The sequence below is a fragment of the Xenopus tropicalis genome, chromosome 8, assembly GCF_000004195.4.
Source record: "Xenopus tropicalis strain Nigerian chromosome 8, UCB_Xtro_10.0, whole genome shotgun sequence".
Taxonomy (NCBI): domain Eukaryota; kingdom Metazoa; phylum Chordata; class Amphibia; order Anura; family Pipidae; genus Xenopus; species Xenopus tropicalis.
In genome coordinates this window covers 52,744,345-53,032,702 of record NC_030684.2, presented here as the reverse complement: position 1 = coordinate 53,032,702, position 288,358 = coordinate 52,744,345, and the positions used below count along the sequence as shown (strand labels likewise).

The 288,358-nt window shown below is 37.9% G+C and overlaps 1 protein-coding gene and 1 long non-coding RNA gene across 5 annotated transcripts; both read right to left on the bottom strand.

Moving 5' to 3' along the window:
• Positions 1 to 136,782: 136,782 nt before the first annotated feature.
• On the bottom strand, positions 136,783 to 248,144 carry pcdh19 (protocadherin 19). Of its 4 annotated transcripts, none has more exons than XM_002938375.5 (5): positions 245,013 to 248,144; positions 241,175 to 241,502; positions 184,180 to 184,238; positions 174,806 to 174,978; positions 136,783 to 138,042 (listed from the first exon to the last, which is right to left on the bottom strand). In XM_002938375.5, exons 1-5 carry the CDS (start codon positions 247,169 to 247,171, stop codon positions 137,456 to 137,458), a joined length of 3,306 nt encoding a protein of 1,101 aa, XP_002938421.1. In that variant the 5' UTR covers positions 247,172 to 248,144; the 3' UTR covers positions 136,783 to 137,455. The 4 variants fall into 4 exon arrangements, with proteins under 4 accessions (XP_002938421.1, XP_004916945.1, XP_004916946.1 ...); XM_004916888.4 differs by having other exon boundaries at positions 174,806 to 174,975; XM_004916889.4 differs by having other exon boundaries at positions 241,388 to 241,502.
• A 22,701-nt stretch (positions 248,145 to 270,845) lies between these two features.
• On the bottom strand, positions 270,846 to 278,784 carry LOC105948276. Its single transcript, XR_004219825.1, has 3 exons — positions 278,746 to 278,784; positions 278,327 to 278,447; positions 270,846 to 272,798 (listed from the first exon to the last, which is right to left on the bottom strand). It is a non-coding gene; the product is annotated as an uncharacterized LOC105948276 (long non-coding RNA).
• Positions 278,785 to 288,358: the final 9,574 nt, after the last annotated feature.

Sequence of the window (288,358 nt, the reverse complement as noted above, 5' to 3'; positions counted from 1 at the left end):
AAAAGTAAAATGAAAAAAAAAAATTAAAACGTTTTTGTGAGTTTGTGTATACATGTGTACATGTAAAAGTTGTGTGACAGTGTGTATATGAGTGTATATAAGTGCAAAGTGGAAAAAAACAAAAACAGCAAAAAAAAAAAAAACCTGTGCTAAATTGTGTTGTATGTGTGTATAAATGTATATAAATGTATGTAAGTGTGTGTAAAAGTGTGTATAAATAAAAATAAAGTCACACTTACCTGTCCTGAAGGTCAGATCGGTTCCCTGCTCCTCCATGCTGCAGTCGTCGGGAGGAAGTAGGTGGGAGGCGCCGCTGGGGGGAAAGCAGGAAGCAGTACAAGCAGCAGATGCGATGCATCAATCGCATTGCAGGACCATCCCCCCCAACCCCCTCGGCTCGTTGCTGAAGGGGTTTGGGGCACGTCTGTCTCTCTGCACTGGTGGCTTTTGCCGCCGATGCAGAGAGAATCACTTAGGGAAAGAAAACGTAGGTACTACGGTGTTGGCAGGAAACCAACAACGTAGTAGCTATGTGCATGGCAGGGAAAGGGTTAAAGAAAATATAAAAAAAATTTTTAAAGATCATTTTTTTTTCTCTGTAATAATAAAACAATACTTTGTACTTGATGGTAACTAAGATGCACAAATCCATGCCATGATGGTGGTAAATAATCCTATTTATTGCATGTTTAAATGTTTTTTAGTAGACTTAAGTTATAGAGATCACAATTACGGAAAGATCCCTTCTCCGAAAAACCCCAGGTTCCAGGCATAGATCCTATACCTGTAATGGCTTTTAGTTATAGTAAAAAATGTGAACTCAATGATAACTAGACCTTCATGGCACAGAAAGAAGGAGAAAAAAAAAATAGCTTACCTGATTTATTTTAAACAAGCATATAATAACCTTAAGCAACACAAATTTATATAAAAACATATTGGAATAATTATCTACTTTTATATAAAATAAGCACACACAGGTTCCCATGAGTTCAATTTATGCCAGGCTTCTTATATAAGACTGTGAATTGGAATGCCTGTGCATCTTTGCCTATCATCCATTTGACTAATGTTGCCATTTTCAAATACTCTTTTGGAAAAGTTGAGATTTTAGACTTTACTTAACAACTTTACATTTACATAAAAGCACAATGTACCTTCCAAATTACATGTGTAAGTTGCTACTTCAGAGATTGCATCAAAACAGATGAAAATCCATCAATTTTCCAGCTACAACTTGCCAAGATCATGTAGAAGTCAATGGCAGATGTCCCTTCCCTAGAGAATCATTCTTTTGTTTTGAAACTTTTCGGATTTTTAATCAGCATGTTTGCAACTTTTGTTAAGTTCAGACTTTGCTACTACCATAATGAAATTCATAAAATAGGAATTTTTAGATCACACTGGAACACAGACACACACAGATAGACACCATTCACAGAGCTTCAATAGGTGGTCACAGTCACAACATTATTAAAAAAAATATCTGTTCAGTGTTTTCATAGAACTGTTCTATTGTGAATTATCCCCTAAAAGTCGCAGAAAAAAAGTTGTGATTTTTTTTTTTTTTACTGTGCAACATAACAGCTAAAAATCTGAGTCCGACTATTTGCCAGCTAATACCTGCCAAGATAATACAGAAGTCAACAGTAGATATTCTCTCCCTCCCCTGGAGAATCCTTCTTTTGCTTTGAAAAAGATTTCGGATTTTTTATGCTGTTTTTCTTGTCAGTTTGAAGAGAAATGGCACGCACTCCTTGGTCCACTAAAACTTGCCTTTATTGTAGAGATCTTAAAACAAAAAGGTCCTGACGCGTTTCGTATACAAAAGATACGTAGTCATAGGCACACTGTCAAATAATTCAGTATTTTCATGACTTTTGTGCAACTTTTCCAGATAGACTTCTTTAGTTTAGACTTTTTAGTTAATGTCAGACATTTGAGAAAATGATGCCACTATTGTAACTAGCAATACTGGATAATGTTATATTGCACAATTGAGGTTCACATCAGACTTCAGTAGAAGTTGTTTGATGCAAATCAACATTATTGATTTATGGTGTTTAATCTGATTATCAGTGTGTCAGTCTATGCTAAAAGTAGGAGAGCTTTATTGCTTGCCTTTGTTTCTCTTGCCTTGATGGGATTCACTGCCCTATGTATATTTAGCAGTCTTTAGAATAAGAATAAAGTTGCAGCCATTTTTACTGCTTCATGGTGAAATGTTTTATCAAACATAAATATGCTAGTTAAACCTGGATAGCATTTGTTCTTCGTGTCGAGCTTTTCATCCACTTCAATCTGTTCCCTGCTTGAGATAAATTACACTGCTGGCTTCACTGTATTATTTTCTATGTAAATAAATTGGACAAACTTTCTGTTTTCAAAAACTAAAACAAAATAAGAATTGTCATTTTTTTTCTCTATTGTACTGGCAATAAATATTGCAAAATATGAAATGCAATCACAGCCATACACTAAGATGAAAAAGCAAAATGGGACCTGGCGTCTGATTGCCTGAACTAGTGATGACATAGTCAGGTAATATTAACAATTAACATCAATTGTTACATGCTCTATTCCTTGCTGACACTGACAAATAATATTTTCATGATAACATTGTTATAATAAGATGAGATTAAATCATTTTCTACTATAGACATGCCAACACTATCATAGGATGCCAATCAACCTACCAACATCTTTTTAGATTATAAAATGAAACTCTATAATTAAGCCTAAATCCAAAGACCGGTATGGGATCCCTTATCCAGAAACCCATTATCCAGAAAGTTCTGAATTATGGAAAGGATTTCCCTTTTCTCTGTAATAATAAAACAGTACCTTGTACTTAATCCCAACTAAGATATAATTTATCCTTATTGGATGCAAAACAATCCTATTGGGTTTATTTAATATTTAAATGATTTTTAGCAGACTTAAGTTATGGAGATCCAAATTACAGAAAGATCCCTTATCCGGAAAACACCAGATCCCGAGCATTCTGGATAACAGGTCCCATACCTATACAATGAAGCATCAATTTAAACTACTGTGTTGGCATGCATCCCAAATGTGAACTTCTATGAAGCTTATACCAGTATGTTTGATACTAATAGAAAGTATAACTTTCCCCTGTGTCTCATGGGCTAATTAGTTGCTACCAGTGAAATGTATTTCTTAGAATATCAACATAGAATTCAAATGCCTGAGCATATTAAAAGACTACTAATGGACAAAAGTACATCCTCTTCTTGGCACTGGCATCATATACAAAGGAAAACTATACACTTTACAACTTTATGGAGAAATGATGGTGCTTAGTATGTAATTATCTGCAGATAAGGGCTAGTTCTGATTTTTCTAAAGCAATACAACAAGAGAATAAAAAGTAATATAATGCCATTGCTTGCAGCGGTTGTGCATTATAGAGTTGGCAGCCATAGCCGGGTCATTGGAGAAATGCATGTAGAAATAGGAATTGTGCCAAAGTACAATTCTTAAGGTACAAAGGTTGATATGTAATAAACAGCATTTTCAAAGTAAAAAGAGGGCAATGCCAGCAACATTGTAGCAAATATCCATAATGCTCATGTATGTTTAAAAATGCTAAAAAAAAACCCCACAGGTAATGTATTACCCAAAAGTAACTCATACAAAAATGACCAAGGAATAATAAATTAGCCACTCATATGGTCACATTGTCTAATAAGTCTTTTTACATATTTTTGGTTAAATTTGTATGTGATATAATGCAAGAGAATATCTCAGAAAGAAGAAAAGGTTGGAGGTCATTTGTGAGGAGCATTCGAACTGGAGTTTGTTCAGTTGCTGCAGCAATAATTGACAAACAGACCTAAGGGGAAGCAGTGAAACGGGAAAGGAAAGGGAATGGATCTAAAGGTACATGATTTTCTACTAACCAGATGGGATGTCACCATGCATTGATTTACAGCACTTGGCATAACCCATATACCCTACCTCTGCTAAGGGGCAGATTTACTAAAACTCTTAACTGTTCTCGTTTCTTTTTAAAAATTCAAATAAACCCATTTTCATGAATGTCGGAACTATGTCTTACTAAAAAGTCTGAACTGAAAAAGTATGTGCGGGAAAAAGTTGCACAAAAAATACAGCATAAAAAATCTGAAAACCTCTAAAGTTTCCAGTTCAGCCTTGAAGCTATTTGTTTGAGGTCAGGGCTCTGACCCAGAGAGGGGTCAAGTTCTTTTTTCTCTGCAAACTTAGTATTTAAGGACCTTACTTTTGTACTTTATATAGTGGCATTACACAGCACTTGCATCACACATTAACACATCTGTGCTATAAGAATGAACAATAATTTTCTCAATCTGACTAGAACTGCACTAAGTGCATTAAAGAACCAGATGAGTATATAAAAAGTGAAAGTAAGATATATCTGCTTTGTAGGCTTACATGCTTTTTCGGTGCCAGACTATATACGTTTGCCTATTTGTTAATTTTTACTGTGTCTGGTACACTGCAAAAAATGTTTAAAAAGATGTGGATGCAAAGGAAAAGGCTTAATTCCCTCTTGTTAGGTCTGGTATTAAAAGAAGGCAATAGCAGCCATGCAAAAAGGACAGTATTAAACCGGGGAATACAAGCTCCACTGAAGTGCAGAAATGTCAATTTGTAATTCTGTGAATTTCATTGCTGCAGAGAGCTGGGGGGACAATATTTCGTCTTCTAAACTTTTGTGGAATATATCATAAGTAAAGTAATCTTTTATCTCCCAGAATATTCAAGTAAGAACATATACTTGGAAGCATTTCTTATTTTCTTAATATTTCTTAATGTTTCAATGCAAACGTGAAGCTGGAAATATACAGTTCCAGAACTGAAAAAGTGCCTTAAGCCCTGTATTTCTTTCTATTACTTATATCAATGGATAGTCACGGATCTACATGGCAGCAATCAAGCAGTTGAGGATTGAAAAACTGATTTATAATGATTTTAAGAAGACCCTAAAGGACATTGCAAAGTGTTTGGCAAGTCACATATGAAGGAGTAATGCATTTGTCAGAGGGAAAAGTAGTAACATTCTCTGTATGCTGGCAAATGCACAGAATTTGTCAGGTAAATTGGCAGAGCTGGTGTTTATAGCACGTGCTTAACAATTATTTTATAACTGGTATTGCTGAGACCTGGTGGTACGAAACATGTGACTGAGCTGTGAATTTAGACGGACAGAGGCATACCTCCTAACATTTAAAAAATGCAAAGAGGGACAAAATGAAAACAAATATTGTTTGACCATGCCCATTTTTGTGACCACACTCCCTAAATATCACTCCCATTTTACAAAATTTGGCAGGTAATGTAAAGTTTAAACACATTTCTGGAGGTTTTGGGGTAATTGTTTTATGGGTAATTACAGTTTTGCTAATGTAGGTGAAATTGCCCTTTAAAGGAGAAGGAAAGGTGAAAACTAAGTAAGCTTTATCAGAAAGGTCTATGTAAATACAGCCATAAGCACTCACAGAAACGCTCTATCAAAAGAAACAAAGGATTTCTTGTCTACATTTTTGTAAACATGTTGTTCAGGTGTCTGACTTCCTCTCTCAGAAAAATCCTTCATTCCCTGAGCCAGAGTCTGTGCAGTTCTCTCCTTGCTCCCCCTCCTGCTCCCCACTCCCTCAAGAATGCTAAGAACTCCCTCCCCCTCCCTTAGGAATGTGTGATCTGAGCTATAACAGCTAGACTGCAAACAGGAAGCTATTTAAAATGGCTGCTGTTGTCTTAAGCAAATAGAGAAAGCTTCTAGGGCTCTTTACTTAGGTATGGCAATGTTTTCTGCAGAATAAATATATTGTTCTAAGTGGCACTAATGTGGCAAATCTTTTGGCAGTAAAATGCCAGAATGACTTTCCTTCTCCTTTAAGATGCAAGTCTCAGTTCCCCCAAGGGACCTGTTTATCTTATTGGTTACAATTGTAAGTGCAGGTGTTGACTGTTGAATATTCTGGTCTCTTTACCAAAAGCCTACTTATCTACTTAGGTTTGAGAAACTTTGTATCTTTTTTGGCATTCATTGTAGGAGATAAAATGGAAATGAAGGACTTTTCAATACGAATCTAGGACTGTGGGCAGAGCTGTTAAAATCGTGACTGTCCTGCAAAAAAATAGATCCAAAACTATGTTTAAAATATGTAATTAGTAAATGGAGCAAGGGGGGTCAGTTGGTTGATGAGAACAGGAAAAAAATATTGTTATTTTTTTGTCTGGCTACACAACTGAGAAACCACCTAATCAAGGCTTCCTTTTAAACAGACCCAATTGTAGTGGGAGTAAATTCAACACAGACTCGAACATGTGTAAGTAAACATAGGTGTGGGGCCGGATGGTATTGATCCCAGGCTACAAACGAGCTGCCAAACCTCTTTGCATTATTTTTCAGGATTTATTGAGGGCTGGCATGGTGCACAGAGACTGGTAAATTGCGAATGCAGTGCCGCAATTCAAAAAGGGATCCTGTTATACTATAGGCCGGTTAGTCATAGGAAAGCTTTTGGAAAGGGTAATAAAGGATAAGATACTTAAATACATTGAAAATCACAATACTATGAGTTTGTGCCAGCATGGCTTTATGCGATCTTGCCAGACTGATTTAATTGCCTTTTATGAGGAGGTGAGCAGGAATCTTGCATTTAGGCTGGCAGTGGACGTGATCTATGTAGACTTTGCTAAGTTAAAAGGTTAATGTTTAAATTAAGGAACACTGGTCTGGAACATAATATCTGTAATTGGATAGAGAACTGGCTGAAGGATAGATTACAAAGAGTGGTGGTAAATGGAACATTTTCTATTTGGACCAGTGTTGTGAGTGGAGTACCAGAGGGGTCTGTTCTTTGTTATTTTAATTTTTAACTTGTTTATTAATGACCTGGAGGTCGGCATTGAAAGTATTGTTTCTATGTTTTGGGTGGGTATTAAATATCCACTTTTACATGATCAAAATCCATCAAAATATTAGCATGTTGCACACTTTTTGTGAACAGCACAATTGTACATGGGGACAGGAGTCATTTATTTTCTGCCCACAGGGCCCTGTTGTGACCTGCGTCCCCTGCTGCCCCCGACTAGGGAACCTAACAGGTAGGGGTAAGAAGAGGCCTCCAAAGTGCCATCCCACTCCTGCCTTTCATGAATATAGACATGCTGAAAACAGCTACTAGTCCCAAGCATGGAGCAACAGTCAGTCAATTTAAAAATACAAAAGTCTTTATTATTATAGTAAAAGCATCAAAGAAACATAATGGGCTCAACCCTACAACATACCCTTCTCGGCTTGACGCGTTCCTCAGAATGCTGAAAACAGCTGCAGTTCTCTGTGGTCTGAAACATAGCGCAGATACCTGCAAAAAAATGGCTGACCTTCTTTACTTATGTATAATTGTATTTACACATTGGAAAGCAACTTGGCTGTTATGCACCAGAGAATTTTAACAGATGGTAAAAGTGATGTACCTGAAGATTTTCAGATGTGAATTAATGTACATAATTAATAATCCAGTTGTTTGACAATAATTTTATATTCACTTAATATAACTAATATGTGATATTGTGAATTGAATTTAGACCAGGTAATGTTAAATTTGCAGTTTAGCTACACTATCTGTCAATAACCGATAGTTATAAACCCACTACACCAAACTTTAAAGTTTGTAAGCGTTGTAGTAAGAGTTGTATGTATGGGTAAAACACAGGTAAAATGATGCAGTCGCCATTTATGTCTTAAGGTGGCCATACATGCACAGATAACATTGTATTAAAAAAGCTTTGCATGATTATCTGTGCTTGTATGGTACCCCATCAATCATAATCAATGTATTCTAGGTATTGGATGGTTCAGGGACCATGCAATTATGAACAATGTTTTTGCGGATTAAATCTGTCTATCTACCTAGCTATCTCTCTAGCTATCTATTTAGCATTTAGCTAGCTATTATATGCTTTTTTCCATTTTATCATGAAGCTAGAATGACGTATCAAGAAAAGTTCTAAAAAAAAGAGACAAAAAAACCCCCAGTTTTGATATAACCAGAGAGACCAGACTGTCATCATGGTGAGATACACAATAAAACATAACGCAACATGACTAGAGCAATCTCGTACTGCATGATGCATCACAGGAGAGGATGTAATAAGCCTTCATTGCTAAAAAAAAAGTGCAGGTACAGAGTGTCTCCTGAAAAAGAAAGCTTTTAGGAAAATCGGGGACAGATAAAAATGCATCAATCAAAGTTCAAGCAGAGTACATATTATTTACACTTCTTGGCTGCCCGTGGATGACATTTCGTGTTGGTCACCAGTATTTAGAGTGGAAATTCGCTCATACACAAACTACAGGGTCAGTTCCAGTTCTGCCAGTGATTACTTTGTATTATTATTCAAATACACACACATGTTTCTAGTTTACATTTCTAGTGCTAGCTAGAGAACATACAGTATATTGATGAGTAATGTTACATTTGTTTCCATTAAGAAATATTAGGGCTCATTTACAATTCATAGACCCACAGTGCAGTAGGCCAATACCTGGGGTCTTATCTATACTGCACTACCACCATTCCTAATCTGCAAATTGTACTTATACAGTGTGAATCTGGTGTCTGCCCCTGATTACAGCAAGCAGAATTACACTGCAGGTGAAAACACATTATTATGTTAGGTATGGGATCCCTTATCCGGAAACCCATTATCCAGCGAGTTCCAAATTACGGGAAGGTAACCTTGGGGGCTCATTCATTAAAGTACGACAGGTCCGATTACAAAAAAATGCATATTTTCTGCAATATTTTCGTTAATTTGAGCAACCTTTTCATACTTTGTGACAATTTGTTTATCGCAACTTTCCTTTGGCCAGGTTGGAGCTGCAGAGTGCCATTGAGTCCTATGGGAGGCTTCCAAAATCATGCACAGAAGGATCAAAGTCAGAAAGCTTTTCGCTCTCATTTACGATTGTTCGGATATGAAAATTTAGTGACTATCGCATTCGCAAATAATCGTTTTAATACGAAAATTTCTGAATTTTTGGATCGTTAGCACGAACGGAATTTATGGGACTTTTGCAATCATTAGAAATTATAGGATTTCGTGATTCGGATTCGTACTTTAATGAATGTGCCCCTTGGTATTGTAACAGGTTTTAAATTAAATTTGAAACCTACACCCACCAATCAGCACTTAGCAATTTACCACCACTAATTTACCACCACTTTATATAAAGCTGAAGGTCTACCTGGGTGAGCAGATCTCACACCCTGCCGGAAACAGACATGGTATTGCACTTATAGTGGAATCAGAGGAGCTTCTCTTGATAAAGGCTAATATATTAAGGGACCGATTCACTAAGGTACGAATCCGAATCACGAAATCCGATTATTTCTGATGATCGCAAATGTCATGAAAACTCTTTTCATGTGAATATGAAAATTTCATACTTACAATCCGAAAGCTCCAAAATTTTCGTATTGAAACAATCGTTTGCAAATGACGATCCAATAGTCACAAAATGTTCGTATCTGAACGATCATAAACGGCGCGCAAAACCTTTCTGACTTTGAACCTTCAGTGCATGATTTTGGAAGCCTCCCATAGGACTCAATGGCACTCTGCAGCTCCAACCTGGCCCAAGGAAAGTCTCCCATAGGGCTCAATGGCACTCTGCAGCTCCAACCTGGCCCAAGGAAAGTCTCCCATAGGGCTCAATGGCACTCTGCAGCTCCAACCCGGCCCAAGGAAAGTCTCCCATAGGGCTCAATGGCACTCTGCAGCTCCAACCCGGCCCAAGGAAAGTCACGATAACGAAGCTTGAATGAATCCGAAACGGTCGTACTCGTTGCGACAAATATGGTTTTGTTGCGGAAATTGTTGCAAAGTATGAAAAAGTTGCGCAAATTAACGGAAATATTGAAAATATGCACAAAAAAGCAAAAAAACAATTTTTTGTATTAGGACTCAATCGTACATTGATGAATGTGCCCCTAAGTTGGACTGTTTTTATAGTATAGCATTTGTTTTGTGATAGGTAAACTGTGTTTATAACTTGTATTTATGGCCCTTTTTTAGCCCATACATTAATGATCTGGTGTAGTGATGAACAAATTTTTGCACCAGGGATGGATTTGCAACAAAATTCCGCATTTTACCATCTGCAAATTTTTTTGTGAAAGGGGCACGAAAATTTCGGAGCAAAAAATATGCGGCTGTGTAAAAAAAAAAGTCATGGTCACATAAAACGTCAAAAACAGACAGATTTGCTCATCACTAATGTGCAATTTTACCTGCTGGACTTGATAAGGATGGAAACACAAAAAGTATTTTTTTGTGTAGCATTTAAGATGACAAAGACTGCCAGCATAATTTTCAGGTAAATAAGTTTTGGCATCAAAGGTGACTAACTACATTTGTATATAATTAATATAGAAATATACCCAGATTGTTTATTTAATGTTACATTTTAAGATCTTCTTTTTACTGGCTAGTTAAAAGGGTATACTTCCTTAAAGTTTCCCTAACTATGTTCATATGTGCACCAGTATATATAACAGAGAAATAGTGACATGCATCCAGAGGAGATGATATTGTGGATCACTTAGTGCCATTCATACTGACAGTATAAGCTTCAGTTGGCCCTATCATCTTGTGAAAAAATCTAGGTCAAGGTTCCAGTTCATCCTGAAATGTCAAAATGTCAAGAGCTCAGCAAACATCATCCATGATCAAACTGTAAAGCCTTAGAAAATGTCATTTGATTCTTAAATTGAAAGCTGAGTGTCTATACATCCCCCCCATATACAGTATGTGTGTAACCTGATATAGCAAACTGAAATTTCTATGTTGCGTGTGGGACTCACCTAAAAGAAAATATGCTAATAACCTCAAACGTTATGACTTTTGCATTAACAATAAAAAAATTAAAACAATAAACTGATATGAGCCTTGTAAAGATGGGTTGTAGGCAGTTGGGTGGGGTGAGATGACAAATCATGACAAATGAAATAACAGAAAACAATTTAGGAGACATAGTAACATAGTAACATAGTAACATAGTAAGTTGGGTTGAAAAAAGACATACGTCCATCAAGTTCAACCATAATGCCTATACCTAACCTGCCTAACTACAAGTTGATCCAGAGGAAGGCAAAAAACCCCATCTGAAACCTCTCTAATTTGCCTCAGAGGGGAAAAAATTCCTTCCTGACTCCAAGATGGCAATCGGACCAGTCCCTGGATCAACTTGTACTAAGAGCTATCTCCCATAACCCTGTATTCCCTCACTTGCTAAGAATCCATCCAGCCCCTTCTTAAAGCTATATAATGTATCAGCCAGTACGACTGATTCGGGGAGGGAATTCCACAACTTCACAGCTCTCACTGTAAAAAATCCTTTCCGAATATTTAAATGGAACCTCCCTTCTTCTAAACGGAGTGGGTGCCCTTGTGTCCGTTGGAAGGACCTACTGGTAAATAAAACATTAGAGAGGTTATTATATGATCCCCTTATATATTTATACATAGTTATCATGTCACCTCTTAAGCGCCTCTTCTCCAGTGTAAACAGACCCAACTTGGCCAGTCTTTCTTCATAACTGAGACTTTCCATACCCTTTACCAGCTTAGTTGCCCTTCTCTGGACCCTCTCTAACTCAATAATGTCCCGTTTGAGCACTGGAGACCAAAACTGAACAGCATATTCTAGATGGGGCCTTACCAGTGCTCTGTAAAGGGGAAGAATAACCCCCTCCTCCCGTGAATCTATACCCCTTTTAATACAGCTCAAAACCTTGTTTGCCCTTGCAGCTGCTGCCTGGCATTGCTTGCTACAGCCAAGTTTATTATCTACAAGGACTCCAAGGTCCTTCTCCATTATGGATTTGCCTAGTGCAGTCCCATTAAGGGTATACGGGGCTTGCATATTTTTACATCCCAGGTGCATGACCTTACATTTATCCACATTAAATCTCATCTGCCACTTAGCTGCCCAGATTGCCAGTTGGTCAAGATCCTGCTGCAGGGATGTCACATCCTGGATAGAATTGACTGGTCTGCAGAGTTTTGTGTCATCTGCAAACACGGATACACTACTCATAATACCCTCCCCTAAGTCATTTATGAACAAATTAAACAAAAGTGGACCCAGTACAGAACCCTGAGGGACCCCACTGAGAACCTTACTCCAAGTAGAGAATGTGCCATTAACAACCACCCTCTGTACCCGATCCTGTAGCCAGTTTTCTATCCATGTGCAAACGACTTCACTAAGACCAATAGACCTTAGCTTAGAAAGCAGTCGTTTGTGGGGAACGGTATCAAATGCTTTGGCAAAATCCAAATAGATCATATCTACTACATCCCCACTGTCCAGCTTCTTACTTACCTCATCATAAAAAGCAATTAAATTGGTCTGACATGACCTGTCCTTCATAAAGCCATGCTGATTACTGCTCATAATGCCATTCTCCACTACATAATTTTGAATGTGATCCCTTAACAAGCCTTCAAATAACTTGCCCACCACAGATGTCAAACTTACAGGCCTATAATTGCCAGGCTGAGATCTTACTCCCTTTTTAAATATGGGAGTGACATTCGACTTCTTCCAATCCCTAGGTACCATACCTGATGAGAGTGAGTCTGAGAATATCAGAAACAAGGGCCACTGCAATTCTGCCCCTAGCTCTCTCAGTACCCGAGGGTGTATTCCATCTGGCCCCGGTGCCTTGTTTACATTTATTGTGTGTAACCCTTTAAGCACCATATCCTGTGCCAACCACTGTATAGTTGGAGCTGAGGCAACAGTGAAGCTATCGGGTGGGACTTGGCCCACTGGCTCCTCTACTGTATACACAGAAGAAAAGAACTGGTTAAGCACATCTGCCTTTTCTGTATCCGCTGTAACCATATTGTTATTATAACTCAATGGGGCCACACCCTCAACCTGCATCTTTTTACTATTAATATACTTAAAAAACTTTTTGGGGTTAGTCTTGGCCTCGGCCGCGATGCGCTCCTCATTTTCTATCTTTGCCTTCCGGATTGCTGTTTTACAACACTTGTTATAGTGTTTATATTCATTAAACGCAGCTAGTGTCCCCTCTGACTTATATTTCTTAAAAGCTTTCCTTTTTTTCCCTATTAACTTCTTTACCTCAGAGTTAAGCCACATAGGGTGATTCTTAACACTTCTACTTTTTCTTATTAATGGAATGAATTGAGAACAGTAATGATTTAATATCATTTTAAATGACAACCATTTCTGCTCTGTATTTTTATCAGAAAACATAATGCCCCAATCTATGCCCTGAAGCGCTGCCCTTAAGGAGCTAAAATTTGCCTTCCTAAAATTCATTGTCTTTGTTGCCCCCGTGTAAATTTGTTTCCTGCACCAAACATCAAATGAAATAACATTATGGTCACTATTACCCAGGGGTTCAACCACTTGCACATTTGCTATACGTTCTGGGTCATTAGAGATCACTAGATCTAGTATAGCATTGTTCCTGGTTGGCTCCTCAACAACCTGTGACATAAAGTTGTCGTGCAGCAAGTTTATAAACTTGTTCCCATTTACTGTCCTGGCAGTACTATTGCCCCAGTCAATATCAGGGTAATTAAAATCCCCCATTATTATCACTTGCCCCAAACTAGCAGCCTTTTCTATTTGCAACAGGAGCTGGGCCTCCTCCTCTTCGCTTACATTAGGGGGTCTTTAGCATACCCCTACAATTAGTTTGGTAGATTCTTTACTATCTGTGAGAAGCTCAACCCATAAGGATTCAGCTCCCTCTGTTACCCCCATAACTTCCTCCTTAATATTTGCTTTTAATTCCTTCTTAATGAACAGACACACTCCTCCTCCTTTTCTATTGCCCCTGTCCCTCCGAAACAATGTATACCCCCCAATATTAACTGCCCAGTCATGAGACTCATTCAACCAAGTTTCAGCAACACCAATCACATCATATTTCCGCTCCAACGCCAGTACCTCCAGCTCTCCCATTTTACCAGTGAGACTCCTTGCATTGGTAAACATACATTTAATACTGGTTCCGGCGTGAGAATGACGTGTAAACAACTTATGGGCCTCCCTGCCATTATCAGTATCCCGAAGCAAGTCTCCTCCCCCAATTTCCCTTACTATGCCCACTACCTCATCTATCCTGTCTACCACAGAATTTCCCGCTGCACCCTCCCCCCCCACTCCTAGTTTAAAATCTCCTCCAACCCGCTAGCCATCTTTTCCCCCAAAGCAGCTGCCCCATCATCATTGAGGTGCAGCCCATCCCTGGCAAAGAGCCTGTAGCCGATTGAGAAAACAGCCCAGTTCTGGAGAAACCCAAAGCCCTCCTCCCTGCACCAATCTCTCAGCCACGCATTAATCTCCCTGAGCTCCCGCTGCCTTCTTAATGTTGCTCGTGGCACAGGTAATATCTCTGAGAAAATTACCTTGGAAGTCCTCGCCCTCAACTTTGCACCTAGCTTTTTAAAATCGTTCTTGAGGACTTCCCCCCCTCCTCTAACTTTGTCATTGGTACCTATGTGTACCAAGACCGCCGGGTCTTCCCCAGCCCCTCCCAACAATTTGTCCACTCGTTCCACCACATGCCGAACCCTAGCACCAGGCAAGCAACACACAGTTCGGCATGTAGGGTCTTTGCGACAAATTACCCTATCCACCTTTCTAATAATTGAATCCCCTACAACTATAACCTGCCTTCCCTTCCTAGCACTACTCCCCCCACCTGTATTAGAGGTGCCGGCTCCCAGGGTGCTCTGAGAGTCAGCCTGCTCCATACACGCCAGCTCAGAGCTGCCTTCCCCAGCATCTTCACCTAACGCGGCAAATCTGTTGGTTTGTACAAGCTTTGAACCAGCCCCCCTACCCTTGTGTCCCCTACTTCCCCTCTTAACTGTTACAAATTTGTCTCCCTCATTAACCTCCTCTGTCCCTTCTCCACCCCCCACTACACCGGCCCCTGCCAGTGGTTGCTCAGTGAGCCTCCTGTTCTCCCCCATGTTTGCAGCTGCCCTCAGTGCTGCCAGTTCCCCCCTTAGATTCTGCACCTCAGATTCCAAGAGGAAAACCCACCTGCATCTCTCACAAGTAAATGCTGCATGGAACTGCTGCTCCAGGACCACATACATGCGACAAGATGCACAAACATGGTTAGACACAAACTAGCATTTTCTAATAACATTTCAGAATATTCAAGTAACCTGCAAAATATCATTATTATCAAATAATGTTTTAAGCCTTTTAGTGTCAGCTATTGGCTTGATTTTCTCATTTCTCAATCTTTCATATTTGAAAACTCCTCTGGGACAGGGCATGATGTGAATGATAATTAATCTCTGATAAGTGGAAATGTGCCAGTGCTATATGCTATATTAATAACAGGAAATACATTAAATAAATAATTATAACTAAATAAAGAATAATACTGTTTGCCCATTGGTTCCTGGGCAGCGGCTCTGTCGGCAAGCACTGTAATATCACATAAAGCAATTAAAGCTAATCTCTTGACATAGTCTTCAATAGCCTTATAACTTCACCAATCTAATATTATCTAATCATTATTTATATTAATAACAGGAAATAAATCAAATAAATAAATATGACAAAATTAGGATAAAACTGATTGCCCATTGGTTCCTGGGCAGCGGCTCTGTCGGCAAGCACTGTAATATCACATAAAGCAATTAAAGCTGATCTCTTGACATGGCCTTCAATAGTCTTATAACTTTACCAATCTAATATTATCTAATCATGCCTTAATAAACTATATTACAGTCTGTCATCATATGGCAGTAAGATGTTCTCCTGACAACTTCTATAATTTCAGCGAAATCCATCATATGCCAGATTCATGACTCATACAAACACAAACAGATATAAAGGCAAAACAAGGGGAAATTCTCAATATGCCTAACTGCATTATTTTTACATATAGGGTTTTAAACATTAGCCCCAAACAATGTTTCCTATTTTGGTGCAGCAACCTGTTTAAAGAAATGATTTTAAATGCATTGCAAAGGGAAAGAATTCATCCAGCAGAAATGGTAATGGGAACACGTTCATTTGGCACATGATAAATTCCAGCTATGGAAAAGTAATTTGCCCATTGCAAAAACAGAGGACTATGCAGTTTTCAGGTTGGTTCATTACATTTTTGCCACCGAGAACCATTTCATTCTCTGCAACAAATTTGGCAAGCAATTTGAAATTAAACTGACTCGCGGTGAAAATTAGAGCATTTTTAACAGTGGTGCAAGGTCACTCACTTCTTGAGATATTGGAGAAGCTAATATGGGTCAAAGGGGAATGAAATAGCTTGAAGAAAGAGATGTAAGCCCATTTCAAATTTTTGAAGAGGATATTTTGAAAAGGGCAGAAGAGGTGAGTAGTTTATTGTCCTACTATCATATGAGGGAAATGGGCTCTGTTGAAATGTCATTATTAAAGTGACAAGATGGGTCAGCTATGAGAACTTCCCTTCAGGCTTATGTGAAATTATAGAGAGGATTAACCACATTTTATTGAATTATAGAAGTTCTTCCAACTGTATGCCATCACAACTTCATGTTTTTGTATTAACACCTTCCTTTTATGGTCTAACAAACTTCAGATGTCCTTCCTTATCAGCTTTCAATATGACACTATTGTAGCCAACATTATTTCCAGAACAGAGCAGTTTCAGCAATGCAATTCAATGTCCATCATAAGATTCAATATCTTTTCTAAGATTTCTTTAATTTGCCCTAAGTGTGTATAATGAGACAGGTGCAGAGAATTATTTTAAAAAGGGTAACGACTGAAAATGGTTTGGTACTCTGAGATGTGTGATGATTATCCACTTGTAAAAGGAAGCTATTGGTCATAAATTTGTTTTTTCACTTGTGTTGTAGTAAGTTACTTTTAAAGAATAAAAAAAAAAAATATTGGGCAACTTAGATCTTTTTATCCTGGCTAATTAGGAACTGTTCAAATAATTCATTTTTTTTCCACTCAGGTCTGCCCATTCCTAGCCGAATTAATCAAATTAATAATGAAAAGTATATTTTTAATTAAAATTATTAAAAAAAGCAAAAAAAAAAAATTATATATATATATATATATATATATAGCTCCAACCAAAGCTCGCCATTGCACATGGTGATTAGGCTTGTAAGCAGCTGCTTAGCTATAGAAACCTTGTTCAAAAAGCTTACTTCAGCAATCTTGTGTGAAAAGAGATATAGTCCCAAAAAAAGTAAGGGGCCCTTACCAAAAAAAAACAAAACAGTTTTTTCAAAAAATATCATGTTTCCTTTAGTAGCGGTTTAATTTTTTTTTAAAAATGTATGGTCAGTACATTTTTAACTCTATATCATAGTCTCTAATCTTCATTTTTATTTTCTTAATAATGATTGCATTGTTGTTGCTATGGTTCTGTAGCTTGACGACGTACCAGTTGTCATGTGGCATATAGGGTGTTACGTACTGAGCTCCCCCTTTGGTGACTCTGTAAAGCTCTCCAATTGGGTTTATAGACACTTCACAATCTTGTGTGACCTACCTCTTGATTAAGCTGTGTTGCTCATAGAAGTTTTCATTTTACAGTGAAATAAATGGTTGACTAGGGGCAGGTCCAACAGGGTAGAAATCTGATGAACCTATTTGTTGGAAAGGTGGAATTTTATGACTGCTACATTTAAAGTCACTTAACTATTCACTATTACCCATTCTACTGCAAATGTTGCAGGAGATGGCATGGAAGTATGCTTGATTTTTGCACCGTAAACAGCCAAACCCATTAATTAGAAGGGGTGACCAAATACTTTTGGCAATGTAGTGTATGTAGGTTAAACATACCCAGCCAGATCTAGGCCCATGGTTTGGTTCCATATATGGATCAAACTAATGACTTGTTCTGGAGAGGCAGATGTTGCAGCTAATGCTGGCCTGTGTATAACTAGCTTAACTGTATACTGCAATGCTTTGGAAATTAAGGACATTGCAACATCTCAAATATCGTATTGTTATAATGGCCAGATCCAGTGGCTTTAGTCACATTAGAATTAAGGTGACTAAGAGACAAACATTGTATTAAGCTAAGCGTTGAAAGAGGAGCCTTTATTATACATGTTAAGGATGGGTTGAGAACCATCTTTTGAGCAGTGACCATTCAGTGATGGTCAGACAAAGCTTCAAGTTTACAGAGCTATTACTCTTGTGAATATGACTTCGACATGCATTCTACATTAAGATAAGTATTTGATGTTATATTTTGTTTGATTGAATAATTACACATCATCTTAAATGTGCAAGTGACTGCTGAATATTTTATAATTTGCATGTGTTAAAGTCAGTCCAGTTATGAGTGGCCAAGCCACACTTACAGGGGCTTATTAATTTGCTGGATGTCGATTTATTGGACACAAATGTTTAAGGCCATGGGACCTAATAGAAGTGATTTTATGTGTAACATTATTCACCATTTACCCACTGGCTAATATGTTAAAGATAGAAAAAATACACGCCACTTCCTTAACAGTTATGGCAGCTAGCCAGCTTCTTGCTTTGGAAATTAAAAGCTCATTTGTTTGAAAATGTAAGACTTGGCACAAAAAGAACATGAAAACATGACTCCTCATCTTCTCTTATGCCTGTTATGATCTGTGCATCAACTTTATGAGGACTAAAATGATTTGATTTGAGATGATTGTCAAAGTTAACTGGGATGAATTGCACCATTTTGTAGTCTTTAGATGAACTAATGTTGATGAGTAACAATAAATTAGTGTATATTAATAATCTATTAGTCATGAATTTAACCAGCAATTTTTGGTTATGAATGGAATCTTTATAAGCTCATTTAGGCCATTGGCACATGTAGCATCTGAAAATAACTGTGGAAGAATGGGGATAGCCGCAACACTTAACATGTGGCAATCCGGGTTAATCATAGGAATATGTGGAAAGTGCCATTGTCCTACTACTGTGAGGCCTCCTATTGTTTTTTAATATTTACATACTAAGTTATTAGGATGCTGTTTAGAGTACTTTATATGCTGTGAAAGGGTTACATTTATGATATGTGCTGCTTATGGATTCTCTTTATGATCTCTTCTCTTTCTGGGTCCAATTTAAAAAACAGATTATGGTATCTCCATCTCATTGCTTGAGTCTGCAGTTTGTCTCCCAGTGTATGTATGTATAACTTTATTTATAAAGTGCTACAAGGGTACGCAGTGCTGTACAGTCTTACAGAATACAAAATTACACACAGGGAGGACGAGTGATATAATAAATACAATAAATACATATATATAAGTGCCATGTGGTATGAGACACAGTAAGAAGGAGGTCCCTGCCCCGTAGAGCTTACAATCTGAGTGGTTGGGTAACATACAGGCACAAATTGGCCCTCTTTGTAAAAGAACATGGTATAAATAAAATTTTACTTATTTGATCATACTTCCTCATCATTATTTGGATTATTCTTCAACTTCACTAAATCCATTTGAAGCTTTTTAGCACTGATGGAAATCATGAAAGGTAGAAACAAATTACCAAATAAGAAGGAATAATAACTGCATGCACAAGGATATAACTGTACTAACACAATATTTCCAATACAGAAAGAAAAAAGAGAAAATGATACAAATATCTGAAGCCCCTGTAAGAAGCTTTTTTCTACGTATGTATAAGTGCGGACATATGCATGCTGAAAGCATAAAGGGCAGCAATGCACAAAAAGCAGAATTGTGTTTTTTCTCCCAGTATTAAAAGTAAAAATCTTCCTTGTGCTTGTTGTAACTGGCAAGATCTGTACAGTTTTCAAAATAACATTTTCCTTAATGTTCAAGAAAAATAGGTTAGTTCACTGTGGTCTGGTCCTTCAGATGCTCTTGTTGATCGGTTGCATTTCCCTTGTTACTCCAGTTGTTTGCGTTTTTCTGCTTGTTCATGTTTCTCCATATTTTCTACTTTATAAAAAAATGCATTTTTCCATATTTTAACTGCATACTTTGCCTTTGTTTTGATGCAGCGAAATGTTACTTCAGCCTTACAATGCTAATAAGGTGAGGTAACCTGTGTACTTTATGCAACCTGTGGAACCCATGGAAACAAAGTCGTAAGGGATTTTAAAGAAACAGGTAAAGTATAAAGGCATCCAATCAATCTTTCACTTTATGTGGTGTGACATCCAGATTCTCTGACTATATACATAATTAATTTGGATTTAAAGAGAAAAGCAACTGTCCTTAAAGTTCAACCCTTCCATACATTTTCCAGCATCACTAACATCACTCACTAACAACAGAGAAAAAAAAAAAGACAATTGCTGAATGGGATAGGAATCTTACATAGAGGATTATGCTTTGACCACACACATGGACAAACCCAAATTCATCTCTTTCTGCCATAATAATGGGTCTGGTTTTAACTATTGCAAATCAAATTCTTCATATAAGGACAAGATAAAACCCTCTTCCCCAAAACCTAAGCATTTATTTGGCATGGTTATTTATATATACATGCAGTTACCATGACAAAAAAGTGCATCTTCATCAATGAATTACCAATAGCTGGTTATGTGCTCTCTATATTGCCTCTTGTATTAAGTCTTCAAGTCATACATCACTCTCTATTTGTACTCTTACACTGTATGTGTTACTTGTATGGATTGCAGAGGCGGGCAAAGACAGCCCGGTGCCCTAGGTGCATGAACACACGTAAATGCAGGGATGCCATAGAGGGGGGAGTGCGGCAGGCAAGGCATGCCCTATAATATAGGGAGCCAGAAATATACTCTGCCCAACCTAGACTTAATTGCGGAAGAGAATGTCCCAGTTAGAATTATAGCTACCATTCCTACCTGCCATCATTCACCTTGTTGTTATCTAACATACAGGTATAAGACCTGTTATCCAGATTGCTTGCGACCTGGGACTTTCTGGATAAAGGGTATTTCTGTAATTTGGATTGCCATACCTTAAGTCTACTAAAAGAATCATTTAAACATTAAATAAACCCAAAAAGATTGTTTTGCCTCCAATAAATTATAACTATATCTTAGTTAGGATCAAGTACAATGGAAGTACAGGGAAAAGGGAAATCATTTTTAAAAACGTGAATTATTTGGTTAAAATGGAGTCTATGGGAGATGGACTTTCCATAATTCAGAACTTTCTGGATAACGAGTTTCCAGAAAATGGATCCAATTTATGTATAGGGATACCGTGCAATTTTGGCTTGCCAATAAATATTACACTGTAATCAAACTGTACAATGGAGCATATTGTTTTGTTTCAGCATTCAGAGCTAGAAAAATTACCTTTAGTTCGTTCAGTAATAATTGTGTAAAAACCAAGATCAGAGAAGTGTAAAAGATTGTCATTTGAAGGATATTCTTTTGTCAGCTGGCCACTGGCCCTGGTGGAAAAAAGTTTTATTGTGTATTTCTGCTTCAATTGTTGCTTTTTGGTTGGAGGATTACTGCTCCTGTCATATTTTATCTCTTGATAATATACTGAATAATGTTGTATGTTGTAGTCCAGCAGCATTCGCCTGGAGCATCACTGCTATGGAAGATATATGCGCCCCTTGTGACTTATACAGGGTTCCGAATAGTACCAGGAGTATCATTTTGTAACTAACACACAGCAAGAGAACTTAAATTGCAGGGTTTATTAGTAGGACAAAAATCCTTAGCTCTACTGCCCGTGGCTTCTTTATTATAATGCAGTGTTATCCTTTTTTTTTTTCAAAGAACATTTGCAAGACCTATGATTAACAAATTTATTGTCTCATGTAAATTAGTAATTTCTCTCAAGCTCGGAGTAAACAGAAGTGCAGGTTGCATGGAGGATATAGAGCACCTCTGTGGAAGTTAAATATTCCTCTCAAAGGTCAGTCATTACATTAAAAGACAATAAAACATTGAAAGTGTGTAGTTTACCATTTGTATTCATTATGCTCTGCTATTAATGGGACTCAATCACCATATGGGATATTGCTGGAGCACTGTCATTAGGTAGCATCAGATTTAAATATAAAAGCCTTAACAAAAAGGTTTGTTGCCTGTAACTATAAAACATAGAAAGGTTAAATATACAATTTAAAATCAAAAGTATGAACCCAAATACAGGAGTGCTGATTTTAAGAAAAAAGTTTATCCACTGTATGTTAATGATTTCAGAAATACTATTATTTGCATTTGAAAGCTGCTTTGTTTACTAAGATTTTCTATGGAAAGCTACAGAGGCTATGTTAAATTTGCCCTTAAATGAAAAACTCATGTAAGTTAAAATATATATGTAAATGTTTTCATACAGCACATTGCTAAAGCTTGAAATGTATGAAATTAAATGTACTGCCATGTCTCACCTAAGGTATCATTATTTGCTCCCATTGCTCATTCTGTGAGTCAGCCCTTATTATCTGCAAGAAAAAATGTCTACCAAAGGAGCGGTTGGCAGACATGCAAGTCTGGCAGCAAGGAGAACTGAGTAACATGCTTTAGAAATATAAGAATGATCCTGAACCAGGGCTCAAATAAAAATTTTATGTCTCAAAAAATACATCAACAACATATACCAAGTTAGATATTTTATACATAGGTCTGTTACACACATTTTGTTTCATTTGGAGTTGTTTGTCACTGAACTTTTGAAACATGAATGTTTTATAACTCTGCAGCCTGGTCTAGCCACAGGGTATAAGAATAGAATTAGAGACTGTGTGGGGGCCCTAGATTTTAGAGGGCTGAGGGAGATATCATTGTTTTGCAGTTTCAATTTATGTCAAACAGTACAGTCAAAACCATTACATTTTTGGGAGGCCACATCTTACAGTAGGGATCATTACATTCTTGATTTGCTACACATTGGTCTTGCCATACAAAATAATTGCCTCAGTAGATGCTAAAGGTGGCCATACATGGACAGATTCAGCAGCTCACGTAATATAATTATTACAAAGGTATGGGACCCGTTATCTGGAAACCTGCTATCCAGAAATATCTGAATTACAGAAAGTCTGTCTCCCATAGACTCCATTTTAATCAAATAATTCAGATTTTTAAAATTGATTACCTTTTTCTCTGCATTAATAAAACAGAGCATTGTATTTGATCCCAACTAAGATATAATTAATCCTTATTGGGTGCAAAATAATTCAGTTGGGTTTAATTAATGTTTTATTGATTTTTTAGTAGACTTAAATATATGGAGATCCAAATTACGGAAAGACCCCTTATCTGGAATATCCTTGGTCCCAAGCATTCTGAATAATGCCTGTATTATACTGTTTTATATAGCTGCACCAAGATCAGTGGGGAAAAGGGCACGACTGTGTAAACCAAGCAAGAAGACTCCTAAAGAAACATATCAAATATGCCACTATTAAATTAGCATCTCTGTTTTAACTCCAGTTAAATACCAGTAAATAAATAAAACAGGGTCTTTCACTTTCAATATGGGTAAACATTTAACAGAACAATCACCGCCTCTACCATATAAATTATTAGGATGATCGTACAGCAACACATAAAAATTAGATTACACATCAAGAAAACACATATTTTTGCTTTTAAATTATTACACTTAAGACACTTTTTAAAGATATGACTAATAAATCTTTTTGTGAACAGTCCGTTACTGTTGGGATCTTCTGGACTCCAGCTCGAGTTCTACTTGTAGGCCACAATCCATATTTAGGACATGACTCCAACAGACCATGCCAAAATATATGTACATGATCAACATCTAGATTTAACAAACGTATATCAAAATTATTTTACATTAGGAATACACTGAATCCACTTTTTTTGTATTCGGCGAACCCCGAATCCTTAATAAAAGATTCAGCCGAATACCAAACTGAATCAGAATCATAATTTGCATATGTAAATTAGGATACAGAAGGGTTAAACATAAAACATTTTGAAACTTCTGTGTTTATGTGGCAAAAAAATCACTAGTTTATAGGTTTTGGATTTGGAGCCCAAACTGAATTCTGGATTTGTCCCTATTTTCTATTCTCCAGCAGGGTTTTTCCTCTGCAGAGCATAACACCACATTAAGGCTTGTTGTTTTTAGTTTATTAGAATCAGGTAGAGTATGTCTATTGTACTATATCACTAATTATAAATTAGGAATTTCTTTAATAAAGATGTAAATCAAAATAAGTTCACTTAAGCACCATGGTGCCCAATTACCTCTAAAAAGGTTTCTGGGGAATTTTCTGTTTATTCTTTTCTTCTAGAAATAAATAGCTCTTTTACAATGCAACAGAGCTTTTCAAACAAGTCAGACAGTAACTGCAATCTTCAGTCAGATAAATAAGCTGCCAATTATTTAGAAAGACACAGTTGAGTTTCTGAAATCAACTACAATATAAAGTTCTGGGCAATTTCGCATCCATGTCTGTTATCACTCATACAGAGCATGTTTTAAAACATTACTATTCCTTTAAATGTCAAATTGACAAAAATACAATCCACATTCCCTTTTCAAAGTAGAAGGCAGAGCTTCAAAGAGTTATTTCTTGACAAGCTTTTTCTGCTATACAGATGATTTAAAATAAGTCATATAAGCGCTATATTCCAGGAAGGATTGACTGCAATTACAAACCCTTTTGTTTAAAACTTGGTAAAATAAAGGAGCAAAAGGCTGAAGTTCATCCTTTCAATTATAAATAAAATTAATTAAATTAGATTTGCCATTACCTCTCTTTGGCTGTAGACCCATTTCTTTTACCATATGATATTCATACAGGTGACAAGAACCCAATTAAGCCCAACCTGCCAAGTCATAAAACATAAAGCTTGTCTAGGAAACTAAATTGCGTGAGCTGTGGGATCGATTGTCATTGAGCTGATCTTAGGATGCAGTCCTTGTTGCCTACCTCTGATTTTCACATTTCCAGCTGTTATACAAAGCAATTCTTCTCTTTTATGGAGGCTGTTATTTGGTCCACTTATGTACCTGTCATCAGGAATATATTTATCCTCCCAATGCATAGCATGAATTTTGCCTACAAAATTCTCTCATAAATATTGCATAAGCCCCGATGAGAAGCCGCATACACTCACTTCTCTTCTTCAGAATTCAGTCCACTGGAATTGGTGGCAAAGTAATCATTTCTAAATCATATTATATGAAAGCAAAAGATAGTAAGATGTGCGCAGTGAGCTAAATATCTCCTCATTAATGTCCAAAACTGTGGGAGTCTCTAAGATAATCTTAGGTTTGGTCCATATTCTACATAAAAGCTAAGCGTGTACAGTAGTTCTCATCATATCTTGTCACCTTTTCAGATAATTAAGTTACAAATTATTTAGTAGGAGTGCATCAGACAGAAAAGCAAATCAACGCACACTTTTAAATCCAATTATCATCCAAAACATAAGCCAACACATCAAAGTAAAATTGTTAAAGCTAAAGCTTTTTGCAGTTTATCACTTGCTGGATTGAATTCATGGTACAATAATTAGAGGAACATTTTTTAAGTAAGTCATGAGTGGCAAATACTGTAGCTTATAAAAGACTGTTGTCTTGAGATTCTTCATTTACTCAAAAACAAGTAACAGTTAACCTCCACATGGTCAGCTTTCTCCACCATTAATGATGATAAATGTCCCATTCTCTCTTATTTCCTCTAGTATCCTAATGGTCATTTCACCCCTTATTTTCCTATTCAAAATAATTTCTGTTTATTTTACTGATTGAAAATGTATTTAGCAAAGTCTGGCTGTAGTCCTTATCCCAAATTATCCATTGTTTATTGTCTGGAGTTGGTAAATTTACTTCTGTTTTTTTGAGGTTTTACTCCTATTCTCATTGAGATGGAACACTAATGTAGTGAGCTCTGCTTGATGGATTTGGAATTTGTAACTTGACATGGCAGTTATTTCCTACAGAATGTCATCATGGTAGTATAGAACTTGCTAGTAAAATGCTAAGAAGTTCCATTAACACTGAAAAGTGTGAATATTTTTACATATATATATATATATATATGGTCAGTTTACTCTGAGGAGGCTTTATTATATTAGACATTTTTTTTTATTCTAAAATTAGATTCTAGTCTACAGTGTTTAGAGATTTAAATTGTTGTGTATAATTTATTTTGTGTTCAACAATGGTACCTTGTGCACAGTATTACATTTTTACAATTTGTGGAAAACAATTGGTTTCTGCACTATAAGATTGTGGTTTGTGTTGCTGAATAAAATGGGACAGGAAACATAATTGTAACCTTATTACGCTATGTAAAATGAAATTAGCTGAAAAAACAGTGTAAAGGTGTGTAAAACTAATGGGGAAGTTTACCGCCTGAACACCAGACTTTACGCTGCTATTGTATGTAAATTCCGTTGGAAGAAAAAATGCATAATGAAATTACCCCGAATTTCAAATGATTTTTTTTTTTTTTGCAATGAAGACTGCCGATGTGTGGCAAATTTTCTTGCTGTTTTTTTTTTTTTTGCCTCAAAACATTGGTAAGTTGACCCATTCTACCAGGATATATAAAAATTGCTTATTAGTTAGGGTCTTACTGGGCCCTATCTATTCCTGGGCCCTCTTGCATTCACAACATGAGCTTCCTCTGTAAATATACAGCTGAATGTTCACCATACTGTAATGCAGTAGGCAGCAGGCAGTGCAGTAGTGTTTGCACTAAATTATTAAAGGCATTTACTGATAATCATATACCTTAAAGGACAATGAAAGGTTAATATAAATTAGAATAAGTAAGTCTAAAGGCATTCTTTTTAAGTACTTACTGCATATCTAAATTCCCAGATCCCTGCTTGCTTCTCTGAGATATGGTGCGGGCAGCCTACAGCAGTGTGAAGACTACAGTGACATCACTGAAATCTCTCTTCCCTTCCTGTAGGTGCCAGCGGCAGCCTTCCTATTCTCTGAGCATGTGTGTAACTTGATCCTGTCTCCTGTTCTGAGCTACACATGCCCACCAGCCAATCAGAAGTGGATCTGGCAGAGGGGAGGGGGGGAGGGAATGAAACACATGTGCAGTATGAAGCAAGGAGGGAAAGGAAGGGAGAATACCTTTTTAGAGATGGCTGCCTGTTCTAGAAAATGTGAAGTAAGTGTGACTGAGTAAATATTTGATTAGGTGAGCCAAAAGTGTGGCATTTTTACTAAACAATTGGAGGACTATTGGGCAGTGTGCTTTTTACATTTTGACTTATATTCTCCTTTAATAATAATTTTCAATTAAAATACTTCATACAAAGTTCCAGCCAACATGCAAGTTTCTGTTCTAATGAAAAATACATAATCCATCGGCAGGATAATCCCTGTTGAAAGCTCCTGTAAGGAGCTGAAACATTGGATAAATATATAACCATGTAAAAATACTCCTTGTTAACCATTTCTTTTCTGATTATATGCTGAGAAGTCCTGAGAGTGCTGGCTTTCACTGCATTCATATTTGTATCTTCTGCTGTAGCACCCAGGCTGTAACTCCTTTTTTTGTGGTGTGCTATCCCTGCAGGAACTGTACATACAAACATATATAATTAGGTTCTTTGAAGCTGTGCCACTAAATCCTTGTAGCTTGTTTACCATAAAAGAAATTACACTTTAATATAAATGAAGTCTTTGCATATATCTCTGCATATCCAAACGGTACTGTAGTGTTAGAGAAGAAACACTGAAGTCTAGTAGAAAAGTCTAGTGTTAGAATAGAAACTCATTTTACTTCCTATTTCCTAGGCAAGGATTAATGGGGGAAATTCACTTTTAGGTAGATGTTTAGTATTTAATAGATTTTCCTATTCTTTGCAGTTTTAAATTGGTCTTCATTCTTTATTTTTTAAAGTTTTGAAACAATTTACCTTTCTCTTGTACAAATTAAAATACTACTTTTTTTTGGTCACTGAACTTGGCAAATGAAAAAAGAACTTATCTTTTTCTTTTAAATTCAGGTTGCTTTAACAAAGAAATAGAAGTTGTTTTACTAGAAATTGCAATAAATTCAGCTTTGCTTTCGATAAAAGGAACACCACTAATTGACGTCTTTCATTTACTTGCTGAGTTTGTCAGTTTTTAAACAGCTCAGCATATGACCTTATGAATACAAATGAGTTTGTTCACTTGCCAAATCCAGCGCATTATAAAGCCATACATATGTTTTTGGACGTATGCAAAGTTTATTTTCAAGTTGTAAAAAAACACCATCATCACTTCAAACGCAAGACTGATAAATAGCTTTTAAAATGTAAAAAAATGATGTTCTGTAGTATTAATGCAAAGACTGATTGCACCTAATTTATTGCTAACAAAAAAAAAATGTAATTGCACCAACTCTTTCAATTCAAATCAACCTTGTTATGCTGAAAAAAACAGACACCATCATCCATCAAGCTCATTCTTCTTAACATTATCCTAAGGGCCTATTTGTGTATATGGTTTGATATATTGCACTTAAACCAGACATAAATGTGTTTATTTTTGTGTTTCCTTCATAGTCTGTGCATTCTGCATACATAATCAATACACATGGTCTGTATACGTAGTTACATAGTAACTGTACCTTGTGCCTGTATACTATACAGTATATATATATATATATATTGCAGTAGATCTCTCTATAGAGAAAATAAAAGTATGTGTGTGTATATATATATATATATATATATATCAATCCAAATGGTGTCCGCACTCCAAGGCTCAATATTCTGCGGGGTGCTTAGCCAAAATTATGTCTGTATAGAAAATAATCATCTGTGGCCAGCACACCCTTCAATGTTTCATCAAAAAATGTTTTATTGTAGATATATTGTTAAAACCAACGTTTCGGTCCTTATTAGGACCTTTCCCTTCAATGTTTCATCAAAAAATGTTTTATTGTAGATATATTGTTAAAACCAACGTTTCGGTCCTTATTAGGACCTTTCTCAAGGATCCTTGAGAAAGGTCCTAATAAGGACCGAAACGTTGGTTTTAACAATATATCTACAATAAAACATTTTTTGATGAAACATTGAAGGGTGTGCTGGCCACAGATGATTATTTTCTATACAGACATAATTTTGGCTAGCACCCCGCAGAATATTGAGCCTTGGAGTGCGGACACCATTTGGATTGATATATATATGTATATATATATATATATATATATATACACACACATACTTTTATTTTCTCTATAGAGAGATCTACTGCAATTGGCACCAAGGTTCTCCCTAAGGCCACCAGTCAGATGAAATGTAACCCCCATCTTTACAAGGAATGTACACTGCAAAATTTTGTAAAAGAAAAATTGCGGTTGCAATGAAAATTGGCTTGCGCAAAAGCGGGTGGGTAAAAAAAAAACGTCTTTTGCTAATTTTTTGCCGTTTCACTAAATTTTCCTAAGTTTCACGAATTTTGAAGGAAAGCGAACAGATTCACTCATCACTAATGGTCAAATAAAAATATTAGTTACAAATAGGGACACCCATCTCGGCATGTCACAATGTGAAGATAGCGCTCCAAACCTTGATTCACTCCAGAAATGCCTAGATCTCACACAGTAAACATCCCAGGATGGGGAATATTCCTTAAAACCCTACTCTCCTTAGAGGAAAATGACAACATTTAGGAATTAAAGTTTATTTCTACACTTGGAATAAAGCCACATGGCTATTGGTGGCTTGTTTACTTTAAAAAAGCACTGCATGCAAAGTACTAAATATTGGCACAGTGTTTTTACCAAGTATTCCAGCATAATTGTGAAGTGAGTTGTGCTGGTGGAAATCTGGCTCTGTATCCTATACCCTGGCTGAGGGGAACACTTCTTCCTTATTTATAAAATGTCCATGCCTGCAATGCACAAAAAACATTTACCATACCACAAACATATACCACAGCACAACTGATGCATCCTGGGATCACCTCTACCTTACAATTTAGATGTATATGGACTATTTCACTCAGCTGTGCAGTTCACCAGTATTAGTGCTGCACTATAACCCCCCCTGCCCCCTACTATTTACCTTTGAACCTTGGCCTACATAAGCTGAATTTGATCACTCTCAAAAGCTATATTACTATGTTGATAAATGGAACATATTCTTATAGTAACTGGAGATCTGAAATGTGTTAAGTTATTTGCAGTAACATAAAATACTTGCAGTAAACACAGAGAAATACCCAGCTAGGAGTTGCTAGTTGTAGCAGATATAAGGGTTGCACTCACTCTCTTAGACACTTTTAAACAACTAATTATGCTACACTTTTGTCTGGAAACCCGAGTGTGTGTGGTTCCTATTTCTTCTGCAATTATGGAAGACTATAGTCTTGCTATGGTCCATTAATAGTGATATATTCCCTCTATTTAAAGGAAGACACCAAGGTCTTCCTTAATAGTCAAGATGATATAGCATAATGAAACTGTGAATATATGTTATTGTTATTTTAAATATCCAAAGATAAAGTTTATGAAGCTTTCCACTACCATTATCATTACCATGAGACCATAAGGTCTACCAGTGCCTTTATATAGGCAAAGCTGTGGCAGAACAACTTGTAGTATTTCCCCGGTGATTTGCTCAGTTTAGCAGTGCATAGTAGGCCCTAATACCATAAATATTTGGTGAAGGCTTTCAAACATTACTAACAGTATTCTCTTACTTCAATATACAAAGTTGTGGAGTCATTTTCATAACACTGAGGAGTCAGTACTCTCTAATGGCTACAGGCAGAGTGTATGCAACAAATAATGTATAGAAAGAGAAACACTATATTGGTTTGTCTTAATTGTAACATGTATATTTATTGCTATTCAGTATTTATTATTAAATCATTAGAGTGTTTTGTCTAGTCAGTGTGTGAGATTTTTATTTGTTACAATAAAATAGCCAATTACTGCATGTGATCTACAGACTATGCACTGTTAACCTTATGCCCTACTTGTCTAAAGAGCACTGAAATCAGACAGGAAAAATGTCATTTCTTCTGAGGTCAGCATTACTGTTTGTGAATTCTATTTCTTTATCAACTTAATTGTCCTTTCGACTGACTGCCTTGACCAATTACTTGCAGGGTTAACTTTCCAGAGAAATATTCTTTTTCATTTTTCTATATCTATATTTTCACTTAGAGAAGAGAAATCAAACCAGCTTGATTCAAGGGTGTAAAGTTTTAAATCAATTATAGAAGCCTTGCTGCACCTTAAGCTGACCACTGGCTAGTTTTGATATGACAGTTGGCCTGTCAAATAACCTTCTTGCCAGAAGCAGATTTGTTCCATCCCAGTTTGTTGTTACCATCCAATGTTTTTTGAATTTGTCTGGGATGATTGATTTCTATCACTTTGTATGAGACTTTCAAGAACAAGATAGGATTAAATTGCATTGTAGAAGGAATGAATGAAGCATGTTCAACAACAGACTGCTACAACAGACCAAAATTATGTGTTTTCAAATTGCACCCAATTGCATTCTCATATGTACACAGAAATCTAGCGTGACACTGTGAGCCGCATTATGGCCAATTCAAGCCAATGGACTATACGAATATTTGTTATATAGCTGTATAGGTGTAATTGAGGACATTCGCATTGTTTGAGAAAAGGCTAGCCAATACAGTAATGTGTGTAATAACACAGTTTACAGAACAAAGCATGAAATATGCTGTTTTCTTGTAGCAGCTCTTTATAAGTAAATGATAAATGCTTATGTTTCAATAGTTACAGAATTACTCACGTAAAAGCCTGCACTCTGGATTATTGTAGTCATTTCTCTAAAAACACGTTCAAACAGTTGGGATCAAATATTATATAAGTCCCAGTAAAGAGTTTTAATGTTGATTAGCTTTTTTGGGGGGGGGGCAGTATGCTGGCCTTTGTGACTATATAGATAAAGCAGTGGGGGTTGTAGACTCAGGCCTTGGCCATGCTGCAGGAAACTCCTGATTTTGAGAAGTCTATTGGTGTCTGTGGCCAAAAACACATTTGGTAAATTATATTTGTTATGGGGTTGCTCAGAGAAATATTTTAATTTTACTCAACTTGTTTCATCAAAAGCCAAGAGATCCGGGAATGGTCATTTTACATTACTCTAAGCAGGCATTTAATGCCATAAGGTCTGTATATTGGGGACTATGCAAACCATTCTGTAAAGAAAGCCATTAATTTGTAATAAGCTGTGTATGTATCCCTTTTCCTAACTTGCTCTGATGACTAACTCTTGTAAGTGCTTAGTTGCTACTTCATACTCCTTTGCAGTGGATGTCTGTCCCACCCCTTCTTTCTCCTACCTGCCGGTTTCCACTCTGTAAAATATGTGACACCCCACCCAAAAGGGGGCCTACATGCCTCCACCCACCTATCCCTGATGGGCTCAGCACTGTACCATGCAGGAGATGTAGATATCTGCTAACAGACCTGTGGCCATTCAGCAAAGTGCAAGGAAAGATGCAGTTGTGAATAACTGTTATGCTTTGCACCAAGTTTTTGCACTTTGTACCCTGCCCTTAGTAAATGAGCCCTATGAAATATCTGGTGCGTTATTATCATCAGGGTTCTGTTAGTGAATAATGTGTGTATGTGCAATATGTGTGCACAGAACTGATCCATAAAAGCACCACGTTGACAGCCTGCTGGGGATTTATTCTTATAATTGCACCTACAGTAACTGTGCCAAGAAAGCCAAGCACTTACTTTTGTGGCAACTGTTGTACCATACAGCACCATTGTCAAATCTGAACCATAGGCAGTTGTCTGGGTCTATCCTTGTTATGAAGGAAGCACAGACCAGGACAGGTGATGGCAGACAGCTTTAGTTTTAGAGGTATGGGACCTGTTATCCAGAATGCTTGGGACCTGGGGTTTTCCAGATAAGGGGTCTTTTCGGAATTTGGATCTCCATACTTAAAGTCTGCTAAAAATCATTTAAACATAAATAAACCCAATAGGATTCTTTTGCCTCCAATAAGGATTAATTATATTTTAGTTTGGATCAGTACAAGCTACTGTTTGACTATTTCAGGATAAGGAAATCATTTTTACAAATGTAGCCCTCTTTCACTGCTGCATGAGATCTAGAACGCATTCACTAGCGTGTGGCACTAAAGGAGCCCTGTGCCTCCACTATCTGGAAGAGCAGGTACACTGATAATGGTGTGCCTCCACCCAGGGTCAGGACAAGTTGAACTGCGGTACCCCTCCCTGGGAAACTTCTCTGATCCACAACACACACACACACAGGAAAGGTTGATGGATTTATTGGCGGATGCTATACCTTTAAATTTGCAGGGATAGATACAGTCTGTCAGCCAGGGGCAACTTTACTCTCATAACATAGCTGGTACTTTCTGAACTACTGAGGGGAATCCCCCACTTATGTGGCAAGTGCTTCAGAGTCTTGAAAAGAACTCCCTTTGGCTTTCCATGCCCTGAGAAGCGCACACATTGTTCTTCAGAGCCCTGTACAGGACCCCCTTTCCTTCCACACCCTAAAAGAGCGCACTTTCTGTCACTGGGGGGGTTCCCAATTACTTTATTATACAGAGCACTTTGTAAGCTACCAGCACCTTGCTTGTCTCTCTCTTCGTCCTTGTTCCCAGCAGCACCTCCTTCTCTCACTTCCTTCCTGTCAGCTCACACAGAGGGTGGGGGCTCTTCCTCCTTGCACAGTAACAACACAGAGGAGAGACAAGTATACACAGCTCCCCTACACAAATGTGAATTATTTCATTAAAATGGGCTCTATGGAAGATGGCCTTCCCATAATTTAAAGCTTTCTGGATAGCGGGTTTCTGGATAATGGATCCCAAAACTGTATAGTGCACACCTAGCACAGAAAGGAAAGCAAATGAATGTTCAGCACCTGGCGTCCCTATTAAGATCTGGTGTACTTGCTGTGGATGTCAGAGGATCTAAGACATTTACTTGCATCAATCATAGCATAAAAAACACAGACTGATAAGGATGTAGGAAATTACAGGAATTTCCTGTCACATCAATGCAGCTAAAGTGCAGTTCTTCCTCCTGCTGGTTAACATAGGATGGATTGTAATTCAGGTAATTTGTACAGCAAGCTTTGGGCCCTAGGCAACTGCCCTGATTATAGATTATAATCTTCCACTGATATAAAAACACAATTCTTTCCTGTTTTACTTCATATATATTGAAATATTTTATACTTTTTTTTTATCATGGAAACTTTCATTCATTATTTGGGTGGAGTTCCCCTTTAAATTGTTTTGTTACTACTCTCTGCTGCCACCAAGTGGCCAATATCTCCTCTATCAATACCTGCTCAATAGTCTTGCCTGTCCCTTTATAAAGAGGCTGCTCTAAAAGCTCAAAGGTAAAAACACAGTGAGAACTATAAAAGCTCTGCTAGCAATTGCAATACATGTTTGCTTCAGGTGCAAATGCGTATCCACAGGCATCCTACACACAGCTGATCTGTCTTACTAGGGTTTCAGAAGCTATTAATGCATATTTCTATTCTGGCTCAGACATAAATGTCTCAAACAGTGACTGGGCCTCACACAAACAAAACTGAAACGCAGGGCTTATTTTACCAACATATATAATCCCCAGAGTTTTATATAGGTACTGCTAATTGTTATAGGATAGACTAATTGGTAAGATATAATTGGATATGTTCTTTGCTGGGGCCTGTTATGTTGTAGGTCTTTTGTCCGACTGAAACCTGCTTAAATTCTTGATCCAGGGTAAGGAGGTAATACTCTGCATGAAGCAGTCTTTGATTTGCCTCAAATGGGAATCAATTCCTTCTCCAGGACAGCTCCTTATTTGTTATGCCATTATGGCTATATAAACCTATCTGGTACTAATCCTTGCTAAAGTACTTCCCTGCCTTACACTGCCCTGTGCACATTTACTAACCTCTGACTATAACACAGCTTAAAGCAAAGAGGCCATGTACCCACCATGCTGGGGCAAGTCCAAATAGCCAGAGACACTTTTGACACTAAAAGTCTATTAACACTTCTCTGCAGTGGTGTAACTACCTATACAGCAGACCCTGAGGTTCCAGAGGGTGGGCAGGCGACAGGGGGCTAGAACTGCTTGGTCTGCTGTATTGTAGCCCTCCCTCCCTGGCCTCTCTCCTACCTGTTTTTTAAAAGAGCAGGGTTGGCCGGGAGGTTTGGCATGGTGGGAGCCTGGAGGGGGGCAGGGAGGGGGGGACAGTTCATGCCAGGCTCCCTCAAAAGATTTCTTTGCAGGGTGGCCCGGCACGGTCGAGTTATGCCATTGTTTCTCTGGTCCCCCACACCTGCCATGTCTTGCCCTCTATCCGGTTATCAAACCAAAGGTCTTTTTGTCCAAAAAGGTTGAGCAGAAGCCTGTGGCTACTTACACAATTCTGGATACACTGTACCCCAGGACTGGTGCAATTTCCAGCAAAGAGGATACTTAGCCTGGGATCTAAGGTTAGAGATTATATTCACTGAGGGAATGTAACAAATTGGCACCCCTCTCATGCATAGCACCTTACTTGACCTTTAATGATGTTCTGAATAATGCTTAGTAACGTCACCTTATGACACAATGAAATTTGTATTTTAAAAAAAATGTAATCACTGTACTTTATACAGTAACCTTAAAATTAGCACTTAGGCTGAGGCTTCTATATTGCTATGCAGCTTCCCAGTAACTTCTGATGCCCTTATATTTTACAGTATAAGGACATCAGAAGTTACTGGTAAGCTTATCGTTATGGATCCTTAGGTATGTTTATTCTTATATTAAGCAAGGAATTTTTAGTGTATAACTACATTCTTTTCTACTGTATAGCACCGCTGCAGTCATGAACGATGTATTAAAAAAGTATAACCTATCATTCCAATGCAAATACAACCTAAACTCACACGCATATTTCATATAAAATGGTATTTCCGTATTTAATGTGAATCTGCTGTGTATATAGCTGCCTCCCATTTTATGGAGCAATGCACCCCATCTAGTGGCTAGATGCTGTAAAGCAGGTGTATTACTTTAGAACAGACAAGTAGATGATAAACAAGGCAATGTATCAGGATCTTGTTCTGTCAGATTGAAAAAGCATATCAATTCGGTCAATTTAAAAGCATATGCCTTATTTCTGGAGTACAATAATACAAGCAGGGATATAAGGTTTTACCTACTAGGGTTATTTCATTTACACTGAGACCTTAGAAACACAGAAACAATTAAACCGGCTGAAAGGTTTCTGCCCAATCAGGGTGCAAAATAGATATGCTTATTGAAACAGCTTTTTTTTACAACAATATTATTATTTCACTTAAAGGGCAAATAACATTACAAAGTAAAAATAGTTGATATACATTAACTGAGTTTGATTTACAGAGAATGAGATTTACAGAGAATGTGCTAATTCTAGGTGCAAGTCACAAAGACAAAATTAATTTATAAATGTATTGAGAGGATCAGCACTCCAGTTTCTTTATTTAATGGCATTAATTGCATATCATGCTGTATCCGATGTGTCGGTCCTTCTTGGGACCTTTATTCTCACTATAGGATCTGTTATATGGAAATATTGTTTTCTGGATAAGGGATCTTTCTGTATTTGGCTCACCATACCTTAAGTCTACTAAAAATCATTTGCACAAATAGGATTGTTTTGCCACCAAGATGGATTTATGTAGTTTAGTTACCAGCTATCCAGAAACCCATAATCCAGAAAGCTCTGAATTATGAGAAGATGAGAAGGTCTTGTCCCATAGAAACTATTTCAATCAAATTATTCCCAGTTTTAAAATTATTTCTCTGTGCTAATAAAACTATACCTTGTATTTGATCCCAATTACAATATATTTAATCCTTATTGAGTTTAATTAATATTCAAATGATTTGTTGGCAGACTTACAGTATGGAGATCTAAATTACAGAAAGACCCCAGGTCCCCAAAATTCTGCATAAATAGTCCCATACCTGTACAAGGCTTTAGATTATGTATATTATGGGTAGCCTTCCCATAATTCTGAGCTTTCTAGATACAGGGTTTCTGGATTAGGGATATATATATATATATAAACTGTATATACACAGTACCTTTACATGAGTATTCTCCACAGCTTGCACCATATCTCTTTATTGTGTTCATACCCTTATTGCGTATGCACTTGGTGTTGGAGAATGTATTTGAATGGAACGCAAACCCCTGAGCCCCTGACTATAACTAATGTATGCAGGTTAATTTCTGCTGTACCAATGTGAGCCCTAGAACCACACAAAACCCTTCTTTGCTGGTATAAGGCTTGCGGCAAACAGTGTGTTTACCACAGCACGTCATATGATTTGGCACAGCAAAATGTCCCAAAATGCCAGAACTGTGACGTGTCAGTCTATTGCCAGTGAAAAATATGCAAAAGAGCATTTTCAGAAGCAATTAGATGCCAAACTTGGCGCATTCAGACAAGTGTCATTTAACTTTGTATGAAGTGGCATTGGATGCATTTTGCAGCATACTGAATTCACCACTTATGCAGTAGCCTGTACTAATAACAGCCAGTCAAAGGTTTGCTTTCATTTCATCTGCAGTAGACTGATCAAAGATAATTGGTAATTGCTAGCTATGAGTTAGTGAACTAGGGAAAACACTGTATATTTCAGTTACATGTATATGAAAATCCTTCATTATTCATTAATACTATATATATATATATATATATACAGTATATATATATATATATATAGTATATAAGTATATAAGTATATTATTACTATTATACAATACTCAAGTATTTTATAAAGGGTCCCCAGGCTCAACACATATACTTTCACACTGACACTTGGGCACCAGTAAAGAGGAACTGTAGTTTTACTGCATAAATAGCAATAGAGAAAGGACTTGTTTGTACACCAAATGTTCATGGTGCAATATCACATCATACACTGAGTTCTTAATGACACTACTTGACAAGGGGACTCCTCAATTGACCCTTCGCCTTGAGGCACCCCACTGAACCCCCTTGTTACATATCTTAATGAAACACCAGGAGACAGAGATGGAGAAAATGGCCACAGCATTTATTCACATTTTATCAAATAAATAGGACCTTGCCAGCCTAACCCAAGGAAATATTCTAAAGCCATAATTCCATAAGAGGTCGCTACTATGCTCTGCCGTTCCTCGCTGAAGACTTGAATGAGTATTAGACTGCCTCTACCTACAGAGAGGATGGCCCCAAACTCTGCTACCAGCAGGAGCTGCATTACCAACCATGAGAGAAGTTCAGCAGCCCTGCTGCCGGTCCTGGATATGCAGTGTCTCGATGATAGGAAATCCAAGCAGGCTGTCACCTAGCACAAGCAGTAGTAGCGTCTGTATCTATCAATCCACCGTGCAGTCACAGGAGAGAACCTCCTTTCTCCCTCTGCTAAAATGACCTGTGCAGTACTCTGGCAAGGTCCTACCGCTGCTGTGACAAATAAAACTTAAAATATATTATCATATATCCACTATTTCGATCCAGAGGAAGGCAAAAAACCCAACCTGAAGCTAGTGCCAATTATGCCTCAAGAGGGAAAAAATTCCTTCCTGACCCCCTGGGCGATCGGAAACATTCCCTGGATCAAGAAATCGTTAACATGAATTAAACACAAAGCTGACTCTCAAGTTTATACCATATAAAGATACAGAAAGCACAATATAAAAATGCATTCAGGTAAAATTCCACATTCAGTTATTAATAGATAATATGAAAACCAAAAGAAGAGAAACTCCTGACATTTCTCAAAATATGCAAAAAGAGGGAGGGTGGGTGGGATGTTTCTACCTGCTCAGAAGATAAGGAAGTGAGTGCTTTTCTGACATCACATCCCTCTCTTTCTCCGCCCCTCCCCAGGCCAGCCTTCTCCTGCCTTAACTCTTTCCTTCTCACCTAATCACAGTTGCACCTGGTTCTGCCAATCTCTAAACATAAACCAGTGTAATCTGGCTGCTGGTTATTCGGATCCCTTGTCATGCAGCCCCTGCGCTTATATCTCCAGGGCTTTCCTTTACAGTAACAATACAGATATCTGCCCCCAATGTACCAGGACTTCTCATTGCGCTCCAAGACATTACACTAAGGGGCATATTTATTATGCTGTGTAAAAAATGGTGAGAAAATTTGCCACACATCGCCAAGCAAAAGCAGTGTAATTTGTTACGAGTTTATTCTTGGAGAGCGCTGAAATAAATAATGAAAGCGCGGAGGGACTGTGGAGCCAGCTGTGGCTCAGTTCCCTCCGTGCTAGTAAGGGGTTAAACTCACCCAGCCAGTGCAGTCAGGAAAGCGCAACCTCCCCTGCTCGCTCCTCCTCCCTTCCCCTCTGTGCCTGCATATCCCGCGCTGCTGCCACTCTGCTTCCGGCTTCCACCGAGCGGCATCCCCCTCCCTGTTCAAAAAAAAAAATAATAATAAAGTTATCATATCAATATAAATATTCGAGTTGTTACAGCAAATGGCGGGGGGTAGTCCTTGGCCATTTAAGCTCTGATGTGGTCTTATGGCTTCTACATGCCCACTGCGTTCGCAGTGGCTGGCATTCGTTAATCAAAACAGTTTAAGATGTTTGAAAAAGTTGAATATACATGGCAAGAACTAATTCTGGAGGTTGTATTCTATAATAAAGCTGTGGCCGAACTCCACCCACACAACGGTGTCATTGCATCTTTTGTCAGCTAGGTGCAACGGGGCAAGTGTGAGAATGGGAGGGAACAAGTCTCCACAGTCTCTGCCGGAACTTACGTAAAATAACGCCGTAAAATCTGTCATTTGGATGGCATTCTTCTTCGTTATTTTACACAGCTTTTTACGCTGTTTTTACAGTGAATTTGTTTTACACAGCATAATAAATATGCCCTATACACTTGAGGCCCTACAGCTTGGTGAGTGTCACCTGGGGACCTACCCCTACTTCCATTGGATCACAAAGCTGCACTTAGTAGATCACAACTATAATAGTCAAGCTATAACAAGACTATAACAAAACTACCCCTGATTTCATATGGCTTAATATGGAATTATTTTTTTTTTCATATGGAATTATTTTATTTTTACTTACCCAGTTTACAGTTTTATTTGTTTGTTTTGCTAGACCACTTCACATGTTACTTGTTACAGAATAAATGGAAAAAATGTAAATCACTTTACAGCTATATCAGATACAGATATCAGAACCGGTTACTTTATAGCTGTATTGGGTTCAGGCAGGTCATTAGTTAAAACTAGCAGTTGTCCAGGCCCCAGAGTACAAGGCCCTCACAGTAGTGCTTTTCAAAAGCTCTCTCTATGCTTGAACCTGACCATGGGACTGCCTACACTGGCAGGAGACACCCAGGGAACTAACCCTTTCAGTCCCAACATCTGCTCTGGCTTTTAGTCTGAGGGAATTTTGCAAGCTTGGTAGCCCCTGTAAGGATTTGCAGAGAGGTGCAGCAGACATGCTTTAACAAGTATGGTATGTGAGTCCTGTGGTAGTGTTCTGGAATGGTTGCAGAAGGCAGTCTAATAAGAGTAAGGTTGCAGTAGTCTGGGGGGATTAATGAGTGGCCTAATATTATTGCAGTTTTCTGACTAAGAAATAATTATTACGGTATTTTTGAGAAGCAGTTGGTAAGATAATGTATGTAGATATATATATATATATATATCAAAATAAAACAGCCAGCACCAAGGGTCTTTGTGTTTCAAAAAATCTCTCGTGTATTAAAATTGCATGTACAACCAAACAATTTTAATACACGAGAGATTTTTTGAAACACAAAGACCCTTGGTGCTGGCTGTTTTATTTTGATATTTATATGATATCCCGTGCACAGGGGCAACTGCAGAGCAGCAGATTTTGGAGTGTGGTGCTGTCGTGTGGACTGTTTTATATATATATATATATATATATATATATATATATATATATATATTTATATAGCATAGAACAGTACATTATTAAAACAGACAATACAATAATAAAATATATATAAATGCAAAGCACATTAAGTAAATTAAGTGCTAGGAGCTGAGACAAAAGGGAAGAGATCCTTGCCCCATAGGCCATACAATCTAAGTAGGGGTCCTTGCCCCATAGGCCATATGGTCTAAGTGGGGGTAACTTTATTGACAAAAAGAGAAAGATAATAAGTGCTGGAGGGGACTGAATGAGAGAAATGAGAGTGCAGAGACAAATGTGATTTCAATGCACCAAACCTGTGTTTTGAAATCAATGATAGCATTGTCTACAGTGACCTTCAGTGGGGGGTACGGTATGAATGGATTGTTGGATGAAAATATGATGAGTTCTGTTTAGTTCATTGGGTTTTCAGAAGCAAGATAGCATCCAGGAGGATATAGCAGCTCAGATGCTTGTATTATAACAGAAGAGGAAAGATTGGGCAAAAGGGAAAGATTTGGCAGGTATTAGCATAAACGCTAGAAGACCAGATGAGTTTCTCAGTAAGAGAGCAGTGTATAGTAGTGACTGTATAGTAGGGGTCTAAGGCAGAGGCTATGGGGTCTTTAACAGACAGTTCAAGTGTTTTTTACAAAAAATAGAAATGTGCTTAGCGTGTTATAGGCCTTACTAATGTATTTATTTGTGATACTGTTAAACCTGTGCCACACTTAAAGCTATAGCTGTTCTGCTACAATTTTGTTCCTAGCAACCACTGCTAGCAACAAGCTGCTCTGCTGTAGACCTTTTATTTTTGTTTATAAAAATTTTCATTCATCCAGGTTTCAATAAGTAAGCTTGAAAATGGTTTTCCTACTTACAAGTGGCTTCTTCAGTTTGGTTGAGTAGTAGGGAATTGTTGTGGGCGTCAAAAGGACTGGCGCACATCGCAAGACTTCTTGTGGGCGTCAAAAGAATGGTCGCACATCACAAGAATTGTCGCGGGTGACAATTTTTTTTTTCACTACTTATCACTACCATATTGTATATACAGGTTGTGGTTATTTATTTAGCACCAACATATTAAGCTTTAAAGAAACTGTTCATCAGTTACATCACTAAAAACTAATCTGACTGTTGCACACAAGAACTGTACTTAGGCATCACTATAGCATATACTTTATGATTTCAAAAGAAGAAAATAATCACCTCTGATGGGTGTTTGGCTATGGAAAGATTCTAAATTCATGTTATGTCTGATTTAGCTTATGATTCAAAATGAAGTAGTAATAACATAATTAATTTATATTGTTTAGGATCATGTAATTATGTTCCTTTCATTCCTTTCACACTATTGAAATGACTATACATGCATTTCAACAAAAAGCCGCTTTAAAAGTCAAAATGACCTAACCCATTTTAACTTTACAATAGTAATAACGCTTTTGTTGAAATAAATGAGACTGCCTAATTGCATATTCCCCAGCACAATGGTGAAATCATATGCAGCATGTAATTTAAACAGCAGCAGACGAAATACATTAAACATTTACGGAAGTGTATATATACACGGGTGGGACGACTACACATTTTCAGTTATATAAGGGTTTCAGATTACTTTGATCTTCAAGAAGGACTTTTCACCAAATTCATATATAAGCAGAATTTTTTTTAAAAAAAGTATTGCTAATGATATCATGCCTTTTAACAGAATTCAATATACTTAATAGATGAATACGAAACATATCAATTGAAATTTGCATAATAAACTATAAAATGGGCTGAATGCTTGAAACATTCGTATATTTAAAATGCTTGAAACATTAAGTATAGAACGGGTTGTGTCAGAGTAGGCCATTGTGGTATAAAAGAGCGTAGTTATAAAAGCTTGAAGTGTAAAATTCCAACCTTTATTCCAATTTCTATGTCCTTATGATTGATATGTATATTTATAGAGAAGTGTAAAAGTCACATTTTTGAGTAGTTTTCCTCTGATCAACAGAAGTCTATTAAAAAGGCTTTCTATGGTTATAAAGCCCCAAAGTGCCCTGTGATTTGAAAATACTTAGCGACCTTAAGAAACCAGTGCCTTTAATCTGTAATTCAAAGCAGGGGTAATTTTACCATAGAGCTGTGAGTGTATAGTAGCAGGACTAATTTAAATGGCTATACACATAAAGATAATAGTTGTGTAGAGGCCTTTGATAAAGCTCTATTGAGTAATGGGTAAAACACATGTCAGGCACATTTTAGTTTTGTTTAGGCAGGACAACCTAACGCTGGGTTAATGGGATAATTGTGGGTTGGTGGTGTAGGTGGAATTTGGAGAAATTACTAATTAGCTGTCACTGAGTGGTTTATAGGCAGACCCAATCTGTGTGTGAGCTGGGATGCTACAGATAATATATTAGCTTCTATTGAATGGCCACAGACAGGTTTACCAATGTAAGAATGCCATTCACACCCTTTTATATACCACTCAATAGCTAATGCTGGGGGAATGGGATGTACAAGGGTTGGTGGGACATGCTGAAGTGGGTAGAAACCTGTATTGGGTGCCAATGAGTGGCTATAGGCAGATTTATGGCATTGTACACTACTCAATGGCCATAGATAGGCCTATCCCACTCCATCCCAAAATAATTTTAAAGAGTGGCAGCTTTATGAAATTGGGTGATGGGTGTTACTGCTATATCATGCTACAGGATACTACACCTGACCAGGAGATGCATCCAGTTGCAGACTCCCAGAAACAGCAGAAGGACTATTTATGTAGACACACAAAAAAACAAAGAAACGTTGTCAAAAGGGGTTTCCTACTAATGGAACAGTTTCTCATCTAGATGAAGAAAACTTGTGTTATTAATTAAAGCATCACCCACATGCAGATTGCAGATCTTCTCTGCATTTATGTTTCGGGTCTTTGTAACAAAAAATAGTAATAATTATTATTATTGTATGAATTCATTGTTAAGAATGCAGATTGCAGCTGTCATTATTTTTTTTATATAATTAAGAAATGGGACAATTTTCAGTCATCAAGAAGTATCAGGGTTAGTTGGCATCCTTACATAATGAAAAATCTGCAAACATAAGGGTATTTGGGAAATAACCACTAACTGAGGGCAAATCCTCTGTATACTGAACAGCTCTTACTTTAGGAGGTGTGTCATTAAAGCCACCAACCTATGGACAACTGCCAGAGACATCTAATATAAGGATTCCAGTAGCTTCTAACTAGGAGTGAGTGGGTAGTAAATAAGCATAAATTATTGAATTGACTTTCACTTTTACAAGACAATTGGAGCTGCACTCAATACATAAATCGATAAATAAAAGGTGCTTCTGGAACTATTGCTATTTCCCATAACATTATCCAGTGGCCTTTAATTATTGACACAAGTCAATTGCTTATAAAAACTAACCTTCTGCAAAGGACCTACCTAATAACACACACATTCAGTGTGTACAGTAATGGTTCTGTTTACCTTCACATAAGCAACTCTGTAGGGTTGCACAGGAGTTAGAGCAGCAAAGAAATGTATGGCATATAATATCTAGAATAATATCTAGATAGATCCAACACACAGTCAATGTGCAGTAGTGAGTTTTGTGCTACAGCAGTGGCTTAATCACACCTGTTTCTTAGCTTGCAGAGGCAAAGTAATAGAAACAGCAGATCAGAAATGCCCCTGGAGGTTTAGGATTATGAAGAGCCTGATGGGGTCCTTACTGATGTGCGGAAGTGTAATGATAAAAATAATTGACAATTTAAAGAGTCTGGTGTGTCCTGTAATGTTTATATACAGGTACATATGTGTGCATCAGATCTTCTTTCCTATGGTTTAAGAAGAAAAATATATTTGCCTTGGAAACCATATACTTCTAGTAATGCCATAACTTGAAACTTATATAGAGCCTCAGCATGTATGCCTTGCAGAACTGGGGTGGTCTTTAGTTTAATTCTAACCTGGGCACAATCTGCAATAGTTTGTATGTTGTCTCCATGACTGTGTGTGTTTCCTCTGGGTACTCAATATTCCTACACTCGAAAAACACGGAGGCAGGTTAATTGTCTCGATAAAATTGCCCTTAGTGTATGTGAATGTAATAGGGACCTTAGATTGTAAACTCCACTGAAGCAGAAACTGATGTAAATGATGTGAAGTGCTGCAGAATATGTGCTATAAAAATAGCAAGTAACATAAATCCTCCTTTATTCATTTTGCCACTTGCACCTGATAAAGTTGCAGTTTGAATGCATAAAGATCATATGGGATACTCAAAGTAGGGCGGAGCTTTGTACTTAATGCCTGGGATCTGCACCTTGTACTGGATTTGTAATCTGGTATATACTGTATATATAAAAAATACCTTTCAGTGCTACAGACGCAAGCACTTCATATGTCAGCCATTATTTTTCCGCCAATTGTTTCTGTACAAGTGGTAAATCAATCCTATACTCTCAATCTGACTATAACAACCTGCTGCACTGCTTATATTGTGCAGATAACATTCCATGCAGCCTCTGACACAAAAATGCTGTTTATCCCTTATTAATACCCTAAGTGGCATAGATAAACTTACAGATAATTGTGTTTTTTATGTCATAGGCTGATTTTGTGACAGCGCCTTTGTTGCTTACTTTCGCAAGAGCACTATGGTTTAGTGTCTATTTTGTTTATGGAGACTTGGGGCTGCTAGGTGTTTTCAATTCTGTGCACAAGTAAAACTTATACACAGAGTGCCTGGATACAGCTTTCATGCAGGAGGATGATGTAAGGCTGATGTAAAATCTATTACAGTGACTGTTCTACAGCTATTCTTAATATAGATGAGTTGTGTAACAAGATTTGTATCCCAGGGGAACAAGATGTCGCTTCAGTTTAGTTTTATATTTCCTGTTGATATTTTCCATGGACATTTTCATCTGCTGGCATATAGCGCTCCAACGATCATATAATATCTGGTTTATTATAGGGAACACCATAGAATTTGCTGAGAAATACCAGTTGGACTGGTCTACCCTGTCCTTTCATACTTAAATGCTTCACTGCTTCTTCTCTGGTTTCTCAGGTCTAGCCTTTTGTCTATTCCAAGCATTTCTCAGTTTCTCTGACTTTTTATGAGTTCCTGGCAGCAGACTTTCAGACTTTAAAAAAAAAAAAAAAAACCTATGATAAAGGTATGGTGTAGTTTGCCTAAAATAAGGCTTTCACATTTGGTGTATTATGAGGAAAAGAAGTAAAGAACTGAAGTTGTGGGCCTTTCTCATAGCAGTTCAGTGATTAACATGGTGGCACAGAGGCGATGGGGCACTTTTAAGAATTGTGCCCCCAGAGGCTGCAGTCACAGCAAATATGAAATGTTACAACAAAAACATTGTATTTCAGTTAAAAAAAAATAATTTTATTGTGACCATTTAAGGATTTTACCAACAATGCAATTACCAGTGGGTTTCCATAAGTAAATCCAGTGTATAAGCACACTACGCTTACAAGTAATAGCTTGGTAACCCAAGCAAGCATTTTTCCATTCTTAATAATTTGGGTTCTGAAGGTATGAGTGCATGAGTGATATTTACTTTATCACAGGAAACAGTAATAGAAAAATTCTAGATAAGAAGCCTACCTTTCTAGACAATACACCTTTCTAAACAAAACCCCACAGTAGAAGTGAAGTGGGAGTAACATTTAATAAACTGTGGAACATATGTCTTTCCCAATGTTTTAGAAATGTTATCATACATATTAATTAAATATTTCAACTGAAGAAGTAGACTGGAATAAAATGCATCGATTGGCCAAAACATTGCCCCAATGGATGAGCTGGTATGAAAAATGACTTTTGACAGGTGGCTCTACCTAACAATAACGTTGGGCAATGTATATGTATTTTATGCAACAAGAATAACAAATATTAATAAAGATTAATATATTGTCTATTTCATGTTCAAAGACCAATAATATTGACCAAGGAATCCCTGTGATCTAATAAGGTGAGAATATTCCATTTGACTACAATTCAATTTTTCCTTTTTCTCTCTACAGTATCTACTACATTTGCTACTTTTTGCAGTGTGTTTGTATGATTTTGTTAAGCTTTATTCAATTTAAATAGATTTCCCCTTGCTAAAAAAATATGATTCCATGAGGGCTGCTCTGGCTGGTAGTCGATAAGCACACAAAACATGTGGGACCGCTAACCTTACAGTGATTTCCATTGCAGGCATATACATATTTACAGATGCATTATATTGGAACTATTGATTATATTCCGTACGCATCCAGACAGCATTCATTCCATATGCAACAGTGGAGGTGCAGTTGGCTAGACAGTTTTGCATTTGCCTTAGAATTTACAATAAATTAGATGAACCACAGCACTATGCTCCAGTAATATTTTATTCATTGCTTGCAATACATGGGTAAAGTGCAGTGTTTCAGGCCTACGCGGACTATTTTTTTCAAGCCCACAAGTGATATAGTAAAGTGATTAATCTAATTTATTACACTGCAGATTACTTTCCAAGTTCCCATTTTGAGCGAGTTACAGTAATTCTGTTTGCAGAAAGCGGAATGCACTATATCGTATCTTGTACTCTGCAGAAGCTACTGGGAATAACATCAACTGTTGTACTTTACTCACTGGAATTGAGGAGCATATGTAAATGCAGTTTGCAAATCTGTTCCCGGAATTAAAGGTAAATGAACACATTTCAGATGAAAAAGGTTGTAACAAGTTTGCTTGATTTTAGTTTAAAATGTGTGGTTCTTGCATTAGTCCTCAAGTCAGGTTTTTAAAATTCCTTAGGGAGGCAGAAATTGCTGGGTTGTTGCAGAAACGTTTATTGGAATTTTAAGTGCCTCAGTATAAAGGTATAAACTTATAATGTGATCCCTACCTTGAGCTCATCTCGATTGACACTGCTAGTGTTACTATAACCTGGTCCCTGAAAGGTATTTTGCAATTGTATGAAAATGTTCAGTCTGTAACCTTGTATATAAAGTCCCCTTTACCTTCAGCATGTCTCACTGAAAATGTGACTTATTTTTTAGCACTTGTCCAAAGTCCATAGATAGGGAAGCCAACTAGCTTTAATTCCATTATAAGTAGCAGTCTATGCAGTACATTACCCTCTGCAGTAGAATTAGGATCTGTGTCCTAAACATAACACTGGCACAAAGACAGGGGTCCCCTAAACTGGAGTCCCTAAACATAAGTCACTCTTATGTTTATATAAAATATAAAAACACTGAGACTCTTAATACTTTTTGTCAGCTGAAATGGAAACTATAGTGCTTTATAAATATTAATGTACCTGTACCGTAGAGCTGCTGTATTAGTATGAGGCGATAGATACAGTAGCAAAGCTGATGAGTTGTTATGGCTCTGCACATACCATTCAGCTGCTCTGATGTGTTGCTAACCGCTGCCTAAGTTTTTATAGCTCACTCAGGGGGTGACCAATATCAATACAGGGAGCAAACGAGAATGCTTCTAACTATCCTGTTGTAGGGTAGCTCCATTTGTGGCCCCATACTGCACTAAGGCACTGATACTGACGTGTAGCTAAGCTGGACAAGTGAAGACAACACATATTTGCAAATAAATATGAAACTTATAATCACAATGAAAATTTAACATGTAAATATGGATTCACATTTAATTTGTTAATCAGATGAAATCAGCTTTTCTCATATGAGCCAATGGCTTGGCATAAAGTACTATTTTAGGCTTATTCTGTCTGATTAACAACAGCTATCTTTGGGGGCTTGCAACACTAATTGCCTTTGTGTGGGGGGTTACACAGTGTGACTAGGATATAAGGATATAAAGAAGCTCCAATAAGTCACAAACATTTTTCTCTTTTCATGGAAGGGATTGTGAGAAAGTATCTAATTCTGATACAGATCATTGATGAATGACATAGGGTGTGATAGTTATAACAATGATGTTAACTGTAATTGACTGCTTTGATAGCAGTGGGTTAAATGAATCTGCTGAGTTACTACAGGTGAAGAAGGCAGACAAGTACAGTCAATCCTGGTTGGTTGGTTGATTTATTTATAACATGGCAGATAGGTGTGGCTTGCTCCATACAGGAAATAGAGAGCAGAAACAGGAATAATGATAAAGACAAATTGCAAGAAAGTAGAAATGCCCTTAACAAAAATGTCCACACAAGCAGAGGTTACTACATACATATATACAATATATACATTTCCCTAAAACAGTGCTTCTTAAAACTGATTATTTTCCCAGCAAGTATACAAAGTCATGTACAGATGGCTGGAAGCTCTGACTAGTGCTATGTCAGTCATTTAGTTGTTAGGTAACATACTAGGATTACCATACAAACTGTTGCTTACCAATATTACACTGTAATCAAATTTTAGATTGTTGGAGATACAGAGCTAGAAAAATCTCTATGGTTGATGGATTACACCTCTTACCATGCTTTATCCCATGATAATAGGTTTATTTATTTCTAGAGTTGCCACCTTTTCGGGCTGCCTATACCGGCTGGGAAGGGGGCAGTCTTTTATATAAATTATGGGGCTGGGTCAAGAGGGAGGGGTTATGACATAAAAGGATTTAGTAAGTCCATCGGAGCTAGTGGGGGATAATGGGGCAGGCAGGTAGTGGATCAGAGGCGAGCCGGGCGATAGAAGGACTAGCTAAACTGGTAATTACATTGCCGGTAAATTTGCAATATCGGCCCTGGCCTTGGCTGGTATTTTACTGGCTGGGCCAGGTAAGCACTGGCCAGGTGGCAACCCTATTTATTTCCTGTATTTACATATCACTGATACATTTACTCAGCTACTACAAAGATTAATTAACATCAGCCTCTGTCTTAGTAGAGCTTACAGTCTGTGATCCCTACCACATTTATACACACAGTAGGGCCAATGGTGAATTTAGGAGCCCAGCACTGCAAGGAAGCATTGCTACCCACTGAGCCACGTTGCTGTCCATTGTAGAATGCTGGATGGTGCAAACCTTTTTTTTTGTTTCCTTTAGAGAACTAGGGGACAGAGAGAACTTTTAAACTGACCCTCTCCTACCATTAAAACAGAATAAGCTGCCTTAGTTCAAATAAGAGCCTCTTAGAAAGAAGGTACATTTTTCCTTTAAAGATCAGCAGCTTCAAAATAACTTGAAATTCTGTGTTCAAAACCTTTATCGTAAACTCCAGAAAATGAAATGGTACAAGATGAAATCTTATATCTCAGTTATAAAGTTAAAATGCTACCGTTCCAAGGAGTTTGGCTAACCTGCTGCTTGGTAAATGCTCATTACATGTCTGGTTCTGTAAAGGTTGCCTTCTAATTATTATTATTATATAACACTGTGTATTTATTAAGTACCAAAATATTCTGCAGCTCTGTATTTTAGGTAGGTGTATACATTAAACATATAGATTACAAATTCCCCCTCAAGACTGTAAGATATGTTGAGCCCATGCTCAACATATCTTACAGTCTTGAGGGGAAATTTGTAATCTATATGTTTAATGTATACACCTACCTAAAATACAGAGCTGCAGAATATTTTGGTACTTAATAAATACACAGTGTTATATAATAAGGGATTCTCTCATTCAAATTCTCTAATCAGTCAACATGCAAGGGGTCATTTATTCACAAATGAATAGTGCACTAGTAAAAGTCATGTATGTAGACTTCAGAGGACCACCCACATACCACCACATATATTAAGGTTACCAGCTGACCTACAAAGTCACAGACATTCTAATAGATAAACTTAGCAGGGCTGCCATGATTGTGTTAAATGAAAAGCAATGAGTGTATTCCTGCTAAGTTCATTAATTAGATGTGTCCCTGGTAACCTTAACTTACATGACAGGTACAGGCTGCACCCGCTTGTTCACTATTCACTCTTAGATGCAAATCTTTGCCCAGTAGGCACAGACCAAGCCCTGACTGGCAATATATGTATTCTGGCAAATGCCAGAGGGGCTGCTGTAAGATGCTGCAGACAGTCACTATTTATTTGCCTGGTGAGGACTGTTTGGGCCTCTTTGTACTGAAAATACCAGGACCTTTGAATCCTAGTCCAGGACTGGCACAGATGAAGGAGCAAGATGTATCATGGAAAAAAGAAGCCTAAGTTGCCCAGGTGCTAGGTGCATTCTGCACATTATTACTCATAAGTAGAGATGTAGCGAACTGTTCGCCGGCGAACTAATTCGCGCGAACATCGGGTGTTCGCAAGTCCGCAAATTCGCGAACTTTTCGTGATGTTCGCAATTTGGGTTCGCCGGCACCGCAAAACTTACGATAACGTTACGAATGCTCCGAAAAAGTCGCAAAACTTACGATAACGTTACGACTGCTCCGAAAAAGTCGCAAAACTTACGATAACGTTACGAATGCTCCGAAAAAGTCTCAAAACTTACGATAACGTTACGAATGCTCCGAAAAAGTCGCAAAACTTACGATAACGGTACGACTGCTCCGAAAAAGTCGCAAAACTTACGATAACGTTACGAATGCTCCGAAAAAGTCGCAAAACTTACGATAACGTTACGAATGCTCCGAAAAAGTCGCAAAACTTACGATAACGTTACGAATGCTCCGAAAAAGTCGCAAAACTTACGATAACTTTACGAAAGCGCCGGAAATTACGAAAAAGTCGCAAAATTACCGATCATTTCGAAAAACAGCGTGTGTCAATTTTTCAGAGAAATTTTTGCTTGATCCCCCTCCTGCATGCCACTGTCCAGGTCGTGGCACCCTTTAAACAACTTTAAAATCAGTTTTCTGGCCAGAAATGGCTTTTCTAGGTTTTAAAGTTCGCCTTCCCATTGAAGTCTATGGGGTTCGCAAAGTTCGCGAATATTCGCAATTTTCGGCGGAAGTTCGCGAACAGGTTCGCGAACTTTTTTTTTGAGGTTCGCTACATCCCTACTCATAAGGAGAGGTAACTACGATGTTTCCTTTGCACATAGCAGCCTTCAGCAGTCTCAGCTTGCAATATATATTCAAGGCTTTATATTCCACCTAGAGCAGTCTCAAACTTTACCCTCTAAATAAGAAACATGTTGTGATGCCCTGCAGTGAATAGCGAACAGCTGTGCAGAAGCTGGGACTGATGGTGAAGACCAACAGCATTTTGGGTAGAAAATCTACACACACAACTACTCTATGCCTCTACTGGTACTTCACTAATATACTGATAAAATTCAACAGCACATTTTATTTTACTCCCAGTGAGACTCCCAGGGCCATTTATGATTCTCCAGAATAAATGTGTGAGAAGAATGGAAGGTGACAATCATTTCATGAGAAACAGAATACAGCTATTTAAGTATTAAATATTGTGTCAAAGGGACAGATACATATTGGAGAAATAATTTTTTTATCCGGTTTTGATTTATTTTGTGTTATAATGTTTAAATGCCATTTGGATTATACAGGGTGTTGTGGTATTTATATGTATATGAATATTACCTGCTCTTTAGAATAGGTTCATATTGTACGTATTTTTCATTTTTTGTATTTGTTATTTTGTATCAAACAGCAAGTGTAGGATCTGTTCTGAAAAAATATCTTGGTTTGCTTGTAAGTGCCTTATCATCCATTGTTCTCCTGCAATCTATTACTGTGAAGGATGAATGAGCAGCTGGCACCCAGCCATGCAGTCAGTTACCAGCAGGTCTGATTGTTCAAATACAAACCAGCTGCTATTGGCTGCTGGTGCACTAAGGAAACCAATCACACTGTGTCTGGGTGTTTGAATTTTCCAATATTTTGATTACTGACATGATGAGAAATCAAATGTTTTATCAGTTTATCTGCATTTATAATAGTGTATATATAGTGAATATATATATATATATATACACACACACACACTACATAAACTATGTAAGCACTAGCTTAATTAGATCTAAATGTTTCATTTATAAAATACTTTGATGCTCATTTAAATCTGCATTTCCCAGTAAGTAGTGTGCACTTATTTGTGTGTTTATTTGTATTCGGAGGGCCCTTACATGCAGGAACCATATGGTGAGTTGGGTTTTGGTGGTTTAGCTGGCAGTCAGTTGAATAACTAGCTGCCAGGGATGGACTGAACAAACCTGTGTCAAAAATTGGGATGTAGCGAACCTCAAAAAAAAAGTTCGCGAACTTACGCCAAAAAGTGCGAATATTCGCAAACTTTGCGAACCCCATAGACTTCAATGGGAAGGCGAACTTTAAAACCTAGAAAAGCCATTTCTGGCCAGAAAACTGATTTTAAAGTTGTTTAAAGGGTGCCATGACCTGGACAGTGGCATGCAGGATGGCTATCAAGGGCAAAAATTTCTCTGAAAAATACTTTGTTGACACAGCGTTGCGTAAAACCGCAAAGGCAGCTGGCAGACCTAGCGGAAATACGCAGCGTTTTTTGCTATATCGCACTATTAGCACCATGGAAATGGGATTTGCTGAAAAACGCCATGTGTGGCTTGTGCGGCGTTTTTAGGCCGAGAAAAAACGCAGCGGAAAAACGCCACGCGAACCCAAATTGCGAACATACGCGAAAAGTTTGCAAACTTGCAAACTCGCGAACACCCGATGTTCGCGCGAATTAGTTCGCCGGCGAACAGTTCGCTACATCTCTAGTCAAAAACAGATAAAAACAGCATGATCAGTTTTTGTATTTGACATTAATGTACAGGTTACAGGATGTACAGGTGTGGGAACTGGTATCTAAAATGCTCAGGATTATACTGTATATTGTGGATCATGACCATCGGTCATTGGTATCAACTACCAATAAAAATAAAAGCTGACCATTGCTATGGGGTACAGGACTGAGGCAATTTTTGCCCCATTACCACATATAACTTCTAACTGTACTCCAAGCATGAAACTGTCATCACAAGCTTTTCCACTATGCATAGCACAGACAAGGGCATAATCTAGCAGAGAAAAGGTTGTATAGAAGTCTATGGGAATATTCTGTAACAACCTTATTTATTTTACCAGTTTACTCGGATAAAAGGAAGAGAAATTAAAAAGAAATCCTATTATAAATGAAACTGCTTCTTACAGACGTGGCCAGTGGGTGGGATAGTTTTCAGGCTCATTAAAAATGAATGGAAAAGTCTGATTCTTGCCTGTGTGCGTTTTTTTTTTTCTGAAAAAAAAACAAACTCTACTATTCTCTTCAATAAGAGGAGAAAACGTACAAAACATCGCTCATGATTTGGCAGCTTTTTTTTTTTCATTCTTGCATTTTTTTCAAACTGGCCCATAGTTTTTGACCGAGTATTTAATTAAAATTAATTAGGCTGGAATTAGACAGTATTAAATTATTTTTATTAGGCTTAAGGGATTGAGATCCAAATTACGGAAAGACACCTGCTTTGAATAAAACACAGGCCTCAAACATTCTGGATAACAGGTCCCATACCTGTACACTAAACTTGACAAAACACTGTCTTGAAAATTGATAAATCAGCCTCCAATAATTTAACACAAAAATGTCTTTTTTTCCTTCTCTGGTGAAAAGGCTGAACCCAATATTTAGGTTCCTTTGTTTATTGGTCTTCAATGCAAGTTCTATGAGTAGGAGAAAATTCACTTCATAGGTTATAGGGATTCTGGGAAAAGTCTGTTACACTGCCCTGCCCCCCATCCGCAACATGTAAAAAATCCATTGTTTCACACAATGGTAAAATACTAACCAGGACCAGAGAGATACAAGGATAAGAATACCCAGACAATATACAACAGGTGGTGTTGCTTTATTAACAGTTGTGTATTTATTAAAATTGGAGACAACGCATCACAGGTGATGTTGCCCATAGCAACTGATCAGATTAATTTTTCATTTAAATCTAACTGCTGATTGGTTGCAATATGACCAATGATGTTTGTCAATGCTAATAATACACCCCAAATTGTCTAATCAACAGGTAGCGTTTACTGGTCATCTGTTTGATAACAAGACCAGGTGAAAACTCAGCCTTTTCGATAGCTCTCCAGGGATTGACTGTTGGTGGTTTTGGCTTTTTCCTATGGACATTCTATGATATCTGGGGGCATTTTCTGCCGAAAGAGAACAGAAATAATAAAACATTATATTTGTAGCTTGCTGTGTATTTTTAATGAGTTCTGGAAATAGTTATATTGTAAATCCCATCTGAATATCTAAGAACAGAGAAGTGAATGCAGTAATTGGTTCCATACAATTTCCCAGAATATGTTATTTATCTTGAATTCTCTATACCTTTTGAAACATTTCTATATTACAATTTATAACCTTACAGTTTGGTCGTTCACATAAAAACAGATGTGATTTGAAATGTGCTTTTGAAGTAATATAAAGCTGTTCGTGCAAACTAAAGTTGTTATAAAATCCTTAGCATATATATCAAAGTTGAGCTTCATTGATCCCTTTAACCTGGTATTGTCCAAGTACTTTCCATTGTTCTCCAGCGTCATATAGAAGGATAATTAGACAGCTGCCACCTTTCTCTGCAGTCAGTTGCCAGTACTTGTAATTGTTCAAACACAGACCAGCTGTGACAGGATCTTGGCACATTAGGCAACCAATCACAGTCTCTGTGTGTATTTGAATTTTCAAGCCTGCTGGTCAGTGACATACGTAAAAAGAGATGAGCTGAGCACTCCTGTCTTCTAGTGTACTGGCATACCGACCTAATGAGTATCTCTTGGAAGATCTGTAAATAATTGCGGAATTTCTTTCCCTAATATTTGTCATCTAATGGTCAGTCTAACTAATTCATCAAACTAATGAAAAAAAAAAGATTGATAAGGATATAGATGTACATTTTTTCATAATGTACAAGCAAATAAGGCAATTCAACAACTGGTACTAAATGAACAAATGCTATAAAGTGAGTACAACCTGTTTGTGTTTCTACTTGCCCCAAACCTATTTTTTAAAGTAAAAGAACTATGTAACAGTTGTTCATGTTTTTGTCTCAGCTACCCAAACATTTGCTTATTCTGTACAAGGCTTTTATGGAAAGGCATGATCCACCCTTTATGATCCCTACAATTGTTTGTTATTCTCTAATGTAGTTAAAATAACCTCAAAGAAAGAAGAACCCTAATGCAATGTAATTAAAGCTGATCTACAATACATTATTTGTTTCACTTTACTTTTACCCCAATAAGTCCATTAAAATATAACATATGCATATATAAGTATAGTTTACCCAGATTATGGAAAGGTCATCTCTAGTGATGTGCGAATCTGTCCTGTTTCGCCACGAAATTTACAAAACTACAGAAAAATTTGCAAAACATTAAACGCAATTTTTTTTACGTCTGTTGCTTTTTTTGATGCGACTGCGCCTATTTTAATGCGACTGCGTCTTTTTTTTTTGTGCAACCACAAATTTCTCAAAACAATTCGCCAATGCCAAAATGTGAAATTTTGCTGTAAATCCATGCATGGCAAAAAAAAATTTGTTCATCGCTAGCCATCTCCAAATTTAATCAAATATGTTTTTTGTTAATTATTACCTTTTTCTCTGTTATAATAATACAACACTTCGTACTTGGAAACTAAACTGCATAAATACATATTGGTGGCAAAACAATCCTTTGGGGTTTTTTTAAGCAGGTATAGTTACCTTCTTCATTTTCCTTCTCAATAGATTCAGGTTAAATAATAGTAATGATAAAAATATTGTCCACAAATGCATTGTCTATTTTTTTCCCCAGTGTAGGAGTGGAGAAAACAGTATTGTATAACTTGTCAGTTCTAAAAAAAATAAAAATAAATAATGCCTGCTGCATAAATCACATAAAATAAGAAGCAGAGAGATGGCTAAGAGTTTTATCCAACAGAGTAGCTTAAGAGATTGCAACCTGATGTCACATGACATTATCTCCACGTACACTTGAACCCTTGATAATATGTTGAGGTATGTAGCAGAATAATATTGTTAAGAAAGGCTTCCATTCTTTTGCATGTTACACAGAGTACTTTGCTCTTTCCAAGTCATGGAGACCAGTAGTTCTTTAGATTTGAAGAATCTGAGAGATGGGAGTTCCAGACAGCCATAGAATTGTGATTGAGAAGTAAGAAGAAATCTAGATGTACCTTTCCAAACTCTCATTTAGAAATGTATTGGAGTTGCTGAGGATTTGATTCACTTGACTTGTAAAAAAGGGTTAATATTTTTTATTCGTGGATTCTATATTGTGTACATGAGGGATGTCTGATGAGTACCTGCCGTTTTTCTTGACTGCAATTCCCTCAATAGCCCATGGCTGATAGTTTCAGTTCAATAACATTCAAAGGGATGGAAATCTCTGTAGTCATTTTCCCTGTTCCCCCATCGTCAGTGGCATATTATTTTGTATGAGAAATTCTTACATTTCTATGTACCTATTCCCTCTTATTTTATATTCACATTGTTAAATGTAGTTCTGTTCTGCGCCTCTGGAATTCCACGCACAGTAAATTCAGCAATGTGAACGCCTGTGATGGCTACCATATGTTAGAGAATAATTTCCTAAACATTACATTTTTCTGCTATCTATATTTATATCTCATTGTTTTTCTCCATGGAGAATAATTCAGATATATGTATTTTATTACAGCTTTTTTAGTTCTAGGACTGCTTTTTTTTTTGTTTGTTTTTTTTTCCTTTCAGTAATAATCCCTCTAGGTTCCAAATGTAGTACATCTCCATTTTAATTCAGAAAGATAAAAAATTGTTTTGCTCCCCGTTAAAGAATGTGCACAGAGTCAACAGATGTATCCTTATTCAGCACAACAAGCATTAATGACCATATGTTATACTATACCCACAACTGCAATAAAGGCAGAAGGGAACAGCTTCAAGAATACAGTTTCATTACTATTTCTATTTATGCTCTAGATCTGTATAACATTTTTTTTTACTAAAACATGTTTCAGCTGCATTTCAAACATGTTACCAAATGAAAAAAAAGTGTTTCATGAAAATGGGACTTAAGAGATGTGGATAAACTACATGTTTTTATACATTGCCCCAGAAGAACGATTTCCAATAATTTTTTTGTAAATGTCTTACATTTTCTAAGGGCATGGCAGTGAAATCAATGCATTTTACAAAATAAGCTTCCATTTTGCCATAGTAATTTTTCCTATTACTATAGCTAAAATGTCTTCTCCTTGCAGCCTGTTTTCTTGAAGTAATGTGACTGTTACCTTTCAAAGGCTATTATGGGCACTGGATGTAGCACACATTATTCCTAAATAGCTGAATTTGGTCTTCTAGAGAATTTTCACACTGAGGTTAGGCAGAGAAACAGAGACATCAATTTCCTGGTGTTGATTTTCTGATTTCAAGGATTTTCAGCCTTGTCTCAAACACTCTTTGAAACCCCCGGCCATGCTCAATCATTGAAACTCAAGTACTGTACTTATGAAAAGCAAGCTCATTTCTTATTGATCAATCTCCCTGTAACCCCACCCCCTATAGAGGGCTGTGTGACTGTGCCTAAGAGGTATCTGGGCTGCAGGTACATATTAATGATATAACTCTCACTCAACTTTCATTCTTCCCAACCTTACCCATTGTCACTTTCTTACAATTATACTGTTCCTGCACGTGGGTAATTCTGTGCTGATAACTGGCAAATGTATGTATGTATGTATATATATATATCTTTATATATAAAGCACTACTTATGTACGCAGCGCTGTACAGTAGAATAGATTAAAACAAACAGGGGGTTATTAAATAATAATAGATAAATACAAAGTATAACAATAAATACAAGGTAAAGTAGCAATAAGTTAAGTGTCTAAGAGACAAGAGGATGGAGGTCACTGCCCCGTAGAGCTTACAATCTAGATGGGAGGGTAACTTACAGACACAAACAGGCAAATATAAGTGCTGTAGGTCACAGCGGGTGACACTACAATATAAGTGTCAGTTTCCAGATCAGGTGCTGGGCGAGTGCTCCAAAAGGTAATCTTTAAGTTTTGTTTTAAAAAGACTGAGGGAGAATTCTCTCCAGAGGAAATCAGGAAGGGCATTCCAAATGTAAGGGGCAGCAAGGCAGAAAGGTTTAAGGCAGGACACAGCAGTAGTAGTGGGGTGTGCAACCAAGCGGTTGCTCTGTGAGGAACGGAGGAGCCGGCCAAGAACGTTTGGAGACACAAGAGATGAGATGTAGTGAGGGGCAGAGGAATGGAGGGCTTTGACGGTTAAGAAAAGGAGTTTGTAAGATAAGGACTTTAGCAGTGGAAGGACCTGAACTCTCCTGGATCAGAGGTGTAGCATTCTGGAAGCAGTATTTAATACAGACTGTAGTGGGGAGAGATGGGAGATAGGGAGGCCGGTTGGTAGCGGTGCGCATGCGTGAAGCTTGGGTGCAAAAGGGGGCGGCCTTTGGGCACCCTATAGAGAAATCTGGCCGTGTAGTTCTTGCAGTAGAAAGAAAGGAACAGATTTTGGCAATATTGCATAAGAAAAAAGAAAAAATGACAGGTTTTGAGAGTAGTATTAATATGGTCAGAGAAAGAGAGACAGGAGTCAAAAATCACCCCCAACCAACGTGCCGAGTTGACAGGGTTGATGAGTGTGCCATCAATAGAGATAGTAAAGAGGGGGGTAGAACTAGGCTTAGTTGGAAAGATCATTAGTTCAGTTTTTGTTAGGTTCAGTTTTGGTAAGGGAGCCATACCAAAATTAAACAACTTGAAGAAGTTGGAATTTATGTCAAAACTGAAATGGCTGCCAGACATTCCAGATTGCAATATTAGCCTGGCAGTACAGAATTACTGACCAGAAAGAAAAGCAGGATTGCTGCAAAGCTTGGAAAGGTCTCTGAATCAAATGGGGCTAAGGTTAAAGAAGTACTTAGTCAGAAAATGCCAATGGGTAAGGTTGGGAAGAATGAAAGGCGTTATATCATGAAGAGGAACAGCAAAACAAATTGAGAAGATATAGAGCAAAAGGTGGGGAAGAAAAGCTGAGGAAGAGGAAAGAGATACCTAAGGCAAAAAAGCAGAAATGAATAAAGATGGGTGAGAAATTTAGAGCTTAAAATAAAGAGAAAACACAAAATGTAAGGAGATCAAGGGAAGTGCAGAGAACAGAAGAAAAGAAAAAGGGTAAGTACAGCATCAACAAGAAAAAAGTGGGGGAAGGATGGGGAAGAAACAAAAGGGAAGTAGTAAGATAATTAAAGCGAAGGGAGGTGATCTTACTATCTGTTATTACAAAAAGAACAACAGGATATATTTGAATTCCATACCGTGAAGCCCTTTAGCTTAAATGATTATGTAGAATTGGTACCCTTTTTAAAATAATTTCATGTTCACTTTTTATCCCTTTTTTCTCCCTTTTATTGCTTTTTGATCTTCTTTTTTGCTGGACATGTTGTTCCATTTAATGGTTTTCTACATACCTTCTTTTTTAATGCAGCTTTCCCATTAAAAATAAATAATGAATATATTCCCAAGTGTATGGAGGAGCCAATTAAAGAGCAATGAAGAGGATATAAGGACAAATATGAGCTGTCAGAATATGGTTGCATGATGAAGCTATAACAGCGAAACACGTAGCAACAATATTTATAAATTTGGACCAATATATTAAAAATATTGTGCCGTATTTAAGGAGCTCTCAGTGGAACGCACATACTTGTGTGGAACGCAACACCATCTTGAAAGGTCCGGGAGGAGTGAGAGTGGCAGCACAAAAGAGTGAGGAACCAAGTGGGACCGAAGGAACGAAAGCACGGAATTGAGAGGTTTAGGTGAGATCTTTCTGACGCCCCAAAAGAACTGATATCGGCAGTTTTGATGATTTTAAGATCATTCAATTTGTGTGAATGCCCTTGAAGTTCCTCAGTTTAACATATCACTCTGGGTTCCAGAAAATGAATACACGAATAAGGTAAATGAAGGGGCAAGTTGGTGGTTATCCTTTCTGTGGGGGCTTGACACTGCCCTTGCCACAAGATAAGTAGTCGGGAGAAAAGTGGAAACCAAGGAAAATTGTTATAATCGTAGGAAGTTTATAACCGTTTTAAAGCTATATGTAAATATAACTGATTTTGCAATTGAAAGACAATATTTCTTTCTGTACTGCTATTTTTGACACAGTGTAGAAGTCAGCTCTCTGCCATCTAAGATTCTTATGTGCCGCAATGCCTTACACCCTTCTTCACAGGTCTGTTAATCAGCTGACTTTTACTGTTTCAATTGCCAGGGCTATAGCAATTTCATTTACAAATACATTTTAAACCACTGAAAATGTGTAATGAATCTTGGAAGTTGCTTTCCAACTTTCATTAGGTAAAATAGTTTTTTTTCGGTTTACAATTGTTTAGTGTTAGCATGTGTTTTTACTGACTACTGAGTAACATACTACACAGTATGCTCAAATATCAAATGGTAATAATTGAAAGAAAAAAAGAATATCATTACCATACATGCTTGTTATATACAGCAGTACACACTGCATTAACTGCTATGGGTACACACTGCAGTAACTGCTCTGGGTTAGCCTTTACAATTTGATTGATGCCAACAGATGTTTCTTTTGTCCACTCATTGATCTCACAGACTTTGTTTAAGAAATATTCTAACAGTGACAGCCCCATGAAAATAAATGGGAAGGGGTGGTTTTATTTGAATTGTGAGCAGTTTGCCTTTTAAACTTATGCAGTAGGGTCAATTACTGTCTGTTGGCATGCACTGTCAAGCCAGTGTAAGAAAAAAAAATATCATATGGCCATATGGGCATAGGCAGCTGGCTCCCAATTGATAAACAGAGCTGCATAAAAGTATTAGATGGTCCAATCAATGCTCCCCAGAAGTTTGTGGCAGGATCTAATAAGCACATTATTTTTTAAAAGCAACCCATAGCAACCCATAACCAAATGGAGCACCCAAGAATCAGCACTTAGTTTTAGTGAATAATAATACCAATAGTAACAGTAAAGAAAAATAATAATAATTCTGTAATAAAGAATTTAAAAGGAACATTTTTAATTTGATTTGTGTGTCTTATGTGTGTTTTCTAGGATTTCAGGAACACTGTGCTCAAGATGTATAAGGCAGAAGCCCCAGCCCTATGGAATTGTTTTCCCAAAAGAAACATAAATAAAAAAAATAAATACATCTCTTCCTTATGGTGCTATGGTAGAACACTTTTAGCTGATTACAATGAGCTGTGTTGTTTAGAAGTTATTGCACTTGAAATGGCTAATGGTGTTTCCTTCAGTTTTGAAGGGCCATGGCCCTTTCCATCTGTTCCACTGAGGCCTTTGCTTCTTTATCAGCATTAGACTCTTAACTGCACATTAGTAGAAAAGGTATAAATTCTGAGCATGATGCATGTAAGAAAGTTCTATCTCACCATGGCACAAATATGCAGTTTTCATTGCTAAATTCTCTACAAAACATGGAAAAAATGTCATAAAACCTGGCCCAGTACATCAGATTGCAGGCATTCAACCCATGGATTTCGTCAACCATTCCTCTCCTTCAATGCCATTAACCATTACATTCTACTGAGGTTCGAGATGGGCTAATATTGTCTGGTATATTATTGTTTTAGGGCTTGGATAGAGTAGTAGTAATTATTAGAAATATATGTTTATTCTTTTCACCTTGTCTTGCCACAAACATCAGTCTTGTACCTTTCTGCTGTTGAAAGATTAAAGGTAAACTATACCCCCAAACAATGCAGGTCTCTATAAACATATATTGCATAAACAAACTCATATGTAAACCCCTGCTTCATCTAAATAAACCATTTTCATAAAAATATACTTTTAGTAGTATGTGCCTTGGGTACTCCTAAATAGAAAACTGTAATTTTAAGAATTAAGGGCCGCTTCCTGGGATCATAGGATTCACAGTGCAAATAAACAAGCCAAGGCACACACACACAAACACACATGCTAGGCCCCATCAGCCAATAAATGGTCAGAGTTCTGTCTTTTGCTTCCACTTCCTGTTACAGTTAGAGCTGCATTATTTCTGGTCATGTGATCAGTGAGGGAGCAAACAGCCCTTTACTAAATGGTGAATCAAGGGAAAGGATGTAAAAGGGCAATATTTGCTGCACATTTTCATGTGGCACATTAAGGGGCTTTAGATGCACTTAAAAAAAGACATTTGTTTATTTGGAATAATAATTCGTGAATTCTACGTTGTGTTTGGCCGTGGGTTCGGGCTTGAAGGTTCCCCCGAGAGCACCCATTGGCTGTTGAAGCCGTCAATCAATCGCTGTGGAGTTTGGCGCGCTTCTGTGAGATCCCGCGGGAAGTCACGCTTGTTGACAAGACTTCACGGAGTGTCGGACATTTTGTGACAGACCTCAGACCCATATGCAAGCGCGACACGCTGCCTGATTGGGAGTTGGTAAGTGGCTGCTACCACTGAGGACTGCAACCAGATTAGTACCAGATGGCCGCGGCTGCGGACTGGATTGCTGTGAGAAGGGGGGTAAGCAAGCCATTTCCCCTGGGTGTTACTGCGGTGGCGAAACACCCCAACTATAATGACTTTCCATAGACCCTGCTTTATCGTCTGGAGAGATGGCGGATAAAGGCCGGAAGGTTGGGAGGAATATAAGGTGCGAGGTTATGCCCGGATTTCCCACTGGTTGGTCACCCCTATGGACTCCCAAGGACAGAGACACTTAGGGGGATGATCATGTTCTGTTGCCCATAAAGGTGGGGCAAGAGTGGGCTTAATAAAGTTAATGTTTGTGCTTTAACCTCTTTATGTCCACAGGAACCATTGTACCTGGTATGCCTCAGGAGAGGATACCTGAAGAGGATGTTTGGTACTGTGTGTTGCACTGATTCTTGCACTGTATATTATGCTTGAAATGTGTGTTTGAACCATTGCCGGGACGGAATGGGTTTTCCCCCGGGTGAATGTAGGGATCCATAGGGTTAACTAGTCCCTATGGCTTTAAACCCTGCAGCTTCCTAGTTTTGTGCTGTTACTGGGCAAAGACCCATGTATCAGTTTTGAGTTCATATGTGTGATTATTGGTTAATAGGGAGACCACTCCCCTGGGACACAGATATAGGGCCTGATTCACTAAAGTGCGATAAAAATTATTGCACACTTTTTGCGGTAAAAAAGACGCGATAATTTGCGCGCGATTCACCATAGTGTTATCGCGTGCGCTAAATCGCCATTTTCGCATGCGGTATTTCTCGCGCTAGTTTTACCGCATGCGGTATTTTCCGCGCTGAAAAGAATACGATCGCATGATTCACTATAACTTTTGTGCACTAAATATCGCATTCGGCTATGCGAAAATTAACTCCTACTACAGGCAGGCGAAAAATTATAGAAAAGTACAGTAAATGATTTTTTTGCAATAAAATATGGACTTACAGTGTTATTTATTCAAGTATGTGTCTTTTTACTCAATTTTACTCAAAATTAACACCTACTACAGGCAGGCGATAATTATAGAAAAGTACAGTAAATTAGTTTTTTGCAATAAAATATGGACTTACAGTGTTATTTATTGAAGTCTGTGTTTCCCCTAGAGTGACACAGCCGCCAGTTTGCAGCGAAATGTTAATTTTTAATACAGTAATTTTCCGCAAGTATTGGCGTGTATGACTAACATGGCGTGCGTTCATTTGCGCGACTATTTATATTTGGCTACAAGTGATGAAATGTTTCGCCAGGCATGGATTCGCAGCAAATTTTTGGACGTGCGTTGAATTTTTTCACGGCGGATTTTTTCATGCGTTTCGCAAAACAATCCGCCAATGGCAAAACGCATGAAAAAATTTGTCACGCAAAAATTCAACGCACATCCAAAAATTTATACAAGTGTCAAAAAATAATAGTCACGGGCAACAATTTTTTTGCCCGCACAACATTTTTGCCGTTTCGTGGATCTTTCGAAAGATTTGCTAATTTTTCACTAAAGAGAACCAGAACACATTTGCTCATCACTAGTGGCTACTATTTATAAGCATCTACTATTTATATGATACCATTTATATACACCATTTATATGTGGCGACAATTTTTATACACTATTTCTATGCTACCATTCATATGCGGCGACTATTCGCGTGCGTAATTTAGCGCATGTACCGGCAAATACCGCATTGAAATAGTCTTCGCGAGTTAAATAACGCATGCAATATCGCGTGTAAAAAAGCGCAAGTATGCTTATAGTGAATCGTGCGAAAAATTGCCAAAATTAAGACGCGGTAAAATTTATAAAATAGCGCACATTTTATCGCACTTTAGTGAATCAGGCCCATTGTGTTTAGCAGGGGGTGGGTCTGTCTCTTTGGCTGCCTGTGTTCTGAGAGAGGGGAGCATTGAGCCTGGAGGCAGAAGAATTAGGCCCCCAGTAAAGCCATGTGCCCCAGAGTGTTGTCAGCCACTCTGGTGAAATCTGGGACAGGGAACCCGTGAATGAGGACCAGTTAGATAGCAAGTTTTGTGGAGCACTTTCTAGGAAAGTGAGATAGTGAGGGAAGAGAGCACGAGCAGTTTGGCTTAGAGGAAAGTAGCTGTGGGAGTACCCTTCCAGACAGGCATTGTTGCCTTAGTGTAGGGCCACGGTTTAGACCTAGACTGTGGAGACTTATTCCCTCCCCACCAGAATTGACCCCTTTTTCCTACAATGCCTAACCAAGAAAAAACACTATGACACCAGGGCTTTTCTTTATGTGGGTGGAGTTCGGCCACAGCTTTATTTCATAACATAGAACAAAACAGTCCTTGCCATGTAATACAACTTTTCCAAACATCGCAACAACATTTTTTTTATTTAACTGTTTTAAACGAATGCCGGCCACTGCAAAGCAGTGGGCATGTGAAAAACCCTCAAAACACCACCAGAAAATAAATGGCCAAGGACTGTCCCCCGCCATTTGCTGTGACAAACCGAAATGTAAATTATACAAAGAAAACTTTTTTTTTTGGAAAGCCTGCAAATAAAATTATTTAAAGCATGCAAATAACAGATTATGCCGACCAATGGGTGTAGCTATTTGCTCTTAAACAGGGAGGGAGGGAGGGAGATGCAGCTCCGTGCCTGCTGTGTGACCCCTGCAGAGAAAACTGGCCAGCAGAAGGGGAGGGGTGAGTAAAAGCTGCTTTCTTTCCCGCCCAGTAAGCTGACCTCATTAACTCCTTGTTAGCTGGAGGGAAATCCTATGTAGCTCGGCTCCCCAGTCCCTCAGCGCTTTCTTTAGGCATTTCAGCGCTTTCCAGGAGGCAGGTAGTTTGAACCCTGATCCAAAGTTGCCGTGGGGCCTGAGGAGTGTGGTATCCAGCTGACTGTTCCACAGAGTGAGCAGCTGAACCGGTGGCACTGATCCTGCCCAGGCTCAAGGGGAGTTGGGAGGAGCGGGTGTGCACCCTCTCTGTGCTGTCCTCAGAGAAACTGCTATGCTAACTGATGTGTGAGTATATTGCATAACCCTGCAAGTTGCTTGTTGCTGAAAATAAACCAGTTCTACTGTTCAACTGCAAGAACCTTCTGGCGCCCATTTGTTATTCTGCACTGCACACAGCTACAGTGGGTTGTAGTTGCGCTACACCATAGCTCCGTTTGGTTACTTCCACATAGCGAAGGCCCATCCTGAAGGACTGAGTCACGTGTACCCCATGCTCTAGGCCTATCTAGCCGTGCTGTTGGCTTGTTACAGCCAAGAAAGGGTTACATTTCCATATACAAAAAGGTGCCCTATGTAGGTTGCTCTCAAACACATAAGGGGATGCAGAAACTGTCAATCATTGTGCATGACTGAAAGCAATACAAACAAATGTTAATGTTTTGTGAAACTGAATCTGACTAATCTAACTAAATCTGACTACTGCAGGCTGCTCAATAATAATTCATCACTAACTTAAGAATACATTCATCGATGATCAAGAACTCTATTTCATGGAACACGTCTCCCAAGTATATAATAATCCCAGTAACATGACTGATGTTACTTTTAGGGAAATTCTATTAAAAAGTTTGAAAGATCTGTAAAGCTGTTTCACTTAATGAAATGTTGATTGCCAGTAAGCATTGTTTTGACTTAGTCCCATTAGTATTAATATCTGCATAACACAAATTAAGCAAAAGCATGTTCAGTAGGTTGGTAGAAATAACAATAAAGGCTTAATCGAATACCAATTAATTTAACTTGATATGAAACTTAGATAATAATCTCTCTAAACTCTTTTGAATACATATGAAATGTACCTGTATGAAGATTTAAATATTCAAGAAGACACAATGAAGTATCTTTGGTTATCATCTCCTAGCAATGAGTGACATATATTATGGAAACTACAAACCAAAGTGGAGCCTTCTACTTTATAGTATACAGTAACTTTTTATTGTATACTACGGAGGAGATTTATAAACGATTACGAGCAATTATAAAAGAATACCCACATGAGGTAGTTTCCAATGGCTCGAGCAATCATAAATCTGCCCCTAAGTGCTGGAACTTTCTATAGGTTACACTATATTAACAGTCTGAATGACTTTGTAATTATTGGCACTTTCAAGCCCTATAGGAAAGTGAGCCTGTTGGCAAGAGGACATAATTGATAAGCAAGATATAAAGTTACAGTTGCCCTGGGCATTATATAACTTCTGAATATTTCATTTGTGTTTAAAGGACCTGCAATACTAGACAAGATGGCTGCAATGGGTTTCATTTAGTACTCATTTGGTCTACTTGGCCTATTGCAACATTGGAAAAAAGAACATTTTAGGCTTGATTCTCTCTGAACATGCTTAGTTACTTCCGGTTGTACCCACATTATATTTAACATATTACATATTAAGCCCTACTTTGTGGCAAGTGGAACTACCATTGGGGATATGATGATGTGTGAATACTTATGAACTGCCCCCGAAGCCGTAACAAACATACTACACTGATTTTAAAATATAAGAAGCACTTTTTAGAAATGAGTTTCTACAGATCTAAGTCAACATTTTGCATCAGTTATATTAGATAATTTACATCTCTTAGCCTTTTTGAGTTCTATACACCTTTAAAATATAGGTAACCCATTGTCTGTGCAATACAGAGGATATTGTATAGCTCAACTGTTGCTATTGCTCTTGGTTGTCTTGCTACTCACTAGCATTATTGACAGTGGCATAACTACTCTGCGCCTGGCCCCCCTGCAAAAAAAAATCTTCAAAGGAACCCAACGCAGAGTAACAAACTTACCAGGCTCCCTGCCCTGACCTGTCCTCCCTTCACCCTGACCCCCACCCACTCACTTTTAAATCCCCGTCGGCATGGAGCAAGGATTTATATGTAAAATGGAGGAAGCAGGCCCTGCGTGCTGGTCCCCCCTGTCCTCTGTGTTACCATGGGGTCTGCTTCCTCTATTGTTACGCCACTGTTTATTGATTGTTACCGGAAGCTGTAGCAATTATTGATGAACCACATATATAGAATTCTTACACTCTAGATAGATGTTCAGCATAACTGGCAGGATTTTGCATTAGTTATATTGGATCATTTAAATTTCTTAGCCTTTTTGACCCTCTAAAAGTGTTTTTCTTTTAGCCCAGGGCAAAATATCCACATCTGTATGTGGAATTTCATATACATTGTTTGCTGCTTATGTACAGAAAACAAAGCACATTGTGTACATTATTGAACTAATCAAGCATGGCATTGACAATATCCATTGTAACTGTGCAGCCACCAACAAAATGTTATGAACTGAGCAATAAAAGAAAATGAAGGTTATTCACTTGCACTTAGTAATTGCAATTTAAGGCAAAGCGCATGTCACTATAAGGCTTAATGGCTTGCCCTTTGCTGCATTATAACAGGATTGAAGCCTGAAAATAAAGATAACATCTAACATTTTCTTTGCATTCATTTATTTGCTGTGTATAGAAAGACTTGCATGCATTATTCTGGAAGTCTGAGTAGGGTAATTAGCAATTAAATGGAAACTGAAAGGTCTTTCAAATAACATAATTGTTGACTCCATTCAGTACTCCTTTTTTAACAACCATCTAAAGGTTTTTTTCTCCCTTCTTCTCTCTGCATTCACACTGCATAACAAATCAATAACTGAGTTATTCTAAACAATGGCATGTGTGTAGAAAAGAACAGGTAATGTATGTTTTATTCGTTCCAAACAAACAGCCATACATCAGAGAATATCATTCCATCAGCGTAGCATGTTAAAAGTTCATTTTATATTTAAAGTGAAATTTCTTCATGTAATATTTTTTATTTAACATATAGGCCAGTTCTCATTGGTTACTCAGATTATGATAGGGGATGCTCTTTTATTAGGTTTATGGCTCACTTATAATTACCAATAAGCAATTAATTTTCAATCTACTACAACTTATAATATGAAAGCAAAGATCAATTTGGCTGCTATTAGAAACTGCATTCGTGCAATTTAGTATGTATCTTTATAAACCAGACTAGTCATAGTTGTTCTCTCTTATTTCACATAATACCCCATGTATATTAGCTCTACATCAAATTAAAATTGTGGGTTATTATTTTTTGCTTAACAAATATCTATTTTGCATATAGAAAATTATTTAATGCTCTGTTTTCCTTTTGGTGTCCTTCTATCAAAGCAAAATGGAGATACAGCAAATGTACAGCACCACTTACAAATTTATGCACTAACTGCTTCATGTAATGAAAGACAAGGTTTGCTCTGGAGCAGTAACCCATAGCAACCATTAAGAAGCTTGCTTTTTAACAGGTGACTAGTAAATGCTACTTGCTGATTGGTTGCTATAGGTGATAAGAAGTGTAGCAAACGTTGGCCCTGATATTATGAGAGGAATTTTTATGTGATTTATACAAAACAGAATTGTATACACCTTTAAAATAAAGGTAACCTATTGCCTAAGCTCAACTGTTGCTTTTGCTCTTGGTCCTCTTGCTACTTAAACAGGTCAGTACTCACTAGCATTATTGACAGTGGCATAACTACGCTGCGCCTGGCCCCCCTGCAAAAAAAATCTTCAATGAGACCCGGTGCAGAGTAACAAACTTACCAGGCCCTGACGTATCCTCCCTTCACCCTGACGCATCCCCCCACCCACACACATTTAAATCCCCGTCGGAATGGAGCGGGGATATATATGTAAAATGGAGGAAGCAGACCCTGCGGTCTGGGCCCCCCCTGTCCTCCGCGTGACTGCGGGGGTCTGCTTCATCTATTGTTACGCCACTTATTTTTATAAGGTTGCCAGAAGCTGTAGTTTAGCAATTATTGATGAACCACATATATATATAGAATTCTTACACTATAGACCTCTAGATAGATGTTCAACATAATCTGGCAGGACAGTAAGATATGATGCATGGCTCATACCTTATGCTCTTACAAGAATTGCACCCAAGTGCTCGGAGCTCACAAAATTTACCTGCAAATTCTGAGCTTGCAGCACCCACACCCTTTCTGCATAATCAGTGCTTATCAGTCTTCCTTTGGTCACCACTGACTTAAGAGACATTTTAGCATGTTGCACTGACCGCTTGGTAAGAACCACTGATTTCTTCTTTATACAGTAGGTCAAAAAGTTACAACCGCAATAAAAGTGTAAGAGTTATCGGTATCATGCATAGAATACCTTTCTGGCATAAAAGGGAGACCTACAGTAGTGCTATTATCTGCCGCAGTAGGTCACATTTCAGTGCAGAATTAATTATTGTAAATTTTATTAAATCAATTGTAGTTAAAACATTTGGATCCAGAACTGGGTAGCTTTTTACAAAAAAGTAGTTTTGCATCTGGTCACACGGCACTCAAATACATGATAGAAAGCTTGCATGTTGATCAAAACATTTTTGTTCCAAATATAACCAATTTGCCACTGTGGGGTAGTTCTTATCTTTATTATCCAAGCCAAAAAATTCATAGAAGCTGGTGCACTTGTCTGCTCAGCGATATGCATTGCAATGACAAGTACAACATATCACAAATAAAGAATACTTGGACAGTGCCTGTATAAACAGGCCCCAAACTCCTTACCAACTCCTGAGCCTCTCTGAAAAGGATTTTTGTAGTGTGCACCAAAATTTTTTAATTTGCTTGTCAAACATAGAGAATTGTGTTGTTGAATAAGAAATAACATCCTGTTTGTGTATTCTTTAATACAATCATACCTGAGTCCAAAAAATATTGGATGCATTTAGACATAACAGCATTATTCCATCAGATCTGGATTTTTATACTAATAAAATGAGGCAAACACTAGATAAAGAAATAAAAAATCCACTGGAGAGCCAAATGCGTTCTGTGTTGTTTATTAGTTCAGAGATGCATAGCATCTCTGAACTAATAAACAACACAGAATGCATTTGGCTCTCCAGTGGATTTTTTATTTCTACATGGTACCAATTTGTAGACCTGGCGAAACCTACACCATTGTGATTGAGCCTCCTCACTGAATTTCACATTTTGTGGCACACCAGCTGTATTTTCCTTTTTGAAACACTAGATAAACACTATCAATAGAGTGGACCAGTTTCAAGAAATTATGTGCAGATAATTTAGTGCAGGAAACTACACCTTAATGGAACATTTTCCCTTTTGAGTATATTTTAATAAAGGGTCCAGGGGTCCATAAAAATATTTGATTAATGCAAGTCTGGCTGCAAGAAGATAGGTGATTCTGTTATAGTGCAAATAGCAAAAACAAAATTGGCACTAAATGTATAACTAAAGGCTTTTTTTGCACCGTATAGCACTGTCTTCTCTGTCTGGTAATAATAAGTGCAGTAATAAACCCAAAAAATGTATCAAGCTTTTTTAACAAGCAAGTGTGTTTGAGACTAGCATGGCACCTGCATATGGTAGAGGATGCCCCCTAAATCATTTGTTACATGAATACAATGTTTCAATGGATTTTATTTTTAGTAGAATCCTATCATAGGGTTATTGTTGTGTGTGCAAGTGTGTGAAATAGGCTAAAGAAGCAACAATGATAAGCAGTGGGGGTCCTTATCACTGCAGGAAGAAGAAGCAAAAAAATGTCTCTGCAGTGTAATCAATAGCTAGGGAAAGCAAACTGCATTATTCTTCATTTTGTTTTATATAAAAGATTAATATCATAAAAAACTCTATGGAAATTTTGTTTGAAAAGGTTCTAACTTTAAGATATGTGCACAAGGCTGAATACTAATCTGTGTTGTTTAGTGGCCCAGTTGAGCATTATCTCTGCTAGTTTCCCTGCTGATTACAACCTATGAGAATCACTTTCACTGTTGTTATCTCTGTGGGTCAGTTCCTGTAATTGCTAGTTTGCTGCGTGGTTTTCCATGGCATGTCTTGGATGTGTGGGTGTCATTCCCTGCTGAGTTTATATTCAACAGGAAAGCTATGGGTTAGTGTTTCTTTAGGTCAGATGCTCTCTATCATACCAGAAAGGTGGACACATTTATCAGAGCTGACAAATGTGTCCATTTGTCTGAATGTGCTTGGCTGCTGTGAACAGTCAAAACACATTTATTTTCAGTGGGGTTTATTTTTGCAATTTTCAGACAGATTTTTCACTGAGCCAACAGATGATCATAATAACATATATAAAAGTAAATCCAGTTATGCATCCAAGTGTTTTATGTCCTAAACTGACTTGTGTTTTAAGAGTCTTATGCCTCTAAAATAGTGAATAATATTTATTGTGCTTAATGAGTAATCAGAGGGCAGTAATCTGCTTAAACTCAATCAGAGACAAGGAAATGTAACACCTATTTGGCCTATTTAAGGACAAATCCAGGCTAGTAGTATAAGGGAGAGCATGTTTTACATGCGACACTTAATACAAAGGAGTGAGCCTCCGCTACATGGGAGAATTAGGATGGAGCGAGGGTGTAGTTGAACTACCAATAGCTGAGGTGTGTAGTGCAAGTAGAAAATGATGGACGCCAGAGGATTCTTTATAGTTAACTATAGTACAAGTTTATTTGGATACAGGCACAGTATAGTAGTGCAGCAGGGTTTATACTCACAGACACAGCAGTGGATGGTCACAGAGGATAACAGCAGATGTGACCCTTAAGGAACAGTATAACCCACTTGATAGGATATGCAGAGTATTAGCTGTATACCAGGAATGGATGCCCTTTACTGGAACGGATCCCCTCCAGCCAACTATGGTTCAGGGTAAGGAACTGCCTGAATCCTGCGTCTTAACTGTGGTCCCTACAGCAAGGCATACAGAGCCTGGGTTATACTAAACCCTTACAGTCTCCTTTGATGGGGCTAGTGCTGCCCTTACTAAATAAGCTGACTATGCTCACCACTCCTAGAGGGTGCTATTACATATGACTGACTGTGCTGGCTTGTTCTCATTCACCGGGCCCTGTCCCCGACTTATCACTAGGGTATGAGGTCCCCTAGGGTACAAATGGCTTCTGGGCCTATGTTCTGGTCCAGGCTCAGTTGGGATTTGTCCAGAACACAGCATGCAGCCAAAAGAGGAAGACACTCCCTTGTGCAAGACACTATATAGTCTGCCAAGGGGAGTGGTCAACCTGGCTAAACCTATAGGGGGTAGCCTAATAACTGTAATCTGAGTGCAGAGGGCTCTGCCCTATAACAGCACAGATTAGATAAAGATAAGGGATAACACCATAGGGAGCTTAACCCTATGGGTCCCTACAGAAATATTCAGTGTTCAGGTGAATATTGCAATAGCTTGAGACAAGTGGTCCGAAACCCATTAGGCATCCATGTCTTCATCCTTTTACCTCAGTTGCGGCCTTGCTAGGTAAACCACCAATTTGCCAGTGTTAAAGATGGCAGTACCCTGGGGGTGATGATCCTGACCTCCTTATCCACCCATTCTAGCTGATGCTATTAAGGATCCCCATCTTCTATATACATCCTTTGACTGACTGATTAACAAATTTAGATTAGTCTGAAGGAATTGCCTCATCGCCTATCTGCAGAGATAGGCAACTGGTTGCAACATAAGCAATTATCATCATGGTTGCATAAGATGCAAGCAAGTCCTCATAATCATAGTGACAGAAGATATTTATTTGAGGTGATAGGCAATTGTTGCAGAGAAGGTACATCTTAAACTGTTACTAAAAAATCAGTCAGTCAAAGGATGTATATAGAAGATGGGAATCCTTAATAGCATCAGCTAGAATGAGTGTATAAGGAAGTCAGGATCATCACCCCCAGGGTACTGCCATCTTTAACACTGGCAAATTGGGGGTTTACTTAGCAAGGCTGCAGTCAACTGAGCTAAAAGAATGGAAGACATGGATGCCTAATGGGTTTCGGACCACTTGTCTCAACCTATTGCAATATTCACCTGAACACTGAATATTTCCTTGTTTCCCTGTCTTTAAAAAAGTCCATTGCTACATTGGGGCAAGAGTGACATACTTGGCAAGTTCACTTTTAATTTTGATTGAGTTTAATCCTGGACTGAGATAAAAATGTTCAACTGAAGCAGAAAAAAAAATCAGAAAACTTTGTAATTCATGAAGCTGAATAAAAAAAAAAATAATCTTTTTTTCTAAAAATGAATGGGCAAAATGAGTCATGGTCTTCATAGATAATCCCCTTGCACCCCATCACACACAGGTACCAGATAAGAAGATATATACTTGCCCATTATTCCTAAAAAGTCTATGCCCAAAAGATGCATGTACAATATTGCTATAACTGTAGATTTTTACATCGTAAGCACATATGTCATTTCGTGTTTTCATACATAAAGACCTCACGAGACATTTTTATGGTGAGTCTTAGGACATGTCAAAACAAGAGAACACTGCATGTGCATTAATATTAATATATACATTTTACAATACCTATCTACTCAACAAACACTACATTAATTAGCGTAAGTTTATTCACATTTGAATTGAATTAATCTCATTTCATTAATCCATGCCCTTACATTTTAAATTCACCCTCTGTTGCAGAAATGCCTGTACACCGTTGACTTAAAATGGCTCTGTGTTTCCTAGGTCCTTCATTTACATATTTTTATAATTGCTTTGCACTTTATTCTTATCCATAGCTTTAAGGTTGACTTACATCAATCAATTTATTGTGAAGCGGTTACCAACATGAGGCAAGCTGATGAATAGGAACCTGCAAGTATCAATGCGCTGTGCCTAGCATCGGAAAATGGGCATCCAATCATACTTCCTATTTTACCTTAGTGCCCATCAATGTCTCCATCCCCTTTCATACTGTAGCACTGAATTGCAAAGATTGTACCATGTACCCTACACTTTCTAATTAGAACACTCTTGCCAGGGGTTTTCTTGCTTGATCATTTTGTCGGTATTGTAATTAGAGAGCTGACATGTTCATAAGAAGTAGGCATATTCTCTCTACCTGGTGGTATCAGAGATTGGCAGGTACTACAAATATGGCAATTCTATAATTATCACTTTTGAAACCTGCCAAGGGAATAATTATAAAGGAATGAACTGTTAAAAGAGTACATTTTCATTATAGCAAGCTATAAAATGGCAGATCTAATTACAAAAACATGAACTGCAGGGTGAAAAAAATAATGTGAGAAAAAAATGAAATGCCGTTTATTTGCATTTGATCACATAAGTTATACTATCATTCTTTTTCCGCTATGTGAAAAGACAGGGAAATTTAGCCTGGAGGAATGCATGATACAATGGCATCTTCTCTAAGGTCTAGAAGAATGCTGTCTAGTTGTGGGACTCTGTCTGTGGGAGCTCTGCATGTGTAACTAGTTAAGGAGCAGCTGCCACGTCTTCTACCTTAAACTTAAGCCGAGGAATTGGACTAACTTGGCGTATGTAATCTTGTTTGCTTGTGTTTACTGTTTACATTTACTACAAGACTGACAGCAGCGTACGTTGTCCCAGACTGGATCAGCAAGTGCTTGGCACATGTACAATTTAGAATAATTATGCCATTTAGTAATTTACTAAAGCACTGCTCTTTTGTGACATTATTAATTTAAACTAACTATAGCACAGGAAATTATATTGCCATGATTCCTGTATTTGTTCGGTATTAGACATTCCATTGTTTGCTTATTCATGAGAATTGATTGTTCTCAGAGACATCAAAAAATAAAGAGGGCAATTTGCTAAGCAAAAGCTATATTCAGGTGTATCACTGCACTGCACAATGATTCTACTTGAATTTGAAATAAAGACAATATTTTCATCCTCGAAAATTCCACTGCAGATAGTGGTATCAGGTATGTGATCTGAACTGTGACTGCAAGACAGATTTATAAGTAGAAACAGGGATGAACCCCAAGCTAGGAGCAGGCCCAGGCTGGCCACATACCAGAGCTGATGTAATTTGCCATAGACAGTCACTATTTAGTGGGCTTTTGGGGGGCTGTTTTTATCTCTGTGTACTTGAAATGGCAGGCAATCTTTGTCCATGACTGGCCTGGAGCCCGAAGGAGTTCCTTCCCCTTCCAAAAGTATGTTTAGTAGTAGAGTGCTATACTGTGTTAGCCAACGATCAAAACTAGAGAATTTAGAGTAGGTGATACTTTTTATTGCCTACCTTAGCAGATGATAAACACAAGCTTTCGGCACTGCTTACGTCCCTGCTTTAGGCATGGCTTGTGTTTTATAATCTACTAAATTAGCAAGTGTAAGTATTACTTACTCTGTATATTCTGGTATGATGAATGTAATAGGTCATCTGTATGGTTCTTAGTTTATGAAGCTGAAATTTAAGAGATTTCTTTTATTTTCAAGGATAAAAAAAGATATATGTGGCACAGTTGGGCAAGTGAGGTAGCCAGGAGTGCAGTGCAGAGAGGAAAAAAATAATTAAAACATACAGCATTGTCTGGCTATAAGGTATACCCCCTTAAAGAAGGGAAGTCTAATATTACACCAGATATACCAGCAAAATGATATAAGGTGTGGGTCCCCAACTTTTTTTTTTCCTGTGAGCCACATTCAAATGTGAAAAGAGTTGGGGGCAAAACAAGCATGAAAAATGCAACTGGGGGTACCAAATAAAAGCTGTGATTGGCTATTTGGTAGCCCTTATGTTGACTGGCAGCCTACAGGAAGCTCTGATTATCAGTACATCTAGTTTTTATGCAACTAAAACTTGCCTTCAAGCCAGGGATTCAAAAATAAGCACCTGCCTTGAGGCCCCTGGGAACAACATCCAAGGGGTTGGTGAGCAACATGTTGCTCCTGAGCTGGTTGGGGATCACTGATATGCGGCAACTGGAAATGCCTTCTGGGATGAAACCAACCTGACCAAAGGGCCCATTGTTAGTGCTGCACTCAAGTTTTAACTAAAGCTCTTAATAATACACAAATAGTGAAACTAAATATTTTCATTTCTAGTAAAACCAAAACTCAAACACTGCATGTGTATTAAACTTCCTGTGGTGTACAGTACAATCAGGTTCTTTCACACTGGTGCTCAAACTGCTTTTATAATTCATCCTATTGCCCACTAAGACTTATTACCTACAGAGTGGTGGTATGTCATGCTGATTTTGGGCATGTCCTGGCATAACTGAGCATTATATCAGGGCATGACCTCAATTATATGAATTTGAAGAAGAATGCTATTTTCACATTTTGATTTTAGCAGGTACAGTAATTATAGAGAACTGCTTCCAAGAAAGTTAACTTTATGCATGTACATATTGTGGGGGTTCACTCGCTGGTAGGCTGCAAATGAGGCAACTTCACACACCAAGACCGGTGTAAGGGCTTCCTGCCCACGTTTATTTTTCAGCGGCTGCAGAAGTTTCCCCTCGCAGGGGGTATAAAACAACAGTTTGAACAGAAATATCAAGCCTCCTGGCTAACACAAAAATAAATGCTTCTCTTTCTCCTGAAGCTGAGCAAAATCCAGCAGCGTGTCTCTCTCTCACACACACACAGGCTCATCAGCTCCCCTGCACAGCTTCAGGTGTACTACAAATAGGCCTAGGGCCTCCTGAAAAACCTGGCCTATGGATTTGGGAATCCACCCACCCTGCTCTTGCGGATTCCCAGTAAGACCAGCCCCGGATCAACAATTTAAAAAAAACTGCAGAGAAACAAAGTGTTTCTATGCCCCAAACACTGCTGGTCTCACCTCAGTAAAAATTTCTGAGAATCCGTGGCCCAACATACCTGTTGTCAATCACTTTTCCCCAGGAAACCGGGGACCTTTTTGTCACCATACCACAATATATATATATATATATATATATATCCCCCACATGTGTAGAAAGTGTACTTTGTATAGAGTAGCGTATGAGTCCAGGTGCACTTTGTGTAAATAGTTTCCAGAACAGTTTTAAAATGTTAGATTATTTTATGTGATCCCTCACCGCTTCCCCAACTGCAAAATCATAAACAACACAGAAGTATTTCTCAATGAATAGTTTACAACAGCCTAGTTTTTATCCAATCTTGAAGCTCATAAAATGATGACATTTAAAATGACAACATAAAATGTTTTGCTGCAGTGAAAAAAAAAAAATACCTTGCCTGCATAACTCCACACCAGGACTGGTTTAATGAGGCATCCTATAAAACAGCTACCCTGTATTAAAGTAAAACTGGCAAAGGGAAAATTTCTGGTAAAAAAAAATCAATATTTTGTGATTCTTGAGTGCTTTTATGTGTATATATGGTTTTTTCTCTTTTGCTTTATTTTCCTAACAAGCAAGGCGATATCAAGCGGATTTTTTTATAGATTAATAAGTTATACTAAGAGCTTTCTAATAGTTTTATAGGTCTTGGCCAGTACTACTCACAAAGTCTGCTCATTGCTTTTATTTATAATTTTTTATGAGAAGCCTATTCTGGCCTATTCTCTTTTTCTGGACCTTCTGCTGGTGCTTATGAGCATAGAGTTCCATGCAGGGACTATGTGGCACATCTAGATAAATAGCAGTGGTATAGGGTTATGTAAAAAGTTTGTTACAGTTATTATCACCTAGCAACTAGCGATGAGTGAATTTTTTCCCCAGGCATGGATTTGCAGCAAAATTCTGAATTTCGCCATTGGCAAATTTGGTGCAACAAAAATCCAGTGAGTAAGGAAAGAGTCTCGTAAAAAAAAAAAAAATTTGCGGTCACGTCAGAACAGTTGTGCTTTAGGTGCATTTTGCCGTTTTATGAATTTTTCAGCAGGGACAGATTTACGAATATCAACCAATCAGCAGGTAGCAGTAGCTGATTTATTATGTACACTGATCCTGAACTGATCAGAATATAAATATCCCAAACTCATTTACGTGTATAAATCTCAAACTACACTTTAAACATTAAGATCTGTTCATTTGCCAAAACGAGCGCCAAACGAGCAGATTTTCTTCTGATATGCCCACCTAAGGTGGACAATATTGGGCTAATTAATCCATTTGGCCCTAGGGAAAAATTATCAAATTACGATGGGTATAGGAGCTGGCCAGATATTGATTGGGGGGCCCCTAAAGGACTCAAATTGGCAGCTTAAATGTGCCTGTGTATGGCCACCTTAAAATATTTTACAGAAACTGGACCAGCTTAATCAGTATGTGTAGAGATTACCTGTTTGTATATGACACTATTTACTGTACACAGCAAGGTGTACAGTAATGTATTTGGAATTGTTGAGGCATTGTCAGGGAATGTATTAAAAAGTCCTAAGTTTGCCCTTGCAAATCAAGCAACCAATCAGATGTTAAAAAAATGTGGCAAATGTTGTGTAGAGTTTATAATCTAAGCTTTATTTCCTAAAGTACCTTACATAAGAAAATTAACTGAAGCCTTTCGGAGTCAGGGTGTCGCATCTACTACCATGAAATAATACAATTAGAATACTGCATTCCAAATATTCAGAAGCATAATTGAGGTTGTGCCTGACAGAGTAGATGGTATAACTACATACAGTATACTACTTCACTACTTATCTATTATCATAACACAAAGCTGTTCCACGTTGCCACCCTCTATCTGTGTATCATATCTATATCTATATATCATCTATTTCTTAAAGCAAAACAAGACATCTACTTTTTGGGAAAAAAAATTAAAAACAATCAACAGTGATTGAATCTGTTCTATTCTGCATTGCAAAATAAAAACAGCAATAATTTGCAAAATGCATTAAAGTTAATGGGCATTACTTACTAGTGACTTTTTATATTATGCAACATATTTTTTTATGGCCATTGGGGTTTATGGGCATTTTTTTAGCTGGAAAACATGACAAAGGTTTTACTTATCGCTAAAAAACATTTATTGCTGAAACATTGTTTCATATCACCAATTGTGTCTCAGGAAATTTTAATTAGGTTTAATTCTGATACCCTTGCCTATTTTATTAATATTGCATTTTCTTTAACCATTGCTGTTGATTTTCTGCCCTTCTGAGCCGATTATTCCTCTTCTGAGTAAATAATTACACATTTTGGAAAAATAGTACTGCTTTAAATATTCACCTATATTTATCCCCTGAAAACTATTTGCTTTGATTACAGGTAAAATATGAACTTGTTCTTCTTGTTGCGCCGTTAAGTAATACAAAGTAATTGAATTTGCCCATAGATGATCTATTATAATCAGTAAGTATGCACTTAGGTTTTCATTATGTGTTCAGAGTTCACCGTACAGTTTATGAAATAATTATCTTTAATTTACAATCTCAATAAAGATGATTTAAAAACTCCTAATGATCATACTACATATCTCATTTCTTACAAAGGTTGAATCCTTGAATCTAACTTTACTAGCTTCTGTCCAGGTGCATAATGAATCCAAGGAGAAGAGAATTACATTTAATGTACAGCATATTACCCTGAGTGAATGATATAATTGTCATTAAAATGCTGTCTCACAGTAGTGTCTTACACTGACAAATCAATAAAGGAAGCTGAAGCTATTTTTGCACAGCGATGTCCTATCATTTGTCTCAACACTGGGTCATCATACAGGAACATTTAGAAGCATGATGAAAAGACAGCAATTTATTTTTTTAAAAAAGTGGCATTTTAGCACAATTATGAAATAATGAATGGCACATGATTAAAACAAGAACTGTGAACACTAACACAGTCTAATAGGTATAGGCAATATATGAGGTACTTATTTATGGCTGCTGAAGGATAAATGTATTTCCTGACAGGGACATACAACATGTACCTCAAGATACAATTCTAATAATATGTACCACTGAGTATTTCTTTACACAAAATATTTTTAGATTGTATTAAAGGATGGGATTACTCTAACACCAAGCATTTTTATAAGTCATTTAGCTATAAAATTTAATGACTAACTACCAGAAATCTAGCTTACACATAAATTGTCAGACAGGCACTTAACAAAGCTGACTGCCAGCTGGTCGATATTTTCAACTAAAGTGGTCATTTGTGACCTTATTAGTAATACAACAGTCTAACTTTATATTTTATCTGGAGTTTATTTTTGTTTGTTTGTTTGTTTATTAATTGAGTTGATAGAGTTAACAGTATACAATTCAACCATGTCTTTTCATGTTTGGAACCCTTTGGTTACCTTTTCACATACTTATTCGTTGCTTATGAGGGTACTGGATGTAGTATGAAATGCATAAGGTGGAGTACCATATTTTGGATGCATTTTTTTATTTTTTTAAGAAGAAATTCTAAGTTACAGGATATTTTGATTGTTTTGATTTTGTGTATGCCCCCTGGTCCTAAGGGCTTCATCCTGTTCTCAATGGTAACTTCACTGGCCATGCATACTCCCTACTAATAGTAGTGTTATCCCATGTATCACTAAATGTGGAGTATATCTTTAATTACACAAATGTATGTTTAGTTTAAACTACAGACATTAGGTGGATCAACTTTAAGCAGCATCTAAAGTTGTTCTGCAGTCACTTACTCCAAATTCAGCCAAATTTAATACTGTGTTCTCTCAAATTATAAGTAAGCTTCATAAATGGCAATATCCAACTTTGAACAGTTGGTGGTATGGGTCTCATTCCGTACATATATTCTTTAATGCATAGAATATGCTCAGATGAAGTAACCCATAGCAGCCAATCAGCAGGCAGCATTTACTGGTCACCTGTTTAAAAGCAAACATCTTATTGGTTGTTATGGGTTACTGCATCTGGGCAAACTTAGTGCCATTTATTACATATAGGGGGGTTGGGTCTTTAAAAGCATCCTTATTTTAACCAAAGTTGTGAACCTTTTTCGTGTCACCTAATACATTTCAGGAGATTTTGCTTATGTATATTATATAACTTTGTCCACACATATTATAAATAGGCATCTCCTTGCCATAGGTTAAAAATAATCATTTCTTTCTCCATTGTAGAAATTAGGCCCATACATAGTACTCAAAGCTGTTCATAGATCTCCTTCACCATCCCAGGCAAAACACCTTGCAATCTTTGCATTAGGAGATACACATGACTCATATGTACATACAGACTTAACATTTTTTTATTTCTGTTAACATTATAAAATTTGTTTTTAAAAACTAAAGATTGGAATTGTCTCAAGGTTTTTTATAATAATACAAATTCAAATACAAATGGCGTATTTACATATTTTTTGGCATGTGTAAAGCACTGAGAAACAGTGCCACTTTAATAAAAGGGTAAATGGGGCATTCACTGATCTTACTCACATGTCTGGTGTTAATGAAGTTTTCATTGGCTATTTTCATGTAACCTTACTGGCATGGGTGGAGTTAATGGAGTGCTCATTGGCAATTTTTCAGTGATCTTATTCCCTTGTCTGGGATGAAGTGCTTTTTGCCCATTTCTACAATGATTTTATTGGCACAACTGGGGTTAATATGCTGATTATCTACTTTCTGTAGTAATTCTACTGACATATCTAAGTTTTGGTATTTTTATGTTAAGGGAGAACTCCACCCAAACTCAACTGAAGCTTTTTGAAAAATAAACCTAATTTTAAGCAATTTTGCAATATACATCAGTAAAAAAAATTAACAAACTTTGATTTGGAAGACGGAGTTCCCCTATAAATGGGTGTTTAGGTGTGTGGCCACAAAGTGGGCATGGTCAAAAAATGTTACCGCTCTGCCCAAGGCAGGTTAAGGGAGGCCCACCAATTGGATCTTTGACCAGGGCCCACCAAGGCCTTAAAACAGCCCCGAAAATAAGAGGCAATGAAAGATTCAATTTCAATTCCATTTTCTTTATGAAATACTCCATAAAACAGCATGTCAAGTCTCCTGTTTATGTGGTTGTTAAACTAATGAATAATATTAGGGATATACTAAATCAGTTGGTTCAGGATTTGGCCAAGATTTGGCCATTTCAGCGTGATTTGACTGAATCTATGTGCCTGGCCGAACCGAATCCTTAAAATCACATGACTTTTCATCACATAAACATTTATAATGTATTTGCATATACGAATTAGGATTCCAATTCGGTTTGATATTCGGCCAAATTTTCATAAAGGATTTGGGGTTCGTCCGAGTCCCAAAATATTGGATTCTATACATTCCTAAAAAATATTTAATTATGTGTGAATAAGAGCAAAGAGCAGGACCTAACTAGCAAAATTCTCACTCCTTCCATTAAACTGAATAGGAAATTCTTACATTTTCTAATAGAATTAAACAATATAACACAGTAACAGATATAATAGGTTCAAGTTGGGAAAACTGTGACTTTTTTTTCTTTTTTGCTTTTTCTGGTATTTGTTCCACTAGAACAAAGCTGCTCTCAAAGATTCACTATGGTAACCTTTTGATTAAAACCTGCATTTCGGTCACATGCCTGTTCCTGTTATATCAGCCATCACATCCCTTTTAAATGAGAGTGCAATTTTTAAGTCATTCCCGCAGCAGCAAATTGCCTGCGTTTCTTTGGAAAGAAATCTTGACTTGAAACAGAATCCTTCAGCAGGCAACTGCAGATCCAAATAACTGACAGATTAGAAAAAGTAAAATTGGTATCTGCCGTTGAAATTATATCTGTAATGGTTGGTTATAAACAACTGAGAGCCTGAAACCCTGCAGACTCTGTGCCTTGCTTTGTAATGAGCAAGTCAACAATGTTCCACTCATATTTCAGTCTGGCCTATAGAGGGGCAAACTTTATCATCCAACTCTTAAATATTTAGTAAATAATACTTAAGAAAAAACATTACAACAGTGAGTGGGGCTTAAAATTTTGATTTTAGATGGTAAATTATTATATCGGGAAATGTAAAACATGAAAATGAAATATTTTTCATTGCTATTAGCAAATCAATGCAATAATACAGTAACTAGGTGTCTTATAATGGAAACCTGTTATTTAACTTGGAAAATGTTTTTGGGTTAAATAAGCTGTTGCCTTAACAATTAGATGCCACCTTCATAAATGTATATGCCCCTGAATAATTGTAATTCACATTCAATAACAGACAGACAGGCAGATAGATAGATGATAGATAGATAAATAGATAGATGATAGATAGATAGATAGATAGATAGATAGATAGATAGAAATATAAAGAGACGGATTGATGATAGATAGATAGATGATAGATAGATAGATAGATAGATAGATAGATGATAGATAGATAGACAGATAGATAGACTGATTGATGATAGATACAGTAGATAGATAGATGCAAATGATTTCACAAGCTTTAACAGAATTGAAATACTATAGTAAATTTAGGTTTATGGAAAAATATATTGTAAAATATTACTCATGAAAGTGAGTCCTTTATAAAACCTTAAAATAAAAATGGCCAGCAAGTTTCTCTCCGGGGTTATTTAATTGAGATCTAAAGAACAGGACACTGCAGGCCTTTTTTGTATTCATGAGACCTAACTCTCTTTGACAGGTATAGTGATATTCATATGCTATAGCAATATGAGCTTGAGATGTAAAATGATACGTTGGCACATGTGGATATGGATGTTCATGAACAAATACAGGCAGTTCTTTATGAGAGTCAGAAAAGGCTAACAACATACAATGAAGAGGTCAAACATTTCAGAATACCTGGGTCTTTCTCTCTCTATCTGCATGAACTGTACCGAATGTAGTGCCTACTGCTTGTTCTATACATACACAAGCACTCAGCATTTCCATTCCAATCAATCTGATCCATCCAAATTTCTTTTTTTGGAAACTCATTTTTATTCTACCTTCTTCTAGCTTGTAAGCTAAATTGCTATTTTTTTTAACTTCCAGTTCAGATTCTAATTGATTTTCCAGTCAATTCAGTTGCTATTCAAACCACTGCCTGTTTTCTAGGGTTAAGCTGACCATACACATTAAAATCCACTCATTTGGCACGATTGCTAAACGTATGGTCTCTCTCTATCCTATTTGGCCACCTGATTAATGCACCAATGTGTTATTGAAGCTGGGCTATAAATGTACTTGTTGGTGGGTGGAAGGGGAGTTGACTGTTGCCATTTAACCTGCTTCACTTGCCTGAGAATCACAAGGGCTCATTTACTAATCCCATTAGTGCAAGTGGAAAAGTGCTTAAAGGTAAAAAATTGCACTTTTTAAGAATTATCCAATGAACAAATCATAACACCCACATACAGCCCCCCAAACCACCCCTCATGAATGCAGTGCTGCCAAACACAAGCAGCGCAATATTCAGGACAAAGGCACAGGTCTTTGCAATCTGTTTTGGTGCTTTTTGCCTGGTTTTCACTTTGCAACCTGCCCTGGATTCAGTAAATAAACTCTACACTTGAGTTCAAAAGATGAATATATTGTTGAAAGTGGATTGAGAAAATGGAGATATCGATACATTATATGGAATTATGTAGAGGCTTCTTAAGTGATTTATTCTTATGCAGACATCTGATATAGCACCTGTGGAGTAAATTAATGGGTCGTGGCAACAATGGATCAGTGTTTGAATTATAACCCATGAAGGGGGAAAAAACATCAGTCTATGTGTGCAGCCAGAATACAATTCATACATATGTGGTACTCAATTTTGCACTTCTGCCACTTATAGAAGAAATATGCATATAAATCCAAATATTCCTAAATAACACTCATTTTACTTTGCAGTGTGCAAATAATGTCAAGTTTTATTTCAGATTCCAGCAAACATTTTGGGGCAACCCCCTCTTCTTCATGTGTTCAATGTTTGCTGGATCTCACATAGAACCACATCTTATGCACATTGCTGAATCATTTGAGTGCTGTTTAGAAATATTTTGATTTAAACTATCAAGGGGTTAAAAGTAAGGGGCAGGTGTGGTTAAATTTAAAATTTATAGTGCCCTGTTATTTGCCTAGACTCCCATGAGTCTTTCTTTTAAAAATGCACCTTTATAGCTTGAGGGGCAGAATTACTTTACCCAAAGAAGAATTGGGAGGCAATGGGTTGCAACATCTAGGGGCTGATTTACTAAGACTTCGAATCCGAATTGGAAAAATTCCGATTGGAAAACGAACATTTTGCGACTTTTTCGTATTTTTTGCGATTTTTTTTCAGCGCCTTTATGACTTTTCGGAAATTGTCGCGACTTTTTCGTTACAATACGATTTTCGCGAAAAAACGCGAGTTTTTTGTAGCCATTACGATTCACTCGTATCTTGTCGCAACTTTTTCGTATTGAGCGTTCGTAAGCGGCGGCCGAAACTTTCAGACTTAGCATGATTTTGGAAGCCTCCCATAGGACTCAATGGCACCCTGCAGCTCCAACCTGGCCCAAGAAAAGTCACCATACTGAAGCTTGAATGAATCCGAACGCTATGGAAAAAATCGCAACATTTTGCGCAACTTTCGAAATGGCTACGAAAAAGTTGTGATAATTTTCCGAAAAAAACGCCAAATACCGATCATTACGAAAAAAACGCAATCGGACGCATTCGGCCGGTTCATGAGTAAGTAAATGGGCCCCCTAGAATTGATTGGCCAAAAATGACACCCCCTGAAATATTTTAATACAAGTTTCCTAAAAGAGGTGTAAGGATTGGGAGGTTTTTGTGAGTTTTATTGATATCCTCCTTCATTTCCTGGTAAGGGTTGTAGGAAGGGGTGAGGGTTCCTGTCCAACTGAAAGTATGGGGAGCTCTGATTTTAAAAAGGTAAAATAGATTGCTCAAAAGCAAATTATATCAGTTTTCTGCATGAACTATGTTTTTATGCTTGTGCTATGTATTGCAAGCATGCCCATCTCAATTATGTATTGTTTGCCTCAGTGAATCATTTTGGGAATGTTTTGCTTTATTGTCCTCTTGGGCGGCACATATGTGTTTATTCAATATTGCCTGACATTATTACTTTGTCAGTTACATTTTCATGGGCTACCATTGTAGATGCAGCTGAGATACTCCAAGGTTTATTATTAAATATCTATAAAATGGCAATGAGTGCGCAAATATGTCATCTGCTCTATTCACTAGATGCCAAGGTCAAACAAATGGTGTAAGAGCAGAATTAAAGAAAATAATAAAAACACTGAAAAATAAAGTCTTTATTTAAATAGCTATTTAATATCTTTCTTGGAATCCCAAGCATACTGTAGCATAAACAGTAAAATTACATGTCTAAAATATTGACTTGCTCTTATTGCTAAGGGATGTAGTGTCATCTTGAGTGGGGAGCAGTCATATGCATCAACTCCCCCATTTATCTGACGTGATGCACTTTAACTACGATGTTGATAACACGCATAAAGTATGAACCCAGCTCACTCTAAATGCCAGTGTTACCATAACACCCCAAGTACCCCATAAGTACATTACAGCCTCTCTAATGCAGCTATATTTGTCATAGAACCATTCAATAAAGATGTTAATAAGATGTACTCTATTATCAATTGTACTCTCTATCTACATATCATCTCTAACTCACTCTACCTGTCTATATTTCTATCTGCTTGTCTCATCTTTAGAAGAATTTCACTTATGAACATCAAAGGCAAGTTGCCTGGTTACAGACTCAATAGCTGTATATATTGTAGATATAGATGTATATATTGTAGATATAGAAAATGTTTTTCTATCAAAAATGATTCATATTTGTCTCTATGCACTTCTGTGCAATCTTTGTTTTAAGGGTCTCACTCCACTGTTCCATCACTACACAGGTCACCTTAATTCATTATACTTGGTCCATATTTACAGTTTATTATGACTTTATGGATTTTGATTGTATCTGGATTCTAGATTAAAAGTGGCAAAATACTACAATAAACTGAATTTTGTTCTTTTTTTATATTACTGAAAACATGACTCATTGCGGGATACAGTATTTTGATAATATTGGATTTTTCATCATTCATGACAACTAGTCTTAAAAAAAACTGATAATATCAGACATTTGGAATCTCTACGGCCAAATAACCTGGCATTAGCAAATGTAACATTGTAGCATATCCTTCATTTTGTCAGTTATTTTTCCTTTGACTTTCCTTTCTTTCAGAATACTTGACATTTTCAGAGAAAAGTACACAAAAAAAAAAGTTTTCAAATGCTTCATTTTTCAATGTAAAAATTGCTTTACACAATAGCTCATTTTGGGGAGAGATTTGCCCTTTTGGAATACAGTGATTTTCTAAGTATATCAGGCACTTATGACCCAGGCATTTGTCTATATCACATGACCATTTAGAGGCAGATAGGGTGACCTGTCAAACTGAAGACTTTTAAGCTTTTCTGTCATTCTGGGAATCCTATGAAAGCCATCAGGAGCGCCAAAAACTTGATACAGCCAGCAGTCTGCTGTACAAAAAAAGGGACAAACTCATATATGTGCATTAATTAGCATATACAATGTGTTTCATTACCATATTGTCACATAAGGATTATGTATATACAGCAGCAAGAATACATTTCAGACTACAAAAACTAATACACACGCACATATATATAAGGCATGGAATAAATAAATTGATGAATCATTGCAAATTAAAAACACATTAACAGAATAAAAATAAAACTCTTGAGATAAATAGATATAATTAATCCACGAATTGATGCAAATGAAGCATATGACTTGATAAAATGTGAGGGAACAGAATAAGCAAACTGATGAAATAATGGGTACAAATGCAATCATATTTTTTGTGTAGAAATAAAATACTCAATTATTACACCAATATTAGCTCCCATATAATTCTTTTTTGTTAACTGAATAAAAGCAATCAGTATTATTTATCAATATTTCCAGTAGCTTTTCTTTTAGTGTAACTGTTAGCATCCTCAAATCTCCATGACCCCACCCATGGTCACATTATGAATTATGTTCATTTAAATGTTTTTTTACCACCTATCCAACTATGTGTGGCAACAAATGCTATTTATCTATTCATCTTATTTGCTATGTAATCATGTTATCTGTAGCCCAATGGGAATGGCTGCCCCTATGACTATACAGCAGTTATTTATATAAAATATACATATACTTTTTCTTCTTCGTGTTACTGGTCCTTTAAGCCCTTTAGTAACAGCTTAATATCCCCCTTACTTAATTCAGAGTTGGATTCACATGCCTTTTCTTTCCCAGCGTGTTTCTTTCTTTTGAATTACTAGTACTTTCTTGACTGAGTTTTGTTGCATTGGTTATTTTTTTATTACAGGACAAATTACAAATACAAATGTGCATTTACCTAAATGTGCTTAAGATACATATAATAATATATAGTGGTATCTATATAGTAATATATGAATTGTTGGAAATAGACTTGAACCCTTTAGGGCCTTTTTTTGGCCTATCATCGTGCTATTAAGGTGCATATTGGACCCAGGGCCGGGCTGGCGGGGGAACAGGGCCAGCCGGGTTTCTACCTCAGGGGCCCCTGCACCCACCCCCCAATGGCCCCACCGCAGCCCTCACACACTTCCCCAAGGGCCACCTATCCAACCCCCTCCCCTGAACACGCGTAAATGAAATGCAGCGCATCAGGGGGAGGGAGACCGGATTAGTGGAGCGCCCTGCAGAGATCGGCCGAGTCTGATCCTGAATGGACCCAGTCTAGAAGTAGATTTGGGATCCATCAAGCAAAGTCAGAAGAAAATTAGAGTAGATTCATTAAGATTTGAACAGGGGAATACAGACTGATTCTGCTTAAAACAGTGTATCTCTATACATAATGTATGATGGATTCTTAGCAGTTCAAGTTTTATTACAGTGATTAACACTTTCTTGACTTCAGGAAAATTTCCCAGACATTAAAGTATTTAAAATGTGCTGCTTTAAACAGTCAAATTTAATTATAGTGTAATGTAATTATTTTCTATTAGTTGTTAGCAGTAGCACTGAACTTTAACACCCGACTGATTTTGGTTTCTGAAAAAAGAAGGGCATTGCATTCATCTTCACGCAATGCAAGTCTATGGGGACTTAACTAATTGGTGCAAATGATCCTCCATGTAACTGCAAATTGGTAGCTATGTGGGAAATGATTTATAAATAAATTCATTTTTTTTATTATTTACCACTCAAAAAAATATTTGTCATAATAAATCTGCCCCTTTATTACTATTTAAAACTGAACTCCAATTAACTTTTTACACTCTAATAAACTCTGGTTATGAGCAATTTGCATATATTGGATCATTTCTATAGGGATTTATATTCATATAATTACAATAGCAGCATACAACTTTGCCAAGATTGACACTATCAAATAGATTTATGGTGAACAAAACTTCAAACTGTTTGACAAACATAATAAAGTGTGTTAATCCCACGTCAGTATGACCTTTAATTCGTATAATCTTTTTCATTAGGACAGAATGTTATAGTAAACTCTTTTAAAATCTTTTCATGTGCTACGATCATGCAACAATAATATAAACCATCTTGTAGGAACAAAGTACATACGATATCTTGTAACTGAAAATCATTTTCATTAACGTTTATGAATCTGTGGCCTCATCATTCAATCGTGCTGAAATACTTACAGATTTTCCCTTGCTGCTAGCAAGCGTGAGAGAGAAATCGGAAAAGTGTCAAACCAGCCCTGTAGTTTTTATCTAATTTTATTTAAAATTATATCAAAACAAAGCCAACATTGCCTGCTTTAGATATGCTCAGTAAATAGAGTGGACACAGATATTTCATTTTTCTTCTTGCCTCAGGCCACATTTGTCCCCCCAGCAATAACGTGTGAATCAACAATTGTGGCACATGGTTTCACAACTAGATTCCTTTGTAGCTCTGGACCAGGGGTCCCCAACCTTTCTTACTCGCAAACCAAAATGTAAAAAGACTTGGAGAGCAACACAAGCCTCATAAAAGTTCATGCAGGTGCCAAATAAGGGCTAAGATTGGCTATTAGGCAGCCTCTATGCACACATCAGCTTACAGGGGGCTTTATTTGCTAGTAAATCTTGTTTTTTCTCAACCAAAACTTGCCCCCAAGTCAGGAATTTAAAAATAACTACCTGGTTTGGGGGCACTGAGAGCAACATCCAAGGGGTTGGTGAGCAACATGTTCCCCCCGAGCCACTGGTTGGGGACTATGGTCTACCTATTAACTCATCCTTATAAACGTGCATGGTATTTTATTTGTTTACTTATTTTTTTTAATTAAAAAATATAAATTTGTTTACGCTTAAAGAAATCTGACTCATTAAACCTGTGTTGGCTTTTTCAGCCTCAGTGAACTGAGCCCCCTTTATTCTGCACATTTGCTCTGAGATATACCTTCTCTTTGGATTCTTTTTTAATAAGGCAAGCCTGTTAACTTTAAGTCATCATTGAACATTTTGAAAGTACCTGCCAAAATAGTTGTATGGAAACTTTACAGTTAACAGTGGTCTGGGTAAAAACCATGTAGCTGGATTTCTGTTGAAATGGAAAAAAAAATCTTGTTATCCCTATTTCCCAATGTTGTGTTGCTACAGAATGATTCATTAAAAAGTGTTCTGCTGTAGAGACCTGAATTGTGTTGCTTGCTTTTGGACCCTCTGGGAATCAATTATGAGGCTTTTCTTGCAGCAAATTGTACATACTTTTTGTTGTGCCCTGTTTACATGGCTCAGAAACTTAGATCATAGGTGAATAAACTAGGTTTTCTGATACATGCTACTAGTCAGCTAACAATAGCATTTTTCATTTCCTTCAAATGAACCAATTATTGTGTTTGTACATTTTTAGATTAGAAAAAAAACTTTTTTCTTTTGCTCCAAATTCAATTACAGCTCAGTGTAAAATTAGAAAGTAGCAAGTTAACATTTTAGAAAGTTGAGATACGGCCCCTGGAGATTAAACATCAGTCTCCAGTTTAATACGGCAATGTTCTAGTATTGAAATACTGTAATTATTCCAGAATTGCTTGAATGTGTCTTAACTAACTGGAGGCTCAGATTTTGCCATCTACCTGCTGGCTGCCTGGCTTCTGCTGCATTTTGTAATACATACTGTTTATATATGAATATTTGGTTTTATTTCAAATGCTTTATAAAAATAGATCCTGAGGTTTCCAGCCATTTACACCATTTGTCAGGTCAGTCAAGATTTATTAAAAACCAGCAGAAATAATATAGTTGAATATTAACCTTGGCAGTGGACTGTAAACTTAAGAGTATAAATTAACATTGGAGATTGGTGATGTTTCCCAAAGCAACCAATCAGAGCTCTGCTTTTGTCTTCCAACTTGTAGGAGACTGTTCAAATCTAATTGCTGATTGGTTGCTTTGGGCAACATTACTGGTGAAGTTTGTCTCCAGTGTTAATAATTACACCCCTAAGTGTCTTCCATGAATCACATTCTACCTGAGCACACAACAGTGTGCCCTTCGGCACATTATTAATGCCCCCAGTGAAGGGGACACAATTCCATAATTTTAGTTCTAGAGTCATAGAAAAATTCCTGTTTTTGCTTGTGGAGTGTACAGAGGTTGGGGGTATGACAAGGTTAGGAACGGGGCAGTGGTGGTTAAGCTTTGGGAGGAGGGAAGAAGACAGGAAGTGACACAGCATGAATTAACACGTTTTTCTCTGTGGTCACAGAGTCTCTCCTACCCGCTTCTAGAATAATTCAAGGGTTATTGTATGATGATGGGGTACATTACATCATGACAGCTAAAAGTGGACTGCTTGTCACTTGGGGGCTTAGGCCTAGGATTGGTTATACCTTCTCTAAGAGCATAGATCCTGCAAGACAAGGACAATCGATTTCCTATTTTTACTTTTCAATCCCAAAAACCTTTATCTCCTTGTAAGGGGTAACAGGGTTTTAAATGGGGTGGAAGGAATATTACTGTACAAGGGTATAAAGCTGCTTTCTTGACACTGCCACGGTCAAAATAAAATGTCCTACCAGTATTAGCTCCATTGACAAAGCTCTTCATTATGTCACTTTGAAACTATAATGAAATGTGTATAAACATTGGCTGCACCAATCATATACATATCAATGTGGAAACCGGGGAGCATATTTTTTTAGTTCCAAACTATGTGATGAAGGACAATGAGGTTTACCAGTTTTTTTGTTTATTCTTGAATAATATCACTATTGTGATCCACTTATTCAGAGGTCCGTGTGATTTGTGTACTGTGCCTTTCTCTGGATTTTTAGTAATGAACAAAACAGAGAATGAATCTTGCCCCGCCACTGTTGCAAACATAACTTCTCTTTGTACATTACCTAAGGAATGCAGTTTTGTGTACTTGCAGCTGTACCAGCGGTAAGTAAGCTCTCTATGTGTTTTATAAAAGTAGATATTAATAAAAGGCACAACATTTTCCCAGGAGCAGTAACCCATAGCCACTAACAAGGTATTTGCTTTTAAACAGGTTATGCCTTACCTCAACTATAGCTATGTGTCACCCATCACAAACCAGAGAAAATAGTGCCTGCTGGTTTACCATCCACTGCCTGGCACAAATCTTTGCACTTCCAGAATCAGATGTTAAATCTGCATCTTATAGCAACTTGTGAAAACTGAGGAACTTTGCTGCTTTTGTGGACTTATACAATTTTGTATTTGAGCCCTTTTATGTTTTATATTATGATTGTAGAAACAAAAGCACTGGCACTCAGGAGCTGCAAACGGGACTAGCCCTTTTGAAATCTTTATTGCAGAAGTGCAATGTTTCGGGGCAAAGTAACCCCTTTGTCAAGCATTTTGCCCCGAAACGTTGCACTTCCGCAATAAAGATTTCAAAAGGGCTAGTCCCGTTTACAGCTCCTGAGTGCCAGTACTTTTGTTTCTACTTGGAATTTTGGGGAGGGTGCCGATCCCTCCAGCAGTGTGCACTGAGCGTTGAAGTTTTTCGGAGAGCTAAGGGTGTGCGGGAAAGGTCTTCTGTTCGTTTATATTATGATTGTTCCATACATTATCAGTGCATTCATATCGGTGGTGTTCTCCATTTACTACATATTTATTATGCTGTGTAAAACATATCTGCCGAAAAAAAACGGCGCAAAAAGCTGTGTAAAATAAAAGATCGCCATCTGAGCGCCATATTTTATGCTGTTATTTTATGTACGTTCTGGTGGAAGAAAAAGAAAATGACCCAGATTTTATGCTGGTTTTTACACGGTGAAGCCTGGCAATGTGGGTGAATTTTCTCACTGTCTTTTACACAGCATAATAAATATGCCCCTAATGTACACTAAGGTTTTGCTTAGATATAGAACTGACAGATGATGAATTTCTCAAACTAAGAACAGAGGGACATGGTCATAACAGGATTATTTTCCCAACAATTAAACATATATAAACATCACTATAGGTATTCAGAAATCATGAACAGTATGGGGCAGGTTTATCAAAACACAAGTTTGAATCCCGAATGGGAAAAAATCGGATTGGAAACGAAAATTTCTTAAGATCGCAAATGTCATGAAAATGCTTCTGAAAAAATCGTATTAGTCACGATAATATCGTATTGGTGATCCGAAAGTCATGAAATTTTCATACCGAACGATTGTAAACAGCAGCAAAACCAATCCGATTTTTTGTCGCTAAAAATACAAAAAAATCGCGGAAAATATGATTGGAACGATCGAGCGAACAGTCGGAGTGTTCGTGGATAAGTAAATGTGCCCCTATGTGTGACATTACAAGGTGCAATACTTGTAAATAAAGGCAGAACTTTATGCCAAACTTACCTGGTGAAAGCTTTACCCAAACCACCATAATGCAACAAAAGTGACAAAAAATATTTTTAAAAAGCCGGTTTGGCTAAGCCATGCTCTTTTGGCTACATTATATTCCTAGATAGAATTTGGAACACGAAAAAGCATTAGATCTGTTTGTAACTTGCATCGTTTCTGCATACATTGGTATTTAATATCTTAATTTTTTAAACACAGTAAGTTTATAGTTTAAACCACCCTTTAAGGTCAAACATTTGTTAAAGCACCTTCTGCTTCGATCCATGTATATATACATTAGCATATTATGTTTGTAGCTAGCAAGGTTTCTAGAGGTCTCGTATTTAAACAGTTTTATCTGTTAAATATAGTTTTAAAAAGGATGTATGGCACAGAAATGAATGCAGTTTGGAAGCATTGTCTTTATTCCACATATTTCTTTCCAGCCCTAAGGTTCGGAATGATAGATCAGTTAACAGAGCCTTCTCTGTAATTACCTGCAATAGGCTTCATGGAGATATTTGTTATCCAAGGTAATTATCATTAAAGGACACAGGAGAACCTCCACTCCCAGTGCATTGCTTAACAATGCATTGAATTGGAATAAAAGAAAATAGTAGGCCAATGTAGTCATTTGAAAAGCTGCCAAGTGTGCACTTATTAGACAATAATACAACCAAGCAATGATGAAGCTGGAGATTTGTGAACAGGGCAGACAGTCCACAGACCCTGACATTATAAGGCTTAGTCTTCTGCATCAAGGTTAGTTTAAGACAGTAAGAGCAATATTCTAGTTGCAGCTACAATCATTCTTCCTTATTAAGACTGTAATAGAATAAAAAGAAGGTGCAAGTGGGTTGCCTTCTTGACTGTCTGTATACTCATGGTTTTAAAAAATTAACTTCAGTAAACTTTTTCATAAAGTACCAATCCTCAAATGTACTATTTTGCTTTTGCAGGCATCAGGAGAGAGGGACGGGTAGCTGTACAAGAGCCCCAATGCTTTCTGGCACTGACCTAGGGTTTGCCTCCTGTAATAACCTACAAGCAAGACATCAACAAGGAGCATTATCTGTCATGACTGGAGGTATGGCAACTGTTGAATGTTTTTGAAGACAAAAAGGAACACCAAGAGCCCCAATAGTGTAATATGTTTTTACAAGGAGTAATGGTAGAATAAACAAATAAATACTCACAAGCCAGGGTTACCAATAGGCAACCACTGTATAGGCAGGTGGGGAGATTGTCCTGACCCCACTCAGGAATAAGAAGTCACTCTCTGTAGAAGGAAGAAAAATGGGGATGACACCCCTCCACTCGGGGTGGACTCGGTATAGTGATAAGACAAAACAGAGGCGCCAAAAGGATAAAATTAGCTAAAAACACTTAAAAACCCAATGGGTAATTCAGAGGAGGTAGTAGTAAGCTTACCTCCTCCAGGCAGACACCAACAAAAGTGGTAATTTTCAGTAATAGTTTATTCACAACAATATTGCAACGCGTTTCGCAGGCATTTCCTGCTTCATCAGGCAATGTAGAATAAGCACAAAAAAAACAGTGTCTTTGTATATACACACCAGGAGCCTACAGAGCTTACTACTACCTCCTCTGAATTACCCATTGGGTTTTTAAGTGTTTTTAGCTAATTTTATCCTTTTGGCGCCTCTGTTTTGTCTTATCACTGTTGAATGTTTTTGTTCACATAGATAGTATATTACATCAGTCTGCACAGGTAGCATTCTAGAGGAAGTAAGGAAAGCAACATCCACATATCCGCCAGTGTTGGGTTAAATATGATTGTCCATTTTAGAATAATTTGGTGGCACTGTAACCTTAGTAAAGGCACCTGGAGTGCTGTGTTATAGTCTATTAGCCCTTGGCAAGCAATTGTCACTAAACTGCACCCATCCAGTGTCGGACTGGGATCTCAGCGGCCCACCAGAATACCTTAGACCCTAGGCCCACTCTCCAAACTATTTTTCCTCCTTTCCTTTCCCAACCTCTTTATTCTCCAAGTCTCTTTTATTTACATGCTAGCATCTATTCTTCCATCTATTTCTCCTCTTTCTTCCCATCTAGAAATAGGGAATTGACCATAAAACAGGCCAAATGGTCAGGACCACTTAAACCTGGGCCCACCGGGAGTTTTCCTGGTATCCTGGTGGGCCAGTCCGACACTGTACCCATCTACACCAGGAGTAACCAGCGGGTTGTTGCACTCATTTAATAAAAATATATGTCTTAAGCTGGGCCTGAAACTGTGAAAGAGCAGAGCTCACTAAAACTGGTTTATAACCAGAATCATGTTATAATACACAAGAGCCATGGATAAATCATATACTTTTTGTTTAGTGATGTCATCAGTTATAATCAGTGCTCAGTGATGTCATTTATGTCACGTGACTCAATGAAACTTGTTTTCAGGTCCTCCCTCTGCCTAGAACAGATATTTCCCATAGCACGAATGGCCCATGCAGAGCTGTCATCTGAGGACTGTGGTATGATTTATTTCTTACTCTCCTGATTATCTGATGTCATGGCCCACTATACTGCCCATTGAGGGCCACTATACTGCCCATTGAGGGCCACTATACTGCCCATTGAGGGCCACTATACTGCAGACATGGCCTGTCTGGGCATCTTCACTCAAATGAAATCTATTAAAAAAATTGTAGAGCTCACCATCTGGCTTAGTCTTAGTTATAACTTTGGAGATATCTGTATGTACGCAATTAATTGCATCTGTTTGACTGAACTGACATTCAGGTAACTCAGAGAGAGTAAACTCTTGTGTGTCTTGCTTCATAGGGAGCTATTTAATATAAGGCAACCTTCTCTCATATTTTATTTATAAGCAGAGCTTCACCTGGAGTGGTATTATGACAAGAACAACTTGTATTTTTAGATCATTGTGCCTTTAAGGTAGACATCAGGTCAGGAATATAAAACACAACTACTTAGTTAATTTGAGTTAATTCAAGCTATACAACTGGTTCTGCTGTATGAACTCTCCATGAACCTCTGTTCTAACAGCTCCCTGGGTCCCTTGCTGCATGAAGCACTGTTATACACCATTGTGCAGTGGTAAGCAAACAAAGGCAATTTTATTCATAGAACCATTAAAAATGTATTAAATAAGGAAACTATGTGGACTGAAAATATATTCTTTGAAACTACATTTCTTAATAGACCACAGTTCATTCAAAGCTGGTCAAACATATGGATACAGAGGGGGAACAATAGTTAGTTGTATCACAACTAACAAGACATTGTTCTTCCTGCACTGACTCACAAAAGGCAGAATACAAATATGAATGGTATTATATAATAGACGTCACTTAATTTGGCCAGGAGCATTAACCCATAGCAACCAATCAGCAGGTATAATTTACTTGTCACCTGTATAAATCCAACATCTTCTTGGTTGCTTTGGGTTACTGCTACTGGGCAAACTTAGTGCCCTTTGTTGTCTGAAGAAAACGTGCATAGGAATAAATATGGATCTGTAAAAGAAATTGGCCAAGTTGCATGGAAATGGGACGATTTTACTTGGTTTAAACATTCCAGAGATTGTCCATGGACAAAACTAATGACAAAGTGAGTAAAAGAAAAAAGCCACAGCTTTCTTGAAACACAAAACTTACACAACTTAACCTTATACATGCCACAAAATGTAATATTTTGACCACCTACGCTCTCCATAACAGAATCATCTGTGTCACCACTAGTTTACTTATACTGGGACAGTCAGGAAACTTTTGTTTGCTCGTATTCCCTATACAGACACATGAGGAAATTAGTGGGCCATGAAAAATCTTCACAGGCAACTAATAAAATAGAGCATTTGCAGGGGAATAGTCCCTTGTGGTAGCAAAGATTTATCGTGGGCAACTAATTTTCTTGTGTTCTAGTACCTTATTAAACAGATTTAAGGCTTGTTAGGCTAAAAAAATGATTGTTTCAGCAATAAGTAATGAAACCAAAAGGTAATCGTGAACTGGCAGGATTCTCATTGGAGGATTCTCTTGCTTCTATTGTGTAGCTGAGAACACAGGGGAGGACCATTAATTATGTAGTATTGCTTTACTATAGGTCCTTCAATCTCAACTTTCGTGTTTTAACTTTTAATAATATGCTGGTGAATTCTAAAGGCTGTAGTTAACATTTAGGTGGCAACAAAAAGAAGACTGCAGGGCCAGAAATAGGGGTATACAGATTAGACACAATAGTTGGGGGTGGATCCTGTGAATAGAGCGCGGGGGGGGGGTACAGCAGTGGTGGTGGTGGACAGTGTGTGTACAAGGTGGGGTGGCAGTAGTTTGGGTGGCTGCCATGTAGACCAAGCAAGAAGGGGGGTGATTGAGCAGGCAGCAGTGTGTGCCAGTACTACTTGACCCAGTTGTTATACATAGCATCATGTATCTGTTGTAGCCTGTAGGGCACTGATTTCTTTGCAGTGTCTTTGGGTAAGGAGGTAATACTTTAATGACATGTTCAAACTGAATCCTAAATCTAGAAATTAGTGGTAGCCAGTAAGCGCTCTAAAACACAGATAGATAATGGGCTCACCAGTACCCCTCTACAGACAGAACACATATGTGCTTTACTTTGGCAAACCATCAAATTATCACTAGATGTCAAAGAAAGGAACACAAGCACATTGCCAATACAATATTTTTTACTGGACACTTCTATTTTTTCCAATATCAGTGGGTTCATTCTTTCCACCTGACCTTTGAAAGAAGACCCATTATATAATTCCAGCAGCAAAGAAAGCACTTTTCACTCTTCCAGCAATATTTCCTATCCAGACATGATGAGAAGTCATTCATGCAAGGCTTGCATTATATTTAGCTTCCAAGGACCCACTAAAGACATTAAAGTATTATAGACCCAAGCCAATAACAGTAGGCCAGACCCCACCTGCATATCTTCTGGTACTCTGGAAGGCCAGTCTAAATCTATGCTGGGTTATAGCAACATGACAACAGATAAGATTATGTAGGTCAGTCATTAACACATCCACAAGTGTGAGTGCTCTAAAATAGACACAATGGAAAGTGCCTGTTAATGCAATTCTATCACGTACTTGCATCTAAACACTTCCACAAGGTTGCTATTGTGTACAACCTGCCTCATCTGATGAATGGTATGTAACCAACTGCACTTATTGATGCTGGGGAACTTTGGAGCCACAACCCTAGACCTGGTGGTAGTTTCAGGGGTTTTGACAATAGGCCCACTAGACTTGTGAACAAAAGAAACAACAAGTGGCGAGCCCCAATAGTATGGATTATAAAAACATTAAAAATCTTTTATTCATACCTGTCATCAGGGGGTCACATGACATGAAATGTGTAGGGAGCTGTTACACAGATTGTCACAAGGAGCAGGAACAAGCTGACCCACCCTCCTTCACTGTTTGCTGAGGACATTTCAGCTGAAAAATACTGGTGCTCAGTAGAGGAGAAGGGCTCACATATTGGCTGCAATAGCAGGACTCAAGACGAAAATGCCAGTTTAAATGCATGCTGTCAGTGACCCACCCCCCTGTAATTTAGAACTTTCTGGATAATGAGTTTCTGGATAATGGATACCACACCTGTATAGGTAAAAAAAAAGAAAATTGGATTTTAACTTGCCTTCATTAAGTACCTTTATTTTTCTGTAAACTGTTTGCTAAGGTGTTTGGTTAGTTAGGGGATCCTAGCTTACACCCCTGATAATTCCCTTGTGTTTAAAACTTTAATAAATAAACACTGAAGCAAAACCTGCACAGTAGATTAGTATTATAGTTCCATTTATTGCCCCTTGCATTTTACATCAGCACACAGTCACTTTACCTAGCTACTAAATTAAGTTTAGTTGCTTTTATGCTGCACTTCTTTTTCCATTCTCAATTATTTTGCTATAGGGACACAATAATCAAAATGAACACGTCGCATTTGGGTCGGAAATCCTTACATAATATGGTATAAAATACTGTCGTAGGGCTATAAAAAGTGAGCCATTGCTTTTTTATTTTTCTTGATAATCACTTTTTCTGCTTACATGGAGAATTTTATTTCACCGTGATTCCACTTTATCTACTTTACTCCTGTCTGAAATAGCTGCTCCGTCATATTTTATGACTGAGCGCGCGAATGTTTTATAACAGAGCATGCAGAGGTCTCTAGGCGCAGTGATGATAAGAACGCTAAGGCTGCACACAAACTGCCAGTTTTTCCTCTTACTGCATGTTGTGAGCACATGCTGAATGCAGAAAAAAATGAAACCAGTGTTATTCTAGGATTCCATACAATAATCATTACTCTCAGAGCAGAGAGAGCACTATGGTGTCTTGCAGAGAGACTCCCACTCTCCACTTGGGCACTCTCTCTGGTATACTCAGGCCCCTCTATGGTGTACAGCCTCACCTTGCTAAAAGGTAACATACTTCTATTTAGCTAAAGCCTGATTATCAGATTACATTTAAAGGCAGAGCAGCCCTATTTCATGAGTGAGAAAATGACCCAGTCCTGTTTTTTTGAACCTGAATTCCTCTTCACAGTAAATGATAACATGAAATAAGGTCTCAAAAAGTCCTGGAGTGGATCATTATCTCCCTCTTGACATTGGGTTGGTTGGCAGCTCTGCAAAGATAACTTATTCACTGCCAAGTCAACATTATTGTTGTCAGTGCTAAAAATCATTATTTAACTCAGGGTTGTGCTGCCATACCAGGAGTATGTGTGCTGTTGTAGGACTTCATTATGACTTTGATAACACATGGACAAGCTCACCAAAGATGGTGGTGACCAACATTGTGTATTAACTAAAAAGAAACACAACAGAAAATCTGGCAATTCCAGTAATTGTTTTCGATAACAAAATAAAAAAAAAGGCAAACTTCCCCTTTCATTTTGGCTACTTTTTTCCACATCATTCAATAGATCTCTTCTTTAAACAAAATATCCCTAATATTACACTGGCAGTTCAGACCTGGCGAAAGTCAATTATTTCCTATGAAAGGAGAACAAAGTTCTGTTTGGCAAAGTGAAAAAGTCATTAAAATGTTAGTACCAATAAGTAATCTGGTCAGTCATTGAAAGACTATTAAAGTAATGGGATTTCAATGACATTTTACTGCTTTAATGATGTTTTCTTAATAACTTCACCATAACTCCAACTTCACTAGAAACTTTATGAAGCTCTGTAGGTAATTCCAACATTGATGGAGACATGCAAATTTTGTTTGAGAAGTACACATTACTTCATCAACACTCTGTTAGGTACTATTTGTGCTCTTCCCACAAAAAAAGTTTTATAAATCGTATATATATATGATTTTAGTTACAGTTAAAATTCTTAGCTCTTATAGTGTTGCCTCCAAGGAAATGATGACTACCTTGGGCCTAACTGTTTGAGTCCCTTCTCTGGTGAGGGTGGGGGGGCTCTGGAGATTTAACCCACACTACTGCTTCTCGATGGAGCAGAGACTGTACCAGCTACTTTATATCTCGCCTGCACTCTACTTGGGAATACCTGTGTCTCTTTTGGTTCAAGAGTAATCTCCTTTCTCCCACAGGGCATGACTAACTTTCTAAGGGACTGCCCTATATGTTTTGTAAAACTTTGCAACATGTATGCTGCTGAACTATGTCTGGGTTCATTCAGGCACCAAATGATGCATGATGGTTGATTGGAACTTCTCGATGCACATTGCATACTTTTATTTCAGTGAGCTGATGGGAATTACCTGTGCTTTCTGTGCATATAAGCAAGTATCTTAAGTAAATACTAAGCTTGTCTTTAACTATTCAAGTCCTACTTGTCCTAAATCAGTGTTGTGCTTTATGATAAATAAAGACATTTAAGGATGCCAGTGTAATTCAGGTGTTTGTTTGTTTTTTATGACTACATGCTAAATGGTCACCATTCCCAAAAAATGAGACCAGATTTTGTAAACATTTTCAGAACTATATCTTACCTTCAAATTCTTATGATTCAGATGATAACTATAACATGTAAAGTGTTATTTTGCATGCATTTTAAAATAGACCAAAAAAAACCCTGTTACTGCCCCAAACCCCCAGACTTGTTTATTTGCCACATTAATTAGCATAGATTACATTTAAGCCTAACTTTCACCTCTTTGCTTTTAAATGGGTAGCTGCATGCTATGTGGGGTATCCTATATCTGCAAACAATTAATCTATGACATTTTCTTTTCTTTTATGTCCACAGCTAAGAGCTTCATTGAAAAATATGACTTGCTTTTAAATGAAAAGAGAATCTTATTTGCATCAGCACAGTGGAAGAAAACTAGGAAAGACATTAAAACGAATAAAAGCTTCGATGTTTCTTGTGAATGGTGACCTTTTTCCTAAGACATCCTTTCTGCAGTTGGTAGGTTTAGTTCCTGCTCCCTCGAGGGCTTTTGCAAACACAACTGAGAAGACTAGATTACTATGTTATGAAGTTAATCTTGCAAAGCCAACAGCTCTGCAAAAACAATACAAGTCAACAGCATCTTTAGTCATCAACAATTAACTTGGATCATTGATTGTAGAAGAGAAGCAGAACAGTGCCTCCACCTGCAGCAAACTTAAAAGAAAATTACACTTAAAAATGTAATTTTCTGATTTTAACTATTTAACATATTTTACCAGGTTTTTTTTTTACTGTTGAATCAGGTTTACAATTCATCAGTTTTGCTGAAGGTCCACGGGTAAATTATATATGCAGATGAGTTTCCAATGAGATGCTGCTCCGCCTATTGCTCCCTAAATTGCTAAGGAATTACAGGTATCTGTCATTAGTGGTTATGAGAAAATGTAGACAGTTGTCTCTGCTGTGGAGAGTGCATTTACCATCTAGATTGCAAGAACCCTACATTTTGACTTCTTGTAATAGCATTAAGAAATCAATACAAGCTGTGGAAAAGGTGATAGAAAAGCTGTTAAGAAGTTGTGGCCAGTCTGCCAGCGAAACAATGGCTGCCAACCAAATCTAAAACTGTTAGTCTAAGTGCACATGGAAGAACCCGCACTTTAGGGGATATCCTGCACACATTTATTTATTGTCCTTTAAAGGAGAAGGCATTTTATTGCCAATATATTTGCCACATTAGTGCCACCTAGAATGCTATATTTATTCTGAAGAAAGCTTTACTATACCTGAGTAAAGAGCCCTAGAATCTCCCTCTGACAGCAGCTGTCATTTTAGCTTGGTCTTGGTAGCTTCCTGTTGCAGTAGCCGTTTGAAGCTCAAATCACACATTCCTAAGGGTGGGGGAAGTGAGTTATTATGCATTCTTATGGAAGGGGGAGCAGGAGAAGGGAGAGGTAAAAGAGGAGAGAACTGAGTAGACTCAAGCCCCAAACCTGAAGGAGCCCTAAAAGAGAAGAAGTCTGATACCGAAACACATGTTCCCAAAAAAGGAGACAAATTCTTTTGATAGAGGACTCAGTGCAGCATTTCTGTGAGTGCTCATGGCTGTATTTACATAGACCTAGTTTTTACCTTTCCTTCTCCTTTAATTAGCAAGTGCATTTACATTATTAACTGTCCCTGGGGTGTATAATCTAAGGTCCCTATCACATTCACTAGGGCCTAGACTGAACACAGAAACCCCAGCCTGCAAGGCGGAAGTGCTACCCTCTGAGTCAACATGCTGCCCATATTCTAGTTTCAAAGAATGGGTTTATACAAGCTTACAAATGCTAGCAGCTTATTTAATTATTGATGTGAAAATGTATATTTGAGGTTGGCACTGACAATGGCTACAACATTCACAGAGAATAATAGAATTTTATTTAATTTAAAAAGTTATGTAGGTGCCACCTGCTGCCTCACAAAATTGACATGAAAGTAGGCAAAAGAGGGGAAAAATTCCCTTTCAATTCCATTTTTTTTTAAGTAAAACCCTGGAAGCAATGAGAAGCATTTGATTTTGGCTTTTGTCTGATGGTTTTAGATTTGAAAAGGTTGTTTGTTATATATTTAATGTAAGAAAAATCTAATATATATCAGATTCAAGATCTAACAACATTCTATTCAATATCTAGTTTTACATAGTTATTATCAAGAAGAAGCTTATTGTGCTGTGTGCTTTGGACCTGTGAACTATCCCTTTTTCTCTCTGTGCTATTCAAGCTATTGGTACATGTACAGCTTAGGGAACTGTTTATGGAGGGAAGCAAAATGACTTTTGTTATTGGCCAGAGGAGAGAGGTTAACCAGTAAGGTTCCTTAGAATTTCTTTATCACATCTGAAATAAGAAGAAAACAACAATTGGAAGATTCTGTATGTGAATTGGGGATACAAAAATCCTAAATGTATAATATTTTTAAAAGCACATATTTTGCTTTTAGCGCACAATATTAACCACGTAACCATTACTTTCTGAAAACTACTGTTCTAAAAATTACCATTTCCCTGAAAACTGGAGGATGCATCACTCTAGGGCCAACACATACTTTAAAAAATCCCACTGCAAACTCCATGTTGTGTTGCCAAAGGCTCAGGAACCGCAATGTTGTTTAAGTACTGCCTGTCCCAAGTAGGGTTAATATACGTACAGATTAATTCGATATTTCGCGTGTTTAATGCTCCATATGCTTTTGTGAAACATGCGTTAGTACTATTTCTATTCGCTAATTAATGCAATGCGCTAGAAATAACGCTTAGCGCTAATGTGTTTTTTTGCGCAAGCGGATTAACGAATGCGAAATTACTTTGATGAATCAGCACTTATTTATTGCATGCTTTTTAATGCAAAAAAGCATGCGATAAGCATTATCAACCTTTAGTAAATCGGCCCCTATATATAGTATAAGCTTGTTTGTTAAAACCATCTTTCTAAATTACTGAAAGTAACATTTAAACAAATAGATTTAAAAAAAAAAATAGAGTCAATTTTATCATTATAGGAAGTGATCTGATCAGTAGGACAATGTCTGGATGGGAGATAACCTTTCCGCCATTCTCCAAATAGTTAAGAAAGTGATCTAGCAGCAGTTAGTGGTGGAAAGAATGTACCCTATCTGGCAACTAAAACACACTCATCATCATCATCATCACTGTCAGGGGTCTCTTCATTCCTTAAGTGAATTAATAATCATACAAATAAAAATACTGTATAATGTTAAGCTCAGAGAAGAGAAGCATACTTCTTCATCCAAATGTATTTATTTATTTATTTTTATTCTTGTAGCTCTTCTATGTGACCATCTCATGACCAAACTAGGTAAAACAGTTTACCCTTCACAACATGTAAGACCTTCTATGCTTGGTACATTGGGCAGAAGAATTAGTAAGTTTGTTGTGGTGACACATGCTCCAACATGTACATAATTAAACTCAATGCTGCACCATTCTTTGTACATGTTGAGAAGAAACAGTATAGTGAGAGTAGTGGGTTGACAGGGACCACCTCATGCAGATAAATCTTCTCCATCATAAGACTGCAGAACAGGAGCATGCTTAGTTGAAGCAAGGTCCATATCAGCTTCAACTGTACATACTCAGTGTTAGCAAATGCTTACACTAGATGATTAAAAGGGTGAGATAGCACCCAATACACTTTTCTGCTTCTTAGCAACATTTTTGCAAAAAAAGAAAACATTAACACTTTTAAGACAAGTAAAATTTATAAAGTTAGAGTTTGAAACATTGATTGAAATGTTGATTGAAAGCCTTGAAGTTCAATGTATCCAGTGGATTTTACTGGAATAGTACCAGTCCCAGCTCTGGTGGAGATGGGTAGTTTGCTTATCTGCAAATGTGTTATCCAGAAAGCTCTGTAATAGGGGAAATTCATCTCTCATAGACTCCATTTTTATCAAAAAATTCAACTGGATTAAAATGGAGCAATTAAATAGAGTAATTACATGGGTAATTAAAAATTTAAAAAACCAAAAGGTAATTGAAAAACAAAGAAAAATATATAATAGCTCTTTTATGCACTGCAAATGCAGATATGTATGGACAACTACAATACAATAACTACAGTGTTATTGCACAGATCCACAACACTTCATTGAAGGTACTCGCATCTAAAGACACTATTCACACTTCCGCATAGTTGTGCTCCATAGTGAGGAGCAAATTTTTTCAGCAGGCATGGATTCCCAGCAAAATGCTGTGTTTCGGCATCAGCAAATTCATTCACGAAACACAAGCAAATTGTAGCTGAAGAATATTCATGGTTGCATAAAAAAAAATCACAGTCACTTTAAATAAGTTGCAGTTGTGTCAAAAAAGTTGCATTTGGAAAACTTTTGCCATTTTGCAAATTTTCACGAATTTTCGTTGAAGCAAAACAGAACAGATTCGACTCATCAATAGTGCTCGGCACTGCTTCGTCATCCCACCTTCTGTTGAGAACTGAGTACAAGTGTACCTGTTAATACAGAGGAACCCTGGAGCTACCACCACATTGAAGGTGGCTGTATCTCCAGGGTTTCCACAATGGCCTATGCCAAGACATAGCATACTTGCATGTATATAATTAGGCGCAGATGTTATTTTGGCACAAAATAATATCATCCGACACCAAAAATGTTTAGTGCAACTGCATCTGAACTGCGCACAACTCCATCTGACGGCAGCAATTATGTGCTTGAAATTGCACTTTGTAGTAGTAAATGAGCCCTATAATGTTGCTGCAAGACATCTAGATAGTATAAACTACTGTATGTCAGTTGTAGGGATTCTTGTATTAAAATCACACGTTTCTTTCTTTTGAATGCAAACAAATTGTAGGGTTCAGAAAATATGAAATAAACATCAATATACATTCATTCCATCAAATAAAAGTACAAACTGCTGTCCAACAGCAATTTGCGGGGTGGGGGGGGGCTAATTAAATATATTTTCCACACAGATGATACTATCTCAGGGCCAGTTCTTTTTTAGAAAGACCATTTTTATGTATTGTTAATAATACAGTATGAAGAAAAAAAAAAACCTTGACAGAATCCAGACAAGAGCTTTTAGCTTCACAAACAACATATGCAAAGTAGCAGTGTACATAATGATCCACTGCATCTAATGTGTTGTTGGAATCAGCAATAGGCTCATACAGAACAAACTATGCTTTTTATAACTCATTATTTCTTCATATTCTCTAATATAATATTGATTTTATGCTATTGTTCCTGACATGCTTATTTTTGAGTTAGATTTCTCTGGACTGTTGCTTTACAAGCAAAGAAAGAGCTTTCATACACTGAAGCAAAAATACTTGAATTTCAGCCTTGCGTCTTATGTTTACAAAAGTGAAATACAGTTTATGAGCCAATTAGAATAATCTGTATTCTTTCACATATTTTAACTAAAATGTGATCTGATCTTCCCCTAAGTGCTAACAACATCTAAAGAAATTGTATTGATGAATACATGGATCCAGTATTCTCTGTTTTCAAGTTCAAGTCTCTAAAAAAAAGAATCCAACACAAATTAATGATGCTTCCTTCAGTATGTGTTTTTTATTAGGCTGGTTTATGGATAACATTGAAATTGTTACCTTTAGTGATGAGCAACATTTTTCGTCATGTTTTGATGCAACAAAAGCGCCTTAAATGCCAATGTTTATGGGAATTTTCACAGTTTTATTAATTTTTTTTGAGGTTAGAAAGGGTTGCAATGTGCATATTGCTCTACCGTTACTTCTTTCTAAAAATAAAGTCTCCCACATTGTCTCCTCCCTACTGTATGTGGCTGGTAGCATCTAGTATTCCTATTTAGGGGGGTACATACTGAATATGCTGGGCACAGATGGTGGTGAGGAAGGACCCTCTGATAAGGTGTGGTACTTGTCCGCCCCAGCAAAGTCTAATAATGATGTCAGGGTCGACACCACTAAACTCAACATACATTTAGATAGCAGAAAACACTATTTATTGAATAAATGTTAAAATAAATGACTGGACCTTGTTATAAAAAACTTCAGCTTTGAGAAAATGGTAGGGATACTGGCAGTTGCTGCAGGAAGATTATATAGTTTGTTAGCTGTGTAGAGTTGTGGGTTGTACTGAGTGCAATTCCAGCAGTTTAAGACTAGCCAAAAAGTTTGAAAAAGTTTTTGTTTTTTTTTATTGAAAAAAAAAAAAAAGGGGGTTTCAAAAGCTTTGAAATTAATGTTCATTTGTTGTAATAAAAAAGAGGTGTACAGGTATGGGATCTGCTATTCTGAAACCTGTTATCCAGAAAGTTCCGAATTATGGAAAGGTCGTCTCCCATAGACTCCATTATAAGCAAATAATTCTAATTTTTGAAAATGATTTCCTTTTTCTCTGTAATAATAAAACAGAACCTTGTACTTGATCCCAACTAAGATATAATGAATCCTTTTTGGAGGCAAAACAACCCCATTGGGTTTGTTCAATATTTAAATTATTTTAGCAGACTTAAGGCATGGAGATCCAAATTACAGAAAAAACCCTTATCCAGAAATCCCCAGGTCTCGAGCATTCTGGTTAACTGGTCCCCTACCTGTACTACTCTGCGCCAGGCAATTTTCAGAAGTTTTTTTTTTGCTGGGTGCCTGTCACCAAGTCATTACGCTGCTGGTAGTTGTGCCAAATGTAACCTTACTCCCACGCTGTTTGTGCATGTATATGTACACCCACCATGATATGTTCATCTGGCACCCATGATGCTTGTGACAACATTCATTTAAATGGGGAAAAACATTGAGGACACCTGCTAGATACAGTGTATGGTAACTTCATGATGGGTGCGATTTTTCAGAGACCATCCTATAATCTCAAACTGTATGGTGACTTTATCTGCATGGGTACCATGGGTGCAGTTTCCAGAGACCATCTTGTAGTCTTATTAAACTGCATTTCATGTAGACAAAGCCTTTTTTTTGGTTGATGCCTCCCCTTGGAACATGGATGAGCAGGGGGTGATATGCTATTTTACTGGAACTACAACAAAATTACTAACTTATGAACATGTGAATAAAAGTAGTTCTACTCTATGAAATAATATGCATTTCTCAAATGTTCTCTAACTTGTAAAATAAATGCTTTCATTGCCATTAATAACATTATTAGCAACACAGATAATATTGCTTTGCATTTCCTAGGTATTAAACTATGTTTGGAAACACATTATATCTCAGGTAGAAAACAGATTTTCAATAACATTTATTGGTTTCATTAATGTTAAGGATTCACTGTTTCATTTTCATCTTCTTTTCACCGAGCAATCGGAATATGTGGCACAGTTTACACCATTACAGATTAAGTGGTTTGTAGCTTCTAGGTTTGTTAAAGCATATTGTCAGTTTAACTGCAAATAATATTTTTTCTCAGTCTGAAATTATTGGAAGAACCAATGGAAATTTCACTCTGTAGGGAGAGAAAATATACATGTAGCAAATAAAAATTAGTTATTCTATGCAAGTGCATCATAAAATATAGAGCATTGTCATGTCTAAGAAAAAAATAACATCCTAGCTAAAAATGCACTGGTACAGTAGTATAAATATCTTCCAAATGTGCTAGAAATTTAAATAGGAAATAAACCTTCCACTAAGTGCTACCCATTTGTATTCCCTAGCTCTCCAAATTAAGCATCCCAAACCTACATACAATTTTTGGACTGAATAATGGATAAATTCAACGAAAAATGAAAATACAAGATTTAGTAGGTAAAAGGAGAACAAGTCTGAGCTGCTATTTAAACTGCAGCCCTTTATTGGGTATTGGTATATACACACAATAAGGCCATTTATGAAGGCAGCGATGTGTGCAAAGTTCAATTTTCAGATGCAAAACATCATGTTGAGACTTAAGGTATGATGCCAGAACAGAGTCAGACTGGGGGGTGCAGGGCTCACCCTCAGCAGGGGCCCCCGCTGAGCCCCCTAACCCCCCCACCCGACGTCCTCCCCTGAGCGCGCATAAGTTTTACGCATCAGGGGAGGAATGGTTGGCCGGGGGAGTGCCAGCAAGGGTCGGGTCTGGGCAGCTGGGGCCCACTGGGATTTTTCCCAGTGTCCTGGCGGCCCAGTCCAACCCTGTGCCTAAAAGATTCTATATCCTGAAACCCCCAGGTCCCAAACAGTGATGAGCAAATTTCTTCACCAGTCATGGATGCGCAGTGAATTTCCGCATTTCACCATTGATGAATTGTTTAGCGAAACTTCTGTGAAAATTTGTCACAAAAAAAGTCACGCAACATCCACGTTTCGCAAATTTTTCTCTGTTTCATGAATGTTTCTGTCGTTTTGTGAATTTTTAGGCAAAATGAAATGGGACAGATTCAATCATCACTAATAATGATCCTATACCTGCAATAAGTGTAAAGGAAATCACTATTCTGCTGTTTTATGGCAGACAAGGTTTTGAACTGCATTAATAGACTGGTGGGAGGCGAGGGACATTTTTCCGCTTTACAGAGTGCTTGTAAGGACCCATCTAGAAAATGCTGTGCTGTGTTTGGTCTCCAGTGCTTAAAAGGGATATTTTTGAATAAGAGAGGATCCAAAAAAAGGAAGAATATAGAAGAGTATAGAAAGTTTCATTTATGAAGAAAGACTGAACAAGTTTACACTGGAGAAGAGACACTTTATTATATATAATAATAATCTGTCCAATGCTTTATTTACCAGTAGGTCCTTCCATCAGGCACCAGGTCACCTCGAAGGTTACAGCAAAATATTTGGAAAGGGTTTTTACAGTGAGCTGAGAACTTGTAGAATTCTCTCCCTGAATCAGTTGCACTGGTTGATACATTAGATAGCATCAAGAAGGGGTTGGATGGCTTTTTATCAAGTGAGGGAATACAGAGTTATTGGAAATAGCTCTTAGTGCAAGTTGATCCAAGGACTAGTCCTATTACCAACTGGGGAGGCTTTAGAAGGGTCTTTATAAGGATCAGTTAAAGTCAAGAATTCCAAAAAGACTACACTTTTGATGGTATATGCACTGTTTTACATTTTTACAATACAATAATGGTACAGACAGGAAGAGCAGAGAATGAATAAGAAATAAATATAAAAAAGATTGCCATGTATTAATAGACACAGAGAAAATAAGGCTCATGCTCCACTAAGGGGGAGATTTACAAAGACCTGAACGCTCCGAGCGTTCATGCGAATGCTCCGAGCGTATTCTCGCATGATTTTTTCGTGCGTCTGCGCGAAAAATTCAAAAAGGCCCTGCCGCTGTTTCGGTACGAAAATTTCGTGACTTTCGGATCACCAAAACAATATTATCGCGACTAATACGATTTTTTCGTAAGCATTTTCGTGATATTTGCAATCTTCAGAAATTTTCATTTCCAATCCGAATTTTTCCCATTAGGGATTTGAACTCGTGTTTTGATAAATCTGCCCCTATGTGTAAGATTTAAAAGGAAAGGGCACCATGCATGTAGAAATAATAAAGTAATAATTAAAGCCATTCACAGTGGTTTGGATATTGGCCTAAAAGTCCTTCAACAAATATATAGATAACAACAGACTGTAAACTGCATAATACTGACAACACACCTTTATTTTGGCGTGGATCACATTATGTGATACATACATGTCATTATTATCAATATTATGGAGTGTTGCAGAAACTGCGCCAGATGAGATTAATCATTTAAATTCCAGATTCCCCTCTTTGAGTTTACATTGAGTTTTCATGAGATAATCCATAAAATTGTTCTTTATATATTTGTGAAAGGATTAAATGCACATGGATGATGGTTCAGTAGTATTGGGAGAAGAAGCTTTGTGCACACCATCACTTGAATGCCAAGTGTTTTACTGGTCTATCAATGCCAAGACGGCAGCAAATGCTGTACTAATACAATATTGTCTGTACCGGTGCAGCAAGAGGTAGGATTTGAGTTTAGTTTTAAAGAAGCTGATTGAGGAATTAAGGGCTGGAATCCCAGAGGTAAGGAGCAGTAAGACTGGGGATGTGGACAGTATGTAAAGGCACTGGCTTTGTGATGAACAGAAAGCTTATAAGTAAATGGCTTTATGAATACAAGAACTGATGACATGAGCTTTGGAAAAGTGTTATTGTTAGCTTATGTTTTAGAATGGCTACTGCTGTCAGAGCTTGCCGATTTCCATGTATTTTTGAACAATAACTTGCATTGGCAGAAGCCGAGCACTTCCCAAATGACAGTGATGCACAGCATGCTGCATAACAGCCCTTAATAAAATGCAGCAGTTAAATGGCCCTGAGTGCCACTGTAGTCCCTGTTTTTGACAGTCATGTTGAGCATGATAATATTTTTCCCTCTGTTGCTGAACTACAGTATGATAAGCAGAAATAACTTTTCTGATTTATGTCCTTTTCCTCTCCCCTGGTTTTTAGCTGGTAAACACTATAACAGATTTTCACCCCTCTGCAGAGAATGTTAGAAATTGTAGTTAAGTAACAGCTGGAGAGCCACAGGCTAAAGATTTCTTTTGAAGAGGAATGCTCTTGGTGACCTCTGCAATGAATAGAAGAATTCTTTCATTTTATTTATAACAGGCCCCCAACACTGTTATAGAGCAGGTGTAATTTTATATTGGAAGTTTTGCATTAGAAGCTTATAGTCTTTCTATTTGTTCTACTGCATCATAATATTGTTATTACCACCCCTCTTAGGGAACATACTATTGTAGCACTGATATGTTACAATAAGGAAACCCCTAAATATTATACAAAATAATTTCACACTACTAAATTATAAAAGGATACTACCAGATGCTTAACTATTAAAGTCTTATTTATGAACACTGGGCTAATCTGTAGTTGGTCAGTAACCCATAGCAACCAATCAGGGATTATCTTTTTCCAGACAGCTGCAGGTAGAACAATGAAAGCAAAAAAAAATGATTGGTTGCCATAGGTGAGTGCCCTGGTGCAAACCTGTGCAGTGCTCACAAATGAGCCTCAAATATTGAGAGCTGGTAGCGACAGTTGAATACAGGGCTCTAAATGTGCCTTGTGTCCACACGTGGCTTAGGCCTCTAAAAGGTATCCTAGTAAGGAGCAGCGTAACTTGGGCTTCCCCGCAAAAAATATTCAGAGGGGCTCAGTGCAAGCAGTCCATCCTCCCCCACCCCCTTTCCAGCCCGCTAGCTACTTGCTTGTGCCCTGACTCTAGTTTTTTGGCGAAGCTTAAGGTAGAAGTGGGGATGGGACGGGGGACTACACTATAGCAGAGCAGACCCCATGGTCTGGGACCCCCAGACCAAAGTCTGTTGTGTATGTAGTAATTAGTGATGACCGATTTTTTATTTCGCCTGGCATGGATTTGCAGTGAGATTCCACATTTCACCATTGGCAAATTGTTTTGTGAAACAAAAAATGTGTGGGTTATGTCAAAAAAGGGCGTTGTTAAGAGTAACATGGTACCTATGTTTCATGATTTTTCCCCATCTTTTTTTGGGGGGGGCGAAGCAAAATGGGATAGATTCACTCATCACTAGTAGTAATGTCACTGCTAGTAAGGGTTGTGCAAGTGATTTTCCACAGCCTTCAAATGCAAATTTACACGTGCAAGGAGGTAGTCCTCCAGTTGGTTGTGAACTACATCTCCCAACATCCTCTCACAACAACCAGCTTTCACTGGGTGGTGGGTATTTCATCTGCAACTTGAGGGCTATATTTCTGATATCAGAAAACCCTCAGAATCCCTTACCTTTACGGAAGTTATTTTTTCTTTACAGAACCCTGTGCCATTATTTCTTTATAGGAATTTTATGGCATTCATTATATTATACAGTATATTATACACATCCACAATCTGCACTCTTAGGGCTGTGGTGCAACCAGGGCTGTATATAATAGAGACTGCAGACTAAGGGGTTTCAGTGGAGGGCAGGAATACTGAGGGCCCAGCTGATTTTTGACTGATGAAACCTTGGTAATTGCCACTAGATACTGACTGAAATAGAAAGCACTGAGTTGTCCTGGAAATATATGTACAGATTCTAATAACCACAATGCAGAAATTGTTTTGCCATCAATTTGGATTTTTGCTAGCTTAGGCAGGGCCGCTATCAGAAATCACGGGGCCCCTCCTTCCATGCCCTGCCCCCAATGGCCCCTCCCATCAGTACAAAGGACATACAGACATTGGTAGCCAGGGCCCCCTAAAACATTGGTAACCAGGGCCCCCCTAAAACATTGGTAACCAGGGCCCCCCTAAAACATTGGTAATGAGGGCCCCCCTAAAACATTGTTAGCCAGGGTCCCCCAGCATCCTCCAGTGACCTCCCTCCCCGGTCCTCCAGCCCCCCCCCCACAGCATCCTCCAGCTCCCCCCCAGAGTCCTTCCCAGCATCCTACAGCTCCCACCCCCCAGCTCCCACCAGAATCCTCCAGCTCCCCCCAAAGTCCGTCCCAGCATCCTACAGCTCCCCCCCCCCACAAGCATCAACCGCTTCCCTCCAGCACCCCCCAGAGTCCTTCCCAGCATCCTCTAGCTCCCACCCCCCCAAGCATCCTCCGGCTTCCCCCCTCAGCTCCCACCATAACATGAACATTTTATAAGGTTGTGCCCCGTGCGTGCGTACGCACAGGGTGCAACCAATCAAATTTCCCGCTGACCACCAATGACAGGGCCCGGAGTTCTTTAAAGGGGGCCCGATCTAAAAAAACCCCCCAAAAACTGTATCACGGCCGGGCCCCCTTTAAAGCGACCATCGTCCGGGCCCGGGACAACTGGCCCCCCTGTGCCCCCCTGATGGCGGCCCTGAGCTTAGGTATCATCAAGTGCAATGGACTGTCTAATTATTTCATAGAAAAGAGCAAATCCATAAAAAATTAAAAATTGCTTGTAGAATTCTATGGGAAATGGCAATACTGTATTTCTGAGTTTTCTGGATAACAGGTTTCCAGACAGATCCCGTACCTTATGCAACTGCATGTTTTTGTCAAAAATTCAGGGAGGAGCTTCTTTACGCAAATGGCTATAATACTCTATTAAGGCTGTTGTAAACCTAAAGGCTTTGTTTAAAGGGTGCATTCAGCATTGTTTTAATATTGCAGGCAGGGCTTAGACAAATAAAAGTGTTTTGCTCAAATAAGGCACAGCATTGAATGCCAAATACTACAAGTAAGCAGATGTTTTTGTATTCTTGAATGTACATAATGTGATGCACTAATGTGCATGCTGCCCGTCTGGCTGTGTTTGAGAATAAACAAATTCGAAAAGAGCTTTAGCTCCTGACAACGTCAGTTCCTCTCTCCTCTCCTATTGGCAGCAGATTTCGTTTTAAAAGTAAACACATCTGTATTAGCAAGATGCATGCATAGCGATACCTTCATCCTCATTACAGGATTACAAAATTGGGTCTGACCAGAAGGTCCAACAGTGAGTGACCTCCGAGAAGCACAATAGGAGCCTAGGAGTCACCTGTCAGTCCTGCTTGCTGTTAATTATACAAGAACAAAACAGTATTCCAGCAGAGCAGGCATCACAGCTTTGGTGGCAGCTCCAGCCAGATGGCTGAAATGAGAGCTTGAATGGACAGTGTATGGATCTCCCTTTTGTTAGCAGTCCCAAAGGAGGGGCGAGGGCTGTTTAATAGCTGTACACTAAGCTACTTTTTATTTTGAGAGACCATCAGTTTCAAGAGGTAAAGGAGTGCAATAAATGAAAAAGATAAGCATAGGTTAATTATGTTGGATGATTATTTTTGGCTTGCCTATTTATTTTTATTTTTGGCTTGCCTATTTATTTTTATTTAAAAAAAAACAAAAAAACCCAATATATATATATACAGTATATAAACAGGCATAGGAATGACAGCACACACAGGATTTTCACACTCAGTCATAGAGTTTTTGCAGAAAAATAATTAGAGGTTTATTTTGACCAACGTTTCAGTCCCACACAGGAACTTTCGTCAGGGTTACAGGGTATATATACATATTGTACATACATACATACATACATACATACATACATACAGGTATGGGACCTGTAATTTGAATCTCTATGCTTAAAGTCTGTTAACAAACATTCATGTAAACATTAAATAAACCCCAAAACAATTGTTTTCTTCCAATAGGGGTTAATTATATCTTAGGATCAAGAACAAGTACAAGGCACTGTTTTATTATTACAGAGAAACAGAAAAATATTTTTTCCATCTATTTGATTAAAATGGAGTCTATGGGAGAATTCCCAGAATTCAAAGCTATCTGGTTTCCAGATAAGGAATCCCATACCTCTATCTATCTATCTATCTATCTATCTATCTATCTATCTATCTATCTATCTATCTATCTATCTATATATCCCTAGGTATCTGCACATACTGTGAACAGTTGAATGCAGGGATCAAGAAACATTTGAATCAATTGATCACCACTGTGATATTTAAAACAAGGGAAATTTACACTGTACAGCTTCTGCACCCAATGTATTTGCTCTTCTTTGCACCTTTCTTATAGGTTCTATTATATGTTTGTGTGTGTTTAGATTGTGTGATTAGATAGTTGCTTTTTCACCCAACACTCAATACTTGGTTTTCATGTGAATGTTTATTTCTATAGCTTATAAAAGTAGTGGAGAGTTTTGATGAAATATTGTAAAAATTAGGGATAGGTAACTATAACAGTACACCTAGCTGGGCTCAGCAATTGATTCCCCAGACCAGACTATGCAGCAATCTCTTCCCACTGACATCCAATCAGAAAGCAAAGCTATGTTCAAACAGGCCAATCCAATTCCACTCTCCCTTACCACTCCAAGTTATGCTTCTAATCGGCATCCGCTGTGCAAAGCTCCAGGGCTAGCTTTCTCTACAAAAGGCATGCCAGATGGTTTTTTTGGTGTTATCACTCATATCCAGCCATGAAAGCCACTGATTTCTCCCTTTGTTGCTAAGCAACTTTATTCTGTATGCCCTTCATTAGCCATTCCTCATTACTAATGATGCTTTGCTTCAAGTAGGGGGCATTAGCACAAAAGGGAAACATGTTAGGTCACATAACTTCAGGAATAGTTCAATTATTTATGCAAAGCTTACAGACCGGATAATTTGTTTCACTTACACACTGTATTTTGCCCCTTTTCTTTACTTTTTTTTTTACATCAGAGAAATGGTTAATTTTTCACTATGTCTATTGGAAATAGAAAAATAATCTCAGATTATTTTTGCATTTATTTATATAAAAACGGGTCCATAAGCATTACTACCTTTAAATACTTTTACCTGAAGATGATTCCAGAAGCAGACAACTATGTATGTATAATTTTATTTATAAAGCACTACTAGGATACCCAGAACTGTGCAGTTTTACAATATAGAAAAGAACACTTACAGACAGGGCTGTATTTACTATACCCCTGGGTTGCGGAAGTGATGGTTTTCGTAATGGAAACCCTCACCCCCAAGCTCCACCGCTAGATTTGGCCAGGAAGCATCTGGCGACTGCTGGGGAGGTTTTTTAAAAAAAATAAAAAAATTAGCAATTATATAGGCACCCATAGGCCACCCCCCCTAAGGCTGCTGCCCTAGGCACAGGCCTTTAGGTGTCTATGTATAAAGGTATAGCCTTGCTTATGGGAATGACAATATGAAATTCATAATTCTGCATAAAAATGATTTTACAAAGCAGCACTGGTCAAAGTCTCTCACTGGTGCATCTATAGTATGATCAGAAAACACATAATAGAATTAGGACAGAATCTGACCAATGGGTGAAGAAATTAATTGTTAAGATAGAATGAAGGGTGTCCCATCTATTTGGCCAACCAAATTGCTAGTTACATAATCGCATAATTACAGCTCCTTAGTAAATGTGTATTTCCATTATCCTTTTATTGTTGTTTTGAACAATTAAAAAAAAAATCTCATTTTCATTTCACCATCATTATAGTGATAAATAAAAACCGGCCTCACCACAAAGTGGCATGAGATGAAAGCCAAAAATTACTAAGTGGGTTGGTGTGACCTTAGCCAATGATAAACTGCCTTTCTCACCTTTCCAGATATATTCATCTTTGTGATACGATGTCAAAGCTTGCAATTTCCCAAATGTATTCACATGTCATTTGTTATATAGTCTCTCATTGCACTTGACTTTCATTTACTAAAATCCATTACTTTCGCTTCTGCAGTTAACCACGGTGGACATACTATGAATAATTAAGTCGGCGCTAAAATACAAGTGGATGTGCATATGAAACCAATCTCACGCACAGTAAATATATAATGACACAAATGAACAGGCACTGAAGCATATGTTTTTTCCACAAACATTTTCCCTTGTACCTGACTGTTCAATGGTAAACTAAAGTTCCAGGCACAAGAATAAGTGCTGACTGAAAAAAAAAAAGAAAATTCTGGCCTCCTGAGAGGCAGAAACTCCAGTGCCATGGATATTACATTTTGTCTAGACAGACTGGATTACTTCTAGAAACAGGACCACAAGCTCTGCATCTGAATGTGTGCCGACCTTTGATCCACCATTAATTGAAGATGATCTCAGCAGCACACACCTATTTAAAGCATTGTTCCTTAGATACTACTTTTTTTGAGAGAGAATAGAAAGAAATTATGTGCTATTTAAGACTGGACAAAAGAGCACCACTGCCCAGAAGGGACAGTCCAATGCACCAACCTTTCTCCAATGAGCTCCTAACAGAAAACTGCAGTGCTTTTCACGACAGGCTCTAAAGCTGGCCATACACGGGCAGATCCGCTCGCTTGGCGATGTCGGCAAGCGAGCGGATCTTCACCCGATATCCCCACCTACGGGTGGTGATATCGGGGAGGCATGTAGGCGCCGGGCCAAACGATCGAATTCTGCACGCGGCAATGGGGCAGTCGGTTCGGGAACAGCATCAACGAGCCGATGCAGTCCCCGATCCGACTGGATTTTCTAACCTGGCCGATCAATATCTGGCTAATTTCAGGCCAGATATCAGTCGGCCAGGCCCCTCGGTTCTGCCCCTACACGGGCCGATAAGCTGCCGAATCGGCAGCTATAATCGGCCCGTGTATGGGGACCTTAACATGGGGACACCAAAGGCTTCCTGTCTAATAGAAGCCCCCTGGATGAAGCACTTTATTATACAGAAAAGAAATGCTAAATTATTTGCGCTCCAAAAAAAAAATGTTTATTTCTATGGGATTTGCGGTTCCTTTCCCTATTTAGCACGCTTCATTATTAATTGCATTTCAATTTAAATAAATCAAATATGTAAAAGCATTCATTGAACTTTATATTACTTCCAGTAATTGAAAAATTCTAAGAGGGATTTCTATAAATGTACAACAATGCGCAAGGATAAATAAGCACCTCTATTTTGCCTTAATCTTCATTACAGACAGTAGTTATTACTTTCTGCACTATACATCTTGTAAAATTATCATATACATATTGCCATGAAAGTTAATGACATAGCTGCTTAACTAAATCTGAGCTTGATTAATTAAGATTGTGCATTGTGGAAAAATTACATGTCTCTATTCATCTCTTTAGCATTTTTTTTCCTTCATAATACTGCTCTTTGATGTCATTTTCTGATGAGCAGAATGCATACTGGGAACAAAACATTGCAGCTTGTCCTCACGGTGTCTTGGAAAATGGTAAACAGAGGAACTATTTTCTTTAATTCTACCTTAATTGTAATCTCATCAGACATAATAAGACACAGATTAAACTTTAATTTTACATTCTTAACCCATGATATTCCACTCAGGGGAAATGGTGGCTTTACACTTGCGCAGGACTGTTTGAGAGAGAAACCAGGGTAACTGTAACAAATTTCTTGGGATCTACACCCCGAAAATATGTTAGTGTAAACTTATTTTGAGTGATACTCTGAGCCTAACATTTTTTAGCATTCTAAAAATGCAAATATCTTAGAAACCACTAAAAATAGAAAAGGAAAGTAAAATTCAAAAGTCCTCAGAGAAGCACCCTAAATGAACTCCATCAATTCATTTTTGGGGTGTAGATTCCCTTTATGGGAACATCTCTGTTACTAGGATAGGAAGGGGTTGAGTCATTTAGACAAGTGACAGTTGGGCGCAAGTGGTGGTGGTAGGGTAATAGGAGGGCACTTATTAGTTAAAGAGAATGAAAGATCCAGATGGACTGGAACAAGATGGAGCAGGTGAACAGGATAGCACCAAATAGGGTTTCAATAGCAAGTGCAAGGGCAATGCCACTCTGCTCAGGCTATAATGCTAAGGCCAGGGGGTAAAGAAAGAGAAACGTTGAAATAATCAGGACTATGTTGTGATTGGCTGGACTTAAATAGACAATAGGTTTGTTTGGTTGTTTGTTGGTTGGCATTGGCTAAAATGATTCAGCTGGAAGTGTACTTGAGACGCTAAAGTAAAGTTTTAAAATAATATTTTCCTGAATTGTTGTAAAACTTGTACTCAGGGTGCTGACACTTGGTAAAAAAAGAGATATTAATTCCTCTCTATGTGGTTTCTGTTGATGTGAAATGTTTTGTACAGAGATGAAATTCATTATTAGTGATCGTCCATCTTGCAGAGAAACTGCCACAAATGTATAATAATTCAAAAAGTGGATAGAAAATTACTACTCCCTCAGATATTATAAATATGATGCAGGGTACATCTAGAGACCTGTACAGGATTAAGCAGCGAAGAACAAAAAAGTATGTGAGCATCTATAAATGAATCCATCAGAACAAATTTGGAGCTCCACATAGTCTAACAATTACAGGTACGGGATATGTTATCCTGAATGTTCAGGATCTGGGTCTTTCTGTATAAGAGGTCATTTGGATCACCAAAATGTAAGTCTACTTAAAAGACTTACATCTAATAATCCTTATTAGAGGAAAAAGTAGTTTTTCCTCTAATAAGGATTAATTACATCTTAGGATGTTAGGATCAAGTACAAGGTACTGTTTTATTATTACAGAGAAATGGAAGTCATTTTTAAAAAAATAATAACTATCTGATTCATTTTGATTATATGATTAATGGAGCCTATGAGAGATAGTCATTCCATTATTTGATACATTCTGGATAATAGGTTTGCAGATAATGGATCCCATACCTGGATAACATCTCATTAGAAGCAGTTATTTAATGAGGTGCACACCAAGGTTTATCATTCAATGTCATTTTTGCTGTAAATATGAAAACACTAAATCATTTAAATGTTTTAATAACTCTTAATTAAAGTAAGTGTAGGACTGGCCAGACTAGGAATGACTTTGATGTGGTTGGCCAACTTGAATGTATTGCAATATATGGAAAAACAATACCTGTTTTGTTTAAAGGGGGGTATTTCTTGGTAGCTTAATGCACAGAATGCCTTAATGTCTTTAGCATATTAATAATGGGTGAGTGCAGAGGACCTCTATCTTTGTCTGAATAAATGCCGTTGCATCAGTGCTGTCAGGTGGTTGCCATAGCATGCAATTAGAAGGAGATTTGAGAAAAATTGTTGCCACCTCTTAGCAGCTAAACATGTGATTGCCTCATGCTCTAAAGATCCCTTTCTGGAAAACCCAGAATTCCAGATATTAGATCCCTGTCTTTACCATTTTGTCATCTATTATTTAATGATGGCATGAAATCAGGTACATTTGATATTCAATATTATCCTGTGCATGCTCAGTTGTGAACTGAAGAAGCAGCTATTGCTTTGTAAGTCACTGTGCCCTACATTACTTCCTCTAATACTTCAACTTCATTTCAAAATGGAATATAAAACTCCAATGGTCTGCCCTGAAGCAAAAAACTCCAAATGGATGTACCTGTTCACCATCAGGGTCATGAAAGTTCAATATGTCCTTAAGGCAGTCAAGGTCTTGTTTTACTTGTAGTTATATGATGAGCGATGTTTTGACAATGTCGTTCATTGCTGGAAAACATACAGTATAAACCTGCAAAGTTCTTAGAGTTTATAAATGGGTAGAGTCCTTTCGGAATAAATGTATATAAAAAGAAATGAAAACTCAAAAAATAGCTGCTGGTCCTTGATTGTGTGTATTTTGTTATTGTCATTTGAGTTGGTGCATATTAAAGGGAATATAAACCCCAATACACTAATAAAACCTCAGAATTGTTGCCAAATAAAAGAAAATTTAATTTATAACTACCCATTATGCATTCATTGAAAAGGTCCAATGATTTTGAAATTATTTTATATATAATTGCAGCTAAAAGCAGAATACATGAGTGACAGCATTCTCATTGGTGGGTGAATTCTCTTACATCTTTGGTAAAATTCTTTAGAGAAATAAGGGCGTGCAATGAAACAGTTTTATGGAGGCATCAATTACTTTTCAATACAGGTTTTCTAGTACAGGTGTGGGATCCCTTATCCGGAAACCTATTATCCAGAAAGTTCTAAATTATGGGAAGGCCATCTCCCGTAGACTCCATTATAAGCAAACAATCCTATTGGGTTTATTTAATGTTTAAATTATTTTTTTAGTGGGCTTAAGGTTTGGAGATCCAAATTAAGGAAAGACCCCTTATCGGAAACCCTAGGTCCCAGGCATTCTGGATTACGGGTCCCATACCTGTACAAAACAATAATCAAGCAGTATGTTCTCTCTTCTCATGCTTTTTTTAAAGGGTAGTATTGGAAAGACAATATTTGCCCATGTCTATAAGGATTCTAATTTATCCAGGTCATGGCATAAAGAAATGTGGTAGAAATAAGTCTAGACTTATTTTTTAGACCCACCGGGGCCCGTGCCCATAGCCTGCCCATATGGCCCGCGCCCATAGCCTCCCCCCCCGGAGGGGCCCCCTAAACCCCATTGCAGGGCCCCCCACCCGACGTCCTTCCCCGAGCACGTACATTTAACGCGTCGGGGCAGGAGCGGTCGGGCAGGGGGAGCACCACAAGGGTTGGGTCTAGGCCGCCAGGGCCCACCGGGATTTTTCCCCGTGTCCCGGCGGCGCAGTCCGACCCTGCTTATATCTACTGTATACCAATATTTACGCAGATATCTCTAGATGTAGCACTGATGTTGTGACACTGACACTGATAAGCAGGACTCTAATTGGACAATATTCTCAAATCTTTAATGAAATGTGGATCTGTCACCAAACAAAAGTCCTTTGCAAATCAAACATGAAGCTGACATTCTTTTTTTTTTAATTAAAAAATTAATTCCTGTTTGTAAATGTATTTAATACTCTGAGCTACCAGTCATATATTGCCTGCCCTGCCTTAACCAAATGCCACTTACTTTAGAAATCTTGGTTTAATATTTTATTTTCAATTATTATTATTAAAAAGGGAACATGTACAGAAATGCATGATATAGATTACAGACCAGGCAGCTGGCACTGTAGACCTTTTCTTCATTGCATAGCACATATCAAAAATGATAAAAAAACAAATGATAAAAATTGACCTCCCTTTCCTTTTAATCACTCACCCTCTTTCACTTCTGGCGATTTCTAATGACTAAAAGTGGGAGTGAATGAATAAGAAAAGCAGTTATTGTTCTACAGTAGTTATATGTAATTAACCTTGTATCCCATTTTAATCATCAGATCCCATAGAAAGGGCAGTTTATCCATGGCACAATCTGGATCATTCACTTCAGCTCAATGAGGTTCCATAAAAGAGATTATCATCAAGCTCCAAAGCCGCGTATCTTCACCCTCATCAATCCCTCCAATAGCACACAAATGTGTTCCCATCTGTAATTTGCTTTTTTTCCCTTCCAAAAGTAATTCCAACATATTAATCAGAAACAATCTTCTTTACAATAGCAGCTTCTACCTTATTTGAAAGCCATTCTCTCTCATACAATACATGATCTATAGACCACCTCTAACCTTATTCAGTGACTGGTATAATGGCTTCAGTTTCAAATTGAGTTGTGGACAATATACCAGACAGTTAATTTCTTAAGTTGAAGTGGACCGTCCTTCTATTCACTTCCATGTTGTCTCCAAGTCCTTGTAAAGGGAAAAATGTTGAGAATGCACTATTGGTTTTTGCAGTGGTGCCATTGAAGTCCCAATAGCAAGCAAATGGAAAGATCAAGAAAGCGGTACTTCCAAAAAATCAGACTATTGAGGGCAAATGTGTTTTAGACAAAGCACAAAAAATTGTTTTGTAGTTTGCTTTTAAGTGGCTATGAATATGCTACTAAGAATCAGCAGAAATGTTCTCATCCCTATTAAAGAATTTTTCTAACTGATTTTTAAAAAAACAGCTGGAAGAAAGAAAGGTAACTTTTTTTTTGCCCAGTTTGGATAAATGATTCCCACAATATTTCTTCCATGCTTGAGAGTCATGCCTAATGTTGTTTTGATTTTGCATTAATGATTTTAAAAATTTTTTCAGCATGTACTAAATATTTCAAGCTGAAATGTATTTGGTTGGTAAAATGGGAGGTTAACCACAATCACTGACACATATTCCTCACTCTAATAAATAGTCCCATTAGGTTGATGGCACGGGGAACACTTTATTGTCTGGCACCAAAGTGGTTAACGAAGGGTGTCCTAGACTGTGTGGAGGAGCTGGGAGCAGAGGGGACCCTGGGACTCATTACATGGAAAGGAAAACTATACCCCCAAACACTGTAGGTCTCTATAAAAATATATTGCATATAATATAATGCAGTATAATAAAAGCCGGTAAATGGAAAAAAATGTGCACGAATAAGAATAAAAATTTTGATTTTGCAGTGCAATATTGTTCATTGGACTGTTGCATTGCAAATATTAATTGCGTATTGCAAACTTTTAAGGCATGCTTGAAGGTGACGTAATCTTTTGGAGCAAACAAAATATTTTTTATTAGGAAGTTTTATTACACACACTGCGCAATCGCAAACAATAACATTCACAAACTTTCTTCCACTGTCAGAAGTGGTCACTAAACAGTTTCCGCGGCTGCAAAGCCCATATAAAATTTGAGCGAAGGCAAATTTGTTCACACAGAGGCATACATTTTTGCATTGAGAATAATTTGTCCATTACTGACTTCTATTACATTCCCCCCTAAGTTTCTTTATTCCTAATATTTCATTGATTTTGTTCTAAGGGGAATTTACATCTTAAACCTACGTGACACCCCACAGTCAGCCTGGCACCTTGTAAAAGCACAGCAAATCATCTCCCATTAATAAAACTGTTCCTTTTCAGCCCCAAAATGCTGCCCAATACACCAACAATGAGCTTTTAGGTGCTTCCTCTTCACGTGCCACTTTTATAGGTTTCACTTTCAAGTCAAGGGGAGCACAGGAGATGCTTTCATGAGCTGAAAGGTGCCACATGTGTCATGAGCAAAGCAGCTTTTATTGTATAGAACCCAAAATTAATTATATGGAAAAAGTTTATCTAGCATTAAGAAACGTTATACCTATTACTACCCTCCTTTTTTCCCAGCAAAAATAGTTGCTATTTCAGTATCACCATAATTACCATTAAACCCTTTTGACTTCAGATCGCTGAAATAATGTGCCTGTGTGACTGTTTACTTTAGCTTGTGTATTATAAATCACATAAGTATTTAGAGCACAGCGGTTATAAAGTCACTTGGCTTGGGGCCTTTTACCTCCATCACCAGAGAACTCCTCCTTTATTTGTAATATCCTTATTTCACACAGTAGGGGATGTGTTATCCTTATTGCAGCACATTGTAATGTTCTCGGCCTGTTGTGTTTATTATTATCACCCTTCTCTCTCTCAATAAATCTCTATAACAGCTTATATTAAAGCAAATCTATCATTAAAATACAAGTTGCTTCTTTATGATAAATTGTGTTATTCACAAAGGAAATTATAAAGTTCAGCACAGCTTGAGAGAATTTAGGATAACTGAAACAGCATGATGGCATTGTCAGTGACATTTTTTTTTTTCTTTTAATCACTCGAAGTAGTAAAAAGTTCTTACTATACAAGGATTATGGTGAAAGTCTTTTGACTTCTATTAAGGGCAAATGCATATAATATATATATATATATATATATATACACTATATATATATATATATATATATATATATATATAACATTGATATTCATTGGTGCAGCCAGATATAACTGAGATGCATATTTACTGCCACTGGTATAATGGTTCCTAAACTTTAAATGAGACGCACTATGAAGTACAATTGCACATAATAAAGCTTAAGCGAACTGCAAAATAGACTACAGAGCTATGATGCACTAAGACATAATTGCAGAAATGTAGCTATTATTGTCACATAACTATTATATACTAACCACTGTTAAATAGATTGCTGCTGAGGAAGGATTGCTGTTATTTGTACATATCCCAGGCAATGCCATGAGAATTATTTCATTGTTTAATATAAATAATTAAACATTTAAAAAAACAAGTGCATGGTCTTGTTTTAAAAATAAGAGGTTTATTTCTGATTGCACCCACAGGTGAGAGAAGCAATGGAGAGAGACAATTGACCCAATTAACTGAGACATGTAAACACTCCTGCACATCTATTTGGTTGCCAGTGGGTACATTGTGCCTCTTCTGATAAACAGTGTTTAACAGCACCTGTGGATACTGGTGAGCCCTTGAGGTACCACCTCCCAGGACCTGTTTGTAACTAAAGAGTTCCCCCAGCTGGTTGTGTCAATAGGAGCCAGGACTAGGGGTAGGAAGAAGAGGTACCTGCTTAGCACCGCCTGCCCCTCCCCCCACAACCATTAGGCCCTAGGTACCTACCTGCCTCTTCTGCCTACCTCTAGTTCCAGCCCGTAAGAAAGTGAAGGGGGTGTTTTTTTAACTTGAATTGCTTCTGCCTGTCTTCCCGCAAGTGGATGAGGGGGGTGGTATTAGTGTAAAGTCACAGCAGAAAGGGCTCCTCTGGGGGGTGGGGGGAGCCGGTCTGAAGTGTAGTGCATAACAGGGGTAAGGCCTGGGGCCAAAGTGATGGAAGTGGCCTGGTGGAATTAGCGTAGAGGAAAGCCATGCCTAGGAGTGACAACAGGTGGGCCCCTCAGTCATGGTTATAATTATTTGCTGCCTTCAGAGGCTATTGCAAGTTACAAGAAAATGAATATATATATATATATATATATATATGTTTATATTGGTCTTAAACTTAACTGATATAACTGTTAGTATTCATATACTGGTTGTTATTTAAGTAAATGCATTAATAAAAAAGCTGGGGCCTTTTTCACCCAAAGTATTTCATGTAATCTAATATGTTATCTTAAAAAGCTGGGGTGAAAGCTTGGGGTTGTTGGGAGGGGCCCATTACACTGACTCTTCCCCTGTCGTGGGATTTGACTGTATCCATCTGAAATAATATTTTGCTTCTTTCAGGATTTCTTTATCACAAAGCCTTTAGAAAAACCTTTGAAATACATCTTCTTTGAACCATAGTCAATGCTTTACAGAAAGGAAAAGTGTCAACAAGATTATTTTAGAAATCAAGAACTACAAAATCCCAGCATGCAGAGTCAATAATGAATAATTCCACCATGCATAGTCAACTCAACTGATTGTGAACTACTACAAAGCATGCACAGTTATCAGATAAAAATGATGAACTACAAATCCCAGCATGCACAGTCTATTCAACAGGTAGAAATGATAAACTACTAATGTCTACCAAGACATGAAGGGATGGACCTCAGGGTGAACACTGAATACATTTATGTATTACTTTGTATTTAAATGTATTTTTAATACCCACCAATTAATTGTTATTACTTATCTATGAAAATAAAACTGATACTGTATATAGTTAGACATCGTCAGGCATAATATTTCCTTCCTGTATGTTTTCATTTGAAATCTTTTTTTTTTTCTGCCTATGGAAATCCATGATTATTAAAGTTTTATCATTCAAATAACATTTTTACGCCACCTTTAAAAAAAAATTTGGCCCAGAGGCCCCTGTTGTTATTGCACTTTGCACTTGCTCCAATTCAGTTTGCTGCTTGTGCCTTTAGGCTCATAAAATGGGAGCACTATACTTTGTATACAGAGGGGGTCGGCTTATGGACAGCCCACAGGCATCCCCTGGAATGGCCCATTTTGTTCGTCAGTCAGATACATTCCTATGGCAAAAATTAAGAGGGTGATTAATCTACATTTAAATTTGAATTTTTTTTTCACGATTAGTTTAGTTTTTTTGCCTTAAAATTCAATTTATGGTTCAAAAAGCCGAATGTCTATTATATAAGTTCAAAAAACCCAAAAACTCAGCTAAAAGCTTGCAAGGTCATATAGAAGTCAATGGGAGTTTTCCTAGGCAAAATTCAAGCCAATTAAAGATATTGAAGTTTTTTTATTCACGCGTTTACCACATTAATATATAAACAGATGTTTGAAGTTTTTTAAAATGCAAATTTATTTGAATCAGAAAAAAACTCTCAAATTCACAAACTCTCAAATTGATAAATAAGCATTAGTGATAAGGCAAATTGGTCTCATTCCGCTTTGGCAAAAATTTAGCATATCTTGCAAAAGATTTGCGAAACAGCAAAAATGTTGCGTGTCCAAAGAAATTGTTGCCCGCTTAAAAAAAAATTTGTCGTCTGCATTGCGGTAGACAACTTTTTTGACACAGACGTCATTTTTTTTGTCATGCAGCAAATTTTTACAAGGTGAATTTTGATGCCCATTTCGCAAAACAATCCACCAATGGCGAAACGTGGAAATATGCCGCAAATCCATGCCTGACAAATAAATTTGCCCATCACTTAAGGTCAAAACTGTAGAGCTTCCTTGCTCTATACAGTTACGCACCTCTGAGAGCTCAACTACTCTTTCTTGGGGCAAAAGGCTCTTATATGTATCATATAGCTATAGCTGATTCATCTTGTTTGTTTTACTCATGCCTTGATCTATGTTTTCAGTAACTTGTTTATTATCATTTTATCAAGAAAATGTTTCAGTCTCTTTTGTGATTTTTTTTAACGGCGAACACTTTCAACAATATCTGACATTTCTATAAGAACGAAAGCAGTTGTTTATATTTGGAAAGTCACCTGGGCAAAATCCAGCATCTCTTTGCTTGCAGCTGTTTGTCTATCATTTCAATAAAGAGAGTGGCAGTTGTAGCAGAGTGAGATATAACAAAGTAAAATCTTCCTCCCTAGGTGACGTAGCTCTGGAAAAGTCAGACCCATAGAGGTGCTGGCAGATCTTCAAATGAAATTGGATATAGTGTGTGCCTCTGGAGAGTGCAGCAAGAAAGGTTGCCTCGCACTGGATAGGTAATTTGATTTAATCCAAACAATCAGATTTGTTTGCCATAAATCCATATTTATTTTTGCTGGGCCTGTAAACAAGTACACACTGCAGTTGAAGTAATTTACTTGCTTATTCAGTTTTCTCCCTGGTGCCCCTTGAAACTGACAAAATTATCTCTTGTAGCAACACGGAGGAAACAATACCTTAATGTTTCTTGTTGAGGGAAATAAAGTAAATGTCTTCATGGACAAGAAAGGTTAGAAATAAGAACATTTATTCTCATATGAAATGAGGTGGGGGTAGAAAAAAAGGAAATAAATGAAAACATTTGTATTTTGCATTCAATGTCAACTATTTGGTTGCTACACTTATATAGGAACCTATGAAATATAAGTCTGTATCATTAGCTCCTAAGGCAGTGGCCCCTGCCAGTGGCTCATGAGTAACAGGTTGCTCACTAACCCCCTGGAGGTTGCTCCCAGTGGACTCAAAGCAAATGCTTATTTTTTAATTCTTGGCTGGAAGTAAAGTTTTAGCTGCATAAAAAACAGATGTACTGATTAACAGAACCTCCTGTAGGCTGTCAGTCCACCTAGGGGCTACCAAACAGTCATTTACAGCCCTTATTTGGCACCCCAGGAACTTTTTTTTTATGCTTGTGTTGCTTCCCAACTCTTTTTACATTTGAATGTGGCTCACAGGTGTGAAAAGGTTGGGGACCTATGTCCTAAGGGAAGATGTTGTCTTTCTCCACTTCTGACAAATTAGAAAAACCATCAAGAACCAGGGTTGGTACATAACAGTTGATGCTTAGCAACCATGCATAAAAAAGGACAACTTTTTGGCTCCCTGAGGACAAACATGATGAATCTAATCTATTATGCCTTCAATGGTGAATCCTTTTTGTCATATAAATAAACTGGATCATTGGGAAAATAATTGAAAAAAGTGCAAGGGTGAAGAATAGCATTGAGCAAATATTTTCGCCAGGCATGGATTCGTAGTGAAATTCTGCATTTCGGCATTGGCAAATTTTTACTCAAAACTGCCACAATAAATCTGCAGTCTCATAAAAAAAAAGGAGCGGTCGTGTAAAAAAAAAAAGTGTGATGGTGTCAAAAAGGGTGCAGCCAAATAAAAAAAGTCACGTTAAATAAGTTGCGTGTTTCCTGCATTTCATGAGTTTTTTTGCTGATTCGATAATTTTTCCACAGTTTCAGTCATTTTTCGCCGAATGAAATGGGTGTGGGAATAAAAAGTCTCAGTATTACATTCCCACTATTCGGCACTGGAGGAGCCGCCATTGTACATACAAATGAAGCTGCCATGCGTTTATTATATATGACTTACAAGGCCCCCTATTTATTTCAGTAGGTATAAGTATATGAATATATGGAGTAGGTGCATTTGATTAAACACACGAGAGACCTGCAGGATTTCTTATTGCTTTGTAGTTCTCACTGAGCCAATGTACTCCATCCCACAGATAAGAGTTTTGTTTCACACAATCTGATATCAGTGCAGACTTGGTACAGTATATCTAAATACTTATGCCTTTATCTACTTTTGGTATTATTTGAAATCACAGTATAGGCAACTGCAGAATTTGTCAGTGCTATATAGATAAGCGATATCAATAATAAATACGAAGCACTTACTTTACACCACATTTACGCCCACACCAATTTTGTATAAATTGCCTTCAAGTCATCATTAATCTTCTGATAGTAACATGCTAATCATTTGCTCCTATGATGTGCTATTATTATCATCATCTGCCTCTTTAAATGTACTTTACACTTACCTATATATCTTTTAACCGCCATAAAGATCCTTCTGATACACATGTATTTCCCTCTGTTTATTATATAAATGGCAGATCTATCTTGGGTTCAGATTATTTATGTAAATACCTATTTCTAGACATAGATCATCTGTAATTGATCTTATTATTAGTTCTATATTCCATACCATGCGTTCTGATTTCTAAACTTGAACTTTATTAAAAAAAAGGGCATTATTGTATAAGACCATCAATTTAAATTTTTACACCTTATAAGAAATTCATCAAACTATGTAATTGTGAGTTCAAAGACAGATAGTTAAACAAAGATATTGATAAGATAATGTTAAAAATAAGTTAGACCTGGGCAGACACAGTCATCATAGGGCGCCTGCATAGCAATAGTGCAGGGTGCCTCTGGTCATTGACACGTCTCCTAACCTAAAGTTACTGTCGGGGGGGGGGAGCAGAGACTTGTGTCAGCAGAGGGGAAAACTGCAATTACTAGAGGATTAAATATAATGAATTTGAATTAAAAAGTGAAGGGACTGCCTGAGTGAATGAACACCGCCAAGGCTATATGTTGACTCTGTGTCATGCAAAAGTACCCATTAGGCATACCTTTCCAAAAAATCTTTCTTGTTCTCTACCCCAAGCATATGGTAAGTAAGGCTTGGACTGCCGATTTCTGAATTCTGGCAATTGCCACAGGGGCTGCTATAAGATGCCATACCCAGTCACTATTCATTGTCCTGATGGGGCCCAGTTTGGGCTTCTGTGTACTTGAAATGTTGGGGCCTATTTTGAATCCCAGTCAAAAACTGGGTAAGGATTTCAGTGTGAAAAGCTGTAGTCCAATATACTTATAATACACATGTCCTTCTTAGCTGCCACTGACCTACTGCAGCTTTAAGAGCCAGAGAGTGAAGTTATTATGGCAGCAAACAAATAAAAATGGCTAACGGATGTAGAAAGCACTATGTGCCACTTTACTCTTTGCCCTTTGGTTAGTAATATCCAGTGTGCATGTAAAATCTAAAGTAACAAAACAGTAGAAAATGAAAGTGTATATTGCACTGGGCCAGTCATTTCTATTAAACTGTTTTCTGTGTAATTCATTCTTTAGTAAATCTGAATAATTTATTCATTTACTTATGTTCTGTCTTTATTTTTCTTCTGCTAATAAAAAATGTGGCTGTGTATACTGTACCTGTGGCCATGGAATGGAGAAAGGCTGTATTAGTTATAGAGATAATTTAAGCTAAATTTTGCTATTCATTATTCATCGAGAATCACTAGTTTTATGGATTAAGATGTGACAGCTGGTGAGATATAAGTGAGGTGATGGAGTGATATATTGCTAATGAAAGGACTTTCTTTAAAGGCAGAATGCACACAGAACCCTCTGGATGGAGAATTGATGTCATCACATTCAGCTACCTTAATGGCACAGGCACATAGAATGGACACAGATGTGTTTGTGATGAATACCAAAGTAATACCATTTACTTGGGAGAAAGAGCGAGGGCAGCATATGTTACTACTTGCACCTGTTTCTGGGCTAATGTCTGCTCAGTCATAAAGAATGAAAGAAGAGCTTGATACTGGGACACAGCCCTGCAATTTTAGCTATAGTGATATTTTTTTAAATAAAACAGGAAAATGAAAATAAGCTTAAAACAGTGTCTCTTTTAAAGTCAAAATACTGCTTATTACATTTAAAGTTTGTATCTGTTATCCAATGGGGAATCAAGTAAACTGCCCTGACTTGCTACCTGTGCCACTGTTCAGCGTTACTGGTCCTTTAACTGCATGACAACACTGCATTTAATTAAAAGACAGATCATAAAAAACACTGTTATTGTTTAAACTCATTTTATCCCCGCAACTTAGAAGAATTGTTGTCACATTTGCCAATATTGTTATTGCTATTAGGGCTGAATTAAGGTCCCCATACACCTTAAGATCCGCTTGCTTGGTGATGTCGCCAAGGAAGCGGATCTTCTCTCGATATCCCCCACCTACGGGTGGGCGATATCGGGAGAATCCAGGCTAATTTGATCGTTTGGCCTTGGGGCCAAACGATCGAATTATTACGGCGGGTATAGGCAAAGTCGGTCTGGGGACTGCATCAACGAGCCGATGCCGACTACATTTTTTTAACCTGCCCGATCGAGATCTGGCCAATTTCAGGCCAGATATCAGTTGGGCAGGTCTGTCGGTAGTGCCCATACACGGCCCGATTAGCTGCCAAATCGGTCTAAGGGACTGATATTGGCAGCTAGATTCTGCCCGTGTATGGGGGTCTTTAGAGAAAGGGCTAGTGCAGAAATGATTGGTCTTAAATTGAGAAATGTCCCACCTACAGCCATATGTTACTGAACTACAGCTACAAGTATCCAGCTTTCTAAGGGATGTTGAGAGCTGACATTGAACAGCAGCTGAACAACATCAGTTTAAAAATAATTTAATTACAAAAAATACCCCCAAAAATGTTCAGAAAATTTTGGGGGTAATTAAATAAAGGTGCAAAGTGGGATTCAGGTCTAGGAGTCCATAGCAATTATGTAGCAGGTAGTATTTACTTGAAAATTGATTGAAAGCCAGGATCTGATTGGTATTATGGTTTACTTGACCTGGGCAAAAGTTTTACTGTTTTTACAAAGAACATTTTATGTCCTGGATCCTTTTTTATATTATACTACAGCAGTGCTGTCCAACTTCTGTGGTACCGGGGGATGGAATTTTTCTGACCTAAGCAATGGTGGGATGATAATGGAAGCCAGTTTTGACCACTCCCTTTTTTAAACCACACCCATGTTATCACAATAGTTGCTAACAAACCCCTGCCAGATTCATCTCCCACAGGCAGCATAGGGCATAGTATAGCACACACAAGCAGCATAGGGCAGGCAGAGTTTGGCACACACAGGCAGCATAGGGCAGGCAGAGTATTGCACACACAGGCAGCATAGGGCAGCAGAGTATGGCACACACAGGCAGGGTAGGGCAGGCAGAGAATAGCACACACAGGCAGCATAGGGAAGGCGGAGTACAGTACACACAGGCGTTACAGAGCAGGGTAGGCAGAGTAGGGTAGGATAAAGGGAAACTTATCATGTCAATGTAACTACTGATCATGACCACTTCAACTTGAACAGTTTGTACTGCAGTACATACAGTGACACAATACCAGCGCTGCTCCTACAGTCTGTCTGAGGTGTTAACAGGTGAACAATGTGGGAGCCTACAGTCTGAGTCGGAGGTCTAACAGATGTGAACAAGGGTTTACATACAGGTGTGAACAATGAATGGCCTTAAAGGTGTGAACACAGGGGTTGACAGCCTGAATCTAAGGTGTCAATAATGCAGAGGTGAGCAGGCCACATGTGGCCCCCGGCCCACCAGTTGGACAGCACTGTACTATAGTATGTAGTGTAGCCATATAACACAGTGTTAAGTCATCAATTGGTCCGGTTATCAGAAAAATACTTATATTCTTCAGCGGGCCATATATGCACAGATTTGGTTGGACAGTTTGTCCAGTTCTACTTTCTCTCAAAGCTAAGTAGGAATTAACTGAACACAGTGTTAACTTGTCTACTTTTAACCTTAACTACTCTCTTACAATGCAGGCACCCAGCAAAATGCCTTCTCTCCACTGTTTCAAAGCAAATCTTGTCATTATCTTTACAGTCTCTTTTAGAATTGCAATATTATGTTTATATCGTATATAGTTGTCAAAAGAAACAGGATGTTTTATTGGAACATGTTTTTAAATAACTCTATTCTGTCAGCTTCTGACAATAATCTAGATAATAAAAAGGTACTGTGTACGCAATATAAATTTAATCAACTTTGCAACATTTCCACTGGGAGGGGAAACAAAAAAAAACCCATAAAGATGAGATTGATTGAGACAATGAATATGTGAAAATAGAGGAGGGGGGGGGGAGAAATCTCTTACATCAGTGTTAGGACCTTGAGTCATTTAAAAGAACAATGGCTTGGGAAGAAAGCATTGCATTTGCCAAGACAGAGAATGGGCTTTAGAGATGTTCACAAAACCTTGTAATGAAGTATATTAAAGGGATTCTGTCACAAGAAAACAGACTTTTTTTCAAAATACATTAGTTTATAGTGTTGAACTGAAATCTACTTTTTAAAAGAGCCAACAGATTTTTTTATATTTAATTCTGAATCTTGACATGGAGCTAGACATGTTGTTAGTTTCCTAGGTGCCTTCAGCCATGTGACTTGTGCTCTGATAAACTTCAGTCTCTCTTTACTGCTGTGCTGCAAGTTGGAGTGATATCTCCCTCCCAGCAGTGATCAGCAAAATAGGGAGGTAACAGGATAACAGCTGCCTGCATTGCTAAAAATTTTCCCATGTCCCACCTAGTCGTAGCTTCTAGAATAACGCTTAATAGTAAAAATTCAAGTCTGGCTCAGACAAGTCATGGCTCCTCCACATTCCATTACATTGAGTAGGAGAAACAATAGCAGTTTTATTGTGTAGCACTGGCTTTTTCTGAAAACTCAGGATCAGGCAAAATGCACTGAGATGGCGCCTACACATGAATATTACAACTAAAAAAATAATTTATTTGCAATGTAAAGAGTGTCATTTAGAAATAAAAAGTACACCATAAAAACCATGACAGAATCCCTTTAAATAGCAGTTCTGTGACCAAGAGGATCTCATTGCTTTACACTTTACATCAGTGTTTCCCAACCTTTTTTGCACTAAGAACCGGCTTCAAGCAAGACAATTTTTTTTCAAGGACCAGGGGAAGGGTGTGCTTTTTAGGCACATCATTTAACACAATAAACTAGCCATTTTCAAAGGCATTTTCATTGTCTTTGAAGCTATTATAGACTGCAGCCAGGACCAGAGGGGGGCCGGTTTGGCACAGCCCATGGCCCAGACCCGGTCCACGGGCTGGTGGTTGGAGACCTCTGCTTTACATAGTACCACACTGTATAAAGAAAAGAAAAAAACAAGCTCATACCAAGCTAAAAATGCAGAGGGGAAAAAAATGCAAAAATTAGCCAGGGTTTCAAAAAAATTCAAGAAAGATTACAATTTTTTTATTGAATTTTCTTCCATTTTTACTTGAATGCCTTTTGCCATTTCTGAACAAAATTTTTAAATATCAAATACAGTAATAGTACAGATAGCAAGATGTAACAGCAAAAGGACTTTGGATGCAGGGGTGTCCGTAGCAAAACAGCAACCTAGAATGAAGGAAATCATTAGGATTAGCATTTCTCTGTCTATAGCTCACCTCATCAAAATTAGAACATCACACAAGAAATGGGCAAGTTCTCAACTATGCTACAAAACCGTTAGCCAAGAAATTTGAATGTAGTCTTTTTTTTTTTTTCCTTTTCAGTTCTGTACAAATAATGCTAATTTATATTATAATTTTGATATATATGTTTATAAAAATATATAAATTCAAAATACTTAATACATACATAATACTTTGTACATGGTGGTAATAACAGTTTCATGTTTCAGCGCGAGAAAAAGATGAAAATGGTGTGGAGTCCAGCTGCTTGCTCAGATTGAACACCCCTGCCAAAAAGTTTGGGATTGTCACATAACAATAGCTTGATTTATAAACAATACATTTAGGGAAAGCTTTAAATACAGCAACCTGTGAACCATCGGTAAGCAATTAAAAACAAGCGGTACTTTTGTTAAGTCATTCTTCCTGAATGCACTCTGCACAGTGCTTAGAGGACAATGTCTTTAAGTCTCTTAACTCCCAGAGAGTCTTTTTCTCGACATTCTTGCAGTAAAGGGTTGATTTCATGCATTACGTTTTCACTGTCCGCCCCTCTAGGCTCTGCCTCTGTAGGCCGAGACGGCCCATTGCTTACAAACTGCTCCACATCGCGGTTCCCTGGGCAATGCATTATGTTGTATGGTGCTGCAGATTTTGCTGGCAGTGGACTTTTTAGATGCAAGGGAGAAGTGATGGGGCTAACAGCTTCACAGCCATTCCCCGCTTCACGGACAGCACCATTCACTTTAGGGCTGCTGATTGGCAGATCAACTGTCCTTTTCCCCTTTAAAGTAGCTCTGTCATCAGTAGTATTCTCACTGCCATCTTTGCCAAAAGTTGCAAAAGTTCTTTTGGTTTTACACTCTTCAAAAGGCTCTGTGTCCACCGTGGTGGCTTCTATTGACAGTGCAATGATATTTCTTCCATGCTCCGGGGACTTTGCGCGACTTGGGATGGGGACTCTCGGCATCCAACATCTATCAGAGTGTCCAAGAATCCGACATTCTTCTCTGCAGTGGAAGCCTTCATTCTGATCTAAAAAAAAAACCATATATGCATATGAGCATTTAAATTGTCACATTCAATGTCAAGCTTAAAAGACACTATCATAAATATAATGAGTCTCTACCATGCCCTCGTGCTACCATAGGTTAATTCTGACATTTTGTATTAGAAGAACAAGATCACAAAAAAGCAAAAATACAGGTATGGGATCCCTTATCTAGAGACCTATTATCCAGAAAGCTCTGAATTACAGGATGGCTAACTCCCATTTTAAAAATGATTCCCTTGTGTTCTGCAATAATAAAAACAAACCTTGTATAATTAATCCTTATTGGAAGCAAAACAATCCTATTGGGTTCATTTAATGTTTACATTATTTTTTAGCAGACTTACGGTATAGTGATCTAAATTACAGAAATATCCCTTACTAGGTTCATTAGAGAAATTCTTGAAGAATGTCCCAAGGGAATAATTCAGAACTTTCTAGAAAACTATATACCTGTATTTTTGTTTTTTCATTACGATCCTATATTATTCATATATTATTTCTAATACATATAATATATATATATACACATACATACATACATAGAGTAGATAGAAATGTATACTTTTTGGATCATGACAATCATATGATGTTTGATTTGGTCATAATCTAAACTCACACACACTTCATTGCAATTTTCAAGCTTCATTACCATTGTGGTTAGCAATAATTAATGTGATTTACATATGAATGAGACTGCATAGATTAGATCTAAGCAGAATGTGTGGTTATGAATGACAGATTGTTCACCCCAGCATATAGCACAGAATGGAGTTGTTAACCAACAGTAAAGATATGGGGTTATGTAATAAAAGGCCCAGGAACAGTAATCCATAGCAACAAATCAACAGAATGTATTTACTGTCATCTGTTTAAAAGTGGACATCTTATTGGTTGCTATGGGTTACTGCTCCTGGGCAAACTTAGTGCCTTTTATTAAATATGCCTTTTATTACATTTGGGGGTAGGCAAGCAACTCCTTCATAGCTGAACAGATAGTGACATCTGCTATTACATATGCTATGTAAAAACTTTTTATAAGGTAAGGTACATACAATTAGGGGCACATTAATCCAAAGGGAGAAATGCTCAGAATAATATAGAAGGGATTTGGTTTAGGGATTTTTGCAACAGTATTTTCCCTTTACACTTTTATAAATATGGACTGTTACCCGTACTGATTTGTAAAAGGTTGTGGAAACAAGTTTTTAGTATTTGGGTTAGTGTTAGTAAAGTTAAAAGAATGTTACAAAGAGAAGATTATTAAATTAAAGCAAGTTGTATTGTTTATAAACAATGGATTGTCTGATGAGGCAACTCGTGCTTTTAAGTGTATTTAAAGGATCTGAGGCGTTCAAGCATGAACCAGTATGGGAACAAGATGTTCAATGTATACTTTTTCTTTTGTCTTTTACATAGTATATATTATTTGAAACAACAGAGCCTATATATACTGGCAGAACTACTGTCAGACAATGTTTTAGTTAAGCAGGTCCCCCATTGCTAGCTGGCAAAAACCTAATCATAAGCTGCACTTGTGGGGTGTACCCTAGTCATCTGACCCCACCCCCCCAACACACACACACAAGGCCTAGGGACAAGTCAAAGTGTAAGTAGCAGGGAAGATCTGTGCCCCCAAAGATGCCCCAGTAGCTCCCCATCTTCTTTTCTGCTGATTCACTGCACATGTTCTGTACTGCTGTTACTTACTGAGCTTAGGGACTGACTCACAATATACTGTTTATATAGAATATAAATGTCACAATATAAAGCTGATTAGGAATAATACAGATTATTAGTACCCGGCAGCTCTGAAACCAGTGCAATTACAGATTTTAATAATCAGTCCTGTAACACTTGTCAGTAAACCTAACTTTTCGCTTGATAATTTGTGTTGACCCCAAGCTTATTTTCTCAGCAGCTGCCCAGAGAGAACTGAGCATGTGCAGTGTCACTGGCACTTGGATTACTACTATACAGCTGCTGTGAGAATACGTTCAGTACATAAAATATGGCATTTTTAACCATATTCATATTTAGGGTTTAGTTATCCTTTAAGCAAGATTTAATGGTAATCTTAGTGTATAATGAAATCGTTTTTAGCCTTACACAGTCAGCTCTATAAGTCTATGTTTTTCTCAGCGTCATGCTGTAGCTTTTGTATGTGTGTATATGTATCTGTGGTGGGAATTTAGAAAATACAATTAAAATGAGTGCCTGCATTGTGTGTTTTTGTAAAGGTTATGGCACTTTTAAGGAAATGTGAATAAGAGTTTTTTCATGGTTGAAGAAATAATGGTATACAGAGCCTCTGAACCATCACAAGTCTCACCTTTTAAATGGCAGAGCTTTTCAAGGAGTGCCATACTGTTATAAAAGCTTTTTATGGCCATTTTCACCTGTAAAATGTCTTTTTTTCATATGCTTTTTCACTAAGAAGGTATATTTAACAAACCCTTAAGTGCGTGAGGTTACAGTATTTGATACTGCTGCATTGAGGCAGCCAGAGAAAGACAAGAGCAAATAGTGAGGGAACAAACACTGATAAAACTTAGTGTAGATGGTAAACAAGTGGTCAAATACCTCATTCTCAAACCTTTAATATGTGGACATGTTTCCCACACAAGACTAGTCATACATTGAAAAAAAGACACTAGGACCAGCATGGTGAGTGGTAGAGGTCATTTAAATGAGCAGCTTTCACTGAAAACCTTACTGAAACATTGTTGGCAATTAATTCATGGTCCCCAGGCAGTCAGGCCTCTGCCCCTATAATCTATACCGTTGTCTTACCATGATTAATAGCCCAGGGTAGATGTTCCATCAAATAGCAATGAAAGCTTTACATAGAAATACAGTTGTGCTCTATGACATACATAGGTGCGTGCAGGTAAATGTTATTATGGTTGAAGCTAATAGAAAGATAGTAAGATTAGGTATGGCAAGTGCTTATGGGGCTACAAAGGGGGTGTTGCCACCTTCTTGCCCTTTAGACAGCCATTGGCTGCTGGACCAGTTTAAGGATGGACAACAGCAGGTCTGGAGTGGTTTACTTTTCATTAGATCGGAAGTGCTGCTTAACTACATCCCCCATCCACACATTTATGTGGTCACCGCTCAGTATGAAGCAGGATGGAGCAATCCTTCTGTGCTGATCTGAGCAGCCCCACAGGGCAGCCCATCAAATCAGAGCAATTGGGCCATCCACTAGAGAGGCCACTTTTTAAAATCTCCAGTTGACTGACCCAAGGGGCCAATCAATCAGAATAGGCAGACATCGTCCTGTATGTGGTCACCCACTAATACTAATGCAGTGGTAAAATGTAATGTAAAAAATCAAAATGAATGGTAAGTAATGCAAAGGCAACAAACTGTCACAGACAAGTGCAAGTTGCAACATTTGCAGTTATATACTAAGGACAGTGTTTACACAGCACCATCTTAGGGGAATTTTATACGATCAACATTTTATTTCCTTCTAACCACTTGAGCACAGAAGCAGTCTATACAATACTACACATAAAGCACTCTTTGTATTGATTGGTCAGACCCTGTTAATAAACGCTACATTTCCTAGAGAATTGGCCTTATTTGTGCTTAGAGTACAGAAACGCTATGAGGGGGGGCTGAAGCGGATTTACTTTTGTCCACACTGTCTCAAAAGGGATTAAACTAATCCTCCATCCTCCCATCTCCCCTCCCTAAAGCCTTCACCGGTACCACCACTTTCTAGCCACCTAAACCATGCACACAACGGCTAGTGTCTTGCTATTAAGAAACTTGAGCAGGCACATGTAATAGTGATAATACAAAATAATTATAGGAGCATGCTCAGCATGGGTGCCAAACCCACCTAGCACACTATAACACATATACACACACATACAGTATACACACAGATGTGTCATTTTATAAGCAGAAATGGTTGCATAAAATTCAGACCCAAAAAGCTTTAGAATGATTTTTATAAATCAGCTTTTGTGCTTAGAACTAAAAGTGGGATTATATTATGTACAGACAGAAATAATTAGGAGGGCCAGCCTTATATGAGATTGGATTCTTGTTTCAAGCAGTATTCTTCAAAAGGAAAGCAGTGCTGCTTGTTTCATTGGCATTGACAGACTTGCTTACGTCCAAAGCTAAAAAAAATAATAATAATAATAATAATAAACCTTCCAAAAGGAATCCTTTTATTCCAGCCCAGCTCACTATCTGTTCTGAATACAAGGTATAATAATACAGTTTAGTACGATTGGACTCTACACGGCTGTATATATTCACCCTGAGAATCAAGTGGAAAAATATATCAGTGTGTGCGTATTTTCATTAATCTGAATATGACAGAAGCAGCTTGGGAGCAAATCTATTCAATATTAAATGTGTTCCACGCTTGCATTTTTTTAAGCAATAAAGCTATCTCTAGGCACTTTAGATTTCAATGGAGTGCAGGAAGCTTTTTTTCCACATCACCTTCAATCTGATAAAGATCTTTTTCAGCCATTGTAAGCTATATATTGGTGTGTTTAACCTGTGCCTGTTAAATCCATTCACATTTCTACCACACATGATGCAGGCTAATAAAAATTCACATCACACAATACACTGCACCAAAATATGAGCAGCTTACGCTTGCAGGGAATTGGTGATGTAAAAGAAAAAAGTACTTTGGATGGAGCGCTCAAATACTCATCGCTTTTACATGGCTCTTTATAGAGCAAAGCAAGATCCCCAAGTTCAAAAGAGACAAGGGGGATCCTGTGCATCAAATATCACTTTAAAAATAAAATACTATTACAATAAGTTCTATACTTCTTTGCCCTAGAGCTCTTCAGCCTATGAAGCACCTATGAAATCAGACACTTGAGATTTAAAATCTGACATCTCTATAAAAGAGAGAATAAATGGTGCTTGTGTGCTTGTCTGTGTGTACGCTTGTGTGTGTGCAAAGGTCTCGTTGTTTCCACTTTCCAGCACTAAATATTCTAGATAGAACAAAATAAGCAGCTTTAGCCATTGAGTTGTGCACAATGAGAAATGCATCAATAATGTCCATTTTTTTAAGGTATTCGGTCAAGCGCTGACAGCATTATATAGCCTTGGTTCGTAGCGGAAATCACAGAATATATTTGACAGCGCGGATCATATTGAAGATTTATATTTTATTTACAAATTCCAAGGAGGTAACAGGGCCGACAGAGTTTGCCTACTGGTTGTTACTGTACTTGTTTAAACTTTGTAGACCTTGTGGCCTTTGAACATTTCTTTATATCCTGTAGGCTGCACACACAGCATGGCAGAAAGGTCAGTACTCAAACAATGGTCAGTGGTTCAGACACTGGGATTCTATTACCAACCATATTGTTTAAGAAAACCTAACACTGCCGTGTAAAATTCTTCCGTCTTGTGGTCATTAAATAACAGATAATGTCTCAGCCAAGATAATATTTATAAAATAATGGTTATTTGGGGAGGGGTAATTAAATGATGGAGGACACCATCCAGTGTCCATTATGGTGGCCTCTTTTATATTTATTTGCAGAGTTATGTTCAGAATAATATTTCATTCATCACTGGAGATTAACATTTTTTTACCAAGTTTACAGGAGAGACAGAGGGCAATAAAGCATATAGGGTTGAGCTGCTGAGGAGGCATGCTGGGAGATGTCCCCAGGAGCCTGCAGGCTGTGGCTTTGTTGAAGGGTTGTGTGCAACATTAAGAGGCAACATTGGGGTCACTACACTATGTGAATATAAGTTCCTGGTGATTGCTTATTTATACTTTATAGGTATTATTCCAAAGCACAAGCAGGAAAAGCCACTTGAGAAGATCACTGTGGATTTCAACCCACCAATATTCCATTGCAATTTCTCAAAAAATGAGATTCTCTCTGAACAAAATGATGATGTAGTCCAGCTATTGTAGCTATAGCTATTATGCTGTATTAAAGGTGCCCCAGAAGTGGAGGGTTACATTTACTAAAATGATGGCCTCCTGATTTAGGTTGTGTAGTATTTTTAGATCTCTCTGTACATACAACATTAGAATTCCTCCCACATGTAACTGCAGTGGATAGGTTATTACCCCCATAATTGAGGTTATGTTAGAAAACACTGAATCCTTCAATAGTGAAGCAGGAATACGACAAACTAAATTTCCCATTAGCATAAGCAGCGAAATAAGGGCATAATTCCTCTGAATGGGTTGTAATGGCAGCTGTATAAATGCTTTGTTCACAAGGACAGACATAGTTTAGGTCAAATGTAGATCAATATTGCTGTTCTTTCGGAGCGGGGGGAGAATATTTCTGTCCCATGAAACCTGACGCTGCTGTTCCACATCAAATAGAAGACTTCTCATTAGTATATCATCCAATCTTTTAAAAACAGTTATCATGGCTGCCTTTATCAGTGGCCATGGAATATCCAGGACAAAATAGCCATTAACCTAGAGAATATATATATATATATTATCAAAATAAATTTCACAGGATTGAAAAGCAATCCAATTACTGATTTATAATCTAAGCAAATTTAGAAATTACAACAGTTCACCTTAAAAGCTCTGTGATTTGCCTTTTTGCAATAGTGGGGCTTCTGTAAGATGCCATAAACAGCCACTATTTAGTGGGCCGGTGGGGGCTGTTTGGGTCCTTTATGTACTTGAAATGCCAGAGCCTGTTTTGAATCTCAGTCCAGGCCTGACACTGGGTAATATTTGTCATAGTTATATCAAATTATTTAAAACTGTACAAAGTTCCTTCAAGCAACTTTGCAGCACTTGCTATTCCCAACTGGAACAACTCACAGAATAAAGCTTCTTTGTATTGATATTGTACTTGCTGCTTAAATGAGGTTTATAGAATCAGGAATGGCAGAGGGAAGGACATGTGACACTTTCTGGGCAACAGCAGAAAGATGTGTTTTTTAGAAGCAGAACAAAAACAATGATGAAGGGAAATACTGGAAATTTTACAAAGCAAGGGAAGAAGATCAGAAGATTACTTCAAAAGCATACTGGGCGCAAGCATTGTCACTTGTTTTTTCTGTAATACGTATTCATTATGGAATGCCCATTTCTTCCATGACATTGTTACTTTATTTGAGCCATTGGGTTTTTATTGTTTTTCACTTGGCTGGGCAATCTAAGAGTTATGCTACAGCCATATAAATCTACCAGCTCATTTTATTGGCACAGAAGACAGCTACGCTTTTTTTTCAAAAATCTGATTTGTAAACATTGTATCAGCACCTCAATTTGCGAAGTATTGCATATTTAGTAGAACACAGGCGTTAAAAGACAGAGAATATGCTAAACACCATGAAATCAGCAGACCAAAAGTGAAGCAGGCCATGAGTCTCAGCCATGTAGTCCCTCATATATTATTCATATTTCCAAAATGTGTCATCTTCTTTCAACAGCAGTCCTCCAACCTGATTAATATGAATATAAACAAGTGTATTCATAGGCAGGCTTTGTAATAATTTAAAGTGCCACTAAAAGCTAAACGTATGTTCTGCTGCAATTATATGGGCAGCATGTAGTTTAATGAAAGTTCTCTGCACGCTCAGTCGCTTTCAAGTGATGCCAGTGTCATTGGATCATCAGATCATGCCATGACTGCTATGCTATGCCCTCGAGCCTTTCTAGCATGATAGCATTTTTACATATTACTGAGAATGAAGTGATGTGTTTTATGGAACTAGAAATGGCTGGATCAAGACAAAGCTGATGATTCAAAAAGATTCAGTAAGGTGTTAGGTGGGAGCCTTCATTTAAAATTCCATAGAAAAAACTTGGTCTAGTTGGAGCTATTCTATATGAGAAAACATGAATTAAACCCAGTGCCTTGCTATGCACATGTAAGGTAATATTTTTTTTCTTTACAGTCTGTTTTGGTGACAATTATTATTATTATTATTGTTGTTGGTATTATTATTATTATTATTATTATTATTATTATTGTTGTTGTTGTTGTTGTTGTTGTTGTTGTTGTTGTTGTTATTGTTATTAATCAAAATTAAAAAAAAATCATGCTTTCATTCTTTCTGCTCACTCCACGGTAAGAGCAAAGAGAAGCAAAAATCTTTTAAGTTGCCTTTTAACACTATCATTATGCATTATTAACTCATCTGGGTGCAGCGCAGGATGTTTGTTGCAAGATGGCAGACCACCTAATTTTCTTCTCTGCCAGGCACAGGATTGGATTAAATAAATTCCTCTATTTCCTAGGAGTGGGAAGAACCCCCTTTCAAGCCCCCTGCAGAGTGAAGTATAAATTAGAACCTTTTTATTTTTGTGCTACATGGGGAAATCAGTGTTTAATGTGACAGTAAGAACATGGAATAAAACAATAACCAGCATTTTGTAAAAATCTTCTATCCTTCTGTTATGAAGGGCTTATTCTAACTGTCCAAGTGTTCATAAAAGTCTTTTTTTATTTCTGCTCTTTTGATTGATTTTCTTTGTTTACTGTTCTTATCTATTTGACTCTTCACTAAATTGCTCAACTAAATGTGTAGTTCCAATGCAAACAATTGAATGCCTGTGTCTTCCTGACAGATTCCATTAACCAAGCTCTTTTTCTGGGGAACAAATATGATAAGACTGCTGTCTTTAATCAGTTTGGTTATGGCTGCATCCCACAGGTAGTTAGCTCTTCCACAAGCTAAAAGAGTACTTGTTAAGAAAAAATACTGCTCTGCTGTTGTGGATGGCTTAGAGAAATAAAACAGTAACTCCCCTGCAAAGCAATAAAATACTGTTTGTGTATATTTTATATATGCTCCACGTAAGGGCCATACAGCAAATATAGATGCAGGAAATCATGTTAGCTACAAAAATCTCATCACTCAATAGAATATTGCTGAACTCAATTTTTACATATGTTAAAAAAAGCCTTAAACCAGATAAAGGTCTGAATAAAAGCAGCAGCCATTTTATATATAGATAGCTAAAGAGCCAATGAAAGATATATAGATAATAGACAGATTATAGATAGATAGATAGATAGATAGATAGATAGATAGATAGATAGATAGATAGATAGATAGATAGATAGATAGAGTTTCAAACTGAGTGCATTTACACCTAGGATCCCTGTAGCTACTGCTTGGTCCTACGGGGGCGGAGTGTCCTCTCAGCGCCATGTTGTCAGAAGGCGCAGTAAATTTGTATCTAAAGATCCGGACACACTCATAACACAAAACACCAGAAATGATACCAAGCAGACTCATAAAAATTCAGCACAACTACATCTGATTAATGGCAAACTACAAGCACAACTGCGTTCATTTTGATACATTGGGCGCAATTGCATCAGGGGCAATGAGCCCTATACAGGGTCGGACTGGGGGGTGCAGGGCCCACCGGGGCTAACGCCCTAGGGGCCCTATGAGCCTCCATAACCCCCCACAGGGTCCCCCACCCGACTGACGTCCGCCGCCGAGGAATGGTCCGCAGGCAAGGGTCAGGTCTGGGCTGCCGGAGCCCACTAGGACGGGGGCGCAACAAGTTTTTCCCAGTGTCCCAGTCTGACCCTGGCCCTATAATTTTTAGGGTTCTGATAAAGAATTTAATTTGGGCGAGGGGGCAGTGCTGCTTTTACCATGAGTTGATGCTAATATAGAAAGGTGTAGTTATTTCTAGCCTAAAACTGCAAAATAAATAGGGTAAGCTACAAAACAGTAAGTTTTTTTTTTTTTCTTTTTTTGCTTAAGCCAAAATGGCAACAAAGCAGAAAGCATTTTCCGTCTCCATATTGTCCATATTTCACTTTCATGCTAATGACTGATGGAGTTATGTGTTTCAATTATTTTCTAGAAATGGGGAAAGCGACAGCGATTCTCCTCCTAGGAGCAGCAAATGGCACCGAGGGACGAAAAAATCATCACGGAAAATCGTAAATGTTACTGAGCTTTTATTCCTTTCTCATTACGACACAGGAAAGCTCCATTCCAGACAAATTAAAAGTAAATTGATTGCCCTGGAGGAATTTATTCAAATATCTTTGTTCTGTGTTTGAAATCTTTCCCAAAACATTAAGACAGGAAAGAGAATGGATGAACTGGTGATACATTAAATCCTGCCTTTGTGAGGAAGGCTAAAAAAGTGCACCTAAAAATAAAATGCAAATGTGTCACCGGGGTGCAGGCCTAACATTTGTACTGGAATTTATGAATAATAAACAGCTTACTACAGGGATCAAACATTTACTTTGCATGTTTAATTTTAGTTGTTTAGGACAAGACATGGCTGTGTCATCCCCCCCCCCCATGACATCTCCTTTGCTGCTTGTCAATGTCCTAGTGTGCACCTGTGCGCCCTTTGCTCAGGAATCAATGCTGGCAATTGTAAAATGGGGGATTTGTCCGTGGTGTCATGCACTTTAGTGGCCACCATTGTCATCTCACACTGACTATGCACTGTGTGCAATGCCTACAGAGCAAAAGGGGGTTTTCTTAGTCACAAGACTTGGATTTTATTTCCACATGAATGCTATTTCACGTCATCAAAGAACTACATTGTAGCGGAGAAACAAAAGATCTCAGCAACTCAGTCCTGGATATTGTGCATTGTATGGAGGCAGAGAGGTGGATCAGGTTGCTTTGTAGGTTAACAAAACTCAGGGTGCAGCCATTAAATGGAGAACATAACACATTACATTGTGTTGGATACACTGGGATCAAAGCTAGCAGCAAAAAACAAATAGAATAAGTGTTATTTGAATGGAAGAGCATTATGACAGTTATAAATATATTTGTAGTGGGGCAGTCTTCACTTCCTGCTTGGCTTTGTATTGACTAATTATCAGTTTGAAAAAACAATGTTTTAAAGGTTTTTGTACTCAAGCATGGCAGCTCCATGGTTTGGCCACTGTCCAAAGGTAAAATCAACCAAGTGAAATCAAGCAAGAGTTCTGCCATTAGTTCTACTACTACATGGGATTGTTTCAGCCTGTTCAGAAAATGTAATGTTTATATATAAAATCATTTACTATGGGGAGAGGCATAAGTGCTGGAGCACTAAGGGGTGCAAAGCTGCAACTTTTTTAGTTCATACACTTATAGCGCTGCCCACAGGGTCTGTAAAAATCATTCATACAATGCCAGGCAAAGCAGTCCCACATACTGAGAGAGTAACAGTACTGGAAGCAAATTCCAGGGGGTCAAGATGAGACCCTATTTGTAAATGAGTTCTGTAGAAGGCAGTTGTTACTTTATAGCTGTATGGTTAGAGGAAGAGAGAAAGAATATCTCTATGATAATGGGTGATTCAAATGTATTTAGGATTTTTTTCCCTATGGAGAGTGAGCTATGATCTCTTTTGAGCACTTATTAAGGTCCTTATTCATAATGCCATCTGTTTATTGCAATAAGACGTTTATATACTGCAGCAGAATTTTAAAACAAGGTAGACTCATTTGGCACCTCATAAGTAAATACATTATTTTTGTTATCCATGGAGCATGTCCAACAATCTTTCTAACGATATGTTTATATGTTAATTGATATCACAGCAAATGATAATTTGAGGTTGCATCCAAAAGAGTAGGAAATAAAACAAACAAAAAGACAACCAAAAAATAGTTGGAGCTCTGACAAAAAGAAAAAAAAAGCACTCCCATGGTCTCTCTGCAATGCAACATCATCAGCTCCATAATGCTGTCTTTATCTGCAGCCTCACTGGATCTGTTTTGGCATAACTAGATCTGTATATCTGGGGGTGGCACACAGACTACACAAAAACGTAAGGACAATGGCTACATGTCTCCATGAATTTTAAGTGTAAACCCATTACAAACAGAACCTATTTCCAATTAGATGAACACAAACATTTTACTGGAGAACATCTGCGTTAATAATTGTATTATTGCATTGTAGCTGTGCCGAAACCATAAGAACAGCTTGCAGCATTACTGATAGCACATTAAAAAAAAAGGCAGCTTCAGTAAAATGCAAACAGTAGTGCATCCTAGCTGAGTTTCTAATAGTGTTATGGATCATTATTTGCTCTCACATTAGTCAGTGCACTCCCCTACCTGCCCTTGCAGGCTGTCACATTGCCGACATAAATATACATTATATGACTGACCTTGCAACTTCACAAACAATCCAGCCCCACTCAGAAATGTAATAATACTCCTCTCCCTGTCTAATTTTCATGGTGCATTAATATATTTCAGTACTGATTAATGTTTCATTTGGAAAATATCAGACTGATATTTGCCTTTTTTTCTTGAACAATGTAGAGCTAAGCCCCAGTGAGTATCTTAAAATTCCCAGCGTCAGCAACATTTTTGGCAACCGTTATTACAGTCATCCATTATAAACAATGATGGTAACATCAAACTGGGCAAGTAATTCAGCTACAGTGGCAAGGGGCTGAAATGCACCGAATATTCATTTTATCAGCATCATTTTATCAGTATATAAAGAAGGGATAATCATTCTCTGTAGGTGCAGCTATTGCTAAACTGTAAATATTAGCATTCTTAGCCAGACTGTGCCCATCTATCTACTTCTAAGCAGCTGCTGGGATTTTTAGTGTAGAAACACAGAAAGGTAGCTTCAAATATATATCTTTCAATCTTCTGTCTACATATGTCACACACAGGATCATTATATTACTCATTATTATTTATATAATAAATAATAATTTTACTAGGATGCCCCAATATTTCATTAGACTCAAGAAAGACTTTTTTAAACTTCTCTCTTTAAGTGGAACTTATTCCAGTTTGAGTTTTGGATCAAGCTCCTCTTTGTGGCTCATTATAAGAGTCCCCCTTTCTAAAGTGTCAAATCTTTTCCTAATTGGTCTTTAGTTTGGATCCACCCTTCACTTATTTGACTCCCCTTGGGGCTCAAACCTTGGGAACCATGCATCAAGAAATGTCACCCTTAGTAAAATCAGCAGTGCATAGTGGCTACACACATTCAACTTATCAGTACAAAGTTGTCAGCATTCTAAGTTTCTCTCCACATTAGATGTTCCATATATCACACATTCATTATTACACTATGATCTTACAGCACAATAATAGTTCAACTTGAATTAAAAAAATATATCAAATAAAGGCCTTTAGAAAAGTACTTATAGCAGATAATAGAAGGATAGGAAATGAAGATGAACTCAGACAGGTTCAGTTTAGTAAAAGACTGCCTGACCCATCATGTTGTTATTCAACGTGTGCTGTGAACCAATTTGCACTTTGTGCAATTCAATTTAAAGGGTCAGTGACATGCTACCTTAAATCTAACAAGCTTTACTTCTCATCCTGTCCTTTAAATTAGGAAATAATGATTTAATAGCACTGGCATTTTTTAAATTGGGCAAATGGTGTGCTCTTTGTACTCTGAAGCCCACAATCAAATACTTACATTTTTTGAACTTGCTAGCCACTGGTGCACTACACATGACAGTTATCAACTTGACATAAATTGCTCTGCTCCTCTTTAATTTTAATTACAGTCAAGCAGTAACTGAAATGTTGTCTCTACAGGAGACATGACAGTGACAGCCCATTGCATCTCAAGATTAAACTAGTCTCTACGCATTTGTGCCCTAGTTTCCAAAAACACCAACATATTTGAGCTTTAACAAAAATAAACTGGACTGTGTGGTAGCTTTACAATTCATTCATCCTGGCTCTGAATGTATAGAAAGCAGACACATCTAGTGTGGCTTTAAAATACTGTATAGATAAGTGTTGATATGTTGTTTGGATTCTATCATGATTATTTAAACACTTTTTCCCATATACTGTTTACGCAGAGTCAACAAAAGTATGACAGTCAGCACAATTACCATCAGCTTTTATGTATGAATAAACTATTAGATGCATCCATAAGTCCACTAGACTGAAAATCAGCAAAGCCACTTTATAACATTGACTCCTTTATGATATTCCACTGTAGCATAATCTAGACTTATTATATACAACTGCCATACTGCCTTTGCATTAATAAATTGTTCATTTTATAGCTCAAGATGTGTGATATTTTTGATACAGTCTCTATAGAATGGAATGCAACCCAACATTTATTTACTGTCAAATAGTAGACCTATAATATCCAAGGCTGTATAGATAGGTCGGTATGGGTCTATGTGATTCTCTGAGTTACTAGGAATGGTTGAAATTGATGAACTTTGGTCTTTTTTCAACCCAACTTAACTATGTAAGTATACTGTCTCAGTATTTAAGTCTGCTCTAAGACATAAATAAAAATAATGAAACAAAAGAAACTCATATCTTCATTTAAAATAACTACTATGTACAGCATACTACTCCAAAGGTTTTTAAGAAGAATGAATTACCTGGGCCCCATTAGGATCAGCCCCACTGATCAGTCAATTAGATCTTTTATTGTGACTAAGCAATGACTGAGAAGGCATTGGCCAACCTCATAGCATGGTGCCAGCCTATGCCACTTTGCAGTATGGCAGATAAGCAATCTTATGCAATGTATCTCCGTTCTTTTACTGGTGCTTGTGGGTTAATAAATGTATATATATTTTTTCTGTTTATTTTTTTTCATGTTTGTGCTTTCGCTGCAAATACTGCTTGAAATAAAAACGTAGGATGTTCTGGTAGCTCAACATCATATTTAATCTTTTGGAAGATCCTCTACCTCCTACTGCTCTTCTCTGTAAACACTGTTTGGACAGGGGCCAAAGAGTAAGAAAGGGCATGATGTCCTGGTGGGCAGGAATCTCCTGTGTCTTTTATAGGTTGTTTGACTAATGAGGACCGTTTCTAGCCAAAGTCTACATGCACACTTGGACCAGTCCAGAACATTCATTCTCAGTTTTATGGAAAACATCTAATACTACTTATTCAATAGCAAAACAAATTTACATCACATCTAAGATATTTATTTTTATTTCAAAATGGACAATTATTAAGAAAACCTTTTATTCACTCACTCTTTTAGAATACCAACTGGATAAACAGTTTTTTAATTAAGAATGCTATTAAATATGGTAAAGAGTTGTGCATATACAGCAGTATTTTTAATATAAATTATGTATGGGCTCAATATGCACAACACACTGATGCATAAATGTTGCCTATTTAGCACTGTCGTAATTTATTTGATATTCTGTTTTCATGTAACATAAAATTGATTTACATATCAGAACATATTTTGCAGTAGTCCAATCATTTTATTAAAACACATATTTAAGCCATAAAAACCAATGCACTCCCATCCTATTTGATTCCCAAATTTCAATTAAAAAAAAATTAACGGGAGAAGGAAAATGCCACGGTGCAAAGTAAGAATATTAGTTGGTGGTATCATATTCTCCAATTACAATTAATAGACTCATTGGCTGCTTTTAAGTAATTATTTGCTTGGTAACTAAGTATGCAAGTGCAAAGGGCACTTTCTCAAGGCATAAAAGCAAAGTTTTAGCTTTTTTTTAGTTCCCTGGTAAGATGTCTTCTTGCAAATTAACTTATGTAATTAACTATGATCAACCAGTACAATATAATCCTCTGCATGAGTAATAAAATATTCATAGGAAATAGGAACTTGATATTTTATGGTTTACACAAACACTATCCACTGGGGACCAGGTCTGACCCTGGATCTATTTTCAAGAGGATAATATAAGAACGTGAGAGTGTGTTCAAGATAGCATGCTTTAAATACAAGTAAAAAGGGAAAGAATGCAATAATGGGACTTAAGGGACACTTTACTTGACCTACAATGATGAATGCTTGTAATTTTGGAAGAGGCAAAAGTGTTAACACTGCTGATTAAGACTAAAGAAAGAAAAAAAAAATCTTTCATTCATGATACATCCAAACCAATAAAGATGAATATACATTGGTCAATTATAGAATAAAATATTTCAACTCAAATAAGTAGATTTTAAAAGGTGCATGCTTTGTCCACCAGGGTTCCAGATGTCCTTCCCATTTTGGTGGCACTTTTGATAAATATTATTGTCGGGCGGGGGGGGGGGGTGCAGTTTCAAGCAACAGATTAATGTTCAATAATGTAGCAGCCAATGAGTCATTTGTGCCATTACTCTAACAGCACCAAACAGTAAAAGATAACTGCTGGAACTTGTTACTGTAACTGGTTTGTGTTTAGAAAGGTAGGTATTATCATTTAATGCCAGGATTCTTTCTCATCAGAGAAGCTTGCTAGGAGCTGTAGAATCCTATAAAAAGAATATTTTTCCTTCATTTCTTTAACCATCTGCAAATATTATACAGCAAAGCATTTACACTTAACAAATCCACTCTCTTGCAAGGGTCGAGAAGCAGAGAAAGTCATTATAATCTAGTGATGTGATTTGAAAGCTTTGTAATGTTCATGAAATGAGGAGCCTTTAACTAGATATGGGTCAAGTCATAGGTTACCGAGCCTCCATACCTACTTTACTGATATTTTATAGACATTGGATATTAACACTGAACAGAATGTAAATGCTTCTTGGAAAGGAAGAGGGAAAGCGGATTGTATTTTCCAAGGTGGGTGGAGGTTTCAGTGAGAATGAAATATTAAGATGATCTGATTAGTATTGCCCAAATATGAAATGGTTATAATGAATGTCAGAAGAGGTGGGGAAGAAGGTCAATTGCAATTTGAATACATAGATACCAGACCGTATATTAACCGGCTAAAAATGTATAGAAATATAAAAATGAGTACAAAAAAATATATATATTTATACATTTATTTATAAGGAAAATAAGTAGTTATGGCTATGTGTATAAAATTAAATTCTCATACTATTTCACATACTAATATGCCAAACTTACTGCTGCCATATTTATGCAACATCTTTGAATAATTTTACTACTATGTTTAATGCATAAAATATTGTTTAGCTTTGTTTTTTTTTTTTATACAATTTCCCACCTTGCATCTTGCAGTACATGTGTGCTAAGGGGGCAAAGTACAATGCTCCTGCACATCTTTTGTGTCTATAGAAACAAGCCCAGGGCCGGGTATGCAGAACAAGTGCAAACTGGGCTTCTGGAGTAGAAACCCATAGCAACCACATCAAATGTTTACCTTAAAATACATATTATTATTTAGAACTATTATAATACATCCCTTTATGTGGTCAATGATCCCTATTAAATAAGTGTATTTAGGATTTTGCTATATGACCCTTATTACATGGGGAAGACTGCTCATATAAGAATCAAAATATTTATTTGAACATTTTTGACGCACCCTTTTTTGTATCTTTTTTTTTATTCTTCTGTATATAGACAAAAAATGGTGCACATATTAAACACTGATGTTTGGGAAAAATGGAAAGGTGAATTGCTAGATTCTGTTGTATGTTTTGACAAAAAAAAGTTAAGGGTTAAAAGGATTAAATAAATTCTCAAGATTAAATATGAGTCGGAAAACTCTTAAAGCTGGAGAGATTGTATTAAACAATGCAGGGCTTAAAAACTCAATCAATGTGGAACTACAGTGCTTTCTCTGAGAAAATCAACAGCTTTGTAATCCACATAAATTTCAAACATTTGCAGAAATCCCATGTTTTAGTGTATGTAATTATTGAAAACATGATTTCCTAAATTCAGTAGGGAAACGCTTTTAGCACATGAGTTTTCTGAGGCAATGCACTTGAGTGATAGCTTGATCTATGTATTGTTAAACCCACTGTTCAGGAAAAATACTGGGGGTTCATTTATAAAATTCACACAGCTTAGAATTTGCACAGAGAACATATTTGCCCTGCAAGTCTGGTGCATTTAACGTGCAAACATAATTGCTAATTTTTATTTGCAGTGTGAATAAGTACCCATAGTTTAAAAGAAGATTTATTAAAGCTGCTGATGTTTGAGCTACATCCACAGCATATTACACAATTATCATAAATAACTTGTAAAATATATGCTTGATAATGGTCAGCTGTAATACAGTATGTGCTTAGCCATGCTGCACCTTTATATGGTAATGGTATAATAGGAGGTGCCTTTTCCCCGATAAACAACACTGTATTTGTAAGCTTATATGATGTCTTATGATTGTGCTTATACGGTATGATTGGTGAAAAATGCCTTAGCGTGTATTGCTTTTAATAAATTGACAGTTATTTTGACATATACCCCCAAGTCACATTTAATAGACCTGGATTTAAGGATATCCTTGCTTAAACACAGTGGAGGTAGGCAATACAAACAAGTGCCTAACTAACATATTGCTTTCCCTTTGTTTAGAAAAGGATATAATGAAATTCTGGTCCATTTGATTGAAAAGGTAAAGGTCACTGAGTTTACTTATATATATATATATATATATATATATATATTTACCTTTCACTGTGCTGTAATAAAACAAATAGAACATTTGCATTTGGCAGTTTGCTGAAAAATATCATGGATTCATAAAATAATCTAGTCTAATCTAATTCATCTCTATAAGTGGTAATTAACTTTAACTCTCAGTGGTAGTGGACTGGAGTGATAAAAAGACATTGTGGCAAGATTTGCTAGGTGTGTTCATATGTCAATGGAAGTCAACATCAAAATAACTGCCTTCTAGAAATATCTAGATGATAATTATACATACACATAGGCCTGTTAGAAGTAATAAGTGGTTTATGTAATAAAAAGAACTATGGAGTGAAGCATTACCAGTGATGTTGCCCAGGACAACCAATCAGCAATTAGATTTTAACAGTTAGAAAACCAAAGCAAAGCATCTGATTGGCTGCTATGAGCAAAATCACTGGTAATGTTTTACTTCACTTTTTACACAGCATGATAAATATACCCCTTAAGTTTGCAAAGGAGCAGTAATCCACAGCAATCAATTAGCATGTAGCATTTACTGGTCACCTGTTCAAAAGCAACCATCTTATTGGTTGCTATGGGTTACTGCTCCCTCAAACCTTAAAGGTTTCTAGCCTTATTTAAACTTACAAGTAGAATGCGCAGAGGGACTAATAAAAATAAAAAATAGATAGACCTTCCCTTTCCTAGGCCTGCTCCTGCAGGATGTGAGATGTCATTTAATATAGATACACCAACATATTCAATGATATGCTGAAGACTCAGCAGAATATGTCACTGCTGAATGAATTGGTATCCTTATTTATGTTTTATCTACACATGAAATGAAAATGAAATGATAACAATATCCACTAACTGCATATAAAAATATATAAAAAAAAAGATTAAACAATAGTTGGACTTGAGAAAGAAGTGCTGGAGACATACTGCAAATATCTTTAGGCAAATGGGCCTACAAATATTGATGGAAGTAAAAGAGACAGGCCGAAGCTTCAAGGAAAGATAGAATAAAGCTTCAAGATGATCTGGGGATTGTGGTGCAAATTAGTCATTTTGCTGAGCAAAATTGCAAGTGACACAGGTAGCTCAGAGGACTTATTCACATTCCATTCAGCATAAGGGAATATGGAAACTTAATTGCATACAGCTCCGCTTTATACATACATAGACATTAATACATTAGCAACATGGCCCTATGTGGAAATATGTTCTCTGGGCTATTTAGATACTTAAGCAATTTACTGAGATCTTGTCCCAGTAGCCTTCTCTGCTGTTACCTTCATTCTATCTTTCATCCTGCGGGCAAAATAATCTTCCTCTTTCTCTAACATTTGCGACACTTAGAGGCAGCTGCGCCTCACCAGCCAATTAATTAAAACAATCAAATCAATTTATTACACATTTTCATGTTCTTTTCTTCATTTCATCCTTCTATATCACAGCTTTTTTTTTTTTTAGCTTTTACTTGAATAACAATATATTAAATACTAGTAAGATTTTAATTAATTTCTGGATATCAGTTGTGTTTTTATATGTAAAAATATTATTTCTGTATCAGATATTATCACTTCTATTCATATCTAGCGATAAGCAAAAATTTTTTATCTACTACGGTTCAAATCTTGGGATGGTGTGGGTTAATACAGCTATGGGACCTGTTATCCAGAATGCTCAGGACCTGAGACTTTCCGGATAAGGGATCTTTCCATAATTTGGATCTCCATACCTTAAGTCTACTAAAAAAATAATTTTAACATTAATTAAACCCAATAGGATTGTTTTGTCTCTAATAAGGATTAATTATATCTTAGTTGGGATCAAGTACAAGGCACTGTTTTATTATTACAGAGAAAAAGAAAATGATTTTTAAAAAATGTAAAAAAAAAAGTTTTCAATCCAATTTCTAAAAACATTAAATCTACTATAAGTTTATTTAAACATTTAATAAACCAAATGGGATTATTTTGCTTCCAATGTGGATTAAATATATGTTAGGTGGTATAAAGTACAAGGTACTGTTTTTTATTACAGAGAAAACCAGAATTCCCATAATTCAGAGCTTTCTGGATAGCGGGTTTCCAGATAATGGATCCAATACCTGCATTACAGTATCAGCTTTACATTCATTTCACCAACAAGTAACTAGGATTTGTCTGCCATTTGTATTGACTTAAATTGCCAGCATCCACAAGGAAACACAGAAGTCATTGCAATAGAATGGGCCAGATTCATTTCAGTGAGAAAAAATTATTTCATTGTTTATCACATGTAAACTCATGGATGAGATTCAGTTCTAGTTCCAGATTATTCCCATACACTTCAATAGAATTTTCATGTGATAAACTTTCAAATTGAATCTTGTCCACCATGAGTTTTCACTTGATAAACCTTCCTACTGAACTGAATCTGGCCCTATATTTCTAAAACTACCTGGTTTGAATTTTTTTTTGCTATATAGCTTCCCTCTGGAAACTTGTTTCCTCTAACCTTTGAATTAATGATGGTAATAATGAGACCTTTTGCTATTTTATGACAGCTGTCACTTGTAACAAGAATAGCCTCTTGCAAGACTGAGCAGAAGTATTAAGGCTCTTACTGTAGAACATTATTAAACTAAAAAGAATATGCATTGAAGCAGTAAAAAACATATGTAGGCATCTTATCCACCTAATTTTTTTTGACGGATTTTCTTTAAGTCTATCTATCTATCTATCTATCTATCTATCTATCTATCTATCTATCTAACATAAACTAACATGTTTCAATAAACACCCATGTTTATTGAAATGCCTCATCCAAATATTGCTACTAATCTAGAGCAGATTCTTTTTCAAATTATCTCATTTGTGGACCCATTTTCGTGGTTATGTCAATTTCCTTCTTTTTGTACCGCTTGTAGAATGTAATAATGCCCTTTTCTAGTGCACATAATGCACACAGTGCCACCATGTTGGCTAGATGCTCAAATTAAGCCTGTTTGGTAAACAGACCCCACTGTCCCTGTGATGCACCCACAAAATGGATATTCCTGGCTTGACAAAGAATATAGATTTTCCCATCCACAGTATGGAAGCCTTTGCTAAGTGCATTTACCCTTATTTTTCGATTATATACTGGAATCCTGCCTGTGATATATCAGGACTGATGTGTTAATAGATCAGTGGTATTTGATGAATATGCTTCTGCACTTCTGAAAAACGAACAGAACCAAGTCTGTCTTCTCGTTCTCCAGTTGAAGGAAGGAACCATCCAAATGCACCACAGTGTAATTAATAACAATGCTAAAGGCAGGCTGTCTGCCAACAAGAGGTAAAACAAACAAATTAGGAACTTGATAGGGATACGGGTGCCAATACCAAATGGCTAATGTAAATAATATATAAAGAGCTGGATGATTCTCGACAATGTGCCTCTTTTTTTATTATACTGGAAATGTTGCCATACAGTTATAGTTGGATATTCAGCAGTGAGAATAAAAATAGCAAATGGGGAAAGTCTGCTATAGCTTTCCCTTAGTAATAAATTAGATGTTTTATTTCATTCCTCTAACTGCACTAAACCATCTGCTGACTGGCTGCTATGGGTCACTAGTCAGGGGCATAATTTGTCTACATGACCACTTAAGTGGCGTTTCACTGTCAGATGGGATGATCACAGAAAAATGTACTGTACCTCTGATACATAACATTCAGCATCTGGAGCTATTCCATGCCTTTGCCTTGAAATCATTACAGCTGTTCTCACTCTCCTTATTTATTTTCACATATACCTTAGGAAACAAGGGATTACATTAGGCTGCAATACCCTATACACTAGCCTACCCTAGCAAAAATAGATTTTTCAAGACTATTCAATGAATTAAAACCAATGTGGGTTTATAATAATAGCCTGCACTATTATAATTCTGTATTATGCAAGGCAATTGGGAGTAAACAGCTAGTATGTATAAAGCACTGGTCATCATATTTGCAAAAAAAATAAAATAGACAATACTGGTGTAGAGCACAGCAGAGACCAAGCAGAATGAATCATACCTTGGGGGTGTATGTTATGAAGGAACATTAATCAGCTGTGCCCTCAATAGCTGAGCCTTACAGGCTTTCTATTAGGCACACAGAAGTCTTGAGAAAGTCTGAAATTGATTGATGCCAATTACTGATATGAAGTTGTAATTGAACAAAAGAAATCAAGAGGTCAGGGACAAAAGAAAGGGGATGCGATGAGAACATGAGCGATTCAGACAGCTCTGTTTTAAAATAACAATGTCTAGACCCAGAAAAGTATTCGGGTCACTAGAAATTGGAATTAAACAACTTAAATAGGTGGAACCTGAAAAGAAGAAGGAGAAAAAGAGTGTCCATAGAGAACAGAAGGCAAATGACAATCTAAAATATATATATATTTTCGTAGGAAGCTGGTATCCATTCATTTCTGGATACTCTTGTTGAAGATTCTTAAGAAAAAATTTTCAGGTCAATCAAATATAGAAACACTGTTCTATACATTATATTTCAATAGAACACATTAATAGAAATGGTTTCAGAGTGAGAACAAAGCCATCTTGCCATTTGAGCTTTTTAATTTTATTCTCATTCCCAACATATATTATAAAAATTAGTATTGAATGGGGCAATATAAATGGATTTTCAGTAAGCATTATATTTAAGGAAGAGCTCATTCCATATATTTAAGGAAGAGTTCATTCTATTACATGAATTTAAGACTCACCATACTCTCACCATATAAATTATCTCCTTAAACATAATGCCTAAAGGCACAAACATAATCAACAGGGGTGGGGGAAACTGTGTTTGTTCAACTTTTGCTCTCAAAACATGAAAGTGGGAGTATCCTCCATCCTTGGCTGAAAATAGCAAACTGTTCTATGCTCTGTATGTGACATTGGCCGAAGAGACAAGCCTGCATTTATACAGAACATATACATAATTTTTTACTTTTGTAATAATTAAGCTCATGTATTTCTGAAATAGAAGGACCTCTAAACTCTCAGATATGTCCTCACCCTAAATCCTGATTTTATTACAGGACTGAACACAAGAGCAAAAGAGTGCTGACCTGACAAAGGGCAAACACTATGTACCTTTATCAATGATGTACTAAAACCAAAGTTTTTTAAACATAACATTGGAGATATTGTTGCCCCACTTCCAAAATGCAATATTCTTGGGCTAAAGTAAAAACCAGTGTCATAGTAAGGGCTTATAAACCCAATAGGATTGTTTGGATTAATTATACCTTAGTAGGGATCAAGTACAAGGCACTGCTTTATCTTATGCAGCCACAAAAATTATTTCAATAACATGAGAAACTGCTGGAGTAAATGAGGAAGACTGCTTTGTTTTGCAGCTATTATCTACAGCAGGACTATCAGTCAGTCCTCCAGATGTTGGACAACAGCTGCCGTCCTCTGCTCCATGAGGATGACTGGAATTTGGATGTGTCACAAGTTTTCTAGGGCTCCAGAGATTGCACATTGCTGATTAATGGTATGTTTTAGATAAAGCTGAGGTGCTTGACTTTTGAGAGGTGATAGCAGACATGCATTAGTTCTGTTTTGACTGAACCACCCATATGTAGTGGGTATGAGCTGGGTGGTTGGAAATGCACTGGGAAGACATAGTTGTACAAGTGACAAATCTCTGCAACAGTAAAGAAAGGATAATTTCTAGGATCTGCCTTATTGCCAGTTATCTTTGTAATTATGCCCCCACTCCAACTCATATCCCTTTCCTAAATGGAATTATTAGTAGCATATCGTCTTTCTGCTGTCAAACTACAGATGGAAACAATTAATGTGTGGGTGGAATATGGATTTTGGTCTTAGTAAGCAGGAATTCATGCAATATATTTATGCAATATAAAGGAATATATTAAGACTATTCAGTAGGATAGACCATGCTCATATAGACTGTCTATCTATCTGCATTTATACACATTATATTGCATTTTTAAGATAACATTGTCTTTTTAATTTAATTGTTTTCTGTAAAAGGTGTATTACATAATAATAATGAGCTTTAATGTTCATTTACATGATATATAACTAATCTGTAATGACACACATCGTATACAACACATTCATTTATAATAAAGCTATGACACTGCAGAGGTCTTCTTAGTAAATGCAACTAGTAATTAAGAACCAACACCCTGCTCTTTATTAGGACCTTTCTCCAGATCTTGTTGATGCTTCATAATTAAATTCTGAATCATTAATAATATGTACAAAGAATGAATAACAGCTTTATGTATTTATTTCTTTTCTAATCTTCACATTTCTGTCTACACCAAGGAATAATCATTTTTGTTGACATGTGGTACTAACCTTCCATGTCTATTATTATGTCAGGAATAATTGTACATGTGGTATTAATTATTGTTATTAATTATTATTAGAAAAAAATGTTTTTGCCAGTCTGAAAAATGAATTGGGTATACATTTTCTTTAAAAGTATTACTGAATGTGTGAATTTGAGGGCCACTGCACCTAAGTTGCTCTGTCAGAACAAAATAAAGCCCAAGGGATATGCTTAATATCTTTTCTGAATTTGGGCCCTCTGGCAATATGTGCCAGTAAAATGTGCAGAACTTTGAAAAGTATAAGTGGTACAAAAGTGTAAATGCCATTGAAGTACAACTCGTTCTGTACAAAATGCGGCAATTCGAGTCTATATAGTATGAAATGACCTATGTAAAAATAGCACCATTTATTGGAACTGGATACAGACCAGCGGTTTAACTGCTGCAGGCCTATCTTTCATTTTAACAATCGTACAGAAGTTTATGGCAGATAAGAAACACTTGGCCCACTCAGAGTGCTGATTTCTACCTACTGTAAAATATCAGGCACCACTAGAATTTTGACTTTTATTGAGCAAAGCATTTAATTTCTCTTTTACTGTAAGAGTATTAAAACAAAAAAGTCTGCCCTATTTATATTTTTATATGTACAATAAACCAATTTTTCCATTAAATATACCAGTGAAGAGATTAGGGAGGATGATTCTGTATAGGGAAGCTAATCTATCTGCATACAGCTATTTATCTTAGATAAGAAAATATTATGCAAAATCTCTAATAAGACAAAGCTTTCTGGTCAAACTGTTATTGAAATAATGCAAATGATTCACTGGTTTTAAATGAAGGGTCTCTTGCCCATGATATTTCCTGAATAGAAAAAGCTAAATAAAACACATAGATGATTGATTTAACCCCACTTTTTGCTTGCTGCCCTTGAGATTTTGTGTGTTACATGCCCTAGTTCAATAGGAAGCCTACCTTATTGTAATTTTGCCTCTGAATTCCATTAACCTTAATCACTGTATTGCATATTATAAAGTAAAGTTTAACCAAGGTAGAATCCTTCACAGTAGCACTTATATCATATTTTAGAACACAAGGCAAATGGTTCTACAGAAACTCTTACTGCAGCACACCACAGAATGAAGTACTGCTCTCGAGAGGCTTTCAACCACTACATATTCATCTGCTTCAGGCATAACTCTGCCCTTCCTTATATTGAAGAAACTCACTCATTGTCATTTTTCTCCATTCTGCCTTTCAAACATCAGCAACTGATCGCTGCTTACAAATCTCTCCTGTGCCCAACACCCCTACAACCCCTTGTCATTCAAGCACATGACCTTGGTACCTACTCCAAGGAAAAAGATATCACTAATTAATAAAATTCCATCTTAAGACCCCTCAGGCATGTGTTTGCCCTCTTGTGCTCACCAATCTATCCTTGACTCATCTTCAGCTGTGACAGAGGGGGGGATCTCTGCATCTGTAAAAGCATTTTAGTCCATTATAGCTGCTGTGTCCCCTAGTGAACTATCTTAGGTGGGCTTGAAATTTACGTATGATTTCGTTGTATTTAACTGACCTTTGAGAGAGTAACTATCATTGCATGCCACCTTCTCTTCAAGAGCTTTATGGACACTTTACCCAATTCTTTTTTTCTGATTTCTATCTCTCTGTTCATCACTTGTGATCCATGATTTTCTCACAATACCCTATCGTGGTCATATTGACTTATGCCTGTGACACTATTCATCATACTCGCCATCAAAAGACAATTCACTAAATTTAAATCCACAATACATGTTATTCATGGTTTTTTCATACTACATGTTATTCATGGTTTTGCTTCTGAATGACTGTGAGTTACTTAACTGCAATGGCAAGTAAAATATCATTACAAGTACATAAACAAAAGTTAAGCAAAAGTGGTAACAAAATAAAATAAGAGGAACCCTGCACACATTAACCCCACATATTAAAAGAGTAATAAGACCTGAATACTGTTTTTCACAGCAAACACAATGCACAATTACACAAAGAAGCATCAATAATAGTCAGACCTTGACTGGACTGCACTCTCCTCTTAAGCTAAAATGCATATACACCAATAAACAGATTGCCGACATTACTATACGTATACTATATATAAGCATATAAACCAATAAACACTGGCATTAATATGAATTTCCTTAAACATATTTCAAACATGCTCTCTCTACTTTATTGTGTGCAAATTTATAATATAAACACTTCAACAACACTTCTACATGACTTTTTTTTAGTATTTTGTACTGGTACGTAACTCCATGTGTTTAGTCAAGGGCCACATGTCCTCCAATACTGTAAGAACAGGGGGTTATTGGTCTTTGTTTTTTTAGCATCCATAATCCAAAATTAATGATTATTTTAGTTTCCAGAAATTAAAAGATTATTTATTCACCTGTGCACCTGTTCAACACCAAACGTATCTTAATCCTCCCAAAATTAGTTAATTCCTAAAACAAATGCCATATTTAATGTTTCAAATATAGCAATATGAAAAGAACAACAGTCCAATTTATTGCTGCAAGTTTCTTGGGACCAGGTCCATGGTTTCAGACTCAATATATTTACTATTTGTCCGAAAACGTAATATTTATTCAATTGTAAATTCCGTTTTCCATTGTTATGTATTGTTTAACATTAAAACATCAAAGAGAATTCTTTGTATGACCTATTTTTATTAGTTGTACAAGTATTTGGACACAAGTTAGACCATCAGTGACATACCACCAATCTGCTTGTAGCTTAGAATTTCATGGCCTGTTTTCATCTTTTATCATTTGTCCTGTAAAACTTACAATGCCTGATACTGAGCAAAGCAATGATACAAACATAAGGTGTGATACAGTAGCTTTTTCCTTCTGTCTGAGGCTCAGTCCATGCCTACCTGGCAAAGCTGATAATAACGTATTAGGGAAATGGATGGCGCTAAGAAGCCTCCGCCACATGTGTAATTTAATGATGTGCTAGCATTTCCCCCTCCATATATTTCCTCTATAATGCAGTGGGTTAATTTTTTTCCTTATCAGCAATTTCTCTGGCATTTGAGACATCTGCTGTGATACATCAAGACGGATCAAACAATTTCACATCACTTTTATAAATGTTTATAAATGAGCCTCAACAGCAAATTCAGCTTGTTATAAAGGACTGACAGGTGGGTAAACAGTATTTCTTTATATCCAGTATTCTCTTGTCTGAAGGCATAAAATATAGTCCTTAGAAATATACTGAGCTCCTCAATTAAATGGATCACTTGTGGGTAAAGCCATACTACGCCTTTCTATATAGGTATCAAATGGAAATATCATATATAAAACATTATATACATATTTTGTTTCCTGCTTTAAGCATTTGCTTAGTCTCTGCAAGACATTTCTGATTCTTCCCAGCCAAAAGCTTTCTTTTTGCATAATAAACTCAAACCTAATTGTATTTTATAACTTCTCCCATGCACATTTCAATAATGAGTCATATGCTTTTAGTTAAAGCCAGTGATTTTGGGTTCAAGCACTATATTTTTTCCATATCTCTTTCCTTGCAACAAGCTTACAGTTAAACTAAAGTTTGGTCATATGTATTAACCCTTTAGATACTAACAATAAAACCTGTAGCAAACACTGTGCCTTTAAATATATTATACCAAAGCAGTGCAAATCCTATTTCAGTGGAGACAGCAGCATTTTTCAATAGTGCAAAGCTAAGACCTCAATCACATTAACAAGAAGAACTGGCTCAGTTTTAGTCTACCTGCAGTTGGAAGTAACTTATAGTTGTCAGTGGGACACAAAAGAAAATAATGGAAAATGCTGCATGAAAGAAGTGACCCTCAATGTCCTTTTAATGAAGCTTTGCTTAAGCTAATGCCTCTTTTTAAGCCAAAATATTATACTACATTACACCTTTTCACGTGCACCATGAAATTTTGGTGTTGATGTAAACTGGATTTGAACCCCATTAAAAAAAACTTATATACTGTATATATATATAGAAATTGAGAATAAAAATAAGACTTAAAACGCAGGTACTTGCTGAACCGAGCGCAGGGTAGACCACACCAATGAATATACTTTACTTTACAAACCTAGCTATGAGATACAATATATCAGATTCATTTCATGGCAGTTTTGGTTTTATTGGTTAAAGCATTTTAAACTCAACAATAAATCCCTGAGAGCTGTCTATATTTTATCTCCATAGCAACATAAAGCTGTCACTGACATTTAAAAGGAAACAAATATATAATTTCATTTTTTTTCTTCAAAGACTGGGTGCACCATTCCAGCTCTAGTAGACTTTTCCCTAACTCCCTTAGATTGTACCAGCAATCAAATAGTCCTTGTTTAATATGGGAATTGAAAGTTAATACCAACTGTCTTCAATCACTTTTGCTTACACATTGTCATACATTTCATAATCCCTTATGTTTGGGTGCTTTTCATTTTTTATATTGTTTCAGCACTTCTTAGTTGCAGGTACCAAACATTCTCAGCATTATTAAGTATAGTCATGTCGGCAATCTGTTCTAGATGATGATGGTGTATACCTACAGATATGTGCTTTATGTAAGGACATGCAATAAAATATAGCATGGTCTTCTAATTATCACTAGACACCCAATGTAATATTTCACAGAAGGGTCCCACCTAAGGGCTGGCTCTTCTGGAGGTTGGGGTTAATGAGGTAAGAGGAGTAAATCTAAAGTTTGCATTCAAACAGGAAACCAGGAAAATGCAACGTGTTGATTGGCTGCTACAGCTTACTTTACACCTTTTATTACTATAAACATAACTTTTATTATAATATTATATTAACTGTCATAAGAAGAGACTAATTCGTGAGGCAGTTGTTGCCATGGCTAAGGCAATATTGACAAACAGCAGTTTAGCACAGTGAGTTCTAAGCTCTTCAATATAGGGTTAAGTTCCATAAAGGTGTAGGTTACTTTGCTGTATTTTTGATATTTAACGTACAGACAACAAAAGAAGAAGCAAGGAGATTTTGGCAATCAATTACATGATTCATAGGCACAAACACATTTCATTCTGTTCTCCTTTTTTGCCCTTTGTAAATAATGCACAGGCTTAAAGTTGCAAAGTGCTAGCCCTTAGGGGAAAGTGCATGGATCAGCAAGTGAAAGGGTCAGTCAAAGGTGACAAGAGCAGCAGCACGAACATCATCCACTCTGGGGGAAGTAGCCTTCTCCTAATAATGTCCTGAGGATGGCTAGGAGACAGATACTTTCATGCCTTGGGTTATTTATTTATGACTTGTCACAAACACGCAGGAAGGCTGTCTGCTTGGGGCTATGGAGAGACAACTCCGTGTTTTAGTATCATAGAGTTTAAAGCTATGATTGAGTATCACAAAAGGGGGTGTATATGGGGAACAGCTTCTACTTGCAACATGGAGCCAGGCCTGGTACCTCAGTAGGACCACGTGTAAGTGACAATATCCATTGCTGACCAATGAACAGATGAGCAACAGACTGCAGAATGATACTTAGTGGTATGACAAAGTTATCCATATTTCAGCCCCATGGGTGGGTGTCATCTGAGACATATAAATCAAGGACAAGGCAGTGAGCATTTCCTCTGCAACAGGGAACAGATGATCTGTCAGGCTGCATTACTGACCATGGGTCAACACTGTAGTTCTGCCTGACAAGTAATTGATTGTATTATGATAGTTCACACATTCACCTGCACTCTCTGCGCCAGAATGTTGCAAAGCAAACTTCTTAGGATGTTTAAATTACTTATCTGAAGTAACTGAGGCCAATATGTTGAAAAATGTTTCCTGACCCTTGTTTAAAAAAATTAGAAGTACAGTATGTATCTAATGACTATTTAATCTCATTGGATAATTTCAGCCCAACCTGACATTAAAGGATGTAGGCAGTATATTGATTAATATACTATTTTATCAAGGTATATAATTGTTGTTTTAACTTTTGCCTGCTCACTTGATAAGCTATTAACAATCAATAAGAAAGAAATGTTTAGCTTATATACTCAAGTAAATTAGAAATGTAATACTACCAACAATAATGTTTAATTAAATAACTATTACTGTATCTTTATGGCCTACTAGCGCGCACAAACAAATCTATAGTGTCTAGGTGGATGTCGGGGAATCTTGATGATACAGTTCTTTTACAGTCATCGCTGCCATTCTTATGGCAATAACAAAATGATAATTATAAGCAGACTTTTTTTTGTTTGTCTCTTATTGATTACTGGTGTTTCAGCCTGCTGAGTGAGAAAGAAGACAGAGCCAGGGAAAAACAGCACCACTGGCCTATCAGCTTCATCAAATAATGCAAGCACCTCTGCTCACATACCCAGGTCTTGCACTCCGCAGCAAATAGGCTTATTCCTATTATTCCCTCAGGTTTCTGCAGGAGAGATAACAGATACCATGGTAAATAAAATGTAGTAAAGAATGATTTTCTGTGTTTGTTATCTTTAAGGTTATGCTGCCACTCAGCTGGCAGAAGTCCTAAAGCACTCCCCAAGCATACAGATGAAGAGTGCTGAACCATTATTTCCAGCTATAGGAAAATTATACCTTTTTTACTTCCTCATCTATATATATATAAATAATACAAAAAAGCCCACATTTCAATATTTCTTTCTCTGTGCCTATAGTACAATGTTTCAAGTTGCTGTACAGATCCCCAAGTGCAGCAACCTTACACAACACAAGTCCCATTGCTTATTCCCAAGTGGTGTAATGCCGCCTTGCTATTATTGTGGGTGTGCAAAAGTCAAGGTCCTTCACGTAAGCAAGCACCAGTGAGTATGATATTACACATGCTGCAAGAGAGTTATGGCATCCTTTCTAATACAGCCATGGGGGGGAATAATTCAGTGCTTTAGTTGACCTTTAAGGGGTTAATAAATCTAACACTGCTTTGCTCCAAGCTATTGCTAAATGTATTTCTTTTTAGTTGTTAGACAAGTGAATCACAAAGAAGTGAAGTAAACAACAAAAAATAAAAAAAAACATGCACCATAAGAAGAGATTCTTATGGTAAACTGTGTATTAAGGGTTATGTCACACATGTCGTTACTTCCCTGGCACATAAACTACAGCAGAGAATGTGCCAATGCTACTCCTAACTGCTCCGAGTCTTGGATCAGTTATATAAACAGCATCCACCTGCCACTACACACATGGGGCATATTTTCACTGAACTTACATTTATTCAGGTGGAGGAACGCCAAGTGTGATATAAATCTTAGTAAAGGCTCTTCAAACCTGCAGCTTGCCCCAGTGCCAATTTTTTTTACGTCCCCCACGGTGACAACAATTGCTCATCTTTTTCCTAAGGCTGGTGTGCCTTTTAAAACCAAATGTCTCAGAGTACTTTCCTACAGGGTGTGGTGCCATCATTATTTCCCTTATCCTAGATATCCTTTGCACCACTCTAGTCTGGGCACATACAAAGAATAGTATTTTGTGGGAACTTATTGTGCAGTGCATGCACCCAGCTTAACTCATGCCCTCAGTGTCTATCATCAACACATTCAAAACTGTACACAGGGACACTTACTTACTAATAAGAAATCATCACTGGTATTTACCTATCAACATGACACACCAGCAGAGTCACCACCTGTCCTTGTGTACTCAAATTGCTTTAACCTCATACTGTGGCAACTAAATCTACAAACTAATGCTGCTTATAGTATTCTAATTTCGGATAGTTTATGTTTTAAAACAAAATCAGTTTACATGAAGACTGGAGCACAAATAAGGCCATGCATGAAAGGAAAACCTAGGGATAAATAGCTCAATGAATTGCAAAGCAGAATATCTGACCTCAAAGATGCAAATTCAGGCCCTGAGGGACTTAATCAAGCGTCTTTGTTGAAGTAAAGATAAAACTTTTTGACAGCAAATACTGTTCTGATAAAATGGAATTTTCAATTACTTTGTGAGTGTCTGGTAGATGCGGATATTGCATGACATGCTCAATGTAAATAAAACATTTACTTTATATAGTCACATTGTAACATAGGTACATTTTTTCACTGGCCAATCCATAAAGAAACAGAGGTGATTACATAAAGGTTATTTAAATGTACAATACCAGTAAAAGGATATTTAAGAACAATTAAGTAGAACACTTTTTGCCATATAGAATACTACAGGAAGCAGGAAGATATGTTTTTCCATCTTTTCAGTGGTTTAATGCCCTCTAACACTAAATCCGATTTTCAGATATATTGACTTCCAACAAAAGAATCTGAGATTCTGTATGTTGTATATCAACATAGTGGATGATTTATGAAATTCTAAATACAATTATGGCTCAAGTACTAAGACTCAAGTACTCTGTTTCACTCCAATATTGCTGCAAGTCTATATAGAATCTGTGAAGCCTTGGCCACTCAAGCAAACACTACAGTATATGGGGTCAGCTGTTAAGAGGTGCACGCTGCTCAGCCTTTGTGATGATATAGTCTGATTTCCTATTTCTGAATATTATCAGCAGGAATACTAAAGCCCTTCCTAGCCGTGGATTAGGTATGCAGTGTGCATATGAAATAATAAGAAGTGGCTGGTAAAACCTTTTTTCCATTTGACTCATTTATAAAATCAAAACAAAAGGCTTTAATGATGTTTACCGTGAATCACATTAAACAGCTGAAGACCCGCACACATAATCACAGAATTTTGTTTTTACATCCTTAAGTCTTCTAGCAGTGAGGCTTCCAGCTGAGCGTCAGCTTCAGCTTATCTCAAGACATATCCAAGCACCCTGAGGCTTCAATGAGCCTGAGCACCAAGCTGAATTCATACTTCTTAATTGAAAAAGACAAGATGTTTGCATAGGATGTTTGTATCAGAACGACATTAAAAAAACAACATTCATGCCCAAACTTAAATGGAAGCTTGGACACCAATGAACTTCTAAAGCTTCTGTCATGTTGGATTGGAAGCATTCTTACATTTCTCGGATAAACTGTATCAAATTGAAAGAAACAGGGGCTTTTATCAGTTCCGTTTGGAATCTAACATCACCAATGAGAATGTGGGTCTGCACTGAATCTACAGCTGCTTAAAATATATTTCTTTATTTCCCAGGCACACAAATCTCTGCTTGTATCCCTTTGCTGAAGCTATTATTCATTTGTCAAGACAATTTCTTAGCAATACTATGGCTTTCCATTTTGTATTCCTCCTTTACTTTCTTCATTTTCTTTTACTTTTGTTTATAATGTCCTTAATTAACCTATGGAAGTTTACTGCATATTAATTCATATAGGGCTATTGGGCTTATTTTTCACAACATGACAACTGAAAGTAGCTAATGAGTTAGGAGAAACAAATAAGTGTGGTGTGTGCCCCATGAATATAACTGGTAAATTATTTCTATTTTTACACCCCACTTAAGCCATACTTAAACACAGAGCAATTACACAGATGTCAATTTACAAACTGCGAAGCATAAGTAAGCTTCGAACAATTTTACATTGTAAGATATCTACTCTCCATGATCTGTATCAGCATTTACCACTGATAAATACATGCACAAAAATAAATATATGCATCTAAAGCTCTGGGTTGGATATACCTTTTATACCTCCCTGGCCCACTTTTGTTATGAATTCCCCCACCAAAAAAATGGACCCAAAATAGTGACTTGTTACCTTGCCTTGCCTGAACAGTAGAACATGTTTTAACATAACTATGTCTTTCTAATATAAGGAAGTTTGCCAAATATATTTAATACAAATCTGCAGGCCTGGGCTCTGGACTTTTGGCCTTTTTACAGAGCCAACTTTTGCTTCTCACTGGAAAAATGCAAGTTGGAAGACAACTCCCTAGTGTAACATTACTCTAAACAATGTGTCCAGGGAGATTTCATTATGTCTTGCTCTATAACTGTATAGTTGTTGCTGTGGGTAAAGTACGGAGGTTGGACAGAAAACAATGTGATTTTCTTAGCGAGCAAAAGGTATATATATATATATATATATATATATATATATATATATATATATATATAGAAATGTTATGCATCCCACTATTTAATAAAGAAAATGTAATTAATGGATGCAAAACGTCTTTTTCTAAATATTTGTTTGTTTATCTGTCCCATTTGAGTTGCTTGTGTCAGTTTTTTTTCTTCCAGCATTTCTGGGAACAGTCAAGAAGCCAAGCCAAGAAGAAACTTTTCATGCAGAGTTCAATACCCAGATGGAATAGCACTATTATCATGTTATTTCCAGAAAGGGGAAAATAGAAAAACAAATATGCAAATATACGCATTCAGTAAATGACAAAATGCTAAAATGAATAGTGGACATTTGCAGAGATAGCTCTGAATATGCCCAAGACTTGATAAAGTTTAAAGCATTTAATGATATATTTGACATGGGTGGCTGCCATCTTCATGACATCCCTGAAGTCCAACTAACTGTGCAGAGTAGATGAACCTCAAGACTTGATGAGTTCTCAGTTCACTTGCCTCAGCAGAAATTGATATGATCCACATGGATCTCTCATTTATGAGAAACTGCTGACTTCAACCTCTTTCCATTCATGAGGTGTATAAGAAAGACTGACTGTCACTAAACTTTCGATGTAAATATGTAACTATATAATTATGTCGGAGAGCAGATTGATTTAGTCCCGAGCAGATGTCTGAGGTAATCAGAAACACAGAAGTTGCATTAAATTTGATCATTAGTCTATTTATAACAGCTTTGTGAGACCTTTTAAGCATAGACAAAAGAGAGAACATCTTCTTACAGATGCCTCTACACCATGTAGAAGACTTGTCAACATCTTTCATGGTGAATTTTTATCTTTATATGAAATGTAATACTACTGGGAACTGAACAGCAGATTGAGGGCCTTCTGGTAAACTTTTCATTTAGGGTGGATGCTGATGGGAATTATGCTGATCAATGGATAGGCAAATCAATTCCTACCACAATATATATAGTTACCAGTCAGTGTCCATCTGGCCCACTTAGTTTGTGTATAATGAAGTAGTGCCTTAACCTACAGATGGTACAGTCTAAATAAGCTTGTTATTAAAAGAAATTGATATCTTTGAAAGACTAAAACCCACATAACATCAGTGCTGTAGTTCCAGATAATGAGATTATGTAGCTAATTCTAGTAGCTATTCCTTAGACACATATTTTCTAGGGTTGTATTACAATGTGTGGCATTATCAAATATTGTATGACACTGTAAAACAAGCACTTGGTCACATAGGCTTTAATAAATGATTTTAATATATTGCATGTCTCTCCTGTACGCAGCCATCCTCCAGGCACATCTTTACCAATCCAATAAGGAGACTGCTTATGCAGCTGAAATGTCAACAATAAATTCTAATCATTTAAACAGAAAAAAAAACAAAGTAACTGAGTGTTATTTGTTATTACTGAAATCCTCCAGAGGAGCCATTTACTCCAAAAGCTCTACACTGAAAAGAGCATCCTAGTATCTCCCTATATATTTATATCTAGCTATTCATCATCCATGGATCCAAACATTTTTAAAGCAACAAACTGTTTCCCTCCTTATTTTATCTCCTTTTACAGCTCCCAGAAACCATGGAAAGGATTAGATGTTTTACTTCTGATAAGGTGTCTCTTCTAGAAACCCATACAGAGCTGTTTTTGAGGGGAGTAACAATGCCTTCCTAGAATATTCCATAGAGTAGGACTCTGAAGGGTAGCAGTTTTAGGCAGAAGAAAAGTGACAGCAGGTAGAGTGGAGAAACAATTTGGAAAGATGGCAACAGTTATTCTTGTAGTGCTGTGCTCCTGTTGGCATCCTATTGTTGCAGTACAAACCTCTAGACACCCAAAGCCATTGTTTGGAATCTGTTTTTGCTGTAGACGCCTAGGGTGTCTATGCATAATTTGGCTCTGCACCTGTAACATTGCCAACCTGCAGCCCATCAAACGCTTCTCTAATGACATTTGCAAATGGTTTATCACTAATGCTGAAAACTGTTTAACAAGCAACTGGAGTCACATTTAAGCAATGGAGAATTACAGAAATATGACAGCGGTTTATCAAACAAAATAAAACATTTGCAGACAGCACCAGGTTTTTTTTTTATAGTACCTTGCTCTGGCAGTTGATTCCCCATTGAATTGGCACTGGTATTCAGCACATCATTGACAGCCGTGTCACAGTACAAGCCCCGTTGGACATCATGTTCACTGTCAGTCTGGTCACTTTCTTCATGCCCGCTGTCCTTGAGACTATTCCCCTCCAAGTCCTTGAAGGTTGAACTGCTGGGTTGAGAAATAACAATAATTTAGTGTCATGTCAACTTCTATGACATACATTTTTTGGGATGGCAGCAAATAATGGCTCACCCCTGAAGCAGAAATATACACAGTAGTAGGATTGTCACAAAATATTTGGTAAGAATATATCAAGACTGATCACAAATTAATCCTTTAAAGTGTATTTAAAGCCATCTTCCCGAGGGGTTAAGTGCTGCTGAGCTTCAAACAAAACAGGGGAAAAATCTGCCAAAATTCACTTGCTAATATGTGCTTAATGAAATCTATGTGTGATGCCGTGTTGTACTCATGCTAAACCTGACGCTGAGAGGCACATTATCTGGATTACTAAGTGAATTATCCAGCATTCTGCAATCTTTTTATTGTGCTGTATTGATGTAAATGTTGAAGGCTAATATCAAGACTTGACATTAATATTGTTGATAATAAACCGGCATGTCAAATGATAACAAGTGATATTGGCTTAGAATGAAATCAGCCTACAGTGTATTAATAGACTGCCTGAGTCATCAAAACCCTCATCAACTGCCTAAGCCACCATTCTGTTTTCAACAACACGGGACTGGTTCATAGCATGCACTTATTCAGTGCTAAAGAGAACAGAAATGATGTGTACAATCACAGCACATAGAAGCTGATTGTAGATATTCCACATGGTTATAATTAGAAACTGTCTTGATGTACAGGTAGTGTGGGTAGGGTGCCATTTCTAGACTAATGCAGCACAGGCTGGGTGCCAACATTCTTGTCTATGTCTATGATTTGATAACTGCTTATCATTCTCTTGGTCTTGGTTTTTATCATGGAAGAGAAAGGGGTATTATTACATGAGATATTTTTGAAGACCAGGCTGAAGAAGTTAATTACCCAAACATTTCCTTTTTTCAACTTCTCAGTCAGACAATAATATTCAATAATGCAGATAATGGAAACGACAATGCCGATAATGAAAGCACAATGCTTTACAAACACTGTAACATGACTGATCTATGGCGTATCGGTCCCAATAACTACAGTATATGATGATACTAAAAATATTTTCTTGGAGCGATTAGTATATAAAGTCAATGAGCTTGGAAAGAGTTCAGAATGCAGCAAAATTGAGCTTTATCTATATTCATATGCCCATAAATATGCAAAAGATATATTTATAGCTAAGTGATATCTGAAATGGGAATGCCTTTTATTCCCATCAGTATCCACATAAGATATGCTCTCTCTTTGGTTTGCTTTTTTGACTCATTAAAACAAGTCCTATTATCTGACAATTCACTGGCGACTTCGGCACTGTTAACAGGTTTAAATTAGATTCCCTTTAACCCCTTTGGAGCTGGTCGGCATTGTTTCATGAGGCCATTCTACACAAGACTTTTCGGGTTATTCTGCAGGCATGGATTTGTGGCGAATTTCCACTTTTCGCCGTCAACGGATTGTTTCGTAAAACAGGCGAAAATATTTGTTGCAAAAAAATTCGCCGGGTGACAAAAATTGTCACCTGCATCAAAAGAAAAATTGGTGTGACATTTTCACCGTCTCGCAAATTTTTTTGCCGCTTTGCGAACTCACTAGTTATTAGAATTTTTACCATTATAATTTACCTGAAATAATACTTCAAAAGACAATGAAGTAACGTGCAGAAGAAAACTTTATACAAATTACATTGAATACCTTCTCTTTAGAACTTAGAGCTTAGAACTGGGACCACAAAAGAACATGATCTGTAGGTCATTTGTATATTACCACGTCACGGGCCAGAAATGGAACATTCCTTTTCTTTTTTAAATTGCTAAATTAGTAAATACATCTAGGCTTTTAATGCTGAGAAAAAGGTAAATTGTAACTATGGGAGTCTTGTTCCTCTCATACATATAGGCGGAGGAGCGAAAAAGGGATGCCTATTGAAAAGCTACAGCACTAGCCTGATGATATATATGTAAAACTTATATTCTAAGGGAATAGCAAACTGTGTGCATAACAGATGGGGTAAGGTTAGATTTAGTAGGGATTCTTCCTTAGATTTTAGAGTTAAACAGAAAATAAAAAAACATGGAATGCATGAAATAGTCTCTAGTGACTGGTTCTGTATTTCTGCTCCAAAAACCCTAGTTAATAGAGAAGTATGACACCTGTTTTTTTGACTGTCCTGCAGGCTAGAAAAGAATTATTCTATTAGTTATTTAAATCTGTATCTCATTGCAGTTAAAGGGAACGTTTGTCAACACAACACAAATTCATAGGGCTTGTGTTTAAAATTTGTTCCGTTAAAAATATATATCAATAAAACATGTGGCACACAGGACTTTGGGAGTTCAAAATGCCCTACACAGCCCTCGAACAATACCCACCTACATAACTATGTGCCACTGACACCCTGCTAACCATTCCAGTAAACGGAAAGAGCAGTATAAATACCTCCTGGGAAGACTGGGCTTATACTAAGGATGTGTGTCCCATCAGTATATTATTTTGTTATACATTAAACTTAATAGTGGACCTAATTTACTAATTTAAAGTGCTTGGCTGCACCAGTGCAATTATAGCAACAAATCAGATATTTGCTTCTACATGTACAGTAGCTCCAACCTAATTGCTCATTTCTACTGGGAAATGCACTGGTACAATTCAACCCCTGTGTTAGTATATCAGCCCCAGTGCTGTAAAAGAATGCTTTTATTATACACTCATTCCCTTGCTATTGGTTCTTCGCAGCAAGGGTGGGAGAAGGATTAGGCATTTTGTAGGATTTTCCTTTTAACTTAAAAATGGTGGGGAGTTAATTATTCCAGTTAAGTTCTGTGACCAAATGTGGAAGGCAAAGTTCATTATATAGAACTCATTTTACACTAAATAAGTCAGTTCCAAAGGAAAGAAGTGGAATCCCTTATTAATAAAAATGTAACAAAAATATAACACATCTATCATATGTTGCACTGATATGAATTATGTTGCCTTGTGATACATCAGGGTTAGACAGAAACACAAAGGCTCCTATGACACAAAACCTTTCACCTTTACACCTTTATATGGAACAATTTTCCTATACTTCATGTCATCAAAGCAGATTTTTTTTTTATATTTCTTGTAGCAGAAATATTGAGCTGAGGACAAAATAAGCTGTCAGAATGTGAAAATAATAACAATAATATTAAAAAGAAGGGTTATAATTTATGTGATGGATATTGGAAAAGCACTTGGTTTTTGACCTGATGTTTTGTAATGCTGACATTCATATAGAATTATGCCTTTATAATGGACTGGTGAATACACATTACTGGTATTATTTACGAAAACATAGCATTTCTGACACTAATTCCCAGAAACCATTTTTAATGGTTGATTTTCAGTTTCATATGTGTTTCACAAACCAACAAAGTAATTTATAATAACTGTGTTATTTGAATTCCTAAAATGGCAATTCCTAATTACAGGTATGGTATATCAATTATCCAGAAACCTGTTACCCAGAAAGTTCTGAATCTCTAAAAATGACTTTCTTTTTCTCTGTAATAATAAAACAGTACCTTGTACTTGATTCCAACTAAGAAATAATTCATCCTTATTGGAGGAAAAACAATTCTTTTGGGTTATTTAATGTTTAATTTTTTTTTAATAGACTTAAGGCATAGAAATCCAAATTATGGAAAGACCCCTTATCCAAAAAATCCCTTAGCATTCTGGATAACAGGTCACATACCTGTACTTGTATTTTACTATTTGCAGAAGCCCTCGTCTACTTAACCAGTAGACCTAAAGTATAGGTTGATTTTCTTTATGACCTACATTTATATCAGTATATGGACATATATATCAGCATATGGAAACAATGAAGATGTATTCTATACCAAGGTTGATGGAGTCTAACACTAGCTCCCATGTGTTAAAATAAATAAAGGTACAATAAAAGGTACAATGCTTGCTTAGGTGCAGTAACCCATAGCAACCAATACAATCTTTGCACATTACAGGTTGATAACTGGGGAGAAAGCTCATTTTTGAGTGGTTTCAATAATATCTGATATTTTAGTCAGGAATGAAATGTCTGACTCCTGCTTAAACACAACTGGAAGTGAATGTTTTTAATTCTAGTCTTTCTCAGGATCAACATTGGTGCCATGATTAATATTTTGCATGCTAACATTCACAATGGTTGACTGTTTAAAGGTGCAATCAATATTAAATATATACACTATTTATTTATTTTTATTTTTTTTAAAATAATGTAAAACTTGCTATTGTTTGTTGGAATACCTTAATGGGTGGTTAAGACTCAACATAGATGTTGTGCACCTGCAATAGACATGGCCAATGTGGCTTAAAAATCTTCAGAGAACAGCCCATAGAAAAGTGTATCTAAAGTATGATGATATTCAAGATTGTTATGTCATATTATGAATGCCTTGTATTTTGGAAGTTAGTTAACTAATGAATAGAATTTGTTAAATATGTAAATTAGCAGATGCCCCAATACTTGAAAACTAACAGCATTTAATATAACCACCAGTCTTAGTAAATGCTCTCATTCTTCTCTATTTTCTTGTTATTGTCCATAGCCTGATTCTCCTCATCTAAATTCTTCAGCCAGCTTTCCTCCTTATCTCTGCCCCACAGACTGATCCATGTTTACTGTATTCCCTCACAATCCTATAGCAGCCTTGCTGTGCCCCATGTCAAGTCTGCCATGTTTGTTTCTGTGTTTGTGTTCCGCCAACATGTCCTTTGTTATCTCTCTCCATAACATTTCCTCAGCTTTACTCTATTTAATATTTTGCCTGAGAAAGGAAGGTTTAGTCTTATATTTCTAAAAGATACAATGAGTCTACCAGCAATTTCTAACACTGGACAAGTCATTTGGTCTCCCTATGTCATAGATAATACCATTTGAATTTTAAGCTCTGTGGAGCGGATAACTTACAATTTACAATGATGAAACCATTAGTAGATGCAAGAAATGTGCAGCGGCTACACCAGCAAACAGCAAATTGTTGATAATATATATTGGGGGAAAGAAAAAAAAAATATATATATATTTATACTGTATATATATATCACTTTCTACTATAAATATAGAAATATCCCAAAATAAGTAAATTTTAAGTCACAGATGACTTCCATGACCACATAATTGCTTGAGGCCACAGGCAAAGTGCTTTTATTCAGGTCATGGAGCTCTAAGGTTACTTCTAATATACTTTTATATTTTGTCACATATAACACACGCAGTCTAATCAGAAAAGAAATGTAAGAGCTGAAATAGGAATTGGATGCTGGCACTGCATATATGTGCCTGTAAGTGGAACATTTTACATATCTCATTAAACCTAAGTAAATTAATTAGGCCACCAATCTATATCTATTTGTTTGACCACAGGATCAAATAATTGGGTCCATGGGTGATGTGCTAGGGCAGCAAACAACAAATTAATTGACATTGCTTGCTCTGTTGTCCCCTTGTAACAAGATTTTTGTGATTAAAATAGATTTTTTGCCCTGTTTCTGTTTTGAGTATGTAAGTGATCAGAAGCTTTGGAAAAAAAAATGCCTGAAAACACAGAAACACATGATACAAGCAGGGAAAAGAGCAGGCTCATTCACAGGTTTTGAGCATTTGTAGTAATTGTAGGATTTACCATATGGAGAGCTCTAGGTGGGCTGAAATATACATAACTATTAAATGTAAATAGAGAAAAAAGCCAGAGCAAAGGGCATTAAAATAAGCACATGTACTCTTACGTGATTCGTGGACCTGCAAGCTACTTTCTGGCAGGGGGCTTATTTACTTATCAATAAATAAATATGTTTTACTTCACCTGCTGGGAGCCATATGCTGCACCAAGTGCCTGAAGGAGAATGCACTTCTGCTCTGATCCCAATGACTAGAAAAAAGCTATGAGTTACAGACAAAAGCAAAAAGGGATCTAGAGATCAAATTATCAAATTAGGGTGGGGGGTGCAGGTGGGCATTATTATTTATAATTTGATAAACAGCACCGAATGCTATAGAATCAGAAAAAAACAAGAAGGTATTAAAGAGATAGTACTACACCCCTTTATATTAAAAAGATATTGGGGAGCGGCTCTGCCCAAACATTCCTTTGCTTCATAGAAATTTGGAGTGTGGGAGGGCATAGAAATGCCCTAAGATCCAAACAAACTGGCAGGAGATTAGGAAAATTAAACACAATGCCAGATAATCCTGTTTATACAGTGTTGTTCCACCTAAACAGCTTTTTTTTTTTTTTTTACTATGGTTGAACCTTATTTAGTAAATGCAGCCAAACATGTATTTGTCCTTCACTGGAATCCCCTCATACCTTGCATGAAAATATCATGAGTTATCAACATAAACTAAATACACAAAAATTTAATCCCAACTTTATAACAGTTAACTAAACTGACATCTAAAATCATTTTCAGACATTCAGCTATGTATAAACATGAGCAAAGGTAAATAAAATATAACGTCTATTAAGTCATATGCAGAGGAATTATTGACCTGACTGTGTTCTCCCTGTGCTTTAGTTTCCTCCCACACTCCAAATACATACAGGCAGGTTAATTAGCTTCTGATGAAAATGACCCTACTGTGTGTGGGAATGTAATAGGGACCTTAGATTGTAAGCTCCATTGGGACGTGATAATAAAACACGTATAATCTCTGTAAAGGGCTTCATAATATGTTGGTGCTAGATATATATAAATGAAGGGACGACAAGTTAAATGGGTGCCCTAGGCAACAGTGTGCGTCCCTGCCACTTGGGGGGCACAGGCAGGAGAGGTATGTGCCCAGTGCCCCCCCCCCCACCCTTGTGCTCTAAGAACGTGCCTCTTCTGCCTACCCCTAGTTCCGGCCCTGATAACAACAATATGTTTATGCTGATACTTGCTTGCTCGTGGAGTGATCTTAAGTCCTTTCCAACCTATACATGATCTAGACGTTGTACATGTTTCCCTTTTGCATGCCAAGTCCTTTGCATCTCCCTTGTACCCATAGCTGCTCAACATGCAAGCATCTTTTGAATGGCAGATATTAAAAGTCAACACATCCAATAATATATTTACTGACCCTATTTTATTTTAAGGAAGCCAAAAATATGATGCTTAGCAATTACCTTTTTTATTAGTATATTTTTTTCAACTGCTAACACTAACTCATGGCGCACATATCCATTTAGAAAAGTGACAGAACTCAGCTTCCGAGCATCAACACCAGCTAATCTGATGTACACAAAACAGTTCAGCATGGAGCTATTTACTTGTAGTCACTTTTCACAAGTCTTGCTCTTTATAGGACTAAAGAGCTGAAAATGTTTTCTGCTTAGTGCATTTTTTCTGTATCTATGGAAACCAGTTGGACCACCTACCATCCATGGTTTAACAGAGCTATGAAGGATTGAAGCTGTGAAAATACATTTATATCCAAGTCTTCACATGATTCTACAAAAAGATGTTCTTGTAAAAAAAAAAAACTATAACAATCATAAAATTGAATAAATGGTTGTTTTACAAGTAAGACCATGGAACTGGAAGGTTCTAAAAGAATGGTACAGTTTAATGCCTATAAAACTTTTGGTTGTGCCAAATGCTCTTATCTACAGTAGCATTAATGTTGCTGCAGATGATAAATGTTATTAAGAGAAGTACACATGGTTAATCCAGAACCTATCTTCAAATTAGATCACCATTTAGGGTGCTCTGCTTCACTTTATTTGATGTCATTGTGATGCCACTAGCAGGTGTTTGGGTCCAGAAGATCAAAACATAGCCCTACATAAGTTTAGCTTACAGAAACTTCAACAACCATAACCATCAGAGCAGATCAAAGTTTGTACAACTTCAGTTGAATTTGGGGCCTCAAATCAATATGGAATTTGCACCTTATTCAAGGAAAGACACAATTCTAATTGCTCCAATAATCGTGAAGTGATTGCAATATAAGGTGAGGAGTCAATTGCATCGTACTGTGTGGCATAAAGGCACACTGTTAATAGTCTTTATTTTATTTTGAGTGTGTAAAATGTAATTAAACAAAAAGGAATAATGAGTACAAGGTACATAATGCCAAGAAGCATTATGGCTTCTGAGCAAAGCAGAGGGTTCTTGAGCAAAGCAGAGGGTTACTATGGGAAAAAAGAGGGCATAAGGTAAGGCTGAGTGGTGCAACTGATGTGATTTGATTACTATGTGTGTTGTACAACAGGTGGGTACAGTCTATCAGCTCATTATTTCCTGTATACATGTCTGTATCAGTTCCTTTGATCCCAAGAGCAAGTGATATTACATATATATAATAAAACACTGAAAGTGCAGAGATCTAATTACGATATTGGGTTTGCCTTTGTTTCTGGATATTTTGGGAACCGAACAAAACAACATAAGCACAATAAACTAGTTGTAGATCAGAGACAGGATGTGTGTTAGAAACCATAAAACCATCAGCAAAATGTTCTTATACCAGGAATTAATACCATGGGAAGAACCTCTTTGAAGCTCATACAGGTTTAGCTTTGAAGCCAGATACTTTATTGGAAAAGCAAATCCGCATGACATTGTAATGTATCCTGTAGTGAAGCTATACAGCATCGAGCAACAATAAGGGATGTTTACTTTTGCATTCCTGACTTCTGCACAGGGGCTGGAAGATTCAGTGGGAGCTGAAGGAGGGGAGCCATTAAGCTGTACTAATATGAGTTATGGTACAGTAGGTTTTGCTTGATAAAGCCTTTAGGAAGAAGAATGAGACAGGCAGATGTGTCTCTCTGTAGCAGGTGTGTTTGTCTTTACATATGCATCCCATAAATAAATATACCTACTCTATGCCCCTATTTATTTTTAACCACTAGACCATTTCCAATCACTTGGAATCAAAATTCAATTAAATTTGATTTTTTTAACGTCTGAAATCTGTCACACATCACCTCTGCTCGTCTATACCACCCATCAACACCCACTAAACATTCTATTCTAGAACAGCACAACAGTATTTTTCTTGCCTTCAGTGGAACAAATATTGTATTTAGTGTTGTCAAGGAGATATAGCCAACTTATGCTTCAGCTAAAAAAATAATACCTGCTAGAATCCAATATCCAATATACTGGCCACAAGAAAATAACTTTGCAATTCCCCCACCCCCAGTAACATCTTATAAAAGAAGTGATTTTTCTGGAGAAGCAAATTGGAGACTGTACCTTTTAATCAGATGTGCTCTGCTGTTCACATAGTTTGTATCAAATGTGTAGTTTTCAGTCTGAAGAAAAAAAGAAGAGAGAGAGCAGTTAGAGGCCCACATAGCAATTTATAGTCGCGTTGAAGAATTACAAAAGCAGGCAGAGGAGAGTGATGTCACCTGCGAGTGTTCAGGTCATGAATCTGAAATAAAATGAAAATGTGATAAAATAAGTGTTGCAGGACTAGAGATAACATGATAAGGAAAAACTGACAGCATTTATAGTGCCACACGGCTCCATTTTATTTATGACCTTACTGGGTGAAACTCATTTTGCAGCCCAGATTACATTTATTTAATGCTATTTTCCTTCTCTATACTGAAAATTGTAATAATCTTATTTATTGAAATATAGAGACCTATATATATGTGAGTGTATGTGTTATGCTCTGCAAGAGCGAGTATAGGAGAACACACTCCGTTCTTCTGTATCTGCAATATAATGTTGAAAAAAATGCTAATCAGAACATTGTCCCATTTAACTATGTCCCTATTAATATAACAGTCTAATTACTTTAACGCTCTCTTTTCATTTAATTTATTACAAATGCCCTTTCCTCCTCCCTCAGGTGCAGTTATCAATCACTCCAAAGCCCCTTGTTATTAATTCTCTGTATCCCAAGCAAGACAATAATCATGAATTAATCTGCCATTATAAACCAGAGAACCGGGTCTGAGAAGATGTGTGTATGACCCATCTAATACATGAACCTGACTGGATCTGACAAGCTGCTATTAATGCCACAAGTAAACCAACCCTACAACACTAGAGACATGGACATGTTCCTCCTAATTATGCCTCTATTTACTCTTTGAATAAACCCTCATGCTCTCATCTATTCTTCTTGGTACAGGCTTTTGACATCATCTGAGCCATTGGAAAATGCATTAATGTGATTCCAATATGAACTACTGAACTGAACAACAGACAATACAGTTTTTAATTTTTCTTCAACTTTCCATGTGGACTATAGCAGTGAAGTATTCTGCAATAACAGGCCTGCAGGTTATGGCAGAAGACACATTCAGAGTTTTGATGGCAACGTGATTGATATATAATGAATTGAAAGTGATGCTAGTATGGTATGAATTGAATAAACTGGATATTAGCAGGTCAGTGTATGGTAATCATTCTTCCAGTGTCAGCCCTATCAGCAGCATTTGACTCTTCTGTCTGTCAGTTGTAAATATCAGAAATATACTTATTTTCAAGTTGTACTCATGCTGGTTAGAGTAGATATCTAGTTAGCAGGAGGGCAATATTTATACACTGATACATGGTGATTGGAACCTGCGTGAAACACGATAATTATTCACTAGAAACTGTCACAGACACATACAGGGCTCTTTCTCGACAAACAGGCTTATAAAAGTTGCATGTATTTTATTTTCAACTCCCAAGATGGGTATTGTTCTTTATATTCATAATATTGATTTTTAGATTTAACGCAATATTGTGCAGTAGTTCTATATTTATTATATTTGTTTGCACCAGTGAAAAATAGATCATTGAGGTACAGCAATTTGCTAGATGTCTTAGCCCCCCTGCAAAATGTCTTCCACAGACCAAAAGCAAGGCTATTTATACTGTATAGTGTCAATATAGTCCACTTTACAGAGATTATTATGCATTCATATCAGTCCCTGCCCCACTGATGCTTACAATCTAAAGCACCTATTTCATTGCACACACTGTGGGCAGTTTTATCATAACCAAAGTAAGCTGCCTGAATGTTTTTGGATTGTAAATGGAAAACCTATTCATAGCAAATCACAGCTTTCATGAATCAATGGACTCCCCTACTTATGAAATATGGGCAACACTCCAACAATGCTATTATTATAATTACTTATAATTAATCCTTATTCCTATAAGCATGGTCAGTTTCACACAGCAATGTACAATGCATTTCTCAAGCACAGTCAGTTTCTATTGTACAGAACCGATGATTTAAGCCACTTGAACCTCGTCGCAACATACTAAGCAAAGCTTAGGATACAGAAGAATGTCTCTCATTACAGCTGAAGATTTCAGGCTCTGATGGTCTTTACACAAATGGAAGCAAACAAAATGGCAACTGGTTCAGTAAAGACCACATTTGATAGCTAATGTGACCACAAGCTGTTTGGGAGTTCAGCTTGTATTTCTGATTTCAAGGCAATGAACATATTAATGATTGCAGTTCATTTTTATGAATAAAAAATTGATGAAAACCATGCTAATGATAGAGGCTAAATAATTACACACACTATATGCGGAAAGACCACTTGCAAGCTCTTGACACCAAGCCTGCTGATCATTTTTCATGGTGGTGTATCATATGCATTCATTATTCACGTATAATCAGTGCATAGGGATACTTCAGTGTATATATAACATTGGCAAACAGCTGAGAAGCAAATGTTCTCTGCTGATTGGTTGTTGTGGGTTATTGGATATGAAGGAATTTGGGGACCTTTTATTAAATTACCCACATTTAATTAAATTTAGAAATGGAGGAATCCTTGGCAGTACAGGAAGGGTGTAGTCCCACCTAGGGTTGCTTCAGTCCAGTTTTTCATGGGCAGTCCTGGTCTGAAATCTGGATATGACTTGATTGATTCAGAATTCAGCCAATAACTGGCTGCTACGTTATAGCCCGCCTCCAACATCACCGCCTCTAAATATCATTGTCACTCCCTACATCACCAGCTTCATTCCCTACATCATCCATTCCCTTGTCCAGACCTTACCAGGAGCAAATTGAAGTCATACGTGTATACCTCTAGCACTGCGGCTGGACTTTTTCAATATATACATTAAAAATAGCTAACAATGGTTACACAACAATATTTGTTTAATATATTAACCTTTTCTGCTGGGCCTGCTGTTAACAAGATTATGACAGTATAAATCTACTAAGTGCTTTATAATACATTCTTATGCATTCACTTTTATCTGAGAGAGAGTGAAAAAAAAAAGAAGAAGAAGATTTTCCAAATTCGGGCAACTTGCCAGGCAGAGGGAAGATGCAGATTCCAATACAAAGGTATTTGTCATTGAAACAGCCCTCGCTCTCTGTTAATCATGGAAAGATATAATGCATTTATCAAATGAATACTTTATTCAAACTATATAAATAAAAGCTCTAAAAATGCGCTTGTGCAGCTGGTACCGCTCCGGGAGAAAAAAATGATCATCTATAGCTTGGTAATAAATAGCAAGCGAAGACAAATGCATCAACAAGTCTAACGCTTTTGTAATCAGACACGGTGGGGTGGAAGGAGAGGGAGAAGCCGAAGCGGCACATAAGGGTGATTAATCTAAAATCAAAGTGTAAGCCATTTCTAGGGAGGACAGACTGTTGTACCAAGATAATAAAGCAGAAGCAATGCTGGTAAAGAGTGACCTTTTCTGAAATACAATATCTAATTTAGCAAACAGCAGCCTCCCAGTGAGAAACATGTTATCCTGTTAAAGCTAAGGGAGTTGGTATAATGCTCAGCACAGCTCCGTTATTGCTTTCCCCTAGTAATTACTGCTGCAGACTTGTGCAAGAGTTTTACTGCAGAAAACAGCCTTCACCGAGGTCTGCTTCCCCAAAAATAATAAAAAAGTCAGGCACGGCAGATTCGCTCGCTGACACTTCTGGGTGGTTAATGAAGAAAAATTGGCGGGCAAAGTGAAATCCTTTCATTATCATAGTATCTGCTCTCGTTTCCAGGTTATCTCGTACCTCTGAGGGTAGCAGATTTGTGTGCAGAAGCTTTTTTTTTTTTTTAGTCATAATCAAAAATTTTCTGTCTGTACTCCCTTCTAACCCAAGTCTTATGATAAAGTTGGATCAAGGCAGAGCAAGAGAACAATCACATCTAAATAAAGGCAGAGCAAATAAGCCCATTGTACATAAAGACAAACAATCTGGCAGTAATATAAAGCAGAACAATGCAGAAGATTTTTTAAGATTATGCTTTGATATGATATATAATATTGTAAGACAGTAATATTGTATGTTTGACAATTCTACTCAGGAAAATATACTTTTATTAAGAAAGAGTTTACTTACATCTATTTTTTTCTTGAATAAACAGTAGATTATGAGCAAAGCATCTCTAGTGGGCAAAGGCAGATATTTCTCCAATCCATATTTATAATCTCAGATATATATCAATTTACTGTAAAAGGGCACCTGGGAGGGGGGTTAGGTAGCTCGGTTATACTGGGACACTTCATTCTTAGTTATTCTTGGCAATGTTTTTTCATAGTATTTAGGGGACTGGAACAAATTCTGCTTTTAAAGACTTGCAGAGGGCAAGTGGGGTGTTTCCAGTAGCAATGGAAAGTAAAGGAAAGATAATTCTCCAGTCCCCCACAGATTTCCCATCTAATATTTACCATCTGTGATAACTTACGCGAACATTTTACATGCCCTTAGTGGGTTGGGCCAGGTCAATTTGCCACACAAGGGGAGAATACTGCTACTTTGCGTCCATACAGTATATCATACGCAAGTTGTGGTGGACATAAACAGCAATTACGCTGCAATTCTGGGGGAGTGGATGCTGCATTGTGAGGAAAACATGGCAATTGGCATCTAAATATTGCACTTTGCTCTGTATTGGTAAAGGAACCTTACTGTCCATTTTCTTGCATTCATATTGATATTGAGACACCTTGAATGATGGCAACAGGCACTGACCCTTCGTGTGAAACAAGCATAAAAACATCCAAATGATACGCTGCGCCTTCAGGCAGCATACATAATTAAAAACCAACATCCTCACTTGGAAATAAGACACTGACTTAATTGACAGATTTTGAAGTCAGAAAGGCCTGATAAAAGGTTATTTATTTTCAACATCCCTTCTACAAATGACTAAAAGTTAACGGCAAAAAAAATACTCCTGAGGCACGGCTGTCTGCTCTAACCTTAGCTATGACAGGAGCATCAGCTAAACTATCAGCTAAACCAGCAAGTGGCTCTCTCTTTTCTTATTGCTAACTGAACCATTCAGCACCAGGGCAGTTAAACAAGTCCTACATCCTATAATAGGTACAACCTCTTAATAAGAGATGTAGAATGGTGTCTGAGAGTACAGTGTTAGATTCCAGGCTAAAGTTTATTATATTCTTTACTATGCAGGAAGATATATATATATAATAAACAAGAGCCATGAATAGCCTGTAAATTATATCCTTATAAACGGAGCTTAGTGATGTCATCAATTACAATCGGTGCTCAGTGATGTTATTACTGTCACAGACTCACTGAAACTTGTGTATTATAATAATTGTTCCCCCTATTAAAAAAGATGAGGATATTACAAGTTACCTCAGAGTTCCATGACCTGTAATTAGAGATATACTGCAACCCATTAAAAGAAACATTTCTATTGCATGTTGTGCTTATTAACACAGTGAAATAAGCCTATATACCACTTAATTATATATAACTATTCAACTTCAGCGTGCAACACACAAACAGTTTTGGCCTTGAATATATGCACAACACATTTTTAGGGTAAAAACTGCCTGTGCTGTCATACAAATCACCCACTGCTGCTACATGTGCCATTAATCTATGCTTACATCCTCTTAGATTGCAAGCTCTATTGAGCAGGGCCCTATTAGTTTCCTGTATCAATCAGTATTGTTATATCATTTGTATGTTTGATGTATATACCCTTCTACTGCACATGCTGCAGAATATGTGGGCAATTTTTTTTTTTTTTTTCAATATTAATAATATTCACATAACAATGATCCTTTAGTAGCAGAATATCAAATGTTTAAACATTGGAGATTGTTGTGTTTTATTATAATTATTAGTGTTTTATTATTATTAGTATTATTAGCATGTATTTATTAAGAGCCAACTTATTCTGCATCACTCTGCAATAAGTGGAATTTGTTTATTTGAGGGAAAATGCTGCAAATCATTCTCATCCTTTTGAATGTATTGTATGCAGTAACATATTCATACACTAAAGCAATGTCTCTTTGTAGCAGTGTCTCAGAAATAAAAATGATAGCAGTGTGTGAGATTTATGGTGTGAGGCAGGTCAGTGTGAAATTAGTTGGTGGTCTCGGTCCACTTGCCAGCAAAGAGGTGCACGCGTTGGAAATAACCACGCACAGTCGCTTCTTCAGCATATAGATTGAAAAGTCTCTCCTACAAAGGAATAATTGCTCCTTGGCACACAAGCTGGCACATTAAGCAGGCTAGAAGCAGGTTGATTCATAGTTTAGGTTAGAGGAAATTAAAGAAATTCACACAGCTGTATATAAAATGATGTTCCCCTTAAATCTTTGTATCTGAAAAGAATTCCGTGCATAACACCATGAATATTTATCATTTCTGTGTTTTTCACCAAACAATATAGTAATTTTATTTTCAGAACTATGCTGTTCTTCTATGTATAAGTGAAATTATATTTTTTTTGCCACAAATGCCCTGGCCTTGGTCAGTAAAACAAGTGTGATTTGTTTCTTCTCAGATGTGGCTTAAACGCAACAGTGTCCATTGTTACATAGTCCCTAACAAAGTTCTCATGCAGAAGTCCAAGTGAGGCCTCAGTTGTGATGAAAGCCGCTTAAACTAAAATCAGTTGAATTGGTAACTAAAGACCCAGGAAAAGCTATTGCTGTGCCTATTTCCACAGACAAAAGCCTTATTCTGCTTAGTTTAAAGCTAATTGTTCTCTTCCACTTACTTGTCAGGTTCCCCCCAGAGCTGCTTGCCTGTTGCATATTATCTAGGGCCTTTTGCTTTTTATCCAGGGCAGAGGACTTGCTTATTTCACTCCAGTGCACACTTGCAATAGAAACTCCAAGCATGCCTATTTTATAAATGCTGTGGGGTCAGTCAACCCAACACCTCTCAAGAGCAGGGAAGAACAAAAGGGTTGTAAAGGTAGCTATTAATGGGGTGATCCTGTATGGTAGCCAACATTTCTGCCCATGGGTTAAATAGAAGGGTACTTTAAAAGGGGCCCATACACACCTAGAATGCACTATGCATAAACCTATATGGGGCATTGGCAGATGTTATTTTCAAACCTGCCCAATCAACAAATATCATTTAATAAAAAACACCAAATAGTGAAAATAATACAAAACTTTACTTATTGCGTTTATAGGTACATATTTGACCAGCTTAACCAAAGATGCATAGGGCTGATGAAGGTGAAAGCAGTGCAGTAGCCTGTTCAAAAGAGAATAAATAATGTGACATAGGTTTGTTGCTTTTAGTGGACCTTTAATTGGAACCTGTCATCCAAATTAAGCTATATTACTTCACTATATCTCAAACACGAGTCTTTCATTAAAATCAAATATGTTTATAGATGTTGATTGATATCTGTATCTGAACAGAAGCACACAAATATGCCTTTCATGCTCATAATGAAAATACGTAGAATGAATGTTGTTTCCGTAACACAAAAAAAAAATCTTCTGCATTAAATGCTTTCTCTATAACAGAATTTAATAGCACATTGCAAAAAAGATGTAAAATTAGTACAACAATGGAAAAGAAAATGACTTGCTTGATCCCTACCCTGACCTTATGAGTGAGCGGAATGGTACAGGCAGCCTGACATACCTTTCCAGAAAAGGGCCAATCTTTTATAACATAAACATTCCTTTGTATTTGTATTATGAAAATATTAGGGAGTCAATATATTGATGTTTTCATATCTCTGCATGGTCAGGGATATGTAATCTTGTGGCTTTTACAGGGTAGTAGGCAAAAAATGCTTTGAACCTCAGTGGATATCTCCAGCCTGCAGGGTGCTACTTTGAAGGTTATTTAGTTTTGAGATCTGGGGTCAATATATATTTCCTGGTGTTTTCCTGATGTTTTTATTGAATAATTCCTGAACTACAGCAAGGTACTTACATTTTTTTTTATTAGTAACACATTAGGGTGAACAGAGTTCAGCCAAGTAGCATTGGCCATCACCCTGAAGCCACCCCCTTTGTTCCTTGTTCCTTGTTCTGCAATATGGATTCATGGAGCTTAGTTAACAGCAAGATTTAATTGGGCTCTATATGAGATGGCCTTCCCATAATTTGGAGCTTTCTAGATAACAAGTATACAGATAAGGGATCCCATACCTGTACTTTTATGCCCACTGTAGATTCTGCAGTGGGTGGAACTACAGGATATCAGTTTCAGTTTGAACAGTGACAGAATAGAAAGTCAATGAAATCTAATTTTAAAGCAAACTTTCCCTTTAAAAAAGCAATCCGACTTCTACTAAAATAGCTTGGTAATTGTCTTCCCATCAAGATGTCATGCAGTAGAATAAGAAACAGTGTTACCTGTAAGTACAGTAAGTGTGTTCTGTATGTGTGAATGTACAAATAAAAGCCAGAAAGAAATAAACATTACATCAAGGAATAAATGTGCTCTGTACTTAAAAACATTTGATCCGAGATATTAACAAAGCATCAGGGAGCTAGCGAGCATAATGAGCCTGATTTTCAGGTGTTACATTTCCAGTTTGCAGCTTGGATTCTAATGCTAATTACAGTGTACCTGATAGAAGTCAGTGATAAAAATATAAAAATATAAAATGCCCCGATAATACGGAATCAGAATGGTGAGGCACGCAGATATTCATCAGGAATTATTCCTACTTCCAGTAACCGGTGGTCTGCGCATCCCTAGCAAGAACTGTATAGCAGGATTAAAGCTCCCAGCTGGTGATACTGTATGTGTTTTATTTGATAACCAATGGGAGCTTTAGGGAGAAGATGCTACGGAATTATATGTCAAGGTCATTTATGGGGAAAAAATGTTAATATACAGGGAAAATATTCTATATATTTTAGCAGCAAAACACAACATTTCGAACTAGACGTCCACTTGGATGTGTGTCCCCCTTTGCATGTTTTAAACGCCGCAAATGAAGTTCAAATAAAATTAAAGTAAATTTAATAGATATCACTTTACTATGGGTCTGTTGCAATATGCTTCTGAATGGCCCTGGTATAACCAGACAGCATAGGTCTCAGTGTACCTTCTAGAAATACATAGAAATACATACCCTGGGAAACAAGAATGTCATTTCTTTGTAATCAGGTGGAGGGAGTAAAATTATATGCATCATCCTATAGGAAAACTGTTGCTCTATTGCCTTATAATGCAACAGGTCAGGGTCTCCCTCTCATTATTCATTACTTATACACAATGGCACTCATTTATGTCCACAAGTGCAATGAGCAATATGCAATTTTGTGCAACTTTTGCACTGGCCCATGGTATCATATACGTAATTACAATCACTGGGGAGTGCCTAACATTTTGGCAGCCCCTAGTGATTAAACCTTTCCTTCTCCCGTAATGAAAGTGGTTTTGCACTCAACTCACTGCAGGGAGAACTGTAGGTTCTCACTACACTTGGTTGTAAATAAGCTCGAGTATATACATGGTTGCATCTACCTTGCACTATTTGCAAACCATCTAGTACACATCATCTATCATACATATACAGTGGTGTGAAAAACTATTTGCCCCCTTCCTGATTTCTTATTCTTTTGCATGTTTGTCACACAAAATGTTTCTGATCATCAAACACATTTAACTATTAGTCAAAGATAACACAAGTAAACACAAAATGCAGTTTTTAAATGAGGGTTTTTATTATTTAGGGAGAAAAAAAATTCAAACCTACATGGCCCTGTGTGAAAAAGTAATTGCCCCCTGAACCTAATAACTGGTTGGGCCACCCTTAGCAGCAATAACTGCAATCAAGGGTTTGCGATAACTTGCAACGAGTCTTTTACAGCGCTCTGGAGGAATTTTGGCCCACTCATCTTTGCAGAATTGTTGTAATTCAGCTTTATTTGAGGGTTTTCTAGCATGAACCGCCTTTTTAAGGTCATGCCACAACATCTCAATAGGATTCAGGTCAGGACTTTGACTAGGCCACTCCAAAGTCTTCATTTTGTTTTTCTTCAGCCATTCAGAGGTGGGTTTGCTGGTGTGTTTTGGGTCATTGCCCTGCTGCAGCACCCAAGATCGCTTCAGCTTGAGTTGACGAACAGATGGCCGGACATTCTCCTTCAGGATTTTTTGGTAGACAGTAGAATTCATGGTTCCATCTATCACAGCAAGCCTTCCAGGTCCTGAAGCAGCAAAACAACCCCAGACCATCACACTACCACCACCATATTTTACTGTTGGTATGATGTTCTTTTTCTGAAATGCTGTGTTACTTTTACGCCAGATGTAACGGGACACGCACCTTCCAAAAAGTTCAACTTTTGTCTCATCGGTCCACAAGATATTTTCCCAAAAGTCTTGGCAACCATTGAGATGTTTTTTAGCAAAATTGAGACGAGCCATAATGTTCTTTTTGCTTAAAAGTGGTTTGCGCCTTGGAAATCTGCCATGCAGGCCATTTTTGCCCAGTCTCTTTCTTATGGTGGAGTCGTGAACACTGACCTTAATTGGGGCAAGTGAGGCCTGCAGTTCTTTAGATGTTGTCCTGGGGTCTTTTGTGGCCTCTCGGATGAGTTGTCTCTGCGCTCTTGGGGTAATTTTGGTCGGCCGGCCACTCCTGGGAAGGTTCACCACTGTTCCATGTTTTTGCCATTTGTGGATAATGGCTCTCACTGTGGTTCGCTGGAGTCCCAAAGCTTTAGAAATGGCTTTATAACCTTTACCAGACTGATAGATCTCAATTACTTTTGTTCTCATTTGTTCCTGAATTTCTTTGGATCTTGGCATGATGTCTAGCTTTTGAGGTGCTTTTGGGCTACTTCTCTGTGTCAGGTAGCTCCTATTTAAGTGATTTCTTGATTGAAACAGGTGTGGCAGTAATCAGGCCTGGGGGTGACTACAGAAATTGATATTGAAATTGAAAATTGAAATTGATAAACCACAGTTAAGTTATTTTTTAACAAGGGGGGCAATCACTTTTTCACACAGGGCCATGTAGATTTGGAGTTTTTTTTCTCCCTTAATAACGTAAACCTTCATTTAAAAACTGCATTTTGTGTTCAATTATGTTATCTTTGACTAATAGTTAACGGTTTTTGATGAGCAGAAACATTTAAGTGTGACAAACATGCAAAAGAATAAGAAATCAGGAAGGGGGCAAATAGTTTTTCACACCACTGTATCTATACTGAATTTAGATATAGATACATACATGTTATGTATAATACTAGGAGCACAGAAGCATAAAAGTTAAACCTTTTGTCAAACATTAGCAGAGTTCACTTAGCACAAAATAGTTAGAAGGGAAATACATCTTCAAGGGAATTGTAAGGGCTGTTTTGTCTAAACTACATTATATTGCAATCCTTTTATCTTTCCTTGTACAGCGGATACTTTTTTTCACTAAGTTAAAAATTATATCCTACAAATTGAAACTAAAGTCAGTTGTCAAAATAGGAGAAATATCACTCAGTATTCTTATTTGAAATCTCACTCCAAGAGATTTAAAAGCTGTAACATAGGGAAGATATGGTTCCAAGCAAAATTTTATACTTCAGGCAAATTCTTTGTCTGGGTCATCTGGGAAGCCACTTATTTTCATCTTCCAAATGGTTTTGGCTTAGAAAGAACATATTTTTTTTACAAAAAAAAAGTGGTACTCTGTTTAAAATGCTTTCAATTAGTTCAGTGGCATAGTGCATGGATTCTCCAAAACCAATTTAGGGCACTAGGAGAAGAATGAGCCAGGTAGGTACTCTCTTAATGTAACATGCCAGCAAGAACAGGTACAATAGTCTCAAACAGGGATGGAAGCAATTCATCTTTGGCTTTGTTCTGACACAAATTGTTAGAGGTCTGAGCTGTCAAACAGTGAGTCTAATTTATTGTACCAAGTACAGTAACACCAGTTTGCTAAAGAACAACAGAAGAAAGGGATCTTTAAAAAGATGATTGCCATTGTGTCAGAGAAAATGCATGTTGGCACCAATTCCACACTATAAAAATAGATCCGTTAAGGGGCATGTAAAGTTTTAAGTCACCTGTTATGCATCGGCTGTTAGCAATTAATTCTATTATTAGAGAAGCGAAGGAATGTTTTGCGCCTTGGGAATGCATGTGTCGAGGAGTATATTTTTTTAAGTGAAGGTCTAAGTCATAAATTCCTCATTAGTGCGCTACATGATTTGCATTTTCTGAAAATGATTTTGGACAGGCTGTGTTGTTTGTCATTGCCATTGCTGTGGTTTGTCATGTTGGGAAGACATGCATTTGCAAAATATATACAAAAATAAAAACCTATTCCTCTCAAAAACTGAAAACTTTTGTACAATACGGACTATTTTATTTGGTATCACTCCCTTGCTAAATGGAGCCTCCTTGGCCACATGATAGGAACAGCTGAACTTGGGGTCCGCTAGGATGCCCACTAGCTTTGCTTGACAGTAGAGGTTATACTCTATGGCTGGGGTCACTAGACTGTTTACAGCAGATTTCCATGATCTCCATTAATAAAAATTCTTGCCTCCATCCATGGAGCATCTGTAGAGAGCTACAACTCCCAGCTTTCTACTAAAGCTCATAAGGCTGAAAACTGTTATTCTCAGCAACTGGGGTGCTACAAGTTAGATATTTCTGAAAAAACACAACAAAGGTCACCATTTTGTCCCCTATATTAGAAATGACTTATGTTTCCAATATGAGGCTTCTCTGCAACAGTTGAAGTTGAGGCCCACTAGGATGGCCTACTAGCTTTGCTACAGAGCTGATGTTATATTCTATGGCCGGGGTCAAATACTGTTTACAGTGGATTTCCATGATCTTACTTAATACAGAGAGACATGTCTTCATCAATGTAGCATCTGTTGAGTATTACAGCTCCCAGCTTTCTACTAGAGCTAATAATGCCGGAAACTGTAAAGTGCAGAAACTGGAGGACTACAAGTGGATATTTCTAAACATAAACAACAATGGTCACCATTTTGTCCCCCATATAAGAAAGTACTCATGTTTCTGATATATACATACATGTATATTCTATAATAATGTTTAATACCCAATAAGCCACATGAAATCTATATTTAATACACAGTGTGGTGCAGCACTACTTTGGTGGCAGCATTTCTACTAGTTCATTTACATCATATGGCATTACTAATGGTTGCTTTTTTAATTCAACTATTTCTGAGGAGAGCTGCCTCCCTAAAATACGTAAAGGTTGACTCATTGTTAAGTTCCAGCAGAGGGTTTCAGTGCTGAGTATTTCTGAATACTCGTCTATTGAGAGTCATGCATGCCCGGTTCTCTATTTTATATACCTATTGTGATTGGGCTGTGGAAAGATTATCTTCGGCACCTCCCTTGAAGGCATGAGCTCACAAGAGAAATAACAGAAGTGTTCAGGCAGCAGAATGCACACTGACAGCCGCAACTACCCATTCCATAGGATGAATTGTTATGCATCTTCTGGCAGCTAGGAAACAAAGGCACTTTCTAGCATTCCTTAGTAATGCTAGGAAATTCTTCTTACTAGCATTATTTTTCTGGCTGTTTGATTTTAAGCTTTATTAACCTCTGGGATGTCAAGGAGCTTTCCAATTTATTTGATTCATCTCAAACACAATGGCCTGAGAACACCTCCAGTGCACAAAGGGTATAGAATTCTCCTCTTAAAAGACTAAAGAAAATTCTCTCTCTAACAATGATACGAGGAATGTATTCTCTCAAAAACTAAGGGTCTCCAAAGCTCTTCTGTGAATTCTATTGCAATAACAATAAGGGGAGCTGAGGGAACAGTTGATATGAGGCCAGGTTGTCACAGCCATAACCTACTCAAGCTCTGTCCTCTGTGCTCAGTCATTATGTCATCATATATTTTCTTAGTATCCCTGCTGCAGTCCCACCACCTGAAAAGAGTCTGCGTGTTTTACTTGTAAGGGAGTGCTAAAGAGTCCCCTGCTGATACAAATGATTCTGTGGAATGTGAATTGGACTTCAGCTTTTCCTGTGGTCCTAGCTATGTTCTACATTTTACAAAACATTTCACTTCTGACCACCCAACACATACTGTAGCACTGTTTATTATTCTATAAAGGTTGGAGGGTATAGCAGTCTTCAGATGTTTTCCTATAAAAAATATGAAAGGAAACCTCTCTGCTGACTATTAATAAATGCACTAGAAAAATATGAACCTACACCCCACCCTACCCTTCCCAGAGATAAACTCTGAGGGGCAGCTGCAGGGGCTACAGCAATAGGCCACCTGTACCCACCTCCCACTCAGGCTTAAGCCAAAAGCTCCTTTTTATAATCAGATGTCAAGAAAACAGACTACAGAATGTTATATAGGACACACAAGTTACGAGCGTTGGCTCAGTAGATTCTACTTCTCCAAGTTACAGGTTATTCATTGCTAGTTTACATATTGTCTGGAACTCACTACCCCTTTAAAGAAAAAGTCAACCCTTAAAGGGTTAAATTTTATGTTGATGAATTTATTTGTTTGTCAAAAGAATCAGTGTTAGAAATGTGTATACCAGGGGTGGGACTGGAGCTGCAGGAAGACTGAGATCACAATTTAAATGAAAATAAGGACCATTTCAGGGATAGCAAGCCTATGACTCTATGACAATCACCTGACAGCCATGAGCAGAAGCTGCAGTTCGACAACAACTCGCAGACCATAGGTTGCGCATCCCAATATTAAAAATATCTCACAAAAAACAAGGATAAAGTACCAAAACTCACAGGACTAGTAAACCAGTCAGCAGATAGCATTAACTGGAGATCTCTTTAAAAGCAAATATCTTATTGGTTGTTCTGTGTTACTGGACCTGGTACAAACTGTGACTATGCCGGCTGTATTTGATTTTAAAACAGTCCCCCACAGGGTTTCTATGATGCATTGCTGGGGTTTCAGTGCTAGGATTGCCAGTTGTCTGGTATTTTACCTGCCTAGTCAGTACAAAAAGGCATTTGATGTTAATGTTATTGATAGGAAAGACATATAATAAGAAAGATATGCATGGCAATAGCAACCCTGTTCAGTTACCCTACCATAAAAGTAGATATTCAGCTTACAATACTTTGATTATCAATTGGTAAGCAGTTAAGAAATATTTTACCCTTTGAGCACCACCTGCCACTGCTAATTTTATATGTGCTGGTCCCTTTATGATATATGCAGCATAAACAAGTGGCAACATCTCAAAAGGGTTAAATGTGAATTGATGAGATTTCTATCCCAACTGACAGTCCAATATTAATACCTGATAATATCTCTGTACAAATAGAGAGTAATTTCTTTTCAACAGCTTGCTCCCCACAAATGATAAGCTTGAAGGGCCAGTGGAATATTGATTGAAAGAGGGTGCTATTACAAGTGCTTCTTATTTTTCTCTCTGATTAGGATGTGAAGGATCTGGGACGAGCAATAAATGGCTTGTGCTTGGTGTGAGGATACATATCCCTTTTCCTTGTCTCCAGTATGCTGCAACCTAGCATCCGAGAAACACCATCAATCTTATGAGTCTCTCCCCCGAGTACAAAGATTGTTTTGTGATACAGATGGAAAGGACACAGACTCCCTGGCCTGTCACGCATACAAATCGCAGTCTTTATGGGCGTGTGCAAAACCGATAATGGGCCGGCGTCAGATGAAAAGGCTAAGTGCTCGCACCTGGCCCCAGCTATTGAGTTGGGAGCTTTGGCCAGTGCTAGGGAGAATTGATAGCCTATTCCACGCTTGTTTCCTGTGGAGTACAAATGCTAATGAAACTCACGCCCCCTACTGAAAGTTTCACTTTGTCTATCAGAGCTGCAAATTTGCCCTGTGTGTCCCCGGAACCAATTTTATGCCCTAAAGTTAGTATGTATACAGCTGGGCAGCAGCTGGTCGGCTTCACTTCACAGATGCACACATACCTCATTTTTCATTGCTTTCTTAGAAACCGTCATGAGTAAAGTGCGTCATAATTTCACTACAATTCCATTACATGGATAACTGAAATGGAAGGGTGGGTGGATGGGTTAATGAACGGACACATGCTTCAAAACTGGTCAGTGCAATTGGCTTTGAAACCAAAAATAACGGTTGTGGAGGGCATTTAACCAGGCCTGGATTAAGATTCAAAATAGGCCCTGGCATTCCAAGTTCACCGAGGCACAAACAGCCCCCCACCAACCCAGTGCAAAAGTAACTGTCTATGGGATCTTGCCAGTCCAGGCCTGTTTTTAACATTTATTCAAGTAGCCATTAGTGATGGGCGACATGTTTCGCCAGGCATGGATTCGCGGCAAATTTCCGCATTTCGCCATTGGCGGATTGCTTTGCGAAACGGATGAAAAAATGTGCCGCGGAAAAATTTGCCGCACGTCCAAAAATTGTCGCTGGCATCAAAAAAGAATAGTCGCGGGTGTCAAAAGAATAGCCGCGCGACTAAATAAAAGCTGCGGGCGACAAAATAATAGCCACGCAACAAAATAATAGCCGCGGGTGACAAAAGAATCTCGGGTGACACTTTTTTTGCCACACAACATTTTTGCCGTTTTGCAAATTTTTCGCCGTTTTGCGGATCTTTTGAAAGATTCGCGAATTTTTCGGTGAAGCGAAACGGAACAGATTCGCTCATCACTAGTAGCCATTTCCTTAAGGTCTTACATTTTATTCCACAGAATGACACACCTGAGCTTTGAAATTGTCACAACCACTTGCAAGAGGCGCTGCAGAGAATCTGCAAAATTTGGCAAGTTTAACCAAATGCCAGTGGCTTCAAATGAGGTCCAGACTGAGATTCAAAATAATAACAGAGGCCAGCCCACTAAATAATGACTGTCTACAGTCATCTTACAGCAGCCACTCTGGCATTTGCCAGAACCCACAGATTGCCAGTCCAGGCCTTGTTAATACGCATGAAAAGCTCCAATGCAGTCATTTTGGAACTATAAATTAGAAATATAAGGGCTAGGCCCATAGATTTGTTGCACTTATGATAGTTCCTCCTCTTGCAAATGCCAAGGGAAAGAGTCTACTGTAGCTCTAGAATGGTAGATGTGAGATAGCCCCCTCTCTGTGTCTGTAACAGTGGCAGCCCTACCGAGCTACTGAATAACAAAAGAATAAATCTTTCTCTAAACATAAAACTGCTTAAAATTCCCAAACAAAATTATTCAGCACCTTTACCTTTCTCAGCAGTTTATTTCGACCCACAACATCTCTGGAGTTTGCAAGAACTTTTGTTGAGTAGGTAAATTTGATGGCTTAAAACATAACTGTGCACAAACCTTCAGGCTTCCTTTAAGCTAAGACAAATTGGTTTTAAGGTAGTTTTGCAGAAGGACATAGCATCTCACTGATATTATGATAGACATTTATACTCACAGTGTCTCTATTTCTGCCTAGTACATCATGGGGTGGATTTACCAACATCCCCAAAAACTTCTATTATACTAATATAACTACAATTTACTATTAGTAACTAGTGGGAAAACACACACTGAAACAAATACAAATATTCAAGCTGGGAGAAAAAATGTGAACAAATATTATGAATATTCATAAATGTAATTTTTTTTTCTCAGACTCACAGAGGAATTCGTAAATCTGCATAGTAGCTTTGCACATTTTTAAAAAGCAGAATATTGACTGATGTTAGAAACAAAGTCAAATCAGAAGGCTATCCCACACATGTTGTAATGCACATTTGCTTAAGGAGAAAAGGGCTGACTTGGCTGGAGGTGAGCTACAGGAGATGAGCTTCTGGGACAACTGTCATGGCAAATTCCTTCAGATTGGCTGCCCACAAAATGATGACAATCAGCGAATCTTCTGGTGTGCACGCATAGGCACACAAACCATACCAGATGTTCTGTATATTCCCCTTACAGCTGTAACCTATTTCAGTGAACGCTTGCACAGCAAACTATGGCAAATGTAACGTAAGTCACAAAGCTTGGTCCAGGTCTAATAACCAATCAGACTTTTGCTTACAGAAAAGCAGATCAATAAATACATTAAGCTGACTGGTAGTTTGGGTTACTTGCACCCTACATGCTCAGATTATTGGTGTCCAGCTGTGCCTATTGCCGCTAGGGAACCCTGGTGCTGCTGGCACTCCAGGATTTCCACAACAGGTTGTATCAATAGGTGCACTAGACTTGCACCGAGTGAATTAGATGCAAACAACATTTTGAAAGGAAAGTTTAAGACACATTTACAGTGTACATATTGCATTGAAATTATGGGGGAAATTGTGCATAATGGGCAAAAGACAAAAGACACAACCAAAATTGCACTGTGCACACTTGTTTTTGTAAATTACCCTACTAAGTGTGTTCAGGTGCAGTAACTCATAGCAAACAATCAGCAGGTGACATTTACCAGTCACCTGTTTAAAAGCAAACATCTTATTGGTTGTGCACCAACTAATTGCCTTTAATTTTATAAGGGGGGTAGTATTTTAAGGACTTAACAGGTTAAAGCTACAATTAAATCAGATATACCTGCCTTTGAGCCTTTGGAAAAGTTTCTCCAAGAATGCTGGCACTGCTCTTAAAATATTCAGCGGAGACAAATAATCAAATCATTGCTCAGCAAATCTAAACAATGGCTTTGTGTCACTGCTTCCAAAAACTGATATAGTTATACTGTGGCATGTAACTAGACCTGCAGGCACTTTTCATTTTTGATAAGGAACCAGGAAATTTAAATAAAAAGTTGTCTTTAGCCCTATAGCAGGCAGGTGCAAGCAGCTGTCACCAATATGCAGGTTGTACTTGCCTGAAAAATATTCCAGCATTCCCGGAAATGTTATTAAAATCATTTTATTAAAATCATAAACCAATTTAATGCATCTAAAATAGTCACAGAAAGCATTTCTTAAACTGAGATGGTTTAAAAAGAAGGCATGGTTGCCCCTTCTGGCGCTGGACGTGTGGAGAGTGGCAGGAAATGGGGCAGGCGGCTGCCTTTGTATCTAAACTGATTTAATCTTCCCTCCCATTGCTGAAAGTTCACCTCAGGACAGCGCTTTAATCAGCTGTATTTAACCTCTGCCATTCAAATAAATGACCCTGTCAGTATAAGTAAGCAACATGCAAGGGTTCTAACATTCAATTATCCCTTTTGTTAAGCACAACACAGAAAAAAATGGAGTCACTTGAGAGTTAGTTGTGAATCATGTGTGTGATGATCTGGTCTGAAATGTGTAGAGCACGGCACTGGGGTCATGAAATAAAAAGCATGTGTAGTGCAAGCAAGGATGGAGCAAACTGACGTATACTGCTCACGTGGCACACCCACAGCACAACATTTCACAGAATTTATTTTAATGCAAAAATGTGTGAAAAATGATCCACTTAAATAGAGTGACATGAGGGAAGACAGTGAGCCATCTGAGCCAAATGCCAAGATAAAAGCTGCTCCCTCTGTACCCTTGTATAACCAACTCTAGACAAGGCTGGATTTAGCTAAAGGCACAGAGGGTAACTGCTATAGGTGATTTAAATCTATATACTTGCCCAGCATAGGGGCTACTGGCAACTCCCATGTGATCTATTGTAATCATTGGCTGACCTGATGCTCAAGCTGGCTTGTCCAATCAAATCAACCAAGGACTATGATTATTTTGGCCAAAGCTGAGACACTGACCTATTATATTTCACTAAGAAGGTATAGTGACTGTAAATTCTTCTTAGTAGCTGTGTGCATGGTTCAGTAAGATGTTTTTCTTTATCAAATTAAGACTGAAAACATAAGCACCATATTCTAAATTATCCATATCAGAGTGTGTTTATTATGGCATTCTGATCTAGGCCAGCTAACCCGGCATATGTTGTTAAGATTAAGTAAACTTCATTGCAGCCCCAAGTGGGTTCCTAATGCCATTTGTACACAGCAGCTGTATGTTCAGATCTAAAAGGGTTTTAGACGTTTGCTCAATACATCTCGGCTACGAAAAGGCATGCAGAGTTTTAGAATGCTCAGTCCAAATCATGGGTGCGGAATGCTCAGAGATGCTTGCTAAATGGGTCAGACAGAGAGAATTCTATTAAGGATGTATATCATATGGAAAAAGGGTCAGACGTTCCCTGAAACAGACTGTTTGAAATAACAATATGAGTTGGATGTGGCTGCTGTTTTGTAATTAGATTTAATAAAACAGAGAAGTTTACAGTCTTTGATCAGATGGATAAAATCTTTCCCCCTCTTTTTTTTTTTTATTTCCCAAGGCTTGTTTAACAAAGCCGCGTTATTGTGCAGCAAAATGAAAGAGCCACTGTAACGGAGAAAAAGAGGCGCACGCACGCAGCTCGCTTAGCTTTACTGTCTGAGAAAAACAAACAGAATATTTATTCCTGACCTTTCTCAAGTACTAATTTCAAATTTAATGAGGCACAGTGAACATTTCTCACAAGCAGACTTGACGACTGCTTAACAAAACCCTTCCTGTAATTATTATACAAAAAGGGAAAAAAGAAATACGCAAGTGCGGAGATGGGATGAGCTGGAAATATGCAACAGCATGCCCGAGTCTCAATCCATTTTCTAACAGAGGGGGGGGGGGGGAAGCTTTAGAGCAAAGCACAGGGCTTGCAGCTTAAACCTGTGCGCTATAATGATCACAAACATAGACAAGATTAAAAGTCTGACTAATCTCCTTTAAATTGTAACTCTCCTTCAAATTAATAATTTTCCTCATTTCATATATGGAAAATAAATGCAAAAAGAAAAAAAATAAATAAATAAAAACTCCTCTTGTGTACTCCTGTATATCAACACGGATTAGATTAAAAGGCATAAAAGAAATGAGAAAATACTAGGCTACTGCCTGATCCGGCAGTTTTCCTGTACAAATTTGATTAACCCTGGCAGAGGCCTGCAACAAATATTTATGGATGCTAAGTGCAAGCACCAGGGAGCTAAAAATTCATTTGTCGCTGTGTGAAGGAATTGCTGAATGGCTGCATTTTTGCTCCCTTTGGAACACTTATCGGAGGCCTTTAGCTAAAATATTGGCATTTCACAGTTAAAGGCCATAGTGTCCTGTTCACACATTTCAGTTTCACCTCTATTATTCTGTTGTGCGCATGATATCGTTGATATTGGCGAGACCACGTGGACATGATTGCTTAATTCATACACCAATGCTTTTATTTTTAGCGTGCTAGAAATATCATAATAACTGACATTAGGACCCCCTGCTGTCGAGGGAACGTGTCAGGAGGCACACATTTTAACATTTCAAAGTGTAGACATCTGGAAGTATCTGAGATATCATTATGGGAGTGAGACGTAGGAAAGCAGTCATTGAAGGAAATTGTTGAAATGGAGAAGATGCAGAAACTGTCTGTAATGGGATGCAGTTGGGTGGAAGAAGCAGATGTATCTAAGTCTTTATATGCTGGAATGATTTTGAAGGCCCCTGGTGAATGGTCAATAGTATGTTCAAAGTGGTTATGACTGCATTTCTGACAGTGTATGTTAGGCTGTTGCACCTTCAGCTTTTCCTTGGCAACTAAAATTGGCCCCGTATGAGATATACAATTCCGTGTGGGTCAGACACATGACCTCTAATACCAGCACACTGAATTTCCTAGCAGCAATAACCACAAGCAGGGAATTTACAGATATGACAGTCTGCCATATGGGCCATGGGCCAGGAAGAAGATATGTCTCACAGACAAGTGACTGGTTGACAATCAATTCACAGAAACCAATTACTGCTTGCAGAGACAACCAAGGGGCTCATCTCCCAGCAGATTGTCAGCTTGCAAAGAGTTTGGCAGGGTTGAACTTCATGGACTTCAGACTGGATGTTAAAAAAAAGTGCAGGACTGTGTTATGAAAATAGTAGGTAATGTTTTAATATAAGAGGTAAAAGGTGCAGAATCACCCTTTGAATTTGTGTAAAATTATTACCTTGCTATAGCCTTGCTAGGCAGCCATTAGCTGGCAGGTTGGCCATAGACTCATCACATCTCAGCAGATCCCAAAACACACTCACAAATCAATTTCTAAATGAATTAGAGACTTAGAGAAGATACGGCCCCTATATAATATGCAAGAAGGCTATGGCTCCTATTGTGGGGTGATCAATCAGGAAGGCGTAACCTGCAACCCTTCAGCTTTTGCTGAATTACAACTTCCAGCATCCCCAGATAACCATCGGCTGCATGTCAAACATCACTGTTATATTCAGAAAAATATGACTATTGCACAAAACATATGTCAGTTGTATTTTTATTTATGGCCCCCTCCAAGGGGGATTGGGCAAAGATGCCCTTTCTGCCCTAGACTCAAGATGACCTCAGGAATATATTTGAAAACACTGAAAATAATTATTTTTATAATATATGAAGGACCTTACATGTGTGGAATATGACACAAGTGACATCTGACAATGACCTTACAGCCTCGCACAATATGAAAACAATGAAAATGTCAGCATTTAGGCCAAGGCCAGGCGAGTTGTAAACAAGTGAACTATGACTTCTATCTCCACATTAACTAAGGCAGTTTGTATGGCGCACTGTACTGACATATACAAGCCCTCTACAAGTTATATTTATCTGGGAAACTGTTAAACAGAGTTCCTTGATGGGTATTTCACGGTGGTGCATACAAGGTGTCCCACTGCAGTCCTAGCATTGATTTCCCTTCTGAATTGGTAATAAAAGCTTTCTGGTGCAGCAATGTATACGTTCAAATCCTATTGTACTTCTATTGAAACCAATCTGCTGTTGTAATGAAAATGCAGTCATGCTTTTGAAATATGGGACTGCCAATGACTTATCACAGCTCGGAAATCAATATTAGCAAAGGTGACATATATAACGTACTTATTTTTCTCTTACAAAAAGAGATTAGCAAAGGCAAGAAAAACAAAAGTGGAATTCAAAAGACTGTCAAATTCTTTTAAGAGAAGCCATAAAGACGGGCACGAGAAATGAGCTTTTGTGAATTTCCTTCATTAATGGCAGTTTCATGGGAGTTTTCCTTAATAAATTTTTGAAGTGAAACTAGGTTGTTAAAAGAGCATTGGTATATAATGATATATAAAGGCCAGTAACACTAAAATTAGAATGGCTTTGCGCAGATATAATTTATTATTACCTACCTCTTGTAAAAGGAATGTCTTTACTTCAGAAGCTCTAATAAGAACTATGTTACATTTGAGCTTTCTGCTACTTCCCCCTCTACGTAACACTTTGAGAAACTAAAGTTTTGACCCCCAGCTACAAATAACAGCTCCTATAGAGAGGTGCAACAGTGGCTTCTGCCATGTAGAGCTGTATTTCAAACTCTGTATTATTTATAATAACACAATCAGATCTCAATCAGGGCTCCCTACACTTATAAAATAACTTTCTGGTATTAGCCAGAAACATTCTATTTTAAGCTGATGTGCATATTAATATATGTAACATGTTTTGGCTTTGCTGTCCATTTCATTTCATGATAAGGAAACAGAGGCAATGGCTGGGGGTTTTGCATTTCATTTAGTGTATTATAATAGGTCATGTATTTATTTGCATTGTTTCATAACTGTGACAGGTTGCATAGAATTCTATTACTTCTAATGGAGTCTTGATTGATTTACTTTTTAGTTATCCTTATATATTTTAATCTGCTAAAGTACTAAGTCCTGTCTTGTTTATGTAAGTGGCAGATTGCACAGATGCTCAGACACTGATCAAAGTACCTACTGGTTAAATTATGACCCTAGAACATGGTCTGGTGCCTAAAGCCATGTAACATCTAAATCAACCTCATGCCATGCATCAGGGGCAGCATCTCCCTTTTGGCCCTCAAGAGATCTGCAAGTAAAACATGGGGGGGGGGGGGCTAAACACTCATGTTTCACATGTGTGACCTGTAGCAACAAGTGTACAGATAAAGTCATTCCCTTGTAACCAAGTTGTCTGCAAGCCAGGCGCTGGGATACCTTGCCATCTTTTGGCCAGTAAAGCAGATTGTCACATTAGAAAAGAGACGCTTGAACCTCATTTCACAAATAGCAAGTCATAGTAGGGAAGATATCCATTTGCTAGAGACTACCAGCTACACAGCTTTACACTAGCTTCAATAAATGTGCCCTCATTGCACTAGCTATTAATCACTGATGCTATCCAACTCGAAAAATAGCACAGGATTGGGAGATTTTTCTACTACTCTTTCTTGGCTTAATGACTATTCTCTCCAGACTTAGAATTCATGGCAGCTCCTAACTATCCCGCTTTCTCTCCATTTCCCTAAGGAAAGTGTTTGTGTGTGTGTTAATTACTGCCTGAAGTTCTGTTTAAAATGTGAGTTTCAGAATAGAATGATGTCTGGGCCTATGTTTAGAACATAGCATCAGGTAGTCATCCAAGACTGCTGCTTTCTAGGATAAAAAGGATTTGGCATATAAAAGAAGTAATTCATTTAGGCAATCTTTTCCCGTTCCTAGCATTGGTTTCACAGTGCTCTGCTGTTCTGCACACAATAAGATTGTGGAGCATCCACAGATGACTTGCTCCCAGAGGACTTTCGAGTCAGGCAGTGTGGAAGAATGTCACTGGTGTGTCTGCTGCTTGCAAGAACTAAATAACCAATTACACTATTCTGCTCCATAACAGAACATAGGCCACACACATTACCAGCAACCCAGGTTTTTCTGCATGCCCAATCAGCCTGTATGGTAATGAATAACCAAATGCTCGACTACTGAGCAATATAAAGAATATAACCATTTGCTTTTCTTAATATGAGACAAAAATCTGTCTCATCACACCACAGAGAATGTAAAAATGCAGAGTACACTTGTGCTACCCCCCCACACACACTTCATTCCATAACGGCAAAGTCGTTACTACCAAAGTTCTCGAGGATATTTAAGCCTGCTTTTCAGTTAATGTACCGTGGCAGACGATGAATTGCTTGTTACAAGGAACTAAAAATAAAAAATGTTTCAGAGCCTGTAATTGCCTTGTCTTTTTGGACCTTTTAAGGAGCTAAAGCACCAGTTGCAAGCCATTAGCCCTAAAAGCAGCATGAAATATTTCTTCATTAAAACTGTTTCCTCTTGCTGGAATTATACTGCTCCCTCAAACTTTATCGTAACTATTTCTATACTGGATGGCTGTACAAAAGTTTGTGAATCCCTTGTTCTGTGCATCACAGATATCTTCCCGTGTTCTTCGTTTATTTGTTCTGTTAACTTCCAGAACCTCCATTGTTCCTTACTTATATACAGTATTATATGTCTATACTATACTATACTATTTACATCAGATTAACTTTGGAGAGGTACATCCACCCTCCCTCACTTCAGTCACCAAACAATGTAATATCATCTCTGTTCTATTACTGATATATATTCAAATAGAACTTTACTGAGATATATTTAGCTAGACCCCTAGATTTAATATGCTCATAGCCTGGCTAATATCAACTACTAAACAATTTGGCAGCATTTTGGGATGTGAATTGATGAAAAATGACACAACGTCTCCATGACCAATAAGGTTTGTTGAGATATTGGTAAATCCAGGCCAAATATTATCACTTTTGGTCCACACTAGGCCATACTTAAAGCCCTTTTCCAATAACTCTACATAGGACACCCATGTGATCTAACTGATGACCCAGGGGCTTATTATTTGGATCATACTCAGCTCAACAACTAGTTGGATTACCAAAGCAGACAAAGATTCACTTGTTAACTGACTAAACAAGCAGCCACTTAGAGCTACTCTTAAGGCAAAGACACCAGTAGATGCTTAGTAAAATCTACTTGTCATGGCTACTAAATGCCAGAAAATCCCCTGCCATAGACAATACTGAGAATTGCCTCAGCTAAAACACACATAGAGACAATTATCAGTAAATAATCAGCACTGTCTATTTTGTAGCTGTGACAGGTAGCTGCTACTAGTAGCTCTGTGTGTCTTCTCCCTAAGACTAACTAACACGAAATAGCCTCTTGCTTTGCCTACTGCAACCTTCAAAAATGTATTTAAAGCTGAAAAGTATGCAAAGGTTTAAAAGGGAAACACCATATACCTGCCCTAATTTTTAAGGTATAAGAGCATAACTTATTGCATGCATACCGCATTAACTTCTTTGCATTTGCATGTATACATTCACTGCCTATATCGTCTTCCTCTGAAGACTTCACTTTAATGTTTTTAATGCTCATAATGATCAGACATACCACTGGCGCTGTAGAGAATTTGGATTTCCTTCATGTCATACAGTTTGGCATATCTTGCTTAGTTGTTTAAAGATATATCTGAAGGCAATGTTTCTGTAATGAGTGGAAAGCATGGTGCCTACAATGCACTGTAATAAAGTACTGTGAACATTTGCATCCAAAATCCCTTACGGTATATAATGATGTCATTGGTCTCCTTTAAATGTTGACCCATTTTAATACCCTGTTGTGATCCAAAGAATTGTCTTTCTAAAATAAACATGAGCTGAACTACAAAATGTGCATATTTGACTCAGTGATTAGAAACAGAACCTCCCGCAGTGCTAGCAGCAGTAACTGATTGATGGAAAGGCAAAATAAGGAAAACATGGAAATTATTATCTGAGGTCAGCATTTTAAGATGTTAACATGTGTAAACAGTGATGAGATAGTAGATCAAGAGTATCCTTGTACAAAGAACACATTCATTTAAAATCAAGTGAGATCAGAGACTTTTGAATTGGAAGGTTTCCAGTTTGGAACTCTTCATATTTATGCCTTTTTTGTCATTAACTTCTCTGCTCCTGATCTGATTGCATTGCAGCTGTATGTTGTACACAATAGGTATGACAAGCTGTCATTTTAATGAAAACTAAGGGTCATTGCTTTAATTCTTTGCATCTTGATCTATAAAACAGTGTTGTCTTTTATTGCCCTAGAGACCCAACATAATGGACCAATGATAAAAGGACCTTTATCCTTGATAAAAGTCCCAATGTGGACCAAAATGTTGAAAATGCACAGGGAATTAAATTAGCACTATTTACACATATTGATGTGCTGATCCTCCTATTTACATTTGCTTGGTCAAGAACCCATTTTTTGTGGAGTGGGATAAGAGTGCAGACACACACAATAGTGAAGGGCAATGCCTTTTGATTTGGGGGTTAGTTTTTATTCTAATAAAGCAAGGCCCTGCAGCCTGTGGCACTCCAACACCCAGCCTTCCTGAACAATTGTGACTATCGGGGATGTTGGGCTTTGTAGGTCAGTACCAGCTCAGGGCTACAGTGTAACAGCTGCACAATCTCAAGGTATATTTTGGGTGCTTGACTGGATATATCCACAATCTTATTGCCTACAACTGCTGTCTTTGTGGCCTGGGGCTAATGTTCTTCCTTGCCTGACCTCCCCATTGACATTTCTGACTTTTCTCCTTGTCATCAAAAAACTTATTGTTCACCAATGTTTTCCTGAAAACTGCCACTTTAATATAAAAGGTTAACTCATCATAGAAATGTGCATATCATTACCTGTCATATATGCTGTAAATCATTTGAGTGTAGGCACAGTGCACTATTAAAGAAGGTAATTTTATAATTACATTAGCAAAATTGCTGGATTCACAGGGCGGATAAATTATGTGAAGGTGTAAAACTTGGCAGGAACTATTGTGTCCCTGCCATAGTCTTCCTGCAATGATTGTCTACTTGAAGCTCTGCCCAAACATGCCTAAGCAGGACCATTTGACAAAAAGTAGAAAAAAAATAAAATAAAAAATTGCTAATTACCTTGAACAGCTCAATTCATAAGGCAAGTTTGCTTGGCTGTCATTGAAACCCTTCTGAATAAGCTGCCAGCAGCGGCTTGTCTGTCTATCCAGAGGCAAACAAATCCTTGCCAATTACCATCTTGTTATATGTGGAAAACAAACAATTTAAACAAGTTGCTTATAATTACCGATGATTACCAATATATGAAATGATGGATGTGCCCAGGAATAAAACTTGTCAACAAGGCTGTGAAGTGGAGTGCTTTACTAACAATGGGCAAACTGGCACTGGTGCAGTTACCCATGGCAACCAATTGGTTTTATTAGTTTAAACTGCAGCTGGCTTACCAACTCTAATCACTGATGGGTTGCTATGGGTAACTGCCCGGGTATAAATTTGCCCAGTGTTAGTAAATGCAAGTAAATGCAAAAGCTATTAAACCATTTAAGGCTTAATAGTAGACTCATATATGTATACTGATACAATATATGTATTAAATATATATATATACATACATATATATATACACACACACATATACACACATATACTGTATATAATTATGTCCAAGCAAGGAAACCCATCATAACTATATGAAATGCCTTGCTTGGCACAAGCAGTTGATGAGATACAGTATGTGGCACGGTCAATGGATCGCTGGAGTAATACGGTTGAATTCTAACTATCATCATCTATCATTTTCATTACACAAATTTTCCACTGATGTGGTTGCACATTATGGGCATCTTCTTAGATCCCATACAATACTAAAACACAATATTACTGTTTTTACTTATGCAATTATTTTTTGTTAATGTAAGGAAACCATTCCAGTGAAACCTTTTTTATTATTATTATTTTTTTTGCAAATGTGTTTCCTGACAAAAAAATCACCCCATATTTGGAATATTTATACCCCTGCAATGTCTGAGAATGTTCTGCAATGAAATCTAAATGCTGCATCTGCCTGCCTACAAATTATTAGCTGAAAGAAGTAATAATTAATATTTCTGCAATATTTACATTTATATAATAGGTGCATGTTATTAAAGTGCATGTTTGCTAATGTTTCTGCTCACACATACAATTAACCTTTTCCCTTTTATAGTTTCTCAGCTGCTCTTTATGTCATTTGCAAGGATATATATATATATATATATATATATATATATATATATATATATATATTTGGCTTGTAAACAGGCACTCACGTCAAAGAAAGAGTAGCGATGCCTGGGTGCAGTCCCAATGGATTTAGGAATAATAGCAAGTGAAGATGTCCCGCACTCACAGGTCTTAGGTGAAATAAAGGTGTTTATTCAATCCACATCTAACGTTTCGGCTGCCTCCGCCTGCCTCCGCCTGCCTCTTTGAGAAAGGCTGCGGAGGCAGCCGAAACGTTAGATGTGGATTGAATAAACACCTTTATTTCACCTAAGACCTGTGAGTGCGGGACATCTTCACTTGCTATATATATATATATATATATATATAGCTATTTAAACAGAGTTGTTATATGTAAGTGTACCTTGAAAAAGGTCCCAAAAGGGACCGAAACTTTGGTTGTACATGCAATTATTATACAGGTATAGGATTCATTATCCGGAAACCCATTATCCAGAAAGTTCTGAATTACGGAAAGGCCATCTCCCATAGACTCCATTTTAAACAAATGATTCTAATTATTAGAAATGATTTCCTTTTTTTCTGTAATAATAAAACAGTACCTTGTACTTGATCCAAACTAAGATATAGTTACTCCTTATTGGATGCAAAACAATCCTTTTTGGTTTATTTAATGTTTAAATTATTTCTTAGTAAACTTAAAGCATGGATATCCAAACTACGGAAAGATCCCTGATCCAGAAGACCCCAGGTCCCGAGCATTCTGGATAACAGATCCCATACCTGTACACTAATATTTATTTGAACCACAAGTCCCTTGGTGCTGGTTGTGTTTTATTCGGTATACAGGTATAGGACCCATTATCCAGAATGCTCGGGACCAAGGGTATTCCGGATAAGGGGTCTTTCCGTAATTTGGATCTCCATACCTTAAGTCTACTAAAAAATCAATAAAACATTAATTAAACCCAATAAGATTGTTTTGCATTCAATAAGGATTATTTATATCTTAGTTGGGATCAATTACAAGGAACTGTTTTATTTCTACATAGAAAAAGGAAATAAGTTTTAAAATTCTGAATTATTTGCTTTCCGATACCTGTATATTTATTTATATATATATATATATATATATATATGTGTGTGTGTGTATGTGTGTGTGTGTGTGTGTGTGTGTGAATAGTCTGCACACAAATAGGGTTGCCATCTCTCCCCTTTAATACCAGCCACATACTGAATCCACATGCTGCATGACTATTTAATAATTTAATACATTTAGACACATGCTGCAAACTAAACCGATTTATGTTCAGCCTTGCAAAATGCATCTAAATTAATTGCTAAACAACCATCCAGGATGAGGCCAGTATTCAAAGGGTGAGGTGGCAACCTTGCACACACATGTAGTCCTATCTTTGATCATACCAAAAAATTTGGTAACTCAATAGGCATTTGTTTTGTGCAGGACCAGGAAAATATAACTGTCCATTGGTTGCAATCGGTTGCTACACAGCCTCCAAGGTTAAATCCTCATCTCACTTGTGGCAGGTGTTAGGGCAGGTGAGAAAATAGCCAGTAACACAATGAATACTAGTGCCGCCACTAACGTTTTCAGGCTACAAATTAAACGTACAAAAGTCTCTGCATGTTGAACAGTTAAACGTTTACATTTGTTCTTACTATGTGCACTTATATGAATAACACATTAGTCTAACGTTTATGGAACATAGAATGCCATATTTAGTCTGTAAAAAGGGAAACAAAAGGAAAAGAGGAAAAGCAGGCGCGAACAGGATTTTTTTTAATTATCCTAATTAACCCAACTCCATAAAACAGATTTGTGGCGCTGTCATGACAACTTCGTGACTAACTTGCAAAGAAATTCCTTTAACTGTCCGTCCAAATAAATCCCCAGTAATTACCAGTACAGCATTCCTGACTTGTGCGCTGATAATTAGTGGCCCTGTTCAGAAGGTCACACTAAACAGTTTATGAATGATGCTTTTTTCCCCCCCCTCTTTGCGGTGATTAAAGGAAAAAAATGACCAAGGGGAGATTTTATATCAGATGGAGAAGGACACGATCTAAGATTTGTGTAGACTTCTTTGTCATCCTTGTGTCTTAAATGAGCGCCAGAGAGAGAAAAATAGATGATTCCCATGAAATGAGTTTCTCAATGGTCCAATTAAAATCAGGGAGTGTGACAAGTGTTCAGAAATTTTCAAAGAGCCATAGTTAGGAGAGGGGGAGAGGGAAATGAGCCTAAAAAGAGGCCTTGTCAAGTATTTATGAAATGGCTCAAACAAAATGAAGAAAATGATGCCTAGGTAAAGAAAGAATAAAGCAAAAAATATGGCTTTGATGATAGGTTATGACATAAAAAAGAAAGAGTTCCAAACTTCAACTAATGTATTTTTCTCTGAGTAAAGGAAAAAACTGCTCGGAGCGCTATAAATAGTAATATGGTGATTTTATGCCTATATTTTCATGCAAGCAAATTAGTTTTGCTGTGTTAAATAAGGACATGAACACTGCTGAATCTTTCATAACAACACTGCCTTGTACTATTAGAGTAGGAACATAAGTGCATAGGAAATAACGGTAGAGAAATGCCCCATTAAACAGGGATCTGGAAGTGTGCAAGGTGGCACTAAAGTCTAGGGGGTATATTTATTATGTTGTGTAAAAAGTGGAGTGAAGAAATACTGGTGATGTTGCCCAGTGCAACCAATCAGCAATTAGATTTCAACAGTTAGAAAACCAAAGCAAAGCACCTGATTGGCTGCTATGAGTAACATCACCAGTAATGGTTGACTCCACTTTTTACACAGCATGATAAATATACCCCTAGGTGTAGACTGCAAATGGTATGTCTCATTCATTCTGGTGGTTAGTGCTGGGGAGTTGTAGTCCAACAACAGCTGGTGGACATACCTGATGTATATTGTGAAATCTTCTAATGACTGAAACACAATTTGCATCTTTTACAGCTTTTATTTATCTCTTGTTGGCCTTCTTGTTGGCAAATAGTGCTCTGAAATGTTATGGGCAAGGGAGTAGGGGAGTAATGCATGTGTATTTGCCCCAGTAAATGCCAACATGCACCCCGTAACATGGGATAGAAATGGGCTGGCATTCCATTCCCATGGCAGCTGTAAACTGGCCTCAAGGAAGCATTTAAATGGATTTTTGTAATAAGGACAGGGCCTTGTATGTTTTGCAACTTTTCATTACACACCTGTTTATATATCGCAATAAAGAAATACAATTGAAAGCTCGAAGAAGGGCCATTTACCACAAAGATATCAGTCTGAAATGTGAAAGTAAATGTAACCCTGCAAAACAAATGTAACCGGTAACCCAATACACCGAGATGTGATCCTATGCCTATTGCATTCCCTTGTGAAAGGAAACTCGATATGGCCTAAGTATAGAAAAAGAAAGCATAACAGCCTACAGCTTGTCTTAACATTCTACACTGGAGACAAGGAAATTCCGTGATGGGAGGGAAATTAATTTTGCACTGAATAGGCTGAAGTCTAATGGCTTCAGATCTGACAGGTAACTATATATTATGATCGGCTGAAAAAGGGAGTATTAAATAGCTGCATTTCAAGGGATCTCTAATTACTTCTGCCTGCTTTTGTTCAGCTCTGAATCTGTATTCATTGCTTCCTGATGCAGTTGGAGGCCATTGAGGGATTAAGGGGTTAATGGGATGTAATAACTGGACTTGGGCTGTTCAAGAACGCAGAACAGTGCACTATACTGCATCACTTCAAGGGATTTATAGTATCTGTAAAACATGGGAATGATAAATGATAAATCTAATTGCCTTGGCAATGCCTTAAATGATTCTGCAGTCCTAACATTGTGTGGGGCACACAGATATATTTAATAAGGTTAGAAGAGAGACTGTCATTTTAGCTTCTCGGTTATCACCTGGCTGTTAGAGTGAAAGAAGGCAAGGGACTAAATGGTAGTTAAGGAGAAATTACTTATTTTAACATATAAACACTGTGTATTACTATCTGTTACATATGATATTTGAGCCAAAGATGATTTTGATACAAGTTACTTTAATGAAAGGGAAATGCACAAGTTGCCATCTGTACTTGAAGATGTAAATGTATTATGTATTCTATTCACCACGGGCAGGCAATAATAGGGATGGGGTAACTAAGAGCATTTAGGATTCAGGAAAAAAGCTTTCTTTCATTTTAACACAAACATCAAGGAACATCAACTGGGAAAATAGCATAATCCACACTTCAAGCAGCCAATGGAATGGTTGCATACAAACAGCAGCCCTGTATATTCTACCTGCTGATTGGTTACTATGGGTCGCAAGATGTGGACCATTCCTTGTATTTATTATTGTATTGTTTATCTTTATTAACATGAGCAGGAGATTCAATGCTGCACCTTTAGCCAAGGTGAAATGAAATGTCATGCATACACTCCAAAAGAAACAGTGTCCCCAGTGGCCACATTTTCATCAAAAAATAATAATGCTTGCAGGCTTTCCCAAGCAATTACATTTGAACAAAGTACCCATCAAGCCATGTTTGATTCATTCAGTAAAATAAGGATAATTATTAAAAAAAAAAAAAAAAAAATATGAATGGATTTTAAATTTTGAATTTTAACTGATTAGTATAGAAGTCAGTGGAAAACACATTTCCATTGGCAACAAATGGCTCTGAGGGCCAGGTGATGTATCTACTAGGAACTTGCTAATTAGAAAGTAAAGCAGGAAAAGATATGACTGTGCTAGTGAGAGAATCAACATCCTGATCAAATCTAATAGGCTAAACAGGTAAATAACGATTTCAGTTCAGGCCGACATTCTGCTGCGTCGGAGCAGATTATTTAACAGCTCTCAGTTCATCAGTCACTTTAAGTATACAATGTTTTTCAGCAGCTTAATTAGTGGAGCTAAAAGAATAAGACTATAGTTGTGTCTCCATCCTGCTTCTGCAAACCTACTCTACACGATGGACACCCACCCAAATGGCTTCATTATGGTGTTTCATGAAAGTGAAAACTTGTATGGGAGAATGCAATAAAAGTTGAGTGAGTTGAGTAAGAGTAATAAATATATACAATTTGTTCACAGAATAGATATTTACCAAAACAGAAATGTGAGCCTATTGTGCTTTATGAGGGTCAACCACCCTGACATGGGTGAACTTTGGCCACACCCTGTTCTGCACAGATCTAGTTAACACACACATACGCCACACTCCCTGCTCAATCCCCATAGGGGTAAAATACAGAGTTGACAGGTCTGTTACTATTTACATGTATAAAATTGTTGGACTGCACAGAGTTTTGTAACAGATGATGCACAATGTGCAAAAATTTTCATTACCAACAGCAGCCAATCAGCAGAAAGCATTTACTGTTTACCATTTGGAAAGCAAATATCTAATTGGATGCTTTCAAAGTTCAAAGAAACAGAAAATAATTTTGCTTCTTTGTGTGCGTTATTCCTGGTACTGAAGTCACAAGGTATTCCAACTGCATCCCATTCACACACTGTCACCTGGGAGTGGAAAAGTGATGAAAGGGGTGGTTCACCGTAATGTTAACTTTTAGTATGTTACTGAACATCCTGTTCCTAGCAACTTTGCAATTGGTCTTATTCATTTATTTATTTTATAGTTTTTGAATGATTTGCCATTCCCTATCCTATTCCTGTTCCAGTCTCTCATTTAAACCACTACCTGATAAAATAAACAACACCCTAGAAACTGCTGCTGAAATTTCGAACTGGAGATCCTTTAAACAAAAAACGAAATAACTAAAAAAAAAACTAAAACCATTTGCAAATTGTCTCAGTATATTACTGTCTATGAGACAAAGGAAATATCATTTCACAAGGGCCATATATTTTTCTGTTAATTATCTTTATTAGAGCAGTTCAAGACCTTTGTTTTAGTTCCTCAGATTGGAGGAATTTATCTAGAACAAGCATGGATAACATCTCCAGATGCTGTTGAACTAAAACTCTTGACTGGCGAAGCCTTCCAGTGGATGTTATAATGTTACATTGCCCTGCAGGACAGTCCATCGGAGGTTTAATGCAAAGGAATAAATGAAATATTTTGACTTACATTAAGCAGACCATGAATAAAACCCACAAATCATATTTCATGATCAGGGCCAGTAACTCTGATGTGGTTATATGCCACAAAGCTGCTCTGTATCATACCATATTATCTGTCTCATAATATTAATTATTCAGAGCCCCATGAGAAACACCCCCGATGCAATTCTCACAGCAAACATCACTTCATCACACACTTCTATTCACTGAAGAGATGCGGGTCATTTCTCATGGGATATTTGAGCATTTGTGTTCTGCCTCTTTCTGTAGATAAAATGCTCTTTAATTTCAACATCAAAGACAATTATAATGCAAAGTCCTCATTTGCCGAAGGAAGAAGAGCACATCCCTTTATGTGGTTGGGTAAGCTCTCTAAAGATAAAGACTTCTGATGTGGTCAGTGCTACACACAGGATTCAGATTCTATAAGGTATTGTAAAAAATAAGGGCAAAGTTTGCACCAACTCTAGAATCCATAGCAACCAATAAGATGTTTGTTTTGAAATGAGTGACCAGCAAATGCTGCCTGATGATTGGCTGCTATTGACTTATTGATGTTTAAACTTTATTTCTAGGTACATCACTTTACTGGCATTTTGTGGTAGGATGGCATGATACCAATGATTCTAAATCATTGTATGTCATCATGATTAAAATGTTTATTTATATAGCAACAACACAAATACCACAACATTGCTTTTAGTTGACACCCCACCCACTTTCAAGTCCACGAATGGAGACAATCCCACCTAAACAGAGACAAAGTTGAAAGGACAGACTATCCCACAGCATTGTGATGCTAAATTAGTACCTGCCCCAAAGGAAATTGCAGGCAGATTGTTATAGCGTGGCCATAACTATGCTCCACTGAGTTGTAGATTTTGGAAAGAACCTGAAGCACACAGCGAACCTACAAAATAAAATATAAAATCAAATCAAGCCCTCCCCCCAATATAAAGCAGTATTACCAAGCACATTCTCTGCGGATAAGTATATTTATATATACCATGACTCCCTAGCTGATTCAGTAGCATATAACAAAGGTATTGGTAGACATTACAATTCATTCAATGTTTCCTACTCTGATCAATACATTGCCTTGATAGGTTGTTCCACTATGCGGCCTCTATTATCTGCTAACATAAAACAGTTGCCAACAGAAGTAAGAAAATTATTTAAATCAATAGCCAATAACAGTTAATTACAATGATATTGTGAAATAAAACAAAAGCCTTGGGTTACACAAACACATTCCCAATGAACAAAGCAGCTCAAAAAAAAAATTGGAGAGACTCAAATCCATCAGTGTACGCTAAACTTTGCTTATTTTAATCAGTCCTTTAATCTGCAAAGTCATTTCAGAAAATGCCCACTATATTGTATTATAGGTCAGAAAAACAAATGGATGAATTGTTTTTTTTTTTTATTTCCAAAACCTTTATCCTGCTTATAGATAGGAAAGTCACCGTATCAGCATAGACTGCAGATGTCTAACTACACTGGGAAAATGCCAGAGGGTTTTATCTTAATAGTATTGTATATACCTGACTTAGGGCTAGGTTAATGCAATCCTCTAACATGAGGATTTCTAAAGCTGCCCTGTGGCATACACCTGCCACTACAAAGGATGGTATAATCTGACAGGCTCAAGATTACGCATTTCTTTTAGGGCTCCTTGCAAAAATTGCTAAATTCTCCATGCAGCAAAAAGAAACAGGTTCATTGGCACACCCCATAGACAGAAAAATAAGCCTTTTTTATTACTTTCCATTAAATGAAGCACCAATAGTGTTTCCTACCTGTCCAGAATTTGTTTATGAAATGGCAGTACATATGTAAATTATAGCAAAAAGGGGAAAGTTGAACTCATAACTAAATTTTAAATTAATAGGTGGGGTTGCAGTGAGGCAGTAACAATGGGTGAGTTCTTGTCTTTGTATGAATTTTGTGGTCACAGCCTCATTGCACCGCTACCTAATGGTTTAAAATTTAGTGGTGAACACAATTGTCCCCTTTTTGCTATAATTGATACAGGAGCAGTGACCAATTCCATGCTGTAACTCTTCCAGCTACAGTCAGGTATTCCCAGTGGGGCCAATAAAAGAGCAACCATATAACCGATCTACCTAATCTTTCTATCTTAATGTACTGTTGTCTGATTTACTTGTAATGGTATCTGGAATTGACTAGACAAGCATATTTGTTGGTTATTCCTTACACTATGTATAAGGTATGCACTCAGGGTCAGACTGGGCCGCCCCTTGCCATCGCTCCCCCGGCCAACGGTGTTCCTCCCCTGATGCGTTAAACTTAAGCACGCTCAGGGGAGGACGTCGGGCGGGGGTTTAGAGAAGCTCAGTGGGGGCCCCTAGGGGGTGTGGGGGACGGGACTGGTGGGGGCACCTGCAGGGCCCCTGGGGCAGAAGCCCTGGTGGGCCCTGCACCCCCCCAGTCCAACCCTGTATGCAGTTCTATGGTTGATTAGTAAATATCTCATATGCATATGTATAACTACATGAAAAGCAGCACTGTCTATAGCAAGTAACCACACTAATTGGATATCAGGTATCTGTCACATATTACTTGAGCTATTGTTTCCTACACACCTGCTACCAACAAAATCATCACTTTGCGTTTTTTTTTTTTTTTTTCATTTGTGTTTGCATAATATTTGAATGCAGTGCCAACTAGGAACTGCCTGTTTGGCTATATTAAAATGCTGCTATGATATAAAGCAGACAATAGAATTAGTGTTACAATAAAATAGTGAAATAGGTTTGACTTAGATTATTGTAAACAGGGAGCCATGCTGAAGCGATGCTTAAACTTCTAAAATAATGGCACAGCCGAATTCTTCTCTAAAAGATACCCCGGGGTCATGCTGTTAGCTTTGTCAAAGAATGTTGGTTTAGTTCACCAAAGACCGACATGTTTTCCTTGTTCTATTTGAATAATACATGAATTGTCTCATTTTGCTTCTCTTTATAATACATGAAATGACTTGGTTTTTTTTTTTTGGTTCTGCTTTTCAACAAGCAATAAAAGACCAGCTTACGCCCTGGTTATCACAGACCATGAAAAGGACATCACAATCAGAAATTTGAAGCGAGCACAGAGACACACTCCAAACAAACCATTTTAAAGTGCAACTAGACTAGAAACTTCAAAACAAACAGCTGATCCATAGTTTGACTCTTAGTCACAGAGCCAATGTACAAGCTTAAAGGTACAGCAGCCCTATATTGCACATGCTTTTGGGATGTTTCAGACATGTGACAGAGCACTTGCGTATGCAGGAACTGCGTGTACAAAACAGCTGATATAAAGAAGGGATGTGAATAGACTGACAGAATATGGGGTGATGGGGTGGCTGTTCCTGTGTACCCCTGAAACTGCCCTGAAAAGTCTGCACACACAACAGCAATTGTTTCCTCAAAGTTTTAGCTATCCTTTAATATTGAAATCCAAAACCAATTAAATAACCACTCAATAAATAATATTAATTCAATCTCAGAATTAAATAATAATGATCCCAACAGCATCAGATTTTATTACAAATACAGCCTTACTTTCTGCTATTGTTTTGATGATTCCTAATGATCCATAAGCGAAGCTTCCCAACAGAACTTCGGAGCATACTGAGCATGTACAGTGTCACTGACAACTAACAAAATCCAAAATGGGGATCTGCCGCGAACAACTTCAAGCCATGGATCATTGCTATTATAGGACTGCTGAACCCCTGGGCTGGTACAGAATATAAATGCAGTATAAATGTATTTTTTTAGGCATTAGTTCTCCTGTATAGAAGCTTGGGAACAATACAGCATTCTATACAAATCTTTAACTATTGGGAATTTCTTGTTCATCCTTTTATAAGGGATCTGTCACCTTGGGGGGTTCTTTTCACAATATTTTAAAAGCAAACATTCTGTGGCTTTTATATTTGGTTTTATTTGTTCAGATGTTAAAATAAATCAAACCGTTTAAATTGTCTTGTGTCAGCTCGTTTTACAGATCTCCATACACTGTTCTCTATGGGGGGTACTGGTATCTCATTTTCTCACTTTTATTTTTTTTCTTAAAGCAAAATCAGATTATCACATATATCAATCATAAGCTAAATTGCTTCTTGAGGGAATATTTTTTTTCCTTGAACTTTTGTTTGCCCTTGTTTTATTGCCAAATAACCTTTACATTTTATACAATTAGACTTTCATCTGGAGACTGTGGGGCTACAGTAGCTGCAATAGGCCATTTACATTGAACAGTGGTTACTTGGATATCTGTAGAAATCTCAGTGGCTTGCTTTTTAGACAAATATACACAGACAATGCATTAGGCTAACTTGTTCAGTTGCTGTGGTCAAACTAAGAAGCCAGCATTTGCTTTATATGCGCTGCTCTCTCCATATTATCCTGATTCCAATTTTCATTTTAATGTTTAACTACTATTGCCAGTGTCAAGTATTTAAGTGCAGTCCAATTAGTAACGCACATCAATTATTACAGGGCTATAGCCACGGCTAAGCATTCTATAACGCAATGTTCTATCTTCATCGCCTTTACTTCTATGTATATTTGACTGAAAAATTATGTTTTAACATTTTCTGTGAATATTATGGCAATATCAGTGTGCACCTAGTGGACAGTTACAATATTTAAGATCCAATGCATGTTAAGGTAACAATGAAGGGTTTTACTCTCCATTAGTAGTGAGCTGGGAGAAAAAGCTATGTGCACTACTTTAAAATAGTGCTTGTGTGGGTCCCTGTGTACAGCTGCTGCACTCTGTGCCTTGCGGTTAGGTACACCCAGGCCCAGACTGGCAATCTGTGGATTCTGGCAAATGCCAGGGCCTATTTTGAATCTCAGTCCAGGTCTGATTGCACCCTAAGTAGGTCTTCTGGTTTACAGCTCACAGTACAGCTCTCTGGAGAACAGATAAAATGTTCAAGACCCCATTGCACCTTCATAGGTGCTCCTGGTGCCTTTGGAATACTACCCTAGAAAGGGTTAGGGGCAAATTGTTAGGTGCAAATCTTTGCACCCGATTTCAGAGGCACAAAGAGTTGCAACTGACAGCTTCAATACAGGGATGCCCTTTTTTTTAGCAAATAAGTCCTGAAGTATTAAACCTGGTGCTCCTTTAGGTGCTCTGTTGCTTGATGCTGCTTGTTAATAAACAAACTCCCTTTACTTCATATGCATTAGTTCCATGCTGCAACATCAAGATAATACACAAGAATAAGGGGCTGATTTACTTACCCACGAAGAATATGTTCCACTCAAAAAAAAAAAAAAAAAAGAGTATAAAAAGAAACTTCAAGCACAGACCTTCCAGCAATCATGCCAAGACATTTATAATTACAATGCGTTGACCTTCAAATAGAATAAAGAGCTCCTAATTTTCATAATGTTGGCCTTAAATATAACAAAAGGTCAGTTGCTGAATCTTGATGCGGTAAGATAATTCTAGAATGTCTTCATTAAGAACTACATGCTTTCGACTGCTATTTAATAGATGCAGATAATACCAGTGATCAGACTGCCCAGCTGGACGGATAATCAATTTATAAGAATGTATTTTCTTTCTGCAAAATAAACTAGTAGCTTTTGTGTACGGCGCTCGCAAATCCCGAACAGCATGAGAACGAATGATTTCAATGAATCGTTAATTTGTTCTGTACTGTTCAGGGGAGAAAAAAAAAATCTTCGTTTGCAATCACATCAGAATTCAAAAGGTAAAATTAAGAAACTGAACACTGATTAGTTTTTGCTATGTTGATGGTTACTCTATGTTCCACAAAAAAAAAACATATCCAATCAACCAGGGTGTTTAATAGAGTCAAATACCAGACTAAGGGCTCGCCTTTTAATATATTCTGATTGTAGCCGACGGCAAAGTAAGTTTGACTTTTTGTTGCTAGATATGCCTTATTACATTCAGTGCCTATTGTTATTTGCTCAATCTCCTCAGATGTCCGTATGTATACATTTAAAGTGCCAATCAAGTATGCCTGAGGGTGGTTGTTCCTTGGCATTGAGAGATCAAACAAAAAAATGGGAGCACAAAGCATGTTGTCTGCTAATAACTAAAGAAACTTGCTGAACATTTAATTAGAATAGGGGTCCCCAATCTTTTTACCCATAAGCTACATTTAAACATAAAAAAAGTTGGAGAGCAACACAAGCATGCATGTGGGTGCTAAATACAAGCTGGGGTTGGCTATTGGTAGACACTGTGTGGACTGGCAGCCTAAAGGAGGCTCTAACACTTGGTTTTTATACAATTTAAGCTTTCCTTGAAGCCAAGAATTTAAAAATAAGCACCAGCTTTGAAGTCACTGGGAGCAACATTCACTGATTTAGAAGGACAAGACTGGTGGATTTTTTTGTCATTTTTAGAATATAGATGCATTACAAGCTGTAAGAGTGCATGCTAGTATCATCTAGGAACCACAATTCTGCCCATAAGCACTCTTTAACTGTGCACCACGCAGCAAAATGGCAAGGAATATGGCTTTTGGCAAGTCTGCTCAACTGATGCACCTGATTCGAGCAAGGCTTGCGGTATTATTTTGCTAATCTGAAGCACATAATGCAGAAGCAGAAACTGTCCCGCCAACTAAAAATACAGTAAATAAGAATGGTTGAAGTTCAACAACTGCTGTACAAGCAGACCCTACATCTTAGGGGTGGCAATGATTAAAATGAAAGTGCATCAGTTCCTAACAAAGCTTTCTGTCAACATTTTATTCTGTCTCTGTGTATTTACTAGTTTACAGAGAACTTAAATTCTACCTGATTATAGACACAAATAATGCCTGTTTCGTGGATTTTATACTTTACTGTACTCCTTTGTAGTATAACATACCTGATGATAACTTATTGCAACCTGGAATTACCCAGAACATACCAAAAACCAGTTTGTCTTGCTTCTGCCATTCCCTATATTTTAGGCACCATTGGAAGCAAGTACAGTATGTGTTTAAAAACAACTTAAAAGAAAAGAATAATTAGGGAGGAGTGATAAAATGACATTGAGGAGCTGTGCATCTTTACAACTATGGTAATTATAAGCCAATTTGCACAAACCATTTTTACAAAATATAGTTAGCAGTATTCTGTTCTGCAAGATGGCTGTACAGTAGTGCAGACTATTTAACAAGCATTGTTTATTTTTATAGGGCTCTATCTATGAATACAGGCTAACACACACACAAAAAGAAACACGGCTCAGACACATTACCCTTTAACAAAGACGTTTAACACCAATAAAATTGCGGCTGCAGTACAATTGTCTGGGAACATCTATTGGCTATTGCCCTAATCTGTGAACAGCAAACATGAGAACAAGAGGACCACCTGTATATTAAATTGACCCTATAAAATCTAGGGGATTTTAAAGTTAAATATTTGTAAATCTTGAAGACTGTGCAGGATGGTAATGTTCCCAGAATGGCACAGAAATGGCTTTGTTTTGGCACACAAAGGCTTTAAGTTTACAAGGCATAGGTGGTATGCAGTTCTAGACACCCTCAATGCTAAACAACACCATACTGATTTATATGCTAATGCTTTCCAACACTGCCCTTTTCAAAACCTGGCTTGGTTATTTACTCAGCTGACCCAGTGAGCTGCAATAGCCTTTATATTCAGGGCCTTCTGATAAGCAGCAGGCAAAGTTAGTAAAAGACAAAAAAAAGAGGGAAAAAAATACTCTGAATCCCCATCCCCCTAAACAGTAAAAAACAGTAAAAAGAAGCATGTGTTACACCATAGAAGAATAATTCTTTACTATATCTTAAATAGATTTTACACCATGGAACAACATCCCTGAAATTATTCAGTTTAATGCAGAGATGACCTGAGCAAATCAAAGAGCCCAACAAATGTCAGCTGCTAGGTACCCGCTCAGAAGGAATTATGGAGTCTGAGCTGACATGAATTAGGCTGATCTGTGCAATTCTGCTTGCGTGGAATATTAGAAATTCATATAGCAATATTATGGTATATTATAGGTGAATGTGAAAAAAAGCTAACAAGTCATATCTTAAAATAAATGTGAAAATATTGCATTAATAGTTTAATGTGGCAGAACATTAGAACCTTCTCATTCCCTTGCCAGTGCCCTCTAAATGCATTTTCCCAGAAAAGGCTCGAAATTTAGCTTTAAACATGTAATAGGGAAGATTTGCAAGGGTTGGCATGGCCAGGAACTTCTGATTTGATTAATACGGAGCATAGAAATGAGTTCTTGTCTATGCAAAGAGGTCTTGCAGCATGCAAAGCTGTGCGATAACACCTTCATGGCATTAATAACCTGCATCCCAACCATGAGTGGAAAACAGCTTGTGCAAATTCATGCAAATGACACTTGTGCTCTCTCTATCCTTAGCCCTACAATTTAGGACCAGAGCTAAATGACTGAGGATTCTGGGAGTTCCTGTTCAACAGCATCTATAAAGGCTGTAGTCTTGCCATCCCACCTTTGTAATTGAATCTGTCTATTTGGCCTGTTTATAGCTACACAGGGATATTCGGAGGGAACCCTTTGAATAAAGAAAACCATCCTTCAGTATTAAAGTGATAATGTGATGAGCTGCTGGGCGGACAAGTAAAATATATACCCTGTTTATCAATAGTAATTCACTAGAGTGTCCAGCAAAGGTCAGATATGTCTGTTAATTAAAACACCATAAGGCATGTAAGAAACTCGTTTTAGTGATTAGCAATAAACAGAGCTTGAATGCCGCCTCGTGATACCAGTTATCAAGTATAATGGTTAACTGTTTCTACCTCTGGTAAAAAATGTGTGTTGTTTCAAGGCAGTTTCACATGATATCATTGAATTAATGTATTTATAGCTTGGGATTGTAACCAAAGCACTGGCACTTTCATCTTTGTATTCCTTTACTTACATGGAAGCTACGCAAATAGTTACTGATCATTTTAACATCAAGAAAAGCTGTTGCTTGGAAATTCTGGAAGCTTTGGGGTCAGAACTTGCAATGTGTAGAGGAGACAGTTGTACCCCCAACTATCTGCTCCCCACATCTTGTTTCTGTCAGTCTTAAATTACACAATCACACCATTTTGTAGGCACTGATATTAGGGCAAGCATTGTATCATGCCAAAATCTTGTGTATGTGCCCGAATATGGGACCTGACACACATGCCCATGCACAGGCTACACAGCTAGATGGTAAAGACGGAGTGGGGAAAGTGAGTGCATAATAGAAAGTGACAGTAATTGTCGGCCCCACCTCTATGCCTAGGTTGTACAGGCAGGGCAGACAATATATGATTGACAGCTGGGATTTTGAAATTCCGTTATAATGGGTATGAATGTGTTAATATAAAAGAATTTGGGTTTCAGGTTTTATTTGAAAAGGACTTTTATTATACAGCTTTTTATGTGTGAGTGACAGGTCCACTTTAAGATTGCGTGATCCTTTCAGGTTATGCTACATTCAACTGTTTTATCATACCAAAAAAAAGGCACTCACTATCCAACCAGGTACCAACATACACTCACCTAAAGGTTTATTAGGAATACCTGTTCAATTTCTCATTAATGCAATTATCTAATCAACCAATCACATGGCAGTTGCTTCAATGCATTTAGGGGTGTGGTCCTTGTCAAGACAATCTCCTGAACTCCAAACTGAATGTCAGAATGGGAAAGAAAGGTGATTTAAGCAATATTGAGCATGGCATGGTTGTTGGTGCCAGACGGGCCGGTCTGAGTATTTCACAATCTGCTCAGTTACTGGGATTTTCACGCACAACCATTTCTAGGGTTTATGAAGAATGGTGTGAAAAGGGAAAAACATCCAGTATGCGGCAGTCCTGTGGGCGAAAATGCCTTGTTGATGCTAGAGGTCAGAGAAGGGTATTAGTATGGTGTTCCTAATAATCCTTTAGGTGAGTGTATATGGCTAGAAGTTGCCCCAAGAAATTTGAATGATGCCATCTGGGGAATATGGCTAACTGCACAAGGTTAAAGCATTGTAACAGCTCATATCAGCTTTCTTAAGACCTATTCACACCTTATACCTTCCTCTTCTTACACTTCTTGTTTTACATTTGTTTGTATTGTTATATAAGTCAGCTTGTATTACCTACAATGAAAATCGCCCACAATTACTGCTGCGAAACATGCAAGGGACATATTTGTCCAGTCAATGCCTCTAGCCAGATACAGTGATTTTCAGCAAGTTAATTGGAATCAACCCACAGCAATTTTGCCCTCAGCCATTCTTAAAGAAAACTGTATGAGAACAGTCACAATGATTATTCCAAAATGGCATAGTTCCAATCAGTTCCAAAAGCTCCCTTGCATGAGAAGAGATACTTTAACATCATTGCAAGCATTTGCCCCAACATCCTTTTACATATACACTATGGATACCCGAGCTGAAATTAGCATTCTTTTTTTTCTCTCTCTCCCTATCTGTCTCTCTCTAATATCTAAAGAGAGTGTAAGTGTGATGTTTGCTGGTTCCGAAGAACAGGCACAAAGAATCCTTAATAACAACATGGGACAAATTTGCGCCAATACTGTAAGCCACAGCAAACCAATCACAATTTTGCTTTAATTATTCTACCTACACATTTGCTAGGAGTTATTGGACAAGGGCAAATATGGCTATTCAGTTTTTTGAGGTCTTTGTATGACTATAAGGCACAACTGCGGATACTCAACAGTATATTGACAGGAAGAAAGATTGTGAATACATTAGCCCATCTCCAATTCAAATAAAGATCCATTCAAGTGAAGGAGAAATGCAGGCATTGCACCTCACAGGCCCGACAAGAAGGTTTGTCTGTATAGTGATTCATTTCCCTGCTTTGCATTAAGCATCCTGATACATCTCCCAGTATAAGTTACCTTCCAGTTCAGAGAACATTTAAATCAACATAAACACCAAAAGCATTTAAAATGTGGGATTCATCTCCATGAAATAAGAATATGTTAGCGTTGCTCAGCAACATCCTCATAAAATGGCTGTCTTTTGTTTCACTATGAAGACTTCACATAGCCGGTGAAAATACTTTGTGCATGTCAAAAAATCTTTAAAGGTTTCTCAGTGGCTTTTTGTTTTTGCTCAGATCTTTCCTCAATCTAAGGAGGCGGCAGATAGGATAAGCAGCTAGATGCCGAAAGAAGATAAACAAACACTGAAAATAGGATGTATCCAAATTCTGGCTTTCTCTGTAGTATTATGTAGTTTAAGTAAATCACACATCCCCTGAAGACAAAATCAATTTCAAGCAATAAGGTTTCTGTGGAAGATGCAGAGCCCTGTGATGTGAACGACTGGCTTTCCTCGGAAGATCCGTGCCACTCCGTATTCCGAGCACGTGCATCATACAGGGGATTAGAGACAGGAAGGCAAGAGCCATCTTTTTTCCAGATGTGAATAGAAACAAAACAGGAAGCATAAGCACAAACTTCTCAATAAACGGACCCCTGGGGACATGGACCATTAGATATAATTCCCTGAATAAAAATATAGATTTGTGTGTGGATCATTGCAGGATTTTGAAAAAAATAATGCACATAAGCCTCCTGTATTTTCAAAGCAATATTTGAGATTGACACAAATAAATACAGCTTTTTATTCAGAGGAATATTTGTACCAAATAATGTCAGAACACTAATCTTTTAGTCTCTACTATCTTTTTTTCATTTCTCTGTCTTCCTACATGACCCCCTCTCCCTCCTGCACTCACCCATTCATTTTATATTATACTTTCTATTCACACATTCCATAGCCGTAAAACATAAGGTAGAGTTAATTAAACAACCCTGTAGCACAAAACAGAACAAAGAGCAGAGAAACAAGCAGATAGCTATCAATGGCAGCACTTCTTATATGGGGGAGAATCTTGTTACATAGTACAGGTATGGGATCTGTTATTAGGATTGCCACCTGTCCGGTTTTGACCCATACAGCATGAAAGGGCCAAAACTGCCTAGCCAGTTTTCCAAATTAGGAAAACTGGGCAGGACTCACTGAGACTGATGCAAAGATCGGACAAATGACGATCAGCATGTCATAGCCCCACCACCATGATGTCACTGACTCGCCCCTTCCCCACCCCCGTGTTTGCCCCTTGCCTGGAGAAAGAAGCAGAGGTGGCAACCCTGTTCATTATCCAGAAAGCTCTGAATTTCTTTTTACTTTTGTAATAATAAAACAGTACTTCCTAACTAAAGGTGGCGATACATGTTAGGGTGGGCAATATCAAACTGATTGGATCCTTTGGCCCTAGGGCCAAAAGATCAAATTATAATGATGGGTATAGAAGCTGTTGCAGCAAAGACTGCATCAATGAACTGATATGGTCCCTGATCCGACCAATCAATTGACACCTGGCCTATTTTCAGCCAGATATAGGTCAGGGTGGCCCATTGGGGATCCCCATACACGGGCAGATAACCTGCCAAATCTGTCTTGAAGGACTTGAATTGGCAGCTTAAATCTGCCCATGTATGGCCACCTTAAGATATAATTAATTATAATTGGAGGCAAAAGAACCCTATTGAAGGACAACCTTTTTCGAAAAACTAATCTAAGATAAAACTACTGTATAAGGAGGAAGATAACATTGTAGAATATGGTATGGTACCTGACCTGAAGGATGCCTAGAATATACAAAACAGCTATTTCAAAATAAAAAAGATCAAAGCCTGTAGCTGAACATAAAAAACAGGTAATGTATATGGATGTAGGGTTGCCCTCCATCAGAGTGCTCCATTGTGTAGAAGGCACAGCTGTGAGATACACACTGATACAGAAAAATTCTTTCCCTGGGGAGGAAAAAGTCTTTCATTGATTATCCTTTAACTGAATCCGAATCAATAGCTTTAATTAATATTGAAAATCAACTTTCAGTAGTGTAAATGGTACTTGAATTGACTAAAGAGCATTGCGTAGACCTTGCTGGAGGCTTTGCAACCTCACAAACTGCTGGAAGTGGCAAGTCATAATTTTTACAATTGAATTTCCACTGAACTGTACACAATGATCATTATATTTTCTAGGAAACTAGGTAGATGGTTAGGTACTTGCCTATAATAAATGTAGATCACTAACCCTACTTGGGTTTTTGTCACCATTTATTTCCAATCTTTAATGTCTTTAATGTTGCATTACCGTGAATGGAGACTTAGTCACTGGCCAAACCCATTAGCCGTAATTTATTAACAGTGGTGTAACAGTGCATTTGCACTCTAATCATTATCTGTGGTCTTTACATAACAATAGAGACCCATGTATTAGGGCAGTGGCACACGGGGAGATTAGTCGCCCGCAATAAATCTTCCCTAACGCGGGTGACTAATGTCCCGGATATGCCATCCCACCAGCAAGAATGTAAATTTCCAGTGAGATGGCATATGCATCGCTTCGGTTTCCCAAAGTCGCCTGAGGTTTCCTTGTGAGGCAACTTCGAGCGACTGAAGTGATGCGTATGCCATTTACATTCCTGCCAGTGGGATGGCACGTCGGGGAGATTAGTCGCCCACAGTAGTGAAGATGTATCATGGGCAACTAATCCTTCTGTATGCCATTGCCCTTAAGGTTATATTTAAAGAGCAAATAAATAGGATTGTTTTGCCACCAACATAGATTTATGCCACATTATTACAGAAAAAGCAAATGTGTCAAAAATAAAGTATTGTTCACTTAAAAAGGACACTATGAGAAATGGCACTGGCAAATGTCAGAGCGTTCTGGATAATGGGTTTCCAAATATTTATCATACCTGTTTATAGGTATGTTAAATAAGAGACAAAACAAGTGACGGTATTCCTTTAATGATGTCTGAGGCTCTCAATAAAAGTATCATATGCATAGAAAGAACAACAACTCAGGCATCTGAGACATTTCCTGTTCTATCCATATTTTATTGTATGCCCACACTTGGCTCTTGTATCGTGGTAGAAATGAACTGCGATCTGTAGTGCGCTGGGCTGGAAAAATGTAGTCAGTTACTATGGTGCATGTAGAATCACTTCGACATCCACCCACTGTGAGCCCTGTTGTAAGGCATCCTAAGGGCCCTGCCAGATGATTCAGTTCCCTTTGTGTCACAGAGATGCAATCTGGTATTTTAATCACAGCAACTTGTAGTGAAGATCAAAATGCCCCATCTAACAAGTCACCCAATCAGATATTTGCATTGATAAGTGAAACACATGCTGCACTTTTCAAAGTTAATTGATGATTGGTTGCTACAGGTGAATGTCCTTACATGCTATGTTGGATAATAATAACCTGAATAATTTGATGCTGACGGAACTGAACAATTGAAGATGGATTTTTACTATAGGTGACTACAGTGACAGCATAAAATAGTAAATGTTATTTCCTACTCTGTTTAGTGTTTGCACTCAAAACTATTCCTTAGGGATCAATGTTCCCTATTTGCCAACCCAATATATAGGGTTAAAAGTAAAGCTCAACTTTACTTATATTGCCTTTACACCTATACCATCCCATGATACTGTAAAGCACAGCTAGATGGTTATGCCACCAATGGGCTGCAGTGTTTCCTGCCCCAGTATAAAATATATCCAAATGAAAATAGTGTAGGGGGCTTTTTGGCTTTTTATCAAAAGCAAAGTGGTACTATATATAATTCTATCAGCAGCATCCCCAAGAGTTTAATAATATGAGCGAAGACAGTGAATGACACCTAGAGGTAATGCATTTCAGTGCTGCCATTTGCAATTAGGTGGCAAGACACATTCTGCTGTTTAATGCAGCGTTCTTCCTTCCCACCGTCATACAGATGAACATTAGAAAAATACTGTTCTGCAACTGAAATACGCAGTGAACAAAATTCAGTCGCCTCAGTAGCCATTCCCTAAAATCAATTAAGCTGAGCCTACAAATAAAAGCCTATTTCCTCAACCCGAAGCAGTTTGTAAATAAGAAGGAAGGAAAAAAAAGGACTGCATCCCGAAGAACATCTCTTCAGACGAACAACTTCTCCCCGGGGAGCACTATTTCAAGATTCACAACTGTTAAACTAAAAGCTTCTCTCATTAAAGACCAGCTACATATCAAAACAAGCCTTGCTTTCCCTGATAGACAGGTGGTCATTTTAGAGAGGTTCCCTTACTCTATTTTTTCTTGAAATCAGACTCTGACGATAAGCATATGTGATTACATTATTTGTAGCCTGCTCTGCTTTCTGCCATAACTAAAAATAACGAGAGGAATACAGCAGGACAAAAAAAAAAACCCTATAGCGAGCGCTGATATCGTATGCTAGCTGGGATTGGTGATTTTGCATTTCATTTACAATTGTGTATAGCAATCCCTGGCTTACACACACAGATTGAAACATTTACGCTTAAAGCAGCAGTTTTTTGCCTGGCTGCTGAAATGCAAGGGAAGCAGCTAGGCTGTAACCAATTTTTTTGTATGGATCAATAAGGCATTTCCATTCGGAATGCTCAGTAAACTTAAATTAGTTTGAACAAAGGAAGGAAAGAATACAAAGCCTGGTATCTTATAGCCCTGCCAAGCACTACAAATCCAGTATGGCTTAGCTGCACAAGTTATATTAGCTAGTGGGGCCTATACGCTAGGGTGTGAGTGAACATGTAATATTCAATATGGAGGTGATACAAATTCACCTGCACCCACTTGAGGGTTTCAATATACTCAGGGTACATCATTCACTACATACACATTGTTTCCAAGTAGCAAAAAATAATCACAATGTTTCTCTTTGTTTCATACAAATGCACACTGAACCTTAATCTTGATACAGGTATGAAATCTGTTATCCAGAAAGCTCCAAATTACAGAAAGGCCATCTCCCATTGGTTCCATTTTTTAAATGATTTCCTTTTCCTCTATTATATTTAAACAGTAACTTGTACTTGATTCTATTTCAGAAATAATGATTCCTAACTGTCAGCAATCGATTTAATTAATATTTAATTTCTGTTAGTAGAACTAAGGTATGTTGATCGAAATTACAGAAAGATCCCTTAACTGAAAAACCCCAGGTCCCAAACATTCTGGATAGCAGGTCCCATGCCTGTCAATGAAAATGGTTTATACATGTAAACCCTTTAGGTTATTGGCTAACTGTGCCCTGGTTAATACATATAAACAATCAAATATCTTGCTTCCAATATGGTGAATGCTGTATAGGTTACTACATCATAGCATAAAGTTAGCAAGGGCTACTGCCAGTGCCCCTATCAGAGGATACATGGGGGAGATTAGTCAGGGGTCCTCAAGCAGAAGGGTGCTCCAAGAGATACAAAAATGTGTTGCTTTAGGGGTAGGTGGTATAATGAGAAGCGATTGGATAGATTTGGGGTATGACACTGTCTATAAGGAGAATTATTTTCATTGGGGCCCCATTCTACTGGTAGGCAGTGCCCAGCAACCAAGGGGCCCAGGTGACGGGTGAGGAGGGCCCTACTAACTTATTACTAAGGGGACCTATCATTGCTGATGACAACCCTAGTTACTTCATAACCCTTAACTCAGTTCTGAGTGAAGTTATAAAGAACTTTTATAATAAAAACTTGTTTTAATACCAAGTTGGTTTTAAACATAGTATAACTAGTTTAATCACTTTATTTAATGGGGTTGTAAAACTAAAAATATATTTCTGCCAAAGGAATGAAAATATAATTTTTAGTACACCTTTTTTTTTTTTTTACATATTTTAATGGTTGTAACTGAAAGCTGTATCTGCTGCCCTTTGGCTTCTGCTACATTGTTTCAGTAGTCAGAATGAGCAATGCTGTTAATGGCAGTCAATTAACAGACTGTGAAGGAGCATGTAAGGCAGGGGTGGTCAGACCTTTTTCATCGGCGATCGACCGATGACCGGGGACGCGGAAGTGTGGCGTGAATACGTATGTACGCAGCACTTCCGCACCAGAAATCCACAGGGGATCGACCACTGCCACTGTTAACATAAATATGTTTATTTCTTATTATTGTTATTGTACAATCAACATTGTCAAAAACTAATAAAAATATAAGTTACAAAAAAAAAAATGTACCACTGCATGATACTCCTCTAAATATGGAAGGATTGTGCTTAAAAAAGGTGTGTTTTGAATGGATTTATTTAGAAATTCCCCCTAATCTCTACTTGTCCCGCCCATCTGTGCCACTTCCTGCTGGCTGAATTCTCTGGATGTGCAGGGGGGCCAGCGCCACTCAGGACACTGCACTACAGGATAGGAACCAATCAGCAGCTAGGCTGACCTGATAGGGAACAGCAGCCTGTCTTTGCTTGTGTTATTACAGGGCTGCATATAAGTATTCCACTCAACCCCACTAAACACATACATTTCCTTTAGAACACCAAACACTCTATTTTTGCTTTTATTACTTGACCGTCAAGTTGAAATCCCACTTACAACTACAGTTTATTCCTCTGACCATTGCTGCAGATTATTTTAACAAGCTAATAATGAGAACTAAAAGCCAGAATTAGTCCCAATGTGCTTAATTTGGGCAGAAAAACCTCAATCTAAGAAACATTGTATTCCTTGTAGATATTAAATGATATGCAGCTAACATATGCAGTGGAAACAATGGTGAAATAAAAATCAATTACTTTTAAGTAGAATGCCCTAACTCTCTTCCCATATTAGTTTTCATCCCTAGAGTTTATCTGATACCAAGTGATATATTGTACAGTTCTTGATTTCCTACTTTTAGCTAAATTATGCTTCAACAAAAGGAGTTTGGGGGACAGCAGACTGGGTTTGCCTACTTGATTACATGAATCATTCCATTAAATGGGATCTAAACTCCATGAAAATAAGCTCAGTGAACTTATTCAGAGTGGTCCCTGGTTTCTGAAAAAAAATAGCAGCCTTAGACACTTTTAGACTGCTAATACCCTACATTTTGCTCAACTGTTCTAGTGTCGATGAACCTGTCTATGCACTTTCTGTACTGTCAGTTAACCCTAGTACGTTTTACATTAATTCATCTTTTCTGCTTAGATCCCCTTTAATAGAAATGATGTAACCCTTGTTCTTCAAAAATATGTTGGACGTCTGTGTCAACTGAAAACAGTTGTTCAAAATGTGTCTTGCCCTTTATAAAGTCCCTCGGATTCTGGGTCCCTAGGAAAAAAAAAGATAAATTCCTACTGCAACAATGGTCCAGGGCTTACTTTCTGACTATTAAGGGTCAGTGGTGTAACTATAAGGCGCCACCACCCTTTGTGCAAGAATTCTTTGGAGGGGCCCAGCACACACAGCAACCCCTCTGCCACCTCCCCTTCCGTCACCGCCGCTGCCCTCTGCTCACATCAAGGTAGAAGATTGGCTGCAGAGGGGGAACTTCCTTGGAGGAAGTGGACCCTGCGGTCTGGACCCCCTGTGATCACAGGGTCTGCTTCCTCTATAGTTACACCAGTGTTAAGGGTTAATGTAACTACTGCATGTTCCACTTTTAATAAACAATAATTGGGTTGAAATTATTATTATTCTGATTATTTTCTTTCTAAATACAAAACTGTCAGAGGATAGCATACTTTGGGGGGCATATGTATATATACAAAACACCATTTTTTTTCTGCCATAGGGAAGACAGTAAGTCAGAAATATGTATTGTCCCTTAAGGCATTTGTTCTATCACACCCAAAGCTAACTATCCATTGCTGCCTATGAATGTATATTAGATGCTATTTAGAATGAATTTGTTATATCTAAGAAGAGAAATAGCTGGGAAACACTGTTGATAAGCACCCAGCACTGATTATTAGAGAAAGCCTTATGCTTTATGTCTGTTCTTATTGCATTAGCCTTTTTACCGGCTTCCCCTCTGCCCTGGGAGTTGTGTCACCTATCTGTTAAATGTGCAATTGGCTTCCACCTCCTACGTGATGCATTCAGTTCAAAGCCACCGAATTAGCTTTAGATATATGAGTTTTCTCCTAGCACTGGCTTATTCAGCACAATATCTTTAATACTGTAAAAGAACCCCTAGATTAGAGTATCTCAGTGACACAATATATATATATATATATATAATTTATACCTTTTGCATGCCTCAAATATTTTGCAGTAAAGCCCTAGAAAAGTATAATATACTATATAAATATATACTATATTATATTTTCTGCTGGATTTTAATTAGGTTATCTCCATACTTAATCGGGTGATGTTTATTTACAAAATCGCAGATGCTGCAGAAATTCTTTCCATGAAATTGTTTCATGTAATTTCTAAGAAAGATTCACAGAGGATATTAGTGCCTGTTCATATGCACCCCAAAGTTAAAGAACAAGAAAAAAAATAAAATTATGGCATACCAGATCTAAGCTTTTTTGGGAGTCGCCCTATTTTTCCCACGCCTCACCTGGGTGTCTGGAGTAACAGCCTAGTCTCCTGTAATTTTGAACCCAAATTAATGTTAACCCACCACTAAAAATCATTGAAACCATAACCCAAATAGCATCAGGAATAGAATACACTGGGTAAAGCATAATGTGCGATTGGGGTGTGGCCAGAGGTAATAGGGCATAGTAAAGATGCATCTGATTTGAGCTAGCATCTGTGCTGAACTACTTCTCTCTGCAGCCCATTCCTGTGTCATAGCAGGAGCGGCTGGAGGTACACAGGTTGCACTTCTCTTAATCTGAACAATGATTTCACCATGATTTCACAAAATAATTTGCACTTTTGCCTACATCATATTCTGGTCCCAGACAAATGTCCAACCAGGGATGTGAGCCAATGATTTAGAAATGGGGATCACCTAAAACTTCATGTATAACAGGTGTGTTCCATTTAGACACTACAAGGAGAAATGCAGGTTCCCATCTACCCATATAACACCTGAAATAATTTTTTCTTCTTAACTGGAAATGAAAACAACCATATAATAATCAGTCAGTTTTAGTCTACAGCACTATAGTTATTGGGCCAAAGGTACATGATTTAAATGTGTCAAGCTAAATCTGTACAAGAGGAAGCCATTTAAAGCATGCATATTGTTTTATTGCAAATGTCTGTTCAACAGCAGCAGCCTGTCCTCGCTTGTATTCCCAAGCCGTGCTCATCTATTATCTTGACTAATACTCCGCACTGTGGTGGCTCAGTAAGAAAGCTCTAAATCCCTATCTTATAATGCACACTGGAGGGGCATTATTAAGAAGGTAAGTATGTGCAGGGCCAAGGCAGTCATTCAGTGCATTTATAAAGGTCACATCAAGAAGCAGAAGTAAGCCAAAACTGACACTTTCCAGTACAGGCATGGCAGGGGTCTCCCACCTGTGTTGACTACTGTTACACTGAATACCTGTAATACAGGATTTTCCAAGAAAGGCATTGTTGGGGGGTTGTGTAAACCCCTAGTTCACTGCAGTAAAGAAGCCAAGTTAATATTAGGTGCAAGGCATTCTGGCATCATCTCAGGTGCAAGGGGTTAGATGGGACACACAGCACCTCTGTGTACAAAGTTGTTTGTACCTAATACCATTAGTGCAATTATAATTTGGCTAAGTTATCAAAATGATATATTATGTCATATATGCCATGTATATTGTCAAAGGATGACACATACCTACAAACACAATTGTTGCTGAACAATCAACCACACAAAACAAGTGGCTCACAATGTAGGGTGTAGCGACGTTACAACTGGTTCATCATATCTAATATACATAATGAACATAATGGATGTGTTTGGGGTTCTAGTGACAAAAACCACCAGAAATATTAAGTATGACAACTTAGATAATATGAGTTGTCTTTAATAGTTGTGGAGCCCTGAGTACACAAAGACCTGGTATTTATATAAAGTATTTCTGTCCAACTTATACTGCCTTTAGGTTACTCCAACTGCTTTAGGTTGGGAAACACCAATGTTGAGCGCAGCAGTCATCATCTTTCCCTACTGCTTCTATCAGACAATACTCCAGCTTACTCTGTTTGGCCTCTCTGCCTATGGGACCCAGAACAGTCACCCATTAGTCAGATGTCCAAATGTTGGTAAATGCAACTCCAAGTATCACACTGATTACAAAATGCAAAGAGTTGGCAGTGTGAATTGGTTAAAGTTGCCTATGCATTTGTATAAACATAAATCCATTTACAAAAATGCTAACTTTTCTTTTTATTTTAATGTTTATGACCTAACAATAATTAACACTCTCCACTTTAATTATAAGGCACCCTAAGTATAGTCCTACCTTGTGTCACACCTAACACATGAAAGGCATCTTCTGGACAGCAAAATAATACTTAACACACATCTGTGAAACAACAAACTGATAATTTAGCTAAATAAATGTCTGTCCAGCATAAACCATCTCAGATGTGGCTCGTAATGCTTTCATATCCCAAGCATAAGTACCCAGTACATAAGTCCCTCATTTAAAGGGAACCCGTTTTTCCAGATAGGGCAGAAAGGAGTTAATGAGCTCATTTTGCAGTGCTGAGGGCACCTCTCTGCACAACATCTCAGGAAAAGGCCTTCTACAGTTTAAATCTATCAACGTGCAGAGTAATATTTTCCATTCCCCATGGCACTCCAAAAGGTTAAGAGAAACAGCAGCCGCCTTGCATCTTAAAGATTTCAAATGCCATTTGTTATGCACCCTATCAAGTGCAGCAAGATCAGGGTCAGACCAAACGTCCATTGCATTATGCAGCATTCAAGGCTCGGGAGCATTGCCTCCAACCTGTTGATCGGCAGCCACTGCTGAGCTACAAACCCTAACCTATTCATGCAACTACAGGGAGTGCTTGGGGTTGATGATAGCAAAAGGAGAAGAAATGCAGTCTCCCAGCACCCTCTATCAGGTTGCCCTGTATAATCATGGACCTTATTTTACACAGTTCAGTACAATACTATCATATTTCCACACTGAACCCTTCCATTTGGGGAGGAACGTTCCAGCTTAAAAAAGCATGGACCACTTTTTGTAGTATGATATGAATATGTATATATATCTCTATGTGATCACCTGCTGCCCTCCTAAATATCTATAGGCAGAGCAAGGCCTGAGGTGGAGAGGGTGAGATTGTGATTACTACTTGTACTCACCTCTGGAAGGGGCATTCCATTGATGATGAGGTCAGGCTGTGGAGGGCTCTGGTTCGTGAAGGTGTGGTGATAAACGTGGTTGGACCCTGCATTCCGTGTGTTTTGATTTTCCACATTAAGAAAGGTGCTGTCTGAACGCCTACACCCAAGCGGGAGGGTCTGCTGGTGGTAGTCAAAGTAGTTTAGGGATGAAGTAAGGGAGGAACAGCTCACCACGTTCATTTTATCTGTCTCCTCTACATCTCGGGGTACGAGGCGGATATCATTCTTGCTGATTTTTTTCTTTTTGTTGGACTTCTTTTGGTGGCCATAGGAATATTCTGCTATTCTGCAAGACAACATTAATAGAATACAAGAGCATGCAGATTTTATCATGCATTTAGAAGTCAGACAGTTAATGAATGTGAAAACCCACATATCCCACCAGTATTAGACAAAATCCCAGCCTGGCTTCCTTCAGAATGATTCTAATCAGTCATTAATATCAATATAAACAGTTCCTACTCCTCTAGACTAACCATGTTTAAGTTGATTTATACTAAATATATATGAAAAACTGTGTCAGAACCATTAGAATGTTTTATGAATGTTTTCTGTTTTATTAGAACGTTACGGTGTTCTTCCAATTCCACTTGTGGGCACTGAAAGATCAAGAAACCAGTGCCTTAGTAAGGGTGTGGCAAGGAGAATATAGAAATGTGTGGAGAAGCTGAACTTTAATCAGCCGAATTCAGAATATATACAAAAACAGCTCTAAGTATATACTTTATAGATTTAAATACCAACCAACATTTGTCAGGTTGATTTGTAGAGGCTAGAGATTATATGTGAACATAACCAAGCATCAACTGACTACATTAAAACAACTATCCGGCGTATTATTGAAGTTTCCATTCATTTATGAGAATTCAAATAATGTTACAGCTTGAGTGAATGTAACAAAGGGTAAAAAGATACATACAGTTAACCAAGCTATTCTGACCTCTCTAATGCTCTCAAGTGCTCTAATGTAATTCTTTTTTTTTTTTGTTTTACTAGCCTCTGAGCAAGCCTTTTCCTGTTGAACATAAATATATAATAATATCTATGTGTTAATAATGTTGGTCAGCTGCAAAGAAAAATATGTAGGAGAGGAATAGGAAAGTCCCTTTTCTTCCAAGACAAACCCCCCCAGACAAACGTAAGGCAAGACATGAACCTATGAACCCATTCAACAGCAGAGCTAATGAGAGGCAACACCTTTAGATACCCTTATTCTCCCGCTGCAGCACTGCTACACAAACTGGGTGACTATGGGAAATATATTAACTTAAGCTTGTCTTTGGTTCCTTATAAACAATATACTACATGTTATATTTATACCAGCGTTGGGGAGTTACCCCCCTTCTCTCCCTCAACCACTAGCTTTTTATATGGTCATATACCAAGACAATTAAAAAGGAAAGATTAAACTGATAAATACATATGCCTATTTATTTTTTTTTCCTCCCCAGATCCAGATTTGTTACTACTTCTGAATTAACCATTGCATTGCCAGAGGCTTTTCCCTTTGACAAAGAGGCCTGCCTAGTAATGAAATGGTTCAGCAAATTACTGGCATTAAAGCCGCTTAGGGCAAGAGTGGCAATGCAGTTTGCTGGAATGGTCTCTATTTTATTGGTGTATGATGGGGTTAATGCCAGAATGACATCCCGATGACAATCTGCCTGCAGTGCTGACCCTGAGTGATCAGGATAAATGATCTGCAATTGCAAATGTCACATAAAACAAAAAAAAAAAAAAGAGATTTATATTCAAGTCTCAATGACATTTTCACCATGTCAGAAATAAAACCACTGAATTAAATAGTAGGTTTGGCACAGGAGACATTAAAAAGACATTGAATTCTCGGGCAATAAAAAGAAAAATATTATAAATATACAGATTAGATTGCTGGAGGATGAAAATGAATTGGAATTGCAATCTATCACGTGCTATCTTTTTTCGAAATCTCACCCAATAGTAGGCTTTTCGCGGAAGGGTTGTGATGTCATTTCAGAAAGTGAACTCCATGCATGATTTGCCCTAAGCAGTAAATGCAGAGAATACATGCACCCCCCCGTCCCACACGATCATCACTTCTATATCAGAAAAAAATAGCAATTTTCTGCTTTCTGCATACTGAATATCTGTGGCGCTGACAGAATGTTCTTCTGCTACAGTGACATCATTTCAGCTCTGCGGTGAGCCGAGTGTATTTGGACAGAGGCAGATGTTTGCACGGCTGGTTGGAAAACAGTTCATTCTTTGACTTATTGCATCTGCAGGTTGGATGCATATCTTATTTCAGCCCCCATGAGCAGGAGATTGCCTCTCATTTCACTGAAGGGTTAACCACTGGGCCTGTTAATTTACTGGGTAATCTGTATTTGGCCAATTACCACTGTGCTAAACACTAACGCCTGTCTACAAGGCTGTGACTTTTATAAGGATAGATAGATGATAGATAGATAGATAGATAGATAGATAGATGCCTCTACTTAAATATTAGAAAATACCTATTACATATATTTAAAGGTCAAGTAAAAAAAAAAATAGCTTTCCCCATTACAGTAAGGCTTGCCTTTTTGTTTATGCAAATCCAGTACTCAGCAGGGGAACCCAGAGGGAGGCATTTCAATTCCCCCAAAACTTAAATTGCTATTGTTTATATTTTCTATTACCTTAAATAAAATCACTGTCTATCAAATAAAATCACTGCCTCAGAAAAGCTTGTGTTTTATTCATGCCCCTATGGAAGGAGTGAGGGATGAATATGAGAGCAGGAATGGTTTCCTCACCAGTAATGGGATTAATCCATTTATGAGGCATTGCAGCTGCCCCTGTAGGGGATCTGATTGATATTCATGTGCAGTTAGCATTTGTCGACTAAACTTTTTGTTAGTGCTGGTAATATTGAGGAGGAAACAGCACTTGTAGCCCTGTTTCCTATGCACAACATCGCCTGCTTGCCTGAGCAATTAGCAGCTACACCGCACAGCCTTGTGACAGATAAGCTTTCATTACTTAAGCTGCTGCACTTGCAGTTTGGCAGTGATATAAATAAGTACTTGAAAATCTCCCATAAAATCATTTTAAAAAAAGTGATTCAATAATGACTGCAGTTTGTTCGTTTATCCGTGTTCTTTAAGTTAAGCGATTAGGAAAAAGCTATTTTTTTGGGAGAAATAAAATGATTTTAATTGAAGAATATATAATCTCCACATCCAAGTACATGTATGGAAATACAGAAATCGTGATGTTTTCATTTAATTCTGTGTTCTTTTAAAATCCACCCTTATACAAGTGTAATTTCATTCTGATATGACCATTACTAGTGTGTGCAGTGACACCAGCTGGTAAATGTTGGTATTGCAACCTATTACTCTGTTCTTTTCATTGCTCTGCTTCATTGACTATCTGCTCACTGACATGAAATGGTCTTTTTGCACTGCGGACACCTGCAGGATTCTGTCCCCTTCCCCTGACAGGGCCCCTGCATGTAATTTGTTAGTATATGGAAGGATGCAAAGGCCTAGTTTTACTAGTAATGTAGAAGCACGCTATATATTGAATTATACATGTTATTAACACTCTATGGCAGTTTTGGCATCTATGATTAACCCTACAAATGCCAAACTGACGTCTGTATACACAGTCTCCATTACACTTGGTCCTTAGCATATCATTTTAATAAAATACTTGTTGCTATATACAGAATGCCAGTCTTCTAACCTTATGAACACTATTATATAAGGGTACTTGTTGGGGGGGAACACAAAAACAAGTCTAAAGAGACACCAACAGAAAAGGTATTTACCTGCAGTTGTATGTCCTTATTTCCTTGTTGTCTCTCTTGCATTTCACTGCCACAAAAATCATGGTGACAAAGAGAATTGCAGCAATGGATCCCAAGGCAATGATAAAAATCAAAGATAAATTAACAGATCCTATGGACTCCTGGGCATCCAAGGTTGGGGACAGATAGATGAGAATCAACGCAGATGCTGAAAGTGATGGCTTTCCATGATCGTGTGCCACCACAATCAGTTCATAAGTGGTCTTTGAATTTTCCCCAAAAGTTCTAGTGGTCCTAATCTCCCCATTCACTTGATCAATCTCAAAAAAGCCTCTGTCCCCTTCGGAAATCTCATAGGAAAGCCTTCCATTCTCTCCTTCATCATAATCATCAGCTTTGACCATAGTCACTAAGTAACCCACACCTGCATTCCGGGGAATGTACACCTCAGAGGTCCCATTGACAAGAGGTGGAGCAGTTATCACTGGAGTATTATCATTTACATCCACCACTATGACCCTGACAGTCACGTTGCTCTGGAGTGATGGGTTACCTCCATCTTTTGCTAGAATTTTAAATTCAAAGGCTTTGGTTTGCTCGTGATTAAAAGATCTCAGAGCATAAATGTCTCCCGAGGTTGGGTTGATGGACACATAGGTAAACACTGGCATATCTCTGACCTGGGATGGAACAAGTTGGTAGGACACACTGCCATTTAACCCCAGGTCAGGGTCTCTGGCTGAAACCGACAACAGGTAAGCCCCAGGGGTGTTGTTTTCAGAGACAATCACCTGATAGAATGTTTTAGAGAAGTGAGGGTGGTTGTCATTCTCATCTGTAATTCTCACTGTAAATGACTTTGTAGATTGCAAGGAGGGATTGCCACTGTCTTTGGCCTGGATAGTAAGATTGTACTGATCCCTCTGTTCTCTGTCTAACCTGCCATCTACTAAAATGGTGGAAAAGCTCTCATATTCCTGCAACCTAAAAGGCACGCTGCCCAGCAGTTTGCACAGAACTCTTCCATTGATCCCAGAATCCTTGTCTGAGACCCTAACCAAAGCTATAACATAGCCAGGGGGAGCATTCTCACTCACTTCTACCACCTCACTGTTGACTGAAAGCAAGTTAATGACTGGCACATTGTCATTCATATCCAGGACATTCACAGTCACTTTACAATGAGCAGGGATGGAATTGGGTCCCAGATCTTTAGCTTGTACATCGATTTCATACACATGGCCTTCCTCGTAATCTATAGCTCCACTGACAGTAATCACACCAGTCTTGGGGTCTATTTTGAAAAGTTCCCTGGTTTTGTCTGACACATAGCTATTAAAAGAGTAGACTATCTCTCCATTGGTGCCTTCATCTGGGTCTGTGGCATTGAGATCAATAACCATGGTGTTAAGGGCAGAGTTCTCAGGAACATTTACTGTGTAGGCAGCCTCCTCAAACATTGGGTTGTTGTCATTAGAATCTATCACTTTGATATTTAGTTCCACAGTACCAAAATTGGAGGGATCCCCACCATCCAGGGCTGTGATAATATAGCTGTAGTGAGACTGGGTCTCCCTATCCAAGGCTTTCTCTACTACCAGCTCAGCAAATCTAGACCCATCGCCCCTTGTCTTTATTTCTAAGCCAAACAGATCATTGGGGGTAATTTCATAGGTCTGCACCCCATAATTACCGGAATCAGGATCATATGCACTCTCTAGAGGGATTCTGGTTCCAGGGCTTGCTGTTTCAGAGATCTCCAAGTCAATCTGGTCAGTAGGAAAACTGGGTGCATTATCATTAAGATCCTTGATCTCTACTTTAATGACACAAATCTCCATAGAGTTGGACATGACCTCCAATGAGATGACACACTTGGGGATCTGCCTGCACAGCATATCTCTGTCTATCTTCTGCTTGGTGACTAGCAAGCCCGATGCATTGATGTCCACCAGATGGGAGGCTGAGTTAGAGACCACTCTGAAGGCAGGCTGCCTGGGGTCCAGCACAAAGCCAGCATCTTTAGCGTCCTTAGCTACATTGGCAATTACAGTCCCAGCTCTCTGCTCCTCCTCCACTGTGTATTTCAAGTTGATCAGAGCTCGGGATCGAGTCCAGGACACTACCAGCAAAAGCAAAATGTGCAACAAATCCATCTCCCTGCTCAGCCACAACCACATAGTAGAAGGGGCAATGGATCAGGACTACAGATGGAGGCGAGCGGTACAAACAGGAATCCACAATCATATACACACTCACTGTGCCAGCTGAAATGGATGTAGAGATGCAGAGCTGAAGTTGAGCAGTTCATGCACAGGGATGCTGCGGCTCTACCTTGGCTGGGCTATGGGCGAGAAGCAATGGGAAGCCACAGTGAGTTGCCGGGGAAGACACCTGCTCTGCAGGCGCAACGTGTCACTCAGCAGCAGCAGCTCTCAGTGCGCACCGGTTGAGCACTTTAATCGCGCCCTCATGGCTTGTAGTCATTGCCTTATTGTGCCAATACCTGGGCTCCCCGGGATCATGTCACACAGTCTCTGTGGAGTAAATTAGCCCCTTTCTGGGTCGATCCATTGAAATCCAGGCAGAAAAATAAAGGTGTCCTTTAAAATGATGAATGTAGCCAGGGATGAGTCTCAGCACCATTCATTCATTTACGCAATGCACAGTGCCCACCGCCGGCTTTCATCTGCAATTGTGCATCTGCCAAGAAAATCCCATGTCCCACCTTGCTGGCTCCCCGTGTGAGGGTTGCTAGGGGCTGAGCAGGTGGGGTGTGAGGGTGGGATGTGAGGGGCTTCTGGGGCAGATAATAGATCCCTTAGCGATGCGATGGCAGGGAGCAGAAGTCAAGTAGTAAGCACCACATCATGCCCAAAAAGAACAAGTGGCCCCCGGCATCATCTCATCTCAGTAGGAAGAGAGAGAGAAAATGATCACCTTCCTCAATGAAGTAGTTTAAAATCCACTGCGCAAAGGAGGAAAAAAGCGGCACCTGTATATTAGCTGCTCGGTGCCATCAGTGTAGCCTGCAGTTATTCCTATCCCTGGCTGGATGTGCCTTTCTTGTAGTAGCGCTGAGTCCCTGTTATAACAAGCGCCCGGCTGCCTCTCGCTTGGCTGCTGCAAACTACTGGCTGCGCTCTGACTGAATCTACAGAGAGGGAGAGAGACGGGAGGGGGAGTGCTAAGTTGGAAGCTACTCCATGCTGCAGCCAATCACGGCGCGCCAGGAGGAGGGGGGGACTCTGATTGGGGATGGGGAGCTTCAAATTTCGAACAAGGGTTGAGAAAGTTCCCCAGTCAGCAGCAACGGAGCTGCGGAGAGGAGGTGTCCATGGTGCTGCTACTGAGGCTTCTACAGGGGATTATTCTCTGCATTGCGCCCGGGCTGCCCCCAGCTTGCTCTCATGCTTGCTCATTGCTCACCCTGACACATTAGCCCACTGAGCTTCCCTCCACCTGTCCTGCTTGGGGCACAGCAGCAGTAGCCTTGGCAAGTCGGGGTGTGGGTGCTGCTGGGAGATGTAGTCGCGCTACAGCAGGAGAGCAGCGCTGGCTGGTTACCCCTCACTGCTCTGGCGCTAGGGCTGCCTGCCTGGGGCTGCCCTATTGGGATGAGATTTGAATGGAGATCGGGGGCATTTCATTGCAAGCATGCCAGTGTCCCGATGCCCTTGAAGAGAAGGGGAGAGCCGGGCGGCAGTAGGTTGGAGCTTGTGTGTGAGTGTAGCTTGTGTGTGTGTGCGAGCGGCTGGAGAGAGTCCAGTCTATGCGCCTTAGTCGCACGACTGAATACAGCAAGATCAGCTCGATTTAAACGGCTCGGAGATGAGCGCTTAGCCGGCGGCTGATGCGCTGACAGCAGTGTTGTCTCTGTTAATGCAGGTCACCGGCAAGTGCTAAAACTCTATATTTACAGCGCGTACAGCAGCCATCCATCATGGGAAAGCGCTCAGCAGCCCGACTCGCAGCCCGACCCGCAGCCCTGCTTTACTGCTGCTACCTGTCCCTCCCCGGCTACAATAGGATAACCTTACAATCCCCAGCTCCCATTACTTTCTATTCGTGGGAACCTGCTGCCTTCTGTACCGGGCAAATGAACCGCAGCTTAACCCTTTGTGGGCCGGGCAACGCTACTGCCACTCAAAAAAAAATGTTAAAAAAAAAAAGTGAAGCTGCTTGTAGTTACCTAAAGATTAACCACCTTTACCTGTCTGTCACACACACCTATACTGTGGGCAAGCATACATATACATAGACATATGATATCAACATTCTATAGAAATATCCACATTCTCTCTCTATATATATATCTTTCTGCCTGCCTATCTCTAGCTCTCTGTACAGTCCATTCATGAGTAATAGTAGGGTGAGTGAGTTTTGTACAGATCACTATTTCCCATCTGCCAGTGGGTGACAAAGAAGCCCCCCCACCCGTGTACCAGTACTAACCCACTGTGCCACATGAAACTAATAGTAAGCCAGTGACACAGGCGGCTCCATGTGTAATGCTGGGGGATAGATTCCATATGAGGGCTGATGTGGCCTTTACTGTGCGGCTGCTACGCGTTGCCATGTACACTGAGGCTGGCAGCCTGGCACACAGCAGGAGGCTTGATCCCTGGCATCTCTCTACTGTACAGGCACTCACGTTGCTGCTGCAGCGATTAAATGTAGAAATGAAAGGACAACATGTCCCATTATTTAAAGGCAACCCCCCCTTTATAGGAAATCGATGGTAATGGTTTACGTTAAGATGCTCGTGTAATGTTACACAGAAGGATGTGCGACTGACAGGGGAGACAGGGAAGGGCAGAGCGGAGGAGTGGGAGAGCGCTGATGGCTTGCAAGGTGCCATTTAATATAGGGGGATGGGAGGGGGCTGCTCCCTGGATCAACCTTCTCCGCTCACACAGCCGGGACTGAAGGGGCATGAACTCGCTAATGTCCTGGGTAACGGCTCAAATGAATGAGCGGATACACTGAGAGGAGCAGCGGCAACACGGGGGGTGAGGTCACAATGGAAGTGCAATTAGGCAGCAGGGATTGCTGAGCCCCCACCCCTGGGCCTGACAGTTACACACGGCTTGTTGGGTTTAGTATTACCCGTAGGCTAAACGGAGGCACCCATTAAACTTAGCCACATATAGTGAACTGGGGATTAAGGGGAGGTGCAGATAATAGATGATAGAGATTTAAAGATATTGAGAGATGATTATAGAGATGAGAGAGACATTTTATCTATCTATTTCTATCTATCATCTATTTCTATCTAACTATCTATCTATCATCTATTTCTATCTATCATCTATTTCTATCTATCATCATCTATCTATTTATTTATTATTTATCTATCTATCTATCATCTATTTATCTATCATCTATCTATCTATCTGTCTGTCTATCATCTATCTATCTATCTATCTATCTATCTATCTATCATCTATCTATCTATCATCTATCTATCTATCTATCTATCTATCTATCTATCTATCTATCTATCTATCTATCATCTATTTATCTATCTATCTATCTATCATCTATTTATCTATCATCTATCTATCTATCTATCTATCTATCTATCTATCTATCTATCTATCATCATCTATATCATCATCAAGTTGCAGCGCCCAATGTGAGCTGCCAAACCCAGTATAAAGCCAGGCTGCGATTAACCCTTTAAGGATTAGTTGAGTTACTTGGCAGACATCCTCAGTGGGATGAATGGGGAAGAGGAATGTGCAGAGAAAGAGATATGTCATTAGCCGGGAGGGGGGAGGAATCTGATAGCCCCATACAGTGTCGGTCTCTTACCAAAGACACCTTAGCATTGCATTACAGGCAGCAGCCAGTGCCCTTATCTCCTGCTTTGGCTTTAATTGACTGTGAGCAGCAGTGCCCTTGCCGGCTGGGGCTACAGACAAGGCGGAAGGTGTGCAATGTGCTTCCCCTGCCCCACACTCAGCAGCAGCAGCAGCAGCACAGAGAGCTTTTAGCCGGGGCTGGGCTCAGCTCTATCAGCTCCATACACACTGAAGCCAAGGAAGCTGCTTCCTTGTGGCAAAGGCTGTCAGGAACCCACTGATCAATACAAGTGAACTGGCGCCTCCAAGATTTGATTGAGCTGGAGAAGAGAGTCTGAATGGGATGTTCTACCATTAACAATCCCCCAGGTACATAGAAATGGAAGAATTACTCAGGTACAGTTATTAACTGTACTAACATAAAAGAGAAGCTACACACACACACACACACACACACACAACAAGCCAGAATAAGCAAGGCATAGCCCGGGCCTCCCTGGGGAGCTGTAATAGAGAGTCTATCTGCTGCTGCTGTCTTCTAAAGCGAAAGATGGCAAGATAGGAACTCATGGAAGATGGCAGTGCCTCTTACAATCATAATCACACCTAAAAAGCCCAGCACATGATCTGCTTAGGGATCAAGGAAAAGCCTACTGGGAATAGCTGTATCAGTCTCCTTCCTTTAACCCTTTCCTGTGCTGCAGGCTGTTTGGCTACATATAACCAAGGGGGTAGGGGTATACCCCAGTCAGCAATTACCGATAACATGGAATGAGATGTAACCTGTTTCATATACTCAGTGGCTACAATTAAAGAAACCAATGCGATCTAATATGGAGTATATTTTGTAATTTGTTACTTTAATGCTTTCTAGGCCATATCGTGTCCTGCGTTCTGGTAACAGATGCCAGGGGCCAAATAGCCTTGTGGGGCCCTGAATAAAGTGCAGTATGACTGTATGCTGGAAAACAGCCTATGGCTATAGATGTACATTTGATAAGAGTGATAGTGCAGCACCACTATATTCTCAAGCATTTGTGGACTTGCCTCCCCTGCCTGCCCTGCCTACTCTGCCTACCCTGCCTACCCTGCCTGCCCTAGCATTGGAATGCAGTACTGATGCAGAACCTACCCACAGTTACACAGTTACATAGGGTTGAAAAAAGACCAGAGTCCATCAAGTTCAACCCTTCCAAGTAAACCCAGCACACACAAACCTATACTGACCTATCTATACACTCACATACATAAACCCTATATACACACATTAATGCTAACTGTAGATATTGGTATCACAGTAGCCTTGTGGCCCCAGGGTTGGACTGGTTGGCCTAGAACAGCAGATAAGTTACCAAGTGACCCTCACTAAAAGCTATAGCCCAGGGGGAATGTACTGTAGTTTGCAGCCCTCTGCTGTAGATAAGTTTACACTGGGAAGCGCTGCAAGCTGCTGTGCATTGGCCATTAATGCCTGAGAACACACACCCGCAGATTTTCCGGTAATAATCGTAAATTCGGTGTAACATACATCTCTTCCCATTAATGGCTCCTCAAAGAGACAGTGGGTTGCTGACATTTTTATGGCTGCTACAAATAGCAGTGATCAAAATTCCCCTTATGTTATTTCCCTAGCTTTTAGTTTCCTAGTTATCTCACATGTTTAATTCTGCCAAGCATCCATCGGTTAATGTTACCATGCCATTTTATATAAAGCCTTGTTTGGAACCCTGGTTGTTATTGTACTACAACTCCCAGAATACATTAACCCATGATTATATGTCGAATGCAGAGATCCAGAGATATAAAATAATATACATTTTAGGGCAGTAACTATGGGTTAGTGGGAGTGATTCCCACTCCATGTAGCAGCAATCAGATGCCCTAGGGAAGGAGTTTGTACAATTAACGCTAGCTTTATACTAAATGCCCCACCCTTGGGACTCTCACCATTTATTTGGAGCCCTCTCTGTGCCAGAAGTGATGTCCATCTTTGAAGTTGGAGGTATTATAGCATTAAAAGAGATGCAACATAAAGCTACAGTACAAATTGATGGTCCCCTAATAATTGTGCCATACATTACATGACTCAGTATAAACAGTAATGATTCACATCAGTCCAGCAGAGCTTACAATCTGCGCACAACAGCTCCCACATTGGCTGGCTCAGAAGTGCATCAGTGCTTTGTAATCGGCATTGTGCAAACACACTCAACCTGCTCATCGTGTATTTAAAGAAATGTCTGTGACTAATCGGGCCAACTGCTTTGCAAATCACAAGGCTGTCATTATTCCAGGCAAGAAATCAGAGAGATGTACGTGTTCATTAAATATGTATTAGTCTTATAGCAAGCACAACTTTTTTTTTATCCCTTTCCATTTGGCAAATAACACCCAGAATTAATTACCCGTGATATGTGTTTAATAACTAGCAAGTCAAAGCACACTGCAGCGTTCTGCGCTGTCTGCCAGCGATATACAAGATTCTGATACAAGATTCTGCACGCAGACGCGCAAACTGTGCGCAAAAGGCATAAGATGCACATAAACCTTCTTGTATGTGATAGCAGGGCAGTGTCCCAGCGTTAGACCAGACATGTTGTGGAGTTAATTCTCAGGCTGCGTTATTCTCCTGTATATCCACATTTATGAGCGGAAGGTGCAACTGACAGAATGCAGGATCTCCCTTGTCTCCTTCAATCCATTCGCTTTTGGGCAAGGCAAACAGCTCTTTTAAGGCGCAAGAGAGACATCTAGTGGCCACATGGAGCATTATAGAAATAAGAACTCAGCTCGCAGCGACTTGACTACGGTTTGCCAAGTGCGGAGAATACAAAGCAACCGATTTCACTTCGATTCCATCAGGTGATTCAACATAGGCTTTATTGTTTATTTTAGTTTAAATGGCATATGTCGTAGTGATAGTTCATAAAAACTAAAGGAAGACTTTAAATCCTGGAAAGTGTCTGTGAGGGGAAGTACAGTGTTCAGTACAGACAGCAGTAGTATTTCCCTTTCAGCTTATTTCATGAAGGGGTGATAGTGTTATAGTTCAGCAGATTATGGTGGTAGAGTATCTATTCTATTCTCCTGTTTGAAATTAAAACTGCAGAGGGTTGCATTAACCTAGGCAGGAGATAGCATCCAAGGGGAAGCTACACCAATGTCTTTAAGTGTGTGTGTTGGGGTGGGGGATGGAAAATAACACTGAACAGTAAAATTAATTGAAGTGTAAAATGTAATTCTAAGAAATTAGATTAGCATACATTAATTAAACACCACTGGTTTTAAAGTTCTTTGGGAATGTAATTGCTGTTGAAAGCAGTATCTGTCCTTTTCTGCATTGCTGGTTTTCTCTCTTGAAACAATATAGCAGAAGTCAACCTTGCATGCATCTTTACAGGTCTGCTGGCTTGTGCTGCATTGTATCAGGAGTTTGAACCACTGGGGCAGAAAATACAAAGGGACAGACAGATACTGCTTTTAACAGCAGTTATATTTAGAAATAAACATGAAGCCATTTGATGATTCCTTTGTTTTGAGAGGCTAATTAAAGACATTTTTCTACACTTTTTTTTTCTACCATCTCAGGGTGAGTTTCATGTTTAATATCCCACAGCAGTGGCGGGCCAGGCTGGCTAGGTTCCTACACATGTGACTAGGGAAGGCGGGTTTGAGGAGTGGCCAATAACAGATCAGCCGTAGGACTTGACTCAACTTGGGGAAGGCAGAAAGAAGAGATATGTACCTAGTGTCCCCCCCAGATGCACCCTGGGCACAAGCCTCTTTTGTCTATCCCTAGTTCCTAACTACAGAGCCAATTCAATATATGCCCTCAGAACATATTGTAGTATAAATACAGTGCCAATGTCATGTATAATAATCCTACAGTAAATGCAGTTCCAACTTCATCTATAATACCTCCATATTGTTTATTGTAGGGAAATTCTTGATGTATGTTTGGGGAGGCTTAGCCATTAAAATCCATCCTTATAATAATGTATATTGGAAAGTTGACTAGGTTTTCCTTTGGGGTCTGGTCTGCACATTATCTGCAACAGAAAGGCACATTTGAGTATGGAGCACATATGGCGTCACTATGGAGAAAGGAAACTAAGTTAGGGTTTCTACATTTTTTTGGTTAGCCGAAGGATTAAAAAATTAATAAACATTGTATTGGTATCTGCAAATAGTGTCATTTTTAAAACATCAAAGTAGTTTTACAGGAAAAAGTGAATTTAAATTTAAAAAAAAACTCAGGTCACTTGTGTGCATGCATAGAGAGGCATAAGCAAATAAGCAGACAGAGGCAGATTAGAATTTAAGGGCTCATTCTAGCTGTTATCTGACCAGTGAAATTCCTGCACTGTGTAATACAAGTGATTTTTTTTGTTAATGCCGAGTGGCTGATTCAATGTGCTGTTCTCTAGTGCTGAGTTTGTAGCAGCCTATAGCACTGGTCAGTTTTCAGAGTAGGTAAAGCTGGGGCCATGTCTAGAGAACAGGGCTCAAGGTTCTGTTAATTGGATTGGTGACTGAGTCTCCTTCCTTGCACAGAGCTGTAGTTCTGTCATGCCGCCCCCGCCCCCACCCCCAGCAAAAAATATGCAGAAGGCCCAGAGCAGCAAACTCACCTGGCCCCCAACCCTGACGCCCCCACCACTAGTGATGGGCGAAATGTTTTGCCAGGCATGGATTTGCGGTGAATTCCGCCATTGGCGGATTGTTTTGCAAAACGGATGAAAAAATTTGCAGCGCGTCCAAAAATTGCCAACAACAAAAGAATAGTCGCAGGTGACAATTCTTTTTTTGACGCACAACATTTTTGCTGTTTCGCAAATTTTTCGCCGTTTCGCAAATCTTTTAAAAGATTCGCAAATTTTTTGGCGAAATGGGACAGATTCGCTCATCACTACCCCCATCTGGTCACATTTAAAATTCCACTCCCTGCCTGCTCTCCTTCTTGAGAGCTGGGGTGGAGCAGAGATTTATATGTAGCAATGGAGGAAGCAGATGCCATGGTGAGGGCCCCCCTCCACACCACTGATCCTAAGGCCACTGGAACATAGGGGTTCTGTCCGCTGCTGCCATTCTGCAGGAAGCTAACTACAAAATAGTCTCTATATCTCAAAAATCCATCAGTATTTAATAAATTACACAAGTTAAAAGTGGATGGACAGCCTACTCACTGCATATGAGCAATAAATACACAAAATTATATAAATAAAATAAAACTTCACTTTGGCGCAATGAGGAATTAGGTTATACAGGTAAAACTTTAAGAATACGGCACTGGTGGTATATCACTTATTGGGATCTCCCCAACTCTCACCTGTCCTGTAGATACTCAGAACCAGCACTTCAGTCTTGTAATGTCATGTTGCCAACCTCCTCTGCCTCACTCTCACCACCTCTGTCTCACAGATTGCACAGAAGCACAGCCTGTAGCTCCGAACCAGTTGCCAAGAAAGCCATTCATATCTTTTCATCAGGGGACTCACCAACTGGTTAAGGTCCCCATACACGGGCCGATTATAGCTGCCGATATCGGTCCTTTGGACTGACTCGGCAGCTTGTCGGCCCGTGTAGGGACAGAAGCGAGGGGCCTGGGCATTCAATATCAGTCAGATCGGGGACCGCATCGGCTCGTTGATGCGGTCCCTAAACAGACTGCCCCATTGCCGCATGTATAATTCGATCGTTTGGCCCCAGGGCCAAACGATCGAATTCGCCTACATGCCTCCCCAATATCGCCCACCCGTAGGTGTGGATATCGGGTGAAGATCCGCTCACTTGGCGACATCGTCAAGCGAGCGGATCTGCCCATGTATGGGCAGCTTTAGGGTGAAGACACACAGAGCAACTAGTAGCAGCTACTTGTCACGGCTACAGGAATAGACAATGCTGATTATTTACTGACAATTGTCTCTACGTGTGTTTAAGCAGAGGCAATTCTCAGTATTGTCCATGGCAGGGTATTTTGTGGCATTTAGTAGTCGTGACAAGTAACTGCTACTATAGCAGTTTATGGAGCAATTGTAAAATTGCCAAAAGGTGTTAAAAAAAAACAATGCCTTTGCATCGCATTTCAGCTTCAAAGCTTCATCATCAGGTATAATTTGTGCACTGGGGTCCATTTAGAGGGGTTGAACTTGATGGACTTTGGTCTTTTTTCAACCCAACTTTTTGTAAGCATGTAACTATAAATGGAGAACATATTGTCTTTTTTGTATATTAATCCATTTATTATTGGGTAATGTTACTACCAGTAGGCCTTCTTGTAGTTCAACCACTTCGTTTGATGTAAATTTGGCAGTGGATAAAATGCCGCTGTGTGCATGTTGTAACACACAGAGCGCTAACAGGCTGACCTTGGCACTGAAACACTTGCCGGAAGAAGCCAGAGTGTAAGTCATGCCTGCACAGAGACAAGTTGTGTGTGGAGGAACTAATAATTGCTTATAAATATTTCATGATGCAATCTCTGCTAAGTTTTGGATGTTCCAACAATGTTCCAGGGGCTGTCTTTTGCCTTGTGGATTATGAAGTTGATCTCATTCTATGAGATACTCAACACAGTGGATAAATATTCACCCCTACTCTGATCAGGGGCAATCCATGAATTCTGGCAAATGCCAGAGGGGCTGCTGTAAGATGCCATAGACAGTCACTATTTATTTGGCTGATGGGGGCTGTTTGGGCCTCTGTGTACCTGAAACGCCAGGGCCTATTTTGTATCCCAGTCCAGACTTGATCCCTACAATATGGGAAATGCTGCAATTTATCACCTGCAATTTAATTACTTGTTCACCTACAGGAAAAAGAGACAAACACCAAATGTAGAAATCATTTTTAACTATCCAGATGCTTGGAGCCCTTTAACAGTGTGACAATTATGCATGACCCTTAGCTGTCCACCCATACCATTTACCTGGGAAGTGGGAGTATAATAATATTTTTTGTCTTCTACTAAGTTCAGCTGCAGTGCAGAATTTAATTAAAACAGCTAAAAGAAACTGAACTGTTGGTTAGCTTGGGATGGTCACTTGGTGAGCTTGGGAGTTGCTAATGATGTGCATGGAGGGTCAGATTTACGCTGCGTGGAAGACGTATTTGCTTGCAATAATGGTGATGATTAGTATCATATTTATTCATTAATATTGCTCCAAAATATCCTGCAGCACGTTAGGAAAAAGTTAATCATTCACCTCAGTCCCTTCTTAATGGGGCTTGCAATCTAATTTTCCTATTCACAAACCCAAGAAGAACATACAGCCTCATCTACAAGGCAGGGCATACCTTTTTTTGTTTGAGTATGTAATTTGTGTATTCAAATTCAATTCAATACAAATAATAATAGTGCTAGGCAGCATATGTAATATTTAACACAATTATATTATATACAGTATATATACATATATATATTCTTTTTTTTTTTTTTTTTAAACTGTTCTCCAAGTTGCAAAGCCCCACCTTTAATCCTTAGCTGGCACAGCCTTGCATTCCTGAGGCTGCCTCACTCACCATAACTTGCCCTTATATAAAGATTTAGCCCAAAAATGCATACAAAATCAATCTTGGCAGGGATTGGATTCCAAATACAATATGTATCTGCTCCTTCTGAGAGGCCCTGCCCTGGCTGGAGCTGCCACAGTAAATGACACGGTGCAGAAGAGAATGTGGGTGGGGTGCTTTTTGTTCATCAGCAGGGTGAAGTTGAGCAAATGGCAATTATGAAGCTTAGTTTATTTTGGATAAGGCAGTTATTCTTCCCCAGGCTACACCAATAGTAATGTCCAGCAATATCTCTCTGACTGGGGTGCTAGTGAGCTGATTCCCCTTCCTGACTGAGCTTCCTCACAGACTTGTAACGTAACAGGAGACTCTGCTTACAAATCTTCAGCCTGCTGCTTCCATCTTCCTTAATTCCCCTTTGCTTCTCAGCCTTTTGGCTAAGATGAAGGGGGAGATTTACCAAGATCCGAGCGCTCGGAGCGTTCGCATGAACTTTTTCACACGGGCGCGTGAAAAATTCGGAAAGGCTCTGCCGCTGTTTACAATGCTTTGGTACGAAAATTCTGTGACTTTCGGATCACCAATACGATATTATCGTGACTAATACGATTTTTTTGTAAGCATTTTCGTGATATTTGCGATCTTCATAAATTTTCATTCCCAATCCGAATTTTTCCCATTTGGGATTCAAACTTGTATTTTGATAAATCTGCCCCCAAGTGTAGTATCTGTTCCTCTGGCTACAGATCCTCTGACTAAGGGGTCGGCAGCTTGTTCATATAATGTTGTAGCACTTTAGTTCACCTTTAAGGAATTACCTTTCCTCAGGATCGGACTGAGGGGTGCAGGGCCCCCTAAACTCCCCTTCCTGCAGGGGCCCCCCTATCCCCCCGCAGGGTCCCCCACCCCACGTCCTCCCCTGAGCGCACATAAATTTAACGCGTCAGGGGGAGAACGGTCGGGCAGGAGGAACGCCGGGGCCCACCGGGATTTTTCGGACCCTGCCCTTCCTAGTGCACATGGCTGACTGCCCAAGGAACACCAATCCCAATTAAGCATTATTACAAGTGCCTTTATTCACACTTTGGTCATAGAAAAAATGCAGCACAAGGATTTAGCATTCACCTTTCAATAACAATTCCACAAAGAATGTTCTGGAAAACTGGTTTTAAAACAGGGCCAGAGCAGGAAAGACAGCCGCTGGGCTTTGTGTGTGCTATTAGAACCGATGAAACAAAATTGAGGTGAATAGAAATGTAACTTTACCTTCCGCTGAGTCAGTGTATCAGACTCTCTGCTCTAGCTGTTCCCTCCTGCCTTTTCAGCTTTATTCCAGAGGACTGAACTCAACACTACAATATTAACCTGAATGCACTTCTGCTTCTCCAAGCTCCAGATACCACACAGCCTTTCATTCGGAAATGTTTACATTTTATTTTGAGTTCAATGGCATTTTAATGTATGTAATTCTGTACTGTCATTCATAATTTGTGTCCAGTTAGTGAAGAGGTGCTATAGCCTAATGGTAGAAATGAGAATGGACTCATGGGAATTTTCTCAAACAAGGTCACACTAAACCTGTGCCCATGGAGTAATCCTCTGGTATTCTGGTAGTTCGGTACAACCCTATTTACCATTGTGTTTGGAGATCATTTAAACTCTAATCTTTAATAAATAAATCACCTTTTGATTTACTCAAGTTCCAAAAGAGTTGTACCTACAGATAACTACTGTACTGTAACTTATAGCACGTGTGGCCATACCCTTTATTCCTTTGAAGTTAATGAAACATATAACATTATAGTGTTTGACTTGGGTTTTCTTTGCCCACTGGAAACCTCACCTCAAGGACCCCCACCGCTGCTGGCAAAGCTCCCCATACCCATCCCCAGCCCTCGCCACCCCAATGCTTACACCTTCTTCTTACCTCCGGCCGCACAGGCATCCACCCATAAAGATAACACCCCTACCCCCCCCCCCCCCCCATCCCTCACTGCAGATGCTGTACTGAAGCCCATTGGAAGTGGGGACCACCCGGGATTTCTCCAGGTGCCATGGTAGCCCAGTCCAAACCTGCAACAATAGTTGAAACATGATATCCAATTTTGGATGGAAGCTGGACAGAAGAATTTAGGGCTCATGTACCAAGTGTAGGGCACAGTGCAAAATGTAAAAAATGGGCAGAAAGCATCATAGATTTTTACACTGTTATACCCTATCCAGGTAAATATAAGTTATTCTGGTGGTAAAGCATAATGCATTGGACTAACTCTGAAAGTTCTGAACAAGGAAGAAGTAATTAGCATATTGTGTTAGAAAGCCATTCATTTGATATCAGGCAACTATGTATTGAAAAAGAGAAGTTTAATAGGAGCCCATTCTCAGGTACTTTAAACTTCATAACAGGTGATTCCACTGATGTACTTCACTGCTTGCTAAGTACTACAGTTGTAGACAACACCTCAGTGGTGCCTTTAGATCCCAGTGGTGCTATTTGATGCCTTTTGCTAATTACTGATATGGTAAATAAACTAATAAAAATAATGCAACTTGTATGTAAAAAAAAAGTTGGCTATTCTAAACCAGGAACAAATTGGTACATCTCTTTATCACCTAAAAAGTGATTTTATTCTTCAAAGTTTTCAATCATAAAATTGTAAAAAAAAATCGCTTGCTGAAAAGAGTGCCATACGCTCCTACCTGTGCCTGCACCCGAATTAATGGAATATGCTTGGGTGCAGGCACATGTAGCCGATATCCGCGAAGATATGAAGTCTTGCGTTTTTTGGCAGGTATCGGCAACATGTGCTGCACCCGAGCGTATTTCATAAATTCGGGTGCAGGCACAAGGTAGGGTAAATGTACAGTAGCGGGGGCATTTTCTCGCCAAGTGTTTTTCGGCTTACCGAGAATACGCCCGTGTGGCATCAGCCTTAATGAATGTCCAGCAATAGATGGGTACTTATTGCCTGCCTATGGGGCAGCAAAAGCTAAAAGAGCTAAAATTAAGATTTTTACATTTTTTTTTTGGCTCTTTAAGTAATAAGAGCACTTTTGTTCTCTCTGCACTAGCATTGCAGCCCCTTGACCTACTCTGAGGCAAAAATCTAAGTGCAGGGGGGACAGGGAGGCAGCACTGACTTGTTCAGAGCTCAGCAATGCCCAGATGCAGATGCTGTGATTAAAGAATACTTTTGGAATTTTTACATTTTAAACGAAAATTTCTGAAGATCGCAAATATCACGAAAATGCTTCCGAAAAAATCGTATTAGTCACGATAATATCGTATTTATGAACAAAGAAGAGGAAGTAACCCTGCACTAAAGCCTCAGGGTGCACACATTGTGTTAAGATTTACAAGCAATGAAAAGAAAAGAGACACAATTATTGTATAAGCACACCTGTATTACCAGAATAAAAACAACAACTTTTATTATTAATCGTTAAAATTACTACATTTAAAACAAAGGAGAAAAAGTAGGAAAGATTAAAACCAATCTCTCTTGTATTGGGCTACTGGTGAGAGTTGTTGAAACAGTTTCAACTCTTTCAGTCTGCAATCTACAACATTGTATCTGCAACAATGTTGTAGATTGCAGACTGAAAGAGTTGAAACTGTTTCAACAACTCTCACCAGTAGCCCAATACAAGAGAGATTGGTTTTATTCTTTCCTACTTTTTCTCCTTTGTTTTAAATGTAGTAATTTTAACGATTAATAATAAAAGTTTTTGTTTATATTCTGGTAATACAGGTGTGCTTATACAATAATTGTGTCTCTTTTCTTTTCATTGCTTGATAATATCGTATTGGCGATCCGAAAGTCACGAAATTTTCGTACCGAACAATTGTAAACAGCTGCAAAACCGAGCCAATTTTTTCACACTTGAAATGCAAAAAAGTCGCACAAGCGTAAAAAAAAATACGATTGGACCGATCGAACAAACGCTCGGAGCGTTCGTGGATAAGTAAATGTGCCCCTTTGTGATACATAACATACTGGCAGCATCCTTAATATCAAATTAGTTTTCATTAGAGATTAGGCTGAATAACGAATCCACAAAAGGTATGGCCAGACTCTAGAATAACACTAAACCCTAATTTGTATATTTACATTTGAGAGAATTTTTTAAAACCTTATAAGCACTGGCTATTTTATAAGCTCCTAGAGGGGCAGCTCCACCGTTTGGCAACCTTTGCTCTATACAAAATATTCCTGTTTGCACCCCCATTCAACTTTCTCACCTCCTAACTCTACCTTTGAGTAAAATACACCATGAGATATTGGCCATATAGAGAATCTGAACTGCATCATTGCGTTCTCCTTTAATTCTGCTCTTTCTTTGTTGCTTATTTTTTTTTAAGGTTATGTGAAACCAACAAGAACAAATTGTGCAACCGAGCCTTTGTTTTCCAAACTGCAAGTGCTGCAACCATAAACATCCCAGAAAGTCATTATAAATGTAACACAAGTAAGATGATCCTTCTAGATCAATTGTTAACAAAACGGTGTTACCGCCGATGAATTTATTTATAGACAGATCATGCTACATATGAACCACAGAATATGACAGCAAGCTCATTAGAAACACTTATATACTCATCACCTGATCTGAAATCAAAGCCACCGTTTAGTTTGGGTTCTGTGATCTCAGGTGCTAAGTTCTACTATTGAGTACTTGATATCCATCTTTGGCCATTTGAGATGTGGCGCATAGGAGCTACAATTACAGCAGTTAACCCACTGGTTGCTTATGATGAGCAGGACTTTTAACATGGCTGCTAAAACTCTATGCGTTACGGGATTAGGGAGCAAATCAGTGTTGGACTGGAGGATCTGGGGCCCGCTATGCCATCACCTCAAGGGCCAACCCTGTTACAGGAAATACTCCCACATCACAAACTCACCCCCCTACATGCCCAACTACATACCTTCCATCTGACCTAGTACTTCTTCCCTTCTTCAAAGTGATTATGGGCCCCTTAGATCCCAGAAAGACAGCATTCCTAGGTCAACAGTGCACAGGTTTTCTCCTGGTGCTCTGCTGGCCCAGTCCGACCCTTGGGCTATATTTTCAATTAGTATGCCCTTCAAATAATGTGATCCTTCCATTATCATTTTCCCTTTTCTCTTCTTAAAAGTCGGTGGTCCAAACCAAATTAGTGCAAAAAGGTTCACCAATGAGAATTTTGCCTGTGAGCATTTCCTACCACTGTATTTTCTATTATCATGCCCTTTAAACGATGTAAGCCTTCCATTATAATGTTCCCTCTTCTCTTCTTAAAAGTCAGTGATCTAAAGCAAGTTAATACAAGAAGCTTCACCAGCAACAAAAATCTTGACTGCCAGCATTTCCTTCCAGTGCATCTTCACTGTTATGTACCATAGGGACATTTCTGTGCTATTCTAAGAAACCCTCCAATATGCACTCCATTCATAGCACTAAACAGCTGAACAGAAGTATGTCATCCCCCAATGTTTTATTACAGTATAATATCAGCAAGTTAATTTGCACAGTAATATACTAATGGTAGATAACATCATGATGATATGCTGGGTTCTCATTGGTGAATACTTTTGCATCAGTAATTAAGTTTGGTCTATGTACTGTAGGGAGCTTAGGGAAGCAGTGGGACTGTTCTACAGAGGGTTTATATTCTGTTTAAGAATTAATTTGCTGATGTTACTGGGCTACGGCTGCCAGCATTTATCTCGCTCAGCAACACTGTTCTGGAAGGCTTATGCACTATGAAATGGGCAGCTATAGGTGCTTTAAATCAGAGGCCAAAAAACACCATAATGTAGGCGTATTTGCATGTAAGCAGGTTAAATGGCATTAAATCATTTTGCCTGACCAACCTTGACACATTCTAATACATTTCTAAGGTGGCTCTGTATTATTCCTTGCCTACTGACACATGTAATTCCAATTTACCCACAACAAGCAAAGTAGGAGGCGTATTTCTTCTTTAATCCCAGCAGGAGAGCAAGTTGCCTGTGATCAGTGAGCCAAGCTACTCCTCAGATGTCCTCCCTGCTTTGAGATCACACACATGCAAACTGCACCCATAAGTCTGCTAAATGGGAAGAAAGGTATTAAAATAAGAGAAAAATAAAGGGCTTTTATACAAAGAATTACCGGCAGCGTCAGCTGGCTTTATCTGTTGCATTTAATTACAAAGTGGAAAGTGTCTTCTAAATGGGGCTTTCACAAAGTCTACAAAGTAGTTTGCATATAAAAGCTTGTGTTTTGCAAAATAACGTACTTATAATAATATTGCTAATAATGCACCTTCACTATTTCACCTTCTGTTTTTCTGCACAACCTCTCTTTTTATGTCTTATGCTTCATTCATTTCTCATAATGCTCCAGCAGAAAAAGTGAACACCCTATTCTTTATAAAAGACAAGGGTTATTTGTAGATTGTAAGCTCTTTTGGGCAGGGCTCTCTTCACCTCTTGTTTCGGTTATTGATTGCTTTATATGTTACTCTATGGGGCACTAATCCACGAACGTCCAAAAAGCGTCCGAATGCGTATTTTTGCGATTTTGCCGTCGCGACTTTTTTGTCGGCGTCACAACTTTTTCGCGAACTTTTCCCCGCCACTGCGAAAAAATCGTACTGTCGTGCAGAGTTAGAAAGCTTTGGATTCATTCAAGCTTCAGTATGGTGACTTTCCTTGGGCCAGGTTGGAGCTGCAGAGTGCCATTGATTCCTATGGGAGACTTTCCTTGGGCCAGGTTGGAGCTGCAGAGTGCCATTGATTCCTATGGGAGACTTACCTTGGGCCAGGTTGGAGCTGCAGAGTGCCATTGAGCCCTATGGGAGACTTTCCTTGGGCCGGGTTGGAGCTGCAGAGTGCCATTGAGCCCTATGGGAGACTTTCCTTGGGCCAGGTTGGAGCTGCAGAGTGCCATTGAGTCCTATGGGAAGCTTCCAAAATCATGCAAAGTCGGAAAGGTTTGCCCGCCGTTTATGAGCGCTCAATATGAAAAAGTCGCGTCAATTCGCGATGAAAAAAACGCAAAAAATACGAAAAAGTCGCAAAATGTTCGTTTCCAATCCATTTTTTTCCCATTCGGGATTCGGATTCGTGGATTAGTAAATGTGCCCCTGTATGTCCAATGTATGTAACCCACCTATTGTACAGCGCTTCGGAATATGTTGGTGCTTTATAAATAAATGTTAATAATAATAATTATGGAGTGGCAAAAGAGACCCAGCAGATCAGAGCATGAAAGCTCACACGGTTATCTTCGTTATTATAGGGAAGAGACACTGGTTCCTTAAGGACTGCATAATAAGCCTCTTCTGAAATAGATTTATGCAGTTATACAGGTAAGAGCAGGTGATCAAATCCCAAACACAATATATTAATGGCTGATAAATTCTTTCCCCTTTAGATCTCTGTTGTTACTAAGGGGCACATTACAGTTTCAACCACCCACTTTAGCATAAATAAGTATCTACTCTGGTAGATGGTGTGTAGGCTGACCCTATGTTGCTCTTAGCCCTCTCTCTTAATAGGAGGAACCAACAGTAGAATCCCCTAAATCATACTAAAAATATTTGCTATGTGTAAGTAATTATTTCATATGATAAACAGTTAAATGAGCACACATAGATGTAAATGTGTACAGATCATTTTATTACATATACAAAGAATGTGAATGAATCTGCCATCTTGCTTCCTTTCTGGGGGGGCAATCTCTCCCCACCCTAAGCCTACACAAGGACTACCTGGGAGATGACAGTGAAGCTTACCCCAGCGACATACACCAGTCTTTATTGTGGAAGAAGGGAACCAGCCTGGGGAGGAGGTAGACATTTACTTTTTTTAAACAATAATAATATTTCAACTTAAAGTTACAGTGTTCACATGAAGTGCTTGTTTACATTGATATTACAATTACAAATATAAATTAACATATAGGCAGTTTAATACAGGATTACAAGGTATTGACAGACATTAGATTTAAGATTATGTTGACCTTATGGAATCTGCTGGGTTAACTTCCAACAATGGAATTTAAATTCATTCAGATTTCTGTGGTATTTCCTGTAACACTGATGTAGGTTCATTTGATAAATGGAAGTATTCGGTTTACAAGAGCAGTCCATAGAGGTACTGTAAGGGAAATAGTGCTTATCCATTTTGTAATTATTGGCTTTTTAGAGTAGAACATTAACAATTTCATTAGGGTTCTAGTTTTGTTCAGAGGTTTTATCTGCTACCCCCAGATGACCATTTGTGGCTTTGCAATTTTTTCAGTCAAGTGAAATGGAACAGATTTACTCATCACTACCAGTCGGTGATTTAGGTACTTTATAAAACCCCTCCGAAATGCATAAATTGCTCGACAGTCCCAAATCACGTGGATGAATCTGAATTGGTGTGAGACATCCAAGACCCTTTACTCCCTGGATCTTCCCATAATAACATTAGTTTTAAGGGTGTAATGTGAAGCTTTTGAATTGCCTTGCACAATGTGATTTCCTTTGTTTGTTGTCCTACCAAAGGGAGTCATTTTTAGGTCGGTGTTTATTATCACTTGGGGGCTCCCACAGTAATTTAATGTTTCCTTGTCCTTTAAAGGGGACCTGTCACTCATGCATAAAAAACTGTAACGGTCAGTGTCTGTATAAAAGTCCTTTGCAAATTAAATATAAAAATCTTTTTTTTTTAATTAAAACATCTAAATGTATTTAAAAATCTGAGCTGTCAGTCATATATTGCCTTTTCCCGCTATGTCTGAGGCACAAGGTGGCACAATCAATAACTTTCACTTTCCATTCAGCACCTCCTAGATGTCACTGCACGCCTCTCATTCCCCTTCCCTTCTCACCAACTATAATTGTGTAGGCTGGGAATGGGTATGGGCATCAGGTTCCCCATTCTGGCACATACACAAGATTTTGGGGTGATACAAAACTTACCTTGTGTCCACAAAATGGTGCCTGTCTGTTTCATGAGATTGTGAATTCCAAGACAGAAGCTAACAAGATTTAAATAACATGTATAGTGTAAGTACATTTTATTTTGCTCAGTTTATTACAATGGATTTTACTATTAGGGTGATACGTCCCCTTTAAAAGCTAACTAGCAGAGCAACTGACATAAGAAAGCCTTTTACAGCAAGAGAAACCCCACATAACGTTTAAATGTTCTCATTTTAGAAAATGAGTTATATTTGCAACTTTACAATTGCTCAGCATTACAGAGTGTGCAGAAATGAAATAGAAATATTAAATAAGGAACTTTGAGGATGATTATATTCTTTGATGAGAAAGCGAAAATAAAAGAAAGATTAACCCTTCCTTCCTTTAAGGTATATTTTTCTTTTAATATCCCCAACCCTTGGCCATCTTCAGCTCATTTCCCAGAACATTAGTATTCTTACAAAACCTTCCCAAGAACTTCTAGTAACCACAGAATTACCACTTAATTCCTCTGAGCGATAAGCACTCGGCTTGGGAGGAATCCAGCTGTACAGAACTTCGAAATATGTTGGAACCTTTTCAAAAAACTGATGCATACAAAATGTAATCACCTTCTCAAACTAAATTCTCATATTATTAAATACATCGTCAAGTGAATTTAATCTTTTAGCCAAGCATTTTTTTTTAAAGGAATGGCTGAGAAGGGCAAACTACACTTAACATTCCCTCTGTTGAGCAAACACGTTCTGTAGGTTGCGTGTAGAGCTGCAGTGTAGACTATTGTAACCCACAGACTGCTGACCATGAGTCTATGGCCCATGTCCATTTATTCCAGTCATATTAGCAACCTTTGCAACCCCTACTACTCTGTACTTGTTAAGATGTATGCACCCCTTCCTTTTGTGATGCTCACCACCTGTATCACAAAAGTATATACAACTACACCTACAGACAGAATGGAGTACTAGAGATGGGTAATGTTCTTCTAGACAATTTGCATTCATAACACTTTATGGACTGGAAAGAAGTGAGGCATTTATCAAACTTTTGCCAAACTATTTAAACTTTCTTAACTGCCGGAGAAAGCCCTGTATAGGTGAAATGTGTAGCAAACAAGTAACTTGGCAATTATAATAGTTGTTGTTGGAATGCACAGCCAACTTGGAGTAGTGAGGAGCTTGTGAGGGAAATGTGTGAGTAAAGTTAGCATGGTGAGAGCAACAGGGGACCGTGAGGAGCATTTTTAATGGCTGTGAGAAGTGTCTTTATGGTGATACTGTTTCTTAAGCTGGGGAACGTGGGGGAGAGAGGGCTGGAATAAATGCACAGATAGAGCCAATATTGGTAGTACTTATATGCAACTATATAAGACATTGCTGCCTCCTCTTTTCACTGCTATGTTGGGACAAATCAGAGTTGCTTAAAATCTGCAATAACTAAAACTATACCATGCTATATATGGGATACTATGCTCTTAATTATGCCACAGTATACATTATAGTCAGCTCCACAATATCCACCACCTCACTTTATGGATTGTATAAATTAAATGAATTGATATTAGCAACCTAATAAGGACTTGGGTTTTTAACATTTCTACATGCTACAAATGGACTCTTTTTGTTATTTTAATCAGAATTAATTATTCTTTGAAGTCATTGAGGTTTTATATGACTTTATAGTGTTTTAACAAACCTTTGTAGGCTGGACAGCCACTTTTTAAATAATGATGTATTGCAGGGATCCCCAACCTTTTTTTACTTGGAAGCCATACTCTAATGTAAAATTAGTTGGGGAGCAACATAAGCGTGAAAAATGTTCATGAGGGTACCAAATAAGGGCTGTGATTGCCTATTTGGTAGCTTCTATGTAGATTGGCAGCCTACAGGAGTCTCTGTTTGGCAGTACAACTGTTTTTTATGAAACCAAGACTTGCCTCCAATCCAGGAATTCAAAAATAATCACCTGCTCTGAGGCCACTGGAAGCAACATCCAAGGGGTTGTGTAGCAACATGTTGCTCACGAAACACTGGTTGGGGATCACTGATGTATTGAATTATTGAGAGCCCAGCACATATTTTTTTTATTGTCTGTATGCTATCCACCAGTGAAATATTATTGTTGGTAACTGGTCCATACCAATGTTGGGTTCTTTTTTCACACTGTATCACTTATTTTTATTATTGCCTTCAAGGAATGCGCAGGGAGTCCCAGCAATTTATTCGTTTTAGGCAGCCTTGAGATCCCCAGTTCTGTTAGTCTTGCATGTCCATACTAAAATCACCTATTATTATCTGCTATTACCTTTACTGCATAGATAATTCTACATTGCACCATAATCCAGGATCTATAAACCACAATAAAGTTGTCGGTCAGTGTCGAGCCAGTTGTTGTCAATCAATTAAATTAATGTCCATGTCAGACAGTAAACATTTTCCACAAAGAAATGAAGGGAACAATCAGTCAGAAGCATTTATACCATTATATCATACCTGCTTGGGTGAGCTCTAAAGCTCGCCATACACAGAGAGACTTCAGTCACATTGGGGTCAGTTAAATGCTAATTAATAATGAACATTTGCCAATGAGAAGAAACAAAACAGAAAACAGTATATGTGTGATTATTGTGATGAGTAATTGTATTCGTAGTGTTATTCTGGCATTGCTGGGTGAACAGTCAGTCAAATCTTGACATCTTGCAAGTGAAATTATGTAGATCCTGATCAGCTGCCTCGGTTGCTAGACATGAGACATCTGTGGGGATAAACTTAGATCAGAATATGCATTTCTGGAACCAACAGAGGGTGAAAGTTAGGTGAGCAGAAGCCAAATAGAAAACAGTGACTGGCACGAACTAACATATAAAGCTGATGATATGAACCCAAGTGTGTGTGTGTGCATTGGTTTAGTTTGGGGAGGGAACTGAGGAAAAATATGACTATTTATTATGTACTGTGGTGATATACTGAAAACTGGAAATTAAATTGCTGTATTTGCACACTATGTCACTTTGTACATTGTTGTTTGAAATTGCACTTTCTTTTTTATTATATGTGTTGTATATTGTCGTTTTTTGGCCCAAGGAAAAAAATACAAATTCATCCCACTGTGTATGTTTTTTTTTCCTATGCAGATGAGATGACAATACAACCTGACTTGACTAGACTTGAGATTGTAAGCTTCACTTTGGCTAGTGCCTGTAATACTTTAGAATACATTGTTGCTATTTAAAAAAGAATATTGAACAGCATTTGGCTATGGTTAAAATAGCAGCCTGGAACATGGGCATGAAAGGGAATGAATGAAAATATTAAATAAAATAAGGGGAGCAATCAGCCTCAATGTATTATTGAAGTTCTCCATGCCAACACACTGACTAGCACTCCCAGTCCCAGTGTCAACATCCAATGTGAGAATTAAAATTGCAGAGCAAAGGATACACTGCTTCATAAGTTAAAAAATAACTTTTATTTCCATGATTAAAAGCCTCCACATTTGTTGTAAAACCCAATAAAAATCTAAAAATTAAAAAAAAAAAAAAAAAAGCCTCCACATAACGGAGACGCATACCATACACTTAACGTGTTTCATGGCTTCTCGCCACTTCGTCACAAGCTAATATGGTGTCCCTATACAGTCACATATTTAAATACACATTCCAGTTAACACCCATTCATTTGCCAAACAAATAAAAACAATTAGAAAAACCCACAGAAATGATAACATCCATCATACTGTGAAATCAAAACAAAAGTAGCTCTGAAACCTATTTATCAGTATACAAATCATTCAACCCCACTGGACAGTTTTATGTACTAATTACTATAACAGGACATTTAACAAATGAAAATATAGTTCAGAAAATAATAATTGTCAAAATTTAGTTCTACAATTATTCTGGTTGCTGGGGTCATAGATTTTAAATTATGTGTTGGAAAGCTTCAGAACAAAATGGTAAGAAATTCCCAAACCACAAAAGTTTTGTCTACGGGACTTTATTTATGGGCTCGTCTACACTAATTTTCCACCACATTTTTTCATCTATTTTGGTGCATAGAGTGTTATTTGGCATGGGTAATACATTTAATATAAGTGGTATAGCCTGGAAGTAGTGCTGTACAAAAGTTTAGCTCAGATTCGGTTCCAGATGAAGCAAAGTCATGCATGCAGGGCATAGCTATGACTAATTCAGGACCTGGGCTCAATCCCACAACCAGTAATCCTACTATCTGATATCACTAATGTTATATATCCGGACCGTTTCATCCAATGAGCAGTGAAAAAACATGGCGCTTGACTGGCACAGGAGAAATAAACAAATTATTTTTCAAATGGTACAGACAAAAGTGATCCTACATCTGAGATATTGGGCTGGATTAAATTTATTGGGAAAAACTTACTTTTTTATTTAGGAACACATTTCCCTCTAGACATAGATTTTTCCTCTCCAGTTAAATCTGGACCATTATCTGCTTCAAAAATGTAGACTTATTTAGGCTACCAGTTGTGAAGATCATTTGGCAACTGTGGGCATGCTTTCATCACATGTGATATTTTGTATTGCACTGACGCAATCCCACACTCACAGTACACACATCAGGATATCGGTGCAGCACAACTGTTAACTATATTTTCCCTATACAGAGAAACACAGTAAAAGCAGGGTTTTCCAATTTTGTGCTAGTTTAATGTTAGGGGAGAGAGGGAATTTACCATGGTATAATGAGAATAGGGGGCATAAATACTGTTGAAAGTAAGAGTATATATAATATGTTCAGTACTAAATGTCAATTATTGTAGCATAGAATGCAGAGGTGCCCTATTAGCTAAATGTTGTGGGAGCTGGAGCAATGCAGGTTAGAAAACCCTAAGATTTTTTGAGTGGTGTGACATCCTGCATTGAGGGTCCTCCTTTAGTGAAACTGCTCTTATTCCTACTAAGTTTTTGCGTTCCACCACAGCACCATCCTGAAAAAAAAAACGGAACCTGCCATTCATATGAAGCTCATGTCTAAATATTTAAGCACACGATAGGTTTATCCAGTATTATAAAATCGTGTTTTACCAAAACACTTCAAGAAATATGAAATGCAAAGTATGGCAGCTCTCCAACCCTCTCCCAAGATGCAGCTATATTTTCTTTAATGTAAATATTGCCTTCAAAACATTTAACATTCCTATCATCTGGGAGGTTGTGCAATGTGTTGCAAAATCATCTGTTTGTGGGAGAGAACGCTGATTCTAAATGAAACATATTTGCTTCGTCCATTAATACATTAAATGCTTGTACTGTAGTAAGCAAACAATGGGATGATAGATTGCAGAGTGCACGTCTGTACATTATACTTTGGGTAAGTCAAAGAGCACAGATGCCAAACTGTAGGAAACATTTTTCCATCTGCAACATCTGGTTCCCTTGCAGCATCCTCAGGCCGTGGTGCTGGCATCTGCAGAGAGGCCTCGGGGCTTGTCATGCAGTTACCTTGCTAAGTGCTCGCTCGCCTGCCTCTTCTCCCCATATGTCATTTGTAAAGCTCACCTATAGCTCTGTAAAACCATTGCAAAACATGAATATTCCAGTATCTTATCTGCTGCAGCATGAAAAATGATCAGTACAATATTGTTAACAACCTAACAGAAAAAAATGGATGTGAGATGTCAAATATCTCCCTACGCAAAATGTCAAGGGTAAAGCATGTAAGTGTAAGAAGAACTTATCCAGATGTTTAAGGAAAACAGACTAACATCTTCAGTATATCATGCTTCTTTTAACATATACAGCTTGGATTGGGCCTATTAAATTCCCTCGATAGTGTACTCGAAGCAACAGGGCGCTCAAACAGCAGCCCTGCCTAAAATCCTCCAGAAAAGATAAATGTGGAATGTTAACCATATGTTAGACAGTCTTGTTTAACAGTAATAACAACTAAACTATACAAAAGGTATGTAATGCATGTCAATTGGTTCTATCAGTTAACAGTTCCAGGCAGTGTGGGCTCCATTTATACATGCACATACATAAATTACAATATAGAGTGTCCAAAATCATCTTTTTGTTAATCTGCTCAAATGCAGGAGTTAAGTATATCTAGTTTTAAAAAGCCCACCGCACTTCAGTATGTTCTAGTCACCTGGCTTATAGAGTTAGTATTAGGACCACTTAGGGGCTGATTTACTAAGACACGATTTCGAATCCAAATTGGAAAAATTCCGATTGGAAACGAACATTTTGCGACTTTTTCGTATTTTTTGCGATTTTTTCAGCGTCTTTACGATTTTTGCGTAAACACGCGAGTTTTTCGGCGTCTTTACGATTTTTGCGTAAAAACGCGAGTTTTTCGACGTCTTTACGAAAGTTGCGCAAAGTCGCGATTTTTTCGTAGCGTTAACACTTGCGCGCAAAGTCGCGCCTTTTTCGTAGCGTTAAAACTTAAAAGGCGCAACGTTTCGCGCAAGTTTTAACGCTACGAAAAAATCGCGACTTTGCGCAACTTTCGTAATGGCTACGAAAAACTCGTGTTTTTACGCAAAAATCGTAAAGACGCCGAAAAAAATCGCAAAATTACCGATCATTACGAAAAAAACGCAATCGGACGCATTCGGCCCGTTCGTGGGTTAGTAAATGTGCCCCTTAGGGTGAGATTTGGGTAAATTGTCTATTGGCTTTTCTAGATACACCTGAAAAGCCCAACTTGAATGTCCCTTTGGGAGAAAACCGATATCGTGCTCTAGAACTTAGGCTAAACGGCTGGGGGTCCAATGTCCGATGGATTAAATGTAAAGGACTTGCATTTCTCCAGAATTCTCACAACAATTATAATTATCTCCACAAACGATCATGACTAGTCATGGAATCCTTAATATTAACAGCAGCCCCTTTTTTTTCCTGCTCTGTCCCTCAACACAGTTCCTACTCCTATCTACTCTACAACCAAAGTTTTATTGACAATATTCACGGATAACATCCCCATTAACTTCACATTTAAATGTACTCCCCTAAACAGACCACTGAGTTAGAGTGACCCTTTCAGAAGATGAAGTCATATTGGAATGTGGAGGACAAACAGCAGCCATTTGCTATAGTGAGTAAGGATAGTAAATACACTTACCTGTGCAAGATCTATAGGTTTTTTTTTGTATACAATTAGTTTAATGTATTCTGATATTTATCAAAAATGTATCCTTGCCTGGCAGCATTTTCAAACCTACCCCAAAGATTTTAGGCGATAGCCATTAATAAGGATCGCATGGCATTAAGATGATCTTTTTTTTATGCCAATGCACAAAGTGCATATCTGAAATAGTTAAATAGCTCTTCTGGCTTTTTGGGACCATGGTACACATGGAGTCAATGCAGTTAATTCAAGCTGAACGTATACAGGTTTCCTGTGACTCACATACTCGTACTGTAAAGTTTTATTAGGTATCTTAATCCTGGAGAAAACGAGATTCTCCACAGGCTACTTTCTCTTTTTAGCGGACTTGCATTAGAAATATTTATTGGTTTTGTTCTAAATGAGTTTTCAGGGCCACATGCACAAACAACAGCTGTGAACAATTTTTATGTCAGTCATAAAAAGTAGCACATCAGGCAAAGAACAGAATAAGGTCATACTTAAGTCTTTTATTTTTATATGTATCAAGTTAATGACCAAGCTGAATTGTTGAGTAAGCCTGAAATAGAACAAGGTGATAAAAGCAAACTTCCTTTAGAAAAAAAAACAGAAGAAATGTGATTTTTTTTTCTCTTTTAAATTGACCCCCTTTTGAGAGAAATGGCTTATTTTACCATTCACAATGTAACAAGCAATTCACATATTCATCATAATGTTATAGAAATGTTTTTATTCATATACGTTGTACCAGTTAGCTGTCCGCTAGCACAACATACAGTACAATTATTTATGACCCAAATGGCAAAAAAAGTAATAAAAGTCAAAAAGTGAAAAATACATTATTATTCTCCCTTCAGTTAATGGTTTTATTGCAGCCCCCCAATACTGTTTATACTGGCCACACAGGAATTCTTCTAAGATGGTAAGTGTGAAAGGGTGGTGGCCTCTGTAACTTCTCCTAACATCATGACCTCCTATACATTCTGTAATTAGTGCCAAGCTACCTGCTGTAATGGTTGGCCATTTTAAACTGTGTATGGCCTGCATTTATCTCCTCTTAATGGAAGGGATAGTGATAAAAAATAATAGCCTTATTTTACTGGTGTGTTTGAAACAAAATCTGAAAAGTTATTCATATGTATAATTGTCTACCTGATTCATTTATTTGCTAGGTAAACAAGGTTGGACTGGGCCGGCAGGGCACTAGGGAAAAAACCTAGTGGGCTCTGCCAACCCAGGCCCAATCTCTGCCAGCGATCCCCACTGATCTCCTTCCCCTGATTGCACCAAAGGTGCCCCCGGTGAGCCCTGCAGACCACAGTCTGACTCTGTAGGTAAGGTCAGTAAAAGATCAAGTCATGAGACTAATGGCAATTAAAGGAGAAGGAAAGGCATTTTGGCATTTTGTTGCCAATTGATTAGTCACAATAGTGCAAGCTAGAACGCTATCATTGTTCTATAAAAAGCTTTAGCATACCTGTGTAAACAGCCCTAGAAGATACCTCTCTTTGTTTAATATAGCAGATACCATTTTAGCTTGGTCTCAGTAGCTTCTGTGCTGCAGCTGTGGCTGGTAGCTCAGATTACACAGCACAGTTGAGAGGGGGAGAGAGGAGAGAAGAGCAAACTGAGCAGACTCATGCCATGCCCTGAGGGACTTTTCTGAGAGAAGGAAGAAACAGAAGAACATGTATACACAAAGAAGAACAGAAATCCTGTGTTTTTTTTTTAATAAGGGCTCAGTGCAGCTTTTTCTGCTTTATTTACATAGACTATTCTAAGTTAGTTTTTACCTTTCCATCCATTTTAAATACATCTATAAATGAAAATTATAACAATCAATAATTAATATCCTAATTATTAACCTATTACATGAATCTTATCAAATTAGCATATATAATATATTCCCTTCATTGGCTGATGACCAAACTGTATGTACAGTATGCCTTTCATTTGAGTGTGAGAACAGTGGCCCTTACGAGTCAGTGGGAGGGGCCCAGAAGCATCTCATTTGGAATAATCCAATGTATAAACACAAAATTAAATCTGTACGCTCTCCAAAAAGAATCTTGATAAAGATCCATGGGTGCTAAGCTTATTTGTACCTTCCATTTTTCACAAAGATACAATATAAAGGAAAAATCATGTAAAAAATGGATACCCTAAAAGTATTTTTAGGCAACATGAAAAACATCTTATACTTATATACGATCTGCAATCGTGCCTGTTGATTTGATCGCAATCTTTTATTCCAGCTACTCAAGCTGATAGAAATTATTAAGGTTAGATTAATACATCACTAGAAAACCTGTGGGTACTTATGGTTCACAATGTCCTTTGTCCCATCAGCACCAGTCTATTTTTTTTACAAAGCCATTAGAAATTTCTCATTTCTACAGATGGTTTGGAAATTCTATTTGCACAATGCTATAGCAATTGTCAGTCATTTGTATAAGTATCTTGCTACAGAGTATATATGTCAGCAAGCTGTGCTTGATGTAAGTGTATTTTTTTCCTGTGTCACCTTCCTGTGACCTTGGAGAAGTCATATGTGGCTGTGCCGCAGGCATGCTTTTTTATATTATCCTTTTTTTTCTATAATATATACTATTAGTAACCTATGCCTGAATGAAAAGCACTGCGTGTATTGCACATGGGAAAATCGTATGCTTAGATATTGCTGTCTCCATTAACAAATTGCATTGGCAGAGTAAGAATGCTTTTTATTATTCAGACACCTACTGATTAGTTTCTTACTAAGCCAGAAGACATAGTCTCCATAGGGATATACATGTAAAAAAAAGTAATTTGTAAGGCATATCTAATTTTAATTCAAGCATTAAGAAGTCTTTGTATGGAATCTGCACTCTAAATTGAAGTGGAATATTCATTTCATCGGTTAACTAGCTCTACATTAATGTAATTGGGTGGTTTGAGGCAAGATGATCTCTAGGAATCAAACCTATTTCCAGGTCATGTAGAAGCATTGTAAAATTGTTACCCTAACAACATATTTTTTATTGCCCCTCCACCAAAATCCCTTTGGGGTTTACTTCTCTCCTGTTAACATCCATAATGTTATAATTGCTAGGAGAGGCACAAAATATTGATTTGTGAAAGCCAAGACCTTCATATCATTACTTATCATTACTTATCATGATGATAGTCTGCTCTCATTTTCTCAAACGATCTTTCATAGTTATAAGAATGCTAAGATTTTTCTATAAGAAAACAGAATGATCCTTGGAGTTGTCATTGGACATATTCACCTCAAAACATGGACACAGTTGCAAAATGGGGTTGTTTTAGTTTAATCATAGGATAAAAAATGGAACTCTTTCACTGAAACAGGTCATGATCATAATACTGAAAATAGATCAGGGTTCTCGTCCATTTTCCATTTTGCCATGAGCAATTTAGCATAATGGGTGCCAACCGACTCTCTATAAATGTGCACATAGTTTGTGGGTATATACTGTATGACTGCCAAATGAAACATATTTCTGAATCAGTATGAAATATGTAATAGCACTGGAGGATATGTAGTTTTGGTACAAAAATGATGTGCAGGCTACAAGCTGTTTCAGATATGGAATACTATTGAGTAAGTGACTCCACATCTCTTGTTCTTTGACTTACTGGTAGGCTAATGGCACCAAGTAGTTAAGAGGAGTGTAAGGATCAGTTTAGAGTATTAGATAGTATAGATAGAAGTTCCTATTATGTTCTGTTGTGCCAATGTCTCTTCTATTAGTTAATGTGAAGTATTAGTTGGCCAGGTATTCAGTCCTGGCAGACCTGCTGTGATCTGATAGGATCTCAGGATGATATGTAGAATTTGCTTCTAAGGGGACATTAAGGGTGAAATTAGCCAAACTGCCCACCATATTGTGGTGTGTTTGATCACATTTAGATAGACACTATCAACAAAGCATGACAAAAAAATCGCCCACAATTTACCATATGAAACAGATCTGAAATTTGGCAGGTATCACTGTGAGGTATCACTGCACAAGCTGTATTCTGTTTTGTTTGGATTTTGTCTCATGGATTTTCTCAAACAAGTGGAAACCTTCCAATTCTCAGAAGAAAACAGTAATAAATCAATAAAGGCATGGGGTCCGTTACCCAGAAACCTGTTATCCAGAAAGTTCAGAATTACAGGAAAGACCCCATTTTAATTAAATAATTCAGTTTTTTAATCGCGATGTCCTTTTTTTTCTGTAATAATAAAACAGTAGCTTGTACTTGATCCTAACTAAGATATAATTAATCCATATTGGAGGAAAACTATTCTATCGTATTTAATATTTAAATATTTAAATGATATTTTAGTAGACTTAATACTAAGAGATCCAAATTATGGGAAGATCCCTTACCTGGAAAAGCACAGTTCCTGAGTTCTGAATAAGGGGTCTCATACCTGTATATCATTTAAAAAAAATACTTATATCTCCATAAAATATTGCACAAAAATGTTTTCAAATGTTTCTCAAATTTTAAATTCAAATTATATTGAAACCCACATTACCTCGGGCCTAAAAACCTAAAAAGACAAGGTTTTTAATCTGTTGCATTGTTCTGGCAATGCACAGATTAGGGTTTTCTGCAGTTGCTGTATTAGTCGGGTATAACTGGGGATTGAGGTATTCAAAATATTGAAGATGGCGTATTAGTAAATCCCAAGGGGTCTATTTATAAAACCTATATGTAAAACTTTTTATGGAAAAAAAAAAATCAGGGGGCAACACAATTCTGGTATAAAAAGCTTTGTAAAAAAAAAAAAAAAAAAAAAGGGGGGCACCAAAATTAGCGTTTGTAAATGATTTATCTCCAGCTTTTCCAATTGCATATAATCAGTACACAGGTACATGGTTATGTCTGCCATTCAGAGGGTGATGCATCACGTATCTGATCTCCATTTTTCTTTATTTTGCGCCAGACCACTGGATACCTCCAGGTCCCCAAGTGAACATTTTTTCTTGGCCATTGCTTGCACAAGAGATAAAATATTTGATACCTCATTAGGTTTAATTTCCTTGGGGAAGAGTAAGGTCTCCAGAACACTTAACATTTTAGCCTTTTAGAAGTTCTCTGTTTTTGAGACCTTGAAATATAAAAACACTGCACTGACACAACTTGAAAAAAAAAGACTCAAAAGAAACCACTTTTCTATTCTGTAACCTTATTTCACATTGAGTGCAGTCAAAGGCATCTTATTTTTGAGGTTAGTGTATTATTAAATATGATGTCCTACAGTTTGGGTGATCAATTTCAGCCATTTCTGAAGGGGAATTGTTGTCTCTAAGAATCACTTGGGGATATACTGTACACAGCAACTCCCTTCCAGTCATTAATGCAGAAAGAGTAGTAATAGCCCTTACTATCCAAACTACCTTTCCTGGTAAACTAGGTTTTGTTCATGTTTTAGTGCCTCTATAAATAAACCAGTTTATATTCATTATTTTTAGCAAAATGTGATTGTTAGCAGGGAAAGGAGCTCACTATGGAATATTTCTGAATGTTCCCATCATCTCACAACTTGCTAAGAGATAGTTACAAATATTCCTTGTGCTCATTTGCATGCGATGGGGTGGAATTATTCTTCCCCAGCGTGAAATGTGGCTTTCAAACAAATTACAAGTTTAGTTTCATAAATATCTCTATCTTCTCTGCAGGAAAACACAATAAAAGTTCTTAAAACGAAAGTGCCACTGGATTTGTTTCCCATATTGTTCTTCTTTTCCGCTGCAGAGATTTGAATAAATCATTGTTTAATGTTTCCTTTCTGGAGTGATACTTTGGAAGGCATAAGAACCTGGAGGTGTGATCACAGATTACATGTCTACCATTGTATAATGAAAATGAAGTTATTTGAAATACCTCAGGCCCTCACAGAATTTAAATTCTGCTGTTATCCTTTACCCTTTGTAGATCTCAATGTGGGGAAAACATAGTCTTGCTGTTATTCTATTGGTTTGTATAATTGTATAGTGTATTTTTTGCATACAATTCATTAGCTAAAATGCTATTTTGCAGAACAGTGAGGTACTGTTTGTTCTTAAATGATTGGATATGCATTGCAATTTCCATCTATATTTTGATTGCTGTATTTTTTCCACTAATAGTAATATTTAAGTCAAAATGGAAGGTTGTCCACAGCCTCTCTTGAGAAAAGTCATAACGAACAAATACAAGGGCAGAATTAGGTCAGTGTTAAATTCCTGTACTGAATCTTAGGGCTTCCTAGATTTGAATACTGATGATGACTCCTTTATCAGCTTTGTTTTATTTGCCATGCCCCCCTGTTGATCAGGCATTGAAAATAAAGGTACAGTAGATGTATATGCAGCCCTATGATCATTTTTACTGATTTGATCCTTGATCCCCAACCTTAGAATCTTGATGCATCAATATACACCTCAGGGACCAATTTACTGTCAATTTACAATAATCCTGTCCAGAGAGAAAGTCTAATCTTTCACTGCTTCTTTTTGTCATATGCATAAGTTATCTTCATGTAATTAAGATAGGAAGGAAATGTAAGGAATAAACATTGACAATGTTCTTTTTTGTTTCCTTGAGCACCTGAACACCTCTTTCATGTCCTACTTACTGTAGTCTACCTTTATATGTACTTTTGCCAGCTGGAAACAGTGTCTTCCACAGATGTCTCACTGTTGTCCTTCTCCCTTGAAGGATTTCCTCTGCTCAGAGGCAGCTACATCAGCTTGTCCCCCATATTCATGGGTTTCTGATCTCTCACTTTTTCCGTGAGCTTTGGTGCCAAGGATGGTGCCCTATTTTCCCCCTCCCTATCAACAACACCTTGGCTGGCATTTCTGATACAGGTCTCTCCTTGGTAGCCATGGTACCCTTGATGCCACAATTGTGTAGTGAGTGCAGCACACATTACATCCGAGTCTCTCTCACAAACTTTAGTTTGAGGGAAAGGATTTTCACACCCACAATTGTGGGTTTGTTATCAATATGATATATGAATATATGATATATGAATGTGATTTTTGAACTTGATCTCTCAGCAGATCGCAACAGATTTTACATTCAGATAGTTACATAGTTAAATTGGGTTGAAAAAAGATCAAAGTCCTTCAAGTTCAACCCTTTTAAGTGAACCCAGCACCCACAAAAACCTATACTGATATATCTATACACTCGCATACTGTGTATAAACTATATTTACCAACATCAATACTAAATGTAGATTTAGTATCACAATAGCCCTGGATCCTATGCTTTTCAAGAACTCATCCAGGCCCCTCTTATAGGCATTAACAGAATCTGCCATCACAACATCACTAGGAAGGGCATTCCCCAACCTCACTGCCCTCACCATGAAAAACCACCTACGCTGCTTCAAAAGAAAGTCCTGTTAGACAGTAGGTAATTTCTGTAATGTCACAGGCAAGGTAGTAGTCACACGCAGGTGTCCAGTCTCAGTGTTTAAAACCCTCATAATAGGGAATTCTCTCTATCTTCTTGAGTCTCTCCACTGGCACCTGGAGCCTAAGCATTTTCTCTTTCACTTGAACTTGAACAGGAGTTAGTTCTATCAAAAGCTAGTCCTTGTTAATGGATTCTCTCCTATACAAGTTTAATAAAGCATTTTTTCTTACTTTTGGGCTTTTCTGGTTTTTACTGATGCACGATTTGCATCAAGCTCCAAGCATATTCCCCCAGCAATTGGAGTCCAAAGAAGCATAACACAGGTGTCAATTTACATATTAGGGAAACATCTGAGCCAACAGATATTTTCCACTTCTTCCAGGGCCTTACTTGTCTGAGGAATACCACCACCTCCCATACTTCACAGACCCACCTAAATGTGGATTTTCCATACTAAGGGGCTGATTTACTAACCCACGAATCCGACCCGAAATGGAAAAGTTCCGACTTGAAAACGAATATTTTGCGACTTTTTCGTATGTTTTGCGATTTTTTCGGATTCTTTACGAATTTTTCGTTACCAATACGATTTTTGCGTAAAAACGCGAGTTTTTCGTATCCATTACGAAAGTTGCGTAAAAAGTTGCGCATTTTTCGTAGCGTTAAAACTTACGCGAAAAGTTGCGCATTTTTCGTAGCGTTAAAACTTAAAAGGTGCAAAGTTTCGCGTAAGTTTTAACGCTACGAAAAATGCGCAACTTTTCGCGTAAGTTTTAACGCTACGAAAAATGCGCAACTTTTTACGCAACTTTCGTAATGGATACGAAAAACTCGCGTTTTTACGCAAAAATCGTATTGGTAACGAAAAATTCGTAAAGAATCCGAAAAAAATACGAAAAAATCGCAAAATACCGATCATTACGAAAAAAACGCAATCGGACTCATTTCGACCCGTTCGTGGGTAAGTAAATCAGCCCCCAAGGGAAGGGAAACTTCCTGCTCCCCTATTCTGATAAACCATAACAATTCAGAGAAAAACACATCTTACCCCCAGCTGGAAAAGCAGCAGCTCATTGCTTAAATTATTTCAAACCAGGGATATGTTTTTTAGCATAAATGCCCATTTCATAAGAAAAATCTGTTCTGAGGTTTTCATCCTCAGCTCAGATGTGAGATCTGTTGATATGTTTACTGTTTGAATCAATGTCAGCTTTGCACTATTGAATTACGGAGGGAGGATGACAATATGCAGACTAGATTATTGAAAAGTGTGTGTTGCAGGAAGTGTATAGCTATAATATACATGCTAATTAGTGCACAATCTTCCTTTTTCTCTTTATTTTCTTTTCTGCCATGCAAAGAATTCTCAGAAGATAATGACTAGTGATGCACGATTTTTTTTTGTTGCCCGTGGCGAATTTTTCTGCTGCGAATTTTCACAAAACTTTCTTGAAACAATTCTGCAATGGCGAAATGTGGAAATTCGCGAATTTCCAGCTATGGGCCTGCCGAAAAAATTCCCTAATAATGACTAATAGTTTGCTAATAATCACTAATAATGACAGTAAAAGGGCGCAATGTACAAAAAAAAAGCTTTCCAAAAGCTTTGCAAGTTTTAGTTTGAATACAAGATGGAACTGCTTCTGTGCTAAACAGGGGTGAAATAACATTTCATTCATTAATAAGGGAATAGCCCCGATTTATTTTGTCAGAAAAGCCATGCATTCGTTTCAGAGTCAGTAATAAGTGCATATAATGTCCCTACATCGTTCAATAAATGTTTGGTTTGGATCTCTGCCATCGAAGCACCCCATGTTTTTGCAGTTAGGTTGATCTAGTAAAGACTCACAGCTCTCAGTGCAGCTGGGGTGTCTCACTAAGTATAATTCTGCTGTGTATCAAATGGATGAGGCCTATTCTCCATGATAAACACTGAAGGCATTTGGAATACCCATAACATAAAATAGGAATTTTAGTAGTAAAGTAAACATTGGAACATTATGTAGAAATACAAAAAAGGAAGTGCACAAAGTTAGCTCTACATACTATTTAGCTGTTAAAGTAAGGTAAATAAATTATACATGAAAGCCCTCTAAACATAGGCTTAGAAGGTTACTTCTTGTTGTTATCATTTATAATTAACATGTCAATGTTCCCCGATGCAGGAGTTAAATCACTAAGGGGTGTAAAACCCAATGAGTACTTGAGGCTGGGGTCTTACTGCTTAATGCTTTCTGTGCTTCACAGATTTAAAGAAAAGAAGTAAAGGCACACCCCAGTGATTGTACTTATCCTTCTTCTATAAAAGCACAGGCAGGGCTCCTTTGCCCCCTGTGCCACACACGATCTCTAACAAACATGCAAACAAGGGGACAAGTAGGGGGTGGGAAAGAGAATGTATACTACCCGCCTATTTGTAGTGCAATGAAAAATGTTATGTTTTCTGGTGTAATATGAAATACATAAAGTAGGCTTGTCATGTTTAGGCCCAGATTTTTAAAAAAAAATGGTATTCCACTAAAATACAGTAGCCTACGGGCTTTATTTTATAAAACAAATGTCCTGGGCTAGGTGTTTTTATACCCAACAAAATGGCACAAAGACACTGTACTGGGAGTTTTCTTTGCTTCTTTTGCTTCTTTGTTCTAATAGTATCCCTACAAATACAGGTAGAATTAGCCTCTTTAGGTGGTGGTGATCAGTGAAGGGCTATAGAAGAAAAGCTCTAGCGCAGGATTTAACTATGTAATCCCATCTAGGACATTACAGAAGAATCTAATCAAGGAACATGGATGTGCCAAGACAAGTCATTTTGGCACTGAAGGCAGGGCTGCTCATGCCATGAGGCAAGATGAGAACCTTGCCCCAGGTGGCAGTGAGTGGCCAGTTACTAGGGGCGCAAAAGCCACCACTGGTAATTAGAAAAGAGACAAATTTTTATTTTTTAAAATGAAAATTCATCTCTGCTCGGGATGCGGCCCCCTCTGGACCCATTCTGATACAAAAGTTCTAAGCGAGGAGCAGGAAAGAGGGGGGAAGCATCAGGTATAGGGTGAGTAGGGGGCAGGTGGGGTACATCTATGTGCCTCCTCCCACCCACCCTTCACTAATACAGTGCTAAATAATGCAGTCAGCACAGTTTTAGTAAAATGAATCATACTGTAGGTCTCTCTGCTGTGAAACAGAGTGCAGAGGCATGTGGCTATTTACACAATGTCCCATGTAGTTGGAAAAGTCACAAAAAAGGCAAATTGTGACTTTGCAGCACTGGACGGATCATCATACTGTACATAAGCACTCTAAAGTCTACAGCTCTTTGGGAACCTCTAACACCAGCTAAACAAAGCTAAGTCTTGTAACTTTTATTCACTGTGTACATTTTGAATTCTGTATTCTTTACGACTGTTTGTCACTAGACATTTTGTTTAGCAAAGTAGCATGTGTGTTATAAGTGTGTGGATGTCATTTCCTAACTAAACAGTGTTCTTAGCACTACACTATCCCTCATAAATACAGTACTGTATTCATGGGAGAAGTGCTGGTCCTTGTGCTCTTCACCTGCAGGCACTGTGACTGTGGGGTAGGGTGAAACATGGCAGTTTGCACCCCTTATTTGTGCTTTGCACCCTATATTTTTTTTTCTTTTAACAAGCATGCAAGAAGCAGCAGACTTATAAGACTTTTTCATATTTAACCTAAAAGCTTGGACCACAGTTTAACAGAGAGAATCTCCAAGGGTCGTTGCCTGCATTTTAACACATTTTATTACAAATGGCATCAGTACATGCTCCTTTTTCAGGGTGTGAGATGGGCAATCAGTAAATCTGGTCCGAAGGAACAACATCGCACCTCTACAATATTCATTTACACCACTGAATTCACATATTAATGTGTGGAATGCTTGTCATCCCAGTGTTGTAAATCAGAATTTATATCTACAATAACATTGCTAACATGCTGTTAGGCTGAAATGTATATATTTTGCACACCTTTTGATGAAACTGTGATACCTGCAAGATCCAGACAGAAGATGTTGCAGCAGAAATAAGGTAAATGACACCGAGCACTTAATGTCAGAGCACACGCACGAGCACAGCAGAGAAATAAGTGTTTTAGCAGATGTCACTGGGGATGTATTTTTCTCATTATTTATGACATTTATGAAAAACAGCTTCTATTTTGTCTTCCTTCTAATTAGGATAGCTAAGGAATTGACGCCTTGCTCTGTGCATAACTATTGATTAAATACCTTCTATCTGCACCCGTTCCATTGAGTGTGTGATAAATGAGTTGGCTTACAATTATTAACCCTTTGCAACAGCAGAGAGCTCGCTGAAGGTCTGAGGCTCTTAGTAATACTGATAGCTGGTTATGACCCGTATAACGGTTCAGGTTCTGAGCTTATGAACAATCCTTACTGTGCGCTAGCTGAAAAAAACGCATGACTGGATTTGACAGATTTATTCTTTTACCTTGGGGGAAATGTTTCTGCGTCAGACAGGATATTAAAGAAAGTAACCAGCAAATGACTTCACAAAAATATGTGTTTTGTTTCATGCTATCTGCATGCCCTGAAGGGAACAACCTAATGTATACAGACACCAGTATGTAGTTACAGCATGAAGTGTGGCTCACGGAAAGCCTGACAAGTGTCTGTTCTTGCAAAATCACAGTTACAGATATGCTGGGCTTTTTACAGAGCTGTAAAATAAGTAGCTTGCTGGTTCTTTGAGAAATAAATTATTTTCCAAAGGCTTAGTACAGCACTTTTCACTGGTTTTGCAGGGCTGCCTTTAGTAGTGGTGGTGAAGCCCATGAAAAAATAATACTTTCTGAAAGTCCATTATATATAAAGTAGTTCTATTTGACCTAGAGTCCTTTATCTGTTGCTAAAATACAACTTCCACTACCTGCTGACGTCTGTCATTGATGATGGGGTGATGGGGAGTTGTAATTAAGTGTAGCAGGTAGAAGTGGAGGGGGCCTAATGGTGTCCCTTCCGCTGATATTGAACCCTCTCTCTCTCAGAGGTGCCCTGGGAGGCAAGGTTTAAGAAGCTGAATTGTGATTCTCAACATACAGGTACTTTGCTGTTGAAAATGATTAGGTTTCATTGAATTTTAACCTAAGAATTTATGTATTAACAGAAGTAAGGTACAAATGGAGCAAAGGTGCTTCCCTGAGTACAAATGGTGGGGCAATATAGAATGAGACATATGGTTAAGCAAACACAGTGGAACATGCACCATTAGCATACAGAAATAGAGCAATATCACCTGGCAGTGCTACCGCCATACTATATCTCCTTGGTGGAGCAGATTCTGATGTTCCTAAGGTGACTTATAGCTTAACTGTGCTAAGGCAGATATTGCTATCTATTGCCTTTACTATGTTCATTGGGTCCTTGTTTTCTGACTTGTCTAAGGTTGCTGTTAGTCTCCTTAGAGTTCAATCTTGACACTGGGGACTTATGCCCTAGGCTCCCAGAGCATCCACCCTGCTGCTAGATGGAGACCAAAGCAATAGATGCAAGTGCTCTCTCCTAATAAATAAACTACGGACAGGAAATAGTTATTAGATCCCTGGGCCAGTTGGGCAAATGCCTTTCCCAGTGGCATAAGTGACAGGAATTTCTTGGCCAGTGGGAGAATAAACCATTTGTATGTCCTACATAAGGAACACCTGAAGGTTTGCAAGTTGGACAGTAATAATACAAAATGAAAGTCTTGTTTTTATTATCACTGCATTGCTCTAGTATTCCTGCTATCCTCCACTCTCCCACCCTCACTCTGCTGCCTTGCATGGCCCTGCTATATGAAAGGGGCTAGGTATGTGGACCTAATTTGACCCCTAAAGACAATTCTGTGTATTCGTACTCTGTAAGCTGTTATATGTACACTGTACAAAATGATAAACATGAAAAAAATTTAAACACAAACTGAATTCTTTCCAGATCCACAGTGCATAAAATATAGTTGTACCATGCAATATCAAGGCACTGTTTGTGTGTGTGATGAATTCAGTACCATTCCCATCCTATCTCCAATTACATTTTTCCACATATCTGGCCTGTGTTCTATTTTCCCTCATTGTTAAAGCCTGGCTTTAAAAATCCTCCCTAAAATCTGGCATTCCACAACTGTTCTTCATCTATCTGTCACCTAATTAGTCATGTGGGGATCACACTTTTTTTATTGCACAACCAAGTGAATCCCTCTCTCTCTCTAATATCAGGGATTAGGGACTGTGCACTACAGATAAATCCTGCAAAAGGGAAAGCACAAATATAATTTGATTTTTACAAAAGATGTGTGTGAGCTCTTGTGGGTTAAGATATCCATATGACAATATAGGGTTGATTCGCTAAAGGTCGATAAAACGTGCGTTATTTATAGCGTGCGTTAAAAATTTATTGCGTCTAATTTTTCACGTCTTAACGCATGATTCACTAAAAGCATACTTGCATTAATTTACGTGCGATGCTGCTTGCGTTATTTTAGTCGCGAAGACTATTTTCGTGCTGTATTTGACGGAACAAGCGCTAATCAACGCACCGTGTACAAATATTTGCCGCGTGCATGTTAG

Bases quoted from the DNA above. Each gene is read 5' to 3' on its own strand.
- pcdh19 (XM_002938375.5), bottom strand. From the start codon at position 247,171: ATGTGGTTGTGGCTGAGCAGGGAGATGGATTTGTTGCACATTTTGCTT. The intron at 174,979-184,179 runs GTACAGTCTCCA...TTCTCAACCCAG, and splicing joins AGAGCACATCTGATTAAAAG to CAGTTCAACCTTCAAGGACT. The intron at 138,043-174,805 runs GTACTATAAAAA...TTTTTTTTTTAG, and splicing joins GAATCAACTGCCAGAGCAAG to ATCAGAATGAAGGCTTCCAC.